Genomic DNA, 204,121 nt, shown 5'->3' with positions numbered 1-204,121 from the left:
GGAGAGGGGCTCCCGACTGTGTGACTCCGAGGTTTCTAGCCGTGCTATCGCCGGAGAAAACTGCATCTGAACTTTGCGGCCTGTGCGGCCCTGGAGCCGGGACATCGAGTGGGCGCCGTGGCCGGGTGGCAGTGCGACAACAGCGGCCGGTGGTGACTGGGTGGAGTCGGCCCACCGAAGCGGTGTTAAACTCGGCCTACATTTCGGCGTGGTCACTTCTACTGCCCAGTGTAGCTGACCGAGTGCATGACCGGGGGTGCAAATCTTAGATCCTCCGGTGACTGCCCCTGCCTTGCTGGTGAGCTGCCCGGCCGCCGTCCGTATCCTGCCCCGATCATTGCGGGCCGCCCCCGGATTTCTACGGGAGCTGGTCCGTGGTGGGGACGACTGTTGCCCGTGACCACGGATAGTTTTTTGCCTGCCCACGGAACCCGGTCACCCGCGACGTGGACATCGCGACGCTTGTCCCGGGGTCCCGGCCCCGGTGAGGGTCGGGCATACTTGGCGGCCATCTTGGGTCGATGAAGCCTACCATCCTCTCCGCTGGGCCGCAGCGGGCCTGTGAGCGTACGATTCTTGGGAGTGTGGCGGCGAGATCACAGAGAGCTGAGCTGGGGTACGGCGACCTCCTCGAGGCTCTTGGTACTCTTCACTCCTCCTTGGTTCATGGTTTCGTGATCTTGGGGAGTAAGCTCGATGGTGTGGCGTCGGAGTTGGGGCAGTGGCGGCCCGCCCATCCGCACGAATACAGAGTCTACCCACACTGCGCGCAGGAGGACGCTGTGGCGGCTTCCCCTGAGGTTAGTACACGACTGGACGCCCCGGCCAGTATGCTACAGTGTGTTCGACCTTCTGAGGGCCTGATCTGTCCCGGAGGCGTTGGACCTGAGTGGGATGTGGTGGCCTCATCCCGTGCATGCCCTCCTGCGACCCAGAGACAACTCCAGCAACTAATGTCTGTTTTGGCTGCTTCTGCCTTCCTGAGCCTGGCGTGCAGTGCAGACCCTAGGGCAGCACTGGGAAGCCTGTTTCCTCACGCGGCGGACTGTGTTGATGCTCAGAGACTTCCACCCCACCTGTGTGCGTCGCTTCTCTGTCATTGTTGGACATTCCTCTGTCTAGGAACATTGGGTATGGTGCTGGGTCGAGGGGTTGGCATGGGCAGAATTCCACAGAGTGGTCAGGGATGAGGCTGGCCCCTCGGGGGTGGTCGCCTAGTGGACGGGCGGGCTTGGGGTGGTGTGCTCTCCTGACATGGCTACTGGCACAATAGGTGCATAATGCTCCCCATTGTGGTTTGAGAAGATTGTTTTTGTGCTGTTCCTTGTTCACTTTAGGGGAACCTTACCGTGCGGGAGGGAGAAGCCGGGGGTCTGTTATGAAGGCCCTCCTCCAGTTTATAAATGCTTTCTCAACCCCCCCGTCTGGTGGGGGTCCTTTCCTACTTCTTTTTCCCTATTCTCCTACATTTCGGGTCTGGTTCCAGGGCGACAGGCACACTGCTGGGGGGGGGGGGCCGTACTCATCTGCAGAGGTGCAGGGTGGGGGGTTGGGGGAGGGGACTCTGTATTCCTTCATCTTTTTCCATGGCCTCCTTTTTCTTCTCTGATTCTTTTTGTCTTTCTTTTTCTGGGATCAGAGTGATACACCTCCTTTTACTATGCCTTGTTGCCGTTCCATGTGTTCACAACTTCCGGGGTGGTCTTGGGGAGTTCTGGCGGGGGACTGCGGGCGCAGCTGTAGACTATGTTTTTCTCCATCCTGATGTTCTTGTATTTGCGCCATCGACCGAATAGATTGCTGTAAATCGCTAACGTTCATTACTCTGCATATCCGTGATCGTTGTTTTAAAATTGCTTGTCACCTGATCCTTCTGCCTTGTTTCATCATAAAATGAAAACCTCTTTCTCCTGGTGCCCTACTTACGCTGTCCACAGCATAAGCAGTACGATTTTGCTCCCCGAAGTGCTGCCTGTGTTTATACTTGTCGTTCTTGCTCTGCTTGCTTAGCGGCCGGCCCTGGGGGGTTGTAGGCCCATACTTGTTCTTCTTGAACTGTCAATAAAGGTTTTCAAAAAAAAAAAAAAAAAAAAAACTACAAACACGAAAAATTATTTCCTCATTTCCAAGTGTTAACAGTGCCTGATAAGATTTGACCAAGCTAATTGGTCTAAATTTTTTAAAATAAGAAATTAAAAACCGTTTTGTGTACATTGAATAGAAATTACAGAGAAAAAAGAAGTGCAAATCACTTTGTTTGCTTTGCCCGTTGCAGGGACAGCTCATCATAGTCGCACTTTCCTGATAGCCCAGAGGGAAATTTAACAGATACCTAATAGTTCCAGCCCTCAGACGACATAAAAGACTTCTTTCCCAATTTGTCAGTTGTAGTGTTAAATATAATGCAAGGGGATATCTGGGTACTGCTATATCCATGTACCTCGTAACTGTTGGTTTCTCTTGTTCCCTCCTGAGTCTCTTTTGGGAGTACAGTGCACTTAATGCCTCTTTTAATTCGGATTTCTTGATTTTGCTGGCATGGGTAGGATTAATAAAAATATTGTCCATGCCTATTTCTCGCAAATTTGTGTATATATAAGAAATCCACGGGATCTTCAACTCCCTATCACAGCTTAGACAATCGGTTAATATCTCTTGCGTAAGTGACGCTGATTTGTTCATCCAGACCGAGTGCCAGAATAGCACTGGTCGGGAACTGACAAAATCTGAGATAAAATTTAAGTTTAATTCATAATGTGTAATAAAATTGGATGTAAAAATTGGCACATTTAACAGTCTCCTACAAAACCGATTCTCTACTCGCTGAATAGAGATGCTGTTCCCAATGCCCCAAACTTCTGCTCCATAAGTTGCCACTGGGACACATTGAAGTTTAAAAATCTTAGCAATCGCCTTAATGACTCCCGATCTCTTTGGTTTGGGAATGCTTAAAATCGAATTTGTGGCCTTTGAGAATTTGCTCGTGGCCTGGGCCAAATGCCCAGACCATGAGCCATTAGCAGCAAAGGTCACACCCAGGTACGGGAAGATATTGGTTGCAATGAGTTTTTCTCCCCCGACCTGTATGGGGCTCAGTCGTCGTTTGACTGGACCACATGCCATTATAAAGGATTTTTTAAAATTGACTCGTAAGTCCAGGTCATCCATAAATGTGGTAAAATTAAGAACCAAAGAACGAAGCGAGTTTGGCGTACGGCCCATTAACACCGCGTCGTCTGCGTACAGAAGAGTGGGTATGGCTTTGCCATTTATTAAGGGTACGTCTGGTTTAAACTTTGCGAGATAATTACTAAGCCCATTTATATAAATAATAAAGAGCAGGGGTGCTAAAACGCACCCCTGTCTGACTCCTCTTCCAATTTCAATGGGTCCAGACAGTTCCCCGCCTACGCCTATTCTCACTCTGGACTTTAGGTCCATGTGTAAAAAGTGGACCAGGGAGATATCCAAGCCATACTCTAATAAAATAGTCCAGAGTTTGGACCGATTAACCAAATCAAAGGCGGATGACAAATCCATAAAAGCTAAATAAATAGGTGCAGAGCGGGCAATGTTGTATTTATCAATAATTAATTTAAGATTAAGGCATTGTTCCACTGTGCCAACCCTTGATCTAAATCCTAATTGGCAGGGGGATAATATCCCAGTTTCCTATGTCCATGTAATTAATCTATTGTAGATAACACGACCTAATATTTTCAGTGTATTGTCTAACAATGAGATTGGTCTATAATTTGTAGGATCAGACCTATCCCCTTTCTTGTAAATTGGGACTATTATGCTAGTACTCCATGGATCAGGCATTGTTGATTCGGGCAGACTATTAAAAACATTCACCAATATGGGTGCCCAAAAATCAGGTTGCCATTTGATGAGATCTATTGGAAGTCCATCTGGGCCAGGGGCCTTATTGCCAAGGCTCTGGGCGATTGCCTCCTCCACTTCTCCCATAGTTATCTTTAAATTGGCAGAGGTTTCAGGGATATTAGTAGTTGGACCTTTTACCGGGGCAGCGTAAATTTTAGAGAAATGTAGTTCCCAGGAACTAGCGGAAATGGTACAACTAATTGGGGTAAATTGTTGGCCCATATTCCGGAGTTCTTTTACTGCTGGCCAGAATAAATTACTCGATTTCCTTCCTGCGGTCAGAGCCAATGCTTCCCAACGTTCGCCCAGGAGCGGAGATCTCCTTTTCTCTAGGGCTAATTTATAAGCCTTCCTTGCTGCACTTACTTTTGCTCCAACTCTAGGAATTTCTGTGAGTGTCTGGCGTAAGTTCCTGTTTGCCACGGAACAGCTGTGGTCAAACCACCTGGGATCTTTAAGGCTCTGAGGGGCTTGGACCATCAGCATAGTCCTGACTGTGGCACATATTTTACTAAAATGTGTTATAATTAACTGGCCACTAGTTGTTTGGTCTAGGCAAAGATCTATGCACTGCTGATTTTCCCCTAACAAAGATCCCATGATTCCTGCTTTGTCTATGCCTTTCCATTTTAACCGCAATTTATCAGTGGTTACACTTAGATCTTTTGCTCCCTGCATTGAACTGTAAACCGGTTTTGGTGCTAGTTTAAATGTTACAGTTACTGGGTCGTGATCCCCAAAGTCAGTAACTACCGTATCAGTTTCCATTATGCGATCAGCCATACCAGGGGAGACAAAGGCATGGAAGCTGTGGCATGTTGGATGTCCTCCAACTACCTACAGTGTAATGTAAATAAAACGGAGGTCATGCTGTTTGGTGAAGCAAAAATACTTTGGACCCCTGACTGGTGGCCTCCTGGTCTAGGCATAGCACCTGAGCCCAAACAGATTGTTAAAAACCTGGGGGTTCGCCTTGACCAGGATTTGTCATTGAAACAACATACGAACTATGTCACTGGCGTATGCTTCCACACTATTAGCTTGCTGCGTAAAGTTTTTCCATTGCTGCCTGAGCAATTCAGGAAAACGCTGGTGCAGGCCCTTGTCATGAGTCGGATTGACTATTGTAATGGTCTCTTACTCTCTGCAAATGAGGGAGTACTGAATAGACTTCAGGTAATACAAAACACCGCGGCTCGCCTTGTTCTAAATGCCCCCCCAAGAACAGCATCTAAGCCTCTGTTAGAAGAACTCCATTGGCTTCCTATCCGTCAAAGGATAAAATTTAAAACTTGCTGTTTAATACACAAGAGCTTAAATAGACAAGGTCCACTTTATTTGGAAAAGAAATTTATCCCATACATTCCATCTAGAACGCTCACATCCAGTAATGGGCACTCACTGGTAGTGCCGCGTGCTAAGAAAGCCAGGCACGGAAGTAAGGCACTCTCAGTGTTGGGACCTAAATTGTGGAACTGTCTTCCTGTAGCTATTCGTTCCTGTTCTGAACATTTGGTGTTTAGGAAACAACTAAAAACCCTGCTGTTCACAAATGCAATCTAATGCCTTCCGCATGCTCCACTCTTGATATAGGATTCTTATGCCAGAAGCGCAGAGATACTCCAGTTGGAGTCGATTCCAGCGCTATATAAACCTGCAAATAAATAAATAAATAAATAAATAAAGATGAAATCAATAATGGAGGTACTAGCTAGTCCTCTGTGTGTGGGTACCTGCTGCTGCGATAATTTTGGTCCATGATCCATTATATTACTGAGGATATGGTCATCTAAGAGAGCTCAGCTGGTCATGAATGCTTTCAATTATAGTTATAACATATTGGTTTTCGAAGCTACACTGAAGGAGCACGATATCTCTCACGCTAGTGTGTTGTTTACTTACTGATGCAGTTTAAACTTTGAATACAGAGAAATGTGCGTTCCATAAGACAAAGTTAAAATTCTTTGCCCCCATCTTGTCTGATGGGGGTAGGATACCTGATCCAGCTAAAGTGTAAGCGTTGTCAACTGCCAGTCCCCCACAAGATGTTTCCATGTTACGTTTATTCCTTGGCATGGCCAGTTACTGTTCTAGATACATATGAGATTTTGCCACCGTGAGTGCTCCGTTGAGAGACCTGACAAAAAAGAATGTTTCATTTCATTGGTTACACGAATGTAAGCGAAGCTTTAAAGAAACTAACAAGCTATCAAGAACGCTTCTGAAATGGCATACTTTGATCCAAAGCTTCATACAGAAGTTGTTGTTGTCCCTTGCACAGTCCGGTTAGGCGCAATCCTTGCACAACACAGTGGACACCCAAATGCTCAATGACATATTGTGGCATAGGCAAGTGGAAGTTTGACCCAAACTGAACGTGCTTACTCACAACCTGAGAAAGCAAGTTTAGCAGTGGTGTGGGCTTGTGAACATTTCCAAGTGTTCTTTTAGTGATAGCCTTTGATGGTTGTGACAGATCATCAAGCATTGTTGACAATATTTGGCAATCCAAAGGCCAAGGTGCCTCCTAGCATTGAACAGTGGGGTCTACGATTACAAGAATACAACTACACAATCGTGCACTGTCCAGGTAAAGATCAAAACCCTGCCAACTACTTCTCAAGAGTGGCTCTACAATGTCATGGTACTCCTTGAGTTCAGTTTTAGAACCAGCACCTCGACCTCTTACCAGTGACAGTGTATATAAGAAGTTTAAGAATCTCAAAGATTAACTGTCTGTTACTCAAGGCATTATCCTGAGAGGTTCGAGAACTGTTATTGCTGAGACTGCGGCAACAGATAATTCAAGTTGCCCATGAAGGACATTGTGGAATTTTTGCCACAAAACAAGCTCCCTGAGACCAAGTCTGATTTTTCATCTCCATGAGAGAGTTGAAAAAGAGTTGAAGCCCTGTCATCTACGTAACTGCTGATCATTGAAAACTACTCAACACACCTTGAACATGTCAGAATTGCCAAAGCGTGCATGGGAAAGAATTGCCGTTGACTTCTTCGGTCCTCTTGACAATGCACATCAACTGATGGTGATTGTTATTGAATACTCCAGTTTTCCATTGATAGAAGATCTTTCATCTATCACTCAAAAACACGCCATCGAGAGATTAGATGCCATGTTTGGACATGGGGTGTTCCTGCAATCTTAAATCTGACAACAGCCCACCTTTCAGCAGAAGGGAATTCAGAGACTTTCTCCGTCATCTAAATGTGAAGCATCAGAAGAGCACACCTCTTTGACCACAGGCCAATGGCCTTGTCGAACATTTCATGAGTACATTAAAGAAAGATGTTAAGCATGCTATACCGGAAAAGCTTCACCTGCAAACTCTCTTGAATTCTACCTTGCGAGCTTACCTTTCGACTTCTCACTCGACCACAGGTCCTGCAAACTTGATGTTTGTGAGAGCAGTGATGACCACGTTACCTCAGTGGACCAACAGAAGACCAAATACTGAGGTAGAACCTCATACAAAAGATTTGGTTGATAAAAGAAAAATGAGGCCTATGCAGACAAGCGATGACATGCAAAAGACGTGGTTTTCACTAGAGGAGTGCTCATTTGTTAGTCGAGAAAACAAAAGTCTGATACTCCCTTTGATGCTGAGCCATTCCATGTTGTGACCACCAATGGACACATAATCACTGCCCAACAACCTTGAAAGTCCATTACGCGAGATTCCTCGTGTTTCTGACATATGGCTCAGCACTAGTCTGTCAACGTAGAGACTGGTTCTGAAATGACAACTGAGGACTCTCTGACTGCTATTGCTGCTACATTGCCAATGCATATCATAGACACTTCTACTGCCAGTTACCAATTTCCGAAGACACAATCAGGACAAGTAATCAGAGCACCACGAAGGCGCATCGAAGAGCTATGATTGTGTATATATTTGTAAAAAATTGAAATTTTTTATGTAACGGGGGTGGGGGGGAGATGTAGTGCTGTGTGAGTTAACAATGACGGAAACCTTTTGGTGCCCGATAGAGACTGTAGAACTGTGATGTAAGTGTTGGAGCGTAGGGAAGTGAATGCAGGTTTAAAATGCTGAGTTCGCTGTTACACAGACGAATAAAGACGTGTAATATCAAGCTCCATTTGTGGCATAGTCATTGGCAGGTACCCAGGCTGGGGAGGATGCTACAGCGCTGTGTCCATTTACACTTTGGAAAACCCAGCCTGGAGGTCCACCACATCCGCGTAGTCTTTGGATCGGCCATCTGTTGTTGTACACATCATAGCAGTTCCATATGGTTGTATTTAATGTCCCACTTTTTAAGGTGCACCCTAACCTTGAGAAAAACCCTCCACTTGGCATTGGTGTCTGGTGAAAAGTCCCCCACAATGTAGATCTTGTGGCTATTGAGGTCATAACATCTGTGTCGACGCAACGCCAAGAGTATCTGACGGACTTGAGCATGGCGAAGGAAGCAGGCAATGATGGGTCATGGCCTGACATTCTCAAGAGGAGGCTAGATGTAGGATCGAATCCTGTGTTCCTTCTGTATTACCAATGGGGTGAGAAAGAGAGCCTAGTACGTCTCAGTATGAGATGAAGTAGGAAGCCCTTCACATCCAGAGGCTCCATTTTTTGAGGATGCCAAAGAATCGGATGTTGTCCTCAGGCGGTTCACCAATAAGACCACTGGAGCATTGCCACACTGGCCGCCAAAGCTACCACAAAACTGGTACATGTTACCTCATATTTAATTTTGAAATTAAAATAGTTTGCCCCATATGCACTGATATCCCTTTTAAAGTTACAGTTCTGCTACACTCTCTCCTGGTGTCAGGTAGGGCCATCTGGGAACATGTTTCAATAAATCCCACATTGGCATCGGTGTGGGTTTATTACAGGGAGTTGTTTGGTACAAAACACTTCTGGGTTCAGTGAAGCCTTCATGGTGCAGAGGAACTAGAGTTGTCGAGTTTCCAGCCCGTGTACTCTCTATGGCTTCCCTGGAACTTACAATATTAAGAATAGACTTAAATATTGTAGGGACATATCTGCTCACGCAGATATGCCCACACCTCAGATATAGTGCATCCTGACTTAGGGCTTGTAAGGCCTGCTAGAGGGGTGACTTACCTATACCTTAGGCAGTGCTGATTGACGTGGCACACAGGCATGTTGTTTTAATCTGCACCAAGGGTGAGGGGTCCCTAAGGGACCATCTTCAGTCTCAATGCCCTAGGTACCAGGGTACCATTTACAAGGGGCTGACAGGGGTCTGAAGTTGCCAATCATGCTACGGCTTTTAGTAATGGAGCTCTGGCACAGGGTACCTGTTTGGTAGGGATCCTGTGTACTTTCAGTCAAAACCAAACCATTTTCCAGGCAAAACATGGGGGGCTAACCATGTCAAAGAGGCACTTTCTCACACTTCCAAAAGAATAAAAGAGCAGCAATCAAGGAATTAGGACTGTCCAATCAGCTACAGTCTTTGCTATAAAATCTACTGCATGCATATCATCATGACAGAAGTTAAGCTTGAGTGCTAACTTCTACGTGACAAAGAAAGCTGATGTTTTGGGGGGTTCGGTTCAGTGAAAGATTCCAATGTAAAATGTAGATATGTAACTGTAGGTGACAGGAATGAAAAAAGTATTTCTGACGGATACCTCCAACCAGAAATTCCTTACAAGCAGTGCTCCTACGCATTGCTGGCTGGTGCCGTGCAGCTCTGCACGTGACAACACCGCCGCAGAAGTGAGGGAGTGGAGCCGCACATAAGTATCACTCCTTTGTGATCACATTTCTTTTCTTTCAGTGCCTTTCAACATAAATCCGTAAAAAGTGCCTCACTTGTGTTGGTGGTTAAGACTGCAGTTGAGTCATTAAAATGACATCTACCCTTTGTTGAGACTAAAGCAAATGTGCTACCAGAGATGAGATTCTATAGCCTGGGGCAAATTCTTGTTACTTCTAAGCCCTTGCTCCCTTTTAACAATGCTGTCACTAATAGTTTGATGGTAACTTAGTCAATGCCTAGTTGTTGCCCACCTGTGAATAGGCAGGTGGCCAGATGTCACAGACTAGCACCTGTGACTTGGATTTTCTCATTGAGTGCCTCACACCAGACAATTTTATTGTGAAGGCCTCAACCAGTAGGTAACCCTAACTCATTCCCAACCAGTCCTCCGGACAGAGAATCCAAGGGGATTTATGCTAGCACATTTTTACACACACACACACACTCACTCACTCCCCCTCTCTCTCTCTGAATGTTGCTGGAAGACAAAGGACCGTCTGATTTAAAGTTTGATCCTGGAGGAGGACTGCTTTGCATACTAGGCATCTTGCTGTCGGTCCCCAAAGACCTTGGGTTCTCTTTGGCCCACATGATTCATGATGGACAGGATGTGGCCAAACATGTTTATCCACAGGCCTGGATACTGCTTGTAGCCTGTGGATACTACTTATAGCCTGGAGAGGGCAGCAGGTACTAGTGTTGTATTCCTTGTACTCCTTCAACATGCATTGCATGTATGCGTTGCTCAGGAGTTTCTGGTGATGTATAAGCCTCCCTCATTGATATACCCTTTGATGGGTCTCCTTTCTGTTGACAATAAAGACTTGACGTAGAAGCACTTTAAGGACAGTACAGCTATGGCACACTCTTTGACACTTGACTCCCACCAAGTAATTCCCAAACCAGTTCAGAAAGTTTAGAAGCAAATCCAGAGGGCAGACGTATTGACCGAAACAACCTGCCCCACAAGAGCAGCAGGCACCCTAGTCCTTTCGAGGCTGTGAACAGGGGTTTGGCAGACATTGTGCTGGCCAGCTGGGGCATCAGCCTTCTACCTTCTCTTTGTCTGCCACAGCAGCCACCAGAACACTTTAGTTTGACCTTAGTGGCCCACATCCCATGGGTGGGGGGCAGGATTCAACATTTCCTCCCCTGTTGAAGACACAACACTTTGGACAGATGGGTTTTAAATTTGTTCAGAATGGCTATGCCCTGCCTTCTATTCCTCTTACCCCAGAGCAAATTTCAGACAAGCGCATGTCTGTTCTGTTACAGTAGGTCATATTGCTGATTTCGAAAGGTGCGATCAAGCGTGTTACATATTCGGCATTAGACAAAGTGTAGTTCAAGTTTTTTCTTCCGATGCAACAAGTCCTGGACATTTAGGGTATGATCCTGTTGTTTCAGTCTCGGTCTTTGATCATATTGAGAGCAGCTCTTACACTTGACTTCTTGGCTCTTAGCCTCCTGCATTCTCCTTATTAGCTATGCCAGATGGCACCTGCTGGCATGGAATTTGAAGTCCCGATGCTCCCAGCACCAGGGTAATCTAACCAATATCTTTGAGTTCTCATAAGAGAAGGCTTGAGATATGCAATGGTGACCATTTGAGCAGAGTAGGGTTAGTGGTAGGCCCCTCCCCTTTCCCATCCAGAACAACGGTGGTTCTAGGTTGGGCAGGTCATCTGGGGGAGCTGGAGATTAGGGAACACTGGTCTCTGGAGGAGGAATTGCTTACACATCACCCTGCTGCAATTGCGGGTCATTACCCTTGGTCTGCAGGCCTTCCTGCCATCCATCAAGGAGAGGTTTATTTATTTATTTTAGAAGTTTTATATAGCGCTAGCCTGACCGGAGGGTATTGGAGCGCTTCACATTAGTTACAGAGCAGAACAAAAGAGAGCAATACATAATACAATAAAGCGCGACTTTCCGAATAAGAGTATTATTAATGTCAATGATGAAGAGTTCCATTTCGGGGTCTTGTTAACACCGCATCAGAGAGGAGTGAGGTGTCCACTTCAGCACTCCGACTGCTCCTATCTGATTGCTAGGGATCGATCTAGGAAATTGATTTTGAGCTGACTTTTGAATTTAGCGAAGGAGGGAATAGTTCTGATTTGAGGGGGAATAGCGTTCCAGATTTTGGTCGCATTTCCGGCAAAGGACCTGGCCGCGTTTTTTTTTGTTTTCTTGATTTCAGCGGGATGAGTAGTAGGGTGTTCCTGTTCTGACCTGCATTTTGAGTTTGGCAGCCAGATATTCGGGTTTGCCGGTGTGAAGGGCTTGGTGGGTGAGGCAGGCTGTTCTGAAGTTCGCCCACATTTCTATCGGTAGCCACTTGAGTTCTTTGAGTGCAGGAGAGATGTGATCAAATTTCTTTATTCCGGTGACCATTCTGGCAGCCGCATTGAGAGTTGTTTTCAGAGGAGCAAGATGTGTTTTAGCTATTCCCGAGAGGACTGCGTTTCCATAGTCCAATCTTGACAGCAACAATGATTGGGTGGCTTGTTTGAGATGTTTGGGCGGAATGAAAGGTTTTATTTTGTTTAGTAGCTTCAGATTGAGGAAGGTGCGAGATCTTAATGTGTTTGGTCATGTCTAGTTTTGAGTCTAGCGTGATGCCTAATGATTTAACAGAGTCGGCCAGGGTGAGGTTCGCATTGAGCGCATCGATAGCTTTTAACCACTCGACCATTTGTGGGTTCTCTTCTTTGTTTGATATGAGGAGTAGTTCGGTTTTGTCCGGATTCAGTTTTAAGTGGCTACTTTACAGCCAGAGCTGCACTTCCCTTAGTATGTCATTGAGTCTTTGAATGTCTTTAACAGAGGAGATTTCCAAGTACATTTGAGTATCATCAGCATATAGGTGGAAGGGAATGTTAGCTTTTCTGAGTAGGGTGGTGAGGGGTTCCATGTAAATGTTGAAGAGTTGAGGGGAGAGCACTGACCCTTGGGGGACTCCCCTGTTGACTGAGTGAGAGTCGGATTCAAAGCTTTTGATTTTGATTCTCTGGGAGCGATTGTGAAGGAATGAGGAGAACCATTTGAGGACCACCTCGTCTAGACCGGCCCTTTCTTCGAGAGCCTTGAGGAGAAGTTTGTGATCTACTGTGTCGAATGCTGCCGATAGGTCTAGGAGAATGAGGAGGCAACATTGGTCTGAGTCAAGTGATTTGTTGATATCATCGATTTATTTTGAGGTTAAGAAAAGGTAGAGGGTAGTGCCTTCCTTTTGATCCACGTCAATGAATAATAAATGTCAAAGGATTGCTTGAATAGAAATTACTTGTTTAGTTTTATTTGTATTTTTCTCAAACGAGTGCAAATAAAGTTTGTGAAAAGAAAAGCAAAAAGCCGACACATGTTTCACCCTAGTGGCCCATTGGCCGTGGGCTTTTTCAAGGCTAAAATGATATTGTTACATAGGTTGAAAAAGAAAAGAAATGAAGTGATGAAAAATTCGCAATACAGTGTGAATGGAAGAAAAGAAAAGAAGGAAATTAGATGCCAAGGAAAAAAGATGCCAAGGAAATAAAGATGGTGATATGGGCAGAGAGAACCACGAAGGGTTTGAGAATAAGAGAGAGAGAGGGAAACAGAGAGAAAGTGAAAATTCAAAAGGAAAATGAGAGAGAGAAAGAGAAAGACCAGGGAAATTCAAAGGAAAATGATAAGGGAGAAAAGGTGAAACAATTGAGAAAAGAAGAAATAAGGTAAAGCAATAGAAAGAAAGAAAAATAAGTGATAAAACATAAACGCTTATTTTGAGGATCGCGGTTTCTGTGCTGCAACCTTTCCTAAATCCCGACTCATGGCAATCAAGGAAGTTGGTATTGTCCAAGTGTTGAGTTAATTGTTTAATTGTACACATCTTTCTAGGATTTTGGAAAGAAGAAGAAGGTTGGAGACGGGTCTAAAGTTGTTTAAATCATTAATATCCAGGCCTGTTTTTTTCAGCAGTGGGGTGACTTGTCCCACTTTGAGGCAATCTGGAACGATTCCGCTTTTTAGGGAGCTGTTCATAATCTTGCGCCAGAGTGGGACTAAGGAGAGTTTCAGCTTTTTGTTGAGTTGAGCGGGTAGAGGGTCTAGGGCGTGAGATGAAGGTTTGGAGGTGGAGATCAGTTTGACTATCTCTTCTTCTGCGATGGGATAGAAGAGTGACCATGGTTTAGTGATGGGTAAGGGAGCAATACCAAACACCCCAGACGGGCTGCTATTGGGAAGGGGGGCGCAATTGATGTCCAGTGAGTGCTCGATCTTAGAGATCTTATCATTGAAGAAGTTGTTGCACAGTTCTTTGGATGCCTGCCCTAGGGACGTATCCGGTTTGGAGGTTTGTTGTCTGATGATATTAAAGAGCTCCTTGGGTCTGTTTTTTGCGCTATCCAGTGCGGAGCGGAAGAACGTGGATTTTTTGTTCTTGATATGACTGTTGTACTTCTTCCGGACTGTTCCGGAGTTGATCACGATGGATGGTAGTAGGATTGTTCCTCCAGCGTCTTTCTGTGGCTCTTAATTATCTCCTTTCCTCATTGATGTCTGGGTCGAACCATGATCTGGATAGAATAGCTTGTTTTTTAATTTTTATTTCAGGGGTGCTAGTTGGTCAAGCAAGAATACCATATTCGAGTTATAGAGCGAGGTGAGATCGGTTGTGAAGAGGAGGTCATTGCCACTGGGGAGGAGAAGATTTAGCCTTTCTTCCATGACGTCAAGGGAAATCTGGGTGAGATTTCTGGACCATTTGGGAGGGTCTTGTACAGGTGGCAGGGATAGTACTCTTTGGTTAATGTGGAATAAGATCATGTGGTGATCCGACCAGTCCACTGGAAGAATGTTGTCGATCGTAATTGCGTCTCGATGGGCGATGATGGCATCCAAGGTTGCTCCTTTATTGTGAGTTTCCTCTGAGCAGTGTTGGACTAGATTATTGTCACAGAGGAGATTATTTAGAGATTGAATTAGCGTGTTATTGGCTGCGTTCCAGCATAGGTTAAGATCACCCAGGATTAGGTTGTTAGCGTCTTTGAGTGCGCAATGGGCAATCAGGTCAGATAAGTGTTCCCCGAATGTGGGGGTGTTGCCTGGAGGGTGATAGAGAAGGTGACAGACTGCTGGGCTATTATCCTTAGTCTTGATGTTAACAGAAAGACATTCAAAGGAGCTATACTTGCAGGTGACCATTTCAGCGATGTCGATGTCGTCCTTGTGGATGATAGCTACACCTCCACCTCGTTTTATCTTTTCTATCTTTGTTAATGATGGTAAAACCTGGGGGCACAAGCATATCCAAGCATGGCGGGCAGGTCTCATTTAGCCATGTCTCTGTGACGAACGCAATGTCTAAGTCTTGTGAGAGGATGGCTTCTGCTAATTCCGTTGCATGCTTGGGGGCTGATCTACAGTTAATGAGCATGCAGTTAGTGGATAGCTTTTTTTTGCTAGGATACTTTCCAGAATGGGGCCCTCGGTATGGTGGAGAGGGAGGGCGGGGGTCTTGTGATTTTCTTGGGCGGGTAGTCTCTTCTGAAGCCTGTGATCACTTGAATTTTGGATTTAGGGGAGGCTGTGGGAGGAGAGTCGTATGTGAAGGCTAGATCCTCTGCTTCTTCAGCGGACATTGCTGCTTTGGTTCTAGAATGTCTTTGTGTCTGGATCTCAGCATCCTTACTTGGGAGACTGTACCCCGGACGCGGGGGCTTTGATTCTTGTGAGACTCTGTGACGGGATCTCAGCGTCAATTTTAGAGGGTCTCTGAAGCCGGTTCTCGTGGGCGGATATGGGCCCGAAATGGCGTTTTAGAAGGTTGGAGTTGGTCGGTGAGGAAGCCCTGGGCTGGGATTGCCGGGGCTTTCGGGCCTTGTCAAGGTTGGTTAGGATTTCATTAAGCCCCGGAATATTATTTTTAACTGATTCTCTAATGGGGCCAGACGGTGCGCCATGCTTTCCGGGGCTGGGGGCATGCAGACTTGGGTAGGGACATCTCGTGAGGTGGGGGGTACGGTCGAATTGTGAGGTCTATTGCTATTTGTGTCAGACGTGCTGCCTCTATTTGCGACCCTCGGTAGGGGGTGCAAAGGGTCGAGTCGTGGGATCTGCGTCAAAGATTCTGCAGGAGTGGAATGGGGGTCAGTGGACCGTGCCCGTGGGGCGGTGATGTGATGATGGAGTTGACGAATCTTTGGGGACGGTGGGGTCTGATCTTCCTCGGGTAGTTGTAGGTCGCGATTCGTGGGGACAGGGGAGTGGGTGGAGACTCGGGAGGGGAGGCTGAAGGATCTCACCAGGGGAGTAGAAATTGATGTTTGCTTCACCTGATGGGGCAGGTTGACCGGGGCAGGGAGTTGGGGTGTAGCAGGACCAAGTGAGTGTAGGTGCAGGTGGGCGGAACGAAGAGCAAGGAAGAGGGAGTTGAAGGCCTCTAGGTTCTCATTGTTAGCCTGTATCAAAACTGTGTCATTTGAATAAATGGTCACTGATGTGTTCCCGTTCCTAGTCGACTGGTTAGGGAGAGAGGTCGTCAGTTTACAGCTATGTGTGGTAGTCGTCGTTTTGGATATGTGAAGTTGCATTCTTAATGTAAGTGTTCCAGTTCTCAGGTTTATCTGTGTGGAAGATGAGATCCATCTTGATCTGCCATTTGGAGGAGCAGTGGTATGTGTTCGCAAATAGTGTTTCTGGATGCTGTCTGATTAGTCTATGTTTGAAGTTTCTTCTCGCTTTTGGGGAGAGGTTGGGGGAAGCTAATTGTGAAGGCGTTCATGCCGTGCGGTTTCAGGTGGATCGGCATGGTTGGGTTGACAGAAATTGGAGTGCCCGGTGACATTGTTACGTTTCTTAGAAGAGGGGGCCGTGCTTCTGATAGGGAGGGGGATCTCCCTTGAACAGGGAACGTCGTCCGTGGGAAACTGGACACGACGTGTGGTTGGCAGGCACGTGGGGGCCCTCGCCAGTATGGGAGCCATGAGACTAGGGGGAAAGGCCACTGCGTAGTGATGGAAGAAATAGGTGGCTGTGGGTTCTAGTTGCCGCAAAAGGTGTCTGTGGGTTCTGGTTGCCCTGATCTGAGGTGGTAGGATGGTATCCCTCATTGATGTGGGAGCCGTGCGACTAGATTGGGAGAGTAGCCTCTGCGTACTGATGAAGGGAGTGAGAGTCTGTGTGTTCTATTTGCCCAGATTAGAGGCGGCAGGAGGGCAATGTGCTGGGGTCAGATATGGGGGCACTCCTCTACTGTCGGTTGAGTGCAGGGTGAGGGGGCCCTTTCTCTGGTTGTCAGGTTCTGCTATAGAGCAACTTAACAAATATGAGAGGGGGATGCCGTGTTGGGCGCTTCAGCGGGGGGTGTGGGAGGTTAGGCGTGGGAGTGTAGTAGTTAGGGTGTAGTAGATTAGGCACCTTTAAATTAGGTTGGGGGGAGAGCTTACCTGACCTGTTAGTGCAAGTTCTCACAGACAACACCACTGCCATATGGTACTGCAACAAGAAGGGCAGAATAGGGTCTTGGGTCCTGTGCCTGGAGGATCTGTGTGTGAGAGCTCACTTGAGTTTACTGCAGGGACGGCCTTGATGAACACAAGGATAGACCCCAACTTCCCTCACCCACCTCCTTCGCCCAACTGAGTCAAAGCAAACGAGGGAAGGTGGGGAAGAAGGGAAACAAAACAAGGGAAGGAAGAAGGGGTAGGCGTCGGCTGGATCTTCTGAGAGAGAGTCTCTTAGAATCCTAAAAGAGAAAGCACAAGGTGAGTTCTAAGTGTTCACACCAGCAAGCTAGCCAAATACCCCGCTTATTTTTTAAGGAATACCTTGAATGGAAGAAGCTATCACGCACGAAGAGACCGCTCCTAGGGACGCCAGAATGCCTAGCTTCCTAAAGGACGGACAAGGTTCAATTGAGTAATAAGACTGCAGCAGTTAGCATATGACACTAAGAAGACAAAACAGCGAGTACTAACCTAGGTTAAAATCACCATAGGTATGGAAGAACCCAAGTAAGACAAAATTACATCCGTACTCCTATACGCAGGGAAAAACCAAAAAACGTATTTCTCTTCGCAGGAGGAGGTACGGGGACAAAAGATTAAAAATAAACAGGGGTCTAATTATGCGAACAACAAGAATGAAGAGATGGACTCCTGTATAATGCCTATATCTCTTCCTTTCCTTTACAGAGACTGGAAAAAACAAAAATTGCCAGAAATGCTGCAGAGGGACGCAAGACCATCAGATGCGTACTATTCCAAGACATAAAGTTGTTTGAAATGCAAAAAAAAACGAAATCAAAGATATTGATGCTTTAAAGCCCTATGCTGTTTCCTATTTCTTACACAAACCAGACTGCCAGGGGTTAACACCAGTAACTCTGGGACAACATCAAGGAAGAGCAGTCCGCTCCGGAAGAAGACCCAGGAAGCGGAAGATCCCTTACAGAAACCGAAAGCAGGCAGACGACCAATACAAAGAACAAGGGTTCAGTACAGCAGCAGGTAAGTGTAGTCAGGAAATGCAGCGGGAGGCCAGGGGGGATCCGAACTGGAACGTGAAGCGTGTTTCCAGCGTGGATCCTGTCATTAAATACCCCTTAGGCGCCACCCCCAGCCGCCGACAGGAAATGGCGGGCAGGGCTCTCTGCTCCGTGTGCGAGCGTGGGTGCCGTTAAAGGCCCCGCTCGCCACGGAGCCTGACACTGTGTCTGGAGGTGGTTGTAGAGCCAGGGCATTTTCCTGGTCATGAACAATCTAGCAGGGTCCTTGAATGCCAGAGTGGTCGAATTGAGCAGGCGGTGTCTGGCAGATCAAGAGTGGGATCTACACCCTGAGGTGGTTGCATTCTTCTCAAAAGATGTGACTCCCTTACTCTGCCTGTGTTCTTTTCCTTTCCTCATCACACAAAAGATCGGAGGATGCTCCATCAGTTGGACCCCAAAAGGGCTTTAGGCTTTTACATTGATTGTACCAAGGAACATTGAGTGGACAACCATACTTTTTAGGGCTCTCCTGTACGGAGAAAGGGAAGGCTGTGCGGAGAAATGGAACCTTGTTGAGGTTGATAGTCCTCTAAATTAAGATCTACTCCATACTGGTCAAGAGGCAGCCTCTGGAAGGTCTGAGAGTCCATTGCTCCAGGGCGTAAGGCTGCTACCACTGTGTTGACACAGAGTGCGTGTCCTTGACATTTGCCAGGCTGCAACGTGGGCAAAAGTGCACATGTTCACAAAACACTACTGCTTCGACAGCCGGGTCCACCGGAAAGGGCATTTTGCCTGCTAGGTCCTGCAAGGCATTTTGTTATGAGCCCTCTTCATAGACCCTCCACCTTGGGGAGGTACTTCTTCTCAGTTAGAAGTATTCATCAGAAGATCAATTTACTTACCTTTGGTAATGCTCTTTGTGGTGGATCCTCTTAAACTGCAGATTTCTCGGTGCCCTTCTACCTTGCCGTTCTGTGGAAAAAGGTCCTAGGTTAGTAGTCAGCACACTGGTACCAATAATTATTCACGTTCTGTATCTGGGAGCATAGAAAGAGAAAATGATAAGAAACTGACGTCAGCACACTGGGTGGTGCTTAAATGCTGTGGTTCTGGTCTGTCACTTATAGTGGGGTGTAAAGTCAAGTGCAGAGTCATACTGTGCTACGTGACGACTTTAAAGCTCGTGGATCCAGTCTGGAACCTGGGGAGTATTCTAAAGTGAGGAATCTGCAGTTAGTGTACCCCCAGGAAGACCGTAACTGAACGTAAGTAACTTGTTCTTTACTTGAAATTCTCCAGCATCAGACTTGTTCTCATGTTTGTATATTATAAGAAGGACCTCCTTTTTCTGAGCATCTAATGTTGGCAGCTAGCCACGCTTGAAGTTTGGTGAGACCAATACGTGAGGCAAGAATATAATTGATGGAAGATGTTTTTATTTACAACTGGGTGTATGGAGACTCTCAATCCCTTTAACATTGTTCTCTGAACCTCTAGTTACAAGCTGGAACTCTGGGAATGCCACAAGGCATTTTAGGACTCCCTAAGGAGTGGTTTCCAGTCTTCACCGTTTGAGATTTAAGAAGAGGAGGGCCAGATCAGGACTTTGTCATGACACCATGCTGAGTTCCTAAGTGCTGTGCTGGGGTTGGGACAAGTCTGTCACAATCGGTTGTACCAAAAGCTGCAGAGTTGTTGAGTAAAATGAGAGCCCTCTTTCCAAAATGTGATGCCCATCATCTAAGATATTTGGGGGGGGGGGGTTGCTGTGACTTGTGACTGACTAGGAGATTGGGGTCACGATTGGGTATTTTGCAGCATGCCCAAACTGATGAAAATTGCCTTTGATGATGCTTGCTTGTAGCAAGTCAAAAGGATAGTTGGTAGTTTTGAGGTGTTTGATCAAAGGGAGTTACTCAGTGTTTCTAGGAATAGATTTGTCTCAAGTTGATGGGAGGAAGTGTTGTGTTTGAGGTTATGGTGTAGGGGAAATTGCCTTAGATAGAAATGATTTTATCATTGAAGGAGGGAAATTTATCACATTTCTTCCCTGATGAACATCACAAGGGTTGGACGAAGTGAATGTACAGTGTTTGATGGAATAGTGAAAGAAGCATTGACAAAGCCAATAGGCATTGCCTTAGGACCTTTGGCTTTACTAATGATTTTAGGCATTGTGTACAGCATCCACCATGCTGTGATGTATAGCTAAATGCAATAAACTAAAATTAAAATAGGCACTATATGTGGTCCCTTCATTTTGTAGGCCTGCACCACACATGCGTGACAAAATTCAACAAGTGGTTTTTTCTCTTGTTTTTACACTCTGGTGAGGGAAGAGCAAGTAACAAGGAGGGCCAGGGCTGGTGGGGGGACGGTTGGGAATTGGAAACATGTCAAGGTGTGGGGACGGGGGTCGGAAGCAATGGGTGAGATGGCTGGACCTGCTGGAGGAAGCTAAAAGAAGAGCGGGAGGAAGAAGCAACACAGTCGTGCAGAAGCAACCCAGATTGCACAGGAGGGGAGAAGAAACAACGGGCAAGACAGAGCAATATGGAGCGTTGGGGAGCAAACGAGCAGATGAGGAAACATGGAATGAGCAGGGGAGATCGCCTGGGTAAGAAAGCAATGCGGGGTGGAGAGAAGCATACAAAGGTGAGTGCATCATGGGGGCAGGCAGGGATTAGCATACAGAAATCGTGCACAACACAATGCAGGGGGGTTCAAGAGACGTACACTAAGAAGACAGCTGGAAAACACATGCACTGTTCTGGTATGCGTACCCCAAAAGTAAAAAGGTCCTTAAAAGTGAGCAGTGGAAGAATAGAGAGACAATACTCTGGTGGACGGGTAGACACAGAATGAACAAGGCAAGCCATTATATAAAAACCAATCTAATGATGGTGACAGGAAATCCAACCAATGGAAAGCAATGGTTAGCCCAAAATATGCCTTGCAACAGAGAGGGCATGTGCTGTCTAGTAGGGTCAACATAAGAACAACATGGCATAAACTATACATGCAGGTGCGCCAAATGTAATATGTTGGGGGAGAGGGCACGGATGGTCACCATGACCTACTCCATGCTCTTCCTTCCATGAATCATGGCCACTCCCACAGTGGACAAGGTAACCACATATTACACTTTGTGCATCGCCATATATATTATGTATTTGTACATTATTTATGATCAATTTTTTGGTTGTAATTTAAACTATAATTTTATTGAATTTATAACCCAACAACCAGCTTTTTTTTTTTTATTGTGTACTGGTTTGAGTTCATTTTTCTTTGTGTGAAGTGCTCTGACATCCCACATTTCTAGTGTGAGCTATGGAAACTGGAAATAAATGCAAAAACAATGATATCCATGCAGCTGATTGTGTGAAATTTACTCCCGCCGTTGCTGGTCTCAAAAGAGGGTAAAGAACGTGCACAGTGCAATAAAGACCACTGGCTTGAATCAGTAAAAGGAATTGGGCTTGGGTACAACATTGTGCTTTCCAGTGCAAGATATCCAAATATTACGAAGCCTGTCTAAGTCTACATCAGCTTCACAAAACAGGCCCCTTGCCGGCGGCTCGGGGAAGGCCCATTCCACTGGTAGGCTGAGAGAGTTGAATAAGGTGTGAACCAGCAAGTCTATCAGCAGCTCCAGCAAAGCATGCGGCCATCTTTGAATGGAAATCATCCAAAAGAAGCATCCACCAGGCAATATAAACATATATTTTTTAAATTTCAGATTTCATTAGGTTCTTCGCAAAATAAATCCCCCAAAACCTATATAATGACTGGCCGCCGTATCTCAAGGGGTGCCCCATGGAGCGTCCCGTGCTAGCGCTAGGTGCGCATGAGGACAGCGGGCTGAGCGGAACGCGCTCGGGCGGGGGAGAGTCAGAACCGGCACAGGCCGCTTTTCCCATGATGCACTGCTTTATTGTGGCCGGAATCTGGGAGATGAGCTGCGCTAGCAGGACTGACCTCAGCCTGGCCGAGGGAAGGAACATGCGCCAGGAGCAGGATAGGACCCGGGCAGAAGGCACAAGGCAGCGCCCGCAGGGAGTCCACACCCACCCGCCAAGTAACATTGATACATGCACATACAAATTGCAGTTAACCAGCAGACTGGGGATTAATGTATAAAATACCAGTGTGCGCACACAGCAATAGCTCTACCAGGCAATGCGCTATACAAATGGCAGTTACATCTAACATGAAGCGCCTGTAGGGGGACACCATAGCGGGACAGGTGAAACAGCCGCACTTACCAGGGGCCCAACTTTGATTAAGACCGGCATCATTGCTGCGGCCCGGGTCGTCTATCGGAGGCAGGAGAGAATGAGCGTCACCTGGGACCCGCCTACAAATCCAAGAGGAAGCCACTACGCGTGTCAGGCAGCAGGCAGGACAAAAGCAACTGCAGAAAACAGTGCCCGGCCGCGTGGCCACAATGTGAACGCGAAGCCTTTGAAATACGAAACCGAATAGATGGCACACAGCGCGCCCCTGCTCGTAACCGCAAGCCGTAGGCCGTGGGCGGATAAATGGTGGGACATGCATTCGCCTTTGCCCAATTGCGTGCTGTCTTTTTTAGAAAGACACACGCAAAGACCAATTAAAATAATGCACAAAAAAACACACGCACGAGCGTGTGGAAAGCCCAGAGTGATTCCAAGAGGTCAATTTCCTAGAGCAACGCATGCGTGCTGCGCTAGGCTTGACCTAAAAAGAAAGGCATGTATGATCGCAAAATGTGATCAGGCTTCTATTAAAATATTTAGAAAAATAATTCTAACCATGGCGTACCGTGCACAACAGTCGGAAACTCTACAAAATGATGTCCAACATGGCCATCTAGCTCACACTCGGGAAGCTTTCCGCTTGCCTACTATTGGCTAATCAACTGACCTTCCACCCCGCCAGCTTACGCGCACGATCAAATTGCAGGCTGCTGTTCCAGAGTTCCGCAGTGAGGCAGGTACGTCACGACTACAACTCCCTTCTGCCTGTCTTAATTTACAGCATAAATGGCTTCATACGCCACTGGAATAGCGCAAGCTACGCTGACTGCGTAGAAAAGAACCGCAAGTTTTACTCAGGCAGACTGAGAGCATGGGTGATTTCCAATCCCATCATCAATAATACAATCAATGCATTAATTCAAACTGATTGTTTCGGACGTTACTCTGACATGACAACTCATGAATAATGCATGCCACAAATACACACGGTTCAGTACATCAGCCAGATAAGGAAAAAAAAAGTGAATACAACATGTCTGCGTCAACTACCGTTCACTCAAGCTCTCAGACAACTGCCAAACTTGTATTGAATTAGCCTTGTTCAACAAAATAATTGATAACGCCTCATTGTTGCTGATGAAAACTTATACGGAGTTATAGAAGTTTCCCAAATACGTATATATTAAATGTAATGTTACAAACATCAGTCGTCTCATCTTCAGAATCACAATGTACATTTCTTGATTTGTAGGTGGCAATGACCACAAACAGGAGTTCAATGAAAGTTAAAGGAGAAGACAAAGAGATCAACTAAACTTGTGCAAAAGCGCACATTTACCCATGTATAACTGTGCTCTTCTGACCCTGGACTCCTGCAGAATTTGGGCTGTGCTTGTGCATGTGAAGGGAGGGTTGGTTAAAAAGAATGGCGCGAGAGAGAAGAGGGGGAGAGTGAGCACGGCAGCGCGGTGAACGCGCTAATTAAAAACAGATGATGACATGACCCCGAACAGATGGCGCCTCTGCTCGTAACCACAAGCCGTAGGCGTATACATTTCCTCTGAAAGGTGGCACATGCACCCGCATTTGCCCAATTGCGTGCTGTCTTTTTAGAAAGACGCACACAAAGCCCAATATAAAAAATGCTAAAAGAACAAGCATTGGCATTGCCAATAGGTCTCGCTTGTGGGACCTTATAAGTATTTAGTTATGCAGCACAATATCAATCAATCAAAGCATTTATATAGCGCACTACTCACCCAGAGGGTCTCAAGGCGCTGGGGGAGGGGGGTCCGCTACTGCTCGAACAGCCAGGTCTTGAGTTGCTTCCTGAAGGCGAGGTGGTCCTGGGTCAGGCGGAGGTGGGTCGGGAGGGAGTTCCATGTCTTGGCGGCGAGGTAGGAGAAGGACCGTCCCCCTGTGGTGGCTCTTCGGATGCGGGGGACGGCGGCGAGGGCGTGGCCGGTAGATCGAAGCTGGCGTTTGGGAGCGTAGAAGTTGAGGCGGCTGTTGAGGTATCCTGGGCCTTGGTTGTGTAGGGCTTTGTGTGCGTGGGTGAGGAGTCGGAAGGTGATTCTCTTGTTGACCGGGAGCCAGTGCAGGTCTCTCAGGTGTCCGGAGATGTGGCTGCGACGGGGGATGTCCAGGATGAGTCGTGCTGAGGCGTTCTGGATTAGCTGGCGTCTCTTCTGGAGTTTGGCGGTGGTTCCGGCGTAGAGGGAGTTGCCGTAGTCCAGACGGCTGGTGACGAGGGCCTGGGTGACCGTCTTCCTGGTCTCGGTGGGGATCCACCGGAAGATCTTACGTAGCATGCGCAGGATGTTGAAGCACGACGAGGAGACGGCGTTGATTTGTCTGGTCATGGAGAGGGAGGAGTCCAGGATGAAGCCCAGGTTGCGTGCGTGGTCTGTTGGTTTGGGTGCGCTGCCTAGGGCGGGGGGCCACCAGGAGTCGTCCCAGGCGGAGGGTGAGGATCCCAGGATGAGGACTTCCATCTTGTCCGAGTTCAGTTTCAGGCGGCTGTTCTTCATCCATTCGGCTACTTCTTTCATCCCTTCGTGAAGGTTGGCTCTGGCGGTGGCGGGGTCGTTGGTGAGGGAGAGAATCAGCTGGGTGTCGTCGGCGTAGGAGATGATGTTGAGGTTGTGCTGGCGTGCGATGTCTGCGAGGGGGCTCATGTAGACGTTGAAGAGGGTTGGACTGAGCGAGGAGCCTTGAGGAACGCCGCAGATGACTTCGGTGGCTTCAGATCTGAACGGGGGGAGGCGGACTCTCTGTGTCCTTCCGGCGAGGAAGGAGATGATCCACTCCAGTGCCTTCTCCTGGATTCCGACGTTGCTGAGTCGCTGCACTAGTGTACGGTGGCAGACAGTGTCGAAGGCCGCGGAGAGGTCTAGGAGGATGAGGGCTGCTGTTTCTCCGTTGTCAAGCAGTGCTCGGATGTCGTCGGTGGCTGCAATCAGGGCGGTCTCGGTGCTGTGGTTGGCCCGGAAGCCAGACTGCGAGAGGTCAAGGGAACCGTTCGTCTCGAGGAAGGCGGCCAGCTGCTTGTTTACGGTCTTCTCGATGACTTTTGCAGGAAACGGGAGCAGCGAGATGGGGCGGTAGTTCTTGAGGTCGGTGGGGTCGGCTGATGGCTTCTTTAGTAGAGCGCTGAGTTTGGCGTGCTTCCAGCTCTCCGGGAAGGTAGCGGTGTCGAAGGAGGTGTTGATGATGTCCCGCAGGTGGGGTGCGATGACAGCGTCGGCCTTGTTGAAGACGTGGTGAGGGCAGGGGTCGGTAGGAGATCCGGAGTGGATGGAGTTCATGGTGCGGACGGTGTCTTCGGTGCTGATCGGGGTCCAGGCGCGGAGGGTGGTGGTGGGGGGCGGTGGTTCGGTCGTGGCGTGCGTCGGTTGAGTGCTGAAGCTGTTGTGTATGTCCGCGATCTTGTTGTGGAAGTAGGAGGCGAGGGAGTTGCAGAGGTCTTGCGAAGGGGTGATGTCGTTGTTTCCGGCGTTGGGGTTGGAGAGCTCTTTAACGATGTTGAAGAGTTCCTTGCTGTTGTGTGCGTTGTTGTCCAGTCGTTCCTTGAATGCGGTTTTCTTGGTGGCGTGGATGAGTTGGTGGTGCTTTCGGGTGGCGAGCTTGAGGGCAGTCATGTTGTCCGGTGTTGGGTCTCTGCGCCATGTTCTCTCGAGGGCTCGGCAGTTCTTCTTGGAGCTCTTGAGTTCGTCGGTGAACCATGGGGCTTTCTTGCTGCCGGGTCTGCTAGGCGGGGACTTCAGAGGGGCGAGGTCGTCTGCGCAGTTGCTGATCCACTTCGCGAGGTTGGTGGCCGCCTGGCTTGGGTTCGTTGCGCTGGTGGGAGGGTTCATGCTCAGGGAGGTCGCGAGCTGGTCGGCTGTGATCTTGTTCCAGCTTCTGCGTGCAACCTGTTGCTGGTGGTGGTGGATCGTGGTCCTTCTGAAGCTGAAGTGGACGCAGCTGTGGTCCGTCCAGTGGAGTCCGGTGGCGTGGCTGAAGGCGATGTCCTTGCTGGATGAGAAGACGGGGTTGAGTGTGTGTCCGGCGTAGTGGGTGGGGGTGGTGACCAGCTGCTTGAGTCCCAGGTTTGCGAGGTTGTCCAGCAGGGTGGTGGTGTTGCGGTCGTTGTTGTTCTCCTTGGTGCAACAACATTAACTGTTGCAAGGTTAAACACTTAGAAGGCCCCAAAGGCGAGACCTATTGGCTATGCCAATGCTTGTTTTTTTTAATAAAAGGACAAGCAGTGTTATCAGCCTCCGGCTGCCACTTAGAGGTAGAGAGAGAGAGGTGTGTAGAGAGAGAGAGGGGTGTGTAGAGAGAGAGAGAGAGGTGTGTAGAGAGAGGTGGGTAGAGAGAAGTGGGTAGAGAGAGGGGTATAGAGAGAAGGGTATAGAAAGCGGTGTAGAGAGAGCGGTGTAGAGAGAGGGGTAGAGAGAGGGGTAGCGAGTGGGGTAGAGAGAGGGGTGTGTAGAGAGAGGTGTAGAGAGAGGTAGAGAGAGGTAGAATGGTAGAGAGGGAGAGTTGTAGAGAGAGAGATAGGTAGAAAGAGAGAGAGAGGTAGAGAGAGAGAGGTAGAGCGGTAGAGAGGGAGCGGTAGAGAGGTAGAGGAAGAGAGGTAGAGAGTTAGAGAGAGAGGTAGAGAGGTTGAGAGAGAGAGGTAGAGAGGTAGAGAGGTAGGTAGAGGTAGAGAGAGAGAGGGAGAGAGAGAGGTAGAGAAGGTAGAGAGAGCGAGAGAGAGGTAGAGAGAGAGCGAGAGAGAGGTAGAGAGGTAGAGAGAGGGCAAGAGAGGGCAAGAGAGGTAGAGAGGTAGAAAAAGAGAGGTAGAGAGAGAGAGAGCCCTGCCTGAACCCTGCCTGAACATGAGAGGTAGAACTGGTGACCAGAGATAGTAACCAGAGTGGTGCTCTTAACTTGACTTAGGTCTCTGCACCTAGACATGTAAACGGAGGAAGAGTAGTGAGAGATATGTCTTTTTTGCTGCTGCAGCACTCTGTGGTAGTCTCTGTGGCATTAAGAGACCTACAAAACTCCTCACAAATAAATAAATGAATAAACGTCAACATTTAGAGATACACAACTAGGATGAAGATTCACTTGATATGTTTTTCTTTTTTGAATCATCATTAATCATTTCAGCGCACTTCAACTTGGTGTGTATTTTTGATCCCTAATAGGGTAGAGTATTTTTGTTGCTTTGGATTTTATTGACCTCTTGTATCTGTTGTGTTGACAGCTATGCTCTACTTAACACAAATAGCAAAACAAAAAACCCCAAAAAATCCACAATGATCACTCATTAGGCGAGAAACCACATGCAGGTGTATTTCAAATGAAAGGTCTGCTAGGGGTCAACAAATCAATTGCAAATCAATGATAATGGCCGATTATAAATGAACTAGACCTACCACGAGCCTGTTGTACTGAGAGTACATGCACATGCTGGCTGATGAACAGATAAAGCATCGAGGCTGTGGCCAGTTAATAAGAATGCTGCATCCCAATCATTGTGTGCGATTCCCTAATAAGAACTTGAGAATGGCAAAAACATCCTCTGCAAATTTAGGAAAATAATGATAGAACGTGCAGAGAGGTTAAAAAAAGTTATGTGTTTGTGCATACGGCGAGGTGAGTTGTAGTGTTGTGTTTCGACTAACCGTTTCAGGATTGTCATTCTGATTGACTGAAAATAGTGTAATCCCCTCCCGCCCCCTCCCCCCCACACACACACACCCTCCCACGCCTGCTCTGTCCAAACACGACTACTTCCAGAGACTCCCCACTCACTACTCGTTTGAAATCAAGTCATGCAAGCGCCATTTTCAAACAGGCCACGCGTCAAAAGTCCACATCTCCTCTCATGTTTGCACAGGGCTATGAAATAAATGAGAAGAGCAAACACAGGGACAAAGCCAGTGCTTGAATGAATGCACAGTCTAAGGTCCTCATTGCGAGTTAAGGGTTGAATTCTGATAGCACTTCAAACATGTTTTCACAGGTATCGGAATTACCCTCCTCGTGTTTATTTCATTGATAAATTCTGGCAGGCCGAGCCGGTCCAAATTTATCACTGAAAAAGGCCTGGAACAAGGCAAAACATGCAGAATTCGGCGAGTCAAAAAACGATTCCCGTGTCATGCCTCATTTTCCTGTAGGATTCTCAGAACAAGAGGTATTTTCTAAATGTGCCAAATGCAACCTGGGGTAATGACAGTTTAACATGGAAGAGCGTCACTGACATGACAAGTAAAGCAACAGAGCAAATTATGACGGGGCATGTGTGCAATGGTGTACTAAGAGTGCAGGGGCAAGATGACTTTTTGTCTGATGTGGGACCATCCCTAATACACAAGAGAAAAGTGAGGCCAGCGCCTTTATTGCAAGTTGCAAACTAAGAAAAGATGCTGCTCATAGTTTACTATTTGCCAATGTTAAAAAAATGAGTTACGTCATCTAGCTCCTTTGCATATCAGGTAAGAAAAAGTCAATGTGTCCTAATTTGCCAGGTGCAAAGTCCAAAATGTCTCTGCGAGATGGTTCAAGGAATTTAATATTTGCTGTAGGAAAAATGTTGAGACAAAGCAGGCTACAAGTTTGACTCCAGAAAGAGACTGTCTCAGCCTTCCATCCTTTCCAATGTCAGTAAATTTCGGCAGGTGAAACATGGCTGAAATTAGAAGAGGCAAAAATAATTGATAAAAAAACAGGACATGCTGATTTTAGTGCAGAAGCAGCAAAATCCACGTTCTGCCCCATTTCTCGGGCCATAATCCTAATTGGACGCATAGCACCCAATATATTTAACTCCCAGTGACATCATTATATATCAGGTACAGTAAATATCTTATTTTTCTGGGCCAACTGTTATGGGTACCTCAATGGGGAGATTATCTGTTTAGATCCTCATAAAAGGTTTATTGGAAGCGGGTAGAGTAGTTGCCACAGGTGGTAAATACCATTCCCCTGGCATGGTAACATTAAAGCCAGAGCTTTAAGTGGGATGAAAAAACTAGGGTGGGGGGGGGGTCTCTCAAAGGGGTGTGGCCTATGTAATTAAGGGCGTGGCTTAAAAACACCTAAACTAAAACCCTGTGCTTAGCATAGTGTGCCATCTGACTGGTATGTTGGTGTTTCTGTCATTACATCCAGCTATATATACAGCAAGTAACATTTTTTTTTAGAGTTTTATATAGCGTGAACTAGACCTGAGACACCGGGTATCAGAGCGCTTTACATGAGCACCAGTTTCGTTACAGATGGACACATTCATTTTTTTTTGTTAGGCACGGGGAGATTAAGTGATTTGCCCAGAATCACAGGATGTTGGGCGTCGCTGCCAAGAATCGAAGCCGGTTCCTCAGCTTCGAGGTCAACCGCTCTAGCCATAAGGCTATATCCTCTCCCATTATACCTACAACAAGCCAGGACTACTGGCTTTGTCAATGGTCATTAGTTGCACAAGATAAATAAGCAACAACAATTGCTTTGTTGTTTATAATATTAAAAAAAGCTTAATTTCCGAACTGATGAGACTATGAAAGACCTACAACAAATCTTCTTCAAAGTTACATCAAAGGCATTGTAGACTGGTAATGATTCGGAGTTAAGATTTTTTTTTTCACCCTGATGGTGAGGGCAGAAATGGAGAGCCCGTTAGGGACCCGTCTCAGCACCTGCCTTTTAGAACTGCTGGTGCTGAGCACCGGCAGGACCCAGTACACTTAAAGCCCTGATTAAAGCACAAGTTAACACACACATGCATGCATGCATGCTTGGATGTTCGATACCCCTTGAACTCTTATTAGGGTTATGGAGGGCAATTTATATTCCATTATAATACAATTCACAGCTTAATCGGAAAACATAAGCTTTAGAGTTCAGCCTCATGCTAAAATCTTGCATTTTCGCACATCGATTTTAGTCTTAACTGAAAGCTTGTTTGAACACTTTGGTTGGTGGAGTTTCTAAGACTAAAGGTAACACGCTTGTGTGCAGAGTAGAGGGTAAAAGTTGGCCCAGAGTTTCGAGCCTCAAACCTGTAAGGATCTTACACCGAAGTAGAGTCTTTCGAAGGACCATTGAGGGCTCAAATGAGCAGAGAATAATTTGTGTTCCTAATGATGAACTTTCTCTTGCTTTTTTTTTACCCCCGCCCATGTATGTAAGCCAAAAAGCGCCTGTTTAAGTGAAGTGCTACCCAGCTTTGGGAAAGAAAGCACTCGAGGAGGCATTCGCTTTGGCTCAGTGTGCGTGACACATAATGAAAACAATTTTACGCTGTGGAGGGAGGTATGGGGCAATTACTGAAAGCGGCAGCCACCTGCAGAAGCCGGCCCCTGGCCGCAGCGCCGGGCCCTTCATGAATATTTGATGCTGTGATGCTATGTGAGAAAGGCCTGGGGCAGGTGAAGGGCGCCGGGGCTGCAATAAGTAACTCTGCTGGAGACTCGTGTAGCTCACTCTGTCTCTCTGCAGCAGTCCTTAGTGGAACACCGGGGAGAGGCCTGACCCTGCCTGCCCTGCCTGGCCCCGGGCACTGGCAGCTGAAGCCGAGCAGGGCTGATGTGACAAGTCCTGGTGGGTGCCCCCAGAGCCCGTTGTCTCCCGATTTTACACATGGTGTCAGGCCTGAAAAGCCCCCGCATCAATCTTGTCTGCTCCCGTTTGATAAACTACGTGGGGATCAGGTCAAATGAGAACTCTGCAATGGAGAGAGCATGTCCCGGTGCCTTAATCCAGTTAGGATATTAGGAAAAGAAGAGAGATAAAACAAGTACAGGCTATGCCAAGCGGAAGTGATCGCGTTTGCGATCAAACATCAAAGCGGTGAAAGTAATCGAGCAGAGCATCAAAGGGCTGGGTGAGAAGGGAGGGGGGAATGGAAGGAGCAGAGGAGCAGCTGTGCACGTGCACGCCATCGTGCACTCAAGCTTTAGGCCAGCAAACAATGTGGGTGTCACTTTTGAAAGCCCACTTACAAATGTCTCAACTCAGCGAGACCTAAAAACACACATACGAGCGTGTGAAAAGTCCAGAGTGATACCAAAAGCTCGTTTTCCTAGAGCAACGCATGCGCGCTGCGCTAGATTCGGCCTAAAAATGTACCAGACCCCAATGCGAGCTGCAAATGAACACTAATCAAGTAAATTAGTCTATTCGTCCATGTGCTGACCAACGAGAAGCAAAGAAATAGGAGTGGCAATGGAATCCACCAATGGTAAGTATGGGTGGGCTAGCGAGGGGCATTAGCACGTTGGGATGGCGTAACGTGAGAAAACGCTCGGGAAGTGACGTACTATCATGTGATGCTGCGAGGGTGCCGCCCGAGAAAGTAGTTCGGGAGCGTTGTTGCTACAGCACTCGTCGACGCGACAAGTGACCTACCAGCGAGCATGCGTCGTCGAGGTGTGTCTTCAGCGCACGCTCAGTCATAAGAACACTATTTTGCGCTTTCAATTGATCATTTTCATGCTGTAGATGAAGCCGTTGCTTTTTGGTGATTTCTGTCAGCGATTGTTCAGAGAGGAGCTCAGAGTCCAGTTAGTTAGTTGAGGGAACTGCACGTTTTGCCCTTTGTTATCTCATGTTTACTGAGGGGTATATTTCAATCTGAGGTATTTTCTCTTTGTTTTCGAGGTCGTAAATCCACGTGCGTGTTAATGTATCGCTGTGTTGGGTGAGGAGTGTTGTATCCCTCTGTTTAGGGATTTCTTCTGCGCAGTCACAGTTCTAGTTAGTGCGGGGCGTCCTTCTCAGCCGTTACTGAGGGGGCAGTTCAGGGTGCAGCCCCTTCTTACTATCGAGGGGAGCTCGGTCTGGGCCTCTGCTTCTAAGCTTGATCCGGTGGGATCTGTGCTCTTCCACTTCAGCCTCTGTCCACTCCTAACTCGGACTTCACGTCTTCACCTGTGGAGCTGCAGTGAAGAGCAGGAAGGAAATGTTCCACCATGAATCGAGGAATGTAAGTAATATGTGTTTGATGTCAATAAGCGCATTATATCAAATAAGATTTCATAAAATTGTTATATCTATGCCCTGTGCGTGGGTGTCCTATGGTTCAGCTACATCACAGGAGTGTGGGATTTTATTTTAAACTAATCTTCTTGCCCAAAGAGCACGATGCTTCAGGAATCCAATTGCCTCCTGTCAAAATCCACCTTTCCCATTTGGTGCCATGCAGTTGGTTGGCAAATTATAGTCCTCTCGGGGCATGCTCATATTATATACACACTACTGCAAATGCTAGGGAAATGGAGAGGGTCAATTCTGCTTAGGCCCCTTCACTAAGTTTACAGGTATCCAAAGATATTTAGATAGGTCACCACACCCACCCGTGTCATGGCATGCTCCATGATCGGTGACCTACCACAACATGGTAGGAATAGTACCACGGCTGTGGACTCAACTGCATTCTGGAACTCCTTTTATAAATAGTACTGCATAGAGACTAGGATCCACATCTAAAAATGCATCCGGACATCCCACGAAAATGTTCCTTTATCAGTTGGGTGATCTGGGTGTCATTAAAAACAGAAGTGTGGATAGTAATCGAAATCTAATGCATATTCTATCCACTCATTTAAGATATTTACTATCGAACCAACATATTTCGGCCTCAGTATTGCCCCTGTGGGTAATGCAGCATTCGCCAGAGCTCAGTGTAATTTTCCTATCTACCATATTAAGGCCATGCTACTAATGGAGGCAAATGCTCTCCTTCCTAAGTCCCTTGACTTGTCACCTGAAAAAATAGAATATATATAGAAAGACTGTGACCCACTTGCTCACAGACACTTAGAAATCAAAGTAAAACAGTATGGTGGTGTTATACTGCTGCTGCTCAGCCTGAGTGTCTGTGTGGGAGAATGTGGGTGAATGAAATGTTCATGTGTGTGTGTGTGTGTATCAGTTGGAGATGGGCTGAGCAGCAGTGAGGCTTCTCCTGGTGGGACTCTCATCCTGGAAACATCTTGCCTACAATAAATCTACATGCAAACTTACCTGGACTACTTATCTTACTTAAAACATTTTTGTATTATTATGGGTAAGTTTCCATTCACACTTTCTTTATTGGGTCTCTTGTGCTTCTCGTGTTTGTCTGGCCAGCTTTCACGATCTAGGTACGTGGGTTGGTATGTAGTCTGTGGTGTGGGAGTGTTTGGGTTATTGTGCGATAGAAAGGAGGATGGTGTGCATGAGTCCTTGCACTTGTGTTTTGTTTCCCCTCCTTTATTCACTTCTTTGCATGAATGTTCCATCTTTAATTTTTCATGCCAATGCTTTAGAAACTTGTCATCTCATGTATTCTTACAATGTTTCTTATACCTTTTTGATTCCCTTCTTTTCCATTACAAAGAAAGGGGATGTGTTCTGCTGCTGCTCAGCCTGAGTGTCTGTGTAAGAGAATGTGGGTGAATGGAATGTTCATGTGTGTCAGTTGGAGATGGGCTGAGCAACAGTGAGGCTGCTCCTGGTGGGACTCTCATCCTGGAAACATCTTACCTTCAATAAATCTACATGGAAACTTACCTGAACTACTTATCTTACTTACAACAGGTTTGCTGAATGGTGAAATGAAAATCACCGGTATCATTGCAAAGTATGTATGTAAAAGCAACAACCCGCTTGCCTGCAGACACGTTTAGTATTCAAAGTACAAATATATGATGTGCCAAACATGCTGGATTGTGACACTTCCACCTTTTTAAAATGACCTTTGGAATAGCTGATCTAACTTAAAATATGCCACAGCATTCTGTGCCAGAAATAATTTCATTAATATATCCTCAATTTACCGTTGCTCTCAAATATGTGCCACGTAAGTTTGATGCTTATATTTACGATCAAAATGGCCACTCAGGCTCTGGTACTAAGAAAATAGAGGAACTAATTTGATAATTCTGCATGTAGTGTTTATAAATAATGAACACCCCCCTTAAGTCTTCACAAAAACGTATAAGCGAAACACAATGATTATTATGAACAATGAATACGGTTAAGGTTAAAGGTGGTTATGTATACGTTATCCAATAACAAATGCTGATTATTCTAGCCGCCATTTAGTGTGTGACTACAGGGAGGTGCCCCATCGATATGCCTATGACTCCTGGCCAGTCCATATTAGGGGTAAGGTAGTTGACTGAATTAATTAATCTCACTCATGCATGAACACCATTAGGATATACAACCTTGGTAGTGCAGAATGTTCACAATCCAGCGTGTTTGGCACATCATATATTTGTATTTTGATTACTAAATGTGCCTGCATTCAAGCGGATTGGGTTGTTGCTTTTGCAAACATATACTTTGCAGTGATCACAGGTGATATTAGGTTCACCATCCAGTATGTTTGCCACACCATATTGTTTTATTTTGATTTCTTAGTGTCTGCGAGCAAGTGAGTTGCTGCCCTTACTTGTACTTAATGATCAAAGGGAATTTTATTTTTACAGGTGACAAATTAATTCAAGGGATTTAGGTAGGAGAGCCGTTGCCTCAATTAGTAGCGTAGTCTGAGTGTGCTAGACAGGGAATTTAGACTGAGCCCTGACAAAGGCTGCATGACCCATATGGGCAATAATTGGTCCAAAACATTTTGGCTAGATACAAATAATGTAAATATCTTAAATGAGTGGCTGGACGATGCATTAGATATTGATTACTATCCACACTTATGTTTTTTATCGTACTCAGGTCACCCAACTAATAGAGGAATGTTTCTGTGGGATCTCCCAAGGTTTTTTTTTAGTTCTGCATCTTTGTATCTATCTAGTACCCTTTATAAAAGAACCCCCGGAATCCAGTAGAGTCCACAGTGGTGGTACTATTCCTACCATGGTGTGGTAGGTCATCTAAGATGAAGAATGCCACAACACAAGTTGGTGAGGTAACCTATAGAAATATCTTTGGTACCTGTAAACCAGGGAAGGGGCTTAAGAATTGACCCTCTCAGTTTCCCTAGCATTTGCAGTGTTGTGAATATAAATTGTAATGGATGCCTTTCTTCCGTCCATGATTTCACCCAAACCAGAGTGTGAGCGGCATAGCTCCAAGCAACATCGTAAAATAACCATGAGATGTTTTTTATGATGTTGCTGGGAGCGATGCCACCAACTCTTTGCTTTGAGTGAAATCACAGAGGACAGCAGCGGGCATTAGCAACAGAGCGGGCTAGGAGCCACAAGGCAAGCACAGCGCCTGGGCGCAGCGTCAGAGCAGCGTCAGCAAGGTTAGCTCTGGGGTTTCAGTGCTTCGCCTGACTTAGTTCTTGCATTTGCGAGAGTTTAAGCTACTAGCATTGTAAAAGACAATGCCTTTTATTTATGTTTTTAAAAACCAAAACATAAATAAAAGGCATTGTCATTTACAATGCCGATAGCTCAAACTCGCATAAATGCGACCTATTGCATTACAAATGCTTGTTTTCATTCTTGTAAGTAATGAAGAATACAGCCAACACGTTTCCTCCCAGGAAAAACTGAACTTCTTCAGGCATGTCAAATGCATAAGACATAATATGCAGTCATTAAAATCACAATGATGGAAAAAATCACATCAATACAAAAAAACATTTACCAAAAAACATTTAACCTGTTATATTAATTTTTGCTTCTGTCTGCAATGGGTGAACTCGGAATCACAGTGGCATGTCTGTCTAACACAATAAATAAATAAAAAGAGACAATTGTGAGGGTTGTCATCTGGTGAAAATTTGTTGTGCCTAAAAGAGTTCCTTTCTGGCTTTTTAGCAGCTAGATTTTGATAGTAAGAAGACAGCACTTTTCTGCACCTATGGTGGGTGCAAAGCTGTGATAATCTGGTGCCATATTGTACTGTCATACAGGACTTGTGTAAAGGACGCGCTGGAAAGAAGAAAACCCTACGTTATATGAACACATTATGTTCGTTATCATGTCTGACCATGCCAATTTTCTGACTGTGGCATAAATGTTTATGATCACAATCTCTCTTCCAGGCACTGCTCACATTCCAGGATGTTGTTGCTGGTTTCTCACAAGTGGAGTTTGAGCTTTTACACAACTGGCAGTCAGATCTTTATGGAAATCTGATGAAGGAAATTCATCAAGCCTTCCTATCACTTGGTAAATTTACCTTATATTTTCTAAAATTTGCACAGTGCATGAATTACCAGACAGTTTGGTGGTTTATATTGTCATTGCTTACGTAGTGCTAATGCTTTTTTCTATAACTGAGTTAATTTTTTAGATATAAACAAGGTGTTAAATGGACTACCTTGTGACTCTGGGTGGAGCATGACTTCACATTTCCTACTTTAATTGTAAAGTTAGTTGGCTGTTACGTCTTACTTCATTCTGTGCAGTTACTTCTGGATTCCTTTTAGGGTCAGTGCTTCAAGGACTGCACAGCTGGTTTAGGGAATGTAAGAGCTGTATATGGCGAAGTTGCATCAGTGGGATATTTTAAACAGGTGTCACCTGAAAAGGTGTAGTTCACAAACTTCAGCGAATACATCCTTTAATCTGCCTCAGAAGATTATTAAAAGCCAGATGGCTACATTGGTGATCTACACAAAGGGTATACGGGCCTTTTCTGATGGTGGTGATCTACAAAGGGTATAAGCACTTCCTTTGATGGCTTTGTGATGTGATATGTGTATAAAACATGTATGATGGTGCCAAGTCTTACACAGTTTTCTGAAAGTAGTTTGATGGAAATGTGTTTTATTTTCTTCTATAAGTGGTTTTAATGTGCAGATCGATCGTTAGAACTGCCTGGATGTGTGTTTTTTCAGTGTTTAATTTTATTTGCATTTATTTAAATGTACTTTTACAGTGTATACTAAAAGTGTAAGCTCCCAAATGACATTTGCTCTGCCCGATTGCTGGTTGAATCAATTGTGGGACATTTTCAGTAGAACAAATCCTGCACTAGTCTACATCTTGGTTACAGGTGCTTGAAGTTGCAGTTTTGGAGGGGACACTTGTAGGGTGCCTCTTTTGAGGTGGTCCTGGGTGATTATCCTGTTGCAGGGTTACTGAGTATTGACAGCTACCATCAATGGGCTGCAAGAGTTGACCGAAGAGAGGGCTGCCTGTGGCTCACTTGGTCTGCAAAGGGGTGGGTCTTATGTGCTTTCCTGAAAGACATCAATCAGTAAATGCTGTGAAGTCGGTCTCATTTTCCTATAGTGAAAATGAAAGTACCCCATCTTAAGTTTCTATGGTTTTATGCATTAAGACTTCTCTGACCACCATCTAGTCCTCATCTCCCAACATTTAGTGTAAGGATTCCATTTGCATCCTCATTCCTTTAATTCTTTCACCAAGTCTTAGTGGTAGATAAATCTAAATTTGTGCAACAAATAACGTACATAAATTGCACTTCGTTATTATTTGATAAACAGAAACATAATTGCCAAACATTTGGTAGCCTTCCGTGAAAAATCAAGTGCATTCTATGATTCAGTAACATGTGGAACCCCCTTTAGCAGCAATTATATTTCTCATAAGAGGTTAACTATCTTTTCACATCACCTGGGAAAAATTCTTCTTACAAAACTGCTTCATCTCTTTGATGTTTGAGGACCTTCTTTTACGCACAGCTGTGCGTCTGTTGGCACGCCACAGATTTTTAATAGGGGTCAGGTCTAAACTTTTACTTGATTGTTTGTATTCCTAATTTCTTCTTCCTTTTCATCCATTCAGTAGCACATTTACTGGTCGTTTTTGGATCGCCACCATGTTCCATGATGTTATGTTATGCTATGTGACGTATACAGATTTGTAGAGCGCACAATCACCTGGGAGGGTATCCTGACGCTTAGCAGGTCTACGCCTAGCAAAGCCTAGTGGGACTGTGCGAAATGCCCGGTCTTCAGCTTCTTGTAGACTACAAGAATTGAGAATGAGACTCTTATGTGTCGTGGCTTTTTGGGCCACACCCAAGGAGCGATGTAGGAGAAGGCTCGACCACTGGATCTGGCTTATGAATGGCATGTGTGCAAGAAAGAGTCTGGTGACCAGAGGTTTGTGGAAGCAGATTTGATTGTTGAGGTATGCTGGACTAGTGTTATGTAGGACCTTGAAAGTGTGTGTGAGGAGCTTGAACTGTGCTTGTTTGTGTATGGGGAGCTAGCGGAGCTCCTTCAGGTGTGGTGAAATAATTGGTGGAGCATCAACTCTCCTTCCACTTAGACACTCTTAGGACACCCCCCAATCTGCCTTTGCAGCATGCAACTCTTAACATAGGTTCTAGTTCTTTTTCCTGATGATACACCCACCCAAGGGTCGAGTGAACTGCAGTTACTAGATTCTGCCCCCTACCTGTTGCCCTACCGTCCCCAGGTACAGGCCCTGCTGCAAAGTCATTATGCACTACGTTCAGTCATCTCTTGGATGTTAAATTGCACCCAATTTATGATCGTGTCGGGTCAGTTGATAAACGCCTTGAAAAATTAGACCTGTCCACTTCTGATGTTCAGGATATTCAGCCGTCTGCACCAAATACTGCCCAGGGGACAGGCTTGTTTAATACACGGTTGGGTAGGGTAGAGGGCTTAAACCGGTGGCAAATGTAAATTTAAAAGCGGATGCAGCCATGTGCAAACGTTCCACATAGGGTAGAGTAGATCTGGTGTTGTTGATACCAGGGTTGTTGATAATATAAAAGCATTTCAGCCGCCAGGTATGCTCACTGCCATCCATTTACTGCTTGATTCATGCCCTTTATGTTGCAGTTTTGGCAAACGTGCCTCAGATGGCCCCTGGAGGTGAATTATGGGGCCAATAGTTTGATACTAAACAATTAGAACTTTTTAGTTACAAATTATTTAAAAGATTTTCGTTTATAATTAATTTTAATGTATTAGTTAAAACAAATGACAAATGAGGCCGCCCAGTGATGTAGCATGCCACCAAGATTGGCAGGTGACGGTTAGTCTTACATATTTTGTGAAATTTCATGCATTTCTGGCCATATACACGAGTGATAAGGGTCTCCACAATTAGTGTAGAGTTCACACAAATTGCCCTTTTTTGTCCTAATGGCCTTATTTGTCCTAGGTATATTTTGCAGGTCACTGACTGTGGAATGCTGGGTTTTAAGTTTCTCTATTTGTTAATCTAGAGTTGGAATTGGAGCACAAAAAGGCTTCAAGTATTCAAATATAATATGTCTATGGAGCCCACTACTGTTGCATTGGCTTATGTGTAAGATGCATTTGATTGGAGCCCCATAAGAAACCTAAATATGTTGTAGTTAGCTAGTAGTACAAGGAGATTTTGTCAAACTAGTTATTTTGTTCACTGCTGGGGGTTCAATTCTAGGTATGGAAACATAATGACTAACAACTTATTTCTTTTGGATTTTAGGAGCTGTGCTGCCATCCAGCTCCTAATGCCCTCTGGCCAGATTTCCAGTAGTCCAGTATCTCCAGTAAAGGGCCTTCTCTAACACACCTGTCATCAGTACATCAGAGCCTCAGTTGGCCAGCTGCCATTCAGGATATTACTAAACAGGCCAGCTCATTCCTCAAAAGTGATCTTCGTAATCCTGTCTTGAAACTACTCGCTTCTTCCAATTCAGCCTTTTCACACTTCCACTAACACAATGGTCACCTATTCACTTAACCTACGACCTTGACTGTACCATCTTTCCTGGAATTATGGACCACCACTGAGACGTCTTAAACAGTTACCAACATATACCAGCTGTTATTTACAACTGACTGACCGTTTATTACTACTATTGCTTGATATTTGTTCTGCTGTTTATATTTATCAGTATAAAACATGTTGACTCTTTGCCTTTTTTTTTTTTTTTTGTAAAAACCTTTATTGACATTTCAACAAAAGACAAGTATGGGCCTACAACCCCCGGGGCCGGCCACTAAGCAATCAGAGTAACAGAAGCAAATTTTAATCACAGGCAGCACCTCGGGGAGCAGATTCTCCATGCTAGCATACTCTTGGCCCCTGAACAGCCCAAATAGGGACCAGGATACAAAAGGTTTTCATTTTATAATAAGGGATAGAAGGATCAGGTGCCAAACAATTTCCCAGCAGCAAAAAATGGCAGGCAGAATAGTAAACGCCAACAATAAACAGCAATCTATCCAGGCAATGGCGCTAAAACAGGAGGTTCAGGATGTGGAGGAATATCACGGCCATTTGCGCCTGCAGTCCCCTGCCCTAAGACCCAGAAATCACCACGGAAATTGAGGCACACATAAAAAAGCAGTGATTGGCAGCAAAGGAGACCTACCGTGCTGACCCCAGAAAAGAAGACAAAGAAGAATAAGAGAAGAAAAAGGAGGCCATAGAAACAAAGTAAAAAACTAAAGAATCCCCTCCCCCAACCCCCCACCCTGCACCTCTGCAGATGAGTACGGCCCCCCCCCCCCCCCCCCCCCAGCAGTGTGCCTGTCGCCCCGGAACCAGACCCGAAATATAGAAGAAACAGAGAAAATGGAGTAAGAAAGGAAACCCCACCAGACGGGGGAGTAAAGAGAGTATTAATAAACTGGAGGAGGGCCTTCAAAACATGCCCCCGGCTTCTCCCTCCCGCACAATATGTTCCTCCCCAAAGCAAACAGTAAACAAACACAAAATCGACCATGTCAAAGAAAAATGGGGAGCATTATGTACCTATTACACTATTAGTTATGTCGTGAGAGCACGCAACCCCTGTGCCCGCCCGCCTGTTAGATGACAACCTCTGAAGGATCAGCCTTATCCTTGGCCACTCTTTGCGAATCCACCCATTCATACCCATCGACCCAGTGCCATGTCCAATGTTACAAGGAAGAGGAGCGTCCAAAAAAGACCAGGAAGCGACACACACATGTAGGGTGGACGTCTCTGAACACCAACACAGTCAACATTATGGAGGACCATCTTTCCCAGTACTGCCCAAGGATCTGTACTGCACACAAGGTCCAGGAAGGCGGAATCAGCCAGAGCAGGCGACTGTTGCTGGAATATTGCCTGGGTCGCCGGAGGTTGCGCGTGGGACAAAGCCACCACCCCCCGCTCAAATCCAAAACCTCCGGAACAGACCGGACCCACAGCCAGCCGATCACACGTTGGCACATTGTCCGAAGTTTCCAGCTTTCCCCTATTCACAGGGGCGGCCACGACACTGTCCTCCTGTGTGAAGTGTGACAAGCCCCTGTGTGCCTGGGGACAGGCAGATCGCAACTGTTCCGACGCTGAAGCAACACTATCAAGCTTCCTCCCCAATACCGAGGCGCCGTGAACCAGGGTGGAATGAAGGGCACCGAGAGCTTCGAGAAGGTCACCGTACCCCAGCCCAGCTCCCGGCGCCCGCTCCGCTACGCTCCTCTTAGGCACACACTCCCAATCTTGCTGAGACCCAGTGTACAGGATGATAGACTCCATCCTAGCAAGATGGCCGCCGGGTAGGTTCATCCCAGATTAGGACCGGGACTCAGGCACAGGCGCATCAAGTTCCATGTCACTGGAAACAGGGTTCCGGGGGCAGACAAAAATATATATCCAGTGTGTGGCCACAGGTAAGTCATCCCCACCACGGACCAGCGCCCGCGAAAATCCGGGAGCAGCCCGCGGTAATCGGGACGCGTTACGGGCAGCGTCCGGGCAGCTCACCGGCGAAGGCTCAGGCAATTACCGGAGAATCCTGGAATTGCCTCCCCGGGCATGCACTCGTTCCGCTACGCTCAGTGGTAGGAAGGACCACAGCGAAATTCAGGCCAATATTCGCACCGCTCCGGTACTCCGACTCCACCCAGTCACCAATGGCCGCTGTTGTTGAACTGCCGCCCGGCCATGTTGTCCACCCGAGGTCCCGGTTCCAGGGCTGCACAGGCCGCAAACTTCAAATGGACATTTCTCCGGCGGTACCGCCGCCAGAAACTTCAGAATCACACGATCGGTTGCCGCTCTCAGCCACCAACACGGGCATATAGCGCAGGCTAAGGATCTCATGCAGGATATCTGTGCGGGATGTGGAGGTTCACGGAGCCGGGAGCCTACGCTGCCGTCCCGATCGCCATCTTGGCTCCTCCTGACTCTTTGCCTTTTAAAGAACACTTGTTGCAGTGGCTGCCATTGCGCAGGAAGGGTCTTTGCTCTTCACTTCTCTTACTCCACTTTTTCTAAAATTCAATTTTAACTGTTTATAGCAAATATTATGACCTAAATAACTGAGATCATTCACATGCTTATTTTTTCAATTTATACTTATTTTCTTTAGGCCCTGTGATATCAAACTTTGTCTTTTCGCTAAAAGAAAAAGAAAAGGAAGGCTATTGCTTCATAGATGATGACTCGGACAGAGGACACAGCGAAGGCCATTGTCCAAGTGAGTAAAAATGGGGGAGCACTTGTGTTTAATCAGTAAAAAGAAAGGGTTTTTTAAACAGCCACATTAGTAATCACCAACTGGCACAATTGTTCACGTGCATGTAACAGAATCATATATATTTGATAAGGAGAAGTTAATTGCAGAGACCGAATAAACCACTAATGTGGACTTTACCACTTTCTGGCAGCTTGTTATTTATTTTTTGGGGGGAAAAGTTTTAAGGTTTTTACACATACATGTAAAGGAACAGGGAACAGTAATTACACAATTTTACAAAAGTTACAAACCAGTAAAAATATGAAACTCGTCATTTCACAGATATAAGATATTTGCCTCTTCTCACTGTTCTAAAATTATCTACATATAGATTCTGTATCGCATCTGTACCAGAACTTCGCCCCCCAACCTCCATTTCCAGGTTTTTACGTTAACCTTGGTTGTTTTTGTTTCTTGAGTCTGTGCCTTTACTCCTTACATAAACAAGAAACCGTTTTCAGTAGTCTTTTGGGTGAACTTTTGCATGTGCCACTTCACAATAGTCTTTTAACCTGCTGTTATTAGATGCCATGTCTCCCCACTGTGTGGGTTTCAGGGGCTTTCCAACGCATAGCCACTCGCCTCTAGGCCAGGAGTATGGCCAGAGAGGCATTCTGTAGAAAATGTGATGTACACGCACATTGAATGAGAATAAAAACATTTTAGCAACAATAGAAGTGTTTGGCAGGCCAAGAATAATGAAACCCACAAAAGGTGATGGGAGGCCGCTTGATGTAAGTCTAACCACTGGCAATCGCTCAGGGTAGCATTCTAGCCCATTGTTCTTTTGCTCACCGTGCCAATTCAGTTTGGATGCAGCCATATGCAAATCATTCTTGAGTCTGCTCCTCATAGAAACAGTCTAGCCCAAACTACCAAGCCACGTCTTCCCTGGACCGAAACACAATCCACCCAGGACCGGTTTCGCCCTAGTTATGGGCTCATCAGCCGGGTACAACTTGATTCCAATGACTCCGTGATCATGGGACCCATGTCTGGGCATGCCCATGCAAGTTAGGGCAGTGCTTGAAACACATAAAAGGTGATGGGAGCCTGCTTGCAATAAGTCTAACCATTGGGAATAGCTGTGGGTAGCACACTATCCCATCGTTCTTTTGCTCACCATGCCACCTCAGTTTGCAAGCCTCCTCCCATCACCTTGTGTGTGTTTGAGGTTTAAAAATAATACTAGAAATTGGTGCTGCCCTTTCTCCACCATACTAGTGCCCCCACCACCCCATTTAGATCTTAGTTTCCTATGGTAGACTCGTAGCTGCCTCCGTCGTAGGAAACCCTTGACCTGATGGCTCGTCCGGCACTGGACTGCCAGGTCAGTGAAATTTGCACTAACATATTTTTAAGAAGACCTCCATCACTGGCCCATAGTCCCCTAAGTTCCCACGATGAACCCCCTGTATCTAGGACATTTTCTTTTTACTCTGGATGCTGACAGATGCACTGCTTGGCCGCAGGCCACATTATATGTAACCAGCTGAAAATATCGGTGTTGGATAGTTGAATCTAGCATGTTAAGTCTCTGTTGAGAGCTTAATATGGCACATGGCTCTAGAGTGTGCAACAGCCATTCCGCTCGGATGTCCTGGAGTTGCTGCATCAAGTATTGCAACTCTCCGTGCATCCTTATAGTGAGGAAGTCTTAGGGAAACATTACATTGATTGTTAGTTATTAGTCACTGTTTGGAGGTGCCTGTGTATATGTGAGTACTGCTGATTTTGTGTTGTCTCTTGCAAGTATGCCTGTACAATGATTCAAAATATGGATTTGGCTTACTCCTGTGTGACAGATGTGTGATGTGACATCACACACAAACATGCAAGTTAGGTAGAATTTTCCAAAACTTTCCTTCTCGGGGTATTCTTGTCAGAGTCACATTTATCATTGATCCCTTGCCGTGTTGCTGGTAGTAATAGCACATATCTGCCTGTTCTCGTATGGCGCTGTAAAGGTAACATATGTCCTTTTGTGCTGATTTGTACATAGCAGACCAGCATCTGGTATCCCCATTTGTTGTGGATACAAATAAAGTCATAGCTCTATCCTGTTCAAGCACAAACCCATTACTAATGGTCAGTGGGGTGCTGAACACTACATAATCAACAGGGGAGTGAGCCCGCAGATAGACATGCAGGCATACTTACAATAAGAAGCTAGTAAGTTATACACTGTGAAGTTGTAGTATCGCTGTGGTGAGAATGCCAGTGTGTAGATTCTTAAAATTAACACTGTCCTTCAAAATATAGCTGCCTTCACATTTGTGTGTGCTTTGTAAACACATCTATATTGTCCTGACAGTTCTGACATGTTACATATGAGCTATAGCAGTATATATGTGTGTGTGTGTGTGTGTGTATGTGTATATATATATATCGAAAAACTTGTTAACTTATCCCTCTGTACAGGTTCTGTCCCCAAGCAGTGGAAACAGGCCTTAGTCAGGCCAATCAGGAAGAACACCACAACTCCATGGACTGATTTGTCAAATCTCAGACCTATTTCGTTGCTGCCATTTTTGGGAAAGCTCACTGAGAAGTATGTTAATCGTCAGTTATCCAGCTACATTGAGAAAGCTGGCGGCCTAGACTACTCTCAATCTGGGTTTAGGTCGAAACACAGTACAGAGTCCACCCTCCTGTCTGTCACTGACGATCTGCATATGTTTCAGGACAAAGGCTACTCGGTAATTTTGGTGTTATTAGACCTTTCAGCCGCGTTCGACACCGTGTCACATAACATCCTCATTGACCGGTTGTCGAACGTAGGGGTCAAGAACAAGGCCCTTGCTTGGCTAAGGAGTTTTCTTACGGATCGGACCCAGACTGTCACCATGGGTGAATACAGATCAACTGAGGTAGAGATTACGAAAGGGGTGCCACAGGGCTCCTGTTTGAGCCCAACACTCTTTAACATCTACGTGGCACCCCTGGCAAGAGTGATGCGCAAATTTGGTTTCATCCCCGTGTCATATGCGGATGACACGCAGCTCCTCTTTCCCTTTCAAAATCTCACCACAGAAATAAGAAACTCCTTCTCCGCTGGCATGAAAGCCGTCGCACAGTGGATGTCCACCAACTTCCTACAGTGCAATGTCAACAAGACGGAAGTAATGCTGTTTGGAGATGCCAAATTACTGTGGACCCCTGACTGGTGGCCATCTGATCTTGGCACTGTTCCGGAGCCCAAACAGATTGTCAAAAATCTGGGGATACGCCTTGATCACGACCTTTCCCTCAAACAGCACAGTAACATGGTAGCTAGCTCATGCTTCCACACCATCAGCATGATGCGCAGAATATTTCCACTGCTACCGGATTCCTTCAGAAAAACTTTGGTGCAAGCCCTTATATTGAGTCGTATTGACTACTGTAACGGACTGCTCCTTTCTGCTAATGAAGGAGTTCTGGATAGGCTCCAGGTGGTCCAGAATACGGCAGCTCGCCTTGTCCTAAATGCTCCCCCCAGAACAGCATCAAAACCTCTATTACAGAAACTACACTGGTTGAGCATTCGACAAAGAGCCAAGTTTAAGATATGTTGCATTATCCATAAATGCTTAAACGGAAATGGCCCTACATACCTGGAGCAGAAATTTATCCCCTACACTCCCTCCAGATCGTTGAGATCTAGTGAGAATTTTCTGTTGGCAGTACCTCGTGCAAAAAAAAACAGACATGGAGGGAAAGCTTTATCTGTTGCAGAGCCCACACTGTGGAACAAACTGCCTCTGGCCCTCAGGCTCTGCACAGACCATTTAAAATTCAGGAAGCAACTGAAAACTCTGCTATTTACTGATAAAATCTAGACCCTGCCCCTCATCTGCATATTTATTTAGACTCTATTTGGTATCACAGCGCAGAGATACTCCGGTTGGAGTCGATTCCAGCGCTATAGAAACCCATAAATAAATAAATATACACACAATTATCGTCTGAAAAACGGACCCCACCAAAGGGGAAGAATTGGGACTACTACTCCCTGCATGCTGCTTACTGGAAGGCACATGCATGATGGGTAAAAGATGTGGCAGTCCATTACTGGTTTTCCTTCCTGCCTGCCCTATGATTAAGGTGCCGGGGGCACTGAAACGCGTCAGGGACTTTCACTGATTGGGTCTGTGCAAACCGTTCTTTGTCAATAAAGGTTCAGTGAACTAATCCTTTGCGGAGTGCGTCTCTAAAGCTTGGAGGCTCTTTTGGAATATTGTTGCACGGCTGCTCCAGCCGTGAGAGATGCACCGCCGAAAACACCGAAGACAGGTCTGTGTAGCTGTGAATCATCACGGCTTGTTTCCAGCGCAAGGGATATCGATGTTTGGGGAATGGAGGCACGGACCTGAGGCCCACCAGAGGGCTGTGTAAATATTAAAATGAACATTGGCAGCAAAATTATCGTCTGAAAAACGGACCCCCACCAAAGGGGAAGAATTGGGACTACTACTCCCTGCATGCTGCTTACTGGAAGGCACATGCATGATGGGTAAAAGATGTGGCAGTCCATTACTTGTTTTCCTTCCTGCCTGCCCTATGATTAAGGTGCCGGGGGCACTGAAACGCGCCAGGGACTTTCACTGATTGGGTCTGTGCAAACCGTTCTTTGTCAATAAAGGTTCAGTGAACTAATCCTTTGCGGAGTGCGTCTCTAAAGCGTGGAGGCTCTTTTGGAATATTGTTGCACGGCTGCTCCAGCCGTGAGAGATGCACCGCCGAAAACACCGAAGACAGGTCTGTGTAGCTGTGAATCATCACGGCTTGTTTCCAGCGCAAGGGATATCGATGTTTGGGGAATGGAGGCACGGACCTGAGGCCCACCAGAGGGCTGTGTAAATATTAAAATGAACATTGGCAGCAAAATTATCGTCTGAAAAACGGACCCCACCAAAGGGGAAGAATTGGGACTACTACTCCCTGCATGCTGCTTACTGGAAGGCACATGCATGATGGGTAAAAGATGTGGCAGTCCATTACTGGTTTTCCTTCCTGCCTGCCCTATGATTAAGGTGCCGGGGGCACTGAAACGCGTCAGGGACTTTCACTGATTGGGTCTGTGCAAACCGTTCTTTGTCAATAAAGGTTCAGTGAACTAATCCTTTGCGAAGTGCGTCTCTAAAGCTTGGAGGCTCTTTTGGAATATATATATATATATATATATATATATATATATATATATATATATATATATATATATTTACAATTTTGTATGGGTTCCCCCCCCCCCCTCAAATAAAACAAGTTGTAGCACATTACTACAGGATATCTGTATAGATGCCACTAGTACATGTTTCTTGAGCCATATGTAGGCAAGACAAAACAAATGTGTGCTGCAGCGGTATGATAATGTTTCTGTATAATAACATCGCTAGTGAAATGTTCAGAAACTATACAGAAAGCTTTGTGGAGCGAAAGGCTTACCAAGTACATGCTGGGGAAAGTTTGGTGTGGTACTCTTATGCTAGGCTGAGACCATAATTGTGAGGCTTGGCAGTTTACTGTATTGTAGACTTCCAGAAACATTAACAGGGATGATCTGACCTACTTGTACCAGGGGAACCTTCTACTACCAAGTGAATTGCGGAGCATACAAGAACTTACTGAATACTGCAACCAAAAATATCAGATAAAATGAAGGTGGTAGCCACACTTGTCCTCAAAAGACACAAAATCAAATGATTCCACCTCCATTTCAGTCAAAATCTAAACAAAGAAAGGAGAAGACTCAGGCTTGTGGGAAGAGTATGGAGGCACAAACCCTCATCAATCCATCTAAAACAGCTACAAAAGGCTCATATGGAATGCCAAAGCTTATTTCATCAGATCCAAATTAGACAGTGCCAAAAACAGGCCAGGTAGACTCTTCAAAACTGTTAAATAATAAACAGCAACCTACAACCCCACAAATGCCACTTTGGAAAATTGTGAAGCCTTCCCAATCTTCTACAAGGAGAAAATAATCAAAATTGACACAGCAATTACTTTCGAAAGCGATGTGATACATGAGCCACATTTTTCGGAAAGCCACAATCTTTGATGAAACCCAACCTACATCCAGGTCACTAAGACCAAAAATTAGGCTACATGGTGCAAGGTCAAAACCCTCAATGAAGATGAGCCGCAAGACCATATCATCTAGGAAACCAACGTCGTGTTTCAATGATCCTACTCCCTCGACAATGTTAAAGGAGATTAGTCAACGTGTACCCCCACTCTGGAGGCAAGTAGTATACTCCTCATTAACCAAATAATCTATCCCAGACTGCTTGAAGAATGGGCAAGTGACACCACTCCTGAAAAACGGCAAAGGTCAGTCAGACAGATCTGAAAATGTTTCGTCCAGTGTGAAACATCCCTTTCCTTGTACAAATATTTGAAAAATGTGTATACAACCAATTATGTCAACACATTGAAGAGTTTAACCTTCTGGACACGAAACGGAATCAGCATTTTTAGTAACGTTTGGACCATTTGAGCTTGAAACTACTTTTTTTTCTCAGACTGTTTTTTATTAGTATCTTGGGCATATACAATAGCAGTTCAACATGATATTTCTAAAACCACTTGTAAGGAGCATGCCCATAACACAAATCAGTGTCAAACATAGTGGTTATACACATCAATAATCACAACTGTTTCCGTATAAACTGTCTGACGTATTACCAAAGAACTATGATTGAGCCCACCATAACCCCCCTCTCACCCCTAAACATCCCTGGAATAGCGAACTAACATTCGAAACTGAGAAGACTTGCATGTACAGTGCAATAGAGATATCGATTAGTTTTCAGGTGTTGGGAGTAGGGACCGTGTACCAATTTCACCTTACAGCCCATAATGCTGGGTGGGAGAAGGATCCGAATAGGGGCGGGTTCAAGTCTGGAACAGATAAAGCACCCTGGTGCGTGAGAGGAATGAGAATCAGGGAAGAGACACCGACCAGTATCTCACCAGAGGCCCCCATATGTAATCAAAGCCTTTTCTTGAGTCTGAGTGTGTCTGTCAGCTGTTCCATGGTGGGGCTCTGCCAGAGGCAAGTATGCCACTGAGGTATAGAGGGAGCCGTCTGTTTCTTCCAAGCATCTGCCAGGGCCATCATAGCGGCTCCTAAAGAAAGCCACACAATGGATCTATCCCCAACTGTTTGATACTTGAGAGAAGGATCCCACAGCCCCAGTAGGGTGAAGTCAGGCATTTGAAGTAAGGGGTAACCCAGAATACCTTCCATCTGAGGTAGTATCTCATTCCAGTAGGGACAAATCGAAGTTCAGTCCCACCAAATGTGGCGAATATCACCCAAGAGCCCACAACCCCTCCAACATATGTCTGCTGTGTCTGGGTAAATGGCACACGTCAAAGGGCCAGTGCAGGCGTGAATGCTGGGTTTATGTGAATACGGGTGTATGGGGAAGGAAAGGTTGTCACACCATAGTGGTTAGTAGCCTCATCCCATACTTTTAGCGTGGCCCTAGTTGGCATGCATAGTTAGGCATTTGGTGAACAATGAGCTTTATATTTCCAGAGAACATCCCAGATCGTTCTGCTTATTATAGCCCTATTCATATTAAGCCAAAGTTTGTCCGATGCCTGCAAGGACCACTCCGTGATTACTCTGAGTTGTGCCGCTTTATAATTGTGAGGGAAGCTAGTGAGCACTAAATCACCTGCCATTTTGGGAAGAGTCAGGAATTTGAGGAAGGCGTGCTTTGTGATTCTGCCGTGTAAAGGTGGTGAGAATGGGTGCAGGGAAGTTAAGAACTGCCTGTCTGCTTCTCTAGGAAGCCCCAGAAAAGGGTATAAAATTTGTGTCGGAATCTTCATTTTTATAGCATTTATACGCCGTAGCCGGGATATGTACATTGGGGCCCATTTCTTATTGTCTTGTTGCAGGTGACGAAGAAGTGGGGGTAGTTAGCATTGTACGGGTCCTCCAACCGAGGCGTGAGTCTGATATCCAGTTATGTGATCTCCTTACTCATCAAATCGAAGGGAGTATGAGATACAAATCTTTCCATCTTCCCAGACGGAACCGCCAGATTGAGTAGGAAAGACGTGGTGAGATTGACCCTAAACCCTGCGACCAGTTCAAACTTCCTGAGTTCTGTTTGCAGGGCCGTCAGTGATGCTTGGGGGAGGTTAAGGTCTAATGGACGTCGTCCGCAAACATTGAGATTTTGTTATTGACTGACCCAAAGGCAATGCTCTGGATAAGGGGGAAGCCTATATTCAGGCGGCCAAGGGTTTGATGTTTAGGGCAAATAAGAGGGGGGACAAAGGCCACCCCTGATGCGTGCCCCTTTCCAGTAACAAATAGTCATAGACTGTCCCATTGATGAAGACTCTTTAGTGTGAGCAGGCATAAATGGCTTGAATTTGTGTAATAAGTGTATCCCTAAATTGTTGCAATGTATAAAAATGGTAGGACCAGTCTATCCGGTCAAATGCCTTCTTGGCGTCTAATGCCAACAGCACTGCGGGTATTCTTTTCTTGGTGGCTTTTTCTATTAAATGAACCGCACGCCGAAGATTATCATGCACCTGCCACCCTTTCATGAAGCCTGACTGATCCGGGTGGATCACATCAGGCATGACATCCTATTACTGATTAGCTAGTTATGTTATGTTAATTGAATCTTATTAGGCGCTCATCTACCCAAGGGTTTTTCAGTACCACCTGTAGAACAAAAGAAAAAGAAGAGTAAGTGGATTCTACATATTAAACAGCCAGGTTTTTAAGCACTTGCGATAACACTCATAAATGGTTTCAGTCCGAAGTACCAGCAGAAGGGAGTTCCACAGGGAGGGGCCAATACAAGAAAAGGATCGACCACCCTTACGGGACAGCCTGAACCTAGGCACGGTGAATTTCACCTGAGTTGCGGAATGTAAGGAGCGTGATGTAAGGTAAAGGTGAACCAGAGCATTCGGATATTGACGCGCAGTGCCCCTTTTGATTTTGAACATATAGCTCAGGGCTTTGAACTTTATGCGGTTTTCCACCCTGAGCCAATGCAAATCACGTAGGGCGCCTGAAATGGAAGCTGTTTTTGGGACCTTACAAAGCAACCTGGATGCTGCGTTTTGTACCAACTGTGACTTTCGTACCACATCCTCATTGGCTCCAAGATACAAAATGTTGCCATAATCCAGCCTTGAAGTGACCAGAGCATGGACCGCGGTGCGTTGTGTGGATAAAGGCATCATCCAAAGGATTTTCCTAAGCCACTTAAGGATAGTAAAACAAATGGACGCTACTTTCACTACTTGTTGCCTCATTGAAAGTTGGTCATCAATTATGACACCTAAGTTACGAACCTGCTGATTGGGTTTGGGCAAGGCACCCATTTCAGGTGGCCAATGTTGGGGGGGGGGCCATAGATATTTATTCTTGCCCAATATCAACACCTCTGTCTTATCACCATTAAGTTTAAGCAGGTTGGCTTGCATCCATCCTGCAATATTCCTCAAACCAGATTGAATAGAAGATGGTTTGAGCGCCCTGTCAGCAATTAAGGAAAAGACAATCTGGGTGTCGTCAGCATAAGAAAAGAGAGGCAACCCCGATTCTTCAGCGATCAGCGCTAAAGGCCTCCAAGCAAGGTAGTCTCCGTAGAAAAGTGTTGTCTTTGTCGATGGGGTGGAACAGGTGTCCAAGAGCCCCAGGTTGGGTAATTGCCTGCATCGTGGGTTGGGTGAAAATGGCTGCGAGTGATCTCTGAGGATGGGTACTGTCTAGCTTAAGGCCCCAAATGAGATTAAAGTCCCTCAGCACTATGATCTCGCCTTCCGCGAAACCCCCTAACTGATTGAAAAGGAGAGGAAAAAGTCTGTCTGATTTGAGTTTGGGACGTAGAACGTAGGCACGGTGCAGTGGTTACCATGTAGGAGGCCTTTAACCATCACCATTCCTCCTGTCTCTGTCAGATTTAACATTGGTCGGTTGAAATTTAAAGGAGGAGTAAAATAACAGGGTGACCTCTTTATGTTTAGAGCATGCTGACGATCTGTAAATCAGAGGATAGGATTTGTGTATTAGCCTGTTTTTTTCGGTTCGTTTGAGGTTGGTTTCTTGCAGGGCCACTATCTCAAACCTGCGATCTAAGATGTATTTCCAGAACTTGCACCGTTTTTGCAAGGAATTATGGCCTTTAAGGTTCCAGGTGCCTAGGGTGGCAACCATGATTCTACCCAGTTGGGTACCGTTCTATGCTGTCAGGTATATAAGTAAAGGTGGACAAGTGTCTGTGTGTCCACTCTTTTCCTCCCCAGCACAGCCCGCCACCGAACAGCTCTCACAAACAAAACTCTAAAACTTAGGAGCTGAAGCACCTCACTAATGAACAAACTTTGTTGTTGATGCATAAAACTGGGGACTTTAGTCTAGTACTGCAGTGGCACTGCTCAAAGTCAGACATTAAGCTAAAGGTCGCAGGCACCAACTGAGCGCCACATGAGTGTTGAACAGCTCTCTGGCATCGGTCCCTGTGAAAAAGAACTCAAACAGTTCTCCAGGCTAGGTTTTCTACCCCACCCGGATCATACTCCTGGGGAAGACAAAACAATGCTCCCTTTTCTGGATCAGTACAAGTGTCTTGTAGTTCCTACTAATTTGTCTGATCTGCGCATTGTTAGGACGAAATAAACTTGGGGTATGGTGCCAAGACTGATTCCAGACACCCCCATAGGATATGTTGGCATATAGCCCAGCTCAGTGTGCCACTGTAAGCCCCCCTAACCTATCAGGGAGCGAAAGGTTTCGGGCAACCACTAAACATGACAACCCTAAATTCTCAGGGATCGTGGGAACAATACAGAACCCGTCGCTCAGTCACTCGTGCTCATTTATTCTCAGAGAAATATACAGCGAATACAAGGTGGGCTGTTTACAATACATTTATTTAACCAAAGGTAATCCTACATAAAATACGTGTGCTGCAATGATTAATAGACGGAAGTAGATAAACGTGATTACACGCACCAAAAGTGTAAATAGTTCTATCATGGTGCTAAAGCAATGTATATATGCAAGCTTATAAAGCAAGGCAATAATCAAGTGTACTTTTACAATGTAAATCCCTAAGTATACCTAGAGAGTGTAGCTATAAAGCCAAGAATCCCCCCTAGGGATGATCCAACCCCAGAACCTGATGGGAGAGAATGAACGACCCCCGTTCTTGGTCACGAACTGGACAGCCCTCACAGGATGTCAGACTGCAGCGTGATGAGTTCTCAGCATGCAAGGACCCATCCCTGTCACCCCGTGGATGAAGATAGAGATGACATTTGTACATAGTGTGAAACAAGACATTGTACATGATTTTTTGGGCGTTGTGATAATATTGTGCGAAGTTACATGTGTAAACAAGTTTAGTTTTAGGGAAATTAATCCAACACTGTTGTCCACGCAAATATGTGCAAAAGGTCACAGCTAAAAATGTTTTATGAGGACAATGTAAGGAATAAGCTGCTTTGCTACATAGTCCTAACTTGGGAATAGAACACGAGCAAGTCTCGCCCCTCCAGGACCCCCTCCTGGAGGAACAGTAGCGAAGTTCTAAAGAGGGGAATGGTCGCAGTCTCTTGATTTGTCTGAGCCTCGTCCTCTGCGCTGCTGTTGTCACCTGTCTTGGCACGAGGCTGGTCCGAGGAAGGTTCTCTCTGCACTCCAGTTCCCCGCTGTGGCTCGGAGGCACCAGGGCGAAGCTGCATCCCTGCTCCCTCCAAGTTGGAGAGTGATGCAAATGTTGTTTTTAAATTCACAGGCTATGCGAAACTGATATGTCCATCTATATTTCGCATCCTCCATGCGAAGGTGATCTGTGACTGGTTTGATTTGTAGTTGTCTCGCCAGGGTGGTGGGGACGGTATCCTGAAACAAAGAGCAGGTAGCTCCCTGGAACGAGACTGGACCCTGTTGCGAGCCTTCTGGAGTATTTTCTCCCTGGTCTTAAAGGAATGTAGCTTGGCTAAAATGTCTCTGGCATGAGTGCCATCTCCCGTCTTCTGTGGTCCTCTTTGGCCCTACTCTGTAGACTCTCTCCGGTCGCACCTCAGGGTGGTAGTCGCCCAAGAGGCTAGAAAATATGTCCACCAGAAAAGTCTTTAAATCTGGGCCCTCTGCCCTCTCCTCTAGCCTCTTATGCAGATGTTATCGCACCTAGAGCGATTTTCCAAGTCTTCACACTTGAGGAGGGCTGACTGCAGTTGGGAGCGAATATACGCTGTGTCCTCTTCTAATGGGGCCACTCGATGATCCTGATAGATGCCTTTTGTTTCGAGTTCCAGAGCCCTGGCCCCAACCAAGTCCACGCTACCCGGAAGAGAGGTCAGCTGAGCATTGATAACCTTCCTCCGAGTTCCAAGGATGAGGTCAAGTCTGATTGTACTTCTCCTCTGAGCTCTTTTTTTACTTCTCTTAGTGGTGTCAGGAGGTCTTCTTTAGACCAGGTCATCACTCCCCTGCAGTCTTTATACTAGACGTTGCCGCCTGGGTAAAGTAACTAATGGCGCTATTAGACTGGGCCTTCTTAGGTGAAATAGAGGCTGTTGACCACGAGGGATGCCAGTGTCCAATCTGGTTCACAGAAGATCAGAGGGGCCATGGCTCCGCAAGAAGAGAGAGAAGCCCTTGAGTAAGTGCAATACTCTGACGACCAGGCAATCCGGCACAGGTACCCTAGACCCCGCAGACACCACCAGTTATAAAGATTATCCCAGGCAGTAGATTCCTTCTCCCAATGGGCGCAGAGACCCCAAAGGCTCTGGAGTACAGGGAATCATGTCAGCGAGTGATCCAGCAGGCTGTTGGATGAAGAGGTGCTAGAATTGTAACCAGTAGTGGGAAACAAAAGCAGAGATTCTGTGTGAGGTGCCTAATGCCATAGCAATTTTGGAAAAGGGGGTGGTGATGGACAGAGTTTCTGAATGATGCAGAATACTCTTACCAAGTCAAGAGATCATGGTTTTAATCCATCACCGTTTTTTAGCTCACTACACCATCCCAGCTCAGAACCTGGCTACATGCAAATTAGTCTGTTCCTGTCCCAGTGCATGATGGGAACAGGGCAAACCAAACTACCAAGCCAATTCTTATACTGGGAAGGAAACAAGCTTCCGGGGACCGGTTTCTGGCATCACAGCCTTCGTCGGCCCTCCCACAGTCAGTCTGGGAGGGTATGCTCAGACGTGAGTCCCTTGCTCATTGCACCATCAGGATTCAGGCAAGCCGGGCCGACGAAGGCTGTGATGCCAGAAACCGGTCCCCGGAAGCTTGTTTCCTTCCCAGTATAAGAATTGGCTTGGTAGTTTGGTTTGCCCTGTTCCCATCATGCACTGGGACAGGTCCAGACTAATTTGCATGTAGCCGAGTTCTGAGCTGGGATGGTGCAGTGAGCTAAAAAACGGTGATGGATTAAAACCATGATCTCTTGACTTGGTAAGAGTATTCTGCATCATTCAGAAACTCTGTCCATCACCACCCCCTTTTTCCCAAATCGAATTTATCCACAGTCAGTGTGGGAGGGTATGCTCAGACGTGAGTCCCTTGCTCATTGCACCATCAGGATTCAGGCAAGCCGGGCCGACGAAGGCTGTGATGCCAGAAACCGGTCCCCGGAAGCTTGTTTCCTTCCCAGTATAAGAATTGGCTTGGTAGTTTGGTTTGCCCTGTTCCCATCATGCACTGGGACAGGTCCAGACTAATTTGCATGTAGCCGAGTTCTGAGCTGGGATGGTGCAGTGAGCTAAAAAACGGTGATGGATTAAAACCATGATCTCTTGACTTGGTAAGAGTATTCTGCATCATTCAGAAACTCTGTCCATCACCACCCCCTTTTTCCCAAATCGGATTTATCCACAGTCAGTGTGGGAGGGTATGCTCAGACGTGAGTCCCTTGCTCATTGCACCATCAGGATTCAGGCAAGCCGGGCCGACGAAGGCTGTGATGCCAGAAACCGGTCCCCGGAAGCTTGTTTCCTTCCCAGTATAAGAATTGGCTTGGTAGTTTGGTTTGCCCTGTTCCCATCATGCACTGGGACAGGTCCAGACTAATTTGCATGTAGCAGAGTTCTGAGCTGGGATGGTGCAGTGAGCTAAAAAACGGTGATGGATTAAAACCATGATCTCTTGACTTGGTAAGAGTATTCTGCATCATTCAGAAACTCTGTCCATCACCACCCCCTTTTTCCCAAATCGAATTTATCCACAGTCAGTGTGGGAGGGTATGCTCAGACGTGAGTCCCTTGCTCATTGCACCATCAGGATTCAGGCAAGCCGGGCCGACGAAGGCTGTGATGCCAGAAACCGGTCCCCGGAAGCTTGTTTCCTTCCCAGTATAAGAATTGGCTTGGTAGTTTGGTTTGCCCTGTTCCCATCATGCACTGGGACAGGTCCAGACTAATTTGCATGTAGCCGAGTTCTGAGCTGGGATGGTGCAGTGAGCTAAAAAACGGTGATGGATTAAAACCATGATCTCTTGACTTGGTAAGAGTATTCTGCATCATTCAGAAACTCTGTCCATCACCACCCCCTTTTTCCCAAATCGAATTTATCCACAGTCAGTGTGGGAGGGTATGCTCAGACGTGAGTCCCTTGCTCATTGCACCATCAGGATTCAGGCAAGCCGGGCCGACGAAGGCTGTGATGCCAGAAACCGGTCCCCGGAAGCTTGTTTCCTTCCCAGTATAAGAATTGGCTTGGTAGTTTGGTTTGCCCTGTTCCCATCATGCACTGGGACAGGTCCAGACTAATTTGCATGTAGCCGAGTTCTGAGCTGGGATGGTGCAGTGAGCTAAAAAACGGTGATGGATTAAAACCATGATCTCTTGACTTGGTAAGAGTATTCTGCATCATTCAGAAACTCTGTCCATCACCACCCCCTTTTTCCCAAATCGGATTTATCCACAGTCAGTGTGGGAGGGTATGCTCAGACGTGAGTCCCTTGCTCATTGCACCATCAGGATTCAGGCAAGCCGGGCCGACGAAGGCTGTGATGCCAGAAACCGGTCCCCGGAAGCTTGTTTCCTTCCCAGTATAAGAATTGGCTTGGTAGTTTGGTTTGCCCTGTTCCCATCATGCACTGGGACAGGTCCAGACTAATTTGCATGTAGCAGATTTCTGAGCTGGGATGGTGCAGTGAGCTAAAAAACGGTGATGGATTAAAACCATGATCTCTTGACTTGGTAAGAGTATTCTGCATCATTCAGAAACTCTGTCCATCACCACCCCCTTTTTCCCAAATCGAATTTATCCACAGTCAGTGTGGGAGGGTATGCTCAGACGTGAGTCCCTTGCTCATTGCACCATCAGGATTCAGGCAAGCCGGGCCGACGAAGGCTGTGATGCCAGAAACCGGTCCCCGGAAGCTTGTTTCCTTCCCAGTATAAGAATTGGCTTGGTAGTTTGGTTTGCCCTGTTCCCATCATGCACTGGGACAGGTCCAGACTAATTTGCATGTAGCCGAGTTCTGAGCTGGGATGGTGCAGTGAGCTAAAAAACGGTGATGGATTAAAACCATGATCTCTTGACTTGGTAAGAGTATTCTGCATCATTCAGAAACTCTGTCCATCACCACCCCCTTTTTCCCAAATCGAATTTATCCACAGTCAGTGTGGGAGGGTATGCTCAGACGTGAGTCCCTTGCTCATTGCACCATCAGGATTCAGGCAAGCCGGGCCGACGAAGGCTGTGATGCCAGAAACCGGTCCCCGGAAGCTTGTTTCCTTCCCAGTATAAGAATTGGCTTGGTAGTTTGGTTTGCCCTGTTCCCATCATGCACTGGGACAGGTCCAGACTAATTTGCATGTAGCCGAGTTCTGAGCTGGGATGGTGCAGTGAGCTAAAAAACGGTGATGGATTAACACCATGATCCCTTGACTTGGTAAGAGTATTCTGCATCATTCAGAAACTCTGTCCATCACCACCCCCTTTTTCCCAAATCGAATTTATCCACAGTCAGTGTGGGAGGGTATGCTCAGACGTGAGTCCCTTGCTCATTGCACCATCAGGATTCAGGCAAGCCGGGCCGACGAAGGCTGTGATGCCAGAAACCGGTCCCCGGAAGCTTGTTTCCTTCCCAGTATAAGAATTGGCTTGGTAGTTTGGTTTGCCCTGTTCCCATCATGCACTGGGACAGGTCCAGACTAATTTGCATGTAGCCGAGTTCTGAGCTGGGATGGTGCAGTGAGCTAAAAAACGGTGATGGATTAAAACCATGATCTCTTGACTTGGTAAGAGTATTCTGCATCATTCAGAAACTCTGTCCATCACCACCCCCTTTTTCCCTAATGCCATAGCAAGCTGACAGGAGTCTCACTGGAGGAAGGCCCGCCAGCCAGAGTCACTCGGGCCCATGGAGCAGCGGTGCCCTTTGCCATGGGCCACCTGGAGGAGGCTTCAGGAGTAAGGAGCCGATTGTCGTACTATCTAGCGGTCCATGCTGGCCCCACTCCCCCTGCTCACTGAGTCTCGGCGCACACAACGCACAGTCGTCACACATGGTTTACCGGCTTGAAGGCTCAGAAAAAGGGCACTCTGCTTGCCTCTTACCACACTGTTGGGCGAAGCAGCGGTCACTACTGTGTTCCCCCCCATCACCCGGCAACTTGTGGCCGGCACCTTATTGGAGTCAGACAGTCGCTGTTGGTTCCGGTTCTGCGGTCCGGACCCAGCCTCCACAAACTGCTCACCAAGTACTTCCTGGGGCCGTGAAGAAATGCTCAGCGGCAGTCTAGCTCATCGTCCCGCTTCTGCCCCGTCCGGTGTTCCCAGGTCGACAACGTCGGCATGGTGTCCTCAGGCCACAGCAATGATGCTCCTCACAGTGGGTCATCAACACTGAGTCGGCCCAGTTCAGGCAGCCCCGGCATTCTGATTACCGGATCCATGCAGACATAATAGGCTGGCAGTCGAAAAAGAGCTTTGGATGGCGAAGTTGCTCAGTGTTGCGTGAAGGCTCTGTGGATAATGTCCAGATGGCCAGCAACGTCCCCTTGGAAACCATTTTTTTGTTAAAATGTGCAGGCTATAGACTATGCAGAGAATCTATAATTATTTGAAAATCACTGCGTCTACACAGTTGCATGACTGCAGTGGCCCTGGCCATGCAGACTCCTGCCTCTTCACCATTCTCAACTTGTCTTCAGCATTCGACATGGTCAATGAATACTGCCTCCTAGAGTTACTTAAATGCATAATGTGGCTCTCTGGAACATACTCAGTTTTGAACTTTATATATGGAACTACTGACTGAGATCCTCAAATAAGCTAACCTGCTGTACCACATGTATCTTGATGGGGCGCAGCTTTGCTTGAAGATCTCCTCCTTGGAAGACATTACCAAACTCGATGACACTTATGTGAAAACCCAAGCTTGGCTACCATTAAAACCTCCTCAAATTAAACACATTAGGAAAACTGAAATACTACTCTTCTCCCCACCCCACAGTTCCCTGTGGCGTGAACTGATTGAACAGCTAGGCACCTTCAAGTGAAACCCCATCCTCAAAGAATCCGTGAAATCCCTTGGGATAACCTTGGATAAAAATCTCAAAATGAAAGCACACATTAGTGCATCCACATGAGAACTGTAGGAAAGTTTACCACAGCAGCACCACAGCAGCAGTTCACCTCAGGAGAGAAGTCTCCTCGCAGTCTAGCTTAATCCAGACAGCAACATTAGGGTCCGTCCTAGACCACCCTCTCTTCATCCACTACCAAAAGAGGCTTTGTAGGAAGCTGGACTTCTTTGCAGAGGTTCCCCCCACACTTTGTGACCCAATTTAAACTACTAGATGCATGTTTGTTTTTACTCTGACAGCACACTGAAGCCTGCTAACCAGGCTCCAATGCCAGTGTTCTGTCCCCTAAAACGGACATACTCATATGTAACCTAATTGACAAGGACTTTAGCACCCTTTTAAGTGCCTAGGGAATGGGTACTAAATAGGATCCCTAAGGGCTGCAGCACATCTTATGCCACCCTAAGGGACCCACACAAAAATTACATGCAGGCTGCCACTGCAAGCTGTGGGGAATGGGGCACAAGCCCTTGTTGCTCGGGTTCTAATTCCTTAGTAAAAACAGAAGAGAAGGTGTTTGGCAAAACAGGAACAGTTTGTTTAATTAAACAATATGGCTGGGAGAACAGTTACAGGCATGAGGTCTGAATTAGAATAAAAAAGTTAATAGTCAAAATGATTACTACAGGTGGTACTCGACCTTGCATGGACACAGTGCAATCATATACAGCAATTCCTGTTTGCTGTATATGTTTCTCTCTTCATAGGAAAGCATTACTGCGTGAAAACAAGTTTGCTAAATTTGTGCTTACCTGTAAAAATTGATAACTCAAAAAGTAAGTACCCCGGTTCTAACTTCTCGGTGTTAAAAAGTTTCTAAAAAAATACCTTACTTTTTTTTTTTTTTGTATTGGTCTAGAGTTTCTTCTTGCATGTGTGTCTCATTTATTGGCCATGTGTGTACAACAAATGCTTAACACTACCCTCTGACAAGCCTAAACTGCTTGCCCACACCACCACAAAAGAGAGCTTTTGGGATTATTCATTTAAGCCCTGTAAGCCAATAAAGGTTGTCTGGACTATTTACATAGTGTACTTCTTTTTGGTGCACTACATAAAAAGCCAACACAAGATGATGGACAGTGTGCTGAAACTTTTCAACCATTTACCCCCAGTCAAGAGATCTGTGTTTAATCCATTGTTCTGTTGCTCACAATGCCACCCCAGTTTGGACCCAGCCATATGCAAATCAGTCTTGACCCTGCTCCTCACGGGAACAGTCTCTGGGTGGAGCACTGAACTGGCAGTGGTTGCCATCTGTTCTGCCGGGAGATAGCCCAAAATATTCCTCATAGGAAATATGCTCTGCTCGTGTTAAAAGTGAACAGGACAGACTAATCAGTTGGAATATTGCCGGCTTGTGGTCGAAATTGGAGGGCAAAGAATGGGTCTCTTAGATTGAAAAACAAAACATCTGTTATTTCCAATGAAATCAAAACAAATGGGCAAAGGAGGCCTAGCAATCCGGTTACACCTACCCTCCAACCGTCAATGCAGGACAACAGTAAGTTGCAGTCCACTAATGTAGGAAGCTGACTCTGTATATGCTATACCAAAGTAAGGTATAGTGTGCACAGAGTCCAGTGGAGCCCCAAAGGTAGGCAGAGGTAAAAGTAGATAATACCTTACTCTCTATTTGTGGTAGTGTGGGCGAGTAGTAAGGCTTTATTAGTGGGTAGTGTTAAGCATTTATTGTACGTACTCCGGCAAGAAATGTCACACCTCTGACCAATTTGTTTTGTATGCAAATATTTCTTTATTTTATTTTTAGAACCAAGCTGAACTTTTGCAATTGCATGCAGTTGGCTTTGTTACAGGTAGGTCAAATGTTCAGAAAACTTTCAAATTACTTTGCAGTTACGTTTTAGATTACTTTCCGGATTACTTTTCCGGATTACTTTTTCTACTCTGTGTGATATGCCTAGATATCCCATTGGTAGATTTCCTGCATAAAAGGTAAGCAAGTCAGTTTTTCTTAAAACACAGTTTCTTAGGTTCTCATACAATTTCCAACTCCTCACATAACCTTTTCACAGAAAAACAGTCAATGCAGTCCTATGGGAGAAAATCAAGTTATTGGTTTTAATGGGGTTAGAATAAGGGTTACCCCAGGGTCAAGGATGCACTCAAAAAGCAGTTTCCAGCACTAGGGCGGCTGGGTGCAGAATGCTAAGGCCCAGTGTTATCTAATGGTGGATAGAGGGCTTCCCGGTTGGTGGCTGCTCATGGGCACGCCACTTGGATGTGGCAGCAAAGCTCCTAGGGTTTAGCTCAGGGCAAACTGGGATCCAAGATGGCACACATAGTGCACCAACAGTGGCACTCGGGCGGCGGGGTGCAGGGTGCTGATTTGCTCCAGGGCGCTGGGTGGCCGGATGCAGGGATTCCTTTTGAGGTCAGATTTCACCTTACCGGGTCACTTGCGGTTGGGAGAGGGGTCTCCGTGCATAGACTGCAGGCGATGTTGGGTAGTTCTGAAGCGGTCAACCCACGGTGGACTCAGAGTCTGGAGCACTGGGGGACCTCCCTAGGACTGGTGGGCCACTCTGACTCCGGCTGTTGGCGTCAGGTGCAGTGGTGGTTCCAGATTTCGGGTTTTCTTTGTCTTCAGCAGGCTTGGAGTCTTTCTTTAGTAATTATTTTGACCAGAGCTGCTGTTTACAGGAGATCCGGTCTTTCTTGAAGGTAGTCTGTCCTCCCAGGTGTTCTGGAGGTTGTTGGCTGCAGGACAAGGTGACTTTTGGTGCAGGATCTCTGGAAACTGCAGATGAGCAGGTAGGGCTGGGTCTAAGTCAGTTCTTCTCTGCAGTCCCCTCTGCTGGGTGTCTTCTTTTGTCCATCTTCATAGGTTGTGGGAATCTACCTCCTGGGTTTAGGGCTTTCCCCCTCGGTGTGCTCTCCCGACCTGGGGGAGTGGTCACAATCCCTAACACTGTTTGGAGAGTGCCTACCATCTGCAAGATGGCAGGCACTGAAAAGTGAGCTTCACCTCACCTCGCGCACCTGAGGGATGGGGTTGGCAGAGGTGGGCACACCTTATGGGCTTTTCAAATTTTTCCTGCCGAAAAGGGGGTGAGACAGGCAGGGAGCCTGCTCCTGATAGCAGGAGAAGCTTGGGAGTCGCGTTGCAAAGGCGGCAAGGCCTTTGAAGCTCCCTGCCACAGAACTATTTTATAACAAAAATAGAGGCTGCCAAAAGCTAATCCAGAGAATTATTCAAAACCATTACTACGCTCTCCAAACTGAAGCAAACTAATCAATTTACTCCAGATCTAGCATTCTGTAAGAGGCAAGCTAACTTCTTTCCGGACAAGGTCCAAACCATCTATAATGATCTTGCAGTAAATACCTCTAACACAGATAGCAGAACGAGAATAGAGGGTGCCATTTTGGATGAACCCACTCCGTGTCGATTATCAGTGATCTTGCAACTGAAACAGGAGACTGTATGCAAACTGCTGAAAACAACAAAATCTGGCTCCTCGGCGGATCTCTGCCCCCTCATATTCTCCCGATGGTTGCAGATAGGGCAAGCACTTACCTGACCCCCCCCCATTTAAATAATGCATGCCTATCTGGCTCCTTCCCCTCCACATGGAACAAAGCTTCCATACGACACATATTGAAGAAACCTTCTTTAGATCCCTCTGTAACAAAGAACTACCGGCCAATATCGTGCTTACCGCTGGCTGGAAAAATCCATCAGCAGCTAACCACCTACCTTGAATCCAACAATCTTCTTGACCCCGCCCAAAACGGGTTGAGATCATGTCACTCCACGGACTCCGCCCTGGCCGCAGAGGAGATCCGCAAACGGGTTGATAGTGGGGGAGAGCCATCGTCATGCTACTGGAGCTCTCTGCAGCGTTTGATACTGTCAACCATCAGGCATTAATACGCAGGCTGGAGAGTCTAGGAGTTTTGGGGGGGGGGGTGGCCCTGGGCCTAAACACCTCATTTCTCTCTGCTAGGGAATAGAGGCTGTGTTGGGGTAACCTGACTTCTGAGGCCTTCTTCCTTCCATGTGGTGTCCCACAGAGGTCGGCCCTATCACCGACCCTGTTTAACATTTACGTGTCTCCTTTGGCTAGATTGATTAAATCGCATGGCTTCGCCCTGATCTCGTTCGCCGATGACGCACAGATAGTGATATCTATATCCACGAAGGCGGAAACAGTGCAAATAGGTTCTATAATTGTATGAAACACATCATTAAATGGATGCATTCCAACTCCCCTAAATTGAACACCGAAAAAACGAAGGTGGTGGAATTTGGAAAAGGCCCATCCATTTGGAATCCCTCATGGTGGCCAGCGAATGCCGGGCATTGCCCTGTAGCCACCAGGAAGACCAGAAACCTAGGTATTCTGTTTGATGATCAACTACATTTTGCTGGCCAGTGTAGCTCCCTGACCTCATGCTTTTTCCTCAAAGATTTTGCGTAAGGTGTTACCTTTTATTCCTCTAGGCCTTCGCAAAAGTGGTAGCAGCACTGATCCTTCCCAGAATCGATTATTGCAATGTGCTATTTCTTGGCATTGACAAAGGTCAAAACTGAAACTTCAAGCCTTGCAAAATGCTGCGCTCGGCTGCTTCTGGACATACCTAAATATCACCCCATTTCCAACTCTTAGGGAGCTCCATTGGCTCCCGGGCCAGAAGCTCATCAAATTCAAAGCTCTTTGCTTTGTGCACAGGCACTGTATGGAGGAGGGTCTCTGAGCCTTCAGCAACTTTTTCGCTGTCATATCCCTCCGCCTGAACTCAGGTCAGCCAATAAAGGACTAGTCCAGGTCCCTAAAATCTGTAGATCCAGATGGGAGGGAGGGGGGTGGGGGAGAACCCTCTCTTACCGGGCAGCCAAACTCTGGAGCACAATGATGATCTCAATCAGGCTACAACCTAACAGAGCTCTGTTTAGGAAGAGGATCAAAACCTGGCTGTTACCAACTATATCTGCCTAATCTCTGCCTACCACATACCAGTCACCACTCCCATTGCCACTCAGCGCCAAGACGCCTCCGCAGTAGTTGCGCTTTATAAATGCATTCATTCATTCATGGCTTATCCTGACCTGGGGAGGTGTGAACACCTCCGCCCAGGAAAGGCTCTGTTTCTAGGCTCAGGAAGCGAAGGCTCCCACTCCAGGGGTCCAGAAACTTGTCTCGTGGTGGCAGGCTGGTGTTTACCAGTCAGGGAACCCACCAGAGCCTGGTTGTTTTTCTCTAAGATGCCCTCTGAGTGCATTGTATAATAAATCCCACCCTGTCATCAGTGTGGGTTTATTATGCTGAAAAGTTTGCCACCAAACTTCCCAGAATACAGTAAAGCCCTTATGGTGCTGTGGAGTTCATAATGACACACTCCAAGACCATATACTTTCTATGGCTTTACTGCACTTACAATGGCTAAGAATGGACTTAGACACTGTAGGGGTACAGTGATCATGCAACTATACCCTCACCAGTGGTATAGTGCACCCAGCTAGAGGGATGTCTTACCTATACCATAGGCAGTGGGTTGCAGGCATGGCACACAAGTATGTGTCATGTCGACTCCTCATTTTCCTCTGCCCCTAAATACGCAGCCTACGCAATGGGTGGGGGGGGGGGCGCGTGTGTGTGTGTGTGTGTGTGTGTGTGTGTGTGTGTGTGTATATACATATAGAACACCGCCAATAATGATCGAACATGAAAATATAAAAAACTGGATTTTTGTGGGGAAATTAGATTAGCCCAGATGGAGACGCGACAACGAGGCCGAACAAGAACAACAACATGGCGGAGGGGACAAAACCCACCCCAACAAGACGTGGCAAGAGAAGGAGCAAGGCCCAAAAGAGGCGAAAAGAAAAAGCGAAAATAAAAAAGATATCGCTTAATAAAGATCTGGTCATCAACCTTTCAAGTATGATTTTAAATCCAGACCATATCGGCCTGCTCAACAAAGGACTTACCTTTTGCCCAAATACAACCTTAGATATCCCAAATTTACGCATCGACCTATATAAATTTTGTCGCAAAGCCAAGCTGAAAAAATATTTTGAAGAAAAGTCAACACCAGTAGAAGGGGTATCAGCCTCCAAATCTCAGGACATCTCCCCACTCAATCGAAAAGATTTGCCAGCCTCAAAAGCATTGTCCAACCCTGGGAGTTTGAACCCAGACAATCGTTTGAGTTTCGGTTCTAGCATTGAAGATGATTTAAGATTCTGTCAAGAAGAAGGCATCAACATTCATCTAGGATGTGAAAGTGGATTGAAGTCTGTCTAAATTTTGTCCGCAGCTACCCCCCGGAAATAAGATTGACTTATTTCATGAGATCGTGGTAGAAGAGATTAACCAATTCTCTATTAGAAAACAAAAGAGAAACAATAAATTATCGTGGAATCTCACACAGAGAGAACAAAAAGCTTTGAAAGAACTAAGACAATCCTAATATCATCATAAAGGCCGCTGATAAAGGCGGGAACATTGTTCTGCAGGATCGAGAGCAATACGTTGCTGAAGCCTACAGACAATTGAGCAATCAGGACCACTACCAGAAATTGGACAAAAATCCGATGGAACAATGGACCATGGAATACCACTCACAACTACTGACCTGGAAGGAGAGGGGGCTAATCAACTTCGAGGAATATATGTACCTCCAGGTGGAAAACCCAGTTACACCTACAATATACTTTCTGCCGAAGTGCACAAGTCAATTACGGACACCCCTAGGCAGGCCGATTGTTGGTTCCATTAAAAAGAACATCTCATTACATCGATGTGTTCCTGATTGAATATGTGATGAAGTTACCTTCATATTTAAAGGACACCACGGCCTTCCTAAACAGATTGAAAATCATCCATTGGAATGAACATCAGATCATGGTCACAATTGATGTGACCTCATTATATACATCCATCTGCCATAAGGACGGCCTAGCAGCAGTGAATACATTCCTAGAAACTAGATCATTGAGCTATTTGGAACATTCACAAATGATTGTAGACATGTTTAACCATTGCTTGACACACAATGTTTTTCTTTTCAATGAAAAGACATTTCTCCAAAAGCAAGGTACGGCAATGGGGACTTCCTTTGCCCCAACGTATGCCAACCTATTTATGGCGGTCTGGGAAGAGGGCATCTTACAGAGCGGGTCCAGGCTCAATATTCAAGCATGGATAAGGTCCATCGACTATTTGTTTGTAGTGTGGGAAGGAGACGAGTCCACATTGGAAGAATTCATCCAGAGCCTGAACCAGAACAACTACAATCTATCCTTCACGTCCAATTGGAGTAAAACTCAAGTAATCTACTTGGATGTATAGGTTTTTCATACAAAAACAGATGCTCTGTACTAGAATCCATCGGAAACCCACCGCCACCAACAGTATCCTCCATGCTAATAGCCGACACCCACAACATCTGAAAGGGTGTATTCCATACGGTGAAATGCTCCGCATTAAGAGGAACTGTTCAGAAACCAGTGACATTGAGAAAAATCTAGAAGAAACAGGTGTTAGATTTCTGGCAAGAGATTATCCCCTGAATGTCATAGAAGAAGCAAAGAACAGAGTAATGGAGAAGCCAAGATCAGAATTGTTGAATGAGCAAGATTATCCGGATAGTGACGATACAATTCGGATCATTCTGGATTTTAATGTAGAAAACCTGTGTCTAAAAAGAATCCTTAAAAATAATTGGAATATACTACTGCTTGATGACTCACTAAAGCCGAAGTTACCATCCACTCCTAAAATAACTTATAGGAAGACTGCTTCACTAGGCGATATCCTGAGACAGAGCCATCTGAAAACACCCGGAAAGAAAAAAGGAATATGGCTGACAACGCCTGGATTTTGGAAATGTTCCAAATGCAAAGCATGTGAACATGGAACTAATACACAATCGTATTTATTGGCTAATGGAAAAAAGGAATGGATCACTGCACATATCACGTGTGAAACAAAATACGTGGTATGTTTTCGAATGCCCCTGTAAACAACTGTATGTTGGGAGCACCATCAACAAACTAAAATTGTGCATCCTACAGCATCTGCGAGCAATAAAAAACAAGGATTTGACACACCCAATGGCCAGGCATTTTTCCGAAAAACATCAAGGGAATACTCAAGGATTACGATACTTTGGAGCTAAAGTGATGAAACAAAATGAAAGAGGGGGTGACAAAACCCTGGAACTCAGAAGAGCAGAGTCCAAATTCATACTAGGTCTGGGTACAGAAAAACCCTTTGGCCACAACTTGGATGCAGAACTACATGTTCATTTATAAAAACCACGGAAGTCTGAACCTTGATAATCAAATTGCTCAGAGAAAAACTCAGAAAAAACTAAAAGGATGAAAGTTGAGTGAGAGAAGAAATAATAGCAAGTGATGAATATCATCTTTCCAACATGGTACCCAACTGAGTGATTGGACAGTCATTAGACATGAAGAAAATCTTCGCTCATTTTTTGATGGTTGATGGGAGCAAGAGAGCCCAGCAAGGATTATGACAGCGAGAATAAGACTAAAAAAGGACTGAACATTAGAAACATCTATGTTTAATATTCAGACTGTGGAACATCCCAAGCGAATATATCTTTTTGATATCCTTCTATTCTTCTTTTCAATCATGAGAAATACTGAAAATATTAACCTGGAGAAAGACAATGTATCTTAACTTTGTAATTGCGATTTTGCACAACATATTTGCACTACGCATTCTGTCACTTTAACTCTTTGGGTCTAAAATATGTCTCATGAGGCTGTCAACCTTTAAAACACAGGCCCATAAAGTATAGTTTGTACAAAGTACTTCACTCCATTACAACTTCCTTGCCTAAACATTGGAGACATGCCAAGTGGGAATTCATGATTGATCCAAATTGATATTTTGTCGATGTGTAATTTGCACTTTGCACGTGTCACTTTTTCTCTTTCTCCCTATTTTAACAACAAATTGAAATCGCTTGGGAACAAGTTACCTTCTGCCATGGTCTTTATAACTCATTGTTATCTTTTGATTTTATTCCAATATCAATGTAATTATAGTTCCATTTTCAGTTCATCTGGGGTCTAACCTCAGTCCCTTTCTTGACTGTTTCCCAATAGGAACGTCTGGGTTAGATCTGTAACCAGTTTAATTTAAGAAAGGTTGACCCTGTCTATATTCCTCTCGCTGGTTTTTATATACTTTTTAGGTCTCGGGACCATCCGGTCTGCCGAAGGCAGAACCGGAAGTCGAGAGATTTAATGTTTTAGAGAAGAGGGGCTTGAACCCGCCCCTCTTCTACCCTGTTCTCCATTGGCTGGCCTCTTCAATGCTGGCCAGCCATTGGAGAAGAGGTCCCGTCACTCCGATCAGGCCCCGTCCTTTTCGGATCGGGGGGCGTGTTTTTTGCAAGAAGTCTCATTCTCCAAAACACGCCCCCGAATCCGAAAAGGAGGCTGCGTTTCTCCGAGGCATTTCTGATCAGCCTCGGAGAAAGGCGGTGGTGTCTTCCGGTGCCCTCGGCTTGTTTTTGGAGGGGGGGTTAGTATATACAAATGCGCGGAGTCTCTGTAGTCGCAATAGATCGTTTAAACGTGAGCTTCCTCTTTTCTTTCGTCGGTTCCAATAGATTATATGCGGCCATGCTGGGAAGTACGCATATCGTCCTCTTGCTCTAAGGAAACTTGTTAATTCATGACGTGCGCGGAACAGCGCATGCAACGAATGCATTCCAAGAAGGCGACACAGGTCCCGGTTGCGCTCGGCCTGGTGCGGCTATCCCCATCGGCTACCATGATGATGTACACGTCACATTTGCAGCTAGCCCTGATATGGACACGGATCTCCAACGCATAGTTAAATGTCCTCCGTGCCGACCGCATCCCTCATCTGATGCGCTCGTTCCTTCCAGCTGCGCCCGCACTCCGTGACCTCTTGAGCCACCCTAAGCATGTTAACATGCTAGCAACCCCGTTCACGTTTGATTTTATTTTGGGGAAAGGTTTCTTTCAATCGGTAACATCATATAAGGGCTAATCAGCCAACCTGCCTAGACAGCCTCAAAGCGCTTTCTGTCTGAATCGCCTCCTCTGTGCACTCCACTCGGGGAGGGGGGGGGGGGGGGGTGATGGATTGATAAGGATGCTTACTGGATAAGTGTCAGTTTGGTGAAATGTGCGCCTCTGTTTTCTCATCATCAATGTCTCCCAATAAACTGTCTGTTAGATTTTCAAGTGTAATGTGGTATAGCGCTGCGACGCCTTGTGTCTAGTGAGTGCTATAGAGAACAAAATAAATAAATAGACGGGCTTAAGCAGCAGTGACGCTGGTTCTTCTGTGAAAGGGATGTCTCCGACAGGAGGGCACCCCGGCCCCCCTTAAACCCTCAGCGAGTATAATTTACACTCCCCTGCTTTCACGCTGGTGTTTTGGGGTGCCCTGTCGTTTTTTATGCCCTTGAGTATGTTCTACGACCCCTTCATTTGCCTGACTGTTTGGGGCGGTGCCCACCCCTAAACGCAGTATACTTTGCAGAGATGTACAAGTTGGACTGTGGAATGCTGCGGCTAGAGGGGTAGGGGAGGGTTCAGCATGTCAGGCTGGTGGTGAGGGGGCGGTGGGCGAGGCGGGGGAGGGGGTGTCAGTCTGAGGCAGGACACAGGCTGGCCTATAGGGTGAATCGGCATGTTCGAGAGCAGACCACCCCCGCGGGCAAATGGAAGAGGAGAGCCCCCACACCCCCACCCTCAGGGCGCGAGCGTCACACAGGGTGCCCGCGTTATAAAGGGTGCCCACATCTCACAGGATGACCAAATTAAACAGGATAGATTTATTTATTTAGTTATCTATTTATGCGTTTTTATATCGCGCGTAATTTATCGAGAGGTGTCAGGGCGCTTTACAATAGATCGAAGTAAATTACATAAGGACAAATAGTAACACGGAAGTAGGTGTCCCTACTTATATGTACAACAGTTACTCGGGGTGTGAGTTACAGATTAACAAATTCGGTACTCACTCCAAATTACATATTATGAAAATGAGGAGTGATTGAGGTTACAAAAATACATAATGCACAATTACAAAGTTGAGACGCATAAGATGCCCGTGTATATACAAATGCGCGGAGTCTCTGTAGTCGCAATAGCTCGTTTAAACGTGAGCTTCCTCTTTTCTTTCGTCGGTTCCAATAGATTATATGCGGCCATGCTGGGAAGTACACATATCGTCCTCTTGCTCTAAGGAAACTTGTTAATTCATGACGTGCGCGGAACAGCGCATGCAACGAATGCATTCCAAGAAGGCGACACAGGTCCCGGTTGCGCTCGGCCTGGTGCGGCTATCCCCATCGGCTACCATGATGATGTACACGTCACATTTGCAGCTAGCCCTGATATGGACACGGATCTCCAACGCATAGTTAAATGTCCTCCGTGCCGACCGCATCCCTCATCTGATGCGCTCGTTCCTTCCAGCTGCGCCCGCACTCCGTGACCTCTTGAGCCACCTAAGCACGTTCACATGCTAGCAACCCCGTTCACGTTTGATTTGATTTTGGGGAAAGGTTTTTTTCAGGTGCAGAATAAACCGCATCGTCTACAGGGTCCAAGTCTCACTTGTACCGTAATTATTTGTGTAGAGAGACCCCTTCAGAATGAACTTTCCAAACACTTGCCTCATCCATCGCATTTTGTTGGAGAGTTAAATCTGGACCAGAATACCAGGTAAAAACACCCAGGCTCAACCTGTTCGAGCAGAGCGCCGTGCACATCTGTGCATGTGTGTCACGAGTGTAAGTTGCAGCGAACGCAGCTACACACTGCTGAATGTGTGTCTGAGAGCAGACAATCATGGATGCCAAGTGGAAAGATGACAGATGGCTGATTATTGCCATACCCTCCTCCAGCCTCAAATGCTAATTGTGGGGCTGAATTTGCGATGAAAAGACGGCCACGCCACAAGATGCCTCTCGTTGCATCAAATCATGCGCCAGACCAATCTATTGACCCTGGATGCAGGAGAGCAACATCGTGCCGTAGAACCATTCTTGCTCCTGTCTGTGGAATGTGCAGGACCAGAGCCAGAGTGTTCTGAGCCAACCCATCTGTCAAGAGTACCGGGTCCAGGAACAGCTCAGGCTGGCCCAGCTGAGAGACATGCGCACCACTTCCTGAAGGCTTCGGTTTCTGGGGCCCTCCAGTGGAGCATGTGATGCACAAGGCCTGCCCACAATTCTGAACCCAGCGCGCTGTTCTGAGGTGACCTGGCAGGCCCGTGCTCCTTAGAAGGTATCAGGCCTACAGGGCTCTCGTGAAGCTTCAGAGTGTGAAAGAAGGACTAGTGAGAATTGAACACTGCGCTCACATCACTTTTGCGTAAGTATCATGGCACCACCTTGGCATACAATGGCATCAATTCGGATGTTTAATTTCCTGGCACAAAAGGCTAACTGGATATTAAATGGCACACAATCCGCCGGGGTATTATGCCCTGGATTTTTTTTTTTTTACTCTCTCTTGGTATGTGATTTTTATACAAGGGAAAAGCACATAAGAAAGAAAGAATAGTCGCCTACTGTACGAACAATATTTTGTGGAAGGCCCACTTTTCCCACAGCCACCTGCAAGAGTGTCTGCTATAGACAAACAGGTTTCCAGGCTGCTGTGGCAGACGATGAAGTACTGAACTATTTCATAGTTCGTTCCTTTGAAACACGAAGGCCCCGAATACAAGTGGGTCGGAGTTTCCGACCCGCGTCTTAACCTCAGTTTGCGAGGAGTTCAGAATTAGGAGGTGGCTGATATTTAGTGCATCGGGTAATTTCCGGATGTGTTAAATATCTCCCCCTTTGTTGAATTTAGGCAGGTCAAATGTGCCACAATTTAGCAGGTAACAAATGTATAGTATTAACTGTAACGTGGATTTTGGTGTGTTTAGCACGAAAATTTGCATGGTATCTTCCAGAAACTCGTTATAGGCGCTACTTATTGCACCCAATAAATAACAACCCCTGAGTATCGTTATTTAACTAATAAAAAAAATACACCTGGATTCAGGCAAGCTCGGCATCCGGACCTAGCCTTGCATCCAAAATATTCTTTTTAATGGCGTCATAAAATGTAGTGTTAGCCACAATCATCCCCAAAAAACTCCCCGAGAAGGGCTTGCATGCTAGCTCCACTAGGTGCACTTTGGGGTCTAGTATTAGCACATCTGGTTTGCACCTAATCCAGCACTGGAATCAACTAACTACCTGATGCTGAGAGAGAAGCCCTTCAGGCATCATTTATTAAGAAGCGGTGGGGGATCTGGGAGAAGGACACACGAGGGCAATCCATGTACCGGTCGATTATTCACCGTCAGCTGAGTCTGTGCGAGATCTCTTATTGCTCACATATGCAGGGTCTGGCCACATTGACGTTGATTAGCCAAAATGCCAAGGCTACTGAAAGTTTCATCATGCGCCCTCTGACAGGGTTGTTGAATTGTCGCACCTTGCCGGCTCAGTAGCCTGTTGACTGCTGCTAAGGCGCTACAGGGTGTGTCGACGTGTTACATTATATTCTTGAGTCACGTCATTGTCCACCAAACTAACTCTGGTCCCATGAACTGCCCATTTATTTACCTCCTAGCAACAGCGTGAAGGGCGCGGTGCTCGCTGGGTAAACAAGCATTTACAATGCAATGGTCTCGGCATTGGTAAAGTTAGGGCTATTGGCATTGCTCATGACATTATTTTTGTTTATGTTTTTGTTTTTAAAACATTTAAAGAAACGGCATTGTCATGAGCAATGCCAATAGCTCTAACTTTAACAATGCCGAGACCGTTGCATTGTAAATGCTTGTTTATGTACTTTCCTATTATATACTTTCTTGTTGGTATCCTCTGTAAAACATTTTCCTTCCTTTTACATTACCTTTTGTACAAACTCCAATACTCATCGTATCTTCTTTCATCTCTTTTTTTCTCCCTTCCCACTTTATTCCTCCCCCTTTTTCTATCTAACTTTCTATTCATCTGATTTTTTTTGATTTTTTTTCTATTCCTTAATTTTTCTTTCTCTTTCTTCAATCTTTTCCAATCTGATTTTGGATACGATTTTTAAGAACCTCATGATTAGTGTTTGCATATGAATGTCTTCTACTTCTTTTGACCTTGAAAGAAAAAAAGTACTTTACTGAAAACACCGCAAATAATGTCTGAACATGAAAATATAAAAAAAGTAAATTGAAAGAAAATGGCAGCAATTATATGCCACATCAAGAAAAGTTAAATGTGGGTTAACATTCTAGTCTATGTTTTTAATTGAAATAAACAAGGGATTTTTTTGCACTTTATCACTTTAAAAAGACAGTCTAGATGGTGGGACTCTATGGTCCAGTTGAAGGCATCTGCCGAAACGCGTTGACCGTCCCTTTTGTTTTTTGCACTTGGTGTCAGAAGAAAAAATGAAAAAATAAATGTTTTAAGACTTGACTTGCCGTGCTGTGGAATCCCTCTGTGCCGTGGATATTTTGGTGGTGGACACTGCCAAATTGTTCTGAAGAGATCTATATACAGGGCCTCTAAGGGTGGCACAGTAAGTGCTGCAGCCCTTAGAGGCCTTCCCTGGAAACAGTGCCCTCGGTACCCATGGTACCTTTTCTAAGGGACTTGCATGTGGTCAGAGAGGTGCCAATTGTGAGTACCAATGTACAGTATTGGGAAAGAACACAGACCCTGGGAACCTGATTGGCAATAACCCAGGGCACCTCCGGTCAAAGTGAATCAGAAATCTGGCAAAAAGTCAGAGGGGGGGTTCTGCAACAGAAAAACAGCTTCCTACAACAAATAACATTCGGCACCTGATGATTAGTTACAACTCATGGGTCCTTAATTTATTTAACATTTATTTTCCAGAAGGAATCCGGGAAGGCAGGTAGTCTACTTTTAAACTTATTAGTCAACTGTATCAGTAACCCACGAAGCAAAATCCAATCTTATCCTTCAAAGGTAAGGAAAAACACCTACCCCACACCATACTTGTATGCGGAGATTTCAGCACCCAACAAGTTGTCTCTGTTGTCCACCAAGTCATGGTGTAGGCTAGGAGAGGTGCTCCTAAATTTTGGTTACCGCGGTTAGGATCCACCAGGAGAGGAGTTTAATGCATTCTTTGTCAATCCCCCACTATCCCCTCAATGGCCGCCCTCCCTTGGATCACCATTCACAGCATACTTTTAGATTAGGCGCCTGGTATAGTTTACTAGACTATATGTTAATCAGTCCAGAGTTCTGCAATCAAATTGTTGATCTGACAGTCACAAGGTGAATTGAAAGCAACCATGATTCTTAATTGTTGCATTTTGATCCTTCTTTCTTCACATGACCTGCTAGAGGATCCTCATGTGCAGTAGCCCCTGTAACCAGGCAGTAAAACCTAACTGGGGGAAAAAATCTCCTGGCTTCCCGCTCGACGCAAAAACCTCTGTGGCTCAGCAGCTTGCAAACAATGGTTACAAGTACAAAAGTATCTACTAGCTTTAAAGTAAACAGTTAAGCTGGTCGTCTCTTAAAAATTTGACACACTGCTGAGACTAACAGGCCCTGCTGGCAATTTTCCAACCAAGGCTAGTACCAGTACTACGGCTCCTCTCATAAAACTTGAAATAGATAGTTTTGGCTCCAAGAGCTGAAACGGATTCTAGCAACATGCAGTCAGTGGTGTCCCTCTCCCTTCGAGCGTACTCTGAAATGTTTTTCAGGCTTGTAGCCTCATACATCTACGCTGCATAGAAAGCAACAAGGTGCAACACCCAGTATGCATTCGTCCCCACTTGAGTTGTGGGATTAGTTGGTTTCTATCATTGCGATTTTGCATATTTTCTATCTGAATATCAATTGTACATTTGTGAGAGATAGTGCAGGAAGAGGAAGTGCAGTAACATTTTTAACACTGCATGTTGCTTTAATGTTTGGGTTTACAGCTCCTTTTGATATAATTGGCTAGTTTTACTGACCTGATGCAACTTTTCATCTGTTATCCTACTTGCCTGCTTAGCTGGGAGTTGATTATTGCAAAAACAACAGTTGATGGACAGAATGCAGAACAAAGTCATACATTCGCCCTAGTACAAAGATCTGGGCCTAAAACTATTGTTTGTTTGCTCACCATGCCGTTCCAATTTGACCCCAGCCATATGCAAATCAGTCTTGACCCTGTGCCTCATGGGTACAGTCCAGCCCGAACTGCCAAGCCAGGTCCACACTGAACTGGAAACAAGCATCCTAGGACCGGGTTCGGGGTTTCACCCCTCTTCAGCCAGGATGGCTTGATTCCAGTGGCATGGAGAGCAGTTGATTATTGCAGACTTTCGAATGCCATCTTAGGCACTAACCTTGGGATTGTATAATGTGTAACCTTGATTCTGATTTTTAAATAACTTTTTGTACTAAGTTATGTTTTTATTGTATGGCTTAGATATGTAAAGCTGAAACAATTTAAGTATTGGATTGCCACAACTCTCAGCTGGAGACTGTGGTTTTAGTGACTTGGGCACATTAGTCAAATAGAATGAGCCATGGTCATACAATAATTTTAAACAATACTCTAATCTGTGTAGTTTTATCAGGATCACTTGTGCCAAGATAAGCATGAACAGAAAATAAAGCAGTGATCTGCTGACGTTCTGTGCTACCAGAGAATCTTCTAGGTTTCATATGAATTAGATCTGTGATTTGATATCCCAGGCACATGCTTGTGTACAGTAAATGATAAAGTGGCACATGAAATATATCATGGATTCCACCCAGACTAATTACATTATTTGTAATCTGCTTACAGATGGCATTTCAGAACAGTCACCATTCAGTGTTTCATCCAGTAGCGGCTGGCAGGGAACAAGGGGGATGTGGGGGGGGGGGGGGGGGGGTGGTTGTAAGTGGAACAAAAAATAAAAAACACTTACCTCCGTCCTCACCGCCGTTGTTTCTCCTCGTTGCTTCAACCAGAACCAGCAGAAACCACCTGAGCTCCCTTGCAGCGTTGCAATTGGTCTCAGCGCTGCAACTTTCCGCTCAGATGGGCACAGGAACCTGAGCATGTTCCCCACCAGGCTGTGTAATGCAGCCTGGTGGGGAACATGCTAAGTGCGCATGACTGTTCGGCCGGTCCCAGACGAATGACCAAGCAGTCATGTCTACTTAGTGTGCACAAACCACTCACCCCCTGTGCCACCAGCCACGGCCGCCCTAACCCAGCCCCGAACTTACAAAAAGTAAAATAATGATAACTGTTATTATCATTTTCTTTTTCCTGCTCTGAGAGCAGTGGGGCAATGCTCCTCTGCCTTAGCGGCTTCCCCTGGCTTCATCCACTTCTGCATATGCTCTGCTGAGATTTTGTTAGTCTTATTATTCTGTGCTTCTTGCAGGTGATATCGTTGCAACGTCTGTGATTTCACACAGCTTTACTGATGAAAACAAAAGACTTTTCAAGCAAGAGACCGAGGATGAACAAGGAAACGCAGGTGAGTCAGATGAGATACTGCCATAAAAAATGGAAAGATGCATTCCAAATATTTCTATTTGAAAAGTGCCTCTTTTGACATGGTTAGTGTAGGAGAGTAGGATCTGCTTCTTATGGTTGCCCCCACTTTTTGCTGATGTTTCACTGTTGTTTTTTTTGTTTCTTTTTACTTTAGTCTGGCTGGGGCCTTGCTATTCAGGGCCCCAGCCGAGCTGCTTCCTCTCTAAATTGATTGCATGTTGTTAGACCTGTCAGCCCTTTGGGTGGTCCCTCCTCATCATTATTTATTTTGTCCCACTTTTGCCTCAAACCCTGTTAGTATTTTTTCCTTTTTGGGAACCACCAGACTTTTTCGTATTGATGCAGATTCAGGGAGCCATTTTATCTACCCCTGGAACTTCTGTCTGAGGGCCTGGAGCAGAAAATGGTGGCCACCTGTGACATCATCAGAACCCACTGGAACCTACCAGCACCTTCCAGAACATTCCAGAACCCTGTGACAGTTGGAGGCGGTTTGGAATGTTGGGAAGCTAAGCCAGAGTTGACAGTTGGAGCTGGCAGTTGGCACCTGACTGGTGAAGAGAGAGCAGCAGAAACCTGAAGGAGGAAGGAGTGAGGCAGCAGGGGTGGAAACTTGTGCCTGGAGTGGGGTCCATAAACCCACCCTTGATACTAGTCCCTACTGACTGAGCCCAGCCTGGAGCCCTGTGTGGGAGAAAGCAAGAAAAACCATCTTAAGGACCTGGACAGCAGGAACAGGACTTAGAAGTAAAGAAAAGCAAGAATCTGACCTGTTTATTGGTTTACCTGGAGTCCGACGTCGAGAAGCCTGAGACCTGGAGCCCGAGGTGGAGAAGCGGCGCTGACTGGAAAGCAGACGTCGTACCCGGTGCCGCCAGAGGTCGAGAGAGGGCGCCGACGGAGGTCGTGGAGAGTACCAGAGGTCGAGGAGGAAGTCACCCGAGGTCAAGTGAGCGGCGTCGACGGGGGAGTGAAGTCCGCCCTCCGGAGTCGCCGGAGACCGAGGTGAAGCGTGCCGGAGGTCGGGAGTGGAGATCGCACTCCGGAGTCGCCGGAACCTGAAGAGAATCGTGCCGGAGGTCGGGAGTGGAGGTCGCACTCCGGAGCCGGCGGAAGTCGACATCGAGCCAAGACAGCCCGACGTCATCGAACCGGAGGTCGAAATCGAGTCGAGGCCGCCGACATCGAACCGGAGCTGCCCGAAGTCGACATCGAGCCAAGACAGCCCGACGTCATCGAACCGGAGGTCGACATCGAGCCGAGGCCGCCGACATCGAACCGGAACCGCCTACCGGCGTCGTCAAGAACTGACATTGTGCCGAGGCCGCCGACATCGAACCGGAACCGCCTCACGGCGTCGACACGACTCCAGCGGCGTCTGAGCTTCATAAAAAGGGCAGTAAGTGGAATAGAGGGCGCCTAAGGCCCTGTGGAGCTCTAAGAGACCATCCTAAGGGATAAAGAGGTGTTAGAACCAGCCTGGAAGTGCCAGGGGTGGACTGAGACTGATACAGTGACCTGTGTGAGGGGTGGTGTAGTTTGGGAGAGCCAGATTCCTAGATTACCCTTGATCTACCTCAGTTTTAGCCTCCGCCTTACCCAAGCTAGGTGAGACACCCTCAGGCCCTCCACCTAACCACAAGCTGTGACTGGGCCAAATCAGCCCATAGTATTTTAAATGTGATCTGATTTTACAAATGTCATGGTTGGCTGATATTATTTATTGAGGGTACTGTATTTATTGTATTTATCTAAGTTATTCCTGTAATGTATTTATTGTCCTGAGCTAACTTATTTCTGTACAGTATTTATTCCCTCATAGTATTTATTTGACCTGATCCTATTTATTGCACCTGTAAAGTATTACTATTTATTTGACCTGCACTTTTTAAGGAGAAGCTTGTGTACTGTGATTGTATTATTATTTATTCAATCAGCAACTAAGAGAAAAGAAGATAAACACAGAGATATTTTCATAATTTTTAAGGTGTAGTGTCGTTTTTGGAACGGATGCACGCATGGTTATTGTATGGGTATTGCGTATGCTTAACACGGTGCCTGACCCCTGACCACTCGAGCCAAGCTACCACTGTGTATGTCTGGAGAGACCCCGTTACCACCACCCTTTCCGGTGTGGGAGTGGGGTTTTTCTAACATAATTGGTGGCAGCGGCGGGATAGAGCTGTGCCTACGTATACTCGACAATAACTGTGGGTAGTCCATAGGCCTACACCTGGAGTTTTCTCAAAGCGGCCTTCCTAATTGTGAGTTTTTGTTTTTCCAAATTTACTCTGGTGGTGGGAGGAGGTATTATAAAAGGTACCCCCCTGCATTGCTTCTGTAAAAACCTGTCTTCTGTTCTGAGTGGGCAAAATGGAGTTTGTGCTAGAAGACCTAGAAACGTACACTGTGGCCCAACTCGGGGAGTTTTGTCAGCGGGAGGGGGTGTATTGTCCCCCAGGAGCAAAGAAGGGTGCACTCCAAACCAGCTTAAGGGCTTGGGGGGAGGCACGACGGGAAAGCAAGGCTGAGGAGGAGGAGGACAGGGATAGAGAGCCCGACAGTGAGGGAGCTGGTTTGTACCAACCTGAGGTGGGGAACCTGTTAGCGGGGCCCAGAACCATTTCCAGGAAGGGCAGCAGTGCCTCTAGCGGTGGCTTGTCTGAAGTGGAGTTAACAGACCGGAGGGAGAAAAGACAGCTCACATGGGACTTAGCAAGGCTAGAGAAAGAGAAGGAGGAACAGAGGATGGCTCATGAGCTAAGGCTGAAAGAGATAGATCTTCAGATCCTAAGAGTCGGGGCACACACTGTTCCTAATGGTGGCAGCAAAGACCAAGAAAGAGAGTTCACCAGGGAACCCAAACCCTACCTGCCAAAGGACATAGTAGCTAGCTATGGAGTGGGCGACGATATTGCCAAGTGGCTAGCGGCCTATGAGGTCTCGTTAAGGGCCCATGGGGTTCCAGAGAAGTACTGGGGAGCGGGATTGTACAGGTACATGCCTCCAGCTGGTAGGGATGCTTTATTGGCCCTCGAGGAGGATGAGCAGACCCACTACCCCACCATGAAGGTGGCGCTCATAAGAAAGTTTGGACTAACACCCGAAAAGTACAGACAGAAGTTCCGGGGTAGTCACAAACTGGGCACACAGAATTGGGTGGACTTCCTGGACTATGCAAAGAAGGCACTAGAGGGTTGGATTCAGGGCAGTGAAGTGAGGAACTACGAGGGGTTGTTTGATTTAGTACTGAAGGAACACCTGCTCGAAAAATGTTTCCCTGAACTGCGTCAACACCTGGTGGATAGCAAGCTGACCAATCCCCGGAAGCTTGCTGAGGAGGCGGACATTTGGGCTAGTACCCGGGTGTCCACAAGGGGGACTGGAGGGGATACTCAAAAGGCCGGACAGGGCGCCCCCCAGAAGAAAGAGGGAGGGGAAAAGAAAAAGGAGTTCTCCAAAGGCCCCCAAAATAATTTCCAAGGTAAGGGAACAGGATTCACCCCTAGGGCTAACCCACCCAGAAACCCTAATCCTGGCCAGAGTCAGCAGCCAAGGGTTGTCCATTGCTACGAGTGCGGTGGCGTTGGACACTACAAGGGAGATGCGAAGTGCCCAAAACGACCACCCCCTCCCATTGGAGGAAAGACCCCCGGAGTAGCTAGTGTAGTGCTCGGGGAGGAGATGCCTTTAATTAAGGGAAGGGAGTGGGCGGGTGTCACTTTAGTGTCCCTGGGAGAACGGGAGATGGTTCCTAAGATCCAGGTGCCCGCAAATACCGTAAAGTATGGGCAGTGGGTCACCATCAACGGCCAAAGAGGGGAGGCTCTGAGAGACACAGGAGCCAGTATGACTATGGTACGTAGCCAACTGGTGTCTCCAGAGCAGGTAATTCCTGATGTACTCCACCCAGCCGCGATGGCTGACGGCAGAACAGGCCACTATCCAGTGGCCGAGGTTCCCTTTGAATGGGGGGGGGTTGCAGGTTCACTTCGAGTTGCCGTAAGCCCTGCCGTGCCAGTCGATTGTCTACTGGGGAATGACATGGAGCACAATGCTTGGAAGGAGGTGGAATACCGGACTCATACTGAGATGCTGGGTACACCTGACTGGGCCTGTGTGAGCACAAGGTCCGCGACTACCCGGAGAGGGAGTTCGTTTCGGCTGGAGCCTGGAACAAAGGCCCAGCCAGCTGCCAGTCAAGGGAAGAACCGAGGACAGGAGGAGCCTGCCTCGGTGTCCACACCCCGTAGGACGGATAGGCCACCGGAGGTGGTGGACCAGGAGTCTGCGGTGGGGGATGTTACCGAACTGGAGGACCTACCCATCCCGGCCGAGTGGCACGTGGAGGGAGGCCCGTCCAGGGAGGAATTCTGCCAGGGCCAGAGGGAGTGCCCTACCCTTGAGGGGCTGAGGCGTCAGGCCGCAGCCCAGGCAGCAGGGAACGTTGAAGGGAACTACAGTGTTTACTGGGAGGATGGCCTCCTCTACAGTGAACCCAAGGTACCCCTACATGGAACATCACGAGCCTTGGTAGTCCCTCAGCGTTATCGAGTCTTCCATCTGGAGTTGGCTCACGAGATCCCCTTGGCAGGACACCTGGGGCAAGACAAGACCTTTGCCCGTCTTGTCCCACACTTTTATTGGCCTCAGATGAAAGTGTCGTCCGATACCTACTGCCGGACATGTGTGTCTTGCCAAGCCAGTGGGAAAACAGGGGTGAAGCTGAAAGCTCCCCTGGAACCACTTCCTGTCGTTAGCACCCCCTTTGAAAGGGTGGGCATCGACATTGTGGGTCCGTTAGATCCACCTACTACAGCTGGTCACAGGTTTATCCTGGTTTTGGTGGATCATGCCACACGGTACTGTGAGAAGTTGGCCTGATGTATGATGTCACTAGTTCTAGTGTACACCTTATATCAGTCCAAATACCCTTATGGTGATTGGTTGTAAAGTCAACCTTATAGACCAGCTATCCTAGTGGTAGCATGGACAAGAGCAGTCTTAGGCTAAACTCTGAATGGCATGTGAAGCCAGCTGTGATACCATATATAATCCCTTGAATACCAAATGAAAGGACACCACAACAGATATATATATAAAATAAAGTGTATTTATTCTAAGCAAACCCTCAGCACTCTTTATGAGATTAGAGGTAAGTACAACACAGTCTTATTTAAGCATACATTAAGTCACACAGGTAAGTAATACAGTTAGGCCCTAGGGGCCACGCAAACCATATACTAAGTAAGTGGTATAAGGACCACTGTCACGGAAATAGAATAGGCCTAGGCCTAGGGAATCGCTGGGGCTACACCACACTAGCGTTAGTTAGGAAGTGGGAGGCCCACGGGATTTGTGTGCAGAGTGGAAACACTCACGCGTAATGCGTAAAAGTCAATAGCAATAGTACAGTTTAGAAAACGGTAGATTTAGGACACTTCCGGAGTAGCTAGGAAGTTGAGACTTGAAAACTAGACACTAGGATAGTCCCTATCCTGATGAGCACCGGAGTACCCAAGTTACCTAGCCCACAGGCTGCGGGTGCATAGGGGTGAAGATGCGTCGTTTTCGTCGTCGACTCCTATGGATGCCTGAAGAAAGATGCTGACAGGCAGTCAGGGAAGAGTGTCCGGTGGATCCCAAGGCTGGGATCAAGAAGAGAAGAAACCTGCAAGCAGAAGGGAAAGAGTCAAGGTCACTAGCCAGTGACCACGTGGAACCAGGAAGGAACCAGGCGATGTCGTGAAGATTGCAGGTGAAGGTGAAGCTTGTCACTGCAGCCAGGAGGACCAGGAAGCGTCGAGGACGACCAGGAGGCGAGCTGTCCCACGAAGGCTCTTGCTGTCGGCGGCGTCGAAGTTGGACTAGGACTCACCAAGCCTTGGCAAGCGGAACCCACGAAGAACGAAGGACTTGCTTCTGGTGCAGACCAGGAAGGTCTGGGGTGCTTCTTCTTTGCAGAGAAGCGGGAGCCAGTCTGGAGGAGCCAAACCAGCGCAGAAGATTTCAGGGTGCGTCGTCACAGAGGCCACTAGCCAGCGGGCAAGCAACCTGACAGACGCGGCAAGCAGGAAAATGCTGAAGGGCCCCACGCAGGACTCGTGGAGTGTGGGGGGCTGATCTTCGGTGCAGATGGTGCTTGGGGTTGGGGCTTCTCAATCCCCGGTGCACAACTTCAAGGGTACCTCAGAAGCTGCGCTGTAAGTTACTAGCCACTTTTTCCAGGTAGCCGGTCCCACGTCGCTCGTCGCCTCCACGGATCTCAGCTCTGCTGCAGATGTGGATGAGGGTCGGAGAAGTCTGGAAGTCAAGGCTCTGGTCGGGCTCTGCAGTCGGTTCCTCGTAGAACGGTCGCAAAGCAAAGGGTAGTCTCTTGATGGTGCCTGTTTGCACAGGGTAGCCACTCCTTGGCTACAAGGGAGATTCTTCAGTCTTCTTCTTTCGTCGAATGTCGAAGGTCCAGAGTTTCTGTTCAGTTTTGCAGGTTCAGGATAATCTAAAGTCTTGAGGCCCAACTCCCACTCTTATACTAATCTGGGGGGCTGGGATACCTGCTAGGTCACGCCTTATGGGTGGGACCTGGGAGGGGGTGGTTACACCCACTTCCCTTTGTCCAGTTTCGCGCCAGAGCTGGGGCTGGAGTGCCCCAGCGCCGGTTTGAACTGGACTATGCAAGGAACACCTTGTGTGCCCCAGGCATGTCTCATTCCTTTCAGCCCACCCTGCCCCAATACACTAAAGGCTGTCTGGGGAGGTGCTAGCACCTCCCCAAGCAGGAAACCTATTGTCCAGGCCTCCCTGGCTGGGATCACTCCCAGCTGCAGGAGGTCAGACTTGTGTCGTGGCAGCAGCATCCATTTTGTGATGCTGAGGCTTTGGTCAGAGGCTAACAGTTGAAGTATGATTTTAACATGTCTTTCCCTCTAGAAGGGGGGAATAATATTCTCATGTCCAGAAATGGCATGGGGGTATTATTCCACAGTGTTAGACACCTTACACGACATGTTTCGATAAAGCCAAACCATAGTTACCATAACCGTCTAAGATTATAAGGCACTTTAAGAGTATATGGTAGGCTATATCATAGAACAGCTATAAGGACAAGGTTCCGAAAGCTGAAGACAGGCTCAGCTCATGCTAGAGCACCATCTCACATGTTACCAAGCACTCTGCCTCCAGGATTGTCAAGGCCTGCCATAGGAGTGACTGATAGGTACACATGTGTCTATATGTAAGTTAGGTATAGGAATACTACACCTAAGCAAGGGGTGATTACACGACCTTGCCCCAGCTGAGTGATCAGCCAGTTGTGTCAAAATGGAAGGCCAGGCCAGGGGTGGCATAATACATGCTGCAGCCCCTGGTAGGCCTAGGGTACACCTATGCCCTGGGTACCTAGGGTACACTGTACAGGGGCCAATAAGGTGATCCTATCCAAATGGGTTATGCACCTAAAGTACATAGTATTAATTTAGAGAGAGAACAGCAGGGCTGTGGGTCTGATTAGCAGGCCCACAGCCACATCTAAGTCGAAAACCAGTAAAGCAAAAGCAAAAAGTGGGGGTGAACATAGAAAGCAGACCCTACTCTCCTACAGGTACCCAGAGGCAATACCTCTGAGGACCATAACAGCACCTGTTGTGGCTAGGGCCCTGATGGGAATCTTTACCCGAGTGGGTTTTCCCAAGGAAGTTGTGTCCGACAGGGGGACCAACTTCATGTCAGCGTACATGCGGGCGATGTGGAAGGAGTGTGGAGTGACATACCGGTTCACCACTCCTTACCACCCCCAGACCAATGGTCTGGTGGAGAGGTTTAACAAAACCTTGAAGGGCATGATCAGAAGTCTGCCTGAAAGCCTGCGGAGGAAATGGGACGTCCTCCTGCCCTGTTTACTCTTTTCTTACAGGGAAGTGCCACAGAAGGGAGTGGGCTTCAGCCCCTTCGAGCTTCTGTATGGGCACCCTATACGTGGACCTCTCAACCTGGTGAGAGACGGATGGGAAAGAACTCCCAGAAAGCTTCCCCAGGACGTGGTGAGCTACATGCTGGCCTTCCGGAGCCAAATGGCTAAGTTGTGGAAGCAAGCTTCTGACAACTTGGAAGCCAGCCAAGCAGTGATGAAGGCGTGGTATGACCACAACGCTCACCCGGTGGAATTGGAGCCTGGCCAGAAGGTGTGGGTGATCGAACCAGGAGAGCTTAGCGCCCTCCAGGATCGCTGGTCAGGACCCTTTGAGGTATTGGAGAAGAAGGGTAAGGCTACCTACTTGGTGGGTCTTAAAACCCCTCGTCAGCCCCTACGGGTGCTGCATGCCAACCGCCTCAAACCCCACCACGAGAGGCCCAAAGTCATCTTGATGATGTTGACTGATGGAGCAGAGGACGTGGAAAGCGAGCCTCTCCCCGATTTGTTTGCGTCTCAAGAAAAGGATGGGTCGGTGAAGGGAGTGATTCTCTCCCCATCTCTAACTCCTGAACAGCAGGAGGACTGCCGCCAGGTCCTGGGGCAGTACTCTTCGTTGTTCTCCCTTGTCCCGGGTAGGACTCACCTGTGCGTCCATGACGTGGACACAGGAGACAGCCCACCTGTGAAGTCCAAGATCTACCGGATGTCAGACAAGGTGAAGGCCAGCATTAACAGTGAAGTCACTAAGATGCTGGAGCTAGGAGTGATCGAACCTTCTAGCAGCCCCTGGTCCAGTCCGGTGGTACTAGTACCAAAAGCTGCACCACCGGGTGGCCAACCGGAACTGAGGTTCTGTGTGGACTACCGGGGACTGAATTCAGTAACCAAAACTGATGCTCATCCGATCCCTAGGGCGGATGAATTGATTGACCGGCTGGGAGCTGCCCAATATCTAAGTACCTTTGACCTTACTTCTGGGTACTGGCAGATCTCTTTGACTGATGGAGCAAGGGAAAGGTCAGCCTTCTCCACGCCCAATGGCCACTACCAGTTCTGTGTGATGCCCTTTGGGCTCAAGAACGCACCTGCCACGTTTCAGCGCCTGGTAAACCAGATCCTCACCGGAATGGAGAGTTTCTCTGCTGCTTATCTGGATGACATAGCCGTCTTCAGTAACAGCTGGGAGGATCACTTGCGTCACCTGCAAGCTGTTCTCCAGGCCCTGAGACAAGCTGGGTTAACCATCAAGGCCAGCAAGTGCCAGATCGGGCAGGGGTCGGTAGTGTACCTTGGACACTTGGTGGGTAGGGGAGCGGTGCAACCCCTCCAGGCGAAGATCGAGGCCATCATGGCCTGGGAACCCCCCAAGACACAGACTGAGGTCCGAGCTTTTCTGGGCCTCACGGGATACTACCGCCGCTTCGTGAAGGGGTACGGAACCATTGTAGCCCCCCTCACGGAGCTTACGTCCAAGAAACAACCTCGACGGGTAGTCTGGACGGAGGCTTGTCAGCAGGCCTTCGTGAAGCTGAAGCAAGCCATGTGCGAGGCCCCGGTCTTAAGGGCCCCAGACTTTTCCAAGAAGTTCATTGTCCAGACGGATGCATCAGAACATGGCATTGGGGCAGTGTTATCGCAACTCAATGAAGAGGGTCTGGATCAACCCGTGGTCTTCCTATCCCGGAGACTACTTCCCAGGGAACAGAAGTGGAGTGCAATAGAGCGTGAAGCCTTTGCAGTGGTATGGGCTCTGAAGAAGTTGCGGCCATACCTGTTTGGCTCGCACTTCCTAGTTCAGACCGACCACAGACCCCTTCGTTGGCTGATGCAGATGAAGGGGGAGAATCCCAAGTTGTTGAGGTGGTCTATTTCCCTACAGGGAATTGACTTTCAGGTGGAACATCGGCCTGGAGTGGACCACGCCAATGCAGACGGTCTCTCAAGGTATTTCCGCCTTAGTGATGAGAACTCCCAAGGGGTTGGGTAGCTCTCCCCACTTTCAGCTGGGGGGGACGCGTGTTAGACCTGTCAGCCCTTTGGGTGGTCCCTCCTCATCATTATTTATTTTGTCCCACTTTTGCCTCAAACCCTGTTAGTATTTTTTCCTTTTTGGGAACCACCAGACTTTTTCGTATTGATGCAGATTCAGGGAGCCATTTTATCTACCCCTGGAACTTCTGTCTGAGGGCCTGGAGCAGAAAATGGTGGCCACCTGTGACATCATCAGAACCCACTGGAACCTACCAGCACCTTCCAGAACATTCCAGAACCCTGTGACAGTTGGAGGCGGTTTGGAATGTTGGGAAGCTAAGCCAGAGTTGACAGTTGGAGCTGGCAGTTGGCACCTGACTGGTGAAGAGAGAGCAGCAGAAACCTGAAGGAGGAAGGAGTGAGGCAGCAGGGGTGGAAACTTGTGCCTGGAGTGGGGTCCATAAACCCACCCTTGATACTAGTCCCTACTGACTGAGCCCAGCCTGGAGCCCTGTGTGGGAGAAAGCAAGAAAAACCATCTTAAGGACCTGGACAGCAGGAACAGGCCTTAGAAGTAAAGAAAAGCAAGAATCTGACCTGTTTATTGGTTTCCCTCGAGAAGCCTGAGACCTGGAGCCTGAGGTGGAGAAGCGGCGCTGACTGGAAAGCAGACGTCGTACCCGGAGCCGCCAGAGGTCGAGAGAGGGCGCCGACGGAGGTCGTGGAGAGTACCAGAGGTCGAGGAGGAAGTCACCCGAGGTCAAGTGAGCGGCGTCGACGGGGGAGTGAAGTCCGCCCTCCGGAGTCGCCGGAGACCGAGGTGAAGCGTGCCGGAGGTCGGGAGTGGAGATCGCACTCCGGAGTCGCCGGAACCTGAAGAGAATCGTGCCGGAGGTCGGGAGTGGAGGTCGCACTCCGGAGCCGGCGGAAGTCGACATCGAGCCAAGACAGCCCGACGTCATCGAACCGGAGGTCGAAATCGAGTCGAGGCCGCCGACATCGAACCGGAGCTGCCCGAAGTCGACATCGAGCCAAGACAGCCCGACGTCATCGAACCGGAGGTCGACATCGAGCCGAGGCCGCCGACATCGAACCGGAACCGCCTACCGGCGTCGTCAAGAACTGACATTGTGCCGAGGCCGCCGACATCGAACCGGAACCGCCTCACGGCGTCGACACGACTCCAGCGGCGTCGGAGCTTCATAAAAAGGGCAGTAAGTGGAATAGAGGGCGCCTAAGGCCCTGTGGAGCTCTAAGAGACCATCCTAAGGGATAAAGAGGTGTTAGAACCAGCCTGGAAGTGCCAGGGGTGGACTGAGACTGATACAGTGACCTGTGTGAGGGGTGGTGTAGTTTGGGAGAGCCAGATTCCTAGATTACCCTTGATCTACCTCAGTTTTAGCCTCCGCCTTACCCAAGCTAGGTGAGACACCCTCAGGCCCTCCACCTAACCACAAGCTGTGACTGGGCCAAATCAGCCCATAGTATTTTAAATGTGATCTGATTTTACAAATGTCATGGTTGGCTGATATTATTTATTGAGGGTACTGTATTTATTGTCTTTATCTAAGTTATTCCTGTAATGTATTTATTGTCCTGAGCTAACTTATTTCTGTACAGTATTTATTCCCTCATAGTATTTATTTGACCTGATCCTATTTATTGCACCTGTAAAGTATTACTATTTATTTGACCTGCACTTTTTAAGGAGAAGCTTGTGTACTGTGATTGTATTATTATTTATTCAATCAGCAACTAAGAGAAAAGAAGATAAACACAGAGATATTTTCATAATTTTTAAGGTGTAGTGTCGTTTTTGGAACGGATGCACGCATGGTTATTGTATGGGTATTGCGTATGCTTAACACGGTGCCTGACCCCTGACCACTCGAGCCAAGCTACCACTGTGTATGTCTGGAGAGACCCCGTTACCACCACCCTTTCCGGTGTGGGAGTGGGGTTTTTCTAACACATGTACTTTAGATACACCACAGATTGGATTCTGGGGTACCCTTATAAGTCCCTAGTATATGGTATACTATGTACCCAGGGCATAGGTACCCCAGAGGCCTACCAGGGGCTGCAGCATGTATTATGCCACCCATGGGAAGCCATTTAAAATGACACACCAGGTCTGCTACAGCAGCCTGTGTAAGGTGGTGTATGCACCCCTTACTTAGATATAGGTTCCCTATTTCTATCCATATCACTGCACATATAAACCTATCAGTCACCCCTATGGCAGGCCTTATCAATCCGGAAAGCAGAGTGCTGGGTTTTATGTGAGAGGTTGTCCATGCAGGAGCAGAGCCCTCTGCAGCCTTCGGAGCCTTTATTCCGGGATTGTTTGTGATGCAGCCAAACCATATACTCTTAAGTGCATTATAACCTCGCCGTAAATGCTAACTTTGGAATGGCTGCATGGAAACCTGTTGTGTTTGGTGTCAAACACCTTGGAATCATACCTCCCCGCCAGTAACTGGCGGGGGAGGTATGATTCCACCCTACTAGAGGGAGAAGCATGACTTCACCGGTACACCCGCTACCAGCTTCACATACCCTGGCATCACAGAATGGATGCTGCCAGCCACAGGCACCAGTCTGACCTCCTGCTGCTGGACGAAACTCCGGAATGGGAGTCTTGGACAATAGGTTTCCTGTCACAGGGAGGTGTCACCACCTCCCAGACAGGCTTTAGTGTATTGGGGCTGGGTGGGTGCACTCCAAGAGTGCTTTGATGTCTGCACTGGGGGCACATTTGGTGTTCCTGTGCAAAGTCCAGCTCAAACCGGCTGATAATGCTTTCAGCCCCTGCTCTGGCGTGAAACTGGACAAAGGATATGGGTCTAGCCACCCCTCTGTCCTAACCCTCCCATAGGTGGGTCCCCAGAGTTTGTCCCACCCCTTCCTTGGGTATAAAGTAGAAACCCCTGACTACAGGACTTTAGATTTACCTGGACGAAACTCTGCTACAGAATCCCTGAACTTCTACTATCTACACGACGTTGGATGACCGAAGAATCTCCCTTGGAGTTTGCATCTACGCAGCTCCTGAAGGACTCCGAAGACTTCGCAACACAGGAGGTGGGTTTCCGAGCTTCCCCGAGGCTGATCTGTGCACTCAGCAAGAGATCCAAAGCCCTTGTGGGGACCGTGCAACCCAAACCCCTGGACACCTTGCACATTTGCAGCAGCATATGCTTCTTGGCGATCCTTGAGGCTGTGCTTTTGGCTACCTGCAGTCCAGAACCCGAGCAGTGAGTCCACCGAAGATTGCTGGCCTACACTCCTCGAGTGTCCCGTGGGCTGGTATCTAGTGATTCCTCTCGAGGTCCCTTCATGATCCCTTGTCCGTCGACTTGTGGGTCCCTGAGATGGGTACTTTGACTTTCAACAGGCTTACCTGGTTGCTCCAGACGTGTCCTGACTCTCCATCGCTTGGGGAGTCCATAGGACCTTGCTGGTCCACACCGAAGCCGTTTTACTCTCACCACGTGGGTTGCCGTTGCCAAGGCTTGTTGGTCTCTAATCCGGACTCTGCCCCCCCCACCACCCCAGCACTCGACATCCTTCGTAGGACAGCTCGCCTGCAGACTGTGGTCGTCATCAATGCTTCCTGGTCTCTGTGGCAGTGGAGTCAAGCTTCACTCACCTCATTGCACATTCAAACACCCGACATCGGTGGACATTCGTCTATCATGCCCCTGGTCACTGGCAAGTGACCCAGACTCTGTCCCCTCTGCTTTCAGGTTCTTCACATCTTCGATCCAGGCTTGGATCACACCGGACACTTTTCCTTTCCACGGCAGCAGCACTTTGCTGCAACTCTCCATTGACGACATCGAAGATTCCCAACACCATTTGACACCTATGCAACTGGCTTCCCTGGGTTAGGTAACACGAGTACTCCGGTGCTCACGTGGGTGCTGGCCTTAGAACCTTCTAAGTCTGAAAGGTTTTGCTCCAAGTCCTCTCCTAAGTGTCCGTAAACATGTCGTGTAAGGTGTCTAACACTTCGAGGCATGTGGGCTGCTGAATTCATATCTGTGCATAGATCGCCGCCTAGTGTTGGGTCCGGATGTTTGCACGTTGTTGTCCTGGAAGAGTCTTCGAAGTATCCTGGGATAGGTGACTCCTCCCCTGGACTACAGTGCGCATGGGCATCCTCAGATTGTTTTTTTCCGCCATTGGGTTCGGATGTGTTATCTTGACTCAAGTTAGGAAAACCTGTTTTCAAGGCCAAAAGGCCTTTAGCTCGCGTCGGTACTGTTATCGATCGGTATCGATAGTATCTCTGTTAGTTTACTAACTTCTAGAACAAACTTTCGCATCTTACCCGACCGTCGATTCGACATCAGCGATGGAATCGAGAACACCATTCAAGAGGTGTCCGGTATGCAATGCGAAATACCCCCACGTCGACGTCCATCCGGTGTGCAACAAATGCCTCTCACCGGATCACGACGAATCTACATGCATGGCCTGTGCCAGACTCTACGGAATCGACGAGCGGCGAGACTCGAAGCGCAGCAAGCGGCACCGGCCCCGGCCGACATCTTCAACACCGAGACCGAAGATGTCGAAGAAGTGGAGAACCTACCCTCCAGTCCCGTTTCCGAACATGACTCCGGATCGGGGGATGTCGATGAAACACTCTTTCGCAGAGATGAAGACGACACCAAGGTAGGAGACTACGATGAGGCCTTAGGGGCCGAAGAGAGTAGCTCCTGTGACGAGCAAGGCCTACCCGTTCAGACTGAAGAAAGCCCAGTACAACAGTCTATGGCTCCGGTCGAGGGATCGCCTTCGGGCCTTACGCAAGACTTATCCCGCAGTTCTTCGGCCCCGCCCTCGGACATTCAGCGGCAGCCATTAATGCCAAAAATGGCTGGTTTCCCTTCTCTAAAACCGAAAGCAGTATTGGTTCACTTGAAACCGAAAGTGGCGCTGGTCGGATCGAGGCCCTCCACACCTTCGACGCCAGCAAAACACATCGGCACCGAGCGCACCAAACGAGACTTCGGTGCCGAACTCGAAGCGGCCGACGTCGGAGTCGACATAAGGAAGAAGGCCGTCGGTACCACCAAACCTGCTCGGCTCCCGGCACCGACGCAATCGACTCCGACCCCAAAGGTCAAACAGCCTGCTGCGTCTCACGCCGCTTCCACGGCGACATCTACGCCACAATCATCGAAGAAGTCGACGGCCACTCCCGCACCTCGACTCGATGACCCACCGGCGTCGAAAAAATCCACGACCGCCTCCACTGAACCGGTCGGTGCGAAAGACTCGAGGGCGCTCCAGACTCGACCCATTGCTGCGCAAAGCACCAAAAAGAAAATGGTCCTCCAGGACACGTCGGGCTCCGAGCCAATTAAAGCTCCAGCAGCCTCTTCGACACCGGCCAACATTACTTTTGGCCTGCCACCATCCACGGCCCCGAAAATGTTCCAAATCAGGACACGGGTGACCCATACCACAATCACGCCTGCCGAACACTCTGGGGAGACGTCTCCATCGCATATAATCGACGCCGACACCGGCAGGATGATTATCCACAAACGGAAAATAACTTCGGAACCCGCTTTGGACTCCTTCAGGATTCCACTAAAAAGAAAGCTGCCTGTGGCTTCAGAACCAGTTCTTTACGAACTTTTCCACTCACCCTACCAGGATCCACAATCCTTCTCTCCCACACACTCCGACACGGATGCGTTGGGGGACTACATGGGTGACCAGGTCCCCTACCCCGGAGACATGGACCTTGACGCCCAGCAAGACCCTGATCAAACTTGGGATGACCCTGTGGACCCAGGTGCACCTATGGATGCACAAGACCCGCAACTCTATGGAGCAAAAACATCTCCCACAGAGGACACGGCAGCATTCAACGCTCTGATTGAACGTGCTGCGGCCAATCATGGGGTGCAACTTCACTCGGACACCGTCGAGGACGACTTTCTTATGGACACTTTTGCTTCCTCAGAAAGAAATATAAAAACTCTACCCATGTTGAAGGGTGTCCTCAAACCAGCAAAGGACATCTTCAAGGAACCCACCAGGGCAAGAGTGATAAACCCCAGGATAGACAAAAAATACAGATCAGCGCCTGGGGACCCTACTTACATCAGAGGCCAATTACCTCTGGATTCCATTGTCGTTGCGAATGCTCGCAAGAGGGCACACTCACAAACAACTGGTGACGCTCCTCCCCCGGACAAGGAGTCCAAGGTGTTAGAGACCTCTGGCAAACGGATTGCCGCCCAGGCAGCCAACATATGGCGTATTGCCAATACTCAAGCACTCCTCGCTCGCTACGATAGAGCGCACTATGACACATTAGAGCAACTAATCCAACATCTCCCTGACCAATTCAGAGAAGGTGCAGAGATCCTCATCAGGGAGGGACAGCTCCTCACAAACGCATCCATCAAGTGCGCGCTGGATGCCGCAGACACAGCCGCCAGGGCCATAAACACTAGCGTCATGCTGCGACGACATGCCTGGTTACGAATCTCCGGATTCAAACCTGAAGTGCAAAACAACATACTCAACCAGCCTGTCAACCCCGACTATTTATTCGGGCCGGAGTTTGACACCACCCTAGAGAAAATAAAGAAGGACACGGACACTGCAAAGTCCATGGGGGCTCTCCAAACTCAGTCCTTTCGGAGCGGCTCCTTTCGTCGCCCCGGAAATAGAGGAGCAGGTAGAGGACAGGGGTCACAGCAAACATACAACAAGAGCAATACACAAACCACCTACGATAAAAACACCCGGGGTGGATATCGTGGCTCCAGTACAAAGGGCAGAGGACGCGGCTACGGCAACACCAGGTCCTCCCCCAAGAACAAGCAGTGACGCCCTCTCCCTTCCTCCCGACCACATAACACCTGTCGGGGGAAGGCTACAAAGGTTCCTGTCCACGTGGAACTCTATCACCACGGACAGGTGGGTCAAAGATATTATTGTAACGCCCTGAACGTCTCAGGATCGTTTAACAGACACGATAATGAGAACGCAACCACTTGTGAAGGTTTAGTTATTTTAATGAAGGCAAAAATAATACAAGGAATAAACAAAGGTTATAGTCACTGGAATCCTCCAGGCTAAGTACGTTACCAGCCCACAGCACGGATGGTCCTAACCGTCCTCTGCATATACGCCGATCCCGGCGTATGCCAACAGAGGGCAGAAATGAAATGGCCGACAATGCCAATCGGTAGGCTGTGAGGGGCACGAAGAGTGTTGGGGAGAATCGAGGAGTCAGGGAAACACCCAGCCGGGGTCTCTACCTGAAGGGAGCAGCCGCTCAACCTCTTCCTCAGACTGCACCGGGACGCGGAGTCACCTCCTGGTGATGCGTCACCGATACCCCAATCACAAGCAAAGAAGACTGAACCGAGAGCAGCCGCTCGATCGATCCTGTGGACTTCCGAGTCTGTAACGCGGCAAACACCTCCTGGTGTGCGTTACAGCTGGCAGTCCCTGTATCTCTGGTCGGGCTGGGAGTTACGACTCCAACCAGCAAAAGCGCCACTGCGCTTTGACTCAGCCGAGTCAAAAAGCGAAGCTCAATGGTTATCCGGTAGAGCTTCCGGGTCCTTCACAGGTGACGATGGGGCAAGACACGGCCCAGGGAGTAACGACTCGACCTACCTCCGTTCTTGCCTTACTGGAGCACCACTCCGGAACACTGCTCTTCACTAAGCAGGTACGTCGGTGTAAACACAATATCCGACAGCGTTGTACCTCCCGGTTCCTCCCTTTATAGGGCGTGTTTTCCTTGAGTTATGTAACAGCTCTCCTGTTTACATAAGGGCGTGTTTTCCTTGAGTTATGTAACAGCTCTCCTGTTTACATAAGGGCGTGTTTTCCTTGAGTTATGTAACAGCTCTCCTGTTTACATAAGGGCGTGTTTTCCTTGAGTTATGTAACAGCTCTCCTGTTTACATAACCTCTCAACCGCTAAGCATCCTGGGAGATGTAGTCCGTTTTCGCTGGTTACCGTTTTCCTCCCCTCGCATGACAGGAATTCTTGACAGTACATCCTCCCTCTCAGCGCTGGACCCGTGCTCCCCACGGGTCCAGCGCTGGCAGGAAAACTCCGATGGAACAAGGAGACCAAGCGCGGAGCATGAACCCCTTCAGCCGGTTCCCATGACTGCTCCTCCGGGCCATAGCCTTTCCACGCCACCAGGTACCACAGCTTCCCCCTGCGCCATTTGGACGCCCGTATGCCCGACACTTCATACTCCACCTCCGACTCCACGCATACCGGCCTAGGTGTCCCAGACGGCTTAGAGGGTGCTGGTTTGAGCAATGATACATGAAAGACAGGGTGTATCCGCAATGACTGGGGCAAGCACACCTTCACGTTCACGGGACCCATACACTTGGTAATTCGATAGGGGCCCATGTACTTGGGATGGAACACACTGTTCTTTCGAAACCTCATGTTTCTTGTGGATATCCAGACGTAGTCTCCAGTGCGGTACAGTGGCCCGGGCCTTCTCTTCCTGTCTGCCGCAGCCTTGTATCTTCTCTTGGCCTCTATTAGGACAGCCCTTGAGCGCATCAACGTGTCTTTTATGTGTGCCACCCTGTCCGCTGTGGCGGGAATCCTGTCCTCTCTGAACGGATGTAGAAATGGCAAGAACCTGGGATGTTGGCCATAGTTGCTATAGAACGGAGATGACTGTGTGGAGCTGTGAGTGGCGTTGTTATAGGCTATCTCTGCAACCCATAGCAAGTCGACCCATTCTTCCCTGCCCTGGTCCACAAAACATCGCAGATACTGTTTGAGCGTTTGGTTCAGGCGCTCGGTTTGGCCGTCCGTTTGAGGGTGGTAGCTGGTGGACAGGGCGGTCTTAACATGCAGCGCAGTGCACCAAGTCTTCCAGAATTGCGCAGTAAACTGCGACCCCCGGTCCGACACGATCACCCCAGGTAATCCATGCAGTCGTACCACATTCTTTAGGAGTAGTGACGCCAATTCCCCGGCCGTAGGGACTCTCTTGCAGGGGATGAAGTGCTCCATTTTCGTCAAGTAATCCACCACCACCAGTATTGCCGTCATCCCCTGGTCTACCGGTAGGCCCACCACGAAGTCCAGTGATATGCTATCCCATGGTCTATCCGGGGTCGGAAGTGGATGTAAGAGCCCTTGGGTTCGGCCATGGTCGGCCTTCATGGCAGCACACGTAGGACACTCCTGTCCCCACCTCCTGACATCCACTCTCATGGTTGGCCACCAGAAATGCCGTCCCATGCTAGCCACCGTTTTTTCAAAGCCCAAATGACCTGCGCATGGAGAGTCATGGCACCAGATGAATGCTTGTTTCCTTAGCCTAGGCGTGGGTATCAATAGGCACCTGCCCTTCAGGGGTATCCCGTCCTTCAGCTGCCATTCTCTGTGACTGAGGAGCCACCTCCGCCATGCGAATGACCTGATCCCTCTCTTTATTCCCCTCAGCTTTTGGAGCACAGCCTTGACGTGGTGTACGTGCTCCTCCACACTGGACGAATAGATGAAGATGTCGTCGATATATACGACCACGTAGATATCCAACTCCTCTCTGAATACCTCATTCAAAAAGTACTGAAAGGCTGCCGGGGCGTTGCACAGACCGAACGGCATGACGAGGTACTCAAAAAGGCCGAACCTGGTCTTAAAGGCGGTCTTCCACTCGTCTCCGTCCCTCATGCGCACCAGATGGTATGCCCCTTTCAAATCCAACTTGGTGTAGATACGAGCTTTCTTGACCTGTTCCAGAAGTACACTGATGAGAGGCAAGGGGTACCGATTCTTTACGGTTATCGCATTCAATGCCCTAAAGTCCACACAGGCTCTCAGCTCCCCATTAGCCTTCAGGATGAAGAAGAGTGGCGAGGCGGCCAGAGACTTGGACGGGCGGATGAATCCTAGCTTGAGGAGTTTATCCAGGTACCCCCGGAGATGCACGTTTTCAGGCTCCGTCAGGGCATACAGCCTGCCGCTGGGAACGCTGGCCCCTGGCACCAGGTCGATCTGGCAGTCAAACTGTCTATGTGGTGGTAGCACTTCCGCCTTCACCTCATCAAATACATCCTCAAAACTGTGATAAGCCTGGGGGAGAGCCACATCTTTTTCTGCCGCTGTAGCCACCGTCTGACTCCCGCTCTCATCTGCGTCAAGGGATTCCGTTCTTATTCCACAATGCAGGATGCAATACGGTGACGTCAGTTCGATGCGATGTGTTGGCCAATCCACAGAGGGGTTGTGTTTCTGTAGCCACGGCAATCCCAATATGACGCCATATTGGGGCGCTCGGATGATGTTAAAATCGATTTGTTCCAAATGGTTCCTCCCACATCTCATCGGAAGGACCCCCGTGTGCTGCCCGATGGGCCCCGTCACCAATCGCCTTCCGTCTACAGCATAGACGTCTTCGGGTACAGCTTTGGGAAGAAGCACTAGCCCTAGCCTGCATGCCTCGTTGTGGTCCATAAACATGCCAGTGGCCCCTGAATCCACCATGGCCACAACGGGTATCCACTGGTCATGCACTCCCACGTGCACTGTGAGAAACAGGTGTCGTTGTCCCTTAGTGACCGAGTTGGAAAGTGAAGGGATGGATGAGTGACTCCGAGATGCCCTTTCTTTGGTCTGGGAGTCTTCTAGTTTTCCGCCGGTACGTCCACCACGGCTGTTACCGACCGGTTGGCCCGATAACGTGACGTCTTCGGTTTGGCAGGGCATTCACGTACGTAGTGGCCTTTTTTGCCACAATATAGGCACAATCCTTGTTTACGGCGTGACTCTTTCTCCGTGGCTGTGAGGTTCGCTCGTATTGCGCCGATGTCCATGGGTTCTCCCTTGGATGCGGTGGAAGTTTCAGGACTTCCCACTGTCACATAGGATGGAAGGGAGTTTCCTTTTCTCCCATGATCCCCCTTTCTTTCACTTAGCCTATGTTCCAGCCGTAATACCAGGTTGATAAGGCCCTCACATGTCTTGGGTTGAGGGTCAATATGAGCCACGGCGTCCTTGAGCTCATCGCACAGCCCGTGATGGAAGAGCGCCGTCTGTTTAGCAACAGGCCACTTGGTTTCCGCAACCAGCCTTCGGAACGCGTTGAGATACTGCACCAGGTCGTTGGATCCCCGTCTCAACTCAAGCATTTCACGGTCCGCCGTGTACGAGTCAGCCCTTCTGTCGAAGACTTTCAGGAATTCCTCGCGAAAAGCACCCCAATCACATAAGATGGGGTCGTCCCTGCTCACCAGAGGTACGGCCCATTGTGCCGCGTTTCCAGCCAAATAGGATATAAGGAAAGCCACACGAGCCTGACTCGTGGGGAACGCCCTTGGTTTGCACGATAAATGTAGCGCCACTTGTGTGAGGAATACCTGCACTGTGTTAGGATCCCCACTGTACCTCTCTGGTGTTGCCAAGGGGACGGCTACCGGCATTTCCACTACTACCGCAGGGGTCTGGTTCGTGAGGGAGGTGCTGGGCGTGAGCGGGTCCAATTGGATAGCATCCAGTCTGGCTTTTACATCGGCTGTTTCTTGCCTGGAGGCAGCCAATTCAATTTGCACGGTCGCTAAAGCAGCCAGCACATCATCAAGTGTTGCTGTGTCTGTTATCGACCGGGAGACAGTTAGTGTTATTAAGGTCGGATATTTTGTAACGCCCTGAACGTCTCAGGATCGTTTAACAGACACGATAATGAGAACGCAACCACTTGTGAAGGTTTAGTTATTTTAATGAAGGCAAAAATAATACAAGGAATAAACAAAGGTTATAGTCACTGGAATCCTCCAGGCTAAGTACGTTACCAGCCCACAGCACGGATGGTCCTAACCGTCCTCTGCATATACGCCGATCCCGGCGTATGCCAACAGAGGGCAGAAATGAAATGGCCGACAATGCCAATCGGTAGGCTGTGAGGGGCACGAAGAGTGTTGGGGAGAATCGAGGAGTCAGGGAAACACCCAGCCGGGGTCTCTACCTGAAGGGAGCAGCCGCTCAACCTCTTCCTCAGACTGCACCGGGACGCGGAGTCACCTCCTGGTGATGCGTCACCGATACCCCAATCACAAGCAAAGAAGACTGAACCGAGAGCAGCCGCTCAATCGATCCTGTGAACTTCCGAGTCTGTAACGCGGCAAACACCTCCTGGTGTGCGTTACAGCTGGCAGTCCCTGTATCTCTGGTCGGGCTGGGAGTTACGACTCCAACCAGCAAAAGCGCCACTGCGCTTTGACTCAGCCGAGTCAAAAAGCGAAGCTCAATGGTTATCCGGTAGAGCTTCCGGGTCCTTCACAGGTGACGATGGGGCAAGACACGGCCCAGGGAGTAACGACTCGACCTACCTCCGTTCTTGCCTTACTGGAGCACCACTCCGGAACACTGCTCTTCACTAAGCAGGTACGTCGGTGTAAACACAATATCCGACAGCGTTGTACCTCCCGGTTCCTCCCTTTATAGGGCGTGTTTTCCTTGAGTTATGTAACAGCTCTCCTGTTTACATAAGGGCGTGTTTTCCTTGAGTTATGTAACAGCTCTCCTGTTTACATAAGGGCGTGTTTCCTTGAGTTATGTAACAGCTCTCCTGTTTACATAAGGGCGTGTTTTCCTTGAGTTATGTAACAGCTCTCCTGTTTACATAAGGGCGTGTTTTCCTTGAGTTATGTAACAGCTCTCCTGTTTACATAACCTCTCAACCGCTAAGCATCCTGGGAGATGTAGTCCGTTTTCGCTGGTTACCGTTTTCCTCCCCTCGCATGACAGGAATTCTTGACAATTATCAAATACGGTTACTGTCTAGAACTAACCTCCACTCCACCCACAATACCTCCAAAAAACCGTCCTATGTCCTCAGAGCACTTAACGCTCTTACAGCAAGAGGTGCAAAGTATGCTTCTAAAAGGCGCAATAGAGGTCGTACCCGTCCACGAGCAAGGTACGGGGGTGTACTCCCTGTACTTTTTAATACCGAAGAAGGACGGGTCACTCAGACCTATATTAGACCTGAGACTCCTAAACAGATACATTCTTTCCGAGCATTTTCACATGCTCACTCTCCAGCAAGTCCACCCGCTGCTCAAGCAGGGAGACTTTCTAGCCACACTGGACCTCAAGGATGCGTATTTCCACATACCCATTCACCCATCACACAAAAAATACCTCAGGTTCACTGTTCAAGGACAGCATTACCAATTCAGAGTCCTTCCCTTCGGCGTGACAACGGCACCAAGGGTGTTTACAAAGTGCCTAGCTACTGTGGCGGCACATCTACGGAGGCAGCACATACACGTCTACCCTTACCTGGACGACTGGCTCGTTCAAGCGAAGTCAGCCCAGCAATGTGCCAGCCACATGTCCCGCACCATTCACCTCCTTCACAGTCTAGGGTTCTCACTGAATTACCCAAAATCCCATCTCCAGCCCGCACACGTACAACAGTACCTTGGTGCAACTATAGACACTCTGGCAGCCACAGCTCAGCCAAATTTAGTGAGAATCAGCAGCATGCAAATGCTAATTTCCAAGTTCAAACCACAACACTCCCTGCCCGCGCGAGTGTTCATGCAGTTGATAGGCATGATGGCCTCCTGCATCTTCATAGTCCCACACGCGAGACTACATATGCGCCCGCTTCAGGAGTGCTTAGCACGTCAGTGGAATCAGGCTCAAGGACATTTGAAAGACCTAGTGTTGGTGAGCGGTCGGGCATACAACTCTCTGCATTGGTGGAATCCACAAAACCTTTGCAAGGGCCGACCGTTCCAAGAGCCTGTCCCACAGATAATACTGACGGCGGACGCGTCTCTCCAGGGATGGGGAGCTCATGTACTCCATTACACAGTGCAGGGACTATGGACACAACAACAAAAGAAGATGCACATCAACCTCCTAGAACTGATGGCAATCTTCCTCGCTATGAAAGCATTCAAAGTACACTTGTGCAACAAAGTCGTGTTGATCCGGACGGACAACATGACCGCCATGTACTACATACAGAAGCAGGGAGGAACACACTCTCCACAGTTGTCTCATCTGGCTCAGAGCATGTGGAAGTGGGCCATTCAGAGGAACATGTTCCTCATGGCAGAACACCTCCCCGGCAAAGACAACCAGATGGCGGATCTGCTCAGCAGACACAGCCACCAGATGCACGAGTGGGAGTTACACCCATCAGCACTCCAACCGTACTTCCAGCAGTGGGGTCATCCAGAGATAGACCTATTCGCGACAAGCGAAAACGCAAAATGCCAAAGCTTTGCCGCCAGGTTCCCACATCCACAGTCGCAGGGCAATGCGATATGGATGAACTGGTCCGGCAGATTTGCGTACGCTTTTCCCCCAGCACCACCGATACCGCTGGTGGCACGCAAACTGCGTCAACACTCACTGACGCTCGTCCTGGTTGCTCCAACGTGGGCGCGCCAACCGTGGTACACCACCTTTCTCGAACTTTCCGTGGTGCCGCATCAAAGGCTACGGATCAAACCCGAGCATTTGACGCAGAACCATGGAGAGATTCAGCACCCAGATCCGCAACAGCTGAACCTGGCAATTTGGCTCCTGAAGTCCTAGAGTTTGGCTACCTCAACCTGCCACCTGACTGTATGGACATCATTAAGGAGGCCAGGCGACCCACTACCAGAGCTTGCTATGCAGCCAAATGGAAGAGGTTCGTCATTTATTGCAATAATAATGACATTAACCCGCTAGACGCATCCATCCAAAACATTATTTGTTACCTATTACACCTATACCGATGCAATCTGGCGTACACCTCTATACGTGTCCATTTGACCGCAATATCAGCCTATCTGCAGACCAGGCAGCACCTCTCTCTATTCAGAGTGCCTGCCATCAAAGCATTCTTGGAAGGACTCAAACGAGTCATTCCTCCAAGCCACCCACCGGCTCCGATGTGGAACCTCAATTTGGTCCTCACACGCCTGATGGGTCCACCCTTTGAACCTCTACACTCATGCGAGATTCAATTCCTTACCTGGAAAGTAGCTTTCCTAGTAGCAATCACTTCTTTGAGGAGAGTTAGTGAACTCCAGGCACTAACCGTTCAAGAGCCATTTATACAGGTTCACGCCAACAGGGTCGTACTACGTACCAACCCCAAATTCATGCCAAAGGTGGTATCGCAGTTCCACATGAATCAAACCATTGAACTGCCCGTTTTCTTCCAAAACCCACAAACTGTCGCAGAAAGGGCACTCCACACACTAGATGTCAAAAGAGCCCTCATGTATTATATCGACAGGACCAAACCCTTTAGGAAAACACAACAACTTTTCGTTGCCTTTGCCCCACACCACAAAGGTAACGCTATCTCCAAAGCAGGAATAGCCAGATGGATCGTTAAATGTATCCAAATTTGCTATCAAAAGGCTAAACGTACTTTAACGATTCCCCCCCGAGCCCACTCAACACGTAAGTTAGGGGCCTCAATGGCTTTCCTAGGAAACATTCCTTTGCATGACATATGTAGAGCAGCCACCTGGTCCACTACACATACATTTACCAAACACTATTGTGTAGATGTGCAATCAAAACAGCAGGCAGCTGTAGGACAGGCTGTTCTCAAAACTCTTTTTCAGACCGCTGCAGCTGGCACTGGTAGCCGCCGCTAATAAGAGGGCACTGCTATATATTCTATGCACAGATATGAATTCAGCAGCCCACATGCCTCGAACTGAATATGCTACTTACCAGTATGCATCTGTTCTTGGCATGTAGGGCTGCTGACATTCATATTGCCCTCCCTCCTCCCCGGCGCCTGTAGCAGCTGCAGCTCTCAGAATTACTGTAAGCATGGTCATCACTTTCTGTATCTACTCCATCACTGCCACAATGGCGAAAAACAATCTGAGGATGGAGAGGATGCCCATGCGCACTGTAGTCCAGGGGAGGAGTCACCTATCCCAGGATACTTCGAAGACTCTTCCAGGACAACAACGTGCAAACATCCGGACCCAACACTAGGCGGCGATCTATGCACAGATATGAATGTCAGCAGCCCTACATGCCAAGAACAGATGCATACTGGTAAGTAGCATATTCATTCCAACCGCGGCTTTCCCATAGGATTGTACGTAGCACGCGGCTGTGTCCCCCGTGAGTCCCCTGTGTCACTACTTCGGGTGGTTCCTTGGGGTCCCAGCGATTCTACGTGCTCTAGGCACTGTCTAGTCAAGTTGTGGTTCTTATATCACTTTCTTGATATATGGTTTTATCTCCCCCTGGGGCCTATTGTATATTGTGCCATTTACTGTCGTTTTAGAACTGTATTATTATGTGCCTTGCTCTCTTAACTTCATAAAGAGGTTAGTAGAGAGTGTTTAGAAATAAATACATATATTGTATATATATACCTTATGTGGTTCTCCTTTCATTTAGTTATTCAAGAGGTTATAATCTGGTAAACCAAGCTACTTTACACTCCTTCAAGACTTAGCCTGAAGGCTGTTCTCCATAGCTACCACTAGGATAGCTTTCAATAAAGGTTGTCTTAAACTTAATCATCAATAAGGGTTGTTTGGACTGGTACAAGGTGCCCACTATAACTAGTGGACAGCGTATACTAGGCCAACTTCTCACAGTTAGCCCCCACTTTTTCCCCCACTTTTTCCCTGGTATTTGATGTGGTTTCGACTGTAGTGTACAGGGTCAGTGCTTCTTCCCTAAAAGCATATCCATAATTTGTACTTCTGCCCCTTGTAAGTCCATCGTAAGTGGTGCCCTGGGTACCTAGGGCCTGGAAGCTGAAGAGGACCCCAGGGACCCCTCATTGGGACCATGCCACTGCCCTTGCAGCCCTCTGTGTGGTAAAGAAAAACAACAAAGTTAGCATGACACCCTGATTAGGTGCCATGCCAGCCAGCACTCTCTGAAGGTATAGATAAGTCACCCCTCTAGCAGACCTTTCTGCCCTAAGGCAGGATGCTCTATACCACAGGTGAGGCCCTATCTGCATGGGTAGATAGGCTCCTACAATACGCAAGTCAATTTTTAAATATCATAAGTGCCAGGGAAGCCATAAGGAGTACATGGGATGGAAACTTGACAAATCAAGTTCCCCAGCACCCTGATGGCTTCACTGAAACCAGGAGTGTTTGGTACCAAACTACTCCTGGTAATATATCCACACATGTAATATTTATTAAACCATGTTCTCAGGGGGGCACCTCAGAGTTGTCCCCTGAAAACCTACCGACCCTGGTGTGGTCGCTGACTGGCTTTAGGCGGCCTGACAATGCAGACATGTTTCTGGACACCTGGGTGGAGAGCCTCTGCTTTCTGAGACCAGAAACAATGCACATCCTGGGCGGAGGTGTCACCCCTCCTCCCCCAGGATGGGCACAGTGCTCGAAGGGGAAGCTTCAAAGGCCTGCTGCGAAGCTTCAAAGGCCTGCCGCCTTTGTAAAGTGACCTCCTGAAACCAGTGGAAGACTGCCTGAACTCTGACAGAGACCTGAACTCCCGCAGACCGTGAATCTGGCCCCAGGAAACCAACACAAAGTATTTCAGTGCCTTCCAGATCCGTGAGTCCGGCCCACTCTTTACCAGACGCCTCCGGTCTGTGTCCAGGTGGACCACTGACCCAGAACAGGTTCCCCAGTGATCCTTATCTCTAATCCGGCATTGTCTCACCTCTCCAAGACTCCACAACGATGCCTGCATTCTGAATCCGAAGGCTCCCCCTGACTGCGACCAGCTCCGGTTTGAAGAATCCAACGTCCAAAGATACTCCTGCACCTGAAGTCCCTGGGCCTTGGAGAGCTGAACAGATGGTCCCCCTATGGTCCCCTACATCTCTACTTACCCCTAATGTCGCTGGTCTTCCTCCTGCAGCCTATGGTTTGACTCCTGCAGCCTGTTTGTTGAAAGCAAAGCCTTCGTTGAAAAGCGTTGGATGCCCAACCCTGAAATTGCACCCTGAACCCAGCTGCCCCTTTGCTACTGGTGGTATATGTTTAGTGCTGGGTTGTGACCCCCCCCGTGCTTGATATAGCCCCCAAACCTTGGCCCCTGCAACCGATTTACCTACCTTCAAGCAGTGTGGCTTCAAGCATCCCCAGTCTCAATTGAAACGCATTGGGTCAAATTCCGATTTTGACCTCTGCACCCGGCCGCCCCTTTGCCGCTGGTGATGCAGTTTTGGTACATCCTTGCCCCTTGCTGACCTTTGGCCCCAAAGACTGGAACTGTAAGTTGTGTACTTACCTGTTTAACCACATTATTGGTTTTCTCCATAGGCTATAAGATTTTCCATAAGCCTAGGACCACAGGCAGAGGGGGTGGGGTGGGTTTTATGTTGAAGGATGGTCGGGACTTTGCCCCTCTGGATATTGACGTAGCAGAGGGTTATGAGCTCCTTTGGTTCTCCTTAAAAGACCCCAGGGGGCAGCTTCTGGATGGCATAGTATGTTACAGACCTCCGGGTGCTATCAGTCCATCTCAGCTGCAGGCACTGATAGCTATTTTTAATAATATGGCTGTTAGCCATTCGAGATTGCTCATTGCAGGGGACATCAATCTTAGGCACAATGGGACCCTAAACACTGGCTGCCATACCCTCTTTCAATCCTGCGAAAGCCTGGGCTTATTCCAGGGAGTAACCGGACCTACACATATTGGGGGACATATGCTTGATCTAATTTTTACTGAAGAGGGCTATTGATCGTATGGAAATTCTCCCGGTTGATTGGACCGATCACCATCTGATTACAATCTTGATGGCTATCCCAAGCCGTGGAGCTACTGCCTTGAGGGATATGAAGAACTTCCTGGGTAGGGACTGGAAGAGGTTTTTGGAAAAAGCGTCCCAGGCACCACTATTCCCTTTTAATGGGGATTTTTGTGCACTCAACTCAGTAGAAGAGAATTTTATGGCCTTCTGTAGCCACATCACTGACACTATTAATTATATTGCTCCTGTGAAACGCTGTAAAAATAGAGGTAGACCCTCCGCCAGGTGGTTTAATAAAAAACTTAGAAATCTTAAATCTAAATGCAAACGGGCAGAACATAAATGGAGGAAGCGCTATACAGATGAGGATAAGGCTGCTTGGAAAGTGGCCATATCTCTGTATAAAAAAGAAATATGTGTAGCCAAACAGGAATACTTCGCTGAGATCATTCTAAACTCGTCAAACAAATCTAAATGTATTTTTAAACTAGTTGAAGATCTCACTAACCCTCAATGCTCTCAAAACCAGATCCAGCCCACTCAGGATCTCTGTGGCAGCTTGGCTAGTTTTTTCCATGAAAAAATTAACAATATTATCATGGGGCTAAAAAAGGATACCTCCATGGCGGTAGGAAGTGTGATTCCTAAAGTAGCTACTCTAGCTGATAGCGAGAGCAGAGTGCCCTATGTTGAAACAGTTTGGGGAAGTGACCGGTAAACCGAGTCTCTTGGACCATTTTGAGATCCTCGGAAGAGGAATTCAGTAGGCTTGCTATGGGCGTCTCCTCAGGCTCTCCTTTGGACCCCCTTCCTCATAAAATCTGGAAGGAACTTGCCTCAGAATTGTTTCCTAGGCTTCGACAGATTTGTAACCAGTCACTTTCTAGTGGAGTGGTACCCTCTGGCTGGAAACAGGCCGTAGTTACGCCACTTCTGAAAAAGGCCACCCTAGATTCAACCTGCCCGGGCAATTATCGGCCCATCTCCCTCCACCCCCTATCCTGTGAAAATTCTTGAACGTTTGGTTAGCAAATCCCTGTCAGTTTTTGTGGAACTGCCTGGCAGATGTACAATTTGGCTTCCATCCAGAACACGGAACGGTGTCCGCTCTGGTGACCGTGATGGATGATCTTCGTCAGCTGGCAGACAGGGAACAATCAGCAATCCTTATTTTGCTTGACCTGTCTGCCGCTTTCGACACGGTCCACCATGATATTTTGCTAACCCGTCTAGAGTTGGTGGGAGTAGTGGGCACTGCCCTAGAATAGTTTCGATCATATCTTTCGGGCAGATGCCAAGCAGTGGCTCTCCCACCCTTCCAGTCAGCTTTTACCAACATCTGTCATGGGGTTCCACAAGGATCTGCTATCAGCCCGATCTCATTCAACATCTATTTGAACCCATTGATTAATATCATTCGAGCTCATAATGTAAAACTGATAAACTACGCGGATGACACTCAGATTATTCTGTCTCTTAATGGAACTCAATCTAATGCCCTGGAGGAGTTTCTTGCATGTATGCATGATACTGCGCAGTGGCTACGAAATAATTTCCTACAATTTAATTTGGATAAGACCGAAATTTTGCACTGCACAGTTGGGAAGGTCCCCTTGCCCCTTCCTGGCAATTTCTGGCCTCTTGGCACTTCCGCTCCCCTGGCACCGTCCATGACAGTACGAAACTTGGGAGTTATGTTCAATGCCAATCTGTCATTGGAGACGCAAGTGTACAAGACGGTAGGCTGTTGCTTTGGCCTTATGAGAGCCTTAAGGAAGAGTCTTCCATTGCTCCCAGTCTCAGCCAGAACATTGATCGTTCAAGGCACCATCTTAAGTTGACTTGACTACTGCAACGCCCTACTGTTAGAATCTCCCAAATATTTAATCCAGAGATTACAACGTGTCCAGAATACTGCAGCAAAATTAGTTTTGTCCAGACTACGTCGCTCTTCTGCTTCGCTGTGCCTGACCGAGCTACACTGGCTCCCGGTGCTGCAAAGGATTTTTTAAGTTCCTTTGCATTGGGTTTAGGGCGCTACATGGACTGGGCCCCAAGCCACTGCAGAAGAAATTGGTATGGTATGCCCCAGTCTGTAGTCTCCGCTCTTCTTCTGCATGTCTGGCAACAGTACCTAGATTTAACAAGGCCAGACTAGGAGGTAGATCTTTTTGTTATGCTGCCGCAAAACTCTGGAATAAGCTTCCACCCGCAATCAGACAATGTAGTACTTTGTCGCAGTTTAGGAAAAGGGTCAAAGCATGGCTGTTTCCTAGAAATTGACCCTACCACTCCTGAGTACCGCTCTTTTTAGGTTCCACTATACTTTCCTCCCTCCTGTTTGTGTGGGTCTGTGTTCACGCATCTCTAGCGCCGAGGTACCTGTAGGGTGTTTCTCTTCCAGGGGACCCTCATCAAAGTCATAAGCACTAGAATATTCCCGCCTTTGCGCGGGACCCCGGAAACACAATCATATGTGATGTATATATCATAAGTAAATGCAGCCTTTCATAACCAGAGCTGAATAATGCTGTAAGAACTCTCCTGTATACCAACAATAAATTATGCAATATAAACAATATATCACAAAAAACAGGAAAGAAAAACAGCAGTAATGCATGTTTGAAAACTGGGTTAATGCTTAGCATTTAGCCCAAAACCTCAGATAGAACTGAAAGCATTGACCGCTCACAGGCTGCATTGTAGAAAACACAGCCTAGAAAGCTAACTCTTAGCAACAGAGAAAAAACTGGCACCATGCCTTTAAGGCAGCCATGACCCCTAGCCTCCCATCATGCCTCAGGGGTGACAGTTGGGTCAGTTGTTCTTTCCGGCTCCTTCAGTCAGACCCTGGTTACACAGCTCCACTTTTTTCTGGTTTTATTCAGAAATTTTCCACCTTTTTTAGAAAATTTTTAACTTACTTCGACGTCTTTCATCCAGTCAAGTAAGGTGTTGTCTGTTTCTGATTATTTTGGGCATTTGTTACCACACAAAATGCCATCCCTTTTCGATCCCTGCCCTTCTTGTGGTAAAAAGGCCAGGTCAGACTCTCATGCGGTCTGTATTCTTTGCCTACCTAAGGATCATGTCCCAAAGGCTTGTCCTCATTGCCAGACCCTCTCTAAAAGAACTTTAAAAGATAGAGAGAGGATTCGTCTCTATGGATTGGCGGAGAGGGCTTCCAGAGGCAGGTCTCCGGTAAGAAAAGGCTCCAAGAGGCCCAGATCCTCTTCTAGACCCTCAGCGTCGGGCTCGGCACTGAGAAAGCAGCTACCGGAGGGGCTTGCAGCGAAGAAAAGACAGTCGACGGTGGGCTCGCCGTTGAGAGCGCAGACATGAAGGTATGTCATCGACGTCGAAAGTCCGTCAACCTCCGCCGTCGTCAACCCGGCGACGATCGGCGTCGGAGTTCCAGTTCACCGCCGGCTTCAAGGCGTCGATTGGCTTCCAAGAGCCAAAGCCCTCCGCCAACGTCAAACAGGTGACGATCGGCGTCGAGAGCCAGCAGGCCTCCGTCGACATCGGTCAGACGTTCGGCGTCGAGAGATGATAACCCTCCGTCGCTTCAACGACGTTCGACGCCGAGGAGAGAGTTCTCTGCCGTCGCAGACCAGGTGGCGATCGGCGTCGCGATCGAGACCTCCGTCATCCCGACGACGTCGAAGTCAAGAAGCCCTCCACCGACGTCGTTCGGCGTCGAGCTAGCAGCCCTCCGCCGTCATCATCCCGTCGGCGTCTAGGAGAGTCAACCCTTCGTCGCCGTCGAGGCCACATCGCTCGACATCGAGACGAGGAAGTATTCACTCGCCGTCCAGGCGCCATTCACCTTCGACGCTGAGAAAGTCAAGACCACTCCCTTAACCTGTTTGGGTGGAAAGTTCTGGACTCTGGACAGGGGACTAAGCATATGAACCCCTCTCACCTTCGAAAGTAAAATCTTCGTCGAGATTTTACTTTCGAAGGTGAGAGGGGTTCATATGCTTAGTCCCCTGCAGTCTTTCATCACGCCCACTTAACTTTCTATAGATATTTAACTAATTTACGCATATCCACGTTCTTTTCAAAGCGCGTCGGATCATATTTTAAGGCCTCGCACTTTCAGTGCGCCCCCTCACCGCACTATTACCGGTCGTACGCTATGTTAACTCCACATGTATGAAGCATACTTCACAGGACTTGCATCCTCAACACGGCTTATTTTTTAGGTACAGTTCGACCGCCCTCACGTTTACACTCCCTTAGTGAGGCACCAATATCGGCCGCGCGTTATGTTAACTCTTTATATATGAAGCATTTCTCACGGGACTTGTACCCTAAACGCGCCACATTATTAGTTTAAGTGCGATTGTTCTTACGCTTACAATCCCATTATGTGGCTCTTTAACGACTTCATATCACGTCAATCTACCGACACTAAACCTTGATTACATATGGTCCCCCAGCCCAAACGTGATTTATTAAATGGCTCGAATTCAGTATTGGTTGCTCAAGTTATGATTTCATGTGTCTCTTTACTCTCAGGAATAGGAAGATTTTTGACCATAACGAAGCTTTGGTGAGCAGTTGTGCTGTTAACCCTGGGATAATGAAGCACTACAGTTATACAGTTTCACTTTGCTTGTTCCATTACATTTCAGTTTTGGCCCAAGATATTTGATGCTATAATGAGGAAGATGACATTTGGTGTACGTTCAAAAAACCCCCCCCCATCCCTCTTTTTTGACAAGATATCTGACTCTATATACATTTACCATTTGCTTGTAAATACACAAGTGAAGTAATTCTTTCTCAATAACCTTTCTCATCTATCATATTTCCCTTCTGATGATAGCACATGTGATCTCACCAGAAATTCCCTTTCATGTCCATATGTATTTAATATGGTATTCACATTTGGGGTATAATGATGTTTTACCTGTATGTATACTTGTATATGGTTTTGCAATTATCATGTCTATGAAAATTCAATATGACGTTCTCCTTATGCAATGATCTATATTAGCCGTATGTTTTTGCATTTCAACTTGACTATGTACTCTTTATTTATCCTCATTTTCTTTTCTCTTTCCTACTTTTCTCGTCTCTATTTTCTCACCCTCCTCGTTCTCTTTTCCCTTCCCATAATATTATCTCCTTTCTTCCCAATTTTCTTTTCTCTCTCTCTTACTGTGTCCCCTACACTTTCTCATTCCATTATCTTAATTACAACCCACATCACCTTATCTCCTGATTTCCCATGTCCTACTTCACATCACCATTACCATGCAATCCTTCTTTGTGACATTTCTTCTCTATTTTATCTTCTCTTCCATTAAAAACCTACTCACCCTTAATCCCCCCATTCTCCAACTACCCTATATAAGCCTTGAAAAAGCCCACGGCCAATGGGCCACTGGGGCGAAACACTTGTCGGCTTTTCTCTTCACAATCTCTCTATGGAAATATAAATAAAACAAAGCATGTGATAAACATCAGAAATTTCCTGACATTTATTTCCTTACCAACGTTGATTAATCAAGAGTGCACAACCCTCTACCTCTTTTCATACTCCCTGAACCTGGTCGAACATCGACTACAAGATCTCGATCGACGTCGAGGAGGCCTCCGTCGCAGCGGGATATACGCTCGACGTCGACCACCTTCACATAGATCTAAGGAAGGTTCGGTAGTCTTGGTGACGGAATCGGCGTCCAGGCATTCCTCTTCTCACTCCTCGAGACGCCCTCACTCTCCATCTGCGTCTCCGGAACATCAGAGGAGGTCCTGGTCACAGGTCCCCTCTGCAAAGATTGGTCCAGGAGGTGGATAGATCACCTTCGCCGGTACGCCACCACCGTGCAGGTAGATCTAAGGAGCGTAGGCCTCTTGCGTCACATCACCGCAGAAGGTCTCCCTCATGGTCCTCTTCCTCCACCCATTCATCTAAGAGGGACTACTCGCCTACTCTATCGGACAGCCCTCAGTCGCGAGTATCCCCGATAGATGATATTAACGCCCAGAGAGGGGCTCAGAAGCTGAATATTGCAATGTCCACTCCCCAGGTCGCAACTACAGTGATTTTCGAGACGCTGCACCAAAGATCTGCCTCTCGTCCATTGCTGCCTCTGGTTCCTAGCCTTATGGAACCAGTAATGGACATTTTTTCTGACCCCTTCAACGATTAAAGCCGCACCGGCCAGAATCCTCCAGAAATACAAGCCGGCGGATACAGACCCTGTGTTCTTAAAGAAGGATCCACCTGCAGATTCTGTCATAGTTGCAGCAGCACGTAAGACACACGCAGTGTCTGCCCATGCGTTGGTCCCTCCGGACAAGGAGAGTAAGTCACAGGACTCTTGGGGGCGAAAAGTTTGTGGCTCGGCAGCCTCTTCTCTCAAAGTCTCGAGTGCAGCAGCCTTATTAGGTCGAAACGACCGATCCTTATGGGACTCTTTTGATCGGTTCAAAGAAAAGCTGCCAAAGGAAGACCAGAAAGACTTCGAAGAGATCTGCCTCACGAGTCTTTACCAAGTGCATGGCGGTGGTGGCGGCAGCTCTACACAGACGAGGGCTGTTCGTATACCCATACTTGGACGATTGGCTCTTGAAAGGGCCATCTCCTCAGCAGGTAAAGAGCGACTTCCAAGTGTGCCTGGTTCTGCTTCGCAAGCTAGGCCTGCATGTAAATATGGAAAAATCAGTTTGTCAGCCGACACAAGTGATACATTACCTGGGCTCCGTCCTAGACACAAACCTAGGAAAAGCATTTCTTTCGGAGCAGAGACTTTTATCAATTCGGCAGAAGTGCGAAGTTTTTCTCCAGACCGCTCGCCCAACGATCCGGCAAGTAGCGTCCCTATTGGGATCAATGGCATCTTGCAAATTCCTCATTCCCAACGCCAGACTGAGAATGAGGCTTCTACAACAAGATCATGAGGACCAGTGGGACCAGACTACCGGTTTCTGGGAAGACCGGATTGTGCTTTCACAAGCAGCAAAGACTTCTATTCTGTGGCGGTCTCGTCCACGGAACCTCCTACCTGTTCCCACCCAGTCATTGGTAACAGATGCATCGCTTCAAGGATGGGGGGCGCACATGCATTGCCTGCAAATGCAAGGTCGGTGGTCTGTCAAGGAGCAATCCTACCACATAAACATGTTAGAGCTGCGGGCCGTACATCTAGCCCTGAAAGCTTTTCGGCCTTCGATCATGTCCAACTCAGTCCTCGTCCAGACAGACAACACGACCACCATGTATTACCTCAACAAACAGGGTGGTCCGCGCTCTCGTCCTCTCTCTCTGGAAGCTCAAAAGATATGGCATTGGCTTCTAGCCCGAGGCCACTCCGTCACAGCAGTGCACGTTCCAGGGGAGCGAAACGTGCGAGCGGACGCGCTCAGTCGGCACTTCGAAGATCAGCCAGACTGGGTGCTAAACGACGAGGCAGTGTCAGACATTTTCCGTCAATGGGGCCAGCCTTCCATAGATCTGTTTGCAGACGATCTAAACAAAAAATGCCACGCCTTTGCCTCCAGGTTCCACCGTCCGGGGACGAAGGGGAATGCTCTTTTGATGGACCGTTCCGGCTTTCCTCCCTTGCCTCAGATACCGAAGGTGGTGTCCAAGCTCATCCGGTCCAACATGTCAATGATCCTGATAGCCCCGGACTGGCCTCGACAATGGTGGTACCCGGATCTGTTACAACTGTCAGTGCACCCCCACAAGAGGCTGCCGTGCAGGTCGGATCTGCTAACCAAGATGGACGGGAAGATCCTACATCCCAACCTTCCCTCACTGAACTTGGCAGCATGGCACCTGAGGTCCTGCAATATGGACATTTGAACTTGCCTCAGGACTGTATGCGCATACTAAAGGAAGGAAAGAGACCTTCTACAAGCGATTCTACCTGTGGTGCACTCATAATAACTTTAATCCAACCACAGGGCAGGAGGAGGTTATTCTGCCTTACCTCCTGTACTTGGCTCAATCAGGATTGATGAATATTTCAATCAGAGTGCATTTAGCGGCTATTACGGCCTATAGAAAGTCTCTGAGCCAGCCTTCCTTTTTTCAACTGCAGGTGGTCGAGGACTTCCTACAGGAGTTGAAGAAGGTTTATCCCCCTGTTCGACCTCCTTCTCCTCCTTGGGAGTTGAATCTGGTCCTCTCTAAGTTGATGGGTCCTCCTTTCGAGCCCATCCATAAAGCCACGCTGCAACATTTGACATGGAAGACCGCTTTCTTCGTCGCGATTACATCAGCGCGTAGAGTAAGCGAAATCCAAGCGCTATCTTCCAAAGAGCCCTATACTGTCTTTCACCACAACAGAGTAGTATTGAGGACTCACCCTGCTTTTCTGCCAAAAGTGGTATCTGATTTTCATATTAATCAAGCGATTTCTTTGGCGTCTTTTTTTCCCAATCCCGCAACCCCTGCGGAGAGGTCACTCCATTCATTAGACCTCAGAAGGGTGCTTAAATTCTACCTAGAGGAAACTAGGTCATCAGAAAATCAAACCAATTGTTTTTAAATTATGGGTCCATGAGGACAGGTTTTCCAGCTACCAAAAGATCCATTTCCAGATGGATAGTGTCTTGCATAAAATTGGCCTACCAGCTGGCAAATAAGCCCCTATTGTTGTCACCTAAAGCACACTTCACTAGGGGAAAAGCAGCTACAGTAGCTTTCTTGCATGATATTCCAATGGCAAAAATTGCAAGGCAGCAACCTGGAGATCTGTGCATACGTTCACAAGGCATTATTGCCTTGAATCCGACTCCAGGGAAGATACTCAAGTAGGCCAGGCCTCCTTGAGGAATCTGGTCAGATAACAGAAATGTCTGAATTATCAAGTTTAGTTGTCTGAGCTTGATTGTTAATTGTTTTTCCTTTGCCCACAGTGGATGAGGTGAGGCTCGCTATTCTATTCTAGTGCTTATGACTATTGATGAGGATCCCCTGGAAGAGAAGGATTAGTTACTTACCTGTAATCCTAGTTCTCTTCCAGGGGCACCCTCATCAGGCATAAGCAACCCTCCCACCTCCCCAGGCAAAGGATCTTGATTTTTGTTTGTGTTATGGCTTTGTGTCACCGCAAAGAACAACTGACCCAACTGTCAAACCTGAGGCATGATGGGAGGCTAGGGGTCATGGCTGCCTTAAAGGCATGGTGCCAGTTTTTTCTCTGTTGCTAAGAGTTAGCTTTCTAGCCTTTCTAGGCTGCGTTTTCTACAATGCAGCCTGTGAGCTGTCAATGCTTTCAGTCCTATCTGAGGTTTTGGGCTAAATGTTAAGCATTAACCCAGTTTTCAAACATGCATTCCTGCTGTTCTTCTTTCCTGTTTTTTGTGATAGATTGTTTATATTGCATAATTTATTGGTGGTATACAGGAGAGTTCTTACAGCATTATTCAGCTCTGGTTATGAAAGGCTGCATTTACTTATGTTATAGATAGATAGATATATATTAATATATATAGAGAGAGAGATGCATATATGTTTTATCACATATATGATTGTGTTTCCAGGGTCCCGCGCAAAGGCGGGAATATTCTAGTGCTTATGACTTTGAGGATACCCCTGGAAGAGAACTAGGATTACAGGTAAGTAACTAATCCTTGTCGCGCTCTACAAATACTATATACTATACAATACAACATTGAAGTGGTCAGAAATTGCACTGTAGAAGTGACCAGTATTTTTATTTAAAACTTGCCTTATTGCTAAGATCTTTGTCTTAAAATGAAACACTAGTAAAGCTTATTTTTATGAAATTGGTATGAATATCCTTTTTTAGTCACGTGTCTGTTATTTGTCGTGTGTAATATGTCTTACACTCCTCTGTGCTAGGCATAAGGCTGCTCGCCAAAACTACCACTAATAGAGCGTCTTGGATTTGCATTGAGCCCTGTTCACTTCTGAGGGAATCTGTGGACTATGTGCATGGTATAGCCACCAAGTGGGATACCCTATACAAAGCCAGCTTCCTACAGCCTATATTTCCAAAGGTTTATTAGAAGATCTTACAGAAAAGGCTGATTATCTTAGCTAACATGACAGGCATTGGCATAGCCAATAGGTTTCGCCTTTGGGACCTTATAAGTATTTAGTTATGCAGCACAATATCCTTGGTGCAACAACATCAACTGTTGCATGGATAAATACTTATAAGGTCCCAAAGGCGAGACCTATTGGCTATGCCAGTGCTTGTATATTTCTATCGATGGTTTAGCCTAGCATGCAAATCTATATTTAGTAACTTTCACTGAATGATCGAATTAATTTGTACCAGTCCCTAAAATCTGTAAAGTTTCGAAGCTTTACACAATATTTTGTGAATAGTAGCCTATTGATCAATTGTGCAGCTGCCTGGTAACACCAGGCCTAGAGGTGGGAGCCTGCCCTGTACCTAGTGAAGTAAATTTTAGAACCCACTCAAACTGGAAAGCCCAGAGCCTGTCGGTTTACTCTTCGTGGAGTTTGGGGTAGAGTACTGTGGGAGAGAGATGAAAATGAGTGAAGGAGGAGAGGAAAAGGATTCAAGAAATGCAGAGAAAAAAATGATAAGATTGGAGAAAGGGATAATGAGAGAAAGAACATAAGGACGAACAAACGAGGCAAGGGAAGAGTATGTCAGAGGAAGAAGAGAGGGAATAAGGAGCGAGAGACAAAAGATGGGAAGAAAGGAAGAGAAGAAAGAGGAAAGAAGTGGAGTAATGGGACAGGAGATAAGGTTGGTGTTGGACCTGCCAGTCGTTTGGCTGTCCCCTCCTCATTTTTCTTCCTTTACCCTCTAATTTTTCTGTCCACTAGTTTTTTTTGGTGTTGACTTGGAGGTTCTGGGTGCCCCATTATCACTAATTGATGGTGTGGCGCAAGGTGCTTCCCTAAAATGGAGGGAGAGAGGGAGCTCCTCCACAAAATGGTGGCCTAAACTGTCACCTCAGAGCCTGGGCCATAGGCTGGCATGAGGGGTTCCAGAACCTTCTGGGCCACTGTAGACAGTCAAGGCCCAGGCTATATATAGAGGTGGGGTGCGACGGCCATTGGGTGTGTGAAGTGAGGTAGTCAGGAGTAAGGCACCTGAGTGGGTTGACACTACCCCCTACCTCGTGACCTAGCCCTGCCCTCAGCCTCTAACCCTGGGATCACGCCAACCTTTGGTGCTCCCCGCGTAGCCAGGACCACTGAAGAGAACCGGGGAAGAGAGTTACTATCTCCGACCTTATCCTCTACCTCCCTGTTGTTGGCCGGAGCCCTGGAATAATCGGGATCCAGCTCCGGACCGCACTGGGTAGAGCACAGACTGGTGGGAGGCTCGTGAGGAGCGAAACCAGCGCACGGGCCTAGAGACTGCTGAAGAGTCGGGTAACTCCCAGGGAGGAGGGCGGGAGGCCTATGAGGCCCTGAGCACGCCCCTTCCCCGCGGAGATCCATCGCGGCGCCTCTAGACCCCCACTGACACAGAACTGGAAGGATCTGGGCCACGGCCCTTCACTAGGTGTCTGACTGAAGGGACATGGGCGAGAACAAAGAGGACCACGAAGAGCGCCTTCACCCCTACCGGGCGAGAAGACATATTCTGGCTTGACTGGGTATGAGGGGTCCCCAGTACCCCGCCTAGTGCTCCCAGGAGAGGCGATGCGTGATACTTCATTTGGGTGCCAGGGGTAGAGCTGTGATGTCTGGCCCAGGGGGTAGGAAAAGGGCAAGGCCCAAGGGAATCGCCAAGTGCAGCGCTATGTTCAATGACCTATTTTAAAGCGCTAGGAAATTGCTATGTCTAGCGCTATGTTCACTGACCTATTTTAAAGCGCTATGAAATTGCTAAGTGCAGCGCTATGTTCAATGCTAAGTTAAAAAGCGCTATTGATTATGTTATGCTGTGTTTGACGCTCCCCAGGATCACCAGGTGGCGCGCTTGATTTCATACCAGGTCTAAGGTATATATGTACTGCCAATCTAGGCACAATGAAATGTTCTGACCCTAATGTGATATAGATAAAAACTGGTTTCATTTGAAAGAAAAGAGAAACATGATAAATGGAAAGATAAAGCTTTTCTAACTTTTCTAATCTCTTGGTGTAGCGTCGTTTTTAGTGGTGGTACGGTGGAGTGCTGAGGGGAGTGTGATGCAAGCACGACATGTTACTCTGGAACGAGGCCTTTCCACCTGAGCCAAGCTACCATAGGACTCTAGGTCCAACAGTTGGTAATAGGGAAAAGTAAATGAGTAACTTTGAGACCCTTAAGAAGGAGCACACCTTTTAGTGGCAGCAGGGCCCAGAGATGCAGCCTCGTCCATATTTTTAATATGGACTCTCATGAAAACACACACACACACTCACACTCACACTCACACTTCCACACACACACTTACACACACACTTACACACTTTACAATGCAATTGGTCTCGCATTAGGAAAGTTTGAGCTTTTGTATTGTAAATTGACTAATTTTTTATTTATGTGTTGGTATTGAAATTACTAGCTTTCTCATGTACAATGTCAATAGTTTTAACTGTTGCAAATGTGACCCCTATAGCATTTGTAATGCAATGTGTTGTATTTACGTGACTTAGATGTATTGATATTAGACATAACAATGGCTTTTAATTTTTGCAAATAATTAATACTTAAATAAAAGTTAATGTAAATTATAATGGCAATCGTTGAAACTTTTGTTAATAACTCTTGTGAAGATTATGTTTATTGTATTTAATTGCGCCTAAAATCCAAGATCAGAAGTTAAATATTATCATTTTTTTTTGTGCCATTTGTAATAAAGCCTAAATATTGAGAGCACATATTAGAGCCAGTTGTTGTTGAATGGTTGTACAGATTGAAACTGTGGTGGCGGTGAGTGATGTTGTGGTGATGTCGATTGATGTTGTGGCGTTAATTGATGCTGTGGTAGTGCATAGTGATGTAGTGGTGCCCTTGAGTGATGCTGTGGTGGTGCTAAGTGATGCTGTGGTGATGCGATAGAGTGCAATAGTCCGATAGATAAGATAGATAGATTAGATAGATAGAGTGAGGGCGATAGAGTGTAATTATGTAGAATATAATTATGTGGCACTGAGTGGTTTTGTGTGGAGTGTATGTTGAATTTAGTGGCGTGTAATTATGTGGTGTGTAACTATGTGGCACTGATTGGTTTTTGGAGTCTGTTGTATTGAGTGCATTGTAGTTATGTGGCATGTAATTATGTGGCTGTGAGTGCCATTCGGAGTGTATGTTGCATCGAGTGCAATGCAATTATGTGTTGTGTAATTATGTGGCCCTTAGTGGTATTTGGGGTGTATGTTGAATTTAGTGGAGTGTAAATGTGGCGTGTAATTATGTGGCAGTAAGTGGCATTTGTAGTGTATGTTGCATTGAGTGCAGTGTAATTATTTGGCGTGTAATTATGTGGCACTGAGTTGTATTTGGAGTGTATGTTGCCTCTAGTGAAGTGTAACAATGTGGTCTGTAATTATGTGGCACTGAGTGTTATTTGGAGTGTATGTTGCATTGAGTGCAGTGTAATTATGTGGCGTGTAAATATGTTGCACTGGGTGTGATTTGCAGTGTATATTGGATTGAGTGCAGTGTAATTACGTTGTGTCTAATTATGTGGCTCTTGAGTGTTCTTTGGAGTGTATGTTGCACCCATGCATACGCACATATTAATCAGGGCATGAGATGTGACCTAACAGGCAACGTAGCTGACTTTTGAACTGGGGAACTCGGTTTGAATCCCAGCCTCCGCTCAACATCTTGTGGTTCTGGGCAAATCACTTAATCTTCCAGTGCCTAAGACAAATGTCTAATGTAATATGGTGCACATGAAAAGTGCTCCAATGCCCTAAGGCCAAGATGGCACTATATGAAACTTAAAAAAAAAATGTGTTGGGATGCTACAGAGGTCCAAGATTCACCTGGAGTGCGGATGTCAGTTTGTTTCTTGATTGGATGCCAGATTCTGGGCAACGAGAAAAGAGAGGGGCACATAGTGCAAACTAATAGGAACAAAGGTGTCGATTCAATCAAAAGTGACCGCTTCAGTCTCCACCCTGCATCATAGGCGAAACACAAGGTCAAGTACCGTTCTCTAACCAATGACTGTGGAACCACCAAAAGGCTTCCCTGCAGCCAAGCCCCCCTCCTTACATTTGCCACAAAGGAGCACCATCGATCGGTATTTATTGGTATGCATTTGTAGGCAATCATACGTTAATTGAAAAGCATGATGTAAAGCACGTTGTACCTGGCTAGCTCACAATTGTAACAGGAATACAGTGCTTTTCCTTTTGCGATGCAAGAGCAGTCAATGACTGTTGCAAGAAAAAGTGAAAGGGGATGATGGATGTAAAAGAGGCCAAGGGGGATATCTCATTGAGATTTGTATAAGGGGGCATGCATATGAAGGTACCAGGTAGGTCTTCCGAGCATCTAATGGCCAGAATAGTTTAGTAACGTGAGAGGGATTATTGATTTCGGTATGTTTGGCAGTTTGAGCCCCCTCCGACCACTTCCAACTGGGGATATGCAGGTTTTTATACGGATTGCCATGGTACTGATCATTAGTGAATCCCACTGTGTGAAGGTACTCCGCTCAGACTTGCTCTCCTCCGTTGATTCTGGAGTTTTTGCGTGCAACTCATCTGTCTGGATGTCTTTTGTACTCTCTTGCATGATCTCCATACTAGGGTGTGTGAAATTTAAATTTCGCTTTAAAGTATTGAGAAATTTCTCCCATGCAAAGTTTATCAACCTATCAACAAAAGTATTTGCAGAAATCCTGTTTCTGCAATATGCCTTTTTTGAAACTATGAAATGCAGGTCACAAAACCTCATGGAAATACGAATATGTGCTCATGACTACACAATGTCTGCAATGCATTCGAAGCAACCTATCATGGGAAACCGCTTGTTTGAGAGCAGCAAACCGCTAGGATGGGGCGGCAAGTATCCACTGACTCGTGCATGTAATGTTCCCGTGCCTAATTAAAACTAGCCCTGTGGTGGGGGAGGGACAGTTGTGAGAGGCGCCATGAGGAAACAATCTCTCGGCATGCTGGGGCAGGGGAGCGCATTCCAGGCGGGGGAGCGGACCCTTTGAAGTATGATGCGTGCACGCGCCAGTGGGCTGAAGCGCTTCCCCAAATGGATTGCATGGCGGCACGATGCACGTGATTGTGCGCGTCTCGCCATGCAATCCACTTTTGGGAGCACTTTCAAATGCCCCTCTTACTAGAGTCTCGCATAGCGATTGCGTAAACGCAATAGCTAGGCGAGACCTAAAAATGCAGAGAATTTTCTATTTCCTCCCGGGCCCGCCCATCTGCACGGCTGCAAGCTCGTGTGTTTTTCCAAGCACCATGAAAACAAGCCTAAGTCAAAACCGAGAAGTTTTGCCACATTCTTTTCGGCTGCATTAGGTGAGCGGCAGAAAGGGCAGATGCAACCCGGGAAGGAATCCCTCCCTCGGAAGCTCTTACACAGAGATGCAGTAAAAGCAGCGGTCTGACACAGTTTCGCGGACATCAGATAAGCAGGTAAGTCAGCTTGGAGTGGAAGGGAGTAGCTCCTTCTCTGGGATGCTGTAAAGGCAGTGGGTATAGCAGAGAAAGGCCGACTCCTGGCGTGGGCAGCAGACCCCTCCTCCCGAGCTCCCTGGGGGGGGGGGGGGGGGAGTGGGGGGGGTGCGTGCCGTAAAGTCCGTCCCGGGTCTGTCTGACGGGTCAGCAACAAAAACAGTCAGAAGGTGAAATGGGCAGAGAATAACGAATTAGGGGGGGGGGGGGGGGAAGGTAAAAAAGCAACAGAAGAGAACAAGAGTGCTAAAAGAAGGGAAACAAGAGGGAGATGGGTAAAGATAGACAAGCGGACGCGCCTCGCGCTGAAAAGTATTATTAAAAAAAAAAAAGGCATGCAGGTTGCAGCACGAGAGGCGAAGGGCTGCACTCGCGAGTGGTGCGCGCGTGCTGGTGAGAGCAGTCTGCTCTTTTTCAAAGCACATACTGTGCACTCCTGCAAGGTGTATGCCGCCACAAGCACGAGTATGTGCTTCGAAAATGAGCTGAACGGCGGCTATAGGTCCTCCTATTCAGCACATGCGCGCTGCGTAGGCGAGACCTAAAAAAGGAGAGAGCGGGTTGTTTTGTGGATCAGCTGAACTCTGAGATAAAAGAAAGTAAAGGGTATCCTTGTGACCAAGAAAGTAGCTAGAAAATTCAAATACCCCCCACTTGAAGCATACCTCTACAACCAGCACGCAAAGTGAACGAAGCGGTTTTCTTTACCCTTTCATCCTCCTTTCATCCACCAATTCATCAATCCATTCATCCAGTCATGTATCAAAAATCCATCCATTCACCCTTTCAGACATCCTATCACACATACCATTTTTCCAGTGCCCATCCTTCTATTCATTCCCCCCTTTATCTCTCAATCTTTTCACTCATCACTGTGCGCACTAATACCCTCAATGGTGATTAGCACACTATAAAAACACAGATAACATACATCCATTTTCCCTTACACCTATCCATTGTTTGACCTTTTCACTCCATCCATTCACCCTTTCACTCCATTCTTTTGCTCTTTCATCCGTTCATTATTTCACCCGTCTATCCTAATTTTCACCTTTTTTTTTATTTCCTTTCAATGTTCTTCCTTTCATCCTTCCTTCCCCCCACTGTTCATTCTTTACTGTCTATATTTTATCTCATCCTTTTTCTTTATCTTTCTCTCCGAATACCTCCCTCTCTCTGTGTTGTCCCTTTTGTGCATCATTCCACTGTAACCCTTTCTCTTTTTGCTTTGCCTAAAGCCACAATCCTAAGTCATGGTATTCCCTATCCATTATTTGTGAACATTCAGCCTGCAGACTGAAGAGGCCACAAATGGCTGATTAACGTTTTATTGGGATCAAGTTCACCAGCCTATCAGTCCCGTAGCAGCCCCGCTTAAGTGGGGGGTTCACTACGCCACTGCTTCTGACAGTCCTATTTTTTTATGTGCAGAGACTTCGCAGTCGTAAAGATACTACTCGTAAAATACCTTTGTAGATAGCAAACAATTGTAAGCTTACACAAGTGTAAATATACCTTTGTGAATCAGGCCTCTCGTGATTTTGTTTTTAACGAAGGAGGCACCAGGGAGTAGAACATCAACCTGCAGTTACTGTGTCACCCTTTGCCCACCGGGAGCTCTTTTTGACCTGTGGCATTTATAGTTGTGAAGTTTTAACCTCTTCAGTGCCCATGACGAGATAGTCTCGTCATGGAGCACTGTGCCCATGACGAGACTATCTCGTCATGAACCCCACCCACTAATGTAACGCCCGGCACAGGAGGGGGAAAGGGCGTGGCACAGAAGGGGTTAAAGTGATCGCTGCTGCTACCAGTGTGAGGCCTTTTTTGTGGATTCTGGGCAGTTTTCGTTATGGGCGCTGCTTCTTACTTCCTAGTGCCATAAACACAGTTGCACCAAACACTCGAGTGCCTTCTAGACGAAACTTTGGCTGCTTAACTGCACCAACCTCGAACATTAAAAAGGTCAAAGCGAGTATCTTGGTTATCAAAATAGAGTGCAACAGTTTTTGTGGCCCTGTCAATCTACTGATTGACAGTTGTACCGTAATTGGACAGTGCCGCACCCACTCTCATCCTCTCGGCTCAGAAGAGCCCCAAAGAAGAGTGTCGGACAGTAATGTGTTTGTGATTGTAAAGCAGGGATGTCATCTGGGGGGAGGAGGAGGTCACAGTTGCAACTTATTTGCTCTCTCTCCTGATTGAAGCTTGTTAGACTATAAATTCAAGTCATCAGACTTTTTTTTTAGTATTAGTCCAGGGCTCCTCATACTCTTCACATTCAGGTCTCAATGCCAATATGTTAGACGAGTGGAGAAGTCTTCGTATCCACTTCACGGCGGGCCCACAAACACTGCGTGACAACTCTCAGTTGGAGATTGTGTTTTTAGTGAATTAGGCCCGATGGTCTTATAGAATGTAAAAACAGGGGTGTGGAATTTAATAAAATATCTACTTGTCCATGGGGCAGGTTGCTTCATGAATCTACTTGTCCTGTAACAAAATCCACTTGTCCCTTTTGACCATGTAATGCGGCGACAAAATCCGACAGCAATCTTCTATAAGAGTTCTGATATAGCCTCTCTAATTATGCCAGGGATCGTAACATAGTAGGGTTTGAATAATAGCAATTCCCTTATGTTGCTACTTTTCTGCAGGTCTACATACTGGGTCTGAAGGTAGTGGTAAGCAATAGTTCAAGGGTTGGAATCCAATTTTGAGTCTGTGCAAACCTACTAACTTGCATGTGTTTTAAGGGTTTTCACCAACTCTTTTCTAATCTTTTCCAATACTGAAAAAGTTTGGAAATGTACTCCTGATAGTGGCAGACGTAAAACTTCTTCCAGGGTTGGAAAAAAAGTGGTTGGTGGAAAAGTGAGCTTGAAACAGTCAGATTTTCACATGAGGTAATCTACACATGTACATTTGCTTATGGTAAAATGCAATCCACAAATATTTTCTAGAAGTACTATTTCTTGGCCGACTTCTGTAAATTCACGTAAAAATAAATAAATAAATATATATATATTATGCACTTAATTCAAGGATATATACCATGGATGCACTTTTGAGACTTTCTTTAATAATTGGGCCTCTAAATAGGCCTGGCGTTAACCATGACCTTTTGTGTTTAATAAATCTCTCTCTGTCTCTCTCCAGCTGGCCTCACCGTAAGTGACAGTATTCTGCTCTTTTACAAGGAGTATATTGGCACACAAAGTAGTTTTGTTCAATGCCCGGAACTGCTGTGACAATGTTTGCTTTTTGAGACCAAACTTTTTTTTTTGCTTTGCCAATTCTTGTTAGAATAATGAGGGCCCAGCAACTCCCACACCGATCAGGTTTTACAAAAACCATGCCTAAACAAGTCACACGTTGACAACCAAACGGCTGACCACCAATTTCAGACCTACTGGCTTTGCCAATTCTTGTTTATTTTTGTTTCCCAGAATTGTATTTAAACTGGTTACACTGATTTTCCAATATGAATATTTTTGGGAAATACAAGCATTCATCAACATGTTCCTAAATTATGCTGCAAAGATATGGAACCTAAAATCTTACAGTACTTTAACAAAATGTTTTTTTTCCTACTTGCATTTTTTTTTGTGAACCTTTTATTTTGCAAGCAAAGAATCATCACTCTTGCTTTCAGGCTTCTGCAAATATTTGCATATAATCAGAGAGCATTCTGGGAGCATTATACATAGCCTCATATTACTAAACTTTGAAAACGTGTGTACACATTTATACTGGAACCACCATCAGTTGTGCAGGCCGCTCTTACAACATTTGCTTACAGTGCTCACCCTAATAATAAAGTCTTTACATTAATGAACCTATAAATACAAGCTTGAACAGCATTAACACATGTACACAAATATTAAATTAACTACAGACATTGCCCTTTCCTGATACATAATGTGGTACTGTAAACTGGCAGCCAAAGGGTTTGTGCTGCAGGGGGTTGGGCCTACATGTCCCAAGGACAAAATACACATGAAAACTTGTTGACCTTGACCCCAAACAATATGTCCCGGGCGTCGGGCTATAGGAATTCCACATCACTGAAAAAGGCCAGGCAGAAATGTTAACTTCTAATCTGGGTTGTTTTATCAGGATTGCTTGTACTAACTAACATAAGCAGGGTTTGAAAATGATAGCAATGTTGCTAGACCTTCGGGTTTAGTAACTTGAATAATCTACTCGATCTAACTGTAATGTACATCACCCGTGAACTGGTCTCAAATTGTGCGATCCTAGGCAAATATTATGTCTTCTGGGGCCGCCTTTTTCTTGATTATCACATGAGAGAACCTTCAAATATGCAAGTACACTATTTCTGCTGTAAAAGAAAACTTTATTTTCTAGAATAAACGTTTGCTCCATGTATAATAAGAATCAAACCCACACACAGGCTACACATGATCCCTGGCTTGCCTCTTAGTTCATTAACAGCATTGTCATCTGGGCAGGAGCAGGAATATTTCCCAGTTCATGATTAAAAACTCCCTTTTCATAAATATATTACTAACGCATGATGTGGTAGTGCACTGTCCCACTAAACGTACCCACTAACATGCAGTTTTACTAATGAAGCTATTTAGAGCATAACAAATATTTGGAAATGGGGTTACAGCAAAAATATTTAAACTGTACACATCACCAAGTAAAGTGTTCTGATTTGCTTTGATCTTATAAGAATCTTTTTTTTCACCACAGAATTACAAAAATGTGTTTTTTGTAACTAGTGAAATATATTTGAGATGTTTGAAAAGTTCATTTAATTTATTAGCTAATTTTAGTGTGGTGTTTGAAAAAAGAAGCCTGAAATCTTACAACTTTTCATTTCACATGCTTTGCACAGCACAATTGTCTGATAGTTCACTTAACAAAATCCTCTAACTTCAGTCACAGAAAGAAAAGTAAATGTAAGAAGACAAACTGACTTTTTACCTGTGTCTCTGAGAGCTGAGAGAATGTGACAAGATTTAAAGGCATCTTTATTTCTTATTCACTCTTTGTGAGCAAGCAGAACACCTGTTGTCAGCTTGCCAGAACGGGCAAGTAGATTCTAAAAATAGCTCGTCCTGATTAAATCTGGCTCACCATAGCAAGTGGGCAGTGGGCGAGTGGATTTTTTGAGCCCTGATAAGCATAAGCAGGAAACGCAGCAGTGATTTACTATACTCTTTAAAGCAAGAGAGTCTTCCAATATCTATGTGAAGCAGGTGTGTATTTTGATGTCCCATGCACACAGTTGTGTAAAGTAAGTGATAAATGACTCATGTGAAATAACATGGATCCCACCCATGCATATTACATTACATTATGTATAGTCACCAGTCAGTGTTTCAAAGGATTGTTCCTATTATTCTGTGCTTCTTGCAGGTCCTATCGTTGCTACGTCTGTGATTTCACAGAGCTTTAGTGATGGAAACAAAACACTTTTCAAGCAGGAGTCAGACAATGAACAAGGAAACACAGGTGAGTCATATGAGATCATGGCATAAAACCGATGATTAAAATGTATTCCCAATCTTACTACGTTTCCAAACGTTTTTTAGACAGTCTTACAGAGAAGGCTGATTATCATAGATCTTAATTCAGCAAACACTAAAAAGGAGCGAGATCAACTGCACTCTGAGATGAAAGGAAGCATTGATAGTCTTAAAAGCAAGTAAATGGCATCCTTGTAAATAGTATATGCGAGTGACCTCCTCTAAACCTGCGTTAGGATAGTTTACTTCTACGTTCATTAATTATTGCCTTCTTCTCATCCCATCCTGACTTTACTTTGCCTAGTTACTACTTTGTGATTCATTTGTTGTATTTCCCCTCATCCTTGAATTCTTTTTTTTTTATCATGTATTCATGGGGCCTGTTTGAGAAACATGTCTGCCTGGGTTGCTCGTATAACTGACTGACCATAACTGTATCCCACATTGCTATTACTCTTTGTTGCTATAGTTCACATCCCTTGTATCAGCCAGAGATAGAGGGTAAATTGGAATGCAGCTTTGCAGTTCCTGTTTGTTTACTTATTTAGTAGATCTGTAAGTCAGCCTGCACTTTCAGTGGTTGTTCCCTGCCCATTGCAGCTGTGCCATCGTGCCCTGTTCGTCTTGTTCCTGTGTGGTTTCACCTCCTTCCTGCCTGTTCTATGGTATCTCTCTCCCCATCCCACATGTACTTCATAACATAGGAGTCCTCTTTCTGTGATGATTGCGTTTCAGATTGCCACCTGCAAAACTGAAGACTCTGACTGAGGGGTATACCAAATGTATACACCACCTCTGTCAAGGATGACACCAATTCGCTCTTAGACTATTTTATGACTGACAGTAGCAGCTGATTCTAGAGTGAAGGACAAATATCTCTTTTTACCTGGACCCTTGGTCAGGAGATGACCAGCAATAAATATATATATATATATATATATATATATAAACTCCGTTCTGCATAGACGTACTCGGACACATCACGTATGCTTGTGAAATATTTAATTGCAGGAAACCACGCGTTTCAGCTTGTGCCTTGATCACGTTTATATATATATATATATATATATATATATATATATATATATATATATATATATATATATATATATATATATATATATATATATATATATTCACTGAAAAAACCATAGGTTTCACACACGTTATAGTTACGAATTAGCATTTAAAAAACCTTGCAAATTCACTTAAAAAAGCATAGGTTTCACACGTTATAGTTAGCTGGACATTTCACTCGTACAAAACCAATGAAATTCCCCTCGTTATAGTTAGGGCAGGCAACTATAACTCACGCGACCGCAATCCTCTGCTGATGACGTCAGAAAAGGCACTTCCTTGACCTTGTGGCTACCTCTCTGCCAAATTTCACGTAATTCTGTTCAGCCGTTCGGGCTGTAGCTGCGACTAAAGGTCCTATGGAAAAATGCATGGGGAAAACGCGTTTTGGGACCCCCCCCCCCTTTTTCTCGGCCCCCGCTTGACGAATCACCCCGAGACTTTCAAGGGTAGGAGCTGAACGGAGCGCCCCATTAGTTTTGAAAATTTCGCGAGGATTCGTCAACCGGCGCCAAAGTTATTCAAAATAGAATTTTGAGATTTCCTATGGAAACTAGGTTGTAACTATAACTATCTACTGGCGACCGCCAGTAGATAATATATATATATATATATTCACTGAAAAAACCATTATCCTTCTTCCTGCACTTTTCTTCATCTTTGAGGACTTCTGTTGCTTCTTTCTGCACTTCTTTTTTTTCTTTCTGTGCATTTTTTCTTCTTTCTTCACATGTCCTATCTCTGTAGGCATAGTTAGAAATTAGCATTTAAAAAACCTTTGAAATTCACACAAAAAAAACATAGGTTTCAGGCACGTTATAGTTAGGAATTAGCATTTAAAAAACCTCAGAAATTCACTGAAAAAACCATAGGTTTCCGGGGTGTTATAGTTAGCTGGACTTTTCACTTGTACAAAACCATTGAAATTCCCCCGTTATAGTTAGTTCAGCTAACTATAACTCGCGCGCCCGCAATGCACTGCTGATGACGTCACATATTACATCACTCATGACATGGTCAGTGACATCACTCATGATGGTCAATGGTTTTGTACAAGTGAAAAGTCCAGCTAACTATAACACCCCTGAAACCTATGGTTTTTTCAGTGAATTTCTAAGGTTTTTTAAATGCTAATTTCTAACTATGCCTACAGAGATAGGACATGTGAAGAAAGAAGAAAAAATGCACAGAAAGAAAAAAAAGAAGTGCAGAAAGAAGCAACAGAAGTCCTCAAAGATGAAGAAAAGTGCAGGAAGAAGGATAACTTGCAGAAAGAACAAAAAGAAGAGCAGAAAGAAGCCTTGTTGCAAAATCATCCTGTACCCTCAACTTTTTCAGACGGATACTGGTGGTAACTGAGTCTGACTAACCAGTCCTAGAGCCAGTGCTATGTTAAAAGACACTTAGAATACAGTGAAAACACCTACATACACTAGGGAACATTATGTGGTGGGGTCCCCCTGTGATTAGCATGACCTCCTATGTAAGCCCCTAGTATATAATAGGGCAGGGGGATTAAAACTACCTCTTAAAACAGGCCACAGGGCGTTTTTGCACACGTTAACTCAGGCCCCGTCCCCTCCCTTCACCACTGCGTAAACACGCCCTGTGTCCGTTTTTAGTTGGGAGATTAAGTTCATTTGAATCCTGAGGGTCCCTAGGGTCCAACTAGCCCACTAGGTACCTCCAGTAAGTGCCACAGAGCTGCGTTGCAGAAAGGTGTAAAAAGTGGCACAGCCTGGACCACCTCTCTGCAATGCAGCTCAGTGGCGCTTACTGGAAGCACTTGGTGGGCTAGTTAGCCCCCAGGGGCCCTCAGTATTGAAGGGAAATTATATCCCCAATTTAAAACGTGCCATAGTGCGTGTTTGCACACGTCACCTCATTTTTTTTTTTAAACATAGTTTATTGGTTTTTGCACAACCACATGTAAAACCTTACACAATTTGTTTCACCATACTTTCTGCAAATTAAGCACAAGCCCCCAGCTAAGTATACAATACCTAAGACAGGGCCATAAAATTCCCTCCCGGTCTATACAACGCATAAACCAATAAGCTACATAACAAAACCTCTACCCTTAACCCCTAAGAAACTTCTAAATTCCCTCCCCCTCCCTCAGTCCTCCTCAGCAACGCATGCGGCCATGCCTGCCCTCTAATGTCGTACAGCCCAAGGAATACCAATTTGTCAAGTTATGTGATGTGCCCAGTGTGCTCCGGGGGCACCCCCTCAACCTCGGGGCTGTCATCTTCCTCCGCGCCTGGCTCATAATTTCGCAGTGCCTGCACTAGCGCCTCCCACGCAGCTGCCGCCTCTAGCGCCTTTTCATCGTTGCGCCTATGAGCCCATTGATACCGCAGCGCGCCCTCGCTAGTGGCCCATTTAAGAAGTTCCCCCTTCCATCGTTTACCAGTGGGCCCCACTGTTGCCTTCCACCTCTTCGTAATTTCTCGTTTTGCTAGTAGAAGGCCCATGTCTACGAATTTGTTCGTGATTTTAGTTTTGGGCGTGTGTGGGAACCAGTGCAGTATACTAACAGCCATATCAAACTCCAGTCCTCTCTCTGTTACTTCATTCAGGGTATCTCCCACCTCTGTCCAGTAAAGCCCCAGCGCTGGGCAAGACCACAGCATATGATCCAGTTCCACCCCCGTTCTCAGGCATCTGGGACATGCCGCCACCTCAACTTTAAAATATTTCTGGATTTTCCCAGGCGTCAGGTATGCTCTGTGGAGTATGTAGAAGTGCACCAGCTGGAATCGTGCGTTTCTCGTGCTCTTCCAAGCCCGTCTCACTAACTGTGCCCAGGTCGTCTCCGGGATAGCTCTGCCTAGATCACGCTCCTATTTCCCCCGAAGTTCAGCTAGATGCTGTAATGCACACGTCACCTCATCACCTCAGGCCCCGTCCCCTCCCTTCACCACTGTGTAAACGCGCCCTGTGGCTGTTCTAAGTTGAGAGATTAAGTCCCCTTGAATCCTAAGGGTCCCTAGGGACAAACTAGACCACTAAGTACCTCCAGTAAGCGCCACAGAGCTGCGTTGCAGAGAGGTGTAAAAAGGGGCTTGGCCTCAGAACACCTGTCTGCAGCGCAGCTCCCTGGCGCATACTGGAGATGCCTGTTGGGCTAGTTGACCCTCAGGGACCCTCAGTATTGAAGAGGAATTAATTCCCCAACTTACAACTCGCCAGGGGGCGCGTTTGCAGAGTGCTGCAAGGAGGGGGCGTGGCCTCCGGCACGATGCCAGTCTTTTATTTATTTTATTTTTTAAGAAGGGGGGCTGTGTGGTTCCCCTTCTTATTCTAATTTATTGGCCCTGATGACCCCATCCCCCAGGGCCTGTCTCCTTATTATATTCTTTTGACCCCAATCCCCAGGGCCGGCCACTGCTTTTTATTATTTTTAAAAAATATATATTTATAGACACACCTAGGGCATGCTGGACAAACCGTACGTACCTATCACCATGACGATTTGCCTGATATTCATTAAAAGGCGACTATGCATACAATGAATCCACGTGGAATGTATTTACACCACTAGTGAAGCTCTGACATGTCTGATGCCCACCGTGCCTAATCCCGGTAGACACCCTTGTCGTTTATTTATACAAACATGGGTAGCTATTGACGGGCACATTTAATACACATGCACACCAAGCCATTCAAAGGGGATTCGACAAATTCGACAAACTATGCAAGAAACCCCCCTCACGGTTAATAAAACACACATCCACTGCCAGATGTGTAATACTTTTTATTTTACTCTCTGGAAAGGGGACGAACATCACTTGAGAGTCACAGCACGCTCCTGGCAGAGCCCAATGCTGTGTTACACCCACCATTGCCTGCTGAGTGCCACACACCTCTGTGTTGTATTCCACTAGCTAGTGCATATGCTATGACACTCTCTAGCCCATGTTGTGAGAAAGTGGCTCTGTATATACTGTTCCCTAATAGGTACAGGGTGTACAGAGTCCACAGTCCCCCAGAGGCTGATAGAGGTCAAAGTTAGGTATGACCTTACTCTCAAAAGTGGTAGCTTGGTCGAGCAGTAAGGCAGTACCAGAGGACAGTGTAAAGCATTTATTGTACACACTCAGTCAGCAAATGGTTTCACACACTCAATAACTGAACTCTAGGCCAATGGTTTGTATATATAAAATATATGCTTGTTTTATTTTTAGAACCACAAAGGGAGTAAAAATATACTTTCTCAGAATGAGAGGTTGAATATAAATACTTTTGTCTTAAACAATAAATTTGTGTAAACAGTCACAGTTGGTTGCAATAAACAATCCTATTTCCTAAACATAACAATGCATTGAGCTCAATGGTAAATTCAGGTTATTTGTAATAAATTACTTTTTCAGATTACTTTTGGAATTCCAGGTCTGGCTCCTAGAACCAGCCTGGGGTCAGTATTCAGAGTCAAGTGATGAAAGTCGACTTAATAACTGTAATGATTTTTAAATAATATTTAGCTATTTCAAAAGTTAGCACTTAGAAAATATTTCAAAGAAAACATTCAATGGATCTCTATGGCAAGAAATTCACATTGCAGGTAGAGTACTTTATCGTTACTTTAGTAGTCCAGGACTGGGTGCCTAGACCCAGGACTGGGGTCCTTATCAAAAGCAGGTAAGTAATTTCGTTTGCAGAAATGGTACGATTTTAAAAGAATATTTCAAATTTGCAAAAATAGACACTTAGAAGAAATTTCAGAGAAAAGCAGACAATGGTTTCCTATGGGAGAAAAATGAGTTAGAGGTAAGTATAGTTGTGAGGGCTGGGCACCAAGATCCAGCACTGGGAGCTCACCTAGGAGCAGGTGAGTAAATTCGTTTTTGTCACTTGGCTGATTTTTGGTGAATTTTTGCAGTTTTGAAAAGTTCACACTTAGAAGATTTTTGAAGAAAAAGCCAGTCCATGTTACCCTATGAGGAAAATGAAGTTAGCGGTTTACGGGTAAGTACTCGACTGGCAGAGTTGAAATTCCGGGCATGGACTCAGGGGTCCCCCAGTGTCAGGTAGGTACAGTTGGTTCACCCTCAGCGGTTTCAGGACGGCCGGGTGCAGAGAGAGTTAGGCCCAATGTTATCCTATGAGGGATAGGGGGGCCTTGGTTGGTGGCTGCTGTCTGGCAAGCCACGCGGCTGTGGGAGCTGGGCTCCTGGTCACTCACTCAGGGCAAGTGGGGAAGTAGGTTAGTGTAGAGAGGGCACTGCCAGGGCCACTCGGGCGGCTGGGTGCAGGGTGCTTTTTAGCCTTCAGGCGCTCAATGGAAATCAATGGGAATGTTCCGGTTTGGAAAAAGGCTGCAGGCTCGGGGACGAGGATGTTTCCGGTGCCACCACCACTTCGAGGGGTAAGTTGGGTAGTTGTAGGTTAGGTGGGTACCCCGGGATTGGGCACAGGGGGCCGCAGGGCGCCGGGTGCAGGGGTGCCTTTTGACGTCGGGAATCTAACCCTCTGGTTGATCGCGGCTGGGGTGGCACTCGGTTCTGAGGCTGCAGGCTTCGTCCAGGATGTCGAGGGGGGTCTTTGGGTGCCGGACTCGGGGTCACAGTCGCCGTGGGGTCGTCCTCAGGGTCTTTGTCCACTCCGGTACTGGCCAGGCTTGACTGGTGCAGAGTGTGTTGGGTCCGCGGTTCCGGGCTGCTGCCAGGAGTTAGGAATAGGTTTCTCGAGTAGAGCCTCTACTCATGGGAGTCCCAGGGGCTTAGAGCCAAAAGGTAGCCAGGTCCTCCGGGGTTGGTGAGGTTGCTGGCCACGAGAGATGCCCCGCTGGTGCAGGTTCGAGAGTCGACAGGCCGGTAGGGCTGGGGCCTAAGCAGTTGGTGTCTTCTTCTCTTTTTAGCAGCTGCAGGGCAGGTCTTTGTTCTTCTTGCTCTTCTTGTAATTTTCTATCTGGAATCTCCGGAAGGAAGGTTCAGGGTGCCCCTAAATACTAGATTTAGGGGCGTTACAGGTAGGTGAAGGCCAGGGACCAATGGGTCCTTGTCCTGGGGTGGGTACACCCCCTATCCTGCCTCTCTCCTGTGGGAGGGGGGCAGTAGCCTAATCCTGATAGGGTAGGGCCTCCCATCTTCAAGATGGCGAGAGCCCGGAGATGTGCTTCACCTCGCCTCCCCCACCTGAGGGGTGGGGTGGGCAGGCTGGCATATCCCCTGTCCTTGTATGGGGTTTCCGCCCTAGCTTCCCGCCAGAGTGGGGGGTTGCAGTGGCCTGGGAAAACTCCAAATGGCGGCCTGCCTTTGAAGCTTCCCTTTGCTCATCCTGGGGGAGGAGATTTCTCACCTCACCCAGGATGTGCATTGTTGCAGGCCCGGGAGAGCAGGGGCTCTCCCACCCAGGGGTCCAGCAACGTGTCTGCTGTGTGGCAGCCTGGGCAGCCTCAGAGCAGACGTGGATTGTAAGTTAGCTGTAAGGGGGCATCTCTAAGATGCCCTCTGGGGTGCTTAGTACATTAAATCCTACACTGGCATCAGTGTGGGTTCAATGTGCTGAGAAGTTTGATACCAAACTTCCCAGGCTTCAGTGGTGCCAATATGGTGCTGTGGAGCTCGTGTTTGACAAGCTCTCAGCACCATGTACTCTTAAATGACAGCACTGCACTTACAGTGCCCAGGAATGGACCCGGGTACTGTAGGGGCACAGGGCTCCTGCTCCTGTGCCCACACCATAGGCGTAATGCACCCAGCTAGAGGGGTGGCTGACATATGCCTTGGTAGTGTAGGTGATGGGCATGGTACACAGTGATGTGTGCCATGTCGACTCTTTGTTTTGTCCTGCACCCAGACACTCAGCCTGCAAGGGCAGTGTGTGTGTAAGGGTACAGGGCCTCTGAGGGTGGCACAATGAGTGCTGCAGCCCTTAGAGGCCTTCCCTGGCCACAAGGCCCTGGGTACCTAGGGTACCATTTACTAGGGGCTGACATGTGGCTAGGGTTTGCCAATTGGGAGTTTGTGTGGTTTAAGGAAGGAACATAGGCCCTGGGCACCTGATTGGCAGGAACCCAGGGTACACTCAATCGAAGTTCATTCAGCAATTTAGCAAAAAGTGGGGGCATACCATGCAAGAAAGATGGCACTTTCTCACACATGTGCACTGTAACACCACCCCGTGAATATGTCATGCCACACTTGTCTTCGCACGGGTTATATTGCCCCATCTAACGTGCCTTCCTCGATGCCTATGTTATAACGCACAGTGCTATGCCATACATGTTACAATCTGGGATCCATATCTTTGTCACAGTGCATATGCAACGTTACACTCCCCAGCACATATTTTATATTACAACTTTAGAGACTAGTTAGGTTACACAACACTGCCCTGTGCATATTACACTCCAAGGCGCATATCGCATAGCACGCGCTAGTGCCTGTGCTATCGCGCGCTCTCCAATGAATCTGTCATTGCGCACAATCTATTGCATATTATATTTCACGCCCGGTTCATCTTATATCACACTTTTTGGTGCATAGTTTATACCATACACTATATCTAGTATTCATTTTCAATCGTGCTCTCAGGACTATGTTCTATATAACACTGTGTTCACCTACCCTTTTCACGGGCATTACATTTTGCGATAGGGGGTGGAGGGTCAGGGGGTGTTTCTGCCAAGTGAGCCCAGAGTCACAGTCACAAACGTCCTCTTCTTCCTGAATAAAAGTGAGATTATGCTGCATACTTATTCATATTTTAAGTAGTTCGCACAGACACACGTTTTAAAAACAATAAAGTTCCTAATACCCGCCTTCTCTGAACAGTTAGCTTGCTGCCCCATCCCCCTCCTCCCTATCCTCTGTGTGAATCCATGCACTGGCCTCCTCCCTCCTGCCATGCATGGTCTGATGTGCTGCCACTGCCCTCAATTTAGAATGATGTACCAGTCCACTCCTCCTGCCCTCCATTGCCCAATTCTATGCCCCATCATTGACCTCCTGCTTAAACTCTGTGCTTAGCTTGCTGCCCCTATTCTCCTTCCCCCTGCCCTCCGATGTCTTTGTGCATGCCCCTGCTCCATCCTTTTTGCCCACCATGTTCCATGGACCTGCCACTCCTATCTACTCTGAGTGTTCTGTTGAGCTGCCACTCCCCTCCCACCTGCCTAGCATTGTCAGATGAGTGTAACCTGTCCCTGCCACCTCCACCCTGCCTGTCCACATGCCATGCCCCTATCCTCTTCCTCCTGTCCTACATGGTCCATTGTACTGCCACACGCTTCTGCCCTCCCTGGTCTGTTGTGCTGCAACTGCTCCTCCTGCCTGCCCCGTGCGGTCTGTTGTGAGGCCCCTTCCCCTGAACTTTCTTGTCTGTGCACAGGTCCTGACCCTCCCTTCTATCCTCCATCGTCCTTTGTGCATGCCCCTGCACCCTCCTTCTTGCCCATCATAGCCATTGTGCTGCCACTAACCCTCCCACTTGCCATGCATGGTCTTCTGTGCTGCCATGGCCCTCCCACCTTCCCTGTGTGGTCAGTTAGCTGCCCCTGACCCCCTCCCACCTTCCCTCCATGGTCTGTGTGTATGCCATCACAGTCTCACTGTTGCTCTTCATGGTGTGTCTTGCTTCTAGTGCCCATCCTGCCTGACCTCCATGGCTATCTTGCTGCTCCTGCCCTGCCCCCTTGCCCCCAGCCCTCTGTTTACATGTGCAGACCCCTACTCCTTCCCTCCTGGCTTGTCTGTTCCATTGTAATGCCCCTGATCCGTCCCTCCTGCCCTTTATGGTCTGTTATGCTGCAGCTTTCTCTCCTGTCTGTCCATTATGGTCAGCTAGCTAACATTGCCTCTTTATCCTCTGTTCTCTGTTATCCATGTGCATGGTCCTGTCCCCTCCCTCTTGCTTTCTATGGATTGTTGTGCTGCACTCCCGTCCCGCATGCCCTGTGTGGTGTATTGTGCTGCTGCAAACCCTGATGCCTGCCCTGCAGGGTCAGTTTGGTGCACCTCTCCATGTCCCTCCTGTCCTCTGTTATCCAAGTCCATGTCCCTACCCCATTTCCTTCCATGATCCAATGTACCATACTTGCGAACATTTTGAACTTGGTAAGAGGGAGATTTTGAAAAAAAACTGGGGTATTGATTTTCCCCTTTGAGTTACATTGAAAAAGAGGAGATTGTAGACAGGAGACAGATCAAATAAAGCCCATTTGAGCTTAAAAACATTGGACGTTTCCTGGCTGAATCGGGTCTGTTGGCATGTATGGTTGTACTACCATTGCCTCTTCCTTCTGCCCACAATGGTCTATTACATTGCCACAGCCTCTCTTGCAAGTCCTGTATTGTTGGTTTGTTGCCCCTGCCCCCCTTTCCACTGCCCTCCATAGTCTGTTGTGCTGCCACGGCCCTTCCTGCCTGCTCAGTGTGGTTAAAGTGTTGCCTTTGCACCCTCCTACCTGCCTTCAATTTTCAGAGTCCGTGCCCCTGGCCTCTGCCTCTCAACAGTATCCTAATGAACAACTAGATTGCTAACATTCTATATTTATTACAAAAGTGTGGAACGCCTGACGTCATTTTGATGTAATCAAAACTGTAATACCTAGAGCATTTACTTTAGAAATTATATATATGAGAGGGTCTTATTGGCATCAAAATTATGGTTAGTGCTCTAAAAGACTAAAATAAGGACATATTTTCTGAATTTTCAAATAGCGACAAAGCACTTTTAAATTATTTGTTATCTTTATGTTTTTTTATCCAGTTGACCACTTGATTAAATGTTGCACTTGGGGGAGAGGATGTGGTGTTACTTCCAGAACTGCAGACTTTGCAACTGGGGAACCAGGTTGGAGTTTCTGCTTCAGCTCGACATTCTGTGATTCTGGTCAAATCACTTAGTCTCCCCATGTCTACAACCAAAATGAATTTGTTCTTGTGTGATGTAACCAATGCTCATGTAAAGCACTCCAATACCTGACAAGTCTGCACTATATAACACTGCAAAAACACAAAATAATAAATGTTTTGCACACTTCTGTCATTGGGCTATATTTGGGCTACATCTGGGTGATTTTGGGCTACATTTGGGCTCTTTTGTCTCCGGTGGCCATCTTGGGAGATTTATTTGTTATGAAGTTTCCTAATATCCTCATGTACTGCAGTCTCCTCAGTAGGAAATGCTTTCAGTTTTGTACTTTGATTCCATCATGAAGGTATTCAGATATGTCACACATTTGCCATAAATTCTGAATGTTAGCACTCTAGTTGCTCATTAGATCACTGTAGTAAAACTACTGTTCACCATGGAAGTCTGCTCCTGGTATTAAAAGTGCATGTTTCAGTCTGCATGTCAGAATTTTTTAATGAAATAGAAGAGGATTTGAGAAGTCACTCAAAATGTGCCCTCATTTTCTTTCTTCAGCATTGTTGGAAACTGCCCACTCCCACTCCGCAGGGTGGTGGTGGACCTTCCCGACACACTGTGGTAGCTTGGCTCGAGTGGTCAGGAAACAGGCGCAGTGCTAAGCATACAATATACCCATACAATAACCATGCGTGCATCCGTTCCAAAAACGACTCTACACCGTAAAAATTATGAAAATATTCTTCTTTATCTTTTTCTCTTAGTTGCTGATTGGGAAAATAAATAACAATCACAATATACAAATTCTTAAATAGAGCAGGTCAAATAAATATTTGCTGTTCGCTGAAATAAATAGGGGTGATCATAAATAACAGGACGTAAATACAAGTGCAATATATACAGACAATTAAATACTTTGAGGTAATAAATACTGTACCAATAAATACTGTACCAATAAATACTGTACACCAACAAGTCCTGTGGACCTATAAATACAGTGCAGCAATAAATAGGTAAAAACTCAATAAATACAGTATCCCCAATAAATAATTAAAAGTATACAGCAACACTCATGTAATCAGATGACACTTCAATTCTTAAGGGCTGATTTGGCCCAGGCACAGCTTGTAGGGTTGTGGAAGGCTTGAGGGGGGCTACTCCCTGGCTGGGACAAGGCTGAGGCCTAAGCTGAGGTAGATCAAAGGGGGGGAATACCAATGCCCTGGCTTTCCTTCTCCACACAACCTCTCTAGGTTAGTCCCAGTTCACCCCAGGCACAGTCAGGTGGGTTTCAGCACCTCCCTAGCCCCTTAGAGCAGTCTCTCAGGTCTCCACAGGGCCTTAGGCGCCCTCTACTCCACTTACTGCCCTTTTTCTGGTGTTCCGACGCCGCTGGAGTCGGGTCGACGCCGTGAGGCGGTTCCGGTTCGGTCTCGGCGGCCTCGGCACAATGTCAGTTCTTTGACGACGCCGGTAGGCGGTTCCGGTCCGATGTCGGCGGCCTCGGTTCGATCTCTACCTCCGATTCGACGACGTCGGGCAGTCTCTTCACGATGTCGACTTCGGGCGGCTCCGGTCCGATGGCGCTCTCGGCTCCGATGACGTCGGCCGGCCTGGCCTCGATGTCGACTTCCGGCGACTCCGGGGTGCGATCCTCACCCCCGACCTCCGGTGCTCCTCCTCACAGGTTCCGGGCGACTCCGGAGTGCGATCCTCACTCCCGACCTCCGGTGCTCCTCTACCTCGGTCTCCGATGACTCCGGAGGGCGGACTTCACTCCTCCGATGACGCCGCTCGCTCGACCTCGGTTCACTTCCTCCTCGACCTCTGGTATTCCTCACGACCTCCGTCGGCGCCCTCTCACGACCTCAGGCGGCTCCGGGTACGACGTCTGCTACTTCAGTCAGCGCCGCTCCTCCACCTCGGGCTCCAGGTCTTCAGGCTACTCGACGCCGGACTCCAGGGAAACCAGTCTCCAGGTCAGGATCTTGCTGCTTTCTTGGTTCTAAGGCCTGTTCCTGCTGTCCAGGTCCTTAGGATGAGTTTCTTCTGTCTTCTTCCCACACAGGGCTATAGGCTGGGATCCATCAGTAGGGACAAGTATCAAGGGTGGGTTTATGGATCCCACTCCAGGCACAAGTTTCCACCCCTGCTGCTTCACTCCTTCCTCCTTCACTGTTGTGCTCCTCTCTCTTCACCAGTCAGGTGCCAACTGCCAGCTCCAACTGCCAACTCACTCTCTTATCCTCCCAACATTCTAAACGGTTTCCAACTGTCACACAGTTCTGGAATCTCCTGGAAGGTTCTGGAAGGTGCTGGTAGGTTCCAGTGGATGCTGGTGATGTCACAGGAGGCCACCATTTTGTGCTTCAGGCCCTCAGACAGAAGTTTCAGGGGTAGCTAAAATGGCTCCCTGAATCTGTAGCAACACTAAAGTCTGGTGGTTCCCAAAAAGGAAAAATTCAAACAGGGTTTGAGGCAAAAGTGGGACAAAATAAATAATGATGAGGAGGGACCACCCAAAGGGCTGACAGGTCTAACACGCGTCCCCCCCAGCTGAAAGTGGGGAGAGCTACCCAACCCCTTGGGAGTTCTCATCCCTAAGGCGGAAATACCTTGAGAGACCGTCTGCATTGGCGTGGTCCACTCCAGGCCGATGTTCCACCTGAAAGTCCATCCCCTGTAGGGAAATAGACCACCTCAACAACTTGGGATTCTCCCCCTTCATTTGCATCAGCCAACGAAGGGGTCTGTGGTCGGTCTGAACTAGGAAGTGCGAGCCAAACAGGTATGGCCGCAACTTCTTCAGAGCCCATACCACTGCAAAGGCTTCACGCTCTATTGCACTCCACTTCTGTTCCCTGGGAAGTAGTCTCCTGGATAGGAAGACCACGGGTTGATCCAGACCCTCTTCGTTGAGTTGCGATAACACTGCCCCAATGCCATGTTCTGATGCATCTGTCTGGACAATGAACTCCTTGGAAAAGTCTGGGGCCCTTAAGACCGGGGCCTCGCACATGGCTTTCTTCAATCTCTCAAAGGCTTGCTGACAAGCCTCCGTCCAGACTACCCGTCGAGGTTGTTTCTTGGACGTGAGCTCCGTGAGAGGGGCTACGATGGTACCGTACCCCTTCACGAAGCGGCGATAGTATCCCGTGAGGCCCAAAAATGCTCGGACCTCAGTCTGTGTCTTGGGGGGTTCCCAGGCCATGATGGCCTCGATCTTCGCCTGGAGGGGTTGCACCGTTCCCCTACCCACCAAGTGTCCAAGGTACACTACCGACCCCTGCCCGATCTGGCACTTGCTGGCCTTGATCGTCAATCCAGCTTGTCTCAGGGCCTGGAGAACAGCTTGCAGGTGACGCAAGTGATCCTCCCAGCTGTTACTGAAGACGGCTATGTCATCCAGATAAGCAGCAGAGAAACTCTCCATTCCGGTGAGGATCTGGTTTACCAGGCGCTGAAACGTGGCAGGTGCGTTCTTGAGCCCAAAGGGCATCACACAGAACTGGTAGTGGCCATTGGGCGTGGAGAAGGCTGACCTTTCCCTTGCTCCATCAGTCAAAGAGATCTGCCAGTACCCCGAAGTAAGGTCAAAGGTACTTAGATATTGGGCAGCTCCCAGCCGGTCAATTAATTCATCCGCCCTAGGGATCGGATGAGCATCAGTCTTTGTCACTGAATTCAGTCCCCGGTAGTCCACACAGAACCTCAGTTCTGGTTGGGCACCCGGTGGTGCAGCTTTTGGTACTAACACCACCGGACTGGACCAGGGGCTGCTAGAAGGTTCGATCACTCCTAGCTCCAGCATCTTAGTGACTTCACTATGAATGCTGGCCTTCACCTTGTCTGACATCCGGTAGATCTTGGACTTCACAGGTGGGCTGTCTCCTGTGTCCACGTCATGGACGCACAGGTGAGTCCTACCCGGGACAAGGGAGAACAACGAAGAGTACTGCCCCAGGACCTGGCGACAGTCCTCCTGCTGTTCAGGAGTTAGAGATGGGGAGAGAATCACTCCCTCCACCGACCCATCCTTTTCCTGAGACGCAAACAGATCAGGGAGAGGCTCGCTTTCCACGTCCTCTCCTCCGTCAGTCACCATCATCAAGATGACTTCGGGCCTCTCGTGGTGGGGTTTGAGGCGGTTGGCATGCAGCACCCGCAGGGGCTGACGAGGGGTCTTCAGGTCCACCAAGTAGGTAGCCTTACCCTTCTTCTCCAACACCTCAAAGGGTCCTGACCAGCGATCCTGGAGGGCACTAAGCTCTCCTGGTTCGATCACCCACACCTTCTGGCCAGGCTCCAACCCCACCGGGTGAGCGTTGTGGTCATACCACGCCTTCATCACTGCTTGGCTGGCTTCCAAGTTGTCAGAGGCTTGCTTCCACAACTTAGCCATTTGGCTCCGGAAGGCCAGCATGTAGCTCACCACATCCTGGGGAAGCTTTCTGGGAGTTCTTTCCCATCCGTCTCTCACCAGGTTAAGAGGTCCACGTACAGGGTGCCCATACAGAAGCTCGAAGGGGCTGAAGCCCACTCCCTTCTGTGGCACTTCCCTGTAGGAAAAAAGTAAACAGGGTAGGAGGACGTCCCATTTCCTCCGCAGGCTTTCAGGCAGACTTCTGATCATGCCTTTTAAGGTTTTGTTAAACCTCTCCACCAGACCATTGGTCTGGGGGTGGTAAGGAGTGGTGAACCGGTATGTCACTCCACACTCCTTCCACATTGCCCGCATATACGCTGACATGAAGTTGGTCCCCCTGTCGGACACAACTTCCTTGGGAAAACCCACTCGGGTAAAGATTCCCATCAGGGCCCTAGCCACAACAGGTGCTGTTATGGTCCTCAGAGGTATTGCCTCTGGGTACCGTGTGGCATGATCCACCAGAACCAGGATAAACCTGTGACCAGCTGTAGTCGGTGGATCTAATGGACCCACAATGTCGATGCCCACCCTTTCAAAGGGGGTGCTAACGACAGGAAGTGGTTCCAGGGGAGCTTTCAGCTTCACCCCTGTTTTCCCACTGGCTTGGCAAGACACACATGTCCGGCAGTAGGTATCGGACGACACTTTCATCTGAGGCCAATAAAAGTGTGGGACAAGACGGGCGAAGGTCTTGTCTTGCCCCAGGTGTCCTGCCAAGGGGATCTCGTGAGCCAACTCTAAAAGGAAGGCTCGATAACGTTGAGGGACTACCAAGGCTCGTGACGATCCATGTAGGGGTGCCTTGGGTTCACTGTAGAGGAGGCCATCCTCCCAGTAAACACTGTAGTTCCCTTCAACGTTCCCTGCCGCCTGGGCTTCGGCCTGTCGCCTCAGCCCCTCAAGGGTAGGGCACTCCCTCTGGCCCTGGCAGAATTCCTCCCTGGACGGCCGTCCCTCCACGTGCCACTCGGCCGGGATGGGTAAGTCCTCCAGGTTGGTAACGTCCCCCTCCGCAGACTCCTGGCCCACCACCTCCGGTGGCCTATCCGTCCTACGGGGTGGAGACGCCGAGGCAGGCTCCTCCTGTCCTCGGTTCTTCCCTTGACTGGCAGCTGGCTGGGCCTTTGTTCCAGGCTCCAGCCGGAATGAACTCCCTCTTCGGGTGGTCTCGGACCTTGTGCTAACACAGGCCCAGTCAGGTGTACCCAGCATCTCGGTGTGAGTCCGGTATTCCACCTCCTTCCAAGCGTTGTGCTCCATGTCATTGCCCAGCAGACAATCGACTGGCACGGCAGGGCTTACGGCAACTCGAAGTGAACCTGCAACCCCCCCCCATTCAAAGGGAACCTCGGCCACTGGATAGTGACCTGTTCTGCCGTCAGCCATCGCGGCTGAGTGGAGTACATCGGGAATTACCTGCTCTGGAGACACCAGTTGGCTACGCACCATAGTCATACTGGCTCCTGTGTCTCTCAGAGCCTCCCCTCTTTGGCCGTTGATGGTGACCCATTGCCCATACTTTGCGGTATTTGCGGGCACCTGGATCTTAGGAACCATCTCCCGTTCTCCCAGGGACACTAAAGTGACACCCGCCCACTCCCTTCCCTTAGTTAAGGGCATCTCCTCCCCGAGCACTGCACTAGCTACTCCGGGGGGCTTTCCTCCAGTGGGAGGGGGTGATCGTTTCTGACACTTCGGATCTCCTTTATAGTGTCCAACGCCACCGCACTCATAGCAATGGACAACCCTTGGCTGCTGACTCTGGCCAGGATTAGGGTTTCTGGGTGGGTTAGCCTTAGAGGTGAATCCTGTTCCCTTCCCTTGGAAGTTATTTTGGGGGCCTTTGGAGAACTCCTTTTTCTTTTCCCCTCCTTCTTTCTTCTGGGGGGCGCCCTGTCCGGCCTTTTGAGTATCCCCTCCAGTCCCCCTTGTGGACACCCGGGTACTAGCCCAAATGTCCGCCTCCTCAGCAAGCTTCCGGGGGCTGGTCAGCTTGCTATCCACCAGGTGTTGCCGCAGTTCAGGGAAACATTTCTCGAGTAGGTGTTCCTTCAGTACTAGGTCAAACAGCTCCTCGTAGTTCCTTACTTCACTGCCCTGAATCCAACCTTCCAGTGCCTTCTTTGCATAGTCCAGGAAGTCCACCCAATTCTGTGTGCCCAGTTTGTGACTACCCCTGAACTTCTGTCTGTACTTTTCAGGTGTTAGTCCAAACTTTCTGATGAGCGCCAGTTTCATGGTGGGGTAGTGGGTCTGCTCGTCCTCTTCGAGGGCCAATAAAGCATCCCTACCAGCTGGAGGCATGTACCTATACAATCCTCCTCCCCAATACTTCACTGGAACCCCATGGGCCCTCAACGAGACCTCATAGGCTGCTAGCCACTTGGCGATGTCGTCACCCGCCCCATAGCTAGCTACTATGTCCTTTGGCAGGTAAGGTTTGGATTCCCTGGTGATTTCTTGGTCTTTGCTGCCACCATTAGGAACAGTTGGTGCTCCAATTCTTAGGATCTGAAGCTCTATCTCTTTCAGTCTTATCTCATGAGCCATCCTCTCTTTCTCCGTCTCATGAGCCAACCTCTGTTCCTCCTTCTCCTTCTCCAGCTTTGCTAAATCCCATGTGAGCTGTCTTTTCTCTCTCCGATCTGCTAACTCCACGCTGGATAAGCCCCCGCTAGAGACAGTGCTGCCCTTCCTAGAAAGTGTCCTGGGCCCTGCTGACAGGTTCCCCACCTCAGGTTGGTACATCTCAGCCCCCTCGGGGTCAGGCTCTCCATCCCTGTCTTCCTCCTCAGCCTTGCTTTCCCTGCGTGCCTCCCCCCAAGCCCTTAAGCTGGTTTGGAGTGCACCCTTCTTTGCTCCTGGGGGACAGTACACCCCCTCCCGCTGGCAAAACTCCCTGAGTTGGGCCACAGTGTACGTTTCTAGATTTTCTAGTACAAACTCCATCTTGCCCACTCAGGTTAGAGGACAGGTTTTGTGCAGTAACAATGCAGGGGGGTACCTTTAATAATACCTCCTCCCACCACCAGAGTAAATTTGGAAAAAACAAAAACCCACAATTAGGAAGGCCGCTTTGAGAAAACTCCCGGTGTAGGCCTATGGACTACCCACAGTTATTGTTGAGTATATGTAGGCACAGCTCTATCCCACCACTGAACACCAACTTATGTTGGAAACTGCCCACTCCCACTCCGCAGGGTGGTGGTGGACCTTCCCGACACACTGTGGTAGCTTGGCTCGAGTGGTCAGGAAACAGGCGCAGTGCTAAGCATACAATATACCCATACAATAACCATGCGTGCATCCGTTCCAAAAACGACTCTACACCGTAAAAATTATGAAAATATTCTTCTTTATCTTTTTCTCTTAGTTGCTGATTGGGAAAATAAATAACAATCACAATATACAAATTCTTAAATAGAGCAGGTCAAATAAATATTTGCTGTTCGCTGAAATAAATAGGGGTGATCATAAATAACAGGACGTAAATACAAGTGCAATATATACAGACAATTAAATACTTTGAGGTAATAAATACTGTACCAATAAATACTGTACCAATAAATACTGTACACCAACAAGTCCTGTGGACCTATAAATACAGTGCAGCAATAAATAGGTAAAAACTCAATAAATACAGTATCCCCAATAAATAATTAAAAGTATACAGCAACACTCATGTAATCAGATGACACTTCAATTCTTAAGGGCTGATTTGGCCCAGGCACAGCTTGTAGGGTTGTGGAAGGCTTGAGGGGGGCTACTCCCTGGCTGGGACAAGGCTGAGGCCTAAGCTGAGGTAGATCAAAGGGGGGGAATACCAATGCCCTGGCTTTCCTTCTCCACACAACCTCTCTAGGTTAGTCCCAGTTCACCCCAGGCACAGTCAGGTGGGTTTCAGCACCTCCCTAGCCCCTTAGAGCAGTCTCTCAGGTCTCCACAGGGCCTTAGGCGCCCTCTACTCCACTTACTGCCCTTTTTCTGGTGTTCCGACGCCGCTGGAGTCGGGTCGACGCCGTGAGGCGGTTCCGGTTCGGTCTCGGCGGCCTCGGCACAATGTCAGTTCTTTGACGACGCCGGTAGGCGGTTCCGGTCCGATGTCGGCGGCCTCGGTTCGATCTCTACCTCCGATTCGACGACGTCGGGCAGTCTCTTCACGATGTCGACTTCGGGCGGCTCCGGTCCGATGGCGCTCTCGGCTCCGATGACGTCGGCCGGCCTGGCCTCGATGTCGACTTCCGGCGACTCCGGGGTGCGATCCTCACCCCCGACCTCCGGTGCTCCTCCTCACAGGTTCCGGGCGACTCCGGAGTGCGATCCTCACTCCCGACCTCCGGTGCTCCTCTACCTCGGTCTCCGATGACTCCGGAGGGCGGACTTCACTCCTCCGATGACGCCGCTCGCTCGACCTCGGTTCACTTCCTCCTCGACCTCTGGTATTCCTCACGACCTCCGTCGGCGCCCTCTCACGACCTCAGGCGGCTCCGGGTACGACGTCTGCTACTTCAGTCAGCGCCGCTCCTCCACCTCGGGCTCCAGGTCTTCAGGCTACTCGACGCCGGACTCCAGGGAAACCAGTCTCCAGGTCAGGATCTTGCTGCTTTCTTGGTTCTAAGGCCTGTTCCTGCTGTCCAGGTCCTTAGGATGAGTTTCTTCTGTCTTCTTCCCACACAGGGCTATAGGCTGGGATCCATCAGTAGGGACAAGTATCAAGGGTGGGTTTATGGATCCCACTCCAGGCACAAGTTTCCACCCCTGCTGCTTCACTCCTTCCTCCTTCACTGTTGTGCTCCTCTCTCTTCACCAGTCAGGTGCCAACTGCCAGCTCCAACTGCCAACTCACTCTCTTATCCTCCCAACATTCTAAACGGTTTCCAACTGTCACACAGTTCTGGAATCTCCTGGAAGGTTCTGGAAGGTGCTGGTAGGTTCCAGTGGATGCTGGTGATGTCACAGGAGGCCACCATTTTGTGCTTCAGGCCCTCAGACAGAAGTTTCAGGGGTAGCTAAAATGGCTCCCTGAATCTGTAGCAACACTAAAAAGTCTGGTGGTTCCCAAAAAGGAAAAATTCAAACAGGGTTTGAGGCAAAAGTGGGACAAAATAAATAATGATGAGGAGGGACCACCCAAAGGGCTGACAGGTCTAACAAGCATTAATCATAATTTCTATGGCAAAATGAACCCCCTCATTGTGTTCCTTTTTAAATTAAATGTTTTAAGTGTTACCAGTTTATTCCAATCAAGATGGCTTCAGGTGTGCCATACTTTTGTCATAATGAAGACAGTAAGCGCTCTAGTTGTTTTTAAGAACACTCTGGGACATTCTGTCATTGGGCTATACTTGGGCTACATCTGGGTGATATTTGGGCTACATTTGGGCTCTTTTGTCTCTGGTGGCCATCTTGGGAGACTTATTTGTTATGAAGTTTCCTAATTTCCTCATTTACTGCAGTCTCCTCAGTAGGAAATACTTTCAGTTTTTTATTTGATTCCATCAAGAAAGCATTCAGATGTGTCACACATTTGCCATAAATTCTGAATGTTAGCACTCTTTTTGCTCATTAGATCACTGTAGTAAAGCTACTGCTCACCAGGGAAAACTGCTGCTGGTATTGAAAGTGCATGTTTCAGTCTGCATGTCAGAATTTTTTAATGAAATAGAAGAGGATTTGAGAAGTCACTCAAAATGTGCCCTAATTTTTCTTTCTGCAGCACTAATCATACTTTTTATGGAAAAATGAACCCCCTCATTTTTTTCCTTTTTAAATTAAATGTTTTAAGAGTTACCACTTTAATCCAAGCAAGATGGCTTCAGGTGTGCCATACGTTTATCATAAGTAGGACTGTTAGCGCTCTAGTTGTTCTTTGGAACACTCTGGGAAGCTGCAGTAGAACACAAAGGAATCAACTGATAGTCTCTGCCCTTGTTGGATGTACATGTTTTACTGAGAATGTCAGACTTCATTCTCACATGACTGAGAAAGATAATGTGAATTTACAGAAAATAAGCTCTCAGTTTAGCTTATAGATCACCTTCCAAACCTCTGTGGGAAAAGCATGAGAAAATATTTTTCTCTCAATCATGATATCCCAGCAGAAGGCTTTTTCACATGGTGAAATCACCTTAGAACATACCACAATTCCTAAAATGAGTCTGGTACCATCAACAAATGATTTATAATGTAACTAAAGTCTTAAAACCTTCTATTAACTGCAATGCTTTTTAATGAGGTGCTATCATGTATATTGGTCCCAAGATGGCTGCCAACACTTCTTGGAGGAAGTGCTGACAGCCAATCAGATCTCAGGATGAGATGTGTGGTTAGGCTCCGCCCACATATATATATGATTTTACCTTTGATTTTCTCAGGAACTACTGAACAGATTGACACCAGACCTGCAAAAGGCACATGCCTGACCTGAGGACTACCTCTCTGCCAAATTTCAAGTAATTCTGTTCAGCCGTTCGGGCTGTACCTTCGACTAAAGGTCCTATGGAAAAATGCATGGGGAAAACGCGTTTTGGGACCCCCCTTTTTTCTCGGCCCCCGCTTGACGAATCACCCCGAGACTTTCAGGGTAGGAGCGGAGCAGAGCGCCCCACCTATTTTGAAAATATTGCGAGGATTCGTCAACCGGCGCCAAAGTTATTCCAAATAGAATGTTGCGGATTTCCTATGGAAACACGGTCCTAACTATAACTATCTACTGGCGACCGCCAGTAGATAATATATATATATATATATATATATATATATATCTATATATACACACACATGCATACATGCATGCATACGTGCACTGGTTTCCTGCTAACCAGGTCCCCAGTGCCACATCTCTTTCCCAAAACTACAGTTGTTGGTACCTTTAGCACTCCCTGTAAGTCCCTAGTAAATGGAACCCCTGTATCTAGGGGAAGGAGGCTAAAGAGTGTCCTTAAGGGCTGCAGCACGAAATGTGCCACCCTATAGGACTGCTCACCAAACAGACTGCTACTGCAGGCTGTGTGTCTTGGTGCGGACAAAAACACGACATGGCACACCTCCCTGTGTGCCATGCCCACAGACACTACATGCAGTATAGGGAAGTCATCCCTACAGCAGGGCTTAGAGCCCTAAGCCAGGATGCACTATACTACATGTGTGGACATAGCTTCATGAGCACATATGCCTCTGTGCTGGTCCGTTCTATTGCTGCCAGTACAAGTGACCAGGGAAGCTATTTTAAGTATGTGTGAAGGACACTGGTTAAAACGAGTCCCCAGCTACATGACACTGATCCTAGTGTTGGATTTATTAATGCATGCACCCAGATGGCACCTTAGAGGTACCCCCTGAAAACCTACTAACTACTGTTGTGTTCACGGACTGGTCTCAACCTGCCTGCCATCCCCATACATGTTTTTTTTGGTTGTTTTTTGTCCTCATCTCACCAATAAGCGCCTGCAATTCTTAAAAAGAAGCCGTCGTTCAAAACTGTGCGCCCTGCAGCTGCTACATTCGCTTAGGCCAAACCAGACCAACCCCTTTGTTGGAAGCTTGGTGTAATCATAGGACCAGAAGGAAGTAAAGAAGAGCTATACCAGACTCTGCTCCCTGCTCCAAGACACTAGGGCCTGCCAGATGTTCACACCACTCTGTCACTCCCCTCTGGTCCAAACGGGCCATGGCACACTCTGCTTTTAACCAGTCCTCACACGTTGGGGACCACGGTTCTTTCCACTTCATACAGATTCCTCTTCGGGCTATTAAAACCAGATATAACAACAAGCCTCTGTTTCTACTGAAGATTCTTTCCAGTTGCACCGTCATCCCCAAATATTACCATGGAGACGTTGATCTTGATTTTAAATTAAAAAATGCCGCTTAAAACGTTCCCCACCCCCATTCAAAAAGCTCGAAGTTCGCGGCATTAAAAAAAAATATATGGATATCATTAGCGTTAAGAAGGTTGCATCTTGGACATTTGGGGGAGGATAATGGTGCAAACTTAGCAATCTTTGCAGGTGTATAGTAAAGCCTATTAATAATAAAGAAATGGTTCTTTTTTAGGCTGACCGGTTTAACATATTTATAGAGAAGCTTCAAAGAGGGTTCCTAAAGGTCTTCAATATCAGACTCAAAGGGAAACTGATTCCAAACTGCTTGCTGTGGTGGATGTTCCGTATCTTCCACCTCCAGGAACTTCTTATACCAGATAGAAACCTCCTTTCTTTTGAAATGTACTTCTTGCAAAGATTGCTCCAACTCCCAAGCTCCTCGTATATCCTTCTTTTCCGCTAAGAACCAGGAGGTTACTTGCAAGTATTTGAATCTGGAAGGGCTACTTCCAACTTTTGCTCTTAAAACCTCCCAGGGGTGTACTCCATCTGAGGATAAAAGCTCTGACCAAATAGAAATGCCTGCCCTTTTTATTGGGAATCCCAAATCGGGGCTAAATCCGAATAGTACCCAATCCCCCATCCACATCTGACCCTATACCATAGGCTAAGGGCGGCCCTGAGGACTTTCAAGCGCACCTTTTTAAAGAACCTAGGTGCCCCAAATTTGTACAGAAAGCCTTCTCCTCCACCGTCACCCACTGCCTTCACCATTTCCCCGAATAGCTTCCCCCAAGATGTCTCTTCTGGTTTTACAAGTAACATCCGGATGTTTTTAAATTGGAAAGCGACAGAGGACCAGCCAATATCTGGAAGAGCTAGTCCCCCTTTGGTGAGCCTGCGTCTCAACTTTTTCCACGACAATCTAGCACCCTTATTTGCCCAGATGAAACTTCCGATCTTACTTTGGATTTTACAAATATCTTTAAAATCAAGAGGGATCGCATTAAACAGGTATGTCAACTTAGGTAGAATAACCATTTGTACCAAGTTGACTCTACCAAAAATTGTTATGGGGAGATTTTTCCATCTGGCAAATAGACGGTTCACTTCTTTAATGGTCTTATTCAGATTAATCTGGGTAAATTTTATCAAGATCTTTAACAATAGTAATAACCATATATTTAAACTCATTACTAGTGGAACCCACCCAATTGTCAATATTACAACACATCACCTCTGATTTGGAGGTGTTGGCTAGATATCCTGAAAGAGAGACAAATTCTTCCAACAGTGCTTCAACCCTTGGTATTCACGTCCCCGGATCGTTGATATATAGCAATAAATCATCGGTATAAAGAGCCAACTTGCAACAATATGGCTGAGATTTAAAGGGGAAAATCAGGTCATCTGATCTAATTGCTTGTGCCAATTGCTCTATGTAAATATCGAAAAGGGGAGAGATGGGACAGCCCTGTCTTGTTCCTCTTTGGATGTTGAAGCTGGAGGTTAACATGCCATTTAACAAGATTTTTGCGGAGGCTCCTTGGTAGCAGTTTATCAAGGACTGAACAAAAATAGGACCAAAGCCCATTAGCCCAAGAACGTCCCAGAGATATGCCCAGCAGACTCTATCAAATGCCTTGGGCGCATCTAGTGCCACTACTGCGAAGGGATCCGATCGCCCCATAGCCAAGTCGATGTTACCAATTAACTGGTGCGTCTGCTCCTGGATATATCTCCCGGGGATGAAACCTTTTTGATCAGAATTTGTCAGCTGAGGGCCAACTTGACCAATCTCCCTGCAAGAACACTCATGAAGATCTTATAATCGGCATTCAGCAGGGAGATTGGTCTATAGGAATCTGCTTTAAGGGGATCCTTCCCAGGTTTCAGGATACGTACAATGGTTGCTTCTTTCGAAGACCTCGGAGCCTGTTCTTCCGAACTGTACACTGAGTTGAATAGAATACCCAATATCGGGACCAATTCATCCTGGAGTTTGGAGACCTCACTGGGGAGCGCATCGGTACCTGCTGCTTTGTTGTTTTTGCACTTGCTTATTTGGGCTTTGATTTAACTCTCAGTGATAGGAGCGTCTAGGCTTTCACGACCTTCATCTGTTAAAGTTGGCAGGGATTTTTCTCTCAGCCAAGTTTGAAGGGTTTTAGTATTCTGCACCATCTCTTCCCTATATAGTTCCGAAAATAGAGAGAGAAGGCAAGCTTGCATGTCTTCTAGGCTACTTGACTTCTCCCCACTTACATTGATTATCAATTCAATGATGTTATTCTTTGCGCGATCCACTCTTGCTTTCCAAGCCAAGAGGGCGTCTGCCCTCCATACTCAGTTCTACATATTTTTAGTCATCCATTGTGCCCTACACTTGTGATCTAACCTACCCCTATACTCTTGACGGGCATCTTCCAAGTCCCTCTGAACTTGTGAGAGCCTTTCAGTGCTCCCTTTGTTGAGTCGAATCCTCTCATGCTCCACTAGAAGGATTTTCCCCTCCAAAGTCCGTAGCTCCCGAGCCACTGCCCTATTCTTCGCGCAAATGAGACTATGTAGCAGGCCTCTTATGTTAGCCTTAAAGGCATCCCCAACATAGTCCATTGAGGTCGAACCAATATTAATAGAGACGTAGTCCAGATTAGCTGATTTAAGATCCCTCGCTATCTCCATCAGACCGCATAGACCTTTTAAGTGTCCATCTGGGGAGTAGATTTTGCCTTTTTCCCCACAAAGGAAAACAACACCGGGGCATGATCTGATACATGACTGGGCAAAACAGTTATACAGGTCATATTAACCAGACTTGACCTGTCCATTAAAACATAATCAATTCTAGATGAGTGGCCATGCTTCTTGCTGTGGAACGTGAACCCCTGTTGTGAGCAAGTGGGTTTCTGTTGCAGTAATCACCCCCCCCCCCCCCCCCCCCCCCACTTCTTTTTTTTTTTGTTGCCAGACTACTAATGCTCTTTGACTTGATGTGCCCTGGGGCCCTGCCAATCAGGACCCCACGGCCAATGTCCCTTCCCTAAAACAGTTTTGAAGCCTAAACCCAATTGGCATCTCTGACCACATGTCAGCCCCTGGGAAATGGTACCCTGGGTACCCAGGGCCCTGTGACCAGAGAAGGCCCCTAAGGGCTCCAGCACTTATTGTGCCACCCTTAGAGGCCCTGTACCCTGACACACACACACACACTGCCTTTACAGGCTGAGTGTCTTGGTGCAGAACAAAACAGAGTCGACATGGCACACATCCCTGTGTGCCATGCCCACAAACACACTGCCCTGGCATACCTCAGTCACCCCTCTAGCTGGGTGCCCTATGCCAGTGGTGTGGTTACAGGTGCATGAGCCCTGTACCCCTACAGTACCCAGGTCCATTCCTGGGCACTATAAGTGCAGTGCTGCCATTAAGAGTATATGGTGCTGGGAGATCGTCATCACAAACTCCACAGCCCAATGATGGCTACACTGAAGACTGAGAAGTTGGGTATCAAACTTCTCAGCACATTAAACCCACACTGATGCCAGTGTGGGATTTAATGTAAAATGCATGACAGAGGGCATCTTAGAGCTGCCCCCTGCACCTAACCAACAACCAGTGCCCTGACTGAGAGGCTGCCTAGGCTGCCACCCTGCAGACATGTTGCTGGACCCCTGGGTAGTGAGCCATCCGCTCTCATGGGTCTGCAACAATGCACATCCTGTGCGAGGTGCTAGGTCTCCTCCCCCAGGATGGGCAGGGGAAGCTTCAAAGGCATGCCGCCTTTGTGAGCTTCTCCAGGCTACTTGCTGTACTCAGCAACTGGCCCCCACCGGTTCTGACCCCCACTCTGGCGGGAAGATCGGTGGGAAAACCCAAGTGAGGAAAGGGGGAGTGCCAGCCTCTGCCAACCCCACCCCTCAGGTGGGGGAGGCGAGGTGAAGCACAACTCCGGACTCTCGCTATCTTGACGATGGGGAGCCCTACCCAATCAGGAATAGGCTCCTGCCCCCCTCCCACTGGAGAGTGGCAGGATAGGGGGTGTACCCACCCCAGGGAACGGACCCATTGGTCCCTGACCTTCACCTACTTGTAACGCCCCTAAATTTTGTATTTAGGGGCACCCTGAACCTTCCTTCCCCAGGTCCCGATTCTGAAACTACCAAGAAGAACAAGAAGAAAGAAGACCTGCTGTGCAGCTGCTAACAAGAGGACGACACCAACTGAATTGGCCGCAGCCCTATAGGCCTGTTGACCCTCGAACCTGCTCCTGCTAAAACCCCTGCGTCTCCAGCGATCAACAACCTTGAAAACCCCAGAGGACCTGACTGCCTTGCTCCTCTAAAAAACTGGGAGTCTCACGAGCAGTGGTTCTGCTCAAACAAGCAACAACCCCTGGTGCCAAGCCAGGAACCGTGAATCCAGCACACTCTGCACCCGCCGAGCCCGGCCTGTGCCTGACTGAACAAAGACCACAAGGACGTCCCCCCGGCGAGTGTGACCAAGAACCCAGCACCCAAGGACCCACCTCAACTCTCCTGACGACGTCTGCAGCCTCACAACCAGGGACACCCCCCAACCAGCTGAGGGTAAGATATCCCGACGCCAAAAGACACCCCTGCACCCGGCGTCCTGCAGCCCCCTGTGCCCAACTCCTGGGTGCCTACCTAACCTACAGCTCCCCAACTTACCTCTCAGCTTCTCCATTGAAATGCTTTGAGCACCCGACGGCTCAAAAGCACCCTGCACCCAGCTGCTCGGGTGCTCCTGGAAGTGCAACATCTATCCTTCCCCCACTTGCCCTGTATAAGTGACCAGGAGCTCAGCTCCCACAGCCGCGTGGCCTGCCTGCAAGCAGCCACCAATCAAAGCCCCCTGCCCGCCATAGGCTAACATTGGGCCTACTCTCTCTGCACCCGACTGCCCCTGTGCCGCTGAGGGTGTAACAACTGTACCTACCTGATCCTGGGAGACCCCCGAGTCTATGCCCAGAACCTTAACTCTGCCAGTCGAGTTCTTACCTGAAAACCGATAACTCACTTTTTCTCCATAGGGTAACATTGATTTTCACTTGGAATTTCTTCTAAGTGTCGAGTTTTGAAACTTTGAAATATTCACTAAAAATCACCTGATCAACAAACAAAATCCCAGTGCTGGATCTTTGTGCCCAGCACAGACCCTACAAAGCAATTACAACTGTGATTACCGATAACCAAACTTTCCTCCATAGGATAACATTGCCTGGTTTTTGCCGGAAATTCTTCTAAGTGTCGCCTGTGTAACAAAAACGATTTCTTTCAACTGTTTACAGGAGATGCACCAGGGCTGAATCCAGGATCCAGCCCTGAGTTAGAAAAACCTATGCAAAGTAATTAATATTTTGTTTACTTTATAATACCAATTGAGCTCAATGTTATAGTTGTGTTTCACTTGTGTTGCCTACTGCAACAACTGTAACTATTGCATTTAAAAATCTATTGCTTATTGAAAGTATTTAACTAAAGCATCTCATTCTGAGAAAGTACTTTGATACCTACTTGTGGTTCTAAAATAAAACTGTATATTTTTATATACAAACCAATTGGCCTAGAGTTCAGTTCTTGAGTGTGTGAGACCATTTGCTGACTGAGTGAGTACAAATGCTTTACACTGTTCGCTGATACTGCCTTACTGCTCGACCAAGCTACCACTTTAGAGAGTAAGGTTATATCTAACTTTAGCCTCTGCCAAACCTCTGGGGACTGTGGACTCTGTGCACACTGAACCTTACTTTGGTGCAGTATATACAGAACCACTTTCTTACACCTGTTTATCACCCTTCTTTACCCTCCAGACATCCACGAGCTCCAGATCGTGCTACATGCATTTCAAAGCTCGACGTACCTGAGGAGCTCCCAGATAGTGGCTCAGATTGGATCAATCTTTTAAGGGGCGAAGAAGAACATTAAAATCGCCTCCTATAATTATTGGCGAGACTACTTCAAGCAAATTAGATTGTAATTTACAAATATAGGTTGGATCATCGGTATTGGGGCCATAGAAGGAAGCACATGCTAAATCTAGGCCTCTGAGATCTAATGTGGCCACTATCCACCTCCCTGATTGGTTAGTATGAATGGATTTAATGGAACATCTTGCCCCCTGTTTTATCAATATAGTCACCCCCTTGCTATGAACTGTCTGCCCAGAGGAGCAACAATATTTTACCCAGAAATATTTAGGGAATGTAATACAACACTCTGCTTGACTTAAATGGGACTCCTGAAGAAGGCAGATTTGAGCGGGGGGTAGCTCTAGATATTTCAATACCAATCTTTGTCTACGGGGGCACCTTAATCCATTAACATTCCACAAAATGAACTTGATGTCTCTACTCAAAGGGAGAATTCCTGCCATCGGAGGGTCAGACCCAGGACAGACGATCACTTAAAAATGTGATATTGAGGATATTTTTTAGATTTTTACCCATTGCTCCCCACCCCGTGCATCCTACCACCACCCCCCTCCTGCACACACCATCCCCCTCAGGAAACCCTCCCTTCTATTACGGTAGAGCCTATTCGGCCTCTGTCCCTTGGGGCATGTAACAAAAAATATTTACTTTAATGCTTCTATCACAGGTCTCACTTGCTAGGTTCCTCCTTACTTCCGCCATCTCCTACTTATACCCCACCTTTAATTTTCTCTAAGGGCATCAACCTCCTCGACTGAGCGAAACATATACATGTGGTTATTCCACATGATGCGCAGTGATGCAGGAAACTTCAGTTGAACCTTAGCCCCCAGCTTATTTAAAACCTCCATTCTTTTGCCCAGCTCCCACTGTTTTGTAGCAGTAATGTGGAATGCATCCGATCTAATGGAAAAAGAGAAGGGATTAGAGAAGGATTTAGATGTTATGCTTCCTTCCTTTAAAGAAGTGGAAAGAATTACCTCTTTAACAGTATATGTTAGGAAGATGATTAAGATTTTCCTAGGCTTCTGTTTATCTGGATTTCTTTTAAACAGGCCACGATGTACCTGTTGTATTTCCTGGGCAAGATCTATGTCGGGAGAGTTTTTTAGCACTGTTTCTTTTAACAAGGATACCACAAACCCTCTAATATCTGCACCTTCAAGCGCTTCGGGAACATTAATAAGTCTCAGATTGTTCTTCCTAGTGTGGTTCTCTAGTCGCTCAAGGTCTACCTTCAGTTCTTTATTCTGGGTCGCTAGTTTAGCCATTTCCGTTGTAGAGGTATGGAGTGCATCTTTAATTTTCGGTATCTCCAGTTCTAATGCGTCTGTTCTTAATGAAACCTCCTTCAGCTTCTGAGCTAACACCACAGAGGAAGCTTGAATCGCTGCCTGGTTTGTCTCCGAGACTGTAAACCTATTTCCCATCTCGTCCTTAAGAGCCAATAAAATTTCTGCCAAAGATCCCGATGGGGTCACCGGATTAACAGTCGCAGGGAGAGGATCTGTTCTTGGCATGTAGAGCTGCAGAATATCATACGCTCACACCCCTCCACGGAACCTGTATCTGTTCCAGTGCTATCTTACTTAGATACATTCACATGGATATCTTTTCTGTTTCTTACTAACTCCATAATTTCCCATCATAGTGAAAAACAGTCTGAGGATGGAGTCGATGCCCATGCGCACTTATCGTCCAAGGGAGGAGTCACCTATCTCGTGACTATAAAATACTTCTTCCAAGGCAGCAACAAGGTGCAAGCATCCGAGCCCAACACCAGATGGCGATCTATGCAAAATTATGATATTCTGCAGCTCTAGATGCTAAGAACAGATGCATACTGGTAAGTAGCATTTTCCGTTCGAGGCATATGAGCTGCAGAATTCATACTTTTGCATTTTCCTTATTGCTTTCACACCTCCCCATATGGGAAATACAATTTCCAAATCTGGGATTTCTAGATGGATGGTGAAATGCATCCAAACATGTTATGCTAAAGCTAAAAGGCTTCTACCTGTTCGTCCTAAAGCTCACTCTTCTTGCAAAATATGAGCTTCTATGGCATTTTTAGGGAACATTCCAATTGCTGATATTTGCAAAGCAGCAACATGGTCTACTCCACACAAATTCACAAAACATTGTGGATGTAGTTGCCCATCAGCAAGCAAATGTTGGCCAAGCTGTACTAAAAACTCTTTTTCAAATAACTGCAACCCCTATGAGTTGACCACTACCTAGGGAGAGGGACTGCTTTACAGTCTATGAACAGCATGTGTATCTACAGCGCACATGCCTCGAACAGATTGTTACTTACCCTGTAAGCATCTGTTCTTGGCATGTAGTGCTGTAAATTTACATGCACCTCCCTCTTCCTCAAAAAGCCTTGTGTCCGTTGAAGTTTACATATTTTACATCGGTTCAACAAATGGGTATGCAGTGCCTACGGGGAAAGAGTGACAGGACATTAAGGGGAGGGAGGACAACCAGTCAGAGAAGGAACACTAGTAGAGAAGGGGAGAGCTCTAATAGGAGCAAGGGCCCTCACTAACCCCAAGGGGTGTCTTGCTTCATCATAGGGCATCTCCCTGTCGGGCCAGCACTACAATGCCCCACGGGCCCAGCAGGAGGGCTCTTAGCCGAAGATCTTCAATGTTGTTAAATCGGTAGGCCCTATAAGTGGGGCAGAAGTGTGTTGAGGAGGGTGGTGTAAGTGGTATCTTAAAAATAGCTAAAAGTGTCCAGAATGTTCTTTATTAGTTGAACACTGATGCTATGGCTAAATACAGACTACAAGAGTCCAGGCTGGCAGGAAAATTAAACTTGCGATAGCTCAATGTTCGAGGCATGTGGGCTGCTGAATTCATATCTGTGCATAGATCGCCGCCTAGTGTTGGGTCCGGATGTTTGCACGTTGTTGTCCTGGAAGAGTCTTCGAAGTATCACGAGATAGGTGACTCCTCCCCTGGACCACAGTGCGCATGGGCATCCTCTCCATCCTTAGATTGTTTTTTTCCGCCATTGGGTTCGGATGTGCTTATCTTAGCTCAAGTTAGGAAAATTTAGTTTAAGGCCAAAAGGCCTTTAGTTTTCGTCGGTACTGTTCCCGTTCGGTATCGACTGCTTTCTTAATTAGTTTAGAAACTTCTTCCAGTTCTTCGGATCCGTTTAATCCGAACATCGACGATGGAATCGAGGACCCCATTCAAACGGTGTCCTGTATGCCACGCCAAATACCCACACATCGACGTCCACCCGATATGCAACAAATGTCTCTCACCGGATCACGACGAATCGAAATGTATGGCCTGTGCCCGATTCCAATCGAAGAAGACTCTCCGGAATCGACGGGCAGCGAGATTAGAAGCGCAGCAATCGGCGCCTGCCCCGGCCAACATCTTCAGCACCGAGGATGTGGAGAGCGTGGAAGAAGTAAACTCCAGCCCCGCTTCCGAACACGATTCCCGATCGGAAGACGCCGATGAAGCGCTTTTTCGCAGGGAAGAAGCCGTCGACGAGGTAGGAGACTACGATGAGGCCTTTGGGGCCGAAGAAGATAGCTCTAGCGAAGAGCCAGGCCTACCCGTCGATACGGAGGCCGTCAAAGTGCGTCATTCTACGTCTCCGGTCAAGGGATCGCCTCCGGGCCTTACCCGAGATCAATCCCAAAGTGAACTCCAGGCACTAACCATTCAAGAGCCATTCATACTGGTTCACGCAAACAGGGTCGTACTACGTACCAACCCCAAATTCATGCCTAAAGTAATACCGCAGTTCCACATGAATCAAACTATTGAACTGCCTGTTTTCTTTCAAAATCCACAAAATGTCGCTGAGAGAATGCTCCATACACTAGATGTAAAGAGGGCCCTCATGTACTATATAAACAGAACTAAGGACTTTAGGAAGACAAAACAACTTTTCGTTGCCTTTTCTCCACAACACAAGGGCAACGCCATTTCCAAAGCAGGTATAGCCAGATGGATTGTTAAATGTATTCAAATTTGCTATCAAAAAGCTAAACGCACACTAACGATTCCCCCACGAGCCCACTCAACACGAAAGTTAGGGGCGTCCATGGCTTTCCTGGGAAACATTCCTTTACAGGAAATATGTAGAGCAGCCACATGGTCCACTATACATACATTTACCAAACACTACTGTGTAGATGTACACTCAAAACCGCAGGCAGCTGTAGGACAGGCTGTTCTCAAAACTCTTTTTCAGACTGCTGCAGCTGGCACTGGTAGCCGCCGCTAATAGGAGGTACTGCTATGTATTCTATGCACAGATATGAATTCAGCAGCCCACATGCCTCGAACTGAATATGCTACTTACCAGTATGCATCTGTTCTTGGCATGTAGGGCTGCTGAAATTCATATCGCCCACCCTCCTCCCCGGCGCCTGTAGCAGCTGCAGCTCTCAGAATTACTGTATAGCATGGTCATCAATTACTGTATCTACTCCATCACTGCCACAATGGCGAAAAACAATCTAAGGATGGAGAGGATGCCCATGCGCACTGTGGTCCAGGGGAGGAGTCACCTATCTCTTGATACTTCGAAGACTCTTCCAGGACAACAACGTGCAAACATCCGGACCCAACACTAGGCGGCGATCTATGCACAGATATGAATGTCAGCAGCCCTACATGCCAAGAACAGATGCATACTGGTAAGTAGCATATTCAATGCGTAGTGTGAAGGGATAGTGTTAAAAAAGGTTGACATGTTTCACGCCTTTGTTCTCCTAACAGATGAGTGGCGTTTCTTCAGGACCGGGGTTCAAGGGGTACCTAATCTACTCTCAGATTCAAGGAGACAGTCCGAGGGTTCCTAAGGTGTACTGTCCCTATGGTTTAGGATTCCAAGGTAATCCGTAAGGGGGGGCAAAAATGTAAAGTAAAAACGTCCTTCTCCCTGGTGTCCAGACGTGGGTAGGTCCCACATTCAGGAGCTCTGAATTAGAGGCTACTACCTTCCGTCATTGCTGCGATTAGTGTGGACGTTACAGGCTGATGCCCCCGCTCCAGAACTTATAGGTCCGCGAGAAGGAAGTTTTTACTATACTTGACATTTTTTGCCCCCCACTCTGGATTACCTTGGAATCCTGAACCATAGGGACAGTACACCTTAGTAACCCTCTGACTCACCCATGCTCCCCACTCTGTGGACAAATTTCTAGTGTCAGGGCTGATCCCTTTCAGGGCCCTAGCTTGGACACTCCAGTGTCAGTGCACTTTATGACTCTGTTCTCCTGGCGTGGAAAGTTGTAAAAAAGTAACTGATATCAGCATGCCAAGTTGGCACCTATATAGGTGGCGCTTACGACGCGCAGAGCCGATCAATGCCACCTACCAGCACTCAGGGGTATTTCTCACGCAAAACTCTTCCGGATCCAGTCTGACACCTGGGAAAATTAAAGGTAAGGAATATGCTGCTAGATCGTGTCTCTACCATGTAATGCATTACCAAAGGTAAGTAACTTGTTCATCTGTCCCCCCCACCAAGTGAGAAGACGCCAGCACCAACCGGAGCTGCACAGGTTATACTGAATGCAAAAAGAACAATTTATTGACAGAATGCCGAACAATGTCATACATTCACCCCAGTACAGATCTGGCCCTAAATCCATTGTGTTTTTTGCTCACCAAACCATTCCAGTTTGAACCCAGCCATATGCAACTCAGTCTTGACTCTGCGCACAATGGGAACAGTCAAGCCCGAACTGCCAGGCCTTCCTGGACTGGAAACAAGCATCCTAAGACCCCATCGGAGTCCCACATCTAGGGATACCCGTCCCATTCGGTGAGACAAATTAAAAAAGAATAATTGATGGACAGAATGCAGAACAATGTCATACATTCACCCCAATACAGAGATCTGGGCCTAAATCCATTGTTTCTTTGCTCACTATGCCATTCCAGTTTGAACCCAGCCATATGCAAGTCAGTCTTGAGCCTGCGCCCAGGTTAAACTGAAGGCGCACAGGCACAATTCCCGATGTTTCGGATCCCTTGCAGCAAACCGCTTCCGTGAAAGTTCAAACCGGATTCTCCCTGTGTGAGAAAGTGGCTCTGTACACCCTGTACCTATTTGGGAACAGTATATACAGAGTCCACAGTCCCAGAGGTTTGGCAGAGGTTAAAGTTAGATATAACCTTACTCTCCAAAGTGGTAGCTTGGTCGAGCAGTAAGGCAGTATCAGAGGACAGTGTAAAGCATTTGTTGCACACACTCAGTCATCAAATGGTCTCACACACTCAATAACTGAACTCTAGGCCAATGATTTATATATAAAAAATATATGCTTGTTTTATTTTAGAACCAACAATCGGTATTAAAATATACTTTCTCAGAATGAGATGCTTTATATAAATACTTTTGCAATATGCAATTGACTTTTGTCGAAAGTTACAAGTGGTTGCAATAGGCAACACAATTTTAAACACAATACTGCATTGAGTTCAATGGAAGTTTCAAGTTATTTGCAACAGATTACTTTTAGGATTACTTTTGGAATTCCAGGACTGGATGCTAGATTAAGTCCTGGGTCAGTACTTAGAATGAAGTGATAAAAGTCGACTAAATTACTGTGATGATTTTTAGACCATATTTTGCTATTTTAAAAGTTGACACTTGGAAAATATTTCATAGAAGACAGTCAATGATTTCCTATGGCAGAAAATTCAAGTTGCAGGTATAGTATGTTCTCGTTACTTTTGTAATCCAGTACTGGGTGCCTAGACTCAGTACTGGGACCTTTATCCAAAACCGGTAAGTAATTACGTTTTCAGAAATTATACGATTTTTTAAAGAATATTTAGATTTTGCAGAAATTGACACTTAGAAGAAATTTCACAGAAATACAGTCAATGATTTCCTAAGGGAGAAAATTGGGTAACTGGTAAGTACAGTTGTAAGTATTTTTCAGAGTCAGTGCTGGGCACCAAGATCCAGCACTGGGAGCTCACCTAATAGCAGGTGAGTATTTTCGTTTTCGTTACTCGGCTGATTTTTGGTGAATATTTTAAGTTTTGTAAAGTCCACACTTAGAAGAAATTTCAGGAAAAGCCAGTCAATGTTACCCTATGGAACAAATTGAGTTATCGGTTTAAAGGTGGCAGAGTTAAGGTTCTGGGCATAGACTCGGGGGTCTCCCAGGGTCAGGTAGGTACAGTTCGTTCACCCTCAGCAGCACACGGGCGGCTGGGTGCAGAGAGAGTTAGGCCCAATGTTATCCTATGAGAGGTAGGGGGGGGCCTTGGTTGGTGGCTGCTGACCAGCAGGCCACGTGGCTGTGGGAGCTGGGCTCCTGGTCACTTAATCAGGGTAAGTGGGGAAGTAGATAGGTGTAGAGGTTGCACTGCCAGGGCGGCTGGGTGCAGGGTGCTTTTGAGCCTTCGGGCGCTCAATTAGTTTCAATGGGAAAGCTCCGGTTTATAAAAAGACTGCAAGCTCGGGGACGAAGATTCTTCAGGTGCCACCACCACTTCGAGAGGTAAGTTGGGTAGTTGGAGGATAGGTAGGTACCCCGGGATTGGGCAAAGGGGGCCGCGGGGCACCGTGTGCAGGGGTGCCTTTTGGTGTCGGAAAAACTTACCCTCTGTTGATCGCGGTTGGGGGGGGGTGCACCTGGTTCTGAGGCTGCAGCCTTCTTCAGGAGTGTCGAGGGGGAGGTCCTTGGGTGCCGGACTCTGGGTCACAGTCGCCGTGGGGTCGTCCTCGTGGTCTTTGTTCACTCCGGCACAGGCCAGACTTGGAGGGTGCAGAGTGTGAAGGGTTCGCGGTTCCGGGCTGCTGCCAGGGATTAGGAGTAGATTTTGAGTAGAGCCTCTACTCATGGGAGTCCCAGGGGTTTAGAGTCCAAAGGTAGCCAGGTCCTCCGGGGTTTGTGAGGTTACTGGCCACAAGAGATGCCGGGTTGGAGCAGGTTCGAGGGTCGACAGGCCGGTAGGGCTGGGGCCAAAGCAGTTGGTGTCTTCCTCTTCTTAGCAGCTGCAGGGCAGGGCTTCTTTCTTCTAGCTCTTCTTCGGATTCTGGAATCTGGGGAAGGAAGGTTCAGGGTGCCCCTAAATACTAGATTTAGGGGCGTTACAGGTAGGTGAAGGGCAGGGACCAATGGGTCCCTGTCCTGGGGTGGGTACACCCCCTATCCTGCCTCTCTCCTGTGGGATTGGGCAGGGCTTCCCATCTTCAAGATGGCGAGAGCCCGGAGATGTGCTTCACCTCGCCTCCCCCACCTGAGGGGTAGGGTTGGCAGGCTGGCACATCCCCTGTCCTTATTTGGAGTCTCGGGCCAAGCTTCCTGCCAGAGTGGGGGGTTGCAGTGGCCTGGGGAAGCTCACAGAGGCGGCATGCCTTTGAAGCTTCCCCCTGCCCATCCTGGGGGAGGAGATTTAGCACCTCGCCCAGGATGTGCATTATTGCAGACCCAGGAGAGCAGGGGCTCTCCTACCCAGGGGTCCAGCAACATGTCTGCTGTGTGGCAGCCTAGGCAGCCTCAGAACAGACGTGGATTGTAGGTTAGGTTTCAGGGGGGCTCTCTAAGATGCCCTCTGTGGTGCTTGGTACATTAAATCCCACACTAGCATCAGTGTGGGTTTAATGTGCTGAGCAGTTTGATACCAAACTTCTCAGTCTTCAGTGTTGCCATTATGGTGCTGTGGAGTTCGTGTTTGACAAGCTCCCAGCACCATGTACTCTTAAATGGCAGCACTGCACTTACAGGGCCCAGGAATGGACCTGGGTACTGTAGAGGCACAGGGCTCCTGCCTCTGTGCCCACACCACTGGCATAGGGCACCCAGCTAGAGGGGTGGCTGATGTATGCCAGGGCAGTGTAGGTTGTGGGCATGGCACACAGGGATGTGTGCCATGCCGACTCTGTTTTATCTTGTACCCAGACACTCAGCCTGCTAGGGCAGTGTGTGTGTGTGTGTTAGGGTACTGGGCCTCTAAGGGTGGCACAATGAGTGCTGCAGCCCTTAGAGGCCTTCCCTGGTCACAAGGCCCTGGGTACCTAGGGTACCATTTACCAGGGGCTGACATGTGGCCAGGGTTTGCCAATTTGGTTTTGAGGTTTTTGTTTAGGGAAGGAACATAGGCCCTGGGCACCTAATTGGCAGGAGTCCAGGGCACACTCAGTCAAAGTACATTCTGCAATTCAGCAAAAAGTGGGGGCATACCATGCAAGAAAGATGGCACTTTCTCACACCCTGCTCCGAGACCAAGCAGCCGTTAACAGATGTCCGCACCGACCCATTTCCAGAGTGGCCCAACTGCCCTGATTTTGCCTCCTCAACCGGCGAAAACCGACAACCGCAAGGCCCTATGATGCACAGAGCCCAGCCGACCTTCCTACTCTGCACCTGAGCACCCCAGCCTGGGTACTGACGAACTGGCTGTGTCTTCCTGTCCCCAGGACCCTTGTGACCCATGCCGCCAGTTGGGAGCTCCCGGACTTGTCCCAAATCCCCCTCGACTGCCTGTTTCTAGGTGCCCCCCTTCTTTCCACCAGCATAGCGCACACAGCTACCAACCCGACCAGCACCTTTTCACCCGGACGTCCCAGAGCAGGTAACGAGTAACTGCTGGTGGTAACTTGGACCTTGGCCCCCTAGGATCCTATGTCCCGTAGGGGACCTCCAGAAACCGATTGCAAATAACTGTATGCAACTTGCGCCTTTTCTCCCATAGGGAAGCATTGCTGCTTAAAGACGAATTGAATTAAACTATTTACAAATTCATATTTAAAAAAGTACTTACTTGATAACAAAGTTCTTGGTATCCAAATTTACATAAAAATAGGAGTTATTTTTCTAAATTGGTCTCTGATTTATTCTTGAGTGTACGTCTCATCTATTGCCTCTGTTAGTACAACAAATGCTTAGCACGATCCTCTGATAAGCCTAACTGCTCGCCCACACTACTACAAAAGAGAGCATTTGAGTTATTGTTTGTGCCTCTGTAAACCAATTGGGGTTTGCCTGGACTCTTTACACAGTGTCCCTTCATTTTGGTCCGCTATGTAAATACACATAGAGCCCTCGGGTCCGACGTAACAGGTTGAACGTCAAATAAGGAAACAGACTGACTTGTGACCTGTTCATTTATTTGACGTTCACCCCGTTATGTCGGACCCGAGGGCTCTGTGTGTATTTGAGTCTTGTACTGAGGAGTGTGCCCTTGCTGGTCCATTAAAACTCCTCAGTCCCCCTTTGCGTGTATATGCCACTGTATAAATAAATAGACAGCTTCCTACAGTCTGGAATAGTCTCCTTGTAGTCTCGCTTTTTGATCATTTGGGCTTAAACTTCTCCTTGAGTGACATCCGACATATAGCCCGGAATTTTTTTGATGCAGTCTCCATCTGCAGATATTTTTTCCGTTGTTGGGTCTGGAAGCCTAAGGGAGAGCTCTGGACTGGAGGAAGAAGAAACTTCATAGAGAAAGATAGTTTTCCATTGAAAATCACAGTCAAAGAAAGAATATTTATGACTATCAAAAAACAAAGTAAAAACACTGAAAACTACTGAGAAACAATGGAGGCGAGAAGACCGACACACTAAGACCTCTTGGTTAGAGAATGAGAAATGGGCATTGTGCATACCTCCTTTCGATTTTGCCCGAAGTCCCACCAGAGGTACGACCAGAATGGCACGCACGAGGTCTATAACCTCTGCCTTCCAAAGGACCACAGGTCAGAGGACTACGCTGCGAGTGCGGAATTCTTGCCAAAGACCATAAGGGCAAGGCCGAAACAAAGGTGGGCACACTATGCAATGGCACACTGTGCGATGGCACACTGTGCGATGGCACCACCACAGAGATAACAGAAGTCCCTAAAGGACTATCGAGCACGGAGGAGGGCAGCCTGCAGGAGACCCAGGGAAGAGAATGCAGATCTCAAGTAAGTGATTAGAAGTCATGCTGGTGAGGGGCAAAAGAAGACCCGAAGAGAGGGTCAAAATGAAACGTAAACTCTCAGGGGCAACACTCGACTAACTCAAATGTTTCGGACTCGAGAAAACTGCCAATACTGGTGAAATCCTCAACGACGGAGGGCAAAGTCAGGCCCAAAGAGCCACACAGATCCAAGGCAAGGGACACAGCTGGAGATAAACCCTCGAAACTGGCTTCTACCTTGAGAGAGGATTAAAAGCATGAGAGGGAGATGGCAAAAGGCAGCTCGACGCCGTCCCCAAAGACTGGGTCTGCATTAGCACCAAAAAGCTTGACACTGAAGGTCACTGAGCCAGAGTCAACGAACCACTTGACATCAACGTCAGAGTTTTCAACATCAATGTCAAAACACAGGGAAGAAGCCGTTAAACTCAACGCCAAAAGGATGCCGCTCAAGGTAGATTGTAAAAGAAAGCTTATCAAGGCTGAACTCGGTGCCCTGATCAAAAAGAATAGGATATCCCTCCAGAGATACATAATTGCAATGAGGAGAACCAGAGGAGTTGGAAAAGCCCATCACCCTTGAAAGGTAGGAAGAAATAAGAGGACTTCTTCGAAGAAGAGGAGCACGAAGAATTTTCACAAATTGGGAGAGCCAACAGATGAATGGACATCTATGCAGACTCACTAAATGAAGGGGTTGAATCCTGTCCATCCAAACCTCCACCACTGGATGACATCACTGCATTAAACGCAGTCCTCAAGAGGGGCGCAGGTACCTTATGGAGTTCAGCTAGAAGAGGAGCAGTCAGAGGCATGCTTTCTCATTAAAACACTGCTACTTGACTAGAAGTGGAACCAATTCCTCCCAATGCTACCTTGTATGCGGTACCGGAGCAGAGAGACGTTTAAAGAACCAGCTGCATCCAAGTGGGAAAGAAGTATCGCTTCTCCTCGAAAGACCCTTTGTACATTGGAGGAACGTGCCAGCTGTCTCCCTCATTGTGGCAACAGCACGCAAGAGAGCAAATGAGATGGAGGCGATCATGGAAAACCTGCTAGAGGAGTACAAAAAGAAGGCAAACATGGCACTACAGGATGGCAATTGCCAATGCTTGCCTAAAATCTACGTTGGATTCAGCGAACACTGCCAGTAGCCAACTCCACATGGGCCACCACCTTACCATGACACACATGGATGAGAATCGCAGGGATGCATAAATCACAGTAAACTACTTAATTTCTGTTGATTTATTAATTACAATTTATGCCCTGAAGTAGTCCCTCTGTTTAGGGATGAAACCTAGCTGAGTCCATGTCCTTGTTATCATATTCTAGCACGAAATAAAGAATGACACTTGTCTATGACATCTAGATGTACCGAGTACAAATTTCTGTAACTCTGAATATTCATTTTATGGATAACAGATCCCTTTTGAATGTTTTTTTTTTTTTTTACTGCTTGTGTAAGAATACTTCTCTCATGTTGTTGTACACTTCTAAATTGTGTTTTATTGAGTTTTAATAGAATTGTTCCTATAATTCTGTCTTTATTTCAGGTGATGAGGATGCCTCTTTTGAAATATCACAGAGGTTTACAGATAACAAACCAGTTATCCTGCTGGTGAGAGATGATGAACAAGGAAACGCAAGTGAGTAGTTTATAAGAGCTGTTTACCATGGGACAGGTAGCAGGAGGGTGATGAAGAGTAAACTGATACCCTGTCTTTATACGATGTTGGCAGAAGACCAAACTGCATGGGTCATGTTTGTAATTTGTAAATAGGGGAAATGGTCTCCCTATTTTTATTAATTCCTTTATAATTACTACTACTTCATCTAAATTGGCCTCTGCTGGCGAAACCCAGATACCGCATAGATCTCGGGAGTGGACAATTTTCTTTCTGATCTATCGTAGCAGTCTTCTTTACAGAATTTGCTCTGGGTGACCCAGTGTGTGCAGGTTACAGACCGAGGCGAGTTAAAATTGTACGCAGAGGATTGCAAAGCTGAGGGAGACTGGGACTAGATTTCTACAGAAGGAACTGCATGGAAGGCTTTGTTTGACCCGAGTTGTCATCCGCTTTATTTGAAAGACAAAGACAATCATAAAAGTACATAAATAATTTTGTACATCAATAAAACAATAATCATAAAATAGTTAATACAAATAAACACATTAACTCATTATATTGTAAAACAGTAATCGTAAAGATGATTATTTAAAATTCATACATTTACAATTCAGCTGATTTAAAAAATTTAAAAAAATACCGTACTCTATAGCATGCATCCTCATTAGGTAACAATTGCAGAAATCGAGGAGCTACTCTGCATTGAATACATTTATACTCCCTTGAAAGTAGTATCGAAAATTGAGCTCTAAAAACACCATAACATTTACAGAAGAATATAAAATACAGAATAGTTTGGGCTGAAACATGTCAGACACACACACTTGAAGCTTCACTACCAAATAGTCCCACCTGAAAACACCAAAGATGAATAATCGTGTCAGCTCAGACTCTCAATAGCAGGGCCCTCTCCCAACTACTGCATACTAGAATCAAACAAGCATTGGCATAACCAATAGGTCGCGCCTTTGGGACCTTTGTAAGTTTTTGGCCACACGGATTGGCTTTTGCAATGTTTTTAAGCTGTGTTTAGCTCTATAGCACCTCTCAACAGTACCACTCTACAGTACCCCTTTACAGTGCACGAGAAAAGCCAGTAGAAGGTAGGGCTGGGGCACAGTCACTGACTTCAGCTCGTAAGCAGAGCGTGCCCTGGAGCCATTCTATGGTGTTAGGTAGGGCTGGGGCAGAGTCACTAACTTCAGCGCTAAAGCAGAGCGCGCCCTGGAGCCATTCCACGGTATTTATATTTGTTATAGCAACTGTGCACCAGAGGGACACAAATATGTATGGCAAAACATCCCCATGAGGAGGGCTTCAAATCGTAGAAATAAAATCTGGTGTACAAATTAACGCACTACATAAACATTTGGGAACGCTTTACAGAACACCAGTTATGTTACAACAATATATTTATTACTTGTTCGGTACAGCAAGATTTAGAAAGTTGCCCACAACTACAAACAGCTGAGTAACAGCACAGTGCGCGAGTAAAGGCAGTAGAGGGTTGAGCTGGGGCACAGTCACTGACTTCAGCGCTGAAGCACAGCGTGCCCTGGAGCCATTCTATAGTGTTTGGTAGGACTGGGGCAGAGTCACTAACTTCAGCGCTAAAGCAGAGCGTGCCCTGGAGCCGTTCTATGGTGTTAGGTAGGGCTGGGGCAGAGTCACTGACTTCAGCGCTAAAGCAGAGCGTGCCCTGGAGCCACTCTATGGTGTTTTTCATTTTTTATAGCAACTGTGCACCAGAGGGACACAAATATATATGGCAAAACTTCCCCGTGAGGAGGGCTTCAAATTGGAAAAATAAAAGCGGCTGTACAAATTAAAGCACTACATAAACGTTTGGTAATGCTTCACATGAGCACCAGTTATGTCACAACGACATATTTATTACTTGTTAGGTACGGCAAGATTTAGAAAGTTGCCACAGACCGCTGACTCAAGTAGACTTCGGAAGCTGAAAGTACAGGAGTGAGAACAGGGGAGGTGACAGGGCAGGAGCCATTAGCAGGACGAAGCAAAGACTGCAACAAAGTGAAAGCACTTAAGCATGTACAGCATCTACCTTGCAGCGCCATCTGTTTCTAATTAACAAGCACAGCGCAGGTATGCTGCTCGCTCCCGCAAGGTGGAGGCCGTACATGCACGAGCGCTCATTGGAAACAGTGCAGTACATGCACGAGTTTTCCAAAAAGTGCAGAGCGATTACAAGAGGTCACTCCGAAGCAGTGCTTGTGCACTGATTAGGCGAGACCTAAAAAGGCACTAGCCCAGCATTTGACTTGAGAGTTATATACTGTTTCACTAATGGTTTTCTTAATTCAGTACTTTCCGTTAGCTGACACCTGTACTCCCAGAATGTCCTCTTGACAGCCATTTTATCCTTTGTGGTCATTGGTTGTGCAAACAAAATGGATCTGTCCAAACCCTAAAGCTCTTTTTAACATAGGCAAGCCATGTTATTTTTATTCTGTAAGGACAACATAATCAACCTCTAGTTATTGCCTGGTTTAAAGTAGCCTGTGGATTATTCCAGACTGAGAGCCATAACATATGAGATCCCTGCTTGACAAGTTCCTCCGGATAACGCCAGGCCAAGTTCTTCATGGCAAAATTGGTGTGAAGATGAATGGAGAAGTGAAAGACGGCGCCTACAGAAGTGATTTTCCTCCAACTGTAATGCTCAACAGTCCGAGTAGCCCCAGATGCCATTCCCATAACTCGCAGATCGGCATACTTTGTGTAAACTTCCAAAAGAAGGGGATTGACTTGCCAACTACAGCTTGGCTCATGTTAAAAATAGAGTTAATTGTTTGAATAAACAACAAGCTGCAATACGTAATATTGCCGGCCCAGAACAAACAACACATGCCTCTTTTTGTAGTGTCTATTACTGTAGATTCACGTGCACCCACCCTCCTCCCCTGCCACGGTTGGCTCGCATTGCAGATTTTTTCTATTAACTAACTTCCTTTCAAAATCACTCTTGGGTGCTGTGCGGAAAACAGTCTAACATGAAGTTGGTGCTCAGGCGCATTGCCAACTAAAGGAGGAGTCGCACCGGATCCTGTTAAGAGTCCAACAATATATAGCAGAAGTATGCAAAGCATGTGGTCATAAGCACTGCACACTACAAACGGATGCTTATATGGTAAGTAACATTTTGCTTTCACATCGTAGGATCTTCATTGACAGTCATTGATGCTTGGATGATCGGCCCTGTCTGCATCGTCCCAGAACACTGTACTATAGATATTTTGTTCATTGACTATATCACACACTGCAAAACTCCATTAATGGCAACAGTCTACCAGAAGTGGATTGTTTTCTCCAATAGCAATACAGATTCATCTTGGCAATATAATAAAAACTATATTGCAACATCTCTGGGGTAAAGGCTGGGTACAAATGTGAAGAGAGGAAGGAAAATGGAACCTGCTATACTTCTATTGCAATCAGAGTGACCAGGAATCCTGTCCCTTTAAGAACACCTGGAGGTTCTTCTACCCTTGATGCAGTTTTTTCCTTTCGACGTCTTCTTACAAGTGTGGTTGTGTGTTTTTTGTTTACTACATACGGGGATTTTTGTCTTCCCAAAATGCTTCAAAATGGCTGTAGGAAGCTGGCTCTGTATATACTAAACCAAAATGAGGTATAGTGTGTACAGAGTCCAGTGGAACCCCAAAGGTAGGCAGAGGTAAAAGTTGATAGCACCTTACTCTCTATTTGTGGTAGTGTGGGCGAGCAGTAAGGCTTTATAAGAGGGTAGTGTTAAGCATTTATTGTACACACTCAATCAGCAAATGATGTCACACACTCAAAGACTGAACTCAGACCAATTTGATTTGTATAAAAATATTATTTAATTTTGTTTAATTTCCTAGAACCAAGAAAGCCTGGCACAAGTAGGTTTTTTGATAATTTTCAAGGCAGGATGAACAATCCAAGCTAGCTGAACAAAATTTACTTTGTTACAGGTTTGTAAATGCTTTCAATACATTTAATTACTGTTTGATTACTTTGAATTAATTTCTGGATTACTTTTTCTACTCTGTGTGATACACCTAGATATTACACTGGGACATTTCCTAGAGAAAAGGTAAGTAAGCAATGTTTAGTTCTTTGCAGTTTTTTAAAGTTCAATACAAAAACCAACACCTCACTTTTTTCAAGGAAAAACAGTCCATGTGTTTCTATGGAGAGAAATGAAGTTATTGGTTACCAGGTAAGTACTTTGTTGTGGGAGTTGGTATTCCTGGGTTAGAATCAGGTTTCCCCCAGGGTCAAGGATGCACTCTCAAAACACCCGCAACTGCACTAGGGTGGCCGGGTGCAGAATGTTGAGGCCCAATATTATCCAATGGGGCATAGGGGGCCTTTGGTTGGTGGCTGCTTACGAGCAGGCCATAAGGTTGTGGGAGCAAAGCTTCTGGGGTTTAGCTCAGGGCAAAGAGGGATCCGTTTTAGCACCCAAAGTACACCTGCAGCAGCGCAGAGGTGGCTGGGTGCGGGTTTGGTGTCGGGCGCCCTGTTGATTTCAATGGGGTTTCTCTGGTTTCAACAAAGACTACAGGCTCTGGGACAGAGGTGTTGTGGAGGTGACCACCGGTTGGAGAGCTATGTTGGGATGTGTGGGGATGCTGGGACACCATCGGTTAGGCCACCCAAGGCTGTGGAACATCAGGTGCAGTGGTGTCTTTTGGCGTTAGGTTTTCCTTACCAGCTCCGGTTGCTTTCAGGGGGATCCTCCAGAAAGAGGTTGCAGGCTTCGTTGGCAGGTTCGAGGCAGGTCAGATCACCAGATATCAGGTCAGGATCGCCAGGGAGACATCCTCGCGGTGTTGGGGCCACTCGGGCCGTGGGCGTCGGGTGCAGAGTAGTGCAGACTCATGCATTTGGCAGAGTCTGTGGGTGAGCAAATTTGGTGCTCCCGGGTGACAGTCTTTTCTGTGGAAGGCAGGGCAGGTCCTCTGGGTTCTTGAGGTCGCTGGCTGTATGACACACCAGGATTTCGCTTCTGCAAGTTCGAGGTGGGGACAGGCCGGTAGGGCTAGGGCCAAGTCAGTGGGCGGCCTCCTCTTCTTAGTTTTGGCACGGATTCTTCAGTCCGTCTTCTTTTGTTCTTAGTTGTTCTTGTCTGAGGAGACCAGGTTCGTGGTTGCCCCCAAATACTAAATTTAGGGACGTTACATGTAAGTAATTGTTGGGACTAATGGGTCCCTTACTCGGGTGGGTACACCCATGCCTCACTCTGGTTGGCTGGGTCCCCCCATCTGCAAGATGATGGGGACTGACAGTTGTGCTTCACCTTGCCTCTCCCACCTGAGGGGTGGGGTTGGCAAAGGTGGGCACACCTCCCTTCCTCACTTGGTTTTCTCACTGATTCTCCCGCCCAAAGTGGGGGCCAGAACCGGTGGGGGCCAGTTGCTGGAAACAGCAAAAGGCCTGGGGAAGCTCACAAAGGCGGCAAGCTTGGCACCTCATCCCAGGATGTGCACTGTTTCAGAACCCCGAGAGTAGCAGGCTCTCGACCCAGGGGTCCAGAAACATGTCTGGTGGTGGCAGTTGGCAAGCAGACACTCAGCTTGGACATTAGTGTTAGGCCGTTTTTCAGGGTACGTCTCTAAGATGCCCTCTGTGTGCACTGGCATCATTGTGGGTTTAATGTGTTGAGAAGTTTGATACAAAACTTCCCAGTTTTCAGTAAAGACATTATGGTACTGTGGAGTTCGTAATGACATACTCCCAGCAGCATATACTCTTAATGGCATTACTGCACTTACAATCTCTAAGAATTGACTTAGACACTGCTCATGCATGTGTACCCTCACCACTGGTATAGTGCACTCAGCTACAGGGGGTCGCTGACCTATGCCAGGGCAGTGTGTTGTAGGCATGGCACACAGGAATGTGTGCCATGTCGACTCTTCACTTTGTTCTGCACCAAAACACGCACCCTGCAAAGGCAGTGTATGTAAAGGTACAGGGCCTCTAAGGGGGTGACGATAAGTGCTGCAGCCCTTAGAGGCCTTCCCTGGCCACAGTGCCCTTGGTACCCATGGTACCATTTACAAGAAACTGACCTGTGGCCAAAGAGTGCCAATTGGGTTTTGTTTTCAATGCAGTTTAGGGAAAGAACATAGGCCCTGTTTACCTGTTTGGCAGAAGGGCACACTCAGTCAAAGCACATCAGCAGTTTAGAAAAAAGTGGGGGCAACCAAGCAAAAAGAGGCCACTTTCCTACACAACCCGCCTCCCACTCCCCCAAACGAAAGAGGTTGAGACTAACCTTTCCCTAGAGAATCTTCATTGTCTAAGTGGAAGGACCTGGAAAGTCCATCTGCATTGGCATGGGCAGGCCCAGGTCTGTGTTCCACTACAAAGTCCATTCCCTGTATGGAGATGGACCACCTCAAAAGTTTAGGATTTTCACCTTTCATCTGCATTAACCATTTGAGAGGCCTGTGGTCAGTTTGGACTAGGAAGTGAGTACCAAACAAGTATGGTCTCAGCTACTTCAGGGACCAAACCATAGCAAAGGCCTCCCTCTCAATGGCACTCCAACGCTGCTCCCTGGGGAGTAGCCTCCTACTTATAAAAGCAGCAGGTTCGTCTTGGCCTTCATCATTGGTCTGGGGTAGGACCGCTCCTATCCCTAGCTCAGAGGCATCAGTCTGCACTATGAACTGCTTGGTATACTTAGTGTTAGGCCAAAAGGCCTTTAGTTTTCGTCGGTACAGTTACCGTTCGGTGTCGACTACTAGCTTTAGTGCTCCACACCCTCTTCCGACTTTCGTACCGAATTGGTCCAAACTTCGAAGCTCGATCGACGATGGAATCGAGGACTCCGTTCAAGAGGTGTCCGTTATGCCACGCCAAGTACCCTCATATCGACGTCCACCCAGTCTGTAATAAATGTCTCTCGCTGGATCACGACGAATCGAAATGCATGGCCTGTGCACGGTTCCGATCTAAGAAGACTCTGTGGAATCGACGGGCAGCGAGGCTCGAGGCGCAGCAAGCAGCGCCCGCTCCCACCAACATATTCAGCACCGAGGACGCCGAGAGCGTGGAAGAAGTAGTCTCTAGCCCCGCTTCAGAACATGATTCCCGATCGGACGACGACGATGAAGTGATCTTTCGACGTGAAGAAACCGTCGACGAGGTAGGAGACTTCGACGAGGCCTACGGGGCCGAAGAAGACAGCTCTCCCGAAGAGCTAGGCCAATCCGTCGAAACGGAGGCCGAAACTGTACGTCGTCATCAGGCTCCGGTCGAGGGATCGCCTTCGGGCCTTACCCAAGATCAAATACATGGTTCCTCGGCCCCACCTTCCGGTCCGGCCTCGAACACTCTGCAAGAGCCACTATTACCGAAGACGACCGGGTTATTAAACCCAAAACCATCCATCGCTCCAGTCCCTTCAAAATCGAAAGTGAAACTGGTGGTGGTCGGATCGAAGGCGTAGAAACAATCCACTGCCCCGACGCCGAAAAAAGTAGTCGGCTCCGACCGCGTACAAAGGGACTTCGGCGCCGAGCTCACCGCAGCAGATGCGGTCGACACACAGAAAAAGCACGCCCTCGGGCACCACAAGGCACCGAGACCTTCGGCGCCGACACCGAAGGCCGTAACCTCCGCAGTCAAAATGGCCGCCCCGGCTACGTCGACGCCTAAAGCAACGATGCCGAATAAGTCCTCGACTACGTCGACTGTCGATGCATCCCTTCAGGCCAGTGACCCCCCTCCGCCAAAAAAGTCGGGGCCGGCCTCGACGTCTACTACCAAGGTGCCCATCAAACCACCATCTGCGTTCACTGTGCAGCAGGTCTCTGCATCTTTACAACGCATCCGTGACCGGGCAACCCTCCACTCTATCTCGGGTCCCGACACTACCTCACCCTGTAGAGTGCACTCGGAGCCCACCAACATTACATTTGGGCTGCCACCGACATCGGCACCGAAACTATTTCAAATTCGGACACGTGTCCTCCACACACAGTCCACCACCTCTGGCCTAACAGAACAAGACTCTTCGGGGCCACAATTTATCGACGCCGACACTGGCAGGTTAATGCTCCACAAGCGCAAAATAACGCCAGTCAGGGAAGAGGAGCCATACAAAATTCCTCTCAAACGCAAGCTGCCAGCGGAGCAGGAACCAGTGCTACAAGAACACTTCCAACCCTTCCACTCAGATCCGCAGTCCTTTTCTCCTACCCCTTCCGAATCGGACGCAATGCAGGACTATGGCGGGGAGGATACCATCTACCCCGGGGACGTAGATCCCGATGAACAACTACAAGTCCCTGATCAGGCGTGGGATGATCCCACAGACCAAAGTATCGCGCCACATACTCAAGATGCGCAACTCTACAACGTAAAAACGTCTCCTACAGAGGACACGGCTGCATTTAATGCCCTCATCGAACGGGCTGCTGCTCATCATGGGGTGGAGCTCCATTCTGACGCCATTGAGGAAGACTTCCTGCTTGACACTTTCGCATCTTCAAAAAGAACTATCAAAACTCTGCCCATGCTAAAAGGGGTTCTAAAACCTGCCAAAGACATTTTCAAGGACACCACAAGAGCCCGAGTGTTAAACCCCAGGATTGAAAATAAATATAAGCCTGCACCCGGTGACCCTAAATACATTAGGGGTCAGTTGCCATTAGACTCTATGGTGGTTGCCAACGTTCGCAAAAGAGCCCACTCACAAACGACTGGTGATGCTCCTTCCCCAGACAAAGAGTCAAAAGTACTTGAAACATCGGGCAAACGCATTGCAGCGCAAGCAGCGAATATCCTGCGCATTGCCAATACACAGGCACTCCTGGCACGTTATGACAGGTCACATTACGACACGCTGGAGTCACTGCTCCAACATCTACCAGAAGAGTATAAAGAGTCAGCGGACCTCCTCATTAGAGAAGGACAACTCCTCACTAATGCATCCATAAAATGCGCCCTTGACGCAGCTGACACAGCGGCCAGGGCGATAAACACAAGTGTCATGCTGCGACGCCACGCCTGGTTACGCATCTCAGGCTTCAAACCCGAGATCCAAAACAATATTCTGAACTTACCAGTTAACACAGAATTCTTATTTGGCCCAGACGTTGACACTACCCTAGAAAAAATAAAGAAAGACACTGACACTGCGAAATCAATGGGGGCTCTACAAACGCAACAATTTCGTAGTGGCTCCTTTCGTCGCACCGGAAATAGGGGAACAACAATGGGTCAGGGGTCACAACAGCACTATGCTAAAAGTGGCACACAAAGCACCTATGACAAAAACAACAGGGGGTGGATATCGTGGATCCAGCACCAAGGGCAGGGGACGTGGCTATGGCAACACCAGGTCCTCCCCAAAGAACAAACAGTGACGCCCTCTCCTTACCCCCCGACCACATAACACCTGTCGGGTGACGACTCCAGCTGTTCCTGTCCGCGTGGAAGAACATCACCACGGACAGGTGGGTCAGGGACATCATCCAGCACGGGTACTGTCTAGAACTAACTTCCACTCCACCCAACATACCACCAAAGCACCGTCCTATGTCAGCCGAACACTTAGGTTTACTCCAGCAGGAAGTGCTTGCTATGCTCGCAAAAGGGGCAATAGAAGTAGTGCCCATCGACCAGCAGGGCGCAGGGGTGTACTCTCTGTACTTCTTAATCCCCAAAAAGGACGGCTCGCTCAGACCTATTCTAGACCTGCGACCCCTAAACCTATATATTCTGTCGGAGCATTTCCATATGCTCACCCTCCAGCAGGTTCTCCCACTACTCGGTCAGGGGGATTTCCTAGCTACGCTAGACCTGAAGGATGCATACTTCCACATACCCATACACCCTTCACACAGGAAATACCTCAGATTCACTATTCAAGGGAATCACTATCAGTTCAAAGTTCTCCCCTTCGGAGTAACAACAGCACCCAGGGTCTTTACCAAGTGCCTGGCAACAGTGGCCGCGCATCTGCGAAGACAAAACATTCACGTCTTCCCTTATCTGGACGACTGGCTAGTTCAGGCCAAGTCAGCACAACAATGTGCCACCCACATGTCCCACACCATTCACCTTATTCACGATCTGGGATTCTCACTAAATTACCCAAAATCAAGTCTCCAACCTGCGTACGTACAACAGTACTTAGGCGCAACAATCAACACTCTGGCTGCCACAGCTCAGCCAACTTTAGTGAGAATCAACAGCATGCAACTGCTGATCTCAAAATTCAAACCTCAACACTCCCTTCCGGCGAGAGTGTTCATGCAGTTGATAGGCATGATGGCCTCCTGCATTTTCATAGTCCCACACGCGAGACTACATATGCGCCCGCTTCAGGAGTGCTTAGCACGTCAATGGAATCAGGCTCACGGGCAACTAAAAGACCTAGTGTTGGTGAGCGGTCGGGCATACAACTCTCTGCATTGGTGGAATCCACAAAACCTTTGCAAGGGCCGACCGTTCCAAGAGCCTGTTCCACAAATCATACTGACGGCGGACGCGTCTCTCCAGGGATGGGGAGCTCATTTACTCAATTACACAGTGCAGGGACTATGGACAACACAACAAAAGAAGATGCACATCAACCTTCTGGAACTGATGGCAATCTTCCTAGCCATGAAGGCATTCAAAGTACACTTGTGCAACAAAGTCGTGTTGATCCGGACGGACAACATGACTGCCATGTACTACATACAGAAGCAGGGAGGAACACACTCTCCACAGTTGTCTCATCTGGCTCAGAGCATGTGGAAGTGGGCCATTCAGAGGAACATATTCCTCATGGCAGAACACCTCCCGGGCAAGGACAACCAGATGGCGGATCTGCTCAGCAGACACAGCCACCAGATGCACGAGTGGGAGCTACTCCCATCAGTTCTCCAACCGTACTTCCAGCAGTGGGGTCATCCAGAGATAGACCTATTCACCACAAAAGAAAACGCAAAATGCCAAAGCTTTGCCGCCAGGTTCCCACACCCACAGTCGCAGGGCAATGCGATATGGATGAACTGGTCCGGCAGATTTGCGTACGCTTTTCCCCCAGCACCATTAATACCGCTGGTGGCGCGCAAACTACGGCAGCACTCACTAACCCTGATCCTAGTTGCTCCAACGTGGGCACGCCAGCCGTGGTACACCACCTTTCTGGAACTTTCCGTGGTGCCTCATCAACGACTGCGGATAAACCCAGCATTTTTAACGCAGAACCATGGCGAAATTCAACACCCAGATCCCCAGCAACTGAACCTGGCGATCTGGCTCCTGAGGTCTTAGAATTTGGCTACCTAAACTTACCACCTGACAGTATGACTATCATCAAAGAAGCCAGGAGACCCACTACCAGAGCCTGCTATGCGGCCAAATGGAAAAGGTTTGTCATTTACTGCAACAACAATGACATTAACCCACTGGACGCATCTATTCAAAACATCATATGCTACCTCTTACACCTATACCGCTGTAATCTGGCATACAACTCAATACGCATCCATTTGACCGCGATAGCAGCCTACCTCCAAAACAGGCAGCACCTCTCCTTATTCAAGGTACCTGCCATCAAAGCTTTCTTAGAGGGACTCAAACGAGTAATTCCCCCAAGACACCCACCAGCACCAGTGTGGAACCTCAACTTGGTCCTCACCAGACTGATGGGTCCGCCCTTTGAACCTCTCCATTCATGTGAGATTCAATTCCTCACCTGGAAAGTGGCTTTCCTGGTGGCCATCACTTCCTTGAGGAGAGTTAGTGAACTCCAGGCACTAACCATTCAGGAGCCATTCATTCAGGTCCACGCAAACAGGGTTGTCCTACGCACCAACCCCAAGTTCATGCCCAAAGTCATATCACAGTTCCACATTAATCAAACTATCGAACTGCCCGTTTTCTTCCAAAATCCGCAAAATGTCGCTGAAAGAATGCTCCATACACTAGATGTAAAGCGGGCTCTCATGTACTATATTGATAGGACAAAGGATTTTAGAAAAACTAAACAACTCTTCGTTGCCTTCTCTCCACAACACAAAGGCAACGCCATTTCCAAAGCAGGAATAGCCAGATGGATCGTTAAATGCATTCAGATTTGCTATCACAAAGCTAAACGCACATTAACGGTTCCCCCACGAGCCCACTCAACACGAAAGTTAGGGGCTTCCATGGCTTTCCTAGGAAACATCCCTTTACACGAAATTTGTAGAGCAGCCACATGGTCCACTATACATACATTTACCAAACACTACTGCGTAGATGTACACTCAAGACAGCAAGCAGCTGTAGGACAGGCTGTTCTCAAAACTCTTCTCCAGACTGCTGCAGCTGGCACAGGTAGCCGCTGCTAGGGGAGGTACTCCTATATATTCTATGCACAGATATGAATTCAGCAGCCCACATGCCTCGAACTGATTATGCTACTTACCAGTATGCATCTGTTCTTGGCATGTAGGGCTGCTGACATTCATATCGCCCACCCTCCTCCCCGGCGCCTGTCGCGGCTGCAGCACTCAGTATTTTCTGTATAGCATGGTCATCACTTACTGTATCTACTCCATCACTGCCACAATGGCGAAAAACAATCTAAGGATGGAGAGGATGCCCATGCGCACTGTAGTCCAGGGGAGGAGCCACCTATCTCGTGATACTTCGAAGACTCTTCCAGGACAACAATGTGCAATCATCCGGACCCAACACTAGGCGGCGATCTATGCACAGATATGAATGTCAGCAGCCCTACATGCCAAGAACAGATGCATACTGGTAAGTAGCATAATCAATACTGTTGCAAGACTTTCTTGCAATTAGCCTGCTGTTGGGCAGAGAGGGTGTCTGAGTAGACAACTCCATCCGCTGACCCATCTTTGGGGCTGTAAGAGAGGAGGTCAGGGAGAAGTTCAGTCTCCGTCTCCTTATCCTCATCAGTCGCCATCGGCATGGTGATGTCAGCCCTGTCATGGAAAAGCCTAAAGCTTTTCACACTGATCACCCTTTTGGGTGTCCTGCTTGTGCCCACGTGAACCAAGCAGGTGACCCCACTTTTCTTTTCTAAGATGGGGTAAGGGCCACTCCACTTGTCCTGGAGAGCTCTTGGTGCCACTGGCTCCAAAACGTACACCTTTTGCCCTGGTTGAAATTCTACCAGTGCAACATTTTGGTCATACCAGTGCTTATGGTGCTCTTGGCTGGCCTCAAGATTTTTGGAAGCTTTTTCCATGTACTCTGCCATTCTGGACCTTGGGCCTAGTACATAGTCCACCATGTCTTGTTTGGGTTCTTGGAGAGGCTTCTCCCAACCCTCTTTTACAAGGCAGAGTGGTCCCCTGACAGGATGGCCAAACAGAATTTGAAAGGGGGAAACCCTACTCCCTTCTGAGGCACTTCTCTGTAAGCGAAAAGCAAGCATGGCAAGAAGACATCCCATCTTCTTTTGAGATTTTTAGGAAGCCCCATAATCATGCCTTTCAATGTCTTGTTAAACCTCTCAACAAGACCATTGGTTTGTGGGGGATAGGGTATAGTAAACTTGTACTGCGCTCCACACTCTTTCCGCATGTGTTTTAGGTAAGCAGACATGAAGTTTGACCCTCTGTCTGAAACCACCTCCTTAGGAAACCCTACCCTGATGAAGACACCAATGAGGGGCTTGGCTACTGCAGGAGCTGTAGTAGTCCTAAGGAGAAATGCCTTAGGATACCTAGTGGCATGATCCACTAGTATAAATGTGTTTCCTGATGCTGTGGGAGGTTCAAGTGGACCCACTATGTCCACACCTACCCTTTCAAAGGGAACCCCAACCACTGGTAGTGGAATCAAGGGGGCCTTTGGGTGTGCACCTGGTTTGCCACTTGCTTGACAGGTGATACAGGAGCTGACAAACTCCTTTACCTTTTGAGACATCTGGGGCCAGTAAGAGTGCCTAACTAGCCTTTCCCAGGTTTTGGTTTGGCCCAGATGTCCGGCTAGGGGGATGTCATGCGCTAAGGTGAGTAAGAATTCCCTGTACTTCTGAGGCACTACCACTCTCCTAGTGGCTCCAGGGTTGGGGTCTTTGGCCTCAGTGTACAGTAGTCCCTCCTCCTAATAGACTCTGGGTACCACTGTCATCTCCCTTTTCCTGTTCAGCAGCTTGCTGCCTCGGGCTTTCAAGAGTTGGACAGTTCTGCTGTCCATGGCACAGCTCTTCTCCAGACAGTCCCCCTGGGCCTAAGAGCTCAACCTGGTAAGGGTCAAGTTCCATAGGCTCAGTTCCCTCTGGGGTGTCCAACTCCTCTCCCTGAGGAGAGGGGCCCTGATCGTTTGCTGTACAGAAGCTGGTTTCCCAGTCTTCTTACCTTTCCTCTTCGGATGGGCCATTCTTTCAGGCTCCAACACTGCTTGTTCACTCTGCTTTCGGCGCTGTGCTCAAGTCTTTACACACACCACCTCAGGGATGTCCAGCATTGCTGCATGGGTTTTTAGGTCTAGACCATGCTGAGGTTTTCAGATCCTTACCAAGCAGACATGTAGCTGGAAGCTTTGGAGAGACCACTACCTTTTTCAGGCTAATAACCCCCCTCCCCCCAGTCTAATCTCACCATAGCCATGGCATGGTTAGTGGTAACACTGTCAGCATTGGTAACTGGGTAAGTTTGCCCAATCCGGTATTGCTCTGGGGAAACCAGTGTATCTCTCACCATAGTGACACTGACACCTAGATCCCTCGTGGCTTCTGTTCTAGTCTCATTGATCCAGGGGTATTGCAAATACTTCTTTAAGTTGGGTGTCCACACAGCTAAAGTGGCAAACTCAACTTCACCCTCCGTGACTAGAACTGCTTCAGTGTGCAACCTGATTTGCTCTGGGCACGCTGTTGATCCCATCTGGAGACTGACTAGACCAGGAGAAGCTGTAGGAGGACTAGAGGGCTTCTTGTTAGGACAAGTAGCATCTCCAATTAAGTGTCCCAACTTCTTACAGTTGTTATACCAGGCCTTTAGGGGATCAAAGTTATTTCCCTTGTACCTATTATTGGACTGGAAAGAGTTTTGGGACCCACCCTCCTGTGCAGGTTTTTGGGGCCCCTTTGAAGACTCTGGCTTTTTATCTCAGAGGGGTGGTCCTTAGAATACCCTACCAACAGCTCCTGGAGCTTTTGTTTGGAGGGATGGGGCCCCATGATTATATTTTTACACAGAGACCGTAACTCCCTAAAGTGGAGATAAGTGGTGAGTTCGAGCTCCTCAACCTGGTTCTCTATGCCATTGTGGTTATCTTCACTAACAGTTTTGTTCGTGTTAAGAGACATTGTTAAAAAAAACTTCTAACCCCTCTTATCCTTAGCTAAAGTGAACTTTTATTTTTCTAAAATTCTCAAGGGACTTAACCAAGGCCCTAACAAGACTTTGGGGGGAAAAATGTCAATTCAAAAATCAGAATTCTAAAGACAATTTAAGAGTTCTGTCATGTGATCAGGTGATAACCAAATTAGATCAACAAATGCAAAGTTGTATATCCCACCGCTGATCCACCAATGTAGGAAGCTGGCTCTGTATATACTATACCATGAGGTGTAGTGTGCACAGAGTCCAGTGGAACCACAAAGGTAGGCAGAGTTAAAGGTAGATAGAGAGTAAGGTGCTATTTGTGGAAGAGTGGGCGAGCAGTAACACTTGTTGTACACACTCAATCAGGAAATGATTGCAGACACTCAAAGACTGAACTCAGACTAATTTGTTTTGTATAAAAATATTAAGTTATTTCATTTCTAGAACCAAGCCAGGCCTGGCACAGGTTAGTGAAATAAATGCTTTGCAAAATCTTATGCAGTGTTTAAAAATTGAATGCAAGTTCAAATGCAGTTGTTTCAAATGGAGGTAAGTCAAGGATTCAAAATTACTGTACAGATTACTTTTAGGATAACCTTTTCTACTCAGTGTGACATGCCTAGATATCACACTGGGAAATTTCCTAGCGAAAAGGTAAGTAAAATCAATTTTGTACTGTTGTAGTTTTGCAGGTTTTCATACAGTTCAACTCCACACAGAACAATAAAAAAAAAATAGTCAGTGTATTCCTATGGAGAGAAATGAAGTTTTGCAGCATGAATCTTTTCTGTATTCACGATGCTGTGCATCATTCCGCCATCTAGTGGTTGGGTCCAGAATTCTAGTATTCCCTTTTCGTTCGTTCGTTTTTTTTTGTTTTTTTTTTCTTGGTTTTTTTTTCGTGGCCTGGTGGGCTTTGACATACCACTATTTGGTGTCCACCTTTGGTCGCCATCTTCAGATTATTTTTTTCCACCCTTGGGTCTGGATCGAGGCGGAAGGAGCTCCAAAACTTTGGAGAGAAGAATCCACGAAAATCATCTAGAAAAGCAAGAAAACAACTTATCGACACACCAGGCTTCAAGGCGGTGAACCGGGACGCAGCAAAAGGGGTAAAACAATGAAACTTCGACATCCTACGGAGAATGCGCGCACAAGGGGCTCCCTGGGCGCTGTAATTTACAAGACACCATTCAAGTTCTGCAACAATTGCCACCACAAGTACGCAAAGAAGGACCAGCACCCGGTCTGTAACCTTTGCCTGCCGCTCGACCACTGCTCCGAAGATTGCAACTCGCGTTCGGCATTCACCCCCAAAGACTCTTAGAGTGAGGAAAAAGCATAGAAGAGCGAATTACAACATGCAGGGCCAAGGACCACCACTGTCGCTTCGAGACCTGGGCCTCTCCAGCGAGGAGGAGGACAACGTTGCTGAAGGGCCCGAGGGCGAGGAGGACGCGCACGTCCAAGTCGATGCCGAAAAGAGAACTCCGAAGGAGGTAAGGGAAACAGCGACCCCTAAACAGTCGACCGAGCCCAAAAAGAATGAGTCTTCAAAAACAGCCCCGGCGTCGAAGCATTCGGCGAGCGCATCTAAGGACAAACAGTTTGTCGGTTTCTTTGGCAAGGACCCCCAGATGGCGAGAACCCTTGATAAGATGAAGTCGTCGGAGAGCAGTCACGATAAGGACTCCGCCATTTCGAAACAGTAGAGAGCGAAGCAAGCTGAGACTTCAACGTCGGCATGCGCCAAGAGAGAGCCCGAAAAATCTCGACGCCGACATGGCAAGTATCTTGCAGCGCAAGAGAGATTTCAATGAGGCAATTCAAGATCCTGCCGAAAACGTCGACAATACCCGAAAAAGACCTTGAGGAACTTCAGGTTCCTACAACCCCAGAACCGGCTGACAAAGAGGAGGAAGGAGAATACTTCTTTGAAGCCGAGGGAGAAGAAGAGGACCGAACCTATCACGGTTTGGCGACCTCGGAGAGACAAGACATGCAGTGGCAAGATCTCGACGCGGATACGCCAGAAGGGGTAGACTCATACTCTTTGAGGCCCTCACCCACCGACGACATCGGGATGTACAACCAGGTGATAAAGAAGGCTGCTGACACCTAAGGAGTGCAGCTAGAGGAGGAAATGCAACAGTCCTGCTTCCTCCTAGAGACCTTGCTGCCCACACAGAATAGAAGCCAATTCCTGCCCATGCGTCCAAGTCTGCTGGACCAGGGAAAGGAAACCTTTATGGAGCCTGCCACATGCAAGGCAGACTCTATAATAGCTTCCACAGCCAGAAAAAGATCTAATGTACCCACTAACGTGGGCCCAGTGCCAGACAAGGAGAGCAAAAAGATGGATCTCACAGGAAGGAAGATAGAATGAAGCGCCGCAATTCAGTGGCGCATAGCAAATTCTAATGCATTAATCAATAGGCATGCATATCAGCACTGGGAGGAAGTAGGCGAGCTGCTGAAAAATCTGCCAGATCAGTTCCAGAGAAGGGCAAGACACTTGGGGGAAAACATTGGCCAATAGATGTTTAAAATCGGGCTAAATACTGTGGAGACATCAAGTAGGCAAATGATGATCGGTGTTACAGAGAGAAGACACGCCTGGCTAAGAATCTCAGGGTTCAAACCAGAGGTGCAGAGTAACATCTTGAACAACCCCGTTCAATGGGGAACAACTTTTCGGAACGGCTGTGGACGACAAGTTCACTCAGCTGAAGAAGGAAAATGAAACTGCAAGGTCCATGGGGGCACTACAATTCAGAGGTATGCGTAGGGGGACACCATCACGGAGACCAGCAGGCAGGGGTAACCATCAACCAGTAGCCTCACACCAAACCTTTCAACAATGTTACCAAGGAGGGAACCAGGGCCAACAACAAGGTGAACAACAACAAGTTTGGCAATTCCAACAGGGGAGGCAATCCTTTCGAGGGTGAACTCGAGGAAGAGGCCAACAGCAAAGAGGGGGACAGCAACCCACCTCCAAGTGACTGCACTACAACCTTGGCGCACACTCTAATAAGACCTCAGAGGGCGCAACAACATAAACATCCGGTCCCAAAGAACAGAGAATCCCTCCAACATACAACACCAGTGGGAGGCAGAATAGTAAACTTATTCCAAGAGTGGAAGAGGATTACATCCGACAAGTGGATATTAAACATAATGCAATACGGATACTGCATAGAACTGGCAAAACAGCCGCCAGGCAGAAAACCAAAGAACAAAGTCCATGCAAAAAGAGAGCTGTCTCATTTGGTCAAAGAAGCACACGATCTTCTAAACAAGAGGGACATAGAGAAGGTGCCTCACAAGGAAAGGAATAGGGGGGTGTATTCAACGTACTTCCTCATACAAAAGATGGACAGAACATTAGGACCTAAACTAGACTTAAGGTTCCTAAACAAGTTCATCAGATTTGTAATCGACAAAACGCATCACCAATTCACAGTGCTAGGGTTCGGACACAAGTCAGCAAGAGCCTTCACAAAATGCCTAGCAGTAGTAGCAGCCCACCGAAGAAGGCAGGGATCCACGTTTATCCATACCTAGACGACTAGTTTGTAAAAGCAAGCACATACAACCTTTGCAAACAGCACATACAAAAGGGTCATATAGACTTTGGTCCTGCTCGGTTTCTCAATACATTGAGAAAAATCATCAGTAACACCAAATCAGATAAAGATATTCTTATGGGCAGAAATCAACACATTAGGGAAGGCGTTCCCGAGCACAAAGAACAGTAGCAATACTGAAGGAGACACAGCTATACGGCAAGGGGCAAGCTCTGACCGTGAGGAAGGTGGATAAACTGCTAGGGATGATGGCTTCATGCATTCATCTAGTCCCAAACATTCGACTACACATGAGACCATTCCAGGAATGGATTCAACAACAATGGTCACAGGCAACGGGGAGTTGGGAGGATCTAGTGGTTGTCACGCACACAGTTCTTCAGGAGATGGCATGGTGGAACAGGAAGAACATAATACAGGGGAGACCTTTCACACAACCAACTCCAACAGTGACCATTACAACAGACGCTTCCCATCTGGGGTGGGGAGCGCACATGAACAACCTCACGGTGAGGGGTTTATGGACACAGTAGGATGTGATAAAGCACATCAACTTCCTGGAGTTAAAGACTGTGTTCCTAGCCTTAAAAGCCTTTCACAACGAGCTTTACGGAAAGAGGGTGTTGATTCAAACAGACAATACAGCCACAATGTTACATCAACAAACAAGGAGGAACACAATCATTAACACTATCAACACTAGCCCCGGAGCTATGGAGATGGGCTACCCCAAGGAACATAGAATTACTAGCAATTCATCTTCCAGGAAAAGGACAATATAGAAGCAGACAGACTGAGCAGACAAACATCAGCACCCCACGAATGGGAGATCAACCAATCGGAGATTCTGAAAATCTTCAAAAAATGGTGGACTCCGCAAATCGACCTGTTTGCAACACTGCAAAATGCCAACACTTCGTGTCCAGACAACCATGCGCACAGTCCCTAGGGAATACGCTATGGATAGACTGGTCAGGGACATTTGCTTACGCTTTCCCCCCGATACCACTGATACAAAGTACTCCACAAGTGCAGGATAAGCCGAATGACACTGATTCTCATAGCACCACAGTGGGCCAAGCAGACCTGGTTCTCACAGATAATGGAAATGTCGCAAGGGGCAATGCGCCAGTTCCCCAACAGGAAGGACCTCCTAACTCTGCAAAACGGAAAGGTGCTACACCCAGAACCAGAGAGCCTATGCCTGGCAGCGTGGCTCCTGGGGACTTGTTCTCACCTCAGACTACCAGAAAGCACAATGGCAGTACTCCGTGGCGAGAAGACCTACAACAAGAAAGTGTTACACAGCAAAATGGAAAAGATTCTCCCTTTGGTGCCGTAAGGAAAAACTTTCAAGGAAAATCACAAGGGAATCAACAGTACTAAAATATTTACCATATGTGCTGCAGGAGAAACTAAGCTACGCTTCTATAAGGGTACACTTGGCAGCAATCGTAGCTTATACAAGGGGAGAAACAGGGAAGAGTTTCTTCATTTCACAAATGGTCAAAAGCTTCCTAGAAGGAGCAAAGAGGATAGCACCTCCAAAGAGGGTGCCACCACCCACTTGGAACCTCAATGTGGTACTAGCACAAACGATGAAGGCGCCATTCGAGCCAATCCACACAGCAACTTTACAGATACTCACACTAAAGACTGCGTTTTTAGTGGCAATAATATTACTACGTAGAGTAAGTGAATTGCAGGCTCTAACACTACAAGAGCCCTACTTCCAAATACATAACAGAATCGTCCTGAGAACTGATCCACATTTTATGCCAAAGGTGGTATCGCAGTTCCACATTAGCCAAACAATACACATACAAAGTTTTTTCCAAAACCCAAAGACACAAGCAGAAAAAACATTGCACACCCTGGACGCCAGAAGGGCAGTCATGTACTACATGGAGAGAACAAAGGAATGCAGGAAAACAAAGCAGTTCTTTGTCCCATTTGCAAACAGTTTTCTGGGACGACCAGTCTCAAGAATACCATTGCAAGATGGATCGCACAAGTCATACACTTGTGCCACAAACAGTCAGGTCAAACCTTGCAAGGAGCACCGCACACTCACTGAACAAGGAAGAAAGGAGCAACAGTGGCTTTCCTAGCAAACACACCTATTCAAGACATTTGCCAAGCGGCAACATGGTCTTCAGTGCACACGTTCACAAAGCACTACTCCATGGACAGATGAACAAAGAAGCACAAGTAGGACAGAAGGACTTACAACATATATTCACAAACCAGCGTTCATCTTCCACCCAGCCACCGCAAGACTAGCAAACTGCTACAAAGTCAATGCTCCGCATAGTGAATCCAGAAAAGATTCACGCTGCAAAACGTATAGTTTCTTACCTGTCGGTGTAGTTTTGCAGCTTGAAGGTTTTCTAGATTCACTAGCGAACCCACCCGCCTCCGCCAGGAAGATAAACACAGGAGGAATAAATAAAGGGAAACCAGAACAAACAATAAAAAATAACAAACAAACAAAAAGAATCCGACGATGGCGACCAAAGGCGGGAAGTCGCCGTCACAGAAGGACACCCAATGGTGGTATGTCGATACCCACTAGGCCACGAAAAAAAAAGAGAAGAAATACTACAATTCTGGACCCTAACCACTAGATGGCGGAATAAGGCACAGCATAATGAATCCAGAAAAGTCTTCAAGCTGCAAAACTACACCGACAGGTAAGAAACTATACGTTATCGGTTATATGGTAAGTAATCGGTCTTTGGGGTTGCGGTTCTGGGGTTAGAACAAGGGTTCCCCCAGGGTCAAGATGAACTCTCAAAACACCCTCATAGTCACTAGGGCGGCCGGGTGCAAAGTGCTGAGGCCCAGTGTAATCCAATGGGGCATAGGGGGGCCTCGGTTGGTTGCTGCTCACGAGCAGGCCACAAGGTTGTGGGAACAAAGCTCCTGGTGTTAAGCTCAGGGCAAAAGGGGATCCGGTTTAGCACACAAAGTGCACCCGCAGGGGTGGTCTGGTGCAGGGTGCTGATTTGGGGTCGGGTGCCCTGTTGATTTCAATGGGGATTCTCCGGTTTCAACAAAGACTGCAGGCTTGGGATGAAGATTTTCTGGAGGTGACCACCGGTTGGAGAGTTCAGTTGGGATGCTGGGACATCGTTGGTTGGGCCACATAAGGCCGTGGGGCTTTGGGTGCATGGGTGTCTTTGGGCGTCGGGTTTTCCTTACCAGCTCAGATCGCGGTTGGGGGACCCTCTAGAAAGAGGCTGCAGGCATCGCTGCGAGGTTTGAGGCAGGTCGGAGATCACCAGATCTCGGGTCAGGATCACCGGAGAGACCTCCTCATAGTGTTGGGTCTCTCGGGCCGTGGGCTTCAGGTGCAGAGTGGTGCTGACTCGCGGATTTGGCTGGAGCCAGAGTCTGTGGTGAGCAAATCCGGTGCTCACGGGAGACAGTCTTTTCTGTGGAAGGCAGGGCAGGTTCTCGGTGTTCTTGAGGTTGCTGGCTTCAGGACACACCGGGATTTCGCTTCTGCAGGTTCGAGGTGGGGACAGGCCAGTAGGGCTGTGGCCAAGTCAGTGGGCGTCCATCCCAATAGGCCATTTTCTCGCCAGTAGTATAGGTAAAGGTCCAGGTCAGTAAGATTAAAACTCCGCTGCCATGAAGTTCCATTTTGCCCACAGAGTATGGAACACCTCATAGATTATAGAGTCCATTGATTAGAAATCACTGAGCTAGTCTGAAAGAAAAAGTTGAACATGAGCTGGTTGGCTAAGTTTTCTGAGCCAATGTGAGGAATTTTGGGGGGCGGGAGGGGGGGTGTGTGTGTGTGTGGTGAAGTAAAGGCGGTGGTGGGTGGAGATTAGTAGAGTAAATTCAGCATCAGAACATTACATTTGTGTTTGTTTTTATGTTTTTTTTTAATGTTTTTTTTTATCTTTCTTTACATTTTTCAGGGTACGATTCGGAGACCGAACATATAAGCGAAAAAGAGTCCCGCTCATTAAAAAAAATTCAAGGAATGCACAGTAGTGAGGGATACTTTGCTTGCACTGAGTGTGCGAAGAGATTTCACAAGGAGGCCCTCCTTGTGGCTCACCAAAGAATTCATCAAGAACTGAGATCTTACCTCTGCACCAACTTTGAACGTAGCTTCACTGAAAACTCAAGTCTTGTAAAGGCCCAAGGTTTATGTACTCCAGCAAAGCCCTCTCATTGCACAGAGTCTGAGAAGAGTCAAAATCAAAACTATGAAACGCATACTGTAGGAGGTCCTTATCAATGCACTAACTGTGATAAAAGCTTTACTCGAAAGTTAAATCTTCATTATCATCAAAGAACACACACAGGAGAGAAGCCACATCACTGCACCGAGTGTGATAAAAGCTTTGCTCTTAGGCAAACTCTTCTAGAACATCAACGAATACACACAGGAGAAAGACCCTATCATTGCAAGACGTGTGAGAAAAGCTTTACTCAAAAGTCACATCTTCGTTATCATCAAAGAACACACACAGGAGAGAGGCCTTATCAGTGCACAGAGTGTGAGAAAAGCTTTACACGTACGTTCCAACTAAAAAAACATCAAAGAAAACACACAGGAGAGAGTCCCTATTACTGCGCAGAATGTGAGCAAAGCTTTACAACAATGTCAGATCTTAAATGGCATTTAAGAACACACCCAGGAAAGTAACATCTTTCTTTATCATAAAAGAACACATGCAGGAGCCCTATCAATGCACCAAGTGTGAGAAAAGCTTTATAACAATGTCAAATCTTAAGCAGCATTAAAGATTACACAGGAGAAAGACCTTATCGGTGCATTGAATGAGGTAAGATCTTAAATCACAAGCAAACTCTTAACGTCCACCAAAGATTGCACGCAGGAGAGATGCGCTTTCACTACACGGAGTGTGATTAAACATTTACTTCAATGTCACATCTTCAATGCCATCATAGAATTCATACAAATTTGAAACTTCACCGTTTGTGAGAAGAGCTTTACTCTAAAGTCACCTCTTTTACAGCACCAAATGACAAACAAGTTTTTCTTTAAAGTCAGAATGCACCAAGAAATCCACATATCCATCCATGGACTGCCGTACACATGAGAAGAAGTTTACAGACAAGAGAATTCCTTTCCATCACAAACTAATCCATAGGAAAGTGATACTCCGAGGAGTGAATTACTTTTCACTGCTGCACATTTGCTAAGAGACTCTTTCCACACCTACTGTGGCACCTGAGAATCCACATGGGCTTGGGCTCTTTTCTGTGTACTGTCAGAAGAATTATATATTGAAGATTGATATCCCCAGTGTTTATAGACAGGAATTAACTTGTCTCCTTAACTACAAGAAAGACTTCCCTGTAAAATCCTCATTTTAGCTAATCCAGAGAGGTAAGGCCAGAGCAGGGATCCTCTGAGACCCTCCTCGAGGGCCGGGGCTACCAGTATGACTTTATAGAACCATTGCTGGACTTGCTAAGTGGTAGAGGTGATGGGGCTGAGGTGAACGAGTTAGGAACCCAGAAGAGATGTTTTTGCGAATGATTTCAAGTTACAGTGGCGTAGCTAGGTTGTCCTGGGCCCTAATTCAAGGAAGGACAAACCATCCACCTCATCTGCCTGGCCACTGAACCAGAGGCATCTGCTGCCGTCCGCCCACCCCTCAACCCTGCGAGCACAATCCGAACCACCACCATGCTAGGGTTTCCAACCCTTTTGTATTAGGACACATTTGGCTACAGTGACCACAAGACCAGCCTCGAGCGCTTCATGCTTCATGTTGTCTGCACACAGGTGTGGAAATAGTGACATTCTAATTGTGACATCAGTAGTTTGGAGTTGTATCCCAGTGTGACATGCACATTCCTACAGAACCTGAATTGCTTCAGGAGTGGCCTTCCCAACACACTGTAACATGAGCTGTACCACTATAGTAGCCACTTGCCCTGCGCATATGACTATACTGACATATTTGTGAACTGCACACTGAAAAGGTCTGTAGTGCTATAGTTGTAATATACACACACTGTAAATGGCTACTTTCACCATAATAACAGCTTAGGCAGTGTTACAGTGTGATGGTTTGGGATAATTCTGAGGTAGGGAATCTGTGGCTAGATAGTCTACCAGATAAGGCATTACCGAAGGGAAGTAACTTGTTCAGCCTACCCACACTGAATGTGTTTTTATTGATTGCACCCTTGTCACAAGCCTGCAAATTGACACATCTATATAACTTTTTCTACAAAAACATTCAAGGGTCATAAAAGGAGGCTGGGTTTTGTCATTTTGGAAAGGATGATGGAGACTGTTCCGTCAAAACATCAAGGTAAGTCTTGTGTCATCATTAGTGGAGTCTAATTGTAAGACTTCCAAGCAGATTCTAGGACCTTCTCACCCTGCCTATAAGGGTCCCACAATTGGTCAGCCACTGGCTGTTGCATCAAAGCTCAAAAAAGATGGCGGGTGTTGTCCCTAGTGAAGACAAGGTACTTTCATAGCGGTCAAAGATTACCTCAGATTCTGGACATGGTTCCTCTGCAAGATGTTTGGCGATGACAAAGATATCTGTAAAGGTTTTAAGTATGCCAGGAAATCAATTGACAAACGTTTCGACAATCTAGTTCACATGGACCTTTGACAAAAGAACCTCCTTTAACCGTCACCGTCGACAACCTTGGTGACGAAAATACCATCAACATTGCTTCTAATGCTGTAGACAGGGTCACCGTCCTTGAGGGAACTACAATCGCCAGAAACCCCTCCGTCGATTAGGAAGATGGTATCTCACATTATGACCGAGGACCAACCAGCAATGACTTGTCACTCAATGACGATACCATCCAGAACAAAATTAATAGAATTTCCAGTCAAAAATAAACGGTATGCTGTGCAGTCCACAAGTCATCCTTGTAGTTTCAATGATATCTTATGGATCATATGTTGGTGGCCTCTCCTGTCCCAATACAGCCGCCATAAAGATTGTTAAAATATTCTTGTTTGTTCAAGACAAAAAGAAGACCCAGATTTAGAATAGATTGAAGCTTTTTTAAGTTACAGTGAAGAAGGGCTGCTCACCCAGAGGAATTAAATATTCAGCACTTGGATTCTGATGAGGATTACACAGAATCCATACATTCTCCACAGACAGATCGAGCATTTCGGTCGCCAACACCTTTGCAACGTAAATACAGGCAAGAATGGGCACATCCTTCACAGTGCTTCGTGACAGTGCCTGCACAATTGTGAATTCTCTTGAAAGGGTGCAGAGTATGTCAGAAGAGGACAACAGTAACTTAAAATGGTGATGCTAGCAGTAAGGATGGCCGAGTCCAGTAACATAATGCAGGAGGGAAAATAACATCACCATTTTCAGATGATGATGATACATGTACAGAGAACCCTCCTGGTTCTCTAAGTAATGAATCAGAATGGAAGCAATTTATATTTCCAGCCCAAAACCGGCACACATTTAAGTCCTTTAAAAACTACGCCTAGTCACCAATAAATATCTGAGATTTGCAGAAATCTGATATTTTAAAGTGGAAGAATAACCTCCAGGTGAAAAGTATTTCCACCTTGAAAGAGCAGAAACGAATTGATTAGCCAGGCTATAGTTCTACATTCTATTAGTCTGAGAATGTACGTCTGAGGAGGGCTCCAAGCGATACAGGGAACAATGTTGTCTTGCATTCCGCGGATACCTCCCTGTTGTCTATGTATGAGAATTATACAGGAACAGTTGCAACAAATTGATATTGGATAGGATGATATAGAACAAATAACTCTGCACATGAAGCAGCCTCGGTGGTGGATAAGGAAAGAGAACATTTTTAAAGGACTGCCACCTCCCCTTAATCTTTTCTTAACTGCAGGTGCATCCCAGGCAGGATGGGGAGCTCATTTATACAATATGCATGCTTCTGTCCTATGGTCAAAAAAGGAGACTCAATTTTGCATAAATATACTAGAGTTGAGAGCAGTCAGGTTGGTGCTAAAAGCCTTTCTTACTGTAGCACAAGAGTCTTGTTTACTGGTGAGAACCGACAACACTATCATGTTCATTATTCAAAAGTGTTAACAAGATCACTACTTCCCTTACAAGATGCACAAAAGTTATGTAGTTTGGCTATTTACCGCAACTGGACACACACCGGCAATAGACAGTGGACAGCTTGAGCAGCAAAAACTCTGGGACACACAGATGGGAGATAGGCTACATGCACTTAAAAATTATATTTCAAAGATGGAGCAGGACTTAGTGAGACATGTTGACCTCAGATCAGAAAGTGCAAACTCTTCACAAACAGATGGTTTTGCCCCGGCTGACAGGTAATCACTGTCTCAAGAGAGTTGCCAGGGACATTTATACACATTACAGCCAATGCCGGTGATAAAGAGTGATATGCAAAATAAGGAGAGAAAGTTGCAAGGTAATCCTGCTAGCCCAGGCATTGGGCACATTAGTATTGATATGTAATTTTGAGGGTAATGTGTGATGAGAAACGAGTTCAATTCCAACCAGATGTGAAACTGATTTTGAAGAAAAGAGCACAAATACTTCTCCTCAAACTATTAGTTTATTTACTTAACAGCGCGGCTCATCAAGACCTATAGTTTAGCCATCTGAAAACCTCTCAATAGTGTAGACTAGTCCTAAAAGAAGCCAGAGCTCCTGCAAATATGAAGCCATATAATCTCAAATAAGAACATTTTGTAGAATGCGCAGAAAAGGAAAATATAAAATCCGAGCTTGTACCACACCATTTCTTATTTTACCGGTTGCTTCTAGCCAAATCTGTATTGTTTTTATATCCGTTAAGGTACACTTGGCCACATTTGTGAAAAAACTAATGAAAGATGTATTCAGGAAATGTATGCCCTTTCCCAAATTGTCTACAGAATGGAAACTAAACACTATTGACAGCTTTTATGAAGTCAGCGTTTGAACAGATTCTTATAGCAACCATTCGGCATTTGACTTGGAAGACAACATTTCTTTTAGCCATAATTTCTTATAGAGACTTCTAGCAGCAAATTCCTCACCTTTTGAATAGTCCGTAGGCGTCAGATTTGATCCAGAAACGTTTCAGCAATATGTCGGTATTGCACTGACACTGTTCCGGTGGGAAAGTGACTTGCGAAGCCCATAAACATGGCACCCTTGTGTGCTGCTATCAGTTCCCTTATTTCTCCACTATACGCAGATCCTGTCTGCGTGTATCTGCAGCGACTGCATGCTGATGAACCTGAAGGCCTTGGGGACCAAGAGGCATGACTTTACATCACCAAGCATAAGAAGATTCCGCTCTGGGAACATTCCAAGTCGCGGTCTGCGTCCGGATTTTTGTCTTCCAGTAACTTTCACCCCCAAACATCGCAGTGCAAGCTACCATAAGCAGATCTAATCCCAATACATTTCCCAACACATTCAGATGGAATCCATCCTTGTGGAAACATTTGACAAATGTGTATTTTCTTCCACCAGTCTGGCCCTGTGTTCTGTTAACACAAGCTGTGGGGACTCTACTCCATCACCCTTTGGGATTCAGTGGCACAAGTCCTCCTTGCTGTGCCTGAAGACCTTGGACTTGTTCTCTCTTAGGGAATTAAAGATGGTCATGATGCGGGCTGGACACCACTTATTCCATCAGGCAGGTCATATGCATCAGTGCTGCCATTCTCTGCCATGCATGGCTGCGATCGACTGAGTTTTCAGGAGATGTGCAGTCCTCTCTGATGAACATGCCATTCCGCAGGACTCGCCTGTTCGGGGACAAGGCTGATTCCACTCTCGAGTATTATAAAGAGAGCTTTTCTACCGCTTGCTATCTGGTTCTTTTACGCACCACAAAAGTTCCACCATTCATTTCATAGATTTGTCAGAGGTGCCCATACAGCCAGCCTGTCCAGCCTTCAAAAGGAACCCATCGGTTTTGTGGTCAAGACCGAGGTGCCCACCAACCCTGCGGCCAAGGTCAGTGGGTTGCCCCACCTACCTCTTGCCCTGAAGCCCACCAACAAAACTGCTTTAGCATGCTCTTACAAGAGCATAACCAACCGGAGTGAAGCAGAATCCACCGCTTTCCCCCCAATTTGACAGGTAATGAATTCATACAGGTGGGTTCTACAAAATGTTCGCAAGGGCTACGCTACGCCTTCCCCTTACTTCCTTCTGTCCCCTCCCAGTTACCAATGGAGGACCATAATCTGCATTTGTTTCGGCAGCAAATGCAAGCTGTTTCAGCCTAATGTATATCCGCAGGGTGCCTGCATCAGAAGTAGGTCATACTCGTTAATCCTGCTACTTTCTGGTGCCCACGAAAGATGGAGGCTTGTGACCTGTTTTAGACCTGTGCTCTAGATGCCTTCCTCCAGAAGGAGAAATTAAAAATACTCATATTAGCCATTGTAGTGTCTGCCCTTGAGACTGGTTGGTGTGATTGGACCTTCAGGATGCCTTATTACATGTTCCCATCTGACCGTCCCACCTGCTCCACCTGCGGTTTGTGGTGGGATAGGAGCATTCCCAGTTTGCGGTGCTCCCCTTTGTTTTCACCAGTGCCCCTCCGGTGTTCATCAAAGTGATGGCGGTGGTCATAGCACACATTCGGAGGTCAGGGATGCCAGACTTCCCCTTACCTTAACAACTGACTGTTTAAGGAGGACTAACCCCAGGTAGTCGTCCGCTACCACCAGACTACAGCGATCCTCCTGTCCTTCCTGTAGCCCACTATCAACATGTCACAGTCACTCCTTGACTCTTTCTTAGATGTTCTCTTTCATCTGAGCCATTCTGGACACTGTTCAGTTTTGTGCCTTTCCACCCCCGCACTGGAGCTTAGACTAATCCGCTTAGTCTTGAAAGCCTTCCTTCTGTCCATCACGTGGAAGATGGTACAAGGGCTCATGGACAACAACACCTCCATGTGGTACTGCTAACAAGCAGAACGTGGTGGGGGTCACGGGCAATGTGTCTTGAGGCCTTGCTCCTCCAGAAAGGGCTGGACTGGACTGCCATTGAATATTCCTGATGGTAACCTTCCTGGCAGGATCTTTAAATGCCAGGGTGGACAAGCTCAGCCATCGATGCCTTGCGGATCAAGAGTGGCAGTTACACCCAGTGATGGCGTGTGGCTGTGAAGGGGGAGAACCATGGCTCAATCTGTTCACCACCACCGAGAACTCACAATGTTAACACTTTTGTGCTTTTGAGTTTCAAAGTCGTCTCTCGCTTGGAGATTTGTTCCAACTCAAGTGGAACTTGGGACACCTGTCTTCCTTTCTGCCGATACTGCTCCAGTCCCTAGTTCTCAAGAAGATAAGGACCAATGGGGCCCAAGTCATCTTAGTGGCTCCAGATTGAGTACGGATTGAGGGGTATCCAGAACTTCTGGGCTTGAGAATCTGTCCTTCGATCCGGGAGGATCAACTGTCTCAGCAGCAGGGCAGAATTCCACACCTATGACTTTGCAAACTCCATCTTCTTGTTTGGAGATTGAGCTGCCACAGCTGAACACCTTCAAGCTTCCTCCGGAAGTGGTTGATGTCATCTTGACAGCCAGGTATTTTTTAACGAACTGTACACATCTGTTGATGGGAGAAATGAGTGATTTAGTGCGGCACACGCCAGATTGACCCCCTCAACGCAACGTTATCTGAGGTTCTGTTTGTCTTAATCTGGTCCTCACTTATTTGATGTTCACAGCTGCTGCTCCTCATGGCTGCTTACCATTAATGCTGTGTTTCTCTTTGCCTGGGCACAGCATGTAAATGAGCTTTGAGCTCTCTGTGTTCAACAACCTTACATCACCTTCCCAGATAAACTGGTTCTGCTGACTTAGGCATCCTTTGTGCCGAAGGTTGTGACACTATTCCACATCAGTCAAAGCAGCATCATGCCAGCATTCTATGCTCTATTTCAACCCTCTTAGTAGGATGAAAAACTCCATTGCTTGGATCTCAAGAGTGCACTGAGGATAAAATGACTGGCAAACGATCCAAAATTCATTCCTAATATTCCTACTTCTTTTCAACATATGGAAAAAAATAAATTACTGATCTACTTTGCAACCCTACGTACAGCAGCTGAAAGGTCTCTCTGGATATAGAGATGACTGAAATTTTATCTACACGATGCAAACTATTTCCAGAAAACGGATCCGCTTTTTGTAGCTTTGGTCCAGGAAATAAAGGAAAATCAGTTGATAAGCAGACTCTAGCAAGATGGATTGCTGCTTGTATTATGGAAGCTCGTGTATCAAAGAAACAGACCATCGACAAAGTCAGTTAAATCACTCAACAAGTGCTATAGCAACACCTACTGCTTGCAGGGATTCATTTAAGAAACATTTGCAAAATAGCGACTTGGAGGACAACATATGCTTTTGTTATGCATTACTGCATTGATTTGCATATAGCAGTACAACTATGGTAGCTCAAACTGTACTTAAAAACCTTTTATCATAAGGTAAGCCTTATTCCCACTTTCCACAGCATAAGATCTGCACAAATTCTTCCTGTTTGTAGACAGCCTTGGGTTATCGGATCTGTGCTAAGCAGGGCTAAGCCAGTGCTGAAAAAGCAACATATTACTTTTCACTAATCAAAATATTATGAGTGCTGCTAAAAAAGCTAATAGATTATTGGCCTAACAAATTATGACATGAATAAAAACCTATATAGATGATGGGGGCAAATGGTATAACTGAATGTCGAATGATAATCAGTCCCATGATTACTCATCCCTATATATCCTCCATAGCCACATGGAGCTCTTTCTCTATATTTCTCTTGAAAAATTTTACATTTCCTACCATTAACTGCAATTTGTTAGCACAATTAGAGGAGCCAATTGAGTTGGCAGAAGTACAACTGGCCATAGATGTATCTGGCAACAAAGCACCAGGGCCTGACAATTTTACAGCATCTTTATAGAAGGCTTATTAATGGTTTACTCGTAGCTCCCTTCCCACCAGGAAAAAGATGCTAGATTTTGGGGTGGGAGACAGCGCAACCTGTCATTGTTGGTAGAATTGTTCAACAGCGGCGAGGTCAAGAACGGTAAAACTTGTGTAGAGACGTTCAACTTGTTGCCTATTTGCCATTTTAAATTATACCACTTGCTTCACTATACCCAGTCAGACCACTGCAGAGGAGGGTACAGTGATAAAATATGATTGAGAAATTCTCAGACAAAAATTGTATAACAAGCGGTTTCTCAAAATTGTTATTGCATTTTTTACAAGCATATACACATAAATACATGAAAAGATGGGAGGCCGAAATCAATTTAGAGATAAGGGGCCAGGCATGCTGCCCGTTCTTACTTTGGGGATAAAGGTACCCTGCAAAGAACCTACTCTAGGGCACAACTTCTTGAACTGCACCCGAGCGCAGCTTGCGACATGCGTGGAAAAGATCAACCTAGTCACAGGGGAGGCAGAATACTGTCAGCACTGTAAATTCAGCCCTGTTAACAGTGGGGCCTCCGCCCCTAGCCATCTCAGGAGGCCCGAGGGAATGGAAGTAAAGAAAAGGATAGGGACTGAGACCAAGGCTGGGCTCAAGACTAGCTCTATCCGGAGGGGCGTTAATGCTCGTTCCATGCCCAAACATAAAATTTAAATTGCCCTGACAATTCAAACTCTTAACCTGGACTGCCTCTTTATCACGGAGGCGTGGGCTAGGGAGGACTTTGGCCCCGACTTGATAGACGCCGGCTACACTTTTCTTAGATGTGACCACCCAGATCAAAGAGGAGGTGGTCTGGCCCTAGTGGCTCGGGAACTCGTCAGATGTACCCTTAGCATGGTTGACAGTGATCCTAGCACAAAATTGGAGGCAGCCTCGTTTGGGATTAAGATCTCTCAGAACTGTAACTTCTCAGGCCTCCTGACATACCGTTCGTCAGGTCCAAGGGCAAAGTTCACGGAGACCTGGTGTAACACCCTGGAACCGTTTGTAACCATTGCTCATCAAACCATCCTAAGGGATTTTAATTTTCATCTTGAAAACAAACAGGATAATGACTCGATCCTCTTTTTTAGACCTCAAGGTAACTCTGAGGTACGAGTAACTTGTTCGCTCTCCAACTCACACACCCTATCATACTCTGGATGGCATTTTCACTAACCACAATAATTTGGTCATCGAGGTAGTACAGTCCCTCAGTTGGACTGAACAATGGCTGATTGAGCTTAATGTTTTTCTATCACGCCTGATCGAGGTGGTTAAGGGCCCCTCCTCGAGGCATACACGCTGTAGGGGACTAAATAAGATCACAGCTTCAAATTGGGAGTCCACCTTAGCCAAGTTATCCGAGGGGAGGCACATTCCACACCCTCCCACTGCAGAGGGTTTCCGTGACTGTGACAAAGTCCTTCAGATCATTCATGAGCTCACCCCCACCGGAGGTGAGGAACCGGTCGCCTGGGAACTCACTCGTGACTGGGAATAATTTCCTCACCACTTTCCCTCAGATCACGGCTCAGCAAACAAAGGAACTCCTGCTGAGCCTAAAATCCGGTGCCCCTTCTGACCCTTATTTGCCCTCCATAATTAAGCTGGCTCCTGACTTAGTAGCAAATTTCTTGTGTACGGTGTTTAACGACATACTTCAATCTGGTAGCTACCCGGCCCTCTTGGAGGAATCTCGCCGCTTCTCAAAAAACCCAATGCTGACACCCTAGATCTGGAAAATTTTCGACCAGTTTCTCTTCTCTCTGCCCCTGCTAAAATCCTGGAGAAATTTATCAGTATTGAACTGCTGAAATATGTTGAATCCCAGGTGATCTTGGATCTGACTCAGAACGGGTTCAGCGCAGGTCACAGCACCGAGTCTGCTCTTATTGTGGCGTCTGACTGCATTCACACGCAGGTTGATCATGGAGGTTCGGGGGTGCTGATTATGCTCGACATTTCGGCGGCATTTGACACCGTCTCCCCGGTGCTCATGGTGCAGCGTCTGCGGGAGGTGGGAGTCACGGGATAGGCCCTGCAGCTTCTCCACTCTTTTATGTCAAGCAGGGCCCACATTGTTAGCTACGGAGGATTTGGCAATAAGGCCTTTGGCCTTCCCTGTGGGTTGCCCCAGGGTTCGTCTTTGAGCCACACTCTTTAACCTCTATGTGGCCCCATTAGCTGAGTTGGTGCGGTCTTTTGGATTTCAAGTGCCCTCCTATGCAGACGATAGGCAAATTATTGTCTCCATCTCGATTGGTTTGCAATCAGTCTCAGAAAAGTTCAGTCAGTGTATGACCAGCATTATCTGCTGGAAGAAGGGCAACTCACTGAAGATTAATGCAGATAAGACAGAGGTGCTGGTGTTTGGCTCACAGAATTCCATTTGGTCAAACGCCTGGTGGCCTGCAGACTGTGGTCACCTGCCTGTCCCGGTCAGGGCAGCAAATAATATGGGGGTCATTTTTGACCACGGTCTGACTTTTGATGCACAGTTTAGATGCGCAGTTAGCACTTGGTTTTATATTTGAAGAACTCCCAGAAAGGTGTAGCCTTGTATTCCACCCAAATTACATCAGTCTATCATCATTGCACTAGTCACCTCTTGGCTGGACTACTGCAACGCTCTGTACCTGAACATCAATGCGGTCTCCCTTAATAAGCTCCAGGTAGTACAGAAGGCAGTGGCAAGGCTGATTCTTAATATTCCGAAGCATCAGTCAGCCAGGAAGGGGATTTGCTCCTTGCACTGGCTCCCCATCAGGAAGCGGATCTCCTTTATGGTTCTGAGCATGGTATTGAAGGCCATGCACAGTAAAGGTACGCCACATCTGAAAACCCTTTTTCATAGGTATACTCCTGGGATGCCTTTGAGATCCTCCTCACAGAACAAACTGGTGTCTCCTAGATTTCGCAGATTCAGATGGGGCGGCCGCTCCTTTTCTGTAGCAGCCACCAAGCTTTGGAATTCCTTGCCCACCTCCATTTCCAATACAGGCTCCTTACCGGTTTAAAAAAAAACGTTTGAAAACATGGCTATGTGCATCCTAGATAGCTGCAGGTTCGTCTTTCTCCCTCTGTCAGCTAGTGCCTTGACACGCTCGGGTATAAGTGCGCTCTACAAATATTATCATATCCTAA

General features: G+C 47.3%; 1 protein-coding gene across 2 annotated transcripts; it reads left to right on the top strand.

Moving 5' to 3' along the window:
* The first annotated feature begins 31,667 nt into the window (after nucleotides 1-31,667).
* Nucleotides 31,668-192,822, top strand: LOC146800039 (uncharacterized). 2 transcript variants are annotated; one of them, XM_085620946.1, is made up of 7 exons: nucleotides 31,668-31,788; nucleotides 36,359-36,485; nucleotides 42,598-42,705; nucleotides 77,727-77,822; nucleotides 127,385-127,480; nucleotides 169,059-169,151; nucleotides 191,967-192,822. In XM_085620946.1, exons 2-7 carry the CDS (start codon nucleotides 36,452-36,454, stop codon nucleotides 192,701-192,703), a joined length of 1,164 nt encoding a protein of 387 aa, XP_085477072.1. In that variant the 5' UTR covers nucleotides 31,668-31,788; nucleotides 36,359-36,451; the 3' UTR covers nucleotides 192,704-192,822. The 2 variants fall into 2 exon arrangements, with proteins under 2 accessions (XP_085477072.1, XP_085477071.1); XM_085620945.1 differs by lacking the exon at nucleotides 31,668-31,788 and adding an exon at nucleotides 32,204-32,344.
* The last annotated feature ends 11,299 nt before the right edge of the window (nucleotides 192,823-204,121 follow it).

Source organism: Triturus cristatus, chromosome 8 (assembly GCF_964204655.1).
Source record: "Triturus cristatus chromosome 8, aTriCri1.1, whole genome shotgun sequence".
Classification (NCBI taxonomy): domain Eukaryota; kingdom Metazoa; phylum Chordata; class Amphibia; order Caudata; family Salamandridae; genus Triturus; species Triturus cristatus.
Note: the sequence above shows the minus strand (reverse complement) of the source record. Positions and strands in the feature narration are given on the sequence as shown.

What these genes read in the sequence shown, in the direction of transcription:
- LOC146800039 (XM_085620945.1), top strand. Translation starts at nt 32,321, where the DNA reads ATGTTCCACCATGAATCGAGGAAT. An exon ending in GGATGAACAAGGAAACGCAG is followed by an intron (nt 77,823 to 127,384) that starts GTGAGTCAGATG and finishes TGCTTCTTGCAG; the next exon opens with GTCCTATCGTTGCTACGTCT. An exon ending in TGATGAACAAGGAAACGCAA is followed by an intron (nt 169,152 to 191,966) that starts GTGAGTAGTTTA and finishes TACATTTTTCAG; the next exon opens with GGTACGATTCGGAGACCGAA.